Source organism: Drosophila subpulchrella, chromosome 3L, assembly GCF_014743375.2.
Source record: "Drosophila subpulchrella strain 33 F10 #4 breed RU33 chromosome 3L, RU_Dsub_v1.1 Primary Assembly, whole genome shotgun sequence".
Lineage (NCBI taxonomy): Eukaryota > Metazoa > Arthropoda > Insecta > Diptera > Drosophilidae > Drosophila > Drosophila subpulchrella.
This window is the reverse complement of record NC_050612.1, coordinates 13034035-13310500: the sequence shown is the minus strand read 5'-3', so window position 1 is coordinate 13310500 and position 276466 is coordinate 13034035. Positions and strand designations below refer to the sequence as shown.

Below are 276466 nucleotides of genomic sequence, written 5' to 3'. Positions count from 1 at the left end.
TTGACATCCAGGGAGTCCTCTTCCACCGAACGCTCACTGGGATCCGGGTAATGCACACTGAAGGCGTTCCGGATCATAATTTTCGAGGGATTCGTAATGTGTAGAATTTCGTTTGTGATCTTTAGGCGGCGAGCTTTTTTACCCAAGCCCTGGAATTTTGAACAGTTCTACAAAAGTTCTAGATGGTACATTATTTTCCTCACTTACCAGGCCCTCCTCATCGAACTTGACTATGAACTTGCGGCTGAAGCCCAAAAGGACACCACCGATGTCAGGCCTGTTACCATGACTGTTCCTCGTGGTCGGCGGCTCATCGCGTAGCAAACCAGTCACGTAAATAGCAGCCGATTTGCCATCATAGTGCATTACGTCCGTCTGCAGGGAGTGGTAGTCGTGGGTGACCTTTGGCAGTTGGAAAAGAATATCCAAGATCTCGTTAGTGCCGATGTAGACGCTATTGGAAGCCCTCGAGAAGTCCTTGTTGTAAAGATTTCGCCCGTGCTTGTTGTACTTTGCTGTTTTTGGAAGGGATTATTATAAGATATCCCCAAAATTATGAGCACTATATACCGATGCGTGGCAAGATCTGGCGAGTTTGGTGATTCTGAACAACGCCATAGTTGCAGGTTAAGGTGAAGATCGAGTTGTCAGAATAATACTTGGTAAGATCGCCACGAAGTTCATCGCTCTCAAACTCCCGCAAATAGTTTTTGATGAAGACCTGGCCAACCAACTCATAGGCGCCGATGTCGCAAAGGAAGTTCTTCTGCACCGATTGTCCAGGATTCGTCTGCAGGTCCACGCCATCCAGGGTGGTCAGCTGCGGAAACACCTGCCTAACCGCCCGAATGTACTCGCTGGGCAGACTGTAGTTGCGGCAAAGTGGATTCCCGTGAAGTACCAGAGATTTGAGAGGCAGGTTGCCAAGAAACCTGATCAATTCCAGTTCGTGCACCCAGTTGTGGCTCAGATCTACGGCACGCAGGGAGCCCATTTGCGTTAGAACACCCACTTTCTCCACGGACAGGATCTTATTGCGGCACAAGCGGATCTCCGAGCAGGTGGTCATGAATTGCCGCGATGCCACCGACAGTACGTGCGCCAAAATCTTCGACGAGCTAAGTGACACCACCACGTCCTGCAGGCTCTTGTTGCACTGGAACCGCTCCAGGTTGAGCAGCCGGTTCTGGGGCACATAACACAGCGAGACTGCCTTCTGTATGCACTTCTCCGGATCGACATGGTGCTGCTTGAACGTGCTCACGTTCATTCGCAGGTAGTAGCGAAAGATCCGCCCATCCGGCGGTATCGACATCTCCAGATTGCAACTGTTTACCAAGTGTTCAATCTGATCGAAGCAGTTGCGCACGAGGAAAACGTGGTCCGTGTTTATGTACTAGTTAGGATGAAATAGATTTGTTAGCCAGGAGCTGCTGGGGAAAAGGATTCGCACACCCACCTTGTAGTAGCAGGGATAAAACTCGCTCAGAGACGGATGCAGCATAATAAAGAAAAAGTCGAAGAGCGCCTCCTTGCTGAACTCCTGATTGGGATCGGGTATCTATTAAGGATGATCCATATGTGTGAGTTATCTTGATCGGTTATTATAGTCGTGGGATAGTAAAACCAAACATATGTGGGCATTTTTCGGCTTGACTTCCGCACCATTTGGCTGACATATTGCAGTCCCAGGGATTCCCCGGTCAACCCACCATAAAGGCATGCCAGTCCGGGCTGTTGGCAAACTCAGGCACTTTCCACTTGGTATTTGCATCGATCCGCGATCCATCGGACTCCAAATCGATCTCTCCATCCAGCGGCGAAAAGGACTTTTGCAGCATGTCAAAGGGCTTTCCATCCTGTGAAGAAGTTTTGTATCTATGGTGTGCAAACTTGAATGGAAATGTGTATAGTGCTTACCACCAGCGTGAAGTTATTCTTCAACGGCCTGATGCTAGCCGGAAAGTTCTCAGTCCTGGTAATGGGATTATGCTCCAGGAGCAGCTCTCTGGCCCGGAATTGTTCCAGGGCGCGACACAAACGATCGGCTGACTTGATCTGCAGACAGACTTTACAAGAGGCTTAGGAAACCAGCTGCTGACAACTCACCTTATTGCCCCTCAAGTCGAGCAGGGCGTAATCCACGTTGGCGAACAGGGTCAGGGGGCGCACATTCCGGATCTGGTTGTTGGCCAATATGAATCCGTTCACCCGGAAGCGTTCGGTGTCGTTGTTGTGTATCACCTGGCAGACGGTCATCAGGATGCATGGATTGCCCAGGCTGACCACGATGTTCCTAAACTCGGGATGGTCACCAAAGCTGCCCAAGTCCAGCAGTCCATCCACGCCGTCCCTTTGAATCAGACGCTTCATTAACTCAGTGACCACCCGAGCGATGAGGAACGTCGGCGATATCTGGTTCATCTTGTACTGGGCCACGCCCAGTTGGACACTGATGGGCAACGAGCCACCTGCTCCCAGGCTGATAGTGAGTCGCTGGTTGAAGAGATTGTCGATGGCCGCCTTGCAGTTCCTCGCCAGCAGGGTGTCCGCCTTGTTGCCGCGCTGAAAATTAGACAAGCTCCGGTTGAAACCCCGCGCAAGGGATAGGTTGTGAGGCGGTACCCACCTGATAGAATACCGGATAGAAGTCCGCACCATTTACCGCTTGGTACAGGGCATCCATGATAATCTGCTGCCGATTCGGCGAGTACTCCAATTTACCGCGATGGTGCAGGGTGATCTCGTTCCAATGGGAACCCGGAACCCGATCGCCGTAGCTGTCGCAGTTGCTGAAGATCGTCGTGTCCGGGTAGTCCAGCTGGATGGGCACCGTGCCATCGCCAAAGTCCAGCAGTCGCATCTGGGCTGGCATTGCTGGGGACTATTAGATCGCACGATTTCTCACTTGTATTTCAAATCTTTCGCCTGTCGAAGCACTCTGGGTGGCAGTGTTGGAAAATGGCGGTTTCAAAAGTTTAGTCCTAACCTAAATGTTAGTTTCGGCGAAGACCAAGTCTAAATACCCTTCCAGTTATAAAAGGAATTTGGAAAAACTATTGTATGACAGTGAAACCATAAAATATTTATATAAGATATACAGGGGGGTAGAATATATAATAGTAATGCACATAAGAATCTTTCGCCGAATAGGAGTTCTGCTTCTCTTACGATCCTGATCAGATTTGTAAGCCCTATTTGCAAAGTCGGTACTATAATTAATAAACAATCTGCAAGGGTATAAAAACTCTGTTTCAATTCCAAACAAAAATCCGAACCGTTCTCTGCAACAGTTGCCGAAAAACTGACGCCCTTCAGATACCATATAGAGTTCGAACCGAATTTTCTGCCTCCCTCGGCATTTTTTCCATTAAACAACTGAAACCCAACCCCGCCAAAACGACAATGACTCTTTAAACACAACAATTTTTAATTGTTTCTTTTGCTTAGTGGCTACAAGTCTTGAAAAAAGATATGATGTGAAATGATAGATGGAATTACTTCTTGGGCGTCTTCTTCTTGGCGCTGGTGTTGGTGTTGGCCTCCTTCTTTCCCTGGTAGAGACCAGTATAGTAGCCGGACATGTACCAGGCGGTGAGCATGGCCACAAAGTCCTGCTCGGCACCATCGCCTTGGCCAGCGATCATGGGCGGCACCGGAGGCATGGGCGGCATGACCAGCCTGCCGCCCGACTTGAGATTCTTGGAAGTGCCTGCAGCGGCAATGGATGACTTGTGACTTTTGAGCTGACCCGCAGGGCCAGGCGAGGACTCCTCCTTCTTGGCCTCGAGGAACTGCTCGCGCCTAACCCGCTTGCCCCAGGTGGGCAAGAGGTCCAGGAGCAGCACCTCCTGCTCGTTCTCGTAGCCCAGATAGCGGATGATGCAGGTGCCCTTCTCCTCGTTGATCGACACCACGGCGCCCTCGTAGTCCAGTCCATCCACGTAGGTGGCTCGGGCATAGTCGCCCACCTTAAACGACATCGGTTCCTCGCTGGGAGCCCCACCGGTGGCCGAATCCTCGGCAGCTTCCTCGTCGGCGGCTGCGTTCTCCTCCTCGCGCTTGTTGGTGGAATCGGCCAGTCGGCGGGCCAGAGCTTCGCGGGCCAGTCCCACGGACTGGTCGTACGTCTTTACCAGCAGGGAGTCATCCCACACGGCTGTGTTGGCCTCTTCGGACATCTTGGTTGGCTCTATCTATCAGGTCTCTCGTTCAAAAAGGAAGAAACAGGCTTCGGGTTTTCTTTGCGAGTTTTCAGAGTGCTGGTAAACGGTGAAAACGGCTACGCTGCACAGCACTGGCTAAAATGCAACTATCGCTTAGAGGTGGACAAATTATTATTTAAAAGAGCGCGAAATGTTAAAAATTCGCCTTGAATCCCTAATGAACATCATTAAAAAAGAAGACTTCGAGGCAGAATTATACTTTATACTATACTTATGTCCTTCAGGGAAACATGGAATACTTTCCTTCTAGCGTCGGAGGTGAAATAGCCACCAATCGAAAACTAAGAAAAACTTAAGAAGTACCATCTAAAAGTAAATGTATGATGTCTGGCATCAACGATCGCGTAATAGGGGTCAACTCCTATCAGATGTCTATCCGAGAATTTCGACAACCCAACCATCGAAATTGCGTTTAACTAAGAAAAAGAAAGCTCCAAGAACTTTTTTAATATTCATATTTTATGGCTTAAAAAACAATCTGAAATAAAATTATTACATCTTTACAATGGAAAAACTGGTGCCATATCCTGGTTTTGTTATACGCTGAGAACAAAGAACACAAATTTTGAAATTCCTAAATTTCAACGGAACGATAATATAATTTGTCATCGGTATCGAGCCCAGAACACGATAGTATTGAACAGCGTTCACATCTCTAATACAACATAAACAAACCAGACCCGATTTGAGAATAATTGTAACTTATTTCGGTGACCCGCTCGAACGGGAAGCCCAATAGATCTTTTACTTCTACCGACAGAAAGTAACTGAATATACAAGGAAATATAACAATTGTTGGGATCTGGCTGTCAATATTCTTCATACGAATGTAAGTTTAGGATAGTTAAGATCCAGGTATAAATTTGTTACTCCATTTCAGGGCTATGGGGTCTTCAGTGTGCCGCGTTTGCCTGGCAAATTGTGAGAATATGATCAATATTTTCGATGTGATTGAGGGAAATCCAATTTCGACTATGCTTTCTGAGTGTACCGGATTTAAAGTTGAGAAAGGTGACCGGTGTCCAGAAAACATTTGCACATCCTGCCTGCAGGATGTAAAAGTTGCGTTTAAGATGAAGAAAACATACGAAAGGAGTCGCCAGATCTACGGCCAGTTAAATAGGGATTCATTGGAGGGCGACATACTCGAGGAATCAAACACTAAAGAAGGAGGTCTTGAGTATGCTAGCCAAGTTAAAGAAGAAAGCGATGATCTGCTATGGAAGGAGGAATCACATAGCTACCTTTGCCAAGTGAAGAACGAACCAGTTGATGAAGACATGCTTGAGGAGGAGCACAGTCCTTTATCAGAGGGCAATATCAATCAGTCCGATAGCCAAGTGAAGGTCGAGGAATCAATATATGACGGATCCGATGAGGACCATGATTCTGTTGATCATGAAAGTAAGATATACAGTCCGAATAAATGCCCGCAGTGTCCAAAGACTTGTATATCAAAATCAGATCTTAAGCGACACTTGCGCAGCCACATAAGAGAACCATTTCGGTGCTCCGTTTGCTCAAAGATTTTTGCAAATAGAGCGAATCTTTTAAGGCATTTCGTTATCCACGCGGGAGAACGTCCTTTCGAGTGCTCCCGATGTCCAAAGACGTTCACCCAGGCCGCAAATCTTCAGATACACATGCGACTCCACACAGGAGAACGTCCTTTCCAGTGCTCCCATTGCTCTAAAACCTATACTTTAAATTCACATCTTCAGGTACACCTTAAAACCCACACGGACGGGCAGTTCCAGTGCTCTCAGTGCTCAGACACGTTTAATAATGGATCAGATCTTATGTTACACGAGCGACTGCACGCTAGAGACCAACCACTAAGTTGTACCCACTGCTCAAAGGCTTATATAAAGGAGTCGCATCTTCGGAAACACTTGCTAACCCACCCAGAAGAACAACATTATAAGTGTACCCACTGCTCAAAAACTTTCTCAGACGATTCCGTTTTTCAAAAACACTTACGAACCCACGAAGAGGGCAACATTGATCAGTGCGATAGCCAAATAAAGATGCAGACAACAAAAGATGATGGAACTGATGCCATTAATAAGGACCACGGTTCTCTTAATAATGAAATGAATCCTTACAGTCCGCATAAATGCACGCATTGTCCGAAGATTTGTATATCAAAATCAGATCTTAAGCGACACTTGCGAAGCCACAAAAGAGAACCGTTCCAGTGCTCCGTTTGCTCTAAGATTTTTGCGAATGGTGCTAATCTTTCAAGGCATTTCGTTATCCACACAGGAGAACGGCCTTTCAAGTGCTCCCGATGTCCAAAGGCGTTCACCCAGGCCGCAAATCTTCAGATACACATGCGACTACACACAGGAGAACGTCCTTTCCAGTGCTCCCTCTGCTCTAAGACCTATACTTTAAATTCCCATCTTCAGGTACACCTTAAAACCCACACGGAAGGGCAGCTCCAGTGTTCTCAGTGCTCAGAAGTGTTTGAAAATGGAACCGATCTTATGTTACACGAGCGACTGCACGCAAAAGACCAACCACTAAGTTGTACCCACTGCTCAAAGGCTTATATAAAGGAGTCACATCTTCGGAAACACCTGCTAACCCACTCAGAAGAACAAAATTATAAGTGCGCCCACTGCTCAAAAACTTTCTCAGACGACGCCATTTTTCAAAAACATTTACGAACCCACAAAGAAACTCGACCTTTCCAATGCTCCCTTTGCCCAAAGGCTTTTACAAGTGGTTCCAATCTTTCAAGGCATTTCGTTATCCACACAGGAGAACGGCCTTTCAAGTGCTCCCGATGTCCAAAGGCGTTTAGGCAAGGCGCATATCTTAGGATACACATGCGACTCCACACAGGAGAACGCCCATTCCAGTGCTCCCATTGCTCTAGGTGTTACACCACGAATTCGCATCTTCAAATACACCTGAAAAATCACAAAGAATAATAAATTCAAAGCTTCGAGAGGTGAAGCCTTTTTCCTTGCAAATGCACGTAGGTGCCAACACAGGATTTCTACGTAAGTATATTTATAGAGTACTTATCATTATATCTAACAGAGATTTCACGCCTGATTTGTTATTGCGCCCTAGGCGATAAATTACATTTAAAAAATATACTATTTTAAAAGACTTGAACAGTAATAATATGGAAAAACCAGATTGCTTCTTAACGTATTTAGTGTCTATCAATTTTTAAATTAATTGAATTAAATTTTTAATGATAAAATTCATAGTTTCGTTGAACTTTGTTTTCAGAAATCTCTTTAAGACATAAGAAAATTGCCAAATAACTGAAGGGCAGTAATTTTTGTCATCATATTTTGCAGGGAATTGCCTAAACCGCCAAGATTTGGAAACCTTTTTGGAACTCCCTGCGATAACAACAATCGATAGGTCCACGTAAACATCGAATGCACCACCTCCATGGCGACTCGACGGCCATTGTCATCTCTAAAAAAAAGCGAAAATCATCTTGCTTGCGGGATCTGCGAAAACCAATTTAGCTAAAAAACAAACGAACAATGGCCACCGTGGAAGCCCTCTACAAGGAACTGACCGCCGAGTGGGCGAAGCGGCCACCGAACACCGTTAAGTGCGGCCAGCTGCTGGATCAATTGAAAGTGGCCCTGGTGAAGATGGCCTTTCTGCCCACGGACGGAAACGACGCCCAGAGCTCCAAGAAGCAACTTATCCTGGCCAGAAGCGTGCTCGAGGTGGCCGTGGAGCACAGCGTGCTCAGCAAGGACCTGCTCGCCTTCGAGCGCTACATGGCGCAGCTGAAGTGCTACTACTACGACTATGCCAAGATCATTGGCGAATCGGAAAGCAAGTACAAGCTGCTTGGGCTCAATCTGCTGTACCTGCTGTCGGGCAATCGGGTCTCTGACTTTCACACGGAACTGGAGCTGCTCTCCGTGGATGTCATCCAGCACAACCAGTTCATCCGGCCGATCCTGGCACTCGAGCAGTACATCATGGAGGGCCGCTACAACAAGATATTCCAGGCCAAGTCGACGGTGCCCGCCGAGGTTTATAGCTACTTCATGGACCTGCTGGTGGAGACGGTGCGCGACGAGATCGGGGCCTGCATCGAGAAGTCCTATGACAAGATCTCCGCCAAGGATGCGGCCAAACGGCTCAACCTGCGCGTCCCCGACGAGATCAAGGCCTTTGGCGAGAAGCGCCAATGGAAGCTGGAGGCCAGCGGCGACTACAGCTTTACCGACCGCAGCGTCAAGCCCAAGGAGCTGCTGCCCTCCGAGGAACTGGCCGAGCAGGTGCTCAGCTACGCCCGCGACCTCGAGATGATAGTCTAAGTATAATATCGCCAGAGTAAGGTTAAGAAAACAGTTATAAAGCGTTGGATACCACAATTTTGTATGATACCACGTATCTAATTAAAAAATAAAGTAAAACTAGCTTCTCTGTAAATCGCAGTCCTTGAGTTTATTTGGTTAGTAGTTATATACATATATATATATATTATATTTCTTTGTTTTTAAGGAACAGTTGACAGAACTGTCCCCATATAACGATATTTTGAAAATTTCGTGACTCGATAGAAATCACTTTTAAACTCGGTGAGACCGTTTTCGACCCCACTTGAGTAGGGATTAGTGCAACCCCCTGCGACGGCCACACCAGCGCGAACGACTAAAATTTTCGCTCCGCGATTTTTTGTAAAATACATTGCTTAAAAAGCAAATAGAGGAAATTATAGCATAATCCACGCCATGGCCTGTAACGCTAGCAAGACGTCGCTTCTGCGCGCCATCGCCGTAAGTCTCGACTTAACCAACAAAAAGTTACGGCAGCGTATCTCGTAAACGGGGAGGCTCGTGTTACGTAAAACACCCAAAGTTGCCATCTAAACAAAGTGGAATATATCCAGAATTATGACAATCCCATCCCGTTCTCCTGCAGAAACGAGGCTACGCCACCTGCCCACGTCCCGTCGGTGACCTGTCCGCCGTGAACGTCAAGGTGCTGGAGAACAAACTGGTGGTAGCCACCGCCGATGCCACTCTTCCCGTTTCGCGTGTGTCCCTGGTGCTGGGGTGAGTCCGTCGACCACAAGATCAAGCAAAGAGGATCCTAATCCATTAATTGCAGAGCCGGATCCCGGAACGAGGCCTACGACACCCAGGGCGCCTCGCACCTGCTCCGTTTGGCCGGAGGTCTGAGTACCCAGAACTCCTCCGCCTTCGCCATCGCCCGCAACATTCAGCAGGTGGGCGGCACCTTGACCACATGGGGCGACCGCGAGGTCGTCGGCTACACGGTGACCACCACGGCCGACAACGCCGAGACTGGACTGCGCTACCTGCAGGACCTGCTGCAGCCGGCCTTCAAGCCCTGGGAGCTGGCCGACAACGCCAAGACGGTGGTTAACCAGCTGAACGCCGTCTCCACGGAGGTAAGACCACCCATAACATCTACTTAGGTAACTTAGTAACTCGAACATTAGTATGTATAAGATATAGCGAACTATCAAAACTAGCCATCATTGAACCATTTATTTTTCTTCGCAGCAACGTGCCATCGAGTTGGTGCACAAGGCCGCCTTCCGCAACGGCCTGGGCAACTCTATCTACTCTCCCCGCTTCCAGCTGGGCAAGCTGTCCACCGAGAGTCTGCTGCACTACGTGGCCCAGACCTTCGCCGCCGGCCGTGCCGCCGTCGTGGGCGTGGGCATCGACAATAACACTCTGGCAGGCTATGCCCAGACCCTGCAGTTCCCCAGCGGCGGCGGCAAGGCTGCCTCCGCCAACTGGTATGGTGGAGACGCCCGCAAGGACACTTCTGGCCACCGTGCCGTCGTCGCAGTGGCTGGACAGGGCGGCGCCGCTTCAAACCACAAGGAGGCGCTGGCTTTCGCCATCCTGGAGCAGGCTGTCGGCGCCAAGGCAGCCACCAAGCGCGGAACCTCGGCTGGACTTTTCGGCGAGGCCGTCAACTGCGCCGGCGGCTCGGGTGTCATCGTTAAGTCTGTAAACGCCAGCTACTCGGACGCCGGTCTTTTCGGTTTCGTTGTCTCCGCCGATTCCAAGGACATTGGCAAGACCGTGGAGTTCCTGGTGCGTGGGCTGAAGTCCGCTTCGGTGTCCGACAAGGATGTGGCCCGCGGCAAGGCTCTGCTGAAGGCGCGCATCATCTCGCGGTACTCGTCGGATGGTGGTTTGATCAAGGAGATCGGTCGCCAGGCGGCGCTCACCCGGAATGTGCTGGAGGCGGACGCCCTGCTCAGCGCCATCGATGGCATCTCGCAGTCGCAGGTCCAGGAGGCGGCCAAGAAGGTGGGCAGCTCCAAGCTGGCCGTCGGCGCCATCGGCCACCTGGCCGGCGTGCCCTACGCCTCCGATTTGGCTTAAGTAGATAAACACCTGTACATCTGTTAACCGTAATGTAACGACTAAATAAACCTATTGAAGGGAACGATCCGCGAACGTAGATACTTATAAATCCTATTTTAATTGGTGTATACATAAATAATCAAACTTTGGGTTAACGACAGATAGACATTCCACGCAGGTCATAATATAAAGCAATGACTTTTAACAAACTGGAATAGATGGTGGCCACTAGACGACGACCACGACGATAATGGCCACAAACAAGGCGATGATGACCAGCCAGTAGCCCCAGGTGCTGTCCCGCCGGTTGACCTGACCAATGCTCTGGGTCTCCCGCTGCACGCCCGTCTCCACGCGGTCCATGGCATTGGCCAGATTGTCCAGGATGTCTGCGAAGAAAGAGGAATGAGCAACGGCTGCGCAGCGATTAGGGCATACCCACTGTTCTGGTCCTCCACTTCGTTGCCCAGTTGGGTGGCCAGTTGACGCTGCCTGGACAATGTGGCTGAAAGAACCTCGAGGCCCTGGTTCTGCTGTTCCAGCATTTCGATCTTTCGCTGCTTCAGGGTCTCCACATCTAAGGTGGAACTACTTTGACCCGGGGAGAGAGCCTGATCCTGCCAAGCGGAGGTTGAGGCGGCGGCCAGGACATTGGAGCGGGTGCTGTTGGCGAATTTCTCGCGGATCTCGCGAAGCTGCGAGGTGAGTCGGTCCCAGTCGATACGCCTCTGCTGCAGTTCCTCCTCGGGGCTCGTCTCCCAGGTGATGGCGTTGTCCAGCACCACCTTCAGGTGCTTCATGTCCTTTTCCAGTTGCTCCAATCCGGACGTTATGTTGCCCGTGAGTTGGACGTACTGACTCGCCTTCGGATTGAGCTGCTGGCGCTGATTGAGGTACACGAGCAGCTGGTGGCGCAGTCGCTCGCAGCCCTCGTACTCGATGTCCCAGGAATCATGATCCACCAGCGCCATTGGTTCGGCTTAGCTGAGCTGTACTGTGCTGTGCTGTGAGTAATGTAATTATCAAAAAACAAAACTGCGCCTCAAGGAAGCCACACAACAACAACAAAAAACAGGGCGACAGCTGACTGCTGGCAATTCGAGAGAACGGTCATACCAATCGTAAAGAGCTTTGAATTTGTTTTTATTTTAAGCAACATAATACTAAAAAATTGCAATATGTTAACAAATAAACATAAATTCTAATTTTAAAAATATGTAAACAAAAATATTGTATTTTTTTTAAATTCAGTTTACTAAAAATGGTGTTTAAAATGTATTTTATATCAAATATAATACAAAAGATAATGGAAAATACCTTTTTTCATCTTTCCCAATTTGTTTACAAGAAAGGTGATTGTAATGCAAAAATTCTTTCACTAGTGATCATGTTATTCTGCTGAACACCCCCAATGTTCGGGTTTACAACTTAAAGTATTCAGTATTTAAACATAATTGGAATTCATTTCAAAAGTATAATCTGGTCACTTGGAAAATTGTCAATATTATGTAGTTCGATATTTCTTCCCAAATTATTCTCCAAAATTAAAATGTTTACAAAATTACTTCCCATTTTGTGTCTATATGGTGGCCGCAGAACTTACTCCATGTGCTGCAAAGTCTACTCTATCCCCATAAGTAATAAAACTTTCACTGGACCCTTGCTGAAGGCTCCAAACTATTGTTTACAGGGAAGAGGTTTTGGAACCCATATTGTTATTCGGCGTTCTAATGACCGATTCTTCATCGACATTGGGGATCAGCGGGCTGAGTTAGTGTACTCCATAAGCGATGGAGTAATGACCATTAAGAGCACCCAGGTTCCGAAGGAGTTGGGAGGACACGGCATCGGAAAGCTGTTGGCGAAGGCGGCACTGGACTTTGCATTGCTAAATGGGCAGTTCATTGTTATCAAGTGCAGATTTGTCCAGCACTATATTGACAAATATGAGCCACAATACGCGAAGTACATATTGAACTAAGAATAAACATATTTTGAATTTGTAAAAAGAAGCAAGGTAAAAAGAAATCAAATAAAAGGCCAACTTAGCCAAGGTGCTAAATAAATTATGCTTAAGCTGTGTGCCAAAATAGTCGTTACATGAGAATTTCACTGGGTTGCATTAGTAATGACGCATTCATAATAAGGAAATATTTATTTTGTAAATAATAGTAATAACAGTGAGCAGAAAGTCCGTAAAGGTTTATTTTTCCCCAAAGAGATTATACTAGGCAGAAGAATAATCATTTTTCTATTAGAAGATTTTTCGAATTAAACATTATCCTTAAATTATTTAAAAAATAATTGGAAATTACCCATTTCGAAAATTAAAAACTTGCCTATGATAATTTTGAAAATATACCAGCTATAAGTGTGACCAGCTCGTGCCTAGCAATGGACATTGCCAGACTGCGCCCATCTACGCACATACGATAGTTGCGACCGGCACAGGACCATCACACAATTCACCCACACACGCATGCCTTCCGATACGATAGCTGTGACTCGAAGACTGAAAAAAGTCACTGACACTTTCACGCCGGTAAAGTATTATTTCTGAGGGGACCGCATGTTGGATTCGACTTAGAAATTTAAAGAATTTGACACCTGGGCTTCATTAACACTGGGACCCGAACTATATAGTTGATACTACATTTGTATAAATGCACCGGCACCCCACCTATTTAAATTATATCGCGACTGCTCGTGACATCCCGCCAAAGCCGTGACTGGTCACTGTGAAATTATCGCGACAAGTAACAGGTACGCAACTATCGCCCATCCCTAACTCACACGTACACACAATTTAGTCGTGATTTCTATTTTATTTGTTTCAAATTACATCCGAAAAGGAAACAAATCGCGATTTAAAACCGCTGGCCACAATGCCGAGTGCCTGTTTAACCGTGCGCGAGCCTTCCCACTAATCGGAAGCGAGCGCGGCCGCCGTTTTCAACGTTCGGAAAATCCGCAGCGGGAGCAGCAGGGCAAGCCATCGGTCCTCCGCAAAATAGGGATATATATAGGATATAGTAACGTAGCACCGCACTAAATCGGGGGGCCAGCATGGAGCGGCGCGTGAAGCTGAAGACGATCAATCCGCACATCACGTGCAAGATCTGCGGGGGCTATTTCATCGATGCCACCACGGTGACGGAGTGTCTGCACACATGTGAGTTCTTTCGCCGTTCACGGAGCACCACCTGCCCAATAACGCAACTGTTCCCCCATCCCTGACCCCAACCGCCTCTTTCAGTCTGCAAGAGCTGCCTGGTGAAGCACCTGGAGGAGAAGAAGACCTGCCCCACCTGCGACAACATCATCCACCAGTCCCATCCCCTGCAATACATCAGCTTCGATCGCACCATGCAGGACATTGTGTACAAACTGGTGCCGAAGCTGCAAGAAGGTTGGTCCCGCCAAGCCAGCTGTATCCATTCCCCGCCTTTCTAATCCACCCACTTTGTACCCACTCCAGATGAATCGCGCCGGGAGCGGGACTTCTACAAGAGCAGGAACATGCCGTGCCCCAAGGACATCACGCAGAACCACGAGGACGACAACGAGAAGGTGATGGACGCCCACGCCGAGTCCGACTTCCATCGCCTGGACGAGCAGGTGAACGTGTGCCTGGAGTGCATTAGCAATAACTTCAAGAACCTGCAGAGGCGCTTCATCCGCTGCAGTTCGCAGGCGACGATAACGCACCTGAAAAAGCTGGTGGCCAAGAAGATCCTCAACGGCATTGAAAAGTATCGAGAGGTGGGCTATTATTATTACGATCAGGGCTGTTTCGGTTTTCAATTTGAAACCTCAAAAGAGTAATGTGAAAACCGGAACAGGTGTTTATAACATTCTACTGTATTATAACCACATACTCTGATGTTACAGATCGATATACTGTGCAACGAGGAGCTGCTCGGCAAGGATCACACGCTTAAGTTCGTCTACGTGACGCGCTGGCGCTTTCGGGATCCACCGCTTCGGCTGCAATTTCGTCCACGGGTCGAGCTCTAACCACTGTTTTAGTATAATGCCACAACAAATGATCTATTTTTATAATTTATTGACAAAGCGTATATATCGTAATTAGGAGAGAGTCGCTAGTGTTAGGACCCCCAAACCACATGTGTGTATGTGTAAATGTACATGTATAAAGTCGTAATTATATGGTTATCCCTCCTAGGATTAAGTAACTTCCACTTCCTAACTCGTGTGACCCTTTTGTTGCCGCCGTCTTCGCAGCATTTGCTCATGATTTAATCAACTTTCTCCGTTTGCAATATTTTATGTTCTCCTCCTTTAGTTTCAAATATATGTATTTATTATTTTAATGTACAAAACACACGAATGTAAATAAATTTGTAATTATGTCGAATGTTGTCTGTCTAATGTGGTGGTTGCCACGCGCTTCTGTAGCCAAATCGGGGCGCTCCCAGGAACGGTGGACGATGGCGGAATCTGTAGGTGGCAGGGGGAAAGGGTGGTGGACGCGACGGACGCTGGTATCCAAATCTTGGCGGTGGCCCCATGGCATATGTCCCATACATCCCCTGCAAAATGGGTTGGAAAACGTTACTAAGCTTCAGTTTCTTGACAATTTTCTAATATCTAACTAATTTTATTAATATATACTATTTTATAAAATTATTTGAAATTCAAAGAAATTTGATTACACTTTTACACCAAAAATCAAGTAGGGGTTATTTTTATGAAATCAAAGAATTATTAGTTCTAAGATTTTCCGAATTTTAAAGAAGTCATTTGAACTAATAGAGTGTTTTGTTAACAAATTATCATAAGATTCCTTAATTATTGTTTATCTTTGTTAGTCTAGGGTTGAAGGCTAACTAACTAACTAATCTATAGTGATCTACTAACGTAGAAATCCTGTGCTGGCACTTGCACATAGTAGTTGATGATCTTTGGCGGCGGATTGTACCGATGAGGACTCCTTGGTCGGTGCCTCCGTTCGCTGCTGCGACTCCGGCTGCGATTCCGACTCCGCGAGCGTTGGCGATGCCTTCTGTGCCTGCTCTCCCGGTCAGATGACTGGGATCTGGATCTGGATCTGGCTCTAGACCGCGGGCTGGATCGTCTGGTTGTTCGGGGCGATCTTTGACGCAGTCTTCTCACTCGGTCCTGTTCCCGCACATCGTCTGCAAAGTAGGGCACCTTGTGCTGCTCCCTTGGCCGCTCCTTGTCCCTTGCCCGGCCATTGGTTTCCCTCTCACGCCGGGAACGCGACCTGGAGCCGTGGGAATCTACGTGGAAGTGGAAGAAGATGTGTTAATCACTCCAGACGTAGTAAGTGGTGGGAATTTTTGGGTCCACATAATGCGCAGTTGAGTGTCCAGTGTTCCTAGCTTCCTTGTCTGCTCGTCCAGCGTTCAGTTTCATGCCATTCACAATTCACACAATTTGGCACTAGAAAAAAAACAACAAAAAGTTTGCACTTGATCAATTCTGATCCGATCGAATATGTGTATATATACCTCGGTGCACAGATCCACTGCTGTCGGCGTCCATTTTCATAGGAAAATTCAGGAAAATCTTGCACTTTGCATTCGTACATATATATAAATATATGTTCTTCTCTGCTTCTTCTTAGAGGTGGACCAAATTCGTTTAACCTAGCCGATAGACCGTGCTCTCGAATAATCGCTTATCAAATTGCTAAATATCGTCAGTTTATAATCGAAATCGAGAAATTATAACGGATTTTCGAACTAGTCGAAAGTGTAATTTAAATAAATAAATAATAAGTAATACAGTAAATTAAATAAATACATAAATACATTAATTTGTTAAAGTGACTTACCATTTATACCCTACTCGAGTTCCTCCTATTCCTCTCAAGCCTTCTCTAATAAAACATTTTCTAAAAAACGAAAATTATATCCACCTCTTATTGTCCGTTAATCGCTGAAGCAGCTGATCGGCAAACCGTATCCGATGGGAGAGGTCGTGCAAATTCAGTTTCTCCGAAAACATTTCAAAACGCAAAACTAAATACAATTTGAGCACTAGCATGAGGCATGTTTTCAGCGCCAAATTATTATTTCATTGCTATTAGCAAATTTGCTAATTGATTAATTAATCAATGATGAGATTTTTATTCATTAATTAGGGACAATTTTGGGCTAGCAGTGACGGCACGATAATTTTTACAAGTTAAGCTGTTTAAAAAACTCGGAACTATGGTCGCTGATATGGAAACCCCCTCTGTGACCAGTATAAGCTGCCGGTGCATTTGACAACCCTACAGATTACTCATCTCTATCACTTTCGATTAGTTATCGTTAACATAGTCGTTATTATTTAAAAAGTTTAAGTAACACAATTAAGTCTCTCAATTATTATTTGACCAATAAATGGTGCATTACTCATCATCAATCATCTATAAACAGTTTTATTTCATTAGTAAACAGCATAGAATTTCTTCAAACAATTTAAGTACAGGACAAACGATATTAGCAGGCACAATTAATATTTAAGACTTAAAGCTAAGTGGCACATTGATTCGCTCGCTTTCCATGGAGACCACGATTAGAGGCTCCTTTTCGAGCAGATCACGCCTGGGAGAACGCACTAGGCGCACATCGATCTCCGCCTGACCGCCATCGGGAGCCACATAGCACTCGCTGGGGCTGATCCGCACCAAATCCGGAACACTGCAGCTAACCTCGATGAGCTGCCTGGAACGAAAGCTGTTCGTCACAGACAGAGTGGCCAGCGAAGGGCCGCCGACTCCGAATTCCAGCGAAGGAGGCTGCACAGACCAATTCCGTTCGACGGGCATCAATGTGGTGGTGTCCGCCTCCAATAGCTCATCCACGGGCTCCAGTAAGTTGCTCTGGGTTGGTGTCGGCGAACTAGCCGCACATATCGTCCGGAATAACACGGTTTCTTCGGCGTCGGGAAGAAACATCAACGAGCTTTCCGAGGATTCATCGAAATCCCGATTGAGGGTGAGCGCAACATCGATGATCCGCACCACAGTGACCAGGTCCAGGATGAACTCGGGCGGCTCGTTGAGCAGCCCAATGTTCCGCACTGGCTGTTCTCCGGGAAACTCTCCCCAGATGCTGTCCAGCATTGGCGAGGTGAGCTTCTCTCGCTGTCTGCTGCTCATTCGCTGAACCAGGCTGCGCATCCTTTGTCTGTTGGGCTCGTCCCCGCAGAAGATCCGCATGTTGGCCAGCGTCAACACCTGGGCGGTCTTTTTCAGTATGTTCTTCAAGTCCTCGCGATTCGGCCGGAAGAGGATCTGAACGCTGCCCTCGCTATTCGGCGGCAAGATCATCCGGTTGGGGCGCACCTCGAAGGCCTCGCTCAGACGCAGTTTCATCAGCACGGTGGAGTCCACAGAGATGCCCACGAAAGCGGTCAGCGGGCCCTTGTTGTGGAACCTCAGACTCGCCGAAAGGGGACCGGAGGATAGCTCGCACACATCGCCGATTGTGAGGAAACTGGCGCCCACCGGTCCCTTCAGCAGACCCTGTATGGTGATAGACGCACTGCCGCCGTAACCGTACAATGGGATCTCCAGGCCCGGCTGGCTGCTGTTATGGGCTCCTGGCGGCGCATAGAAGGACAAGGCTCCGATGGCCGCGCCACAGACAGTGGGACAAAAGTTAATCACCACCGACCGGCATTCCATGGCCTGCAGTGTGATGGTGCTGCTGTCGGTGCCGACAAGTTGAAATCCGGGTCCTTGGATGCCCAGCCGGATGACGAGGCGCTTGTCCGCCGTGTTCTTCACCTGCATGGACTTGCGCACATCTGTTCGCAACTTTGTGCTGCCCCAGCAAAGGCTCGTGTGGGTCACCTTCAAGGGAAGCAGTTTCCCATCTCGGTGGCTAAACTCGCTGGAGTTGGAGCAGCGTGAAATGCTACGCGGTGCGGTGACAGAACTGGATCCCAGTCCTTGTCCACGTCTGCCGCTCGTTGTGAATCCGCTGGTGGAGCTCGCCTCGCTACCCGCGGGCGAGGAGTTGGCCTTGCGTGCTGCACCGCCACCACTCATGAGCTGCCGGCGCTCGGAGCTGGTGGTACTGTCAAGCAGCGGCGATGAGAGGCAGCTCCTCGGCGAGGATAAGGGCGATAGGTTCTTGGCCAGGCTTGGCGAAATGCCAAATTCACGTTCGGTTGAGGAGGCCACGGCAACATCGCATCCATCCAAGCGAGTGCTGCTCAATGAGGAGGGATTCCGCGGCATAAGGCCCACCGTGGAGATCGATACTCTCTTCTTGTTTACCGGCGTCTTGTCCTCATCCTCGTTTTCATCCTCGGTGCAGGTTAATGGACGTACGCCATCGCTACTTGCCGGACTGGCGGTTCTGGGGGAAATCTTAGTGCGTCTCACACGGCGGCTAGGCTCCTTCACCGGCGTCGAGGGCCACTCGTCGATGTCCGCCTCGGCTTCTGTTTCAACGGGGTCGGTGTCCGCACGGCTAATAGTGATTTGCGGCTGATCGGCCAACGGACTGAGCGGCTTGCGCGAAATGCTCTGCTGCAGGTGGCGAAAGTCCGAGGAGTTCAGCACAGAGTCTGTGAAGCTCATTGTGTCCGTGAGCTTGTTGGAGCCGCATAAGGTCCGCTCCGCTTGCGAATTACCGCTCTGGTTCTCCTTGTTCTCCTCATCTTCGTAGTCTTTACCGCGACCATGCTCCCACAGGTGGTTGACCACCTCTACTGTGGATGTATCCGAGTTCAGATCTATGTCCCTCAGCGCCTTGTCGATAGCCGATAGACTTAGGATCTCGGAGCTTGAGGGCGGCCGTTTGGGCTCTTGAGCCACCAGGCCATTGTTGGCCTTCAAAACCGTCTGAATACGATCCTGCTGCATCTTACGCATAAGGTTGCGTCCAAGGCTCGAGCCTGCAATGGCATCCGCCTTGGTGTATGTCTTGTTGTCCGGCTGCGGGGTCTTCTCGCCCACAGAGTCCAGCGTCTTGTTGGCTTCTGGCTCCAGCAGCGCTTGAGTGGGTCGCGTGCGATCCGGACTGCCGTCATTAACTATGTTCCAGATGTTCTCCGAGCGCGTCTGAAAGTAGTTGCCCAGCGAGAAGTCCGGATCTCCGGCCAAGACGGAACTGAAAGCATAAGATTACCTTTACATCCTATGGCAACTTTATGCTTTACTTACTTGGACACCGAGGTTTCTATTTCGGATGTAAGCGGCGGCGGTGCGGCAATCTTCTGCATTGCTTGGTTGCTCAAAGTGGCGGTGGGCATGGCAGTAAACTCCTGCGCCCACGAAATCTCGCCCATCACCAATTTGGACTGCATCAGCTCGGCGGGGGCGAAGCTCTCGTCCTGGCCATCCGCCGCTAGCGAGGCGGAGCCGAATGAGAATCCCCCGCCGCCATTGAGACTCAGGTCACTCATGTCCGCGGTTCGCGGCAAGCTGCGGGAGCAACTGAACGAGTCCGAGAGGCTGCTCGAGTTGGCCCGCGACAAATGGTAGCTGGCCTCCAGCTGGCTGGAATCCTGCAGCTTCTTCTCCAGCAGTCGGGCCTTCTCCACGAACGAGGACTTGAGGATTTCGGCCACGGAAAGGGATGGCTTATCTCGACGGCGCTGCTTCCCGGCCTGGCAGAGCGTGGATCTGCCTGTGATCTCGGCTGGCTCAAAGGAGATGTTTGTGCCCTTGGGGGCTGGCGTGGCCAGGACAAATGAGCTGCTGCTGTTCAGGTCGATGGTCTCATCTGTTACCAACTCCGAGATGTTTGTGGTGGAGCGCTTCTGGAGGGCCATGCTCTTCGCTTGGCTGGTGCGCGAGGGTCTTGGCTTCTCTAGGGTCTCCAGGGCGCGCAATCGCTCCTCCCGGAGTCGCTCGTGGACGCCGGAGGAGTCCCGGCCAAGGCCGCTCCTCCTGCCACCGCCGCTGCTCTTGCTGAAGCTGGACAAATCGCCAAAGACTGCAGGGACTCCAGATTACTTACAGTTCTCATCGGGTTTTCTGGCGTGCTCCGCCTGCTTACCTTTCAGATTGTCCATGTTCAGGATGCCCAGCGAGTTCTGGTCCATGTAGCTTCCATTTCCCGGGCTTCCGTTGCTCTTGTCCATTCCGCTTCGCCCTTAAACAGTTACTTTATGGCGAATCGAACCCGTAAACAAAAAAGGCGCGTCGTTTCGGTTCGAAAATGGACGTCGATAACGATAAGTCGAGGGCTGCAAACGAATCACAAGGTGGCTTTTGATAAACTGTCGCTTCCCAGTGTCAAATGTAAGATATGTTTTCTAAACTTTATTTCATTACACTTTTGTAGCCCAGCAGATCAACACGCGTAGTAAACCAAAAAATTCCTTTCTTTGAAATATAAAACAAAATTTATTGAAATAGTTAATAGACACAAAACGTGCAACGCCGAAACACATCCAACCCTGGTCGCATTTTCGCGAATTCTCCCCGGCTTCCCACTTCTCAATTCCGCTCGTGCTCTTTTCGGCGGCTGTGATTTATCCCGTAGTGCACTCGATTTTGGACAGGACACACATCCACAAACTCGCTGAAAAATGGAGGCAGCTATGCTGGAACTAATCAATGGACTCCTGGCCACGGACACGGAGCGAATTCGCCAGGTGAGCAGGGCGGGAAAAGGGGGGCGTTCGGCGGTTAAAAGGAGGTTATCCTGTCCGCCCTTCGTGACACCAATTTCGTGCTCCATGCATCCATCTTTCTTTTGATCCCCTTTCGCTCTTACCGCGTGGCTTGATCATCATTTTCGCCTGTCTACGTTTATACATATGCACATATGTAGATATATGTACCCGACTTTAATACAGTGGCTATTAGATCGGCATGGGCACATTCCTATGCGCGCCAATGTTCCTACGGCACAGTGGGCCGAATGCAGATATTACAAGGTTCATAGGGGAAAAAATAAAAAATAGAAAATTAATAATAACCAGCATTACCAGTCGAATTACTACATTTTTAAGTTAACATACTTTTTTATTTTAAATATTTAAAATTCTGTACAGGGAGGTACTTTCTTTTAGTTAGCCTCAATGGTTATCATTGAGTCTACCAAGTCCAAATTAAAATACAAATAAGAATTAACATTTTAGGATGAAGTTTACTTGCTAACTTTTGCCATATAACGTTTATATTTTTAAGCAAAACGAGTAGGAAACCTTTAATATAGTTTTTTTTTTTTTTCTAATTAAGCCGATTTGGTAAACGAGTGCAAAGTCTTCAATTTGGTAATTTGTCTCCTACTGCAAGAGTTCTTTTTTTTTTTGACAAAATTGCATTTGCCCACTGTAATTTGTACCCATATAAACGGTTTTTTTTTTCAGTTAAAAAATACCCCTTTTCCTGGAAATCATTTTAAGATATATGTACATGTTCATACTCAACTATTTCACTATAACAATATTATATAGCTTATAATTAATACATTCAAATAGAATGAACTGTATAAATATTAATTAACAAGGAAAATATATAGATAGATATCTTCAGGATATAAATTTTAGTGGACCACTGTCTTTTTGGCATTCAAAAGCACGCTGTCCACATGGACGCACACTTCCGCGCTTCCTAATTGGGAAATTATTTATGCTGAAGATATGTTGCCATACGGCCGTAGAAGTGACTAATGAAATGGCCTTCCTCCCCTTCTTTCAGTCGACCGACCAGTTGATGAAGGCCTACGAGAATCCCGATACTTTGTTGTGCCTCGCCCAGATCGTAACGTCGAACAATGAGACACAGGTGCGCCAGTTCGCCGCCGTGCTCCTCAGGAAGCGACTGAACAAGCTGCGCCACTGGCAGATGCTTTCCGCCGAGCATCAGGCAGCGTAAGTTCCATAGCCACCTTTTCAACAACTAATAAAGTAATATAAATATGTATGTTCTGCCCGCCCAGCATTAAATCGACCATGTTGCAAGTCCTGATCACGGAGAAGGAAAGAAGCGTTAAGAACGCGGTGGCCCAGCTGATTGGCGCCCTGGTACGCCACGAGGCGGAAAAGGGAGAGTCCTGGATGACGGAGCTGCTCAACTTTGTCTACGAACGCTGCAGCAGTTCCGATCCCAAGGAGAGCGAGCTGGGCGCCACCATCTTCTCCACACTCACGGACTCCGCCCCCGATCAGTTTGCGCTCCACATGGAGGCCATCTTCCAGCTGTTCGCCGGTGTTCTAGTAGCCGCCGAGGCATCCGGCGACCTGGCCACACCAACCGTGTACGAGATGCTGGTCGGCACATGCTACCTGCTGCCGTTCATCAGTGGTCACAGTGCTGCCGAGCAGACGGTCGTCAAGGCGATGCCGCTGATCCTCAAGGCCCTGCACGCCTTCGCCCAGAAGGGGGATGAACAAAAGTTCATGGGCGCCTTTGATATTGTGGACCACATGGCCGAGTATGTGCCCCATTTGCTAAACACTAATGTCAAGCCGCTGCTGGAGTTCAGTCTGGTAATAGCGGGCGACAAGCAGCTCGAGGATCCGATTCGCTGCCAGGTGATATCCTTCATTGCCGTCCTTGGCCGCATTAAGAAGAAGCCGATATTGAAGCAAAAACTGCTCGAGCCCATTCTATCCGTTTTGTTCGAAGTGATGTGCCAGCACGAATGCGAAGATGCAGGTTGTAACTACTCATCTACTATTCAGCACATTGGTTTGCTAATGGGATCCGTTTTCGATTTCAGACGAGGATTACTTTACCGAGGAGAGCGAGGGTAAACCAGCGTCCGCGGCTGTGCATGCCCTAGACCAGATGGCTCTTAACATGTCGCCGGAAAAGTTTATTCCGCCGATGCTGCAGCTGTTGGAGCCGGCGTTGCAGAACCCGGATCCTGCGTATCGTCGTTCCTCCTTTATGTGCATGGGCGTCATCGCCGAGGGTTGCTCCGAGGCCATTATCAATAAGTATCTGGAGGTCATGCTGAATATCATCAAAGCCGGAATTGCCGACTCCGTGTCGTTGGTGCGCGCCTCTGCTTTCTTCGCACTTGGTCAGTTTTCCGAGCATTTGCAGCCAGATATCTCGAAGTTCGCTCCACAGATTCTGCCCGTCCTCTTCGCCTATTTGAGCCAGCTGATATTGGAGCTCAAGGTATGTACTTTTTGCTGCTCCCGATCTGGCAAAATTGGAATATCTCTGTACTCTACATTCTCGTTTATTTGTTTGTTTGTGCTGCTTCTAAAGGCTGGCCAGAACAGCAACGGGAGCGATCGCGCTTTCGTCCCTGCCAAAGATTCTATAATGTACTTAGACAAGTTACAGTTCAAGCGCAAATCGGTTCTCACCAAGTATATGGTGCTTTTTCAATGTCTTACCTTAAACTTTGATATTTAAGTGCACTTCATCTACCTCTGTGCATAGATTTATTACAGTGAAAGCTCTCTTGGCTGGAAAATATCGTCGAATACGCTTTATACATCTTATTTTCCGCATATTTCTAACACAATTTACAAGATGAATATAAAGCTCACACATAAATTTGTATAATAGCCTTGAAACAAGTCCATTTTCATTTGAGCGGCACTTTGCACCAGAACACAACATGTTTTTTGCCAGGAACGCACTAAAGTCTTAACCTTACAGGTGGGTGAGCCGGATCGTAAGCACATGGATCGCATGTTCTATGCATTGACTACCTTCTGCGAGAATCTGGAAGATGAGCTTGTTCCCCATTTGCCCACACTGATGGACCGGTAAGGTTTGATTGGTAGGCAATGCTGCCCATTGAAATAATGGGTATTTCTCCTTCCTACCTTTGATTGCAGTCTGTTCAAGATTCTGGAACCCCAGCACCCTATAAGCGTACGTGAAAAGGCCCTGGAAGCTCTCGCGTCTGTGTCCGACGCAGCTAAGGCGCACATGATGCCGTATTTCCCCACCATCATGAGCATTCTGCAGCCCTTTCTGGTAAAGGATTGCCCCGAAGAAGGGAAAGGTCTGCGCATCGAAGCCATCGAAACACTTGCCGCTCTCAGTCGCAACGTGGGCAAGGATAACTTTATGCCGCTGGCCGACGACACAATGAACTTCTGCCTGTTGATGCTGGCCGATGGTCCCGACGATCCAGACGTCCGAAGGGTCATTTACCGCTTGATCGGTTCTCTGTCAACGGTGGTCAACGACAGCATGGCCACAGTGTTCCCCAAGATCATGGATCGTGTAATGGAGTCGGTGATCTCCACGGAGGATATGATGCCTTGTGTGTCGGACAAGGATGAAATGGATCCGGTCCTGGAGGCTGCCAATGTGGATATCGATTTGGAGAACACAGACGACGAGGATGACTCTGAGGACTTATTGGCCTACCAGACTGAGAATGACTATGTCGGCGAAAAGGAGGAGGCTATTTATGCACTCAAGGAATTTGCTGAAAACACGGGTTCCGCCTTCGTGCCCTATTTGCAGCCTGCTTTCGAGAACGTCTACACGGTGATTGATCATCCGCAGGAGGAAATCCGAAGGGCGTCCATCACTGCTATCTGCGGGTTCATGTTGGCTCTTGATAAGATGAGCGACGCTGACGGTCTAGCGCGCGCCAGCGGAATTGTCATTCCAAAACTTGCAAAATTATTGCGATCTGACGACGAAGTGGCGGTCGCAATTCACCTGATGGAACAGCTCTCCGATCTTATGAGGGAAGCCAAGCTGCCGGTCATAACCAAACAGGAACACGTCGATGATATCTGCGCCGCCATCAAGGACGTTTTTGCCAACAAACTGGCCTGCCAGTTTAACGAGCAGAGCGGCGGTGGAGATGAGGAGGATGCCGAGGACAGCGAGTTCGATGAGATGCTGATCGAGACTGCTTTCAATCTGGTGCCCACGCTTAAAAATAGCGTTGCCCCGGAGGCATTCTCGATGTTCTTCGGACGCATCTACCAATTCTTCGTTCAAAAGCTGGTAGGCTGATCTGTTGCGTTATATCCTGATCGTATTGTTACAAACCCTTAACTTTCTTGCAGGCCAAGGCCAAGAAGCAAGATATGCCCGAGCACCGGGCCTTCATCTATGGTGCTCTGGCCGACTGCTTCATCGCGCTGGGGGGATGCACGGCTATGTATTTCGACGCCCTGTGCCCGCTTTTTATCGCAGGGACCAAGGACTCGGATCCCAAAACGCGTCAGAACTGCTATTTTGGGCTGGGTGAAATGGTCTTCCATGCCGAGCAAAAATCATTCGAGTGAGTGCCCTCAAGTGGCGGGATTAACTGTTGCGAAAGTATATTACATTTATATGCAAATCTCCTTTCTATCCACAGATCATATCCGGCCATCTTGCAAGCCCTTTCCGAAGCAATCAGCAGGGAGTCCAATCCCCCTGCCTTGGACAATATCTGCGGAGCAGTGGCGCGCCTGATCTGCACCAACCATGAGGCGGTCCCGCTCGGCCAGGTGCTGCCCGTTTTCCTCAACCACTTGCCGTTGAAGGAGGACTTCGAGGAGAACGATATGGTTCAGAAAGCGTTCCGCGTGCTCTACATGAATGATTTACCCAGCATTGAGCCCCATGTCGAGCAAATGCTGATTATCACCATCGACTCGGTTTTCAAGAAACAGGTGGCCAGCGATGAGGCCACCGAAAGCGCGGTGACCTTCATCAAGGAGATTCGCACCCACTATCCGGACATTTTCAACAAAGTGGCAAACACGAATCCGGAGGTGTTCAACTATGTGCAAGCCCTGTAAGCACACACATCCTCACGCCAATACACCAATCAGCTCTCGCCACACGTCACACATCCGCACCCAATCTGGCTAATCCTCGTACTCCCTCCGCCCGCAGACAAATCTATTGGAATTGATGCAGGTGTCCCGAGAACAATGCGCTCTGGATAAGAATGGGTCCGAGAATATAAAAATTTTCAGTTGTACGTTAGTGTGCTTTTGCGGCGTTAAAACATTCAGGATAAGTGATCTTTAAATTTGCAAGCTGTAGTTTTTCTACCAGGCCGAAAAACCACGGCGACATGTTTTGTAATTTATAATATCTGCACCCAGTGACATATGAATAGTCTGAAATAAACGATACAATAAAGGATACATTTTGTTTAAATTTGAGGGGTTCATCTGTAGGATCTGGTACAATTAACAATTTTAAACTGTCCCTTTTAAAAATCAAGTCAGCATTTTAAATAAAAAAGGTACACTTTGTTTAAACTGTTTTATGTATGAAAGTTTCGATTGGAGCGAACTTTCTAAATTCAAGTGATCTAGAGTAAGGATTTAGTTTTTGTATGGCTAGTGCTGGACTCTACCAGTGCGCATTCCGCCGGATGACCACCTCCCGGACGATGTCCGCATGATTGGCGTGCAGCTTGAGATCCGAGTCGACGTCCGTCCAGCGCACATTGGTGGCATCGTCGCCTGCCATTAGCTCCAATTGACCCACTTTGCTCCCGTCCTCATCGTGGAAGTTGAGAGCCGTGGTCTCCATCCAAGCGTTGTCCGTGTTGCGGAAATCGTCCACATATCCTTGGTACACTTGGACGCCACCCTCTTGGAAGAACTGCTCGACCATGTTGGCCTTGTCCGTGAAGTTCAGCGCCTCCTCGGTGAACTCCCGCTTGAGGGTGACGCTGACATTCTCACCGGGATCGACCATGCCGCCGGGAATAGCCCATAGCTTGTTGTCAGACCGCTGGATGGCCACCATCTGTAGGATATTCCTGACGGGACAGATGAGAGGTTAAACTCAGTCTATAGAGGCGGTTGGGGCTCACTTACTTGCCGGTTGTTGGGTTGGCCACAATGGCTCCATGGTCGTTTCGCTTCCAGCGTGTGACTATGGGATCAGCGGCATGATTGGGACCCCATCTGCCCAGAGAACCACGTCCACTTAGTCCAGTGCGTCCGATCGGATTGAGCGGCAGTCCGTCCTCCAGCTTGTACGCGCCATGGAATGACTCGCGGTTGACCTGGCCATCCAACTGGTTCCACTGCGGCCGGAACGTATCGCTGGGCAGTGGAGGATCGGCCCACACCTGACCGCCAATGTGTGGCGAGGTGTACACCGGCGGGCAATAATCCGAATAAGGCTCTGACCAGAAGACCTGCTCATCGGGCACCGGGTACCGGAGGACGGAGCTGCGCGGGTACATGTTGTTGCGGCACATCAGGTGCCGGAAGATGCCCGGCCTCACCAGCGAGGACATCATCTGGGCGGAGATCAGGGTGTTTTCCAAAGTTAGTAGCAAACAAAGCAGCGGCAGCAACGAGAATTCGGAACTCGCCATTGGACTGAAACTTATCACAAACAGTCTTGTTTATGTACACCAGTGGCCACTTAAATAGCGCTGACAATAGTACCTTAAATATAAATACCTCTTAAAAATTTAATTATAGATTTCAATTTCTATGTTAATTTTTTAATGCAACCGTTGATACCGAACTATGAATTATACAATTTCATAACAGCCAATTCACGCTTTCGCTTTAAAATGTTTAACTACAATTTGATTAGGTACACCTGTTGTCCTAACTATAATAATTATTATAAAGATTTCCCCCAACAATATTGATTTGAAATTTAAACTAAGTAGGATTAAACATTTCTGGTGCTAGTAGTTTACCCCGTGCTGTAAGTTCCATACCATGTGAAGACGATTTTTGCCAGAGCCGCCTGGTCACACTGAGTGCCAAATTTAAAATGAAATCACAAAGATTCAGTTTATTACGATGTGTTATTTCGGGTAAATTACAAAAATTTGAAGCCAACTAACTTAGAATGTCTGGTTTCCATTGAATGCCCTGACCAAATGAGACGCCCACAACCTCGACATAGTCTAGTCCTGGCGCAGTGTCAGCTGTCGAACTTCGATGCCGTCCTTGGTGATGATGTTGATCAGCACAGAGTCACCGGTGTAAATGTCGCGCTCTGCGGCCGAAATGAAGGTGTCGGAGGCGACGCTCACGGCCCGCTCCTTGTCCAACTTGGGCACCTCACCGGCTTCCAAGTTCATGTTCTTGTGGCCGATCTGGTTGTCCAGCACCGGCTGCAGCAGGGTTCCGGCAGTGCCGCCGGCGCGGTATGTGGCCTTTTCACAGTGGCCGATGGGATCGTACGAGTAGACGACACCGTGCCCGTCGTTGTCGATCCCGGCCAGAATGTTGGACACGTAGTACGGGAAGAAGCGGCGATTGTACATGGCGATGGAGAGCATCTGGGCCACTGCCTCTGTGGTCATGGTACGCAGATGGGTGTGCTCGTAGCTCTGCATGCGAACCTTCATCGATCCGGTTAGCGACAGTGTGTCCGCCCAGCAGCCCGTGGAGCCCAGCACCGTCTGCGGCGAAAGCTTGAAGAGCTTGCTCTGAGTGCGAGAGTGGATGTTGTAGCCGCTGCTCAGACGGGTGTCCGCCGCAATCACTGCAAAGTCCTCTCCGGCGATGGCCACAATCGAGCTGCAAACAGGGAGCTTGGTTAGTTGGGAATCCAGCCAGACCGGGTCATCTTGGGGAAACGCTAACTCACCCGCCGTTGGACTCGTAGGGCGAGAAGTCCGCGTGCTTCATGCCGGGCACCTGGTAGTCCGGGAACTGCTCAAAGCCTAGTCTGCTCATGTTTGTGCTTAAATTTACCAATTAACTCGCCAGGTAAAAAAAACGAACGAAATGATTTGATGATTTGCAAGTTTCCAGCGGCTAGCAAAAAATCAGGAAATCAATGTGACCGTTGGTGGACAAGCATACTATCCGAGTTCTGTATGCCCGAAAGAGTTATCGATAGCTATCGGTATAGGTATTTTATACCAGCAGGAAGTATTTATTTAAATTTTGAATTTTTGAAATCTAATTCTACCTTATTTTAAAGAAACAAGTCTTGTGCCTTAAACAAATACTCCTAGACGACTTTAAGCAGTAATGGATAAAAAGTATATTTTATTGAACAGTTGGGTCATTTTCAACAATCTTTGGATAAAATTAGGGCAGATGGGTTGTTCTAAGCTATAGCGGCCAGGCCTTCGACGCGTTCTCTTTGCAATTGCCCCCGGTTCTTCTCGACCAAAGCCTTGACATCGTAAAACCATTTTCCTGTTATCGCCAAAAAGGAAACATCAATTAAAACTTAAAATTCTTTAAAATATCTCAAACATTTACCAATGCTGGTGTTCTGCAGGCAATCCTTGAACGTCTGACAGCCCTCCATGCTTGAAAGCACTCCGAAAACCGAGAGATCCGCCAGACTGGGCTGTTTGCCTCCCATGAATTTCGTATTCCGCTTTTTCAACTCGCCGGTCCACTGGTCTAGAGCGTCGTACATATGCGACCGGACGTCATCGGTAAGGGCATGGCGGCGTTTCAGCATCTTGGCAATAGCCCACATGGCCGTGGCACCGCAGTAGACCATCAGGTCGCGCTCCCACTTGGGGAAGTGAACGTCCCACTCGCCGGCTTGCGAGAACCACTCGAAAGTCTCCAGGGACTCGCCCATGGTCTGGTAGCAGTTCGGCGATATCAGGTGCACCAGGTGGCTGTCCGCCCAGGTTCTCCACTTGCGATCGGTCCTGCAAATGTGAGTTTGTAATCAAATGATCCATTGTCCCTAACGAACTTACTCTTCCGTTTCCTTGGACAGTCCCTTGGGCGTGTGTTCGCGGTACATAAGGAAGTATTTGTTTAATATGTCGTTCTTCTTTTTGCCATCGTCGTCGAAAAAGGAGGTGTGCGGATAGAACTGCGCCAATTCGCCAATGTCCGTGCGCTTGTCTTGCAGATAGGTGGCTATCAGGGACACAATGGCACTGGAGTCCACCATCTGGACGTATTTTCCGTCCTGTTGCCGGATGAGTACCATCGGCACCTTCTTCACCGACGACCAGCGGATGTCCTGCCGCAAAACGGCATCCACCTCGACCACCGAGTAGGAGATGCCCATGTAGTCGAGAAAGGCGCGCACCTTGCAGCAGAAGGGACATGTCTGGAACTGGAACAGCACAATGTCCAGGCCGGAGGTGTCCTTGGGGTTGACATAGCGCTTGGTTATCCGCACTCCCGCCGGGAATCCGTCCAGGCGATGCGGCTTCGTCTCCTCGTGCTCCTTGTGCGAACTGCCGTCCGTCCAGCGTTGGTACATCGTGTACACCGATCCGGTGGCCGCGCCCACTGTCGCCCCCAAAATGGCCAGCTTAAATGTTCCATTTGGTTTCTTCTTGGCACCGCCGTTTTCCACCGCCACTGCGAACTGGCGGCGAGCAAATGCAAAATCCGGATTACGGGTCAGCAGGCGTAGAGCTCCGCTCCCGCTTCCCGCCGGCGGAGGACGAACGCCGGCCAGGACGCTGGCAGTTGCCAGCCGGAAACATGACATAATTAATTCACACTTTTGTTTGACTAATACTAAATATTATGCAAAAATTAACGCGACTAGAATGGGTTAGGGATGGGAGACATTGGGGGTCAGGCCAGTCGATAGATTTCCAGAGATGGGGCCAGTCCGAATATATCACGGTGCTTTGGCGTTCAAAATTAAATGATTATTGAAGTGATGTAAGGGAAACCAGCTTTTGGAAACAAAATCAAGTCTAATTATTTAATTCTAAAATATTAAGATTTAAAATTACCAATTTTTGTCTATGTTATCGATAGTTGACACCAGGGCTGCACACAAGCTGTACCATCTCTACTCAATACCAAAAAAAAACAAAAAACAATAGCCCCCAGAACCTTTTGAAGTTGTTGTTTTCTTGTACCACTCCCCGCGACATTTGTTTATAAACAATACCGGACGAGGCATGTCAGCTTCCGCCGAGAGCCTGGCCGCCGCCGCATCGCTGGACAAATACGGCGACGAGGACCTCTTCAGTCTGCTAATCCGTTACGGACTCTATGTGGGAGCACTCTTCCAGTTCCTTTGCATCTCCGCCGCAGTGCTGATGGAGAATAACCCGGATAGTAGCAGTAATCCGGAGTCCGGAGAAGTGGCGGAGCGGGAGGGCGAACCGGTTAGGGCACGGCTGCACAAGATCCGGAAGCTGGAGAAGAAGAAACGTCGATAGATCTAGTCAACTTAAGCCATAGTCATAGTTAGCCTAAGCACACTCGAATGCATTTGTTAAGCGGAAAATAAAATATAAACTATAGAGAGTAGAGATATGTATAGTCTTTCAAAGTAGGTTTAAATGCAGAAATACCACCTTATTTGTCATAATATCATATTGCAAGATACATTTGTAACGTGATTTCAAACCTCTGCAGATTTCCGTGTGTGAATCATCTCCCCAGCCCTTGATCGACGTTTTTTTGGGTGAGGTTGCCGCCCTGGATTGATTTTTTTCACATGACTCAGGTGGAAAGCTCTTCGCCCCGCCCCCTAAGTAAACCCCTTTCACCATTAAAAAGCCACTTTCTAGTTTGGCTGTTATCTTTAATTTGGGAATAATATAAATTATAATAATCATATAGTTATTATGTTGCTTGCAATGTTGTTTTTTTTTTGTTTGTTTTACTTCCCTTTTAACTATGTACGTATGCATGTGTGTAGTGTGTGTGTGTGTGTTGAATGCTCTCTCTCTCTTTCTATATATATATATATATATATCGGTATATATATAATAGAGTCCATGCCAAAGGATGCACAGACAATTATCACTATGAATTATTATTATGCAGTATTTAGTTTTCGTTTTTTATGAATTTTGCGTGGAATTACATTTTTAAGTCAAAACTCATTGTGAATCTTCAGTTTTTTGTTTGGGGGGGGTGGGGGCGAAAAGGAGGCGTGGCAGGTCTTGGGGGTGAAGGGATATCTCGTTTCAAAAACGCTTAAATTTCAAATACAACAGCTAGTTAAATGGATATCGAAAGGGGGTCGAGGGTATAAGAGGAATAAGGCAGAGGATCGACGGATGGTAAAACCTATATAGTAAGATATTGGATTTCTAGGCCCAGAATGTCTAAATGTGGCTATGTTAAATTCGAAACTCTTTCGGTTCTTTTTTTCGGCTTTACGCTATTTACTCGTACGTTTTCTTGGTTTTCTAATTCGCTTTATCGTTATTTATCATTATCATCAGTGTTGTTGTTGTTGTCTAAATTATTGTTTAGTTACTCACAAGTGTAGAGTCATCATCGTCACAAAATATAGTATACATATATAATATATATTTGCTTTAACCCACACACAAAACATGTTCACATCCTGCTAACCCACCATCGCTCTCGCTCTCGCTGTTTCTGCTTCTGGTTCCGTATCGATCGCTTCTGGCTACGGTCCTTTTGCCCCCGGGACGCTGGATCTGGATCTGGATCTGGAGTTGGAGCTGAAGTTGGAGCCAAGGTCCAGGTCCAACTAAGCCTCGGGCAGCGGCTTCAGCTCCTTTATCTGCTTGATCAGATAGGCCTTCTCGTCGTTGAACTGCTCGTCCTCGGAGCGATCCGTGTGGAAGTTGGTCAGAAAGTCGACCAGCTTCGTCTGGTTGCGCAGCAGGATGTCCAGGATGGGCTTCGGCTTGTTGGGATTCGCCACGAACACCTTGAAGACGTGAAACGCCTCGAACTGTATGTTGCGCGACTTCTCCTTGAGCATGTTCATCATCAGCTTAAGGTTCTCCGGCTCGGAGATGTAGCGCGTCATCACGGTGAAGTTGTGCCGGTCCAGCAGCAGTTCACCCAGCAGCTTCAAGCTCTGGCGCCGCGTCACATAGTTTTCCGAGTTGAGCAGCCGCTGGTAGTGCTGCGAGAAGAACTTGTCGTAGTTGGCGTCCAGGAATTCGGCGCACAGCAGCTTGTGGCGCGTGAGCAGCTCCTTGAACGTTGAGAAGGCATCGCTGGCAATGTCGAAGGTGGACACCTCCACGTAGCGGAAGAACTTGAAGAACTCATCGGAGTGCAGCATTATCTTGGCCAGCGCCTCGTATCGGGCGCACTCCCTCAGCATTGTGCCGGAGTTCAGGGCGATCTCCGGATGCGCATCCTCGTAGCCGGCCATCAGGGTGAACAGGATCTCTGGCTTCGTGCAGATATACTCGACGGTGGGCGAACGTGTGCCGATTTGGCGGCGCAGCACATTGTTGAATATGAGCGCCACATGCTTCTTGCCCTCGAAGTCGATGCGGTGCAGGTTCTGGATGAGCAGCAGCAGCAGGTTGCTGTTGTACAGCTCCTGCGACAGCTGGGCCACCACATAGTCCGCCGGCGGCTCGGCGTCACTGCTCCCGTAGAGCATGTTCTTGATCGAGACCAGGTTCTTGCTGACGTCCTCCTGCGCCTTCTCCACCTTGCGGTCGCCCGCCTCCAGGGCGTTGATCGCCTCCTTCAGCGACTTGACCAGCTCCACTGGCGACTTCTGCGACTTCCCGAACAGTGGCATTCCGCTGGCTGCTACGCTGTCTTTTCACTCGAAATGGGCTTTGTTTCGGTTTGGGATTCGGTTTTGGATTTGGATTTGGATTTGGCTGTGGATTTGTGGATGTGGTTCGGCTGTCGTTGTGGTTGGCCTGTCGATGATGTCTCGTTTCTGGTGCCGTTTATCCGGCTGTTCGGGGCCCTTCGAGCACTGGCTTTGTGGTCGTTCTGAAAGTTGCCCAATTACCGACGGCGAAGACGCGGAAAACAATGCTTGGCAATATTATCACGGTGAAATATTCTATTATTATATATTATTTTTTTTCTCGTCTTCTTCTAGGGATGAACAATTTCGATTGGCCGTCGTTTCGATATGCCGACGTTTCGATAGGACTATCGCATCGCAACGCACGGCTGGCTGAAAGTGTTGTAAAGGACCAACAAACACTTTGCAGCACTGGGTCTTAGTAAGGACTCAAGCCATATTTTAAAATGTAACGAATTCAGCGTTGCCAGAAGCAAATTAGAAGGATCCGTGCTGGCCGAAAAAATGGTTTCTCATCTTTATGAAAGATGATGAGCATAGAAGAAAGGGAAAAGGAGAGTACGATCAGAGACGAGACAGGAGAAAGGTTGTTGGTACCCAGTCCAGACCAAAAAATACTATTCATCTTCAGGGTAGAGGAAGAATGAGGTTAGAAAGAGAGAGGTTGGTGCTACCAGATCGGAACAAATATAACTGAAATCCCTTTGTTCACGTAAAACTATAAAGAAAAATTTCTTGAAAGCAAGAAAGAAAGAACAAAATATACAATTTTTACGAATAGACGAAAAGCCGGCTTGATACCACATACAAAATACGATCTGGAATCATCAGTGTTATGTGTTGTACCTTTCAGCTTCGATCTCTATCACAGAATAAGATTGCATTCATATCAGCATACTTTTAGGGCAAGTGAGGGCGTTTTCTACTTTTTGCTTTGCTTTTATACATTTCATTTACATTGCACGTAAGTCCCCGAAAAGTGCATGTAAATTTTATACTGTTATACTTAACGTGTATAACAGTTGTACACCCAAAAAAAAATAATAAATAATAAAATAGAATTTTGAATTCTTTAAATATCGTTTTTATTTCTCATTGAAGTACTTTGTTTTTGATCCGTTTTCGTTTTAGATATTATTCTGCAGCGCATATCAGGCGCTTGGTGTATCATAGAAGTTACAGAAATATATTTGTGTATATATTGGGCAACGTTTCGCATTCGTCTTGCCAGCTGTGTTGGCCCATTTTTTTCGATCGGGGTCAAAGAAGAGGACTAGTGGGGTTAAGGAAAGGCAATGTATTGTATGCACATCAATATTTATAATTATATTTGTAGGTTTGACCGCCCTGCATATTTTTTTTTCGATTCGTTTATTTTGAAATAAATTTATTTGGTTTTTGTTTTTTTTTTTTCTTTATGTGATTTTTGTTTACGTATAAAAGTTGTTTAAAATCCTTGAAAATATCAGATAATAATTACAATTGGTTGTGTAATACGTCTTAAAAGCATTTCGATGCGCTTCGTACTCGAACATAGATTAAACATAAATCAATTTAGTCTTTGCCACTAAACATATCAATTTGAGTAGTAGTAGTTGTAGTTATCAGTTTATAATAATATCTTTGGGCTTTGCTACTGTGTATGCTATGGATACGCCGAGTACATATAGATCATGATCATAGACATATATGCTGCGGGCCTTAAACACACGATCGAAAAGAAGTCATGCCTACGCATTCCGAAGAAGTATCAAGTTCCGTTTTCGTTTTCTCAAAGGGGTGTTGTGGTCGGTAAATGTATAATATAATATCTTTATCTTTATCTGTTTATCTTGTAGAAGTATGTAAATGTATAGGTATAATAAAACATTTTACGACTAGTATATGTAAATATATGTATGTATATGTGTATATGCATTGCGTTTTCTTTGTAATTACTAAGTTTATTGAGATATTCTATGAATATATTTCCTTTCATTCTTAAGCCATGTCTTGTGTCTTTCTATGTATATAAAACAAACGAAGCGCGATTACGTTTGAGGGGGCGGTTGGAAAGGGGATGAGTGGGTGGGAGGAGGGGTTCCCTTACTTTACAATTAAAAACAAGGATCCTCCCGCGAGACCTTACCCAAATTTGCTTTGCAACTCATTGTTTACTGATTTCATGTTTGTTTTTCTTTTGTTTTTTTGTTTTGTTTTCTGGAAGCGTTCGTCGGGGCTCTGCACAGATCTGACTAGATATATATGGGTATATATAATAGAAGCTACTACTACACGCTACCAAGTACGATACATAGGTGTCCTCCTCCGATTTTAGTTGCTGCTGCTCCTGTTGCTACTGTAGTTGTCCTTCCTTCTTCGCTGGGCTTGAAGTTTCATTTCCTGCTTTCCTTTTTCTGTTCCCGTCTCGCTGCTTCCGCTGCCTCCGCTTCCATTTCCATTTGCATTTCCGGTTCCACGGGGGATGGTGTGGTTGGATGATTGGGTCTACAGACGGGGCCCCATCACTTGCGCTTGATGAAGTTGCCCTCGGCATCCAGCCAGATGCCCTGATGTTGGTCGGGCGCGTCCATCCCCCGTCTTATCATTTACCTGTTAAGCGCATTGGAGATCTGGCGCAGCGACTGACCCACCTCGGCCACCAGGCGTTCGTTGTCCTGGACGTTCTTGCTGCCGGCGGTGCGCAGGTGCCGCGACTGCGCCTCAACCCGGGTGACCAGCTCCCGGAACTGGAACTTGGAGTGCGGCGGCATCGCCCCGTTCTCCGCAAAGATCACGCACGAATTGTGCAGGATATTGAGCTTGTCGCTCAGCTGCAGCCACTGAGATCCAGCGATGGCATTCACCGGGTGCTTGAGCGAACCCTCTAGCAGTCCCACCAGCTCGAGAATGCTCTCTCGGGATATCTGGGTGGAGCTGGCGGATCCGGAACTGGCCGGCTCGGCTAGCTTGGCTATTGGCGTGGCGTAGATGGTCAGCTTGGTGGGCTTGTGCGGCACCGCTGGCTTTTGCTGGATCTGCGGCTTCTGCTCGTACAGCGACTGGGTCATGTCCGCCGCTACCTGGCCTCCCAGTCCCTCCGGTTGCGATTGCGATTGCTCCTCGTCATCTGTGAAGAGTTGCGTTGAATGAGAGGTTTTTATAGTGCTGCCGGCCTGCTGCCTGCTGGTGCAATCTCTACTAGAGGTGCTAGTGGATGTGGTGGAGGAGTTGGTTGTGGTGCAATTCGGGGGCGGTGGTGGTGGGGCTGCCGGTGGGGGCTTATTGCCCGGCTTGGCTGGCAGGGTGCTACCGGTAACGATGGTAGCTCCCGATTTCATCCCATACTTGGGGGACAGCTGGGCATTCGGTGCTCCGCTGCCATTCACCACCGCTGGCTGCTGCTGCAGAATTGAGCTACTGGCATAGTCCGGAGCCGGGGGCTGCTGCTCCCACAGTTTCTTTAAGCTATTAATACTACCTGTGCTCCGTCGCTTGCCGAGATCGCCCTCGCCCGCTGCTCCCGTTTCCGGCTCCACATTCGAATTCGTCACGTCGATTTTGATTTCAGTCTTTTGCATGGCCTGGGCGAATTTCCGGCTACTGTCGTCCTTCCGGTTCAAGGTGCCTGTTGTATTGCAGTTGGCATTGTTGGTTACGGGTATGGAGGATACTGGAACTGCTGCTGGAGCTGGCGGCTCCTTTTCCTTGTCCACCCGACGTAGATGGGCCTTGAAGTCAATGATGGTATTAGCTGGCTCCGCCTTGGCCATCGGCGGGCTCATCTTCTTGGGTTCGACTTTCTTAAGCTGAGCTTTAAATCCCGACCCGGAACCATTGCCGTTGGTCAGTTTCTGCTGCTGCTGCTGCTGTTGCGGTGGCGGCGGTTTGGGTAGGTTCATGCTCTCGGCCAGCTCGGTGACCAGCAAGGAGCCGGGATCCACGACTGCGATTCCCGATCCATTTGCCAGATGTGATGCTGGAGCACTCTCCTTGCCGGCCGCCTTTATTTCGGTGATCAGCTTCTCCTTGAGATCCTCGGGTGGACTGCCCAGCGAGCTGCAGGAGTCGGTGGAGGGCTCTCGCTTTCTCAGAGACACTCCAAATCTTGAGCTGGCCTCCTCGACACTGGGAGCAGTGTTGCTCACATCGTTGTGGCTGCTATCGTTGTTGTTCGTTCCATTTCCGTTGCTGATATTGCCATTGTTAGGCAGCTGGGCATGCAGATGCTGCTGGATGGCCTGCACAGCACTCTCCGGCGCCGGCGGAGGAGGTGGTGGTGCACCCTCGAATTCCTCGGGTGGCGGTGGCAAATCCAGCGGCGGCGGTGGAAACTCCAGATTGGCTAGAGCTGGCTGTACTCCGGCTGCCACTCCGGAACCACTTCGCTTGGGTGAACTACTGGATCCGCCGGCCCGGAAGGAGGAGAACGTCATCATGGTGCCCTCGGTGGTGGTGCGATGACGCTGCAGCTTATTTAAACTGGCAGCTGCATTGTTCTGCATGGTCACTCCACCTGAGGAGTTGCTCCGGATCATCTGCTGCGGCGGAATGGGACTGGCCTTCGGATTGATTCTGGCCGCCGGTGGCGTGGCATGTCCATTGGCTGGTGGCGGAGCAGGAGCAGGTGCCGGTGGAGCAGGAGCAGCCTCACCACTATCCTCCAGACTGTCCAGATAGGCACCAATCCTGGCCACCTTGGGCAGTGTTCCGTAGCGGTTCACCACCCGCTTGACATTCATCACCTCTAGTGCGCCGACGGTGATCGGATGGGCACCGGTCACCACACCATTGTTGCCATGATGCAGTTGATTTAGCGGCGGTGCTGGAGCCGGTGCCTGTGGATGCTGCTGGGAACGCTTGCTCTGCCGGGTCTCCAAGCCGCGGTTGCCCATCACGGGCGTCCCGGTTGGCCGCTTGAAGGAGCTGTGCTGCTGCGAGGAGCGTGGACCAATGCCTCCTCCTCCTCCTCCGCCGCCGCCGTGGAGAGACTGCTGCATCTTGTGGGTGGCAGGAGCGGGGATCAGTTGACTCAGACTCTGCTCCAGACTATCGCCCGTGGCATCTGTGTCCGGGTCGGCTGTCGGATCCGTTTCCGAGTCGTAGCGCTGCGTCAAGCTGTTGATGTCCCGGGTTAAACCTGCCAAGTTAGGGAGTTAAGAAAGAAGGGTTAATAAAATATATATGCAGTAATGGTTAATAGAATGCTTCGTGCCGGGTGCTGGATGCTGGGGTGAAATTAATGGTCAGTGATGGGGAGTCCCTTAGCAATTTGGAATTTAATTAAAATGGAACTCAATTCCTGCGTTTATAAACAGTTTGGATTAATATCTTGGTATGGTAAAATGCAAGCTTTTAATGGGTACATAACATAAGGAGGAATTCCCCATCACTGGTAGTTGGACATAGGTTAATCCTGACCAGAGTCTTGTGGTGTGTATGTGTGCGTTGATGTATGTCGAGCGGGTAAAACGAGAAACACCAAAATATTAGTTTAAAAAAGAAACATGAGATATGAATGACTGATAATGGGATATCCTTGAAAGGGTTTAAAAAATTAATTTTATTATTCAAATGTTTGTGAGCCATCCTATTTCAGGGTATTATAGATTTTACCTATTATAAATTGTAACAAGGTTAACAAAATCCGAAAGGGATTAAAAAATACATTAAAATAAAAATATGTAATAAAGAACAATAGATAAAAACATAATAAATCACTTTCAAGGACATAAAACAAATAAGTAAAATCAGATAAATTACGTTTTTAGAACTAATTAAACAACTTAATGTAAACAGGCACCAAAATAAATTAAAGTAACAACTAAAATAAAATAATACCAATGTATAATAGAAATTAAAGATGGTTAGACGAATTTCCTATGAAAATGTTAATGATAGGAGATCATACAGACATTAGGGAATCATCGACACAACATCAATTTTAAAACTAAATTTAGAAAATTACCAATTTGGAATCCAAATAAAAAAGGATTCCTCAATGAACAACCAATAAATACAGAAACTTAAGCCAAAACAAACGAGCCAATTATAATAATACAACATAAAAACCAAACACGAAACAAATAACACATTAAACCGAAAGAACGTAAATAGTTTTTGAATTGGAGCTTTTCGCTAAAGACTCCGTTGACGAAATACCTCGAAATAGGATGTCGTATAGAAAACTACTGCAGGAGGACGATTTCTTAATGGAATACTGTTGTTGTTTCTGTTGTTGATGTTGTTGTTGTTGTTGCTGTACTGGCAGTGGTACGGATTGTTGTTGTACGGACTGTTGTTGTTGTAGTTGTGTACGTATTTGGTGTGTGTGGTGGGTTGGAATTTGGGTCTTGAAATTTCTAGAGAGGGTCTGGCTGAAAAAGTTGGCAGTTTTCAATTTGTGTATACCATTCGTGCTGAGGTCGTCGATGAAATTGCATCGGGCGGCGGCAGGATCCTCCTCGCGATAAGTGGAGTCCCGACTGCTCGAGAGCAGGCTAAAAAAGAATAGTGAAAACAAATAGTTAGCCATTGTATAATTGGAGTATAGGATCTCTTGCATCGGAGAGAAAGAATAAATTCAAATTATCAAACTGAAGAACCAGATTTTATTACGTTAAGAAACTATCTGCTCTTTTATCTTCATCTGTTAAGACGAGATATACTAATCATAAGTAATTGATTATTAATGCCTTAACTTAAACGAAATTCATCTTGATTTAGTCTATGCTTCTTTAATTGCTTCTTTAATTCTTGTACAGCCTATTCCGATGGTTTAAGATTTCATAGTTCTACAGGAAATGCCTTCTACTTCAACTATTCCTTCAATAAGATCTACAGAAATCGCCTCACCTGGTTCGCTTCGGTGGTGCGGGCGCCTGCTTGCCCTGCTTGTTGGTGGTGCGACGCATCTGGACGTTGCCCTTGCCCTGGCTGGAGAAGGTGCTCAGCTTGGTGGAAGTGGAGCCGGTCTCTGCAGCGATATCACAATGGTTAGGCAAGAATCAACTCCGAAATGATGTTTAAACTCACCTGACATGGGCGTGCTAGCCTGCTGCTGGTGCGGATCGTTGTGGTGGGCGTTCGGCGTGAGGGACTGACCGCCGGGCAGACCCTTCTTCACCATCTGCGGTGTGAGGCTGAGCGAGGCGGTGGCCGAGGATGAGGAAGCGCAACCGCTGGCCGCCGTCGTGGTTGTGGCTCCTCCGCCGGTGGCCACGCCCGATGTGCTCGGTGCTGTGGAGCTGCTCGCGCTGGTGGCGTTGGCGTTCAGCTGCTTCTCGACCGCTTCGGTGATGGACGATTCCTGCGGAGGAGCGGAGAAGGAGAGATGGGCACCATGTGGCTCATTATTGCTATCACTACTTGCTGCACCCTCGATCTCGAGCGATCAGAGCACGTCGACGAGGTGGTGGCGGTGCCTGTGGCTATGACTATGACTACTCCTATTATTCCTATGGCTATTGCTATGGCTATGGACATGGCTGTGTATGCTGCCGCTGTTCTGCTGGAGCTCGTCGTCGTCGTCGCCGTCGTAGTCACTCGCCTCCTCGCCAGCATCGTCGTGATCTTCGTCATATTCATCGTCCCACACCTCGACGTCACCCACCTGAAACATGTGCTCCAGCGCATGGTGTATGCTCTTGAACGTGGGCCGGTCGGCGGCATCCCACTGCCAGCATTGGCGCATCAGGTCGTACACCTCCGGCGGACAGCCGGGGGGCCGCTCCATGCGATAGCCCTTCTCCAGCTTGTGGTACACGTCGGTCAGATCGATGCCCGGATACGGCGACATCCCGTACGTGGCGATCTCCCACAACAGTACCCCGAAGGCCCACACGTCCGACTTGGTGCTGAACTTATTGTACGCCAGTCCCTCCGGTGCGGTCCACTTGATCGGGAACTTGGCCCCGGCATGCGCCGTATACGTATCGTCTCGCATCAGACGCGCCAGCCCGAAGTCCGCCACCTTGACCAGCTTGTTGTCGCCCACCAGACAGTTGCGGGCGGCCAGATCGCGGTGAATGTAGTTGCGCGACTCCAAGTAGCTCATGCCCGATGCTATCTGCGTGGCCATGTAGAGCAGCGCCACGGCATCGAGCGTCTCGCGGCCGGCGGAGCGCAGGAAGTCCAGCAGATTGCCGTGCGACATGAACTCGGTGATGATATAGAATGGTGGTTCCCTGGTGCAAACACCTGAAAAGGTGAATTAAACGGATTAGTCTACTATTCAGCATTCATTTAACAGGGTTTATACAAGTAAGATTACCCACCTATGAGCTGCACCAGATTGGGGTGCTTCATTTCCTTCATAATGGCCGCCTCTTCGAGGAAGTCCTTCAGTGCCATAGTGTCCTCCTTGAGCGTTTTAACAGCCACCGTGTTACCATACCGCTTCCAAACGGCCTCGTACACCTCACCGTATTGCCCGCCCCCCAATTTGTGCTTCATCATGATGTCCGTCCGGCAGATCTCCCACTCATCCGGCTCGGGACTCAGCGGGAAGACGGTGGGCTTGTTCTGCTTGGGCGCCGGATACAAGAGCGGTGTGATTAGGCCGTGACCCTCGTGGGGCACGCTGTGATGATGCACCAGCTCGGCCAGAGTGTTGAACTTGGCCTCCTGGGTGACAAAGACCTTGCCATCGGGATCTTCTGAGATGCGGTAGTGATAGACGCGACCCTCGTAACTAAGTATCCGGTGAAGGCACAGAAATTAATAAGGAATACCAAGGGAGCCAACCCATACTACTCACCGAAGACTAATGCTCCGCTGACCCGGTGAGCTTTCGCTTTCACGGACCAGAAAGCTGCCGTTGATCCCCGAGCTCAGCAGATATTCGGCGGCATTGCGCGAGATGGGACCATGGTACCAGGAGTGCTTCTCCAGCGAATTGAGCGGAGTCACGTAGTTGGAGGGCACCCATCCCACGTTGCCGGAGTCCGAGTGTGCCTCGCACCACTCGCCCGACTTGTTGTAGCTCAGGATGCGAACCTGCTCGCCCTTCTTCAGACTCAATTGATTCTCGCCGCCGGCCTGGAAATCGTACAGAGCCACAAACAGCTGTGGATCATCCTCCTCGGGCCCGGGGGCCAATAGGTTCTCCTTGGAGGTCCAACGGTGGGCGGATTCAAACACCGATGTGGTTGAACTGTGACCACCGCCCATGGAGGAGCCCTGCAGTCCCAGTCCACCGGAATCCTGCTGATGCTGCTGCAGCTCCGCCGCATCTGCCAGAAGGGAGGCCGCCGTGCTGCCGGCCGGAATGTGAGGTAATGGACGCGACTGCAGCAGGGCTTCTGCAAGCAGAACATGAAGGATAAATGTATTAAGATCTAACTTTATTTTAAAAATTGTCCGGGTTAAAACATTATCTTTTACAGTTGATTTGGGATCAAAATAAGATATTTTCTTATAGGTTATCAGTTTATTACTTAGTTTCATCGTAAGCCGTTGACATTTTCACCATTCTACACAACATCATAACGTCAAATATACACTTACAAAGGAATTCCCTATGCAGTAGTGTATATATTTTATCTTTTAAGTCACATTTTAGGTGTATCATTTGATCATTAACAAACACCGAACTTAAATGCTTAATAAACTTTAATTATTCCTTTATAATTTGGTATCATAAAAAATCGCTAATTGTCGGCTATGAATCCTCCTTCCAAATCACTTTTTTCGGTGTAGCTAGAGAAGACAATGCAGGTAAACCCGTTTCTCTTCCGAGGAATGCGGGCAATTTGTGGAGCAAGTGCTGGCCAGCGGGTAAATCGGCCTGCAACTCACTGCTCCATTGAGGGAATGGAATAAATTATGCATTAAGCGGAATAAAATTACACAAATCGTTGTCTGCCAGCGGTGGACCAGGAATCCCTCAACGAGGCATTTTATTGTGGGAAGTTCTAACTGATTGTCAGTCGGTTTGGATTGTCCCCTCACCCCATTCTTTCTTTCCGCCTCCCACACTCTTTTTTATAACTAGGTATCCATAGCTCCCCGGTATCTTAAGCAGAATCTGTGGAATGCATTCCCGGAAATAGTTTTTAGATAGACTTTCAGGGCCCTTAAAAGAAAAACTTAGGAACTGACTTAGAAAAATCGTATATTAAATGTTGATCTTTAGTTTATTAAAAAACTTAAAATATCAAATCATGCCCTTTTAATACAACCAAGTATAAGGTATCTACAAGTCTGCACATTGGATGCACTTCCTTTTGCTTGCACAAAGTTGTTCTTAAGAATCTACAAGTCCACTTTGAGATGAAGTTTCGCTTGATAGATTGTGCAAACTTGTCAGATCTAAACCTGTCCGCGTCAAGCTTCTATAATAGGGTACTCTTTGAAATTAAACCAGACTTTCGCTTTAATATCTCATTGAAATAATTGTACAAATTTACATTTTTCCATTTTATTTCTGTTTGACCAAAGCAAACACTTCCGCTGCATAAATATTCTCCACTTTCATGGACACAATTGTGCATAAATTTGGGTGAAGTGGAAGTCATTCAGAAACCGGGAATCTTTGGTTTGCGGTCGGTGTGCTAAGCAGTCATAAACCGATCCAAATCATATTGTAACGCATTTGAGAAGGGTTCCCCAATGCACACTGTTAATTTATGCGCGCGAGACAGGAAATATTAATAGCGAATAATAGGTGTGGAGTGGGTTTTGGGGAATAAAAGGGAATATAGGGACAGATTAGAGCGGAAATGTACAGTTCTCCAGTGGTGGTCTGTCTGTCTGTTAGTCGAAATCCCCCCAGCCGATGAGAATATACACCCACTTTATATGCAATCTGGTACATCCAATTTTAGAGTGTTGATTTTGGAAGGGAGTGACTCACGTGGGGCTGGGTGTGAGGATCGAGTATACTTTGGCATTGACTCAGTTTTTTAAGGGGGAAGTCTAAAAGAAAGAACTCTAGCGATGCTGAGTCAGTTTTGTATGCTGCATAATGCTTAATTATCATAATTATCATTAAATTGCTGTAACAGAGACCTTATAACGAGCTAATCCTAATGATTTCAGGCGATTTCCCTTGTTCAATAACTAAACTCCTATTCTTCGTATTGCACAGATACATTAAAATTAATGACCACCCATTTAGATTTGAGAAACAATTATTTTTTCATTTATTTCAAAAAAAAAAACGTGTATTATATGATTCATCTAGTTCAGTTGAATAATATTTTATTAAAAATATTTACTTACGAATAGAAAAAGCTAACATTTTAGACCTTTTGTTATTGGGTGATACTTTCACAGCAGATATCTCTCATCACTGTTTTGAAACCCCAAAACAACGAAAATAGCCCAATCATCCCATGGAAACCGCTCTTTAATTATTAAGAATGACACTACTTATGTGGAGTTTTACTTCACTATTTTGTTTTGTTTATTGGATTGTAGATGTTTTGTGGTTGTTACCTAAGTTCATGTGATATTTGCCTGGATGGCCGCGAAAAGAGCTGTGCTTGGTACCTGCAGAAACGAAAGAAACAGAGAGATTTTGTGTGAGAGACAGTTTGTCAGTCGGCTTCAGAAATATCTATGGATAGGGCAGGCAGTTTTGTGATCTTATCATCTTATAACGATGGGCGGCAAATGCGATGAACTACAATGGAATGCCGATGTGGTTCCAAAACAAAGTCGTTACAAAACAAAATAATAAGGAAACTAAATTAAATACAATTATCTTAGTCATAACTCTAGGTAAGTAATATAAGGAGTACGAGTACAGCGATCTATATACAGTTAGCGGATGGATGACATCAAAAGCGGAGAGGCATTAGAGAATTAGAGGGTCTTGCAACCGCAGAAAGGCCAATTAGCGACCCGGCCAGAACAAGAAGAAGAGTAATAACAACAGCAGCCAGATGATGGCTTCAGTAAAGTGCTGTAATTTCTCAGCCGAGTGAAAAGTATCTCAGTATTTCTGGAAAACCCAACATGCGTACACTTTAAATAAAACTTTTAGATTTAAAATCTGTCAAAATGTATTTCTAATTTATATTACTTTACATAGTTTTATACCTCATAAATAATAGTTTTTGTAGCTATAGTCATACCCTTTCATCCATTATTTTCCAAGAAAATGTTATAAAACTCATTATAGCTTTAAGATTTTTTGAGTGTGACACGCCCCCTAGACATTTGACAAAAAAAAGGGGAGTGCGGAGGAAAGAACTGAGAAATATGTGCCCCATTCAAAGAGCTTAAGCTGCTGCTCAAGCGGAATGGGTCCAATGAACTTTAAAGTCACAAAAATTCTACACATGTCGGAGGAGAAAGAGGTGGGAATATGGATAAAGAAAGAGATGGCTATGTAGACATGTCTCAAGCCATGCACATCCGCCATCTAGCGACTGCTGCTTATGCAGGTTATTAGCGTGAATTTGGAGCATCTCGAGCTGAGGGCTGATTACGAGTGAAATGATGCGCGGTACCGCTTTCCCACCCACTCAAACCTCCCAGGCCGCCAAACCCACCCATTTTCCACCCGCAACTACCCACAGACTTAACGGTAAGTGTGTTGAGTAAGCACAGATTGAAATCAGCCGCATCAGCAGCTGAATTCCCCTCCAAAGACTATGTAACGATACAAAGAAGATACAGTGGTTCCTGGGAAACTATAACTTTTCTGTTTGGTTCTAAGCCATATAACGTCGAAGACTTTGTTTGTACAAACTCTGTTTTAAGTCCCATTAAACTTTCATGACTTCGATAGCTAAAGTATATCAATATTTAAAGAAGTTTTACAACAAAGAACAGACAATTTTCGTTGTCTTAAAGTTATTACTAAGTATTTTTAAAATGAATTACTTTTATGAAACTTTAAAATACTTTGTGATTTTTAATTATAAAATATCAACTTCTGTGAAAGATTCATGTTTATTTTTGGTATCTACTGTTGCAACAGAAAACTATAGATACAACTATATATAGCCTGAATCAAGTATTGAATAGCTTTTCATTACAGCCTTGGCTCTAACAGTCACTCATTGCGAATCGTCTCTCGAGATTTCTTGGGTATCCGTCCTTTGTTCGATGGTCTGTCCTTGTCCGGCGAGCATTAAACTTGATGGGTCTGCCATTTATTATCTGTAGATATAGTGCTTCTGTTCGGGTCTCGTCTCCATACAAATCGAGCTTCAATGTGTGATTTATTGCAATGCATTTTCAACTGCTCATTCATTATTTCATTCGCTCACTCTGTCAACCATTCACACATCCATTCATGTGGGCTTGATGTTTGTGGCACTCGCTTTTCTTTTTAGCTCATTGCATTTCAGCACGTTTTGCTTTGGTTCCATGTTGTTTTTATACTCTATTTTAGCTTTGTTTTTCCTACGTATTTTTGTGTTTTCAGCTCAAGGGCTTTTGGGTCTTAGCCTGGCAGGGATTTTCAGTTGGCCTCGGTCTCGTCTGCCCCTTTTATCACCCTTCTACTCTACTTGTCGGATTTCATTCACATTTTGCCTTTGGCCTCTTGGCCAGACATCCAGACGTTTGTATATATGTTTGTATATACTTGTAGTAACTACATATGTATATATATACACAGGGGGCAGGGGGCGTGGCCAGTCAACAGTAATAAACTTTTACGGTGCAAATTTAATTAGTCATTTCTCTGGCTTCCGTTGCAACGTCGAGAAATGGGGTAAAATAAAACGGGGGATATTCTCGGGGGGTTTGATTTCAACTTTTCCTGCCTTTCAATTTGATTAACTTAAAGGGCAAAAGTCAGCCTGAATATAACTTTAATATATTCGATGAAAAATATATATTATTAGCTGATATACAAGAAATATATCCAAATTTCTATACATATTTTCTTCTCTGCACACACACAAAGCAAGAATGCATTTTCTCAACTTTGTATGGCTTAATGATAACTTTTGAAGCGGAACTTTTGAACGGAACTTGAGATCATTAAGCTGGCAGACCCGATTAGAGCAGCAAATACGCCCCGAAGGGAAATAGAAACCGAAGCTAGTTAGGGAAACATAAAGAAATTAACCTACAAAGCCAAACTTTTCCCCGCCCAACTTTTCAAGAACAGCATATGGTTCTATAACTGGGAACTTGGGTTTTCCGTGTAATTCCCTCCATAATGACATGAGAAAAAAGCAACTGGTAACTGACAGGGCAAAAAAGAAACTTGTAGGAAATGCAGAAAAAATGTGAAAGAATTTAATTAGTTTTTTGTTTTTTTAAATTATTTTTTTTGCAGTTTGCACCCCTAGGGTTGAGATCAAGTTCCTTCCCTTGCAACCGAGTGCGAAAAAATGTTGTGCGAAAAACTACAGGCAGCGCAAAAGAGCTGGCAAAAGTGAAATAGAAGATGCGAGGACAAAAGGAAAGTTATGTAAAGGCAAAGGGCCAGAGGGTCCAAGGATCTAAGGGGTGTTCGAAGGGGTGCAGAGGTGGCCAGGACTTGGCCCTGCACTTGGCAGAGGGAATAAAGAAAAAATGTTAAATATGAAATCCACCCTTGGCTGACAAAGGCAACTCTCCGCGCACGAACCCCTCGACTTTCTCCCCTGGCCAACGGCGAATTTACCACTTTTCTAAGGATTCCGCACTCGAGGCTCACTAGCCAAGCTTATGCTGGGTTTGGGTATGGGTCCACAGGGAAAAGAACCAAAGTCGAGGGGTACATGCAACCTAATGTGACGTGTGACGCAGCAGTCCATCTCCCCTACACTTCAAAATAAAAAAATAATAAAGTCTTTCGCACTTAAAACTGCAAATAAAGTGCATACTTAAAAAATCGACAAGCAAGTGTTATATATTTTTCATTCCCAATTGATTACTTTCAGAGATTTTAAGAGGTACTTAAAACTGAGAATGCATACTACAAGTCTCTCATCATATAAAGTGCCAATTATTACTCTTAAACATCTTTTCTGCATCAAAATATTGAATTCAAAAGCCATACCTATTTGGAATTTATAATAAAATATAAATTCATTTTTCAGTGCGTTGATAATAATATATTTAAAATTTTACAAAGAGATCTAAATACGAAATGCCTAATTTTTCCAAGTGCATACCCTCAGGCCTGCATTTGCTTGATGAAAATCAAGTGAGTGCAATAAATACATATTAAAGCGAGACAGACGGAGCGAAAAAAGGTGGGACAAAAATCAATAATGAAAACCTTTTCCGCCGCAGCCGAGCGATGAGTGTCATCCATAAAATCGCATCACCGCCAGCAAATTAATTGAATGCCAGCATCCAGGCCACAAGAGGACCCAAAATGCTGGCCCGGGGGAAAGTGGTGGAGATAAAATGGATAAGGTGAAGGACAAACGCTGCGACAACCCACATGAATGGGTGGATCCTAGACTTCGGGAAACGACGCTTCAAATACCCTTCAAAAAATACGTTTGAGCTATGGAGATTTAGCATGGGAACTACTTTTAACTGCTGTTCTACGCTGTACGTGTGCCGGCAGAAACTGAGCAAAGATATTCCCTATGCCCGCCTTATAAGACGCTGCCCTGGTTCCTCAAAAAAAAAACATACCTTTACTTTTTCTGAAACCCAAAAAGAATAAACTTAAAATACCAACTTGTTGGCATAAATGGATGATCCACAAAAGTAATCAGAATATTTCCAGGGTATCCTTAGTGGGATTATGAAAAGGTAGCAAAAACTTTGTGGAGAAGGTCCTATCGATCCAGGTCCCCTTGAATGTGCATGGCTGCTGTCCTTGCCACAAAGTTTTACAAAGCTGCAACATTTTTGCTTTTGAATGGCTTTTTATTACGGACAGGGGAAAGTTTCTTTCAAAGTTATCTCAAACGGAATCTAGGCCCTTGATATCGGGCAACTTTATCAATTACAGTCTGCAAGGTTCACAGGAAATATTTAGCCATTCTGCCCGTGAATAGGTATCCATTATCACGTGACCAAGGGTCTGTCTGTGCCTCCATTGTCTAGTGTGAATGAAATTGACTTTTAATTGTCGATGATGACCAGAAAGCAAACAAAACAAGGCACAAAAACCATTGGCATGCACAATTTGTGTGGCTATGCAAATGACAAACAGAACGGGCCAAAAGAGTGGGGAAAAAGAAGCTTATGCGACGCGTTGGCCAAAGAGCCGGAATCCAATTGCGAGTGTCGAGTGAATGACTCACTCGGCATAGACAGTGGGTGCACAGTGGGGAAAACGAGTTATCTAGAAGGTGATTCTGATTATCATCAGGTAACCCACTCTGCTCAGATGTGTTTTGCATAATATGCTATTTAAAAAGTTTCCTAATAACTTAACAACTTCTTACTCAGGAGCCCCGTACAAACCACGCAGTGTGACCATGCGTATGTTGTAGTTTATATTAATGCGCAAGGTCACACTGCTCCATTTTTAAAATTGATCATTTAAGCAATAACGTTTTAAATAATGAAAATTGAAATAAAATATAAAATATATTTTTAATTGTATTAATTTCAAGGTTTTTTGGTTTGACCACCGTACATTTTTCTATGAACAAGACAATTCGAAATTCACACACGCTATTCATTCATGATTCTTTTATTTTGGATTTTGGTTTGGTTTTCCTGCCTTCGTGTTTGACCTGCCTTTTTCTGTGTCTGCCGGCGTTGTTCTGTTTTGTTTTGTTTATGTTTTATGGCTTATTGTTTATGGCCAAACGGGGAGAGCACAGGCATTTGTCATACTTTTTCCTAGATATTTGCGCTTATTCATTTGCATGTCAGTCGACAGGGAAACATTCTCAAACATTTTGCGTGGGCATCTATTTTTCAGATAATAAATTTGAGCAGGCGATAAAAAGCATTTGACCATAAAAATGTGTTCTTTCCACCAGCTCTAGATAAACAAATATGAAAAGCTCTCAGGGGGAGATAAAAGTCAGCGTAGAGGGTCAAAACAACAGATGGAAGAGGAAGTCTCAGAAACAATGATGGAATTTCTGTATTATTTTCACTACATTCAAGGCATGGAATAAGTTGACAGCCACAAAAAAGAAGCCTTAAGTGCGTGGGCGGAAAACTCACATTGTTTGGGAATTGTAAAAACATATTCATCTTAAAAATAAAGGCAGAAACCTTGGGAAACTCCGCGGAAATTCGAAAGCGTGCTTCAAATTAACCTCTGTCACTGACTTTTACGTAATTTCTCAATTGAAAGCTACCGAAAAAATACAGAAATAATAAAATGTAGAGATCAAAGTGCAACCTAAATGTTCGTACGTTTGCCCAAGCGTGTAATTATTGTGAGTGTGCCACCACTTACAGTAGTAAATATGTAGAAATATTTCATTTCCACCTACCCAATCAATGTAATCTCGGCACTCGGCAAACAAAATTTGATTATCTTTATGGCAGCTGGCCTAAAAGCTTTTTAATGTGCGCAATTTTCCTTGGATTTCTGTCGTCCCTTCTCTGGTTTCTCTAGTTTTTCCCCTTTTCATATCTATCATTGTCATTGTCGCAATTTACCATTATTTTACGTAACCCGCCGGTCACGTCTATCGCATATCCGTTCATTTGTCCGGTTAATTGTTGGATAATGACACCGAATTTCCTGCCGAAAAAAATGGTTAGAACTGGTTGGGTGCCAACTTTTTTTCGGGAATGGAAAAATACGATATATATAAAATTATAGAACTTTTGTATATTTTTTGATACCTGTAAGTAGAAACTTCTTTAAAGAAATGAGATTGCTCAAAGCTATAACTATTAAATAATCTTGATCATTATTAAAATATTCCCTTGAAAATTAGTTTCTATAATTGGAATTTAGAAATGGTTGGATCTATAATGGTTATACTTTTTATTTATAGAACTTATACATCTTTTTATACAGTTCAAGGAGTTACAAGGAGTTAAAAAGCCTTCACCAATACCTTTTATTTGTTTCTTCGCATACGTTCATGAATTATTTTTTGTTTTATTATTAAGGATATGTAACGTATTGTGTGCGAAAACGTAGCTGTCTTTTCATCCCCTTTTACTAAAGTTTACATAACCCCTAGAGTTACCTCATAGTAAATTAACAAACTTTTGTATATACAAATTACGCACTAAAAAAAACAGAAAAAACAACCGTCGATGTTTTCACTTTTCTCGTCTGTCTGCTATAATAATTGTAATTACCATTTTCACAGCAAATGATTTTCTATTTCAGGTGTCTGCTTTTCAACTATTTTTCGCTTTTATTCATGCATAGTTTTTCAGCTACTGATTTCGTTTTTCGGCCTTTAATTTAAGTCGAGCGTGGAGAAGTGGGAAATTTGTTGTAAAATCGTTGAAAATCTCTTACATTTTGTCTGGCTGCCATGGAAATGATTGATCGATTGAGTCAGCAATTAACAGAGTTGTTTTGTAAAATTGATTTGTTTATTTTTATTAGTGAATGAAAATGAAAATCGAAAAGCCAGTGGAAAGTGAAAGTTTAGCACTTGTGCTGATTTTTCCCCACCTGCTTTTAAGTCAAATACGAGGTGAACGAACTATTGATAAGGATTACACGAGTAATTAATGACTCGACACTTTCGAGTTAGTTTTTCCCACTTCCCAGCAAGTTGAGCATTTTAATTTCAATTTGGTTTTTCCCACAGCTAAATTTTCGCCCAGCAGATTGAAATCTTTTTCTATTTCTCTCCGTTCGCCACAGGACTGGGTTCTTCGAAAGAAAAAAGGTTCGTTGTTTATCGCGATTGTGAGAACAGAATGCGAAATCAACTAGGAAAAAGGTCGGAAAGTGCGGAAAATTGAAATGGCAGATACGGGGGAAAACTATTTAAAGCCCAGGTCGGGGAAGCAGAAGCATATCTCTATGATGAGTGCATAAAAGAACCATCTTGGTGATTCATTTACTTCATTTTTTTGCTCGCTTCCTTTTTTTTTTGCTGGATACTCGGTTTCTTGGAAGCAAGTGCAATTGCTATAAATGAAATGAAACGGACGACGACGAGCGACAGGCAGCCGCGGATGTGGATGTCGTTTAAATATTACCAGACGGCATAAAAATTGACAGACGTCGCCAGACAAAGGCCAAACAAACTTCTGAATGAACCATCCAAGCAGAGCGTGAAGAAATCCTGAAACGAAGGCATGAAACTGCAAATACCCTTGTTGTTTTGCTTTAAAAGGTTGGGGTGTGTTGCCTTACAACTGGTTTTGTTATATTAAAAACAATCTCTTCTTTCACATAAGAGAAAAAGAGTATTTGTATATATTAGTTAATTTATTTTCTTAAATATTCTTAAATATTTCTTTTATGAAGAATGCTTAACACTTACACAGAAAAAACCTTTGGGTTAAGTAATATTTAAATGGTCCAATCCATCGAAATTTCAATTTGGCCAAATAAATATTTACTCTCAGAACAACGAATTACACACAAGTTACTATTTTATGGTACTTTTACTATTAAATGGTAACCAAAGCCAAAAAAAACATCACTATTATGAATGTAACTATACTATTGGTATATTTTTTTCCCATTACTTTTTTGAGAGTAGAACCTAAAGAAATACTGAAATGTGTGAGCTGACATTTCTCTTCAGATACTTTTTATTTGTTTTTAAAGTAAGATGTCATATCGAAACTGCCAATTAGAAAACCCTATCATAAAAAGTATGAAAAGAAACGAAAGTGTGGAGCCACACACATGAAAAGAGCGGAAGTAACAGCCGAAAAAAGCCGGCAAGGCAATTAAATAAATTAAAATTCGCATTAATTATGAACAAAATTTAAAAATCGCTTTTGTGTAGTCTGAATTAACGGTTTAAATTTTTGGTTATCATCTGTTTTTAGGCATATTTTTTGGCAGTTTCATGTTTTTGGCCAACGGTTCACTGACCACCGCGAGAAAGAGATGGGTATTATAAGATTGAAAAGGATAGCAAGACCCCAAAGAAAGAGAGGGAGGCATTTCTTTGTTGGGCTCCCACCGGCAAACAAAAAATGGCAAACAGGTTTCACCTTCTTTCTCTTTCGCTTTGCACTTGCATTTGTCATGCTTTTCTTTTGCACACATTTATTTTCTCTTCACCATTTAAACGGTTGGCAATTTTCTTAATTTGTTTGGTGCAAAAAGAAAATAAATAAAATTTAAGCTGTCTTTTTTAATGGTTTTTTTTTTTGGAGAAAACTGATAAGCGGCCCAAAAGAATGGGTGAAATTGGAGGCTTTTAAATAGAGGCGAAATCACAATTAGGGAATATTAATGTCAAGTCGAGGAACAATTAAATGAAACCGAAATTGGAAATAATAATTAGTAATCTTATTAAAAATATATTTGGTAGCATATTTTGCTCAAATGTTCTTCATCCAAGAATGAAAATTTCGAATGAAATAGGATTATTTCAAGACCGAAATTACGGATTTGAGAACGAAAGATCTTGATCCAAGGACTAAAAATGAATCCATATAAAAAAGACACAAGATTGTTGTCAGAACACAAAATTCTTTATTTGAAGACGAATTTTACAATTTCAAGAACAATTGGGAACATTTTTAAGAACGTTCGTTCTCAAATTATTCGTTTTATATTTTTCTGGGAGTACCAACTTAAATTGTTTGCCTGAATTAATTTAGGTTTCAGATTCGCTTATTACAAACCCCAGTTTAAGATTTTGAATAAAAATAAGCAGCTTAAAGGTGAATTACACATCTCAATGCCTCTTCCTTCTCACTATTTGTGCGAATGTTTTGCACTTCATTCATTTCACACTTCATTTGTGCAACCTTTTCTTCCTCTTCTAGGGGATTATGCCCCACCTGAAACTGGCGAAAAAAATTCAATCAACCTGCCGCAGCTGGTGTCTTTGTTGCTGCATTTTACAGAGATTATTTTATGCTGCACCTCGCAATCTGGAGCTTGAACTAAAGGTGTCTATATGGGTGTATATAAAAAAAAGACTCTGTAAGTCGGAGATTTAAAGTTGTGAACGTGCCATGCTGGCCCCCTTTTGCCACCCACTTCCCCCTCCCCCATCCCATATGTATGTTCGTTCCGGCCCCCCGAAGACCCCATAAGATCACATAAACAGTTGCAATTGCGAACGTGATTGGAGCGAATGCAATTCAACCTGGAGATAGAGGTACAGGTACTGAGAACCAGAAGAGAGCAGCCGAATCGGAATCGGAATCCAATTTTTTATACTTCTCATGGCTCAATGATGGATTCAATTCCCGCAAAGACAAGAACCAGAAACAGGTTTCCAATCGCATTCTGCTCCACAGTGGAAACTCGGGAAATTAGAGCCTTTGGATACTGTTTGTTGTGGCCTATCTATCATTTTAAATATTTGCTTTTTGATATAGAATTTACAGTTTATTTAAGGTTTTCAAGAGCTCAGCACTCACAATTAAATAAAATTGGGATATGTAGACGTTAAATTATATTAATTTAATTGTATACTTTATATAAGAATGATAAAAAAAAAAATTATTTTTGGAGCCTCATTGAAAAGATTTGTTTTAGATGTTACTTGATTTTGTTTGATTATGACTTATAATAATTTGAGCACAAAGATACTAAATATATATTTTCAAAAACATTTGCCAATAATTTGCTTAAAAATAATTGATAATAATTTGTTTTATGGAATTAAGATAATCCTATGTATACCCAAACCAAGTCTCCTAAAAGATAACCCACCGTATTTGTTCAATGAGCCCGGAATTGTTTATGTTTGTGCCATGCACTGGGTGCAATAAACATAAATAATAATATAAAAAGAGAAAAGTTTTATTTGCTGATTTATTTGACCTTGTTGGCTTGTTTAACACAGAGACAGAGCGAGCGAGAGGGGAATACACTCAATTTAATAAACCATATATGAAAAAAGGGGGCAAAGTAAAGGGAATTAGTGTTTGCCTTTGGGGATTGCAAGTTGAGCGCAAACAAAAGTTTATAAATAAATATATCAAGTTGTACGTTCCCCCAAGCTGAATCAATAGAAAGAAAAGTCTTTTATGCAGTGTAGTGTCAATCAATCAATCAAGTGGCGTCAATACTTATGACCTCAAAGCTGTATAATGAATAGAGAATCGGGTTGAAAGAAACCTCTGTGGCTTCCAATTAGTTGCCGTTATACTTCGGGCATCCGTACTCCCCCTTTTAAAAATATATAGATAGATATTTTCTTCTACAAATTATGTTTGTTTTTCTCCAATTTCTTTCTTTTTCGTCGGCTAATTTATGCAAACAATTTTCAATGAGGCGAAGACCTCGGGGGAAAAAGACTCCAGAAATAAAATGCGGGACAGAGTTTCGGGGGCGGAAACTTCAAGGGGGCGTGGTCACGGAAACGGTCCGCTGGGATGGCAAAATTGGAAAAATAAAGACTTGGGGGAAATTACATAAAACCCAAGTTAAGCAATCAACAGAAAATCTAATGTCGCATGAATGAGGAAAATAGACTGTAAATTGATCGGGGAAATTATTTGAAATTATGGCGATGTCAGATTTATGATGATCTATGGCCATATAAACAGATCGTAAAGTCTCAACGAAACCCCTCGGAATGCTCGAGAGTTCCTAATGGATTAATTTCTTAGAGGAATTTAAATTTTGGAAGGAAAGGAATTCTATAAATTAAGCAAAGCTGGCTAAATATATAACTTTAGCGTTTTCCGAGCAGTGACAGCTGTTCGCCGAATGTCTATTCGGAATTGGAACAGCTGTTGTACTTACTCCGTTTTTTCCTACTAGATTGACACGCCCATTAAAGTGGGTGGGTGCGAAAGGGAGGAAAGAGGAAGGCAGAGGTCATATTTAGGAACTCGAAATGGTAGCGCCCTGGTCTAAAAATATATGTATAAAAAAACATCAAAGCACAGGGAAATGCAATCATCGAAACAACAAAAAGAACAAAAAGAGGCCGAAAATGAAGCACGAAAGGATTTACGAGCTGGATCGAAAACAGGAACAGCCACAAAAACTATATATATCTTGGCTGTGGAAATACCGCGACAGAAAGAGATGGCGCCCATGCAAAATAACCTCACGAAGAGTAGTGCACTTTGTAGCTGCCTCAGTGAAAGTCAGGGGCGCGGTCAAAGGTCAGACAACAGGGGTGTGATGGGATACATACACAAGGAGTATTCACTCAATCCAGTAAATAACTTGTTTATTTATGGCATCCACCAAAACATTAAATATCCCAGATTATAACACACAGTCAAGTATGCAAGTAAGCTAAGTAAAATACATTTTTAGATAAATACTTTCTGTTTAATTTTTTTCCATATTATGTTTTGAGGCTTCCAGTATGACGAACTTCTGAATCACATATAAAATATTATTTCATGTTTTGAAAGCATTTTTCAAAAATGTTATTCAACCCCCATCACATTATCGCATCTACGCCCCTTGATCAGTGACTCCTCCAACTTTCAATCTCTGTCAGCGGCAAAGGAAATTGTATAAAAACGACAATAACAACTGAAAGCATGGAAGATACACATTTCGTTTTGGGGCTAATAATAGAAGTGCAGCCGCGAAAGAGAAAAGACTTGTGGTACAAAGTGGTAATGGAGACAACGCCTCCGATTTGTGGAAACCCCTCCTCACTCGATCCCCGCGATTTCCCTTTTTTCTGAGTGCTTTATTATTATGACAATTATGTTTGAGCACATAAGATCATTGAAGAAATATTTATGCGACTTGTACATTATTATTCCGTGTTATTTTTTTTGGGTGCTGAGGACGTTTGTAAAGCCGTTGAGCAAACAACTTCCCCTCCTTGCGACCTCACCTGTTTGCCACCTGGCCCGCCCCCTTTTCTCGCCCCTTTTCCACCCATTAGCCTTGTGAAAAGTTCATTTGCCCCGTCTCATAATTTGCCGCTTGCATGTCAAGCAAACTGAGACCAAACACCACACTCGGATTTCCCTGCTGGTGCGAAAGAGACGGAGGAAAGTGAGCTACACTTAGAAAATATGATTATAAAGTTACATACAATGTATTCGATTTTTAATCCATCAAATTTTGAAATCCTACTTGAAAAGTGTCATACTTAAACGCCTTTCTAACTACTGATTATTTCTAGATCTGTTAAAAAATGTGATGGATGGTATAAACTGTTTAATAACCCTAAAGGTTTAAATGAAAACAACCCACTTAGTTACAAAAATAACACTTACTGACAGTTTTAAGCATATTTGTTAAGATATGCAACATTTAAATTTTCTGTAAGTGTGCTGATTTATATAAAGCTTAAAATAAATTGCTTTAAATAAATTCCACAATTTTTGATTATATGACAAAATGCCTGGCTTCAAAATACAGAAATACTAATGAATTTGTCAAGTAATTTTTATAAGTGCAGAGACAAACGCACTTCATGTACTCTTTCTCCTCGAAAAATGAAGGAGTTGGGGCTTCTCTCCCACTTGAGTCTATTTTCGAGACGTCAACTTGCGTGAGCTGTTTGCGGAGTGGTATTACGATGGTTCAGGGTCTCCAGCGGGACGGAGTTGTGGAGTGCAGTGTTGAATTTGCAACTGCAATTGGCAACTCCATTGAGGCATCTGCATATGCACCGGTTCTTTGCTATTTTCCCAGGGCGACACACAATCCAATCCCTTCGCCATTGCAACTGCCGCCCCAAAGTATCTAATTACATTGTATCGTGTAACAACCAACAACATGCTTATGAAATTGCAACAACTAGCACATACAACGCCTACGACTTTTGAACATTGCTACTACGTCGTAGTTATTGAAAGATGTGCCATGTATCACAAGGGAATGCATTTTCCTAGAAAATAATCTCAATTACTATAAAGAGTGAAAGAAATAATAATATATTGTACTAAAAATGCCATCATATCTTTAAAAGTTTCTTATTATTGTGAAAACCTTATCTAAAACTTTAGTTGGTAAGAAGTGCTAAGTATCATAAGCTATTCCCTTTGAATATTCCTTGATAGTAATCTCAGTTACTATAAAGAGTGAAAGAAATAATAATATATTGTACTAAAAATGTCATCATATCTTTAAAAGTTTCTTATTATTGTAAAAATCTTATCTAAAACTATAGTTGGTAAGAAGTGCTAAGTATCATAAGCTATTCCCTTTGAATATTCCTAGAAAATAATCTCAGTTACTATAAAGAGTGAAAGAAATAATAATATATTGAACTAAAATTGCCATATCTTTAAAAGTATCTTATTATTTTAAAAATCTTATCTATAACTATAGTTGGTAAGCTGTAATACAGTTTTTATTGGTTTTCTTTATAGACAACCTCCAGTTTTACTAACATATTTTCAAGGTTTCTATACCACTGTGCCTTATAACGTGTGTGGTTGTGTTTTAACTGTGATTGAGCTGGAGTTCCGTAGCGCGACTTTCCCCCAATTCCCCCGTAATTACCTCCTCGCAAAACCCAGATCCACCCGGACTGACAATTGCGGTGAGTTGGGCTTTCCGTTTCTGTTTTTGGGATTTGTGCTGGCTTGTAATCTGCAGACCCAGACACAGTTTTTACATTGTAATTTTGTAATTGCATTTCGCAGGCCAGACACACGAAAAAGGCAATTGCTGGCCCCCCATTTCGACCTTTCGGATGAGACACACTCTGATAGTTTGGCAAATAAATGTGCATTTTCATTGGCGAATTTCTGTGTGGGAATTTCGCTTGCACGAAACTAAAAAATGTCGTTTTTATTTTCTTATACGGCTCCATAGGTTTCTGATGACGGACGAGTACATATTACATGGAACGATGACTCAATAGTAGTGCCAATAAATATTTATATGGAAACCGGCTTATCAGCGGCTCGGCTCACAGATTGAGTGAACTTAAGTGCTTACAATAAGCGACTAATTACAATATATATAGCATTAATTGATTACAAATTGCTTGGTGAGACGGAAGGCTCTGGGAGAGCGAGATAAGAAATGGCTTCCAGTTGAGAGGCCAAGAAAAATGTGAAAAATCCATAGATTGTATTAAATCATCTGGGAAATGTGGCTCAGCTTGTGGTCCCAACGGAAAATCAATACTTTGGTCTCTGAGGAAGCCATTTGTGTGGGAGTTAGAATGTATCTCAAGCGAAGCAAATAGAAGGGTTTCATATAAGTGTTTCTTCAAACAAAGTGACAAGGGAATTAAAAATTAAATCAACTTTGACTGTGGCTTATAAGAAAACAAACTCTGGGAATTCTAAAAACAAGGAAAGTTGAAATAACTCATAACTCGAACTTAAAAAGCCTAATTCACTATAATATTTTCCTAATCAGTGTAAGTCGTTACTTGAATACTTTGTTTACACAAGACCGATAAGGTATTTTAATGGATTATAAAATGGAATGGAATAAATGGATTATAGCACTATGATGTTCTCATTCAATATATAAGAAATAAAAAGGGTCCTTGAAATGTTCACATAATTTCCCTTTTACGTAATCACAAAGTACTCGCACTGATAATTCTTAAACTATTAAAATCCTACAAATGTTTTTCCGGAACCCTTATGCCAAATCCCGAATACCACCCGATGGTGGGTCCTATTGTGGTAGGACATCGTCGACAGGAACATAAAAAAGCTATTAGAAACGGGAAATGTCCATAGCTAAGGGGAGTACAGAAAATGCGGAAACAGGGAGAAGGGGAAGGAAAACGTTGCAGTTTGCCAGGGCAAATTATGGGATGGTATTAGACAAGAAAATAAGGCAAATAAAAATGTGCGTGAGTGCGTGAAGTGTGAGGAAAATGCGGGGGAGGAAAGTGGAGGAAATGGCAATATGTCAGCGGGGGTGGGATAGCGGTGTTTTGGGTCGCAATTTCAACCACTGTGCGGGTGGCAGGGATAAGGGTGCAAGGATGAAGGATAAAGTACAACGGATGGAGGATAAAGGATGATGGAGAGCAACAAATAGGAATTGAAACCGCCCCAAATAGCACAAAAACAACATTGACGCGTGCTGCTCTCTCTCTTTTCTCCCTTTCTTTCCTTTTCTTTTCCTTCACTTCTCTTCTCTTCTCCCTCTTTCTCTCCAGTAAACAAAAGCAGCGGAAAGGCAAATACAAGTATGAAACTAGCCGGCAATAACAACAATAATTCCCAATATAATCGGAAGCAATGGGAAAAAGAAATTGGCTCAATTGGAAAGCAGCGTGAATAGAGGAAAATAGGGGATAATAAAGAAAGGGGGGTAAAGAGGAAGCCAAGAAGAGTGCACTTTATGAACAATAAAACCAACACTGTGCAGCATAAACTGTCAAATAAATCAAAATTTGCATGATATTTACAGTAGAGATTTTATGGAATGGCTATGGTTGTGCTTTAGTTATTATTCCGTTTGCACACTTATAAAATAAACCCTTTTTATTAAAAGGACTCATTTAATATAAAACTTTTTCTGAAGTTTGTCGTAATTCTATTTAAATTGTTTTAAAGTTTGTTAATATTGGTACACATATATTTTAATAATTTAATTTTAGTTTAATAGTCTTTCTTAAATGATTTCACAATACAACGAAATGAATTGATCGATACGACAACGAAAAACTGAAAACTTTTTCTATCCGATTTTCAATAGGACAAAAATCTTCTGTATGAATGTTAAGAAGTCACAATACCATGATAAAATTTACACCTGAGTGGGATGCTGCATGCACTTTTTTTTTAGGTAGTGAGTGGGTGAATGGGGTTGTGTGGCACAAAGTCTACACTTCCTCTGGCTGTTTTACGTACGTTGCACAATTTCTACACAGAAAAAATAAGTTTTTTATACCTGATTCAAAAATACAAGCCTTTTTAAATCAAACTATTTATTTTTTTTGTTTTGATTTTTCTTGATTGTGAAATATTTTTTGATAGGGCCTTTAGCTGCCCAGTACTTGTAACAAAACTAGGTATGTATTACATTATAAGCAGTTTTCATAAAAAATAAACATACAAAACTACCAATCATTTCTGCTGATTTGAATATAATACAAAAACCTTTCGGTTTGTTATTTTTCATTTAAGGAAATAATTTAATTTGTAGTGTTTTAGGAATGTTAATTTTAACGAGCGTGCACTAAAAGGTACATTTCTTAATTTGACTTAGAAAGGCTTTATGTAAATGCAATTCTTCAACAGAAATTTAGAAAAGATGCACTTTTTTCTGTGTTTTTAGCATGCATTCGTTGACCGTTTCCCAACACTTGAACACTTACCGTTGTGCTCGGTGAATATGTTGAGTCCCACGGTGGGATTGCACCGTGGATCCTTGTGGCCGCCACTGCGTTGGCTCAGTCCCGATCCGGAGCCCCCTCCGCCCCCGCCGGAGCCACCGCCGCCACTGACTACGCCGGAGGACGAGGACTTGATGCGGGAGCCGCGGAGCGTAGAGCCCCCGCCGAGGGGGGCACTGCTGACGCCACTGGAACTGGAGATGCAGTGGGGGGAGACCGAAGCCACTGGACTGCTGGAGAGACCGATGCAGCTGACGGGGGCCGCTGAGCCGCCCCCTCCCGAGTGGGCGCCCCTGTCCTTTCCCTGCTGAGCCCCCATTTGCCAGTGGGTGGTTGGGTGGTTTTTCGCTCTTGCGCAGCAACAACAACTTGTACACTTTTCTCTCTCCTCCCCTCTTCTCTTCTCTGCCCTTCTTCGGCTCCGCCTCCTTCGGCTTATTCGCTTACTACTACTATTTATTTATTTTTTCTTCAGCTTTTCTCTCTTGGCCTTTTGCTCAATTATTTGCCGTTTTGCCGTTTGCTTTGCTTTAATTTATTTCACACACACACACGCACACATTTTTCTTTCTCTTTCTGCGTTTTTGGAGTAGACAAAAAAGATTGGAGACACTCACGCACACACAGAAATACACACGCACGGAGAAAAGGAAGTTTGCGATTTATCTTATTTGTTGTTTATTTTACTGGCCGCTCAGGTGAATATGGCGAACGTGCAGCATGTTGGCAAACTTTTGTGTCGGCAAACCTTTTGTCGACGACTGGGTGGCCGAGGGGGAGTTTTGCAGGCACAGGGGGGGCACAAACACGCCCTGAAAATGCACTTTGTCTTCGCCTCCGCCACTGGCTCTTCCTCTCTCGCTCGCTCGCTGGCTAGCTCTCCTTCTACGGCTTGGGCGATCCGCAGGCGGATGCGTCTGACATTATTAATTAAGTCGGGTTTCGCGACGATTTAGCCGTGTCTGATCTGCAAGCGCTGCCATAGAGTGAGAAAGAAACTATGCTCGCTGGGGTTTTTCTATATCTGCATTATTTCTTCCGCGCACGGCTGGGGTTTGACCGTATTTTTAGCGTGACCGTTTCTAGTGTGGGCGCGCTGACGGTCGGTACGATAAAATACCAAATACCGATACCGATATATACCAAAATATAATTGGTATTTATTGCACTCGATTGTCAGCAATCGAACCTATTCGATTGTCGGCAAACGTAAGAGAGAAAACGTAAGGGCCTTGTCACTTAAAGAGGGAGATAGCAGCAACGTAAGTCCCAGTAAAATAGGGAGGAGACCAAATAATAAAAAAAGACAGCGAAGACATCTTCCTGACCTAGCGGAGACAACCTCCTGGTATATTATATTGGTATATACCAAACATTCATAAGCGGTCACTTTAAAATCTCAGGTGGGTGTCCTTGCTGATTGTCTTTGGGCCATCCTTAATTATTATTTAGCGCGGTAATTCAAGTCAAAAATTTAAACTCCGTTGGTTTTTTTAAAGATTTGCGTAACTAGTAAATTGAACTTCACTTAACCGCCACTACAATAGATATGATTCATATAAGAAACAAATACATGTATAGTCCCCTCTTCACACCCACCAATAAATACAACTTCATTTTTCCATCCTTTTCCGTTTGTTACGTTTTATTTATCCGTTGGTTTTTGTTTAGCATTCTCAATCTTTAGGTTTGTTTCCGCTTAGTTTTTATTTAGTATGTATACCCGACAAAAATTTCAAGTTTGTTCGTTACAATTTCTCTCTCCTGCTAGAGTTCAGTATCAATCTATATTGATATCGATCCTCCTCTCCATTCACACGATCCTCTTTCAGCTTCTGCCTCATTTTCATTTTCAGTTACAGTTTCCTCGTTTACACTAAATTAACTTTTCAAGTAGGACTTTTGCTTTTCATTTTCTTGGTTTTTGCTCTTCCACATTTTCTGTTCGCTTACAAATATAAATATAATTTAAATTTTTCTCTGGTTATTTTGTTTTTTTTTTTTTGTTTTGTGTTACGTTCAAGGACTTTCTGTATTTTTTCTAAGTTACCAAAAAGCAGCATAGAAAAACAAGGAATATTAAAATGCATTCAACACAGGCGAACTAAATAAATGCCTTCCCTAACAGAATCGAACCTTTTATATAGCAATATGACACTAACTTAAAACTCTGCCGACCGATTGGATTCGATTTTCCATGACAATGTAAGTCCAGTCGGCCTACAGAATTTTTCATCAATCGTCATAAGACTATTACAAATATTGTTAATTTAAACAGATTTCAAAACACTTTATTACTTTACAATAACAATTTGCGCTCTGGATCTTGGAACAATAGACTAACTTATAGTGTTTCGTTATTGGTTTTTGTTTTCACTTGTTTAATATTCTGTTAATATAGGTTTTATAAATATATATGCGTATAGACTTAGAAGTACAATGTTCTCAGACCCCAACTACATAAGTTTTTTGTTGGAAAACATTTTACCAGCAACTTAAATTGAATTCGAATCAAAAATACCCATTGTTCATGTATCGCTTACAGAGTGATATACAAATTATAGGCAGGAGTCTGAACTTTCTTGAGAATTTCAACTAAAATTGGGAGGCAACACAAAATCCCACCTGAGAAGGCAAATTATCGCTGACAACGCAAATATCGAAATGGAATCCGAGGACTGGTGGAAAACAAGCATTAATTTAGAGGCTGTCAATAATTCTGCAAATTATATAATCTATACATAAACGACTTTGGGCTAGACAACACACGTTTGAAACTGCAGCTGGGGAAATACACATGCTAAGATGTTTCAGGGTGACTATTAATTTAACTCATGCAAACGGCTAGTAAGCAGCTAAATTCCTTTCTTTTCACTAATACTTCCCTTTGGCTGGCTGGTTATGAACATTTCTAGAGGTTTAAATTCATGCCTGCACATAAAGTGCTGTATAAATTTTAAGCTTTACATGTACACCAGTTACATACAGTTTTCTGACTTTGGTTAGGATAGGTTCGAGGTTCGTCTGCTTCTTATATACATGCTCAGATATATAGTTCGTTGGCCTAACCACCCGGTACAACTTTTCGCTTACAAATTATACTCTTGTTTATCCGTGTGTCTGTATGCCACCCAGGTTTAAAATTAAAAAACAACTTGTACACCTCTACATAAATAAATGTCCTTAGCCGTAAACAGGGGGGGGGGGAGTGGTGGTAGTTGGGAGGGGAGTAGGTGTGCATGTGCCGAGCACCCTCCTTACTGCGCCTTGGCCTTGCGCAGATAGGCAGCCTGATCCTCGCCAGTGCCGATGAACTTGGAGCTCTCGCCGATCTGCTGGGGGCTGCTCGACTGCTTGACCGCATTCTGGGCTGCCAGGGAGGCGGCCATGCGCCGGCTCTTGTGGCCACCGGGCGCCAGGTACGCCTTGTAGAAGAATCGCGCGAACAGGACAAAGTAGCTGAAGTACATGGCGATCGACAGGTTGATGTTGCGCTGCGAGATGTGGCAGGACGAAGTGCCGTGCGTCTTCAGGAAGCCATTGGCCCACACGTTGATCGCACAGCCGATGATCATCTGTGTCAGCTGCAGCGACGTTATGATCATCGAGATGAACCTGGGCGGATTGAAGCGGGCCGCCTTCAGCGCATAGTAGCTGTACATCACTGAGTGCACGCAGTAGTTCATCACGATGAACCAGCGGGCCGAGCTGGTGTATTCCGTGTAGCTGAACCACGAGTAGATCAGCACGGTGATGTGGTGATACCTGTAGAGCAAACAGTTCAATTAGTATTCAATTTGCAGATAGAAATAACTTTTATTTGATAAAACCCTATTAGAACTAATAGTAATTAAGATTATCAGACTAAACAATGACCATTAAAAAGCTTCAGTATCTGTTGTTACGAGATATCAAATATATTTACCTTTAAAATATTAAATGGATTATTTTCTCAGAACACCCTAAGTCAGATATAATCTTTAACTTTAAAGAATTGTTATTTTTACATATGCTAACGTGCTTTTTCCTTAAAATTTCTTGAACTGCTAATTACGCTAATTTAAATACCTAACAAGTATCTCATATAATATATATCTCAAATATTTAGTGTATAAATAAATTTCCCACACGTCTCTAGACGAATATTTATACTATTATGTACATATATGAATTAAAATATTTCATAAATCTTATTAGGAGTGTTGGGGGTGGTCTCTATGGGAAAACCAATAGACCCAGTCCATTCTAAAGCTCACCAGTGCAGGAAGATGAGCGGCTGCTTGCGGAGCACGATGAATATCGTGTCGCCCAGCTCCGGCAGTTTGCTGAGCACGAAGAGCCAGGTCCAGAAGCCGCACACGCGATCTTGTTCGATGTAGCTGTGGGAGAAGGTTTGGAATATCGGTCAGTGATCGGTCATTTGCATACATGCGAATGTAGGAATCAAGTTCCCCAGCCTTATATCAAGGTCTCGCTGGCAGGCGATGAACTTGACTACACATATATATTGAAAGGCTGGAGCGGATCCCGATGAGGAGAGAACACAATACCAACCTGGGCACGCAGACGGAGTGGAAGAGTCCGTAGTGACGCAGCACGTGAATCAGCTCCGGCGCCGTTCGGGCAGCTCCCATGATGCTGAACATGGCCAGCAAGGTGTTCCATATGATCAGCGGGCCGCGCAGTTGAAATCTGCAATGAATAGTGAAAGGAAACTTTATCAGTACAGTGGAAAAGTACCAAGATTGGGAGATCGAAGTCGTGCCTCAAAGTTCCCACTTGTTTTTTTTTTCTGAGACATAACATGACTAGTAATTAACATTTTAAATAAGTATTGTAGTAAATCCATCTTAAAGTTCTACAAATCTCTTGGTAATTTTATACAATAGAATCAATTGTCAATGTTTTTTCCCCCCTGGTATAAGTAAATAATGGCTAATTAATATCGAATATCCCAGAACCTAATGCGATTTCTTCCCTAGTGCATAATCACTTACTTCCCAAGTGCAAATTCCAGTAGATTTTGCTAACCGACACTTGAAATTATTGATATTTACTCGAGGCCAATAGTAGAGAGATAGCAGTGGGGTAAAAAAAAAAACAGCAAAGATCAACTAACTCTAACTATATTCAATTTTCCAAGCCGTCCTAGACGAGCGTGACAGTCAAAGATCAAGTTTGTATTTGCTATACACACTTAAAATGTGCGAATTTTTGTGTAATTTAAGATGTCACCAGGGTCAGTCATATAAGAATGCGAAATTTTCGAGTAATTTTGTCGACAGATCCCTTCAATCTCCCAAAATGGGTAATCTTTGTTGTCAGGCCACTTTAAATAGCCATCTTTATTCGATAATTCGTCACGACATCACTTAGAAGATTACACTAGATTGGTTTGTCTCTAAGCAGAAACCAAATTGATAAGGCAAGATCAACGTAAAACGAGAATTCTCAGGTGATCTATTCAAGAAAAGAATCCAATATTTGTGAATAGACTCAGCGAAGACACGTGTATGGAAAACAACAAGTTCTTCTATACACAGAAACCCATTATTAAACACTCATTTGCTTTTGGCTCTCAACAAAGAAAAAGTTTCTACACAGAAATACTGGTTTAGCGCTAAAATGATTCAAAGCCCAGGCTTAATAAAGTTCTTTAAACGGAAATCAATTAAAATACTGAACTAATTTAAAGGTGTTTTTCAATTCTGGAACTTCTGAATCACAAACTATTTTTAATTGTACCACTCAACGAGTTGACTCAAATTGGGAATTGATTTGATTATGGGTTTCTTAATCTTAATTAGTAATAGCAAATAAAGTTTACGCAACCCATAGGCTGCAAATCAACCAGCCAACCTTATCGATGGCCCGTTTACCATCCTATATACTCCATGGCTGAAGTGAAACCTCTTCACGCGGCAATTAGTCATAAAAATCCACGCAGACAATGGAATCGAAAAATAAGTGATTTCTGTTATCAGAATGTGTTGTTATTTGGCCAACCGTTAAATTGATGACTTTAACCTTTAACCTGGCAGCAATCACAAAAGTTTACTTTGCAAATATTTCAACGGAAAGTATGAAAGTTCCGTGAGGCAAAGTTTGTATATAAGGAAGGTGTTTGTTTGGCCACATGTTAGAGCCTCAAATGCGTCAACGGGTTTATAAAAACACAATCGATAGTCAGTTATTCCCGGCAAACAAAGTCATAAAGATTGTATAGACTAGGGGACTTTTATCGAGGACAATCAGAATGCCCAATTGAAAACGTATTCGTGCCATCTACCCCCTAGCCCACTCGAAAATCCAGCAGAGATTTGCATAGACAAGTCCCCCTGTATTAGGCAATTAAGCTGCGTTTTGAGGAGCAGGAAAAACAGGGGGAGCGGCGACTACAGAGCGGAAATGTTCATCTAAGGAATTGAGTTCCACATGTGCTCTGGTTGGAAATCTTAAAGAATCACTTCTATTAATAACAATTAGGCGCACTGCGAGATGAACGCATAACAAAAATGTTTCTTTACAAGCTAAGCTTTAGAGACCCTTTAAAATTAAATAACTTGTGATGTAGCTATACCTGTTACTCGCGGAGTAAAAGGGTATACTAGGTTCGTCCAGAAGTATGTAACAGGTAGAAGAAAGCCTTTCCAACTCCATAATGTATATATATTTAATTTTTTTTATCAGTATCACTAGCCGAGTCGATCTACCCATGTCCGTCTGTCCGTATAATTCACGTTATGTGGCGTTTTAGTGAAAGCTCTCGAATGAACGATAGGTGGCGCTTTTGGTTAGCTGAGTAACGGGTATCTGATATTGAAGGACGCCGGCAATACAATTTTCCCTTGTTTTTACTTTAATTGTAATACTAAAAAAAAAAATTTCCATAAGATACATACTCCTACACAAATAAATTTGATGGTATTAAGTTTTAAAAATTTGTTAAGAATATAAATACTTTAAAAACCCTTTAAACCACCTGAGATATGCAGTGAAATTTCGCCAACAAAAGCTCTTTTCGCGTGCACAACTTTATCACCCGGCGGTGGTTCCTGTGATTCCCAACCGGTTCTGGCTGCGCGCGCATGTGCCTCAACTCGCCGACAGTCTGCAACTCGTGCCTCAAACTAATGAGTAAGGAAAACCAAACGGCCTTGCTAATCGCTTGGCAGGTTGGCTTCTAGGCAGGGGGACGACTTTCGTCCCTTGAAGCTCAAATTTTTGCAAGGGCACAGGTCGTCCCCTCCTCCTCCGGGTGGGTGGCGTCCGGCTGAGCGGACCGGCGCCTACTTTTGTGTCCGGCGAGCGAGGCTGGGTGCCATCCCTCGGCTGGGTGTTTGCGATCTGCCCGATAAATAATCCCATGCATTTTTAAAGGATTCCCTCCGATACCAGATACAAAGTTTCGTTTAAATAATAAATACTTTTTGGATTGGTAATGGGCTGCCTGATTGAAGTAATTTAAAAAGAATGAGGTATGATAAGAATGAAAAGTACTCCGATTTAAGCAAATATTTAAACACAAGTTTTAAAATGTTGGAAAAGAAAATGTTCGATTTTCAGGACACATTTTTATAAACAAGTACCTTTTTTGGATATGTTTGAAGTTAGCTTTTTGTATTCAATTCGTTTAAAGGGCTTATATATTAGGCTATACGGAAACTAGGTTTAAGTGGTATATTGCATGTATTTGTATATATTAATAAGCATATCAAGCCTACCTTGTGCCCACATGTTTAATTAATTTACTAAGCTCGCAGTTCCTAACCTCAGGTCAAACAAGTCATTTTAAATTTCAACGCGTACACACGAATTTAAACCTTAAACTGTTTAAAATTCTGAAATCGTTTGTAATTCTAAAGTGCTAACAAATCCAATTAGTATCTTTTAAGTAGTATGCGGCGTTTTTGTTTATTTTAAAGAAATGGGAAAAATGTAGGTAAACATTAAAGGTACTATATTCGTAATAAAATGTTACTTAAGAAAGTCAAAGGTCAAAAATAGATCATATCGGAACTGCATAACATTATTACCATATTCATGATGATGGCACATAACTTGCTAATGCTAGGGGAAGTTACTGAACTTTCTTTTGCTTTCCATTTGATGGCGAAAATTGCATAAGCAAAGAGAAACATATTGGCCGACCTGGAGAGCAAATCAAATATATAGAGAGAGTAAACCTGATTTTGCAAAATATGTAAACAAAAGACAGTGGAGAAAGAGAGAAAAAAAAAGTTGGGGGAAAAAAACCCAGAAATGTTGGTCAATTGATTATTGCACGCTTAGTTTTCGGGTTAAGCTCAGGTTGTTTAGGTTGATTTATGCAGACCCCCTCTATAAATCCACTATATATGCACACCACTTTTCCAAGCGGTGGCACACTTCCATAACTCTGTATGTCGACTCACATAAATATGTATAGAAATGCGGTATAATATTCGCAACATTGTCTCGAAACTGATGCGACAGTGTTTTGTTTTTTTTTTTGCGAACCTTTTTTTTTCGGCGCGTTGCAAAACTTTTTGCTTTCTGGGTTTATGTTGAGCCATAATTAAGGTTTCGCTTTATATTCATATTTAATTATTATTCATTATATTATGCCGTGGTTCACAGGCAAGCGAGATTGGATGTCACAGCATTGACCAAGTTATTTCCGAACGAACTCAAAGTGCAACGAAAAAAATATTGTGAAAGGTTGGAGCTATTTTTGCTGAAAGGGTAATTCGATTTCAGATAGCTTTACTATGGCTTTCCAAGGAAACGTGTTAAAAATAATATCAATCAACATTTTTATTGTGATTGGCTATTAAATATGAAAGCAATTAAAAATATTATTATTATTACCGGAAACCATGCATATAAAACTGCCCAAAAAATTAAATGATAAATCAATAACAGTATCCTGGCTTTTTGCTTTTATAATTATACCCGTTACTCGTAGAGTAAAAGGGTATACTAGATTCGTCGGAAAGTATGTAACAGGCAGAAGGAAGCGTTTCCGACCCCATAAAGTATATATATTCTTGATCAGGATCACTAGCCGAGTCGATCTAGCCATGTCCGTCTGTCCGTCTGTCCGTCTGTCCGTCTGTCCGTCTGTCCGTATGAACGCTGAGATCTTGGAAACTATAAGAGTTACAATACTGGGATTAGGCATGCAGATTCCTGAGATTCCTGCGCAGCGCAAGTTTGTTTCAAAAGAGTGCCACGCCCACTCTAACGCCCACAAACCGCCCAAAACTGTGGCTCCTACAGTTTTGATGCTAGAACAAAAATTTTAACTGAAATGTATTGTTCTCATCAATACCTACCGACTGACCTAAAAAAAGTTTGCCACGCCCACTTTAACGCCCACAAACCGCCCACAAACTTCAAAAAATCGTAAATATGAACGCGGATATCTCGGAAAATATCAAAGATAGAGAAACGAGATTTCAGATTTAGATTCCGTAGGCTTGAGCGCAGCGCAAGTTTATTACGCGAATATGCCACGCCCACTCCAACGCCCACAAACCGCCCAAGTCTGAGGCGCCCACAATTTTCATGGTAGATAAAAAATTTAAACTGAAATGTATTGGTCTCGTCAATACCTATCGATTGATTTAAAAAAAACTTTGCCACGCCCACTCTAACGCCCACAACGCTTAAATCTGTCTACCGCCGGTAGGTGGCGCATTTGCTGCTTGTATATCTCCATTTTCCTTTGGTCCCTTTAGCTGAGTAACGGGTATCTGATAGTCGAGGTACTCGACTATAGCGTTCTTCCTTGTTTTTATTTAGAAACTAACATTTAAATATATTTTTGGTCAATGTAACTGCATTTTTATAAAATCTATCTTTAACCATCTTTATAAACCCAATTAACCTTTTTATTCCCGTAACGTGTCTCGAATTGCTAATGAGGGGAATAATCCATATAAAGTAAGTCCAATGACCTGTTTCGTTTTTCAATTAAATTCCCTTAGCTCTCATCAAGAGTAAGACTTATGAGGATAAACACTTTATTAACGATTATCCGAGCTGGGTTCTGAAAGGCTATACTTAAAAAAACGTTTATAAACGATCTTTTACCCCTAAAAGTACTTTAGATGTATAGAGCCCCAATCTAATCGTCATAATTGTATATGACGAAAGTGAAACTTAATTGTTTGCTTTTTTTCTTTGCCAATGTCTGCTGATTCATGATCAGAAGTTTCGGGTAATAGGCAATGACACACCTGCTGCAGCAGGTGGGCGATAAGCTGTCAATACCCAGACTAAATTCAATCAACAGAAACCCAGTCAAAACAATTTTGGTGGCCGACAAAAACGAGTTATTTCCGAGGGGAGAGATCCACGCATGGAGTAAATAAAAATCGGGAAAAAGTGGCGTGATATTAAGCCAGCATCTTCAGAAGAAAGGGCCGAAAACGAGAGAGAGAGAGCTTTTTTTAAAGCTCAATGTTTGAGGTCTGAAAAATGGTATCGTATGTAGGAAGTATCATAACAGCTTCAAAAAGCCTATAAAGAAATGCGGGTTTAATGACACACTTTAACAAGATTTGCCTGCCAGCTCTACCCACTTTTAACCAACTGTTTGTGTTAACGGTTGTCGTTAATTTGATGTTAATATATGTATATACATATATGCAGTGGCGGATCCACGGGGGGGGAAATTAGGGAAATTTCCCCCCCCTTGGAACCACAGAACCTGAAAATTTTACTTGTTTGCTAGAAAAATATTCTCTGCAATAAAAAAATGAAAATACAACAGTTACCTAAAAATTGGGATGGATAATTTTTGTTTTATAATTTGTACTGTATTTCTCTCGCAATAATAAGTTTGAACCCCAAATCGAAGAATAAGTTCAATTTCCCCCCCCAAGAATCGTCTCTGGATCCGCCACTGATATATGCACACTCATAAGCCGACCAAAATTAAATTTAGTTTCACTTTCAGCAATGCCTTTTCTTGACTCACCATATTCGTGGTGTATTTTTTATTAAAGTTTTTTTCCCTATTGGTATTTGTAGTTTTTAACTAAATATACTGAATGGTATTAGTTAATTGTGGCTGTAATTGTAATTGCAGGTGCTCGTGGAGGGTGGCGATTTGAACTCAACACGGCTTGCCTGTCATTGCGGCAATTATTGGTTAATTCGCAAATTGTTATATAATTACCACGCTTGAATTGCAAAAATTTCCCCATAACACAAAAGTAAAACATTTTTCCGGCTTCTTTAGGACACTGTAAATGGAAGAGCTAGCGTGATAAAACCACATTAAAGGACTTTATTTCAAGCGAGGGTGGTGGAAAAAACGAATATGAAGTTAGGTTCTCTGTACTCTAACGTCCTCGTCACACTTATTTCCTGTTGTTGTGATAAGAAAAAAGAGGAATTTGAATAATCAACAGAATTGTATGACTCAATCTTTTAAAACTTAAAATGATTACAAGTATCGCTCATCGTGCTCCACTGTGGAAATATTCGTTTCTGATTTCTATTGTAAGCTCTGTAGCCCACACACTCAGCCCACCCCAGCTTATATCGCCCCCTTCTAAGCCCTCCTTTTATGGCCACAAAACGTTTGAGCGCGCAAAGTACAAAGATACACAGGTCAACAAGAGATATGTTCGCCGGTTGTAACAATTTATGATGATTGAAGTTCATACAAAATGTGAAAAAAATTATTATAATAGTGCTTATTTCCTAAATTCCTATTACGTAATTCAAAAGCCTGTTACTAACAATGTATTAGATTTTTTATTTAAGGAATTATTTTATTTTCTTAAATAAAAGTTATACATTTTTCTCGCTCTTAAATTTATACAAGCTTGTTAAGGATAATAAAAACAATGATATCCAAACAATAATAAACCAAGTGAACTTTCGTTTTACTATTGCCTTTATGAAAGTTGTAGTAAGTGGTCGTAAATGTCATTATAAGTGGAAGCAAGTGGTCTAGTGTAAGCACTGACCAATTGAAGTGGACCCATCGAACGAGTACATAAGTGAATGTCCTGCTGTCCTGTCCGCCAACTTCAGTTCAGCATTACTTTTCCCCCAAGACCCCCAAAATCGTGGACACACCCACTTCTTGCATGACACGCCATATGCCCCGTGGTGAACTTTGTCCGCTGGGTATGTTAAATAAAACGGGTACGACATGCAGTGTACCTATATACCTAATCAGTTTAATGACTTTAATGGCGGACTGTCCAAAACGAGTGAAAAAATGAAATTATATTCACAGCTAAGAGGTGGAGGAATGCAATTTGAAGTCCACTCTCTAAATTTATTTATGTATGTTCGCTGCACACCCAGGGACATTTGGTTAGGTCTATGAGCATTTCTCGCAATTATAATATAATTAGAAAACTAAAGTAAAAAGTTGTTGATTACTGCATGTGATATTTATACGCCATCTTTCATAACGAAATCCCAATATTGAAATATTTGATAAAAGGCCTTAGGCCTCATTAAATTTGCCTAACCTATCCCTTTACCCCTCCACCTTTTTAACCCTTAACTGCCTAAAAGCTGAACACATTCTAACTTCCAGCAAAATCAATTTCCCTCGTCGTTTCATTAAATTCACACCTTTCTGTGCCAAGTACGTTGGTTTGTTTAGCCGACTCTCCTCCATGTGGGCAAATATTGAAACGTCATTACAAAAAGAGCCGAGCAAAGTAAACGACAATAAATAATAAAAACTGACCGAGAGATCCCCAACGAATGTCCACCGGGGGAATTGCCAAGCAGCCCAGGGCCAAGCCCCTATATAACTCATCCGAAACCCATGGGCGTAGGCTGAAGTGTGGGCAGAAATTATGTAAGCAAATTTCAAGAGAATTATTTCAACAAACAAGTTCAATCTGAAAACCAAAATAACAAATTCACTTTTTCGTAAACCGGAATATTAAAATATTAAAAAATATATATTTGTAGTGGAAGAATTGACTTTATACTTTAAAATTTCCAGGAAAAAAGACATTTTTTATTTTCCCAGGGCAAACTAGTATACTGTAAACAATGAACTTTTCTGTTGAACCCTAAAACTTTCTACCAAACTTCACAGTAGCTTTAGTAGGGTTATAAACCAACCCCAAACAGGTGACAAAACGAAATTATGATCTTGCAAAAAAGGAAAACTAGAATAGGAGCCCATAGGTGGCATGTCACGAGCCCAACTTAATTTGGCCACAAAACCCGATGACGACAATTAGAACCTAAACAAAGAAAAAACGAAGCGAAACGTGACAATTGTCAGCACGAAAGACCAATTGAATCCATCACAGGTAAATCACGAGGAACATAGCGTTGACAGTTGGGAAAATATTCAAAATACCAGAAAACAGCGAATAAAGATCGTTGGGTATTGGAAAATAAACCTGAATAGTAGTGCATGTACAGGTGCAAATGCAGTTGTTTGTTTGGTAATTGAGATTGAAATGAGGATTCACCTCCAGCATTAGCGTTTGATTAGCTATAATTTTATATAATTACATGTGGAAGTCAACAGCTGTCTGGTGTAATAACGAAGACTGCTGCAGTCTTTCCGGAGAATAAACTAAAACCAAGTGCGATTGCGTAAATATAGAGGTTTCCAGGGATTGGTTTCGATAAATAGAAACTTTCGTACCAGCTGCGATGGGCGTGTGTGGACTTGTGGGTGTAATTAGCACCGCTCCACCCCGTACCGCCAGCTATTAATTTCTCAAGGTACCAAGGTCGCCAGTTTTCTGGGCACAACCATAATTACGCAGAATTTGCAAAACAACACATGTTTTCGAATGCGGGTACAGGTGGGGTTTTGCGGTCTAGAAGACTCGGTAGAAGACTCACCTCGGCCGATTTTGCATAAAGTGCTGACCACCGAATATTACAAGCATGTAGATGCCGCAGTAGTAGAACACCCATGTCCAGTTCTCCAGCATCCATTTGCGAGTGCGCTGGTGTATGAAGTCGTTCTCGAAATCGAAGATGTACGAGTAGTTGGGCGTAACGCTAATGTCCATGTTGATCATTTTGGTGGGTTTGATGTGTTGAGTTGGTGGCTATGTTACTTGATTTATGTGCAGCTGTGGGGTAAAAGGTATAGTTTAGTTAGTTTTTGTGTAGGTAGGAGGGTCTATTTGATGGGATTGAGTACTTTGAAAAAACATAATATGCTTTTTCATTCAGCTTTGTTAGTGGGAAACTGTTAGAACAAGCCTCTCTAGATTTATAATATATGTAATGTTTTAAAAATTGTATGGGTTTCCGTTGTAGTTTGAAGGGTGTGAATTCTTTGAGACATGCCTTGAGTCTAGGGTAATTTTTCGTGAATAACTTTATGTGAACTCTGATTTGTGATTTACTTTGCGTATTTAAAAATATACATCATACACTCAAAATGTGTTATTTCAGACCTGTTTCTGAACAATTTAACAAAAATATAGTTTGTTTATAAGAACTACAAGTTATCTATGAAAGAATGCTTTTTTGTGGGCTTACTATGACTTTACTGATTGCCGTATCTTATCTGTTCCCTAAGTAATGGGGATTTTACACGGCGATGTTTAAAGCTAAATGCAGTAAAAATTCCGCACCACTCCCCCTTTCACACACACACTGACACATTAAAGCGCGCGTTTTGTCGCATAAATTTCTCGGCGACCTTCCTTTCCCCTTCGTCCCAGCCCACTCCTTCTCTCTCTCTCTCCACCTTTTCATTGATTTTGCAAAACAACAAAAAACACCGATGGTCCATGGGGCCTGTCTCTCCTTCTCTCTCATGCCTCCCCCACAAACTCTGGCCCTCTCTTTCGCTCGCTCTCTATGGGATGTGCAACGCAACGCTTTCATGAATGGCTCCTCACGCTTTGTGGTCATCTATGTACATTCTTCCGCTTTTCACACTTTGCACACCTCGTGCCGAAGCCCAAATAGATACACAAACAACTGGATACACAGAAAATAAAACATCTCAGTATTGGCGATAAGTAAGTGTAGTTTATCATTTTGAATTCTGTTAAGTGTAATGAAGAAATTTTAACTGAAAATAAAGGCTTGGTGACTTGACTAACTATAACTTTGAAAATCGTCTGATATGTCTCGTTATCCCTACGATCGACATGTTTTCAAATTTTTTGAAACATAAAAGTAGCAGACCTAAAGAACTTTTTTCTCAGTGTAGTGGGCGCAAAGGGAGAGAGAGGGGGTGGCTGTAACGGTAAGTGTAATTGTGGTGGTTTATGGAGAGCGCCAGTCTGGCGCGCTCTCTCTCTCTCTCTCGTCTCTCCCTTTCCTTAAAAAAGTCTCGTGCGACCAAAATGAATTAGGAAGAAATGCAAAAGCAAACATGAAAATCAGCCAAAATACAATGGAGATGGGCGCTATTTGCCGGTGGGAGGGAAATTAGTTTGAATGCCTAATTGCATGCCAGACACGCGACTAATCACACACACACTTTTACGCACTCTCACTCACTCTCGCACACACAGGTGATTTCGTTTTTGTATAAGCTTCGCTTTGGTTTGGAAGCTTTTTTTTGTTGTTTCTTTCTTTTTGAGTAACATATCCGGTTTTTTGCGCGAGCGCTTTCAAAAATTTCTAGTGAAATTTTTTCGTGTCTCCATTCCTAGCGGTTTTTATGCTCCCCCAAACACATCTTGCCCTATCTCTTTTGCTCTCTGGCTGAAAAACACCCGATCTTTTTCGGCTTTTTCCTGAATCGATAAAGTTCTCGGTTAAATCAGCAAAAGTCTGGGAAATATGTTTTTGCCTCTCTGGCTCGCGCTCTCTCTCGCAGCATCGGTTGAAAAAATGGGGGGCGCAAAACAAGGAGGAAACAAACCACCACAAATCATCAACGAGTACACGCACTCACACAATATCACAGAAAACACGGTTACTATTTTCGAACGCTGATGGTGGGTGGCTATGAGGTAATTACTTTTGCTCGCCGCCTCTTATCGCAGTATCAATTGGCTGGATCGCACCACACACGGCTGTCACACACTTTTCCCCCAGCGACTCGGTTCAAAAATCTATCTCCAAATTCGCCGGCGCGAACTGAACGGTTTGCTGGCCGGTTAGTGTCTGTGTCTGTGTCTGGATGTTTTAATTTTTCGAAACCGAAACAGCAAGCAAAACGTAAGAAAACGTAAGTGTCGGCAAAACGTAAGGCAACGTAAGTGTCAGCGACTCGGTTCAAGTCAAAAATCTATCTCCAATTCGCCGGCGCGAGGCGAACTGAACGGTTTGCTGGCTGTTAGTGAATCGAATTTGCCGGCGCAACAGAGCTGGCGATACATCGATGTTAGCAATCGATGTTTTCAAAGCATCGGCAACATCGATATTTCCCATCTCTATTCCCGGATCTCGCTCACGCTCTCTCACGGCTGCGCTGCAGAAATCTTTTATCTCCCTTTCTTACTGACACTTAAGCTGTTGCTATCTCCCTTTTTTACTCTTGCGGCTGCTTACGTATGCTTACGTTCAAACACAAAAATACTGAAAAACGCGGCGCGCGCTTTTAAAAATGTTTCGTAAGCGCGGAAGAGAAACCATAACGTATTCGCAGGAAATGCAATTGTTTCCTCTTTCCAGCTGGATATTTTGTCGTTTTAGCAAGTCATGTTTTTGATTTAAAGCTTCATGGATGTTATTAATTTTTTATTGAACTGAGAAAATATTAACAAAAAACGTTGATGAGAAGAAATTAAGTCCACTGTCATAGACAAAATTTGACTAGGGTCTGGTTAAAAAACAACTAATATCGTCGTCAAAAATCATTACGTTTAAAATAAAAAATGTATTAAAAAATACAAGGAAGAACGCTATAGTCGAGTACCTCGACTATCAGATACCCGTTACTCAGCTTAAGGGACCAAAGGGAAATGGAGATATGCAAGCAGCAAAGCGAGATTTAAATACGCCACCTACCGGCGGTAGACAGATTTAAGCGTTCTGGGCGTTAGAGTGGGCGTGGCAAATTAGTTTTTGGATCAATCGATAGGTATTGACGAGATCAATACATTTCAGTTAAAATTTTTCATCTAGCATAATAATTGTGGGCGCCACAGGTTTGGGCGGTTTGTGGGCGGTATAGTGGGCGTGGCATATTCGCGTGACAAAATTGCGCTGCGTTCAAAGCTACGGAATCTAAATCTGAGATCCCGATTCTCTATCTTTGATAGTTTCCGAGATATCCACGTTCATACTTACGATTTTTTGAAGTTTGTGGGCGGTTTGTGGGCGTTAACGTGGGCGTGGCAAACTTTTTTTTGGATCAGTCGATAGGTATAGATAAGAACAACACATTTCAGTTAAAATTTTTATTCTAGCATCAAAACTGTAGGAGCCACAGTTTTGGGCGGTTTGTGGGCGTTAGAGTGGGCGTGGCACTCTACTGAAACAAACTTGCGCTGCGTAAGAAGCTCAGGAATCTGCACGCCAAATCTCAATAGCCTAGCTCTCATAGTTTCCGAGATCTCAGCGTTCATCCGGACGGACAGACAGACGGACAGACGGACATGGCTAGATCGACTCGGCTAGTGATCCTGATCAAGAATATATATACTTTATGGGGTCGGAAACGCTTCCTTTTGCCTGTTACATACTTTCCGACGAATCTAGTATACCCTTTTACTCTACGAGTAACGGGTATAATAAGAATCCTTTATAAAGATATCTCTATCCCATTTAAGTTAAACAATTGTGGGTTTTATGTTGACCGTCTAGCCCTAGCTTTAGATCGACCTTGTCTAACAAACTTACTTACACAGTTCTAAAAAGTTTTCAACATCAAAATAATAATTTTAAGCATTTCCTAACAGTGTAGGAAAAGAGCGGGATCGGATATCAAAACACTAAAAAATCTACTAGTATTAATTGGTGGATAACTTTGCTCAAAGTTTAGCGGTGGTTGAAACCTACATATATGTGACAAATTAAATTAAGCTGAATAACCTGTGTTAAATCCTTTAAAAGCCTTTTTCTAACGTTTTTCAATATTTGAATCCTTAAATTTATAAATACTAAACTTTTGTGTTCTCTTTGCCAATACTTTGACCAAAAATGTGCATTTCAAGTTATACAACAGTTTTTTGTTATCCCAAACTTACATTTTTCAACTTTCGTACTCCCTTTTAAGTATGCAACATGTTGTTATGCGAAATATTTGAAAGATTTCTGCCTTATTGCTTTGATCATTTTTTAAGTATAAATATAATCCGAATACCAATAAAAATTCTTAAGTTAGAGGGGGTGAGGTTTGGTTTTATTATAAATACTATATTCTTTTAGAGTTTACACAGTAGTGAAAAGAGTAGTGAGAGCATTCCTTGAGAGGCTTATTTTTCTGAATCCTTTCAATTAAACATATTAAAGCGTTATACCAGGCAAAGTATAACCTACAATGCCACTACGATCTAAGGTCCTACATGGCTACTTAAGTCATAGCCTACTACATCACAGTTGGTGGGGGCTGCGAGAAGACCCCCTTATTTTTATTGAGAAGCTCTTCGATCCGTTTCCGGATCAGAACTAGAAGAGACCCATGCCGGACACATTCTCCGAGAGGATCATCTTCTGGACGTCGCAGAAGACATCCCGGATGCAGCGCGTATCCGTGGCGACGGTGAAGTGGTAGTAGCACTCCCTTTCCGAGGTCCCCAAATCCACCTGGTTCCGCGAGTGGCGCTTGAACGGCTCCTGGGTGATGTCCACCAGCTTCTGCTTGATGAACATCTTCGTCCAGTCGCTCTCGTCAAAGCAATTGTCCTGCTGCGGCCTCTTGCAGAAGTCCTCGTACTCGGGAAAGTAGTCCACAATATGCTTGCCAGCCCGAATCTTCCGCTCCATGATGTCGTACTTGTTGAGGAACACGATCAATCCGGCGGAGGCAAGGAATCGATTCTGCCACACGGCCCTGAAGAGTTTCAAGGCCTCCTGCAGTCGATTCTGGGTGGGATCTTCACGCAAATTCTGGTCGAATTCGCTGCATGAGATCAGGAATAGTACCGCCTGAATCCCCTCGAACACTTGGATCCATTTATTCCGCTGATCCCTCTGGCCACCGACGTCATACATTCGGAACTCCTGTTCGCCGCCACCCATGCTCTTGGGTATGGGAACGCGAAAGGTGATTTGCGAGATGCCAGTGGTGATCTTCCGGCTGTGCAGAATGTCCTCGGTGCTGGGAATGTACTCAGCATCGCTGATCCGCGTAAAGTTGTCCAGGAAGCTAAAGAAAAAGAAGGTATAACTTTAGAAAAGGGTACTTTTTTAAGGATCTCTATATATATTTCGCAAGATCAAAATAAAATCAATTGTAACTTTAAATATTTAAATATATTTGAGTTGGTAATACTTACTATTTGGCACTATCCAACAGGGGGAATTCACTCGAGCGATCATAGCAGGCCCGAATGCCCACATCGTTCCACAAAGTAGTAACATGGTCACAGTACTCCTACAAATATAAAAAATAGACCAAAATTTAGTATTGTTTATTTTAATGTGATAAAAGATACATCAACATTTCACCGGAAGTTTGCAAAAGGCACTAAGATAGACAAATTCAAATAGCTAACTCAAAACTGTCTAGTTAACTTTATGATATAGGTCAAAACTGACAAGACTATGCCACATAAATGTCATAAACATTACGTATAAATATAGATCTCTTAAAAGGGAATAGTTCATTTCTTTATTTTTGGCTGATATTTATACGTCTTTCCCAAGAAAAGTAATAATTTTTGACGCAATCGGATCACGTATTCATCAGCTGTCATAAATTCGGGGGAAAGCATGGGAAATCTAAAATTCGGTATTCTTTTTGTTTATGCTTGGTATTACTCATATTACTTACTCGTAAAACATAAATAATGAATGACTGGCATCTAGATCTACGAAACGCCCCGCCTACTTGGAGACTTGAAACAACCTTGGTAATCTTATCATAGGCCATATAATGACCACTGGTTAGATGTAGATATACATATTTGGCAAAGATAGAGGAGCATGCGTGGCATGAATCATATTCAAAAGGCCGCTGCAGCTGCGGCAAACTTGAAAAAAAAAGAATGCAAAGGCTGGGCCAGGAAGTCCGATTTACAAAACACTTGTTTGGAAAGTTTTTAGACATTCCACGCCGCCTAATGGATGGGCTATCAATCAATTCGACGCCGCCTGATAAGAATATCGATCGAAAGCCGTTGGGGATTTGACGCAAGTCCAAGTCTCAGCGACTTCAAAGTCGTTTGCCTGGATTTTTTCGACAACGACCACGAGTGGCTATGTATTTTCAACTGCGACAACACGACAACAGAATTTGAAGTGCAGCGAGGGATAAGATACAGATACGGATACGTGACGGGACCGAAACTCACCTCATTCATATACTCGGGGGCCAGTCCGGGCAGGGAGAGGATATAGTCGGCCGATCGTTCGCTGGTACAGCTACCGAAATCGATCCCCAGCAGTTCCATCTGGTTTACAAGCTGCAGAATGGATTCGTGGATATTCTGGTATATCTCGGGGATCTTTTCGCGCCGCTCACTGTAAATTTAAGAAATAAAGACCTTGATTATACTACACCCAATTAGAAATGATAATAGAAAATAAACTATTTTAGCATACTAAAATCAAAATCAAACATGATTTAGATCAATATTTGTATTCTACAACAGTTTTATTTAATTTTTTTTTTCATTATCCATATCCAAATATTGAAAATTTTCTAAACATTTTGTTTATTCTTACTTAACTTTGTTTTTTTTAAATAATCAGTATTAAATCCTAATTAAAAGGAATGTTTTTAAAAAAGCATTGCGTTTTAGAAAACTATAATTCCCAAATGGTTTTATCAATGATTATTTTGAAGTTACTTAAATTAAAAGTGCTTTTATAAGAGCTTTATGTTTTAGAGAACTATAATTCCCAAGTGATTCAGGCAATGATTATTTAGAAACTTACTCGTCGGTAAACCCGTTGATGTGCAGTATACGCATCTGTTTGATGATGGTGGTTTTGCCGGATTCGGCTGTGCCCAGGAGCAGGATCTTGACGGTGGTGTCCCGAACGCCCTTGGACATGTCCTTGAGCATATGGTGATCATGAACCGCCTGAAGCTGATCCTCCTTTTGGCCCATTACCGCCGCTGGTTTCGCCGGTTGCTGGCGCAAACACCGCAAAAGTCTGCATTCGCAAAAAGAAGAGAAAGCAAATTTACTTAGATGGTTGTTTGCCGACTTCTAAGGAAAAACACACCGATCAAAGGTCTATATATAGCTAAAGTAAAATATTTACTTACACCCCAAAGACCGTCACCCACCAAGACCTGATGTATGTTTAATTAAAAGCACACAGAAGCCAGAGACGGAAGAAGATACGACAACGTGTACTTTTTCTACTACTACAGAAAGTACGCAATAGATAAAACCGCAATGGACCCGAAATGGGGTAAAAATCAGGGGGTTCCAGGGCGTTGGTGTCTGGTAAAAACCGAATCTGACGCATTCCCGGCGGCTTTTCAAACGCCGATTGCCAGTTACACGAAACAGTAGCACAAACTTTAATTAGGCTCCGACTTCAGTGAGTTCTGCAGTTATTTGGAAAATAGAATTGTCAAATAGGCCGAAGTATGCAAAAATGCATACTAGTTACAACTAAGCAAACTTATTTGCAATCTCATTCCAACGATGCGGGAATTTTGTACTTAAGTTTTATATCAAAGTGTAAATACTTAGAGTCATTACTGAGTCATTACGAAAGTTGCAAGACATAAAAATGCAATTATAGAACTGGTAAATGCCATTTTAAGGGTGGGAGTAAACTTGAGGATGTAGTATTTGAAGTACAGCTATGGCCTTGATATAATTGATTTTTAAAGACGAAGAAGTTGACTTCTAAGAGAAGTACCATACTTAAAATTAAAAGTGTTGGCCACTCAAGTCCTTCCTTAATGTTTCCAGGTCAAAAAAAAAATAATAACCAACTTAACCAGATTGTTGAATTAAGAGTTTCATAACAGATCACTTCAGACTCATACCAAATTTCTGAATCAAAATCAATTAAAGGCAATTAAAGTAGCTATCAATGGAGGTCCATTATTGTGTATTTGGTTTATTGGGACTTTGATTGGATCACGTTTAAGATATCGCCAGACATCACTCCGCATTCCAAACTCAAAACCTCAACAACACATTGTAAGGCAACCTGATTAGCCGACTAATTGCACTAATTGGAACCTTGGAAAAATTTTAGCAAGTTCACAAATAGACGTACTTTGCTCAAGCTGGAATTATATCTGCTTTATATAGCGCCATCGAGTCAGGTGAAAATCATTCACTTCGAGACATCGATTTGAGGGGGGAATCGGGAAATGGGGCTGGGCGCTTGCAATTTTATGGCCGGCAATTCTAATTGGGCGATTGCCAAAACTTACTCAAGACCATTGGCTGATTTTCGATTTTTAACCTTATCGACGGCGCCCGCCACTTCAGATACGAACCGCTCCTTATCGAGCCGAAAGCAATGAGCTCTCCTGATCCTTCATTTCCCATGCACACATATATGATGAAACCCTTCGCGGAACTCACGTTAATGATGTTTTCTTCTTCATAACCTAGCCACTAAGTTTACGATTAATTTATTAAAGTAAATCAAAAATATTTCCCACAACTTGGGTAGCTAATCGAATCAGGAACGAATTGGGAATTTTTTGTGAGTGTGGGCTATCTTTACGGTGCCGACTGTAATTTCTTACTTGATTTTAACAGGCCCTATAAATATGGTAAAAATATTTATGACAGCTTACAACAAAGGACTGAAACCATATGGGCATTGACCTCCCCCCTAACCGCGGATAGCAACAAGAAACTATAGCGCCTAACAAAGTTTCGATCGATTGGTAAAAACAAATAAACATTACTTGGCCTGACAGCTGCCAAATGGAACTTGTGGCTAATCTAAACAAATAACCATAAAATTGTATAATTTATTCACAGATAATATGTTGGTGACCAGGTAATTAACTTGGAAGCCCAAGATGAGTCAGTCAGGTGGGAGTTATGAGAATCGCAGAGAAGGGATTGCGTCAGCCTCCTGAGGTGAGACTAATGAGAAGCGCATAGAAGGGTGATTTCCGAAATATGTTTATCATAAGAGCCAATTGATCTTAATTTCCTTGTTGTTTTATGTTGAAATTTGTATACCTTTAGCAGCTGTCAAGTTCCAAAATAATTTTGAGATTATTTCTAATTTATATACCCTGAACCCGCCATGCAATAAAAATAATAACTGGAACTGTAGCATGAAAAGGTCAAACGTTCTGTGGTCTTCCCATAAAGTTAATTTGCATTATCTCCCCGACGTGCAGTCTGATTTGGGTTGCCCAAAAAAGTGTGATTAGCTTAGCCAAATATAGAAGGAAAAGTATTGGATATTCCGCAATGATATCATCCGCCCACTGATAGGAATAATATGAAAACCAGTACACCAAAAGTAACTTTCCTCATTGGTTAAGCTTATCATGCTGATTGAAGGTTCCCATTTTGTGGCTACAGAACTGTGATTTTGGGGCATTTCGGAATTAAATGGAAGTCTGGTCTGATAGGAGCTACATATATTGTTAATCATATATACCATAGACCCACTTTCTTAGAAGCTAGACACCCACCTTAATTTCATGGTTCTGAGTGTTGTATCAATTGTGCCCGATCGATTATGACTTTTTTGTGCTGTTGCTTTATTTTTCCACTTCTTTTTTTCACTGGTACACAATATGTTATTAAATACTTTGGATTCCACTGAGTTTCTGTTTTCTTAGGTCAGGAATGTGTTTATCGAGCACTTGAGTTCTTGTCACTGCTATAATAATATCCATTTGTCTGTATGACTCTTGCTGTTGCTTGTGATTTTCAGGGTTCCCTTTATGATTCGCTTAAGGCCGGAACACGTCTAACACCGTTTTATGATCACACAGCACTGAAAGTCACAGCGAACGGGGTGAATTCTTAAATATCAGTTCGTTTCCATTCAGTTTCGAGATAAGGTCCCCAAAGAGAGAGAGCGACAGTGGTGTTGAGTGGGTGGTTGGGTGTTTTTGGGGGCTATGGGGTGTTCGGGAGTCTCATAGCCGCGAATCGTTTGTTAATTGCTTGTACGGGTGTTCAAAGTAAGAATGTACAATATCAGTGATAAGATAGCAGACCGAGGGTAGCTCAACATATAGAACCACACAAGTCACCAAATCGATGGCTAAAGAGAATAATTCATAAAGAGAAATATGAATTTCGATTATCTCTTACATGCAGAAATTGCCAAATCATGGACATTTTCGAAAGAGGGACTGATTAGTTTGCTAGAACTTATTTATAATGGATTCGATGCACACAGAAAGAAAATCATATATGTGGAAATGGCATAATACATCTATAATATGGGTAGATAAGTACATATGGTGTTTTAAAACACATAAAAACAAATTGAACAATTAATATTTTGTATTAACTTAAAAATGTGCTTGAAAGGACAGGCTTTAATTGTTTTATTGATTTAAACTCTCTACCGAATTTAGTGGTATACAAATTTAAAATGTTATTCTATTACGTTTTGTTCGTAAATTATAAACATATTATCTAGAATTCTGTCAAGTTATCTTTGAGTAAAATTAAAGCATTCTTCAGAGTGCAATCATAATGGAACCCGAAGATTACCGTGCTTATAGAAAAGCTTTCCATCGACAACCTATATCCGGAATATTTTTACTCCAAGTTAAGCACTTGTGCTTAACCAATTACATTTTTGGAATGGAATTTTACCCCCTCTTCAGTGGAAACTAATATTATACTCGATTGCAGGCGAGGATTACTAGGGATGGCTTATTGTTTGCATACTGAAAGAACTGTTTTGCAACTATCTGCACTCCAAACAGGGCACTCGAAAGAACGTGTAATTAAAATACAGGGCCTCGGTAACAGAATAAAAAACAACCCGACTACTCTGAACAGAACTCAAACCTTATCGCGACTGGATGATAACTGGCAATCCCGTGAGGATTTGACCCACTGTCAAAGACCGTAAATTAAGGGCTTGCTAAAGATCAGGGCGCACACGGTTCAGGGAGGTTCACTGCGATCTGGGAACGTTGAACCCATTGGCCGATATGAATCTGATTTTGGATTCCTCTTGGGTGGTTTCCGAAGTTGCCGGGCGGCACTTCTATAACCCACTCCACTGCCAAGGTCGTCAACTGCTCGAGCCACCCACTTATCAGGACAGTCAATGTGATTCTACACTGATTTGCTCTCCTCCCTCCTTATGGACTTATTTTATATTTACAATTCGTCTGGCTGGGAGCTGGGAAAGAGTCACGCTTTGAGATAGAGACATTTGGGTATGGCCCTGCAATTAAGTCGAATTGTGCGAAAATTTTCCTACAAATTGAGAGCCATAAAAGCTATTTTATGGATCGGGCCCCCTCATTCGATATTACTTCTGGGTAAAGTGGGCATGACAAAAAAAGAAAATAAAGTCGGAAACTTTAACCCGTCGCCGTCATTTCGCCATAATTCGTTCAGTTTCAATTAGTTGGCACACGTGAAGGTTTGGTAATGAAATTTGCGGAATGGAATTTGAACTATTTTGTTTACCACATACGATATTGAAATTCAAGGAATTAACGCCAATCGTTCAATGCACATACAGACCCGAAAAACAAGTCGCCATTCATTTCCTAGTATCAGGCGCTATTTGAAATGGCCTCTCAAGATGTTGTGGATTTCCGTTTCTGTAGACAAGAATTCGAAATCAAACACCCAAACCGTATGACTGACTATACCGACTGAATGCCAAATAGTCCTCTCTTTAATACTCAAACGTGTTCGTTCTCATTATATAAATCTGATGGTGCTGGCGATCGTGATCGTAAATCTTGATCCGATTGGAACCCATTTTCGGAACGGTGGCGCTAATCATGTGGAACCTCTTTCTTTGCCAAAATAATCTCTGCGATAATACAGGAGCATGCTTGAGAACCCGATATTGGGTATAAATTAAATGGGAGCTAACGACCTAACTGTACTTTAAACTTCAATGGGAATGGTATACATAATTGCAGATTAACTTTCTTTTCAATAACATGTTATTCCCTTTTCTTTTAGATTTTTCAAGGATTTAATGGTATGTTCATCAGAATAATTTAAAGGGATCCTTAAATGCACCATACATATAAAATATTGCATCATATATTTCAAGATTTCTTAGTTATCCAACTAATTGTTATATTGAATTCTGTATGTTATTTTATCAGACCAAATACCACCGACTTGAAGAGCTTATGTGATCCTATCTGCAAACCGACAAGCCCCTGTCATCATGCAACCACGTAAGCGGTTAATTCCAGAGACCTTGCGTCTTCGACAAAACCCAAACGTGATCCCAGGGCAATCCATCAAAAGTGCGGTCCTGATATCACCGCTCGTATAGCTGATAGATGTAGCTATGTACATACTTACCTCCCAACTGGCTCTCCACTTCGGTGTTATTTGTCTAATTCGACAACAGAGAAGGCAGATAAACGCGAGGCGCTTAATTTTGCGATTGTTTTTGTTTTGGCTGCAATGTTGACAACCATTTGATTAAAGAACGATGGGGGTTTGGGGGTGGATATGGGAGGTTGTGGGAGTGGAGCACGTCTGTGGTTCATGGGTGGTGCGGATGATGTACGAGCAACAGGTTGAAGTTGAATGATAGCCATGCGATCAAAAGCTGGCGAAAACAAGTGAATCACGGGTATCTGTCTTTTTTCGGGGAGATATTAAACGGTGTTACGAATCAAGGTCTTTTGAAGATTAAATGTAAGTCCCCCGATCGAACAACCTTCAATTAACTCACTTCCTTTGCTAAAACGTAGAATATCAGTTCATAACTAAAGCTTTTAATGGGCGTCTGCAAAGAACTGCTAAGAACTATACTTAAAGTTTGTAATGGCCATAAATCTAACTAATATACCTTAAAGTGCCAATGCCCTTACATTGAGCTTGGCAGAAAACAAAGCTGTTAAAAATCGTTTTGGACTTCTTCTGAAAATAACACTTTTATGCACCCCTACTATAAAGATGTTGAGATTAGTTGGGCCTAATCGCTAAATAATTGGCAACGCCTAGTGAAGAGGCTTTAAGACCCTAGCATCAAGAACCACTCCCAATATACCCCCCAATTTTAGCTGCCACTTCAAGCCAATTGGCTAGACATTGTTTGGTCACGTGTTTACGACATACTTTTGCCCTGTATCTCGAATTAAATGGTTCGACTTACTTCATATGCATATGCCTGAATGTACTTATATCAAATAGTGACTTAGTTCCTGCATTATCTCATTGTAACACTGACCGATCAGCGTTGCATTACATGGGTCAGTTCTGGAATTATATAGCTGCATGTGAAAGTTATTCGACTAAGCAAATAAAAAATGGTGGAACTCAAGTTTATCAAGTACTTAGATAAGCGTATACCAGGCGATAGAACAATGCAGACAGCAACGAATTTTTAAATACTCTTAAAAACACTTAATTTGAATCCACTACATCTGGAAAGTTACTTTGGCTTTATGCAAATCCGGTTCATATTGATGACTGGTTTGTTTATTCCGGGGACTCCCCTTATATGAAAATCCGATTGCACTCCACGTACAAGTGATTTATAGTGGCTCAAGACCTTGGTAACTCAATCGCTAATCGGTGCTTAAAGCTACAATATGACACAGCGAGTTATTTGTTAGTTAACCAATAAAAACGTGCAGGGCTGTCCAGTTAAATGTATGTATTATAATATGCTTTACAACTAGGCGAAAACAGTTGGGGGTAAAAGAAGAATCGAATGTATTGCGACAACACGGTGCGGAAGTGGCTCCCTCTCTTCCGCCACTCCTTATCACATCACTTCAGAATGGACCATTTGAGCTGTTCACGCGCCGACTGCAGAACCTAAAAAAAGATAGCACACACGAATATAGATACAGATAGTCAGTAGATATTTCGATCAATTAGGTAATGAACCAAATCAAATGAGCGAAAAGTTCCAGAACTTTTTAAACATATTTATTTGATCAATCAGAGAGTACAATGAAAGGGGACAATTCGGGAAAAAGTAATCAAAACTAAGTGAAAGCGATATACACAAAGTAAAAGAACATGTTATACTATAAGTAGACCTTCTGAGTAACTACTATAGACTATATAATATATACTATAAGCACATAGAGTTCGTTTAGCTACTACAAATCAATTAATTTTAAATAATGATATGATAATTCGAATTTTAAGAATTCAATTTTAAAAATAAATAAATGTAAGTTAATTTAAAAACGTTCTTTGCAGTTATAAATTACATGAAATTCATAGATTTAAGGCTTATTTGATCATATTGCGGGTACAACTAAATGAGGAAATATCGGACTGGAGGTAATCAAAGTACGAAACAAAACAATACCAAATCAAAGTACGAACGCCTATTATTAGGTTATCAACAATAAGGAGAGCTACTAAGTAGGCTACCAAAAGAGACCATTTAGTGTGTTAGTTACCTGGGCAACGGTCTGTTCGGCAATGGGAATGTCATCGTTGCGCAGATCGACGCGTTTCACCACGGACGAGGGATCCGCATCCAGGATAATGCTGTTGAGATATTACGGATTAAATCAAATATAAATGGGTTGAAAGGAAATGAAGAGTGATGGGAGAAGTATCGATATTAAACTTATTCATTTATTACCAACTGACCTTGGTAATATGAAAAACACCTCCTTTTTTATATACTTTCAATATTACTTAAAGAACATAAAAAAGGCTTTTCTAAAGGAATGTAGCTTCTAGCTTCGGAGGTGGTAAAGCTAATGCAACAAACATTTCGTTTCATATTTAAGTAGATTTTTCTCCTTTAAATTTGTTGGCCTATGTTAAAAAAGGGATTTATCTGAGAAACATCGCTATTATGGATTTACTTAAAACTGGCTGAGAATGAATTAACTGTCTTAAAAGATGTTATACCTAAATATAGTATTGTTATTTAGGTATAACATCTAATATCGTATTGTTATTAAGGTATAACATCTTTTAAGATAAATAACAACATGATATTTAGGTTCTTTAGGATGTACCTATTGCAAAGGGATCTTAGTAGCTCCTAGTATTCTATCTGATACCTCCCATCACTTGCGATATATGGATATACCCACCCTCCGTCGCAGATCTCGTCGAAGGCCAGCATGATGATCTCCAGGTTCTCCAGCACCAGGCGCTTCTCCACATTCTTCTTGAGGATCAGGCTGATGGAGTCGTAGAGGCAGTTGAGCACGGAGAGCAGGATCAGCTCGTTCTCGTAGGCGTTGCCCATCACGTAGAAGAAGAGGTCCACGTTGCTCTTGTAGACGCAGGTGAGCCCGTCCAGCATGATGATCTCCGTGTTGGAGCGGTGCGTCTTGTTGAACAGATTCTTTTCGAAGGCCTTCTGCTCCTTCAACGTGGACAGTATGTTCTTGTCGTAGTACTTGGCCAGGATGCGGTTCCCGTCGTTGTCCATGATACACATGCCCTTGATGATGTCCTGCGGCACATCTTGGTTGTGAATTTAAGCCAGTAATTTGTGTATTTTGCAATTTACCATCATAAATCCGTCCATCTTTCCTTGTTTTCGTGTCTTACACGTCACTTTAGTAGGACCGCACCTTGACCGCTAAAAAATACCACAAAGTCAGTGCTGCCAGCTTTCAGCCCGAGAAAAAGAGCCAAGTCCAATAAGAAAAATAGCTAGATTATATATTACTTGATCTCGAAATAATTTTCAAATCAAAAACAAATTAACTTCACAGCTTATAAAATTAAAAAAAAAATTTAGTACTATCCGAAACTATTTCTATTTTAGTTAATTTAAAATGCGTTAAAAAATAATTGGTAATTTTGAATCTCTTTTTTCCATTTAAATAACCCTAATATTGAAGATAATAATATATAATATAATAAAAATTGTAATGATACACTGTAAAAGTTAACTAATAAATTAAAATTGTAGAAAAAAAATAGCTAGTAAATATCCAAATCGCTTGGGGACAAAAGGTTTAAGACTTCACTACAGATTTAGTCCATGGTACATAACTCTGCTATTAAGCGTTATAAATTTTAAATTTGAATTTTAAATAAGTCCTTTCTTCTTTTTTAGTTTTTTTGTGAATATTTTGTACTAAAACAGCGCAGCATGAATAAATACACATACATTTCATTTTAAAGACCCAACAACCTGCCTTTGCTTAGATTGTTTCAAAAAGAGGGAACAATTTCCAGAACATAGGATCTACTGTCGACAACCAAAATTGTGAATATTTCGTAACACCCACAGACACACGTACAAATTATTTGCGCTCAGCCAACGAAGTTGTTTTCGATTCGGTTGTGTATATATTTATGTGAACAATTAGAAGCCATTGCGAGATGGACACGCTGCCGGATGAGTATTTGGCCATTCCGGAGGACGAGCGACTGGGACTGACCAAGATCAATCGTTCCTCACGTCGCCGGCATGACCATGAAGCCATGGCCGCCGCCCATGTGGTGGTGGCCACCACGGCGGTAAAGTCAAAGCCACCAAAGCCGGAGGCCAAAAAGCTGCGCAGAAAGCTTAACGAATGCGAGCAGGAGAAACAATCCCTAGCCCAATCCATTCAGGAGAAGAATCAAGAGATTTTCGACTTGAAGAAATCCGTAGATTCGCTGAATGACGTACTCAACTCGGTGCCCATAGATGAACTGCGCTCCAACTCATCCATAGCCAGCACTAAGATTCTGGAGTTGAGTAAGAAGAACCGCCAGGTGCGCGCTGAATTGGAGCAGGCAAAGAATCGGCTGGCCAAAAAGGATGCCCACATCGAGAAATTGGAAAAGGATCTACGCGCCCACGAGGAGAAGAATCAACACAATCAGGAGGTGCTGAAGAAGGGATGCTCCGCCGAAGATCTCCAGGCCAAGATCAATAGTATGCAGCAGAAGCTGTTCGAAACCCGCAACAAGAACACCGAGTTGCAGACCCAACTGAAACTGGCCCAAAAATGCCTGCAGCACGAGATCGGCGAGAGCGTCAACATCAACATCCTGGCCAATAATCTCAATCAGGCCAATTGGCGTGGTCGTGCCCAGCAGATCATCACGCTCACCCAAAAGGTGCAGGAGCTCAAGGCACGGCTGGAGTCCTATGAGGACAGGGTTGCAGATCGCGCCGAATATGCCCCAGTTCCCTTGGGCTCCAATTTAGATTTGGTGAACGGAAGTTGCCGATCCCATCATGCCAGCTCGGAGAGATTGGGTGGAGGCGATGGTGGAGCCAGCTTTGATCGCTTCACTCCGGGCGTACGAAAGAGTGAGATTCTCCACCGAGCCAAGGTGGAATCTCTGGAAAAGGAGATCATCAGCCTGCAAGCCCAACTGGAGGAGCAGCGCGGCAAGACGCTCGCCTTGAAGGTGAGGAACAAGACCCTGAACGAGGACATGACCAAGTACAAGATGCGCTCCAACGAGCTGGAGGAGCAGACCGACTTCAATGGCGTCAATATCAATACCATGAACGACAAACTGAACCGCCAGCGGATTCAGTACGAGAGCCGTTTGGACGACATGCGCGGCGAACTCATCCGGGTTACAGAGGAGCGGGATCTCTCGAGGCGCCAAATGGAGGAGCTGAGTGGTATGCATCTGGAGCTGCAGTCGGTGGTCAAGCAGAAGGATGTGGCCATGGCCAGTCTGCAGGACATGATCAAGAAACTGCAGATGGACCTGCGCGCCCTCTCCGGAGGATTCCTCTTCTCCTGTCGCGAGTTTCGAAAGGTAAGGCTATACTAAAGGGTAATCCTATTAGAATACGAATTTATAGTTATAAGAATTATTATATATTTTTTAAAGTAGATAGCTTTAAGTGAGAAAGAAAGTTAACTATAGAAACCTTTATTTTATAACTTGACAAGTCAAACTACAATTCAACTATTGTAAAGAGTATTATAATTGAACTGTAATTATAATGATTTTGTATCTTATCTTATTAGATATTACACATAAGAAGCTTTTAAAATATTATACCTTATTATAGTGCTTTCTAAACAATTGTATTTATTCTTCTGAAGACTTTAAATCCAATCATATCTATTAAGAAAATATATTTTGCTTCACTAACAAATAGTACCTAAAATTATTATTATAAACACATTAGACTAACAATCCCTTGTTATTCTTCCAGGAAGAATTTGTGGGCATCCTGGATGCCCTCGAGGTGGAGAAGAACCAACTAATGCTGCTGACCAAAACCCTGGGAGAACGTCTGGAGGCGGAGCGAACCAAGAACGAGGCCGCCCATGAGCAGATGGGAAAGCTAAAGGCCCGCATCAGCCGTTTGGAGGTGAAGATTAGGGACCTGGAGAAGGAGCTCGATGTGCAGTCCGACAAGAAGAAGCGCACCCAGCGAATGGCCGACTATGCCAGTTCGCTGAGTCGTACTTCTCTTAACGGATCGATTGGTTCCTTCTGTTTCGAGAATCAGTCCCAGTTCCAGTCCACCACAACTCTGAACTCGGCAGGACAGCCTGAGCCCAGAATAGAGGATCTCAAGAATCAGTAAGTTTCTTAATGATATACCATACACGAAACTATACTATCCAAATTAATATTATATTGTATTGCAGGCTGGAGTTGGCTAAGGAAAAGATCACCATGCTGACAGAGAAGCTGGAATATATCACCGAGGAGAAGCACGCCGATGCCAAGTTCTTCGAGGAGACCATGAACAACTCCAAGACCATAATCCTGGACACCATAATTGGTGCCCGCGAAGGAGGCACTCTTGTCAGCAAAAGTACTGAGCCAACCTCCAGCGATATCACCATCCAGTAATTAGGATGGGAAAATATGTAAATTTGTATTTTGATTAATTTTTATGTTCTTTCCAATGCGAAAAACTCGACAAATGTTCAAGCCACTATTAGAAGCGTAACCATTATAAACTTTAATGGCATTACAAAGAATAGATCGCAAAAATTGAAAAAAAGAGGTTTTTTAATTTTCATAAATGTTTTATTTTATTTGTAACACGTTCACAAAACGAAGCCTTTGGCGCTGCTTCTATTTCAGGATAAGATTAGATTAATTTATGTATTTGTTAGGTGAATTTTTTCACTCGAAGCATTTCAAATTGCATTATGCCTATATAATTGTTATTAATTGCTGTTTATAGCTATGTATGTGTGTGAGTGTGGTGTAAGTTAAGTTAATAATACATTATATAGCTTGACTTGCCATAGAAAAACATTCCTCCAATCACATATTAAACTATTATTAGTTGCCATTTGTAAATTGTTTCGTTACTTGCGTTTGAAATTCGTTCTTCATTGCTTTCATATGTTATGAAGATGTATAAGTTACATTATTGGTATATTTTATTGATTCTGTAATGCATTACTGATAAGCCTAGTAAATTGGTTTTATCTAAAAAACACGTTTTAGCAAATTAAAGGCACTTTCAAGGATTTCTTTTGTGAAACGAAACAATATCGCCTTATTCTCTTCATCAATTTAACACTAGAAACAAACAATATAATTATTATTCTCTTAACAAAAAAATATATATATTAAAAACATTAATTTCCCCCAGAAACAAGAACAAGAACAATATCTCCTTTGCTCTCCTCTTTTACACTGATAAATTGACAAAATTGTAGGGATAAATAATCCGATTCAGATCGATCTGAATCTGGATAGGCTAATGCAAAACGCTTTCAGAAAGCCTAAGAAAACTTTGAGGGGGAAATTTTGGGTCCGCTATTGCCCCGTAAGTATTATTTTGAGAGTTTCTAATTAAATTAGAAAACGTTTGCCTTGGAGTCCGGCTATCCATAACTTGGTATGCTGAAGCATTTTAGCTAGAAGAGTTTTCTATAGATATTCGTATTTGTATATGATAGGCTGGCTACTGCGCACGATTAGCTGATTAACGTTTTTGTATATTCTTCAATAAATATCTGTATAAATTTTATTCGTTTAAGGGCTGTAGATAAATGCATACTTGGCTGGGTTAGCTTGGTCGATCAATTTCGTATTGGAATCGTGGCAGATATATGATACAACGTCATATATCGTCCGATTCATAGCTGAAACACATACGACTCTGTTCTGGATTTCTCGTAACTCTGCTGTGGCTTTGTTTATTTAGTAAGATGGATATCGGATTGTTGGTTCTTGGTTGGATTTAGGATTACTATTAATTTTAAAATTAATTTCCCTTTTTACATATAATCCGCTGCTTTGCTATATATAGTATTTATATATCTATGTATGTAGTGGATGTATATAAGTTAATGCACTAAAGATTTAAAGATTTTGGGGTGTTGTTTTTTGGGGTGAGTGACCCCCACATTATCGTCGTCGTCGTCGTCGCCGCCTGAATACGTGATTGAAATAGTAGTAAATGTCCTGCTCGGCCTGCTGCTGCGGCGTCTTCTTGGCCATCTCCTGCTGCTGCTGCTTGGGATCCACTTGCGGATGGTAGTTGCTGTAGTGGTTGTAGCCATGCATGTCGTACGGATTGTGGTGACCCGGATGCATGCCCGCCGGCGGAGGAACACCGACTCCCCCACCGCCTCCGCCATGAAGGCCGTGCCGGCCGTTCCTCATCATCAGATTCGCGTGCATGTTGCGATCCGCGATAAAGACATTCACAAAGAAGGCGAGCACGAGCAGGATGTAGAGCAGGCAGACGAGGATCACCACAAACTGCTGGCGACAGCAGCAGTAGTAGAACATTCCCTATTATATAACCGCCTGCTCCACATAGTTGGCGGGCAGCATGCCGGTCTTGCCGGTGCGCTCCACCCGCCCGGTCATCCAGCCGGAATCGATGGACTCCACCTCGAAGATGACGTCGCCCTCGCGGAAGCTGACCTCGTCGACGTCCTGCGCCTCGTAGTCGTAGATGGCCCGATAGACGCGCTGGAAAAGGATTTACGAATTGGGAATTATTAAGAGAAAGATTGCCTTTGGAGTAGCTTTACTCACCAGTGCAGTGCTTTGCCGCGACTGCTTCTCCTGCAGGGAGGAGTAGGAGGGCTGCTGGCGCATCTGCTGCTGCTGCGGCGGGTGTTCCTGCTGCTGCATCATCTGCACCTGTTGGTAGTACTGCTGGTGCTTCTGTTGCTGCTGGGCCTGCTCGGCGGCGCTCATCGAACCATAGATGCCATTGGCCGGATCGATATCAGAAACGGAACCAATCCGCTTGGGATACACACTGTTGCCTGTTTGGAGGGAATACAAATAGACGGATTAGTTTTGCATTGCCACACATGATTTCAAGCTCAGGACAAGGACAAGATGAGTGTGAAACATCGAGCTGAGCGCACTACATCGAACTACCAGCTAGCCTGGCCCCGCAAACTTACCACCTTGAATGCCCCGCGGCTCGGAGCTGTAGACCAAAGTGGTGCTGGACCTGCCCGCATTGGGCACCACCCTTGGCCCATCCGTCAGCGGATCGTAGTCCGCTATCTTCCCGATATTGCTGCCGCCGGCCACATGTTGCTGCTGCTGCTGTTGGTTTGGCACATGGCCATTGCTGGCGTGCTGCTTAACGTTTATTGAGTTCTCCGAAGGTGTGACAGCGGCATAATTGGGCGAGGCGTACAACTGCTGCAGGTGATTTGGTGCAACTCCTGGTCCGGCTGCTCCTGGTGCCACCTGTTGCTGCTGCTGCTGCTTGTTGTTGCCATCGTAGGCGACACTGGCCGCCGAGCGTCTCATTTGTGGCGGCAACATTTGGCTTTGGGAGCCATGTCCATTATTGTTGATGTTGCTGTGGTTGCTGTGCGAAATGCCGCCGTTGCTGGGATTGTTGTTCAGCAGGCTGTGATGCGATTGCTGTTGCTGCTGGTGCTGCTGTGGGGCAGCCACCAGTGTGGGGTTGCTGTTGTGCTGCTGATGTTGTTGCTGCTGCTGCTGCTGCGGCTGGTCGTACTGATCCACGGAATTGCCGCTGGGATGATGGGAATTCTGGAGTATGGCCGAACGCATCTCATTGTAGCTGTTGAGAGCCTGCTGTTGCGGATTCGCCGGATTCGATTGAGGTGGCGGCATCTGTTGCTGTTGCTGATGCTGCTGCTGCTGCTGGGATGTTGCTGTGGGATACAGATGTGAGGCTTGTTTAATGGCTTGCTGTTGCAGCAGCTGCTGCTGTTGCTGCTGGCGCAGTGCCTGCGGTTGCTGGTAGTGTGCATAGGGATCGTGCAGTTGCTGCTGTGCTCGCTGTTGCTGCTGCTGCTGCTGTTGTTGCTGGTGTTGCTGGTGTTGTTGGAGTTGTTGGTATGTGGGCGTTATGGCCGCTGTGTTGTATTGTTGATGTTGTATGGGTGGCGGTGGCAGGGTCTGTTGCTGCTGTTGCAGATAGTGTTGGTGTTGCTGCTGCTGTTGCAGTTGCTGCTGATGTTGCTGGTATTGCTGCTGCTGCTGTTGCAGCTGCTGCTGCTGCTGCTGATGTTGCTGGTGTAGTGTTGTCACTGCTGGCGGTATGGGTGAGGCTGTGGGTGCATATTGCGAGAATTGTTCAGCTGCCAATTGCTCAGAGAAGTATTCCGATTCATCTTTTTCGAGTTATTCGATTTTTTGGGTTTTTTTTTGTAGGTGACATTTGATTAGTTACAACATTGTCCACAATTGTTGTTTTTGTTGTTAGTGTGAATTTGTGTGTGGAGTGTGTTGTTCGTGTTGTTTGTTTCGTTAGGTTAACGGTAGTTCAGAAAGCACACAAATTATGTTGTTGATTTTATTGTTGCAGTTGTTGATGATGTGGGGGATATATGCCAACAAATGATAAACAAGGTCCGCAACAAAAAATAAAAGTAAAGAAAACAAACCATAAAAAAACGGCATTATAATCAATATTAATTACAATATGTGACAGATGTGACGGAGATGATGGAAATAGATACATTATAGATAAATAGTGTGCAGATATGCAAACACAGACATATGCATATTTACAAAGTGGAAGTACAGTGAAAGTAAAGTAAAAGGAATAAGCTACGATAGGCACTGTATCTAAAGTCATCTACAAGTTCTTAATAACTTTACTCAAAACTTTGCCATTTTGACTAAATTTATTTATTTTAAATTAATTAAATTCCTACTTAATTCAAAATCAATTAAGTAAACACTTTAAATGTCTGCTCTGTAAACATTCTTTTTAATTTTTTTTTAAACCATTTGAATGCATGCATGAATGAATGACGTCAATAGACTATTATGAACACATTAAGTCAATTGAAAATCGAATAAATTAATTCAAACAGTAAGCCCGGCCCACCACCAACTAACCATTATTAAACAAACGAGCGGTCACAAACAATAAAGCTTTGATACCAGTGAGTATGAGGAGGAAAGCATAGAGAGGTTGTAGTTATAGAGGGGGTCTCAGAGATGGAACTAGATAGAGATAGAGGTCGAATGCAATGCGGCTACTCACTGCTGCTGTCGGAAACCTCGGCGGATCCTCGCTGCTTCTCCATGGCCGCCTTCTTCTCCAGATCGCCGTGATATGCCACATTCGATATGTGCTTCGTGTTCTGTTTGATCCGCAGCGTTTCCGGGTCATCGGCCACCTGTCGGATTATATACCAATTAGTAAAGGCATAATTCAGATGGGGGAGTAGCTCCCCCAACGCACAGGAAGATAAACTTTACCAAAAACTTGTTGTCTATCAAATGCATTACCTTTTCAAAACTGAGCAGATAAATATTATCTCAACCTACATTTAGTCCAACAGGGGGACGAGAAAACCGTCCTTAACTTTTCTAAGAAAAATATTATCTTATAGAGTTTTTTAAACTATGTAAAAATTTGATGGACAAAAATGGCTTTAATATGTATGGATTAACTCCCATATAATACGATTATAAAATTGAGATTAAAATCCATTTTTAGTTTAACATGACGTCGAGAAATCGAACCAAACTTGAACAAAAAAGTTTATTTAAATACTTTTGCGAGATTTTTTCTAATTAGAATTTTTCCTTCCAATATAAAATGAACCCCAATCTATGGTAAATATCATATAAAACATCTACTGTTTTTAGAAAAAATCTCGGTTTTGATCTCATCAATATTATCGAATGATAGTAAGGTGGTCAAACTTTACTTCCTGTGCATCTTAACTCCCAACTCTTCCACTGACCTGTGTAAATTTGCCTTTGGCCTTCTCAAAGTCCGCGTGGTATTTAACGTTCGACTGGATTTTCGTATTCTCCGCTATGCGCTTCAGTTCGGGCGTATCGGCAATGGCCGTTGCCTTGGCCTTCGGTATGTGTCTGCAAAATGGGGGGAAAATGGAAAGACAAGGGGTTATAGATCAGATCAGCATAACTGGAGTTAGAGTTCGAGTTAGGGGAGTAACGCTAGTCGCAAACTGCAAATGCAGTTGCTCATTCTGTGGCATGCCACGGCAGATAAAGTTCATCATCATACTCAAACATGGCCGGTGGCAATCGGAGCTCTCGCTGAAAACACAAAATTCTCCACGCCAGCTGGCCATTGCAACTTGGGATTCACGGAAATTCCGCTCGAGTGGGTGGGGAATGAGTAGTGAGAGATGCTGATTCTGCTCCAGGCGATATATATACATACGTACATCCATCTCTGATTTCATGTTTTCGCCTCGTGTGAAAACCTCTGACCTCGCTGGGCTTTTATCAATTAAAACACAGCCCCAAAACAGCAGAAACTACGTGTATTTTTGTGGTTTGATTTGGCTTTTCTTCACTTACCCGCTGGCAAATAACGGCAATGCACTGCCAGAGATTTGTCTGTGGCTGAATGCAATTTATCAAAGGGGTCTTGGTAAAAAGTTTTTAATTTTTCGTTAGTTTTCGGAGCAACTTTAGGTTTGGCCAGAAACTACTAATCCCAAATATGGGAGATATGGGAGGAATTAAAACCAGAGACCACAAAAAGCCACTCTATTTAGTTCTAAACGTGTGAAGAAACTAAGCTAGAGCTTAACCACTGCTTTGGTATTTAAAAATTTAATTAAAATTGTTTTAATTAGTTTTAGTTAATGAACTTTTGGTTATACAAACTGAGGATGATCAATATTTAAATAAATTATTTTCAATGTTTGTGTTTAATTTCGGTTCCTATAAACATATAACCCAAATAAATTATTAAGACTGATTGGAAAATCACAGAATGAAATCAAAACACAATACCATCGGTATTTTTGTAGAGCTTTTTCGAACAATTTCCCCGATTCATCCCCACAGACTAATACATCAATTTAATTATTGGCAGCAGAGCAAGGAATAACATGGTGCATCTGTTATACAAAAGTAATCATAATGAACAGACACACACAGGCAGGTTCCATAAATTCCCAACTCTTTTTGTTTGCGGCCATGTGCAGGGCACTTTAACCCATCAGCGGGGCAAATCGATCGATCGATTGGACAACCCAACTGATAACCAAAGCCAGCCCGATGACTCGTGAGGTTGATAAACTCACGGCGGGTACGTACCGCTGCTTTCACCCTTTCGGCCATATTAGCCACCCATATGCCATATAATCATTTTGTAAACGCAATTGCATGCAAGTCTATTGGCTTTATTGAATATTTATGGGCTTTTTAGCGATGTTCTAATCGCCTACAGCTGGCGCCGACTTTCGAAAGGTGGTTAGGGGCAGGGTCTGGGGTTATACTGTTTTCACATCGTTCTCCCACTGCAAATAAGTTGCAATCACTGTGGAATGCCAACCAGCGACAAAACAATGCAAACTGTCACACACGCACAGAGGTGACCACCACCGAGATGGATGGTATGGCACGATTATATGGTATATGGTATATGCTATAATGGTATAATGGTATATATACTGGATAGTTGATAGTGGCACAAGGCCGTTTAATGACCAAAGCGTGTGAGCAGAAACAGACCCAGAATCATTCAGAGAGCACCGATGCATGTAGGTCTATTCCAAACGACAAGACTTTGTCTAGGCCGAATTTAAGGTGACGAATTCTATTTACTCTACTGTACTTTGTAATGGATCTTTCTAAAACTAGAAATTGCAATAACAATAGAAATGGAACTGATGGTTTAAAAGTGCAATGCCTATGGATGGATACAAAATGAATAGGAGATATATTTCAGTAAAGAGAAAATAAATCATCATAGGATCATAATCTTATCCATCTTACAACTATTTTATTTTTTACTAACTATATCAAAATGATTTAACAAAAATCATGTCCTACATATAAATGTAGAATACTTATATAACATATTTTGTTAAACAAATTATAGTTGGAAAATATATATCTTAAAGATATTACCTTTCCATAAACATTTAATCTTTCGGGTTCTACGAACACCTTCGATAAAGAATGGAACCCCACTTAAAAGAGTATACCCAGGAGCAACAATGACAACAACAAGGATAGGTATAATGTATTGTTGTTGCCGCTGTAAGCTCTGCTTTACTTTGCTTTATCGTTCAATATGCGATGCATGTGTGTGCCACAGATATGTAGAACCTAGAGGAGGGGGCAAACTAAGTACCAAGGGGCAAAATAAGTACAAAGCCCGAACCGCAGAAAGCATCGTCTGCATTGCCGTTGCGTTCGGTCGGTCAAATTGCTGTTGTAGCTGGCACACATTGCTGCTGTTGCTGTTGCTGTTGATGTTGCTGGTTGCTGGTTGCTACTGTTGCCGGTTGCTGGCTGCTAGTTGTTGGTTGCTGGTAATGATGACATAACAATGCTTAAGCGCCCGGAGGCGACATTGGCGAGCGGCCACCACCAGCGGATGTCTCAGCACGTTCCCAATAGATCAGCAGCAACAACACAACAGCAGCAGCAACAACAGCAGCAGCAGCGACAGCAGCAACAACAGCAACATGCACGTCAGCAACAGTAGCTGCCAAGCCAGCAGCAACAATGCATGTGTATGATGCAATTGTTGTTCCTTTTTTGTGCTTTCTTTTTTTATTATCAAAGAATTTTAATTTATTTGTAAACAATACACAGCAACAACACTAGCAACGGAAAGGCAGAGCAACCAACAACAGTTTTGTTGCCCATAAATTTCTCCACATTTTCTTCTACAGCTACTAAATAAAATAGTGCTGAAATATCCTTTAAAAAAAAGCGTATATTGGCTATGCAATTAAATATACATATTATAATATGGTTGTGTTTTATAATAAACTTTTGAATATCGTTTAATATTAAATATTCTTTAAGATAAATTAATATTTTTAGGTATTATTTCTTGAATATTCTTTTATTTTAAAGTAATTTTCCTTTTAAAAGGGTATTTACTAGTCAATCGAATAATATTCTTTTTCCACTGCCGCTAATGATTTCCCACACAAATTGCTTTTGATGGAAGGAAGGAGATCTGGATTCCTGGCCATCAAACTGGACTACATCGTGTGGTATAGTGGGCCTCCACATCATCCGATCCATGCACAATCCACCCAAAAACCAGCCCAGTACATAAACGAGAAAAACGGTTCGGACATTCATTGGATGTCAACATATTTCTCTGGTTTTCCACTCTTGTTTTTTTGTTTTTACTCCTATCTCTTTGTTTTTTAATTTTTTTTCCATTTGGAACAAGCGGTGACGACGATTGGTGTTGAGTTACCATGACAGTCTTTTGTTGTTCGACGGTTTTTGTTTTTGTTGTTGTTGTGCAATGGATCAATGTAAAGTTAAAAAAAAAAAAAAAAATAAGGGAGGGGCACCTACGACTTTATACTGGCTATGATGACTGATAAGATGGGATTGACACAAGACCAGGTTTATAATGGCGTTGTCAACTAAATATAGTTTTTGATTACTCATAGAATATTGTTGTCCTTCTTAAAGTTGTGTGATATAGTCTACTATCTCATTTCTAAAATGTTAAGGTCTATTCTTTTACAATAAAGGATTACATTATCAGTTTCTTTAGGCTATAAACAGGCAATGTTTTTATATATATTAGTTGTTAAAGTTGAAATTTTATTTGTCTTTTAAAATCTTTACTGACAACTGTCTTTTTTACCAATTAACTTGCAGAAACTCCAGAAATCTAATTTATTTTAAATCAGTATTAAATTAAAATGCCCAAAACATGTGAAAGAAAAGTTGTGACTAAAATTAGAAGCCTTTTCAATGTGTTATTAATTTTTAAGCTCACAGAAAAATCTGTGAAGCCAATGCTCTGAATGCTTTAAATCATTTTCTCATTATGAAATAATTTCCTTAATTCACTGGCTGAAATTGCATAACTGAAAGAGAAATCAGTTCACACATAATTTGCAAAAGCGTTAAAATTGAAATTAAATGCTTGTCCGACCAACACGATTATCCCCTCTCTCTCTTATGAATGCTATAAGCCCCCAAAGTTTTTGGCATTGGCCCATCAACGTCATCATCGGTATTCATAATCCGTTGCAGTCAATCAAAGTGAGCATAAAAGTTCGAAAATCCATTCACAACAGACAGCGAAAGGGAGGTGAGTGAGTCAGTCAGTGAGTGTGTAAAACCCCATCGCGTGTTTAAAGCTTTTAAAAATTCATATTCAAAAGACGGATAGGAAAGGTGCTCCCCCGGGTAATTGTTGACACCACTCCCAGCTCATTTCGGTAGCTAAACAAGCGACCCACAAAAATGTATTTGTATTTAGCATAAAATAGTGGAAAAATGAGACAATGCCCCATCTCTCAGTCGGTCGAGTCTGCTGACCCAACTATTTTTTGGGTAATTGAAAAGGTTTTTGCCGCTGTTGTCACTTTTGTTTTCTATTTTTGTGGGCGGCTTAAGTAATCAGACGAAGATATATGCACATTTATACAGATACCCCATATAAACCCCCAGTATTGTTCGGATATTTAAGCCGCGTTTCAAAACGAAAGTAAAAAAAAAAAGGGGGGGAATGTGATGCAAAATGAAATGAGAGAAGTCAAGAAGAAATGTGGCACAGAGGGCGGGGTTTTGGTTCCATGGTTCAGTGGGTTTTTATGTTAATAAATAAATGCCAATGATATATACAAATGTATCAGACTTCTGGTCGGCAGATGTTTCGCAAACCCCTTTTTACTTCTTTTTTTACACAACTAAGGGAAAACGAAATGAAATACTAAATAAATGCGAAAAAAAATAGTGCACACAAAAACGAGCAAGACATTGTAAACATCTCGTTTTCTAGTTCAATTCCAACTAAATGGGGCCTGGTAATGTAATGTATACAAAACTGTATGAATAGAAGTTCCCCCTCCACACATATGTGGATACATATATAATATGTATGTGAGTGCACTTTTGGCATATCCTGGCCCAAAGCCGGCTCCTTTTTCCTGTTCTGTCATGTCCTTCTGCTTTCGGCCTTAGGTAGACAACGGCCAGGAAGCTCTACTTCAAGATGCAATTAGGGCGAGGAGAAAGTTTCGCTTGTTGGGGAACGAAATTTATCCATAAGTTCCAAACTGTGCAAAGTCGAACTTATCCCTTTCTGAATAAGACAGGCCGACAAAAGGGGGAAGCATGAAATATTCCCTAAATCTAGTTTGATCTTAGAGTAGCATTGCCCTTTCTTTCCTACTTGTTGATCTGTTATTAGGATGTTTGCTTGTTTAATTTATATTCAAAGCCTATAATCTCTTTTTTTGAAAAAACTATTATTTTTATAAAGTTCTCAAACATCAAATCTCAACTACATCAAAGGCATTTGGAATTTTAAGAGCTGAATTCCCTTAAGTTAACATAAATATAATTTGCTAATATATTAGTGATAAATCCTTGATTATATATTAACGCCTCATATTATTCCAAGCCAGTCTAAACTGTATTATCCAAAACTAAATGCTACCCATCCATCTTCAAGTACTCCCCCCATTTTGAACATTTCCTTCCTTTTCAGACCATAACTTCCATGGCCCTCAAAATCCAATTAACAATCAGTTGTCTTCAGCACTTCAGCTTCATATGTGGCCCAACTTTAATTGCACGTTTCCCTCATTTATCCTGCGAATGAACTTCATAATTTATTGCAATCGTGTTATCCCCACTGGGCGACTGACCTCTCGGCCCAAGAAAGCGGCTCTATGAAAACTTTGTTTTTGACCCGTAACTGGATGGGAAACTATCTTTTGTCTGCAGACGGAACTGAACAGAAGGCCCCGAAGAATAGTCAGGAAGGCGAAACTTCTCAAGCAATTATAAAATGCAAACCAAAAAGTGGAAGTTGAAGTCGCCGCAGTTGTAAAATGTAAGAAAGCCAAAGTTTGGTTTCTTTTTGCACACCAAAATACCCTGTTCATTTTGAAATCGTGACAGTGATGATATTTTAATTTGAAAAGGGACTGTCTTTTGAGAATGATTTATATATATATTGAATATTTTGTATGATGATTATCTGTTTTTTAAAAGGATTCCATATTTTTATATAAGATTCAATAAATCTTTATAGATGATTCTGTTTTTGAAAAGTATTCGATAACTTATAACAAAATAGATTCCATCTAATTATTCGAAATTTTTAAGATGATTTTATATTTTTGAAAAAGATTCGATATTCGATATATATAATAGATATGATAGATGGAAATACTTTGAAGACTAATTGATTATCGATATTCGACATTAATCGATATCGTAAAAGATAAAAGATTCGATAAAATGAATCAATATTTTTAAGATGATTTTGTTCTTGAAAGAGATTCGAAATTTTCATTATAGATTTTATAGATTGATTCGATAGTTTGGGGATTGATTACTTTTAATTCTTTGATTGGTAGGCCATTCATTGATATCGGGATTGTTTTTAGAACATTAACGATCTCTATTAAAACATTTTAGATACCTATAATATTAAGATACTTTTAGCACATACAATGTGAGAAATAGGGAGTAAATAAATTGAATACGGATACCTATCTCAATCAGAATTGAATTCAATTCCAAGGAGAATTGCATATACCCCTTCAGCACGGCAAGTACCCCGGCATAAAAATCTAGTTCGAAGACGGGGAAAAAGAGGCTCCGGATTCCCGAACGTGGCGTCACGTAATCGGGGAGCAGCATTTGCCGGATAGGTGCAAATGGCTCGAGGAAATGCAGTGAAAGTGCCGGCAGCGGAAAACGGGGCGTAACCGCGCGCTACCACTTTGCTGGTTAGGCCACATTGCTGAATCCATTTTACAATTTATGCAGGCGATGACATCAGTGGAAATTCGCACAAAGCAAACGGGACATGTGATACGATACCATACCATACCATACCATAGCAAACCAGACAGCACAGTTTTCGCCTGGAAAATCGTGAGAGGGGGCACTGCGCAATGGAGCTAACGGACGCATAACTCAATCCGCATGGAATTTTTATTCCCGCAGCGGTGGCATCCACAATAAATCTGCATTAGAGCAGCAGTCGCAGGACAAAATGTACAAGTACTAGTAGTAGTAGTAGTAGAACCCAAAAATGGGGACGATCCGATCCCTCCCCCCGTTCACTGCGCCCCTGCCTTTTGGCTCAAGGCCAGCAAATGCAGCCACGCACTGCAGCAAACAAAAATTGGGCAAAGGAGCAGCGGAGTTAGTTTGGTGTTGGCCACAGTACAAAGCAAAACACTTGCTCTCTTGTCCGCTTACCCAGTCCAATGTGTGTGACATTGTCTACAACAATGAACATGACAGCAGAAAGCGGAGACAGGGGTGGCGTTTGGAGTTAGGCAGGGGAAAAGGGGGCTCTGGGTGCCCCCACGATAGGGGGAATGAAACTGAAAACGCCCCCATATGACACAGATTCTTTCCCATGCGATTCGCGAGTTAAACAGCTCAGCAGGAAACAGGAAAACCTCTGTGTGTGCGAAACAGTGGCCAAGTTGATCACCTGATTTCCCAAAAGGAAAACTAGTTCTCAACGTTCAGGATAGATGAGTTCCCAAAGCCTAAACTACAATAAAAGAACATATATTATAAAAAAAAAACTTCTTTAGATCAAGTTTTAGGGACTCATCTATCCTGAACTTTGAGAGCTAAAACTTGCTCTTAAAAAATGTTTTTTCTTAAATAATTGTTTTAAGTTTCGTTAAAATAATTTATAAATTATCTTAGTTGACTGAAGACGGCAAAAAGAGTTTACCCTTTAAAAAACGTCCTAACTATAAATAATAATTTTCTTAATATTAAAAATTATAACAGAATACGTTCCCAAAGACAAAAACTTTACCCCTGCCAATTTTACATTAAGTGGTGATACAATGCAAACCCACCTTTTTAAGGAGGTATTTCCAGTTTTCCCTTTCCTATAAAGGCTATCCAATTAATACATTACTGTTTTTAGTACGAATTGGAAAATTAACCGCAAAGTTTGTACATTGCAAAGGCATTTTTAAATAAACCTGTATACAATTTAAATATACCAACATGAAAATCTAGTTAAGCCGCTGGCAATCAATACAAATCTCATAAAATAAAGTCCCATCAGAAAAATACCACTGCTGTCACCGTTTTAAATATAAATCCCAGCTAAATACCATTCAAAATCAAAAGACTGACAAAAAATATGAAATTAAATTAAATAAAATTCAATCATAATTTCGCCCAAAGGCTAATCCAACTGCTGGAATGTGAAAAATTCCACTGCAGCCATTAAATCTAACCCCCATTAGGAGCAGCTGCTGTTATCAAACGAACAATTAACTAGTTCACCGGGTGAACTGGAGTGGGTAACACTGTGTGTCCCACGTCCCACTCCCAGTGCAACTGCATTTCCGCATTCTGCATCCATTCTGCACATTCCTTATCCCGCCCGGACTTTTCCCTAACCAGCTGCTGCACTTTTTGTTCACCCCCACATTGCCATTTTTCCAGTGAATTAAAGCGTTATCTTCGGTGAAGGGGGTACGTACTACACTACTTCCACTTCTGCTATCTCCCTGGAGCGATTAGATAAACGACGCTAATGAAGATTGCCAGGTGAGTGGGGCAAATCAAGGTTGACCATCCTCCATCGCATTCCGATTTCCAGAGTGGGTGCGACGATAAGCCTTAACGTGATTGCCCCCACAGTGTGCCACAACTTTGTTTGTAGGATCCCAAATGATAGGATAGTATGGGATGGTATGGTATGGTATGGGATGGTCTACGGCTAAGGGGGTGGTAAAAACTTGGTTAAACTTACGCCTCGCAGTAGGGCATTTTGTTATAGCCCTTGTAGGTTTTCATATTGAGCGTCATGCCGCATTCTGTGCATTTGAAACACGTTTTGTGCCATGTCTGAAACGAAAGAAAGAAGGGGGAAAAAACGTTGAATTACAAACGGTGGAATCAGAGAAATTGTCGAGAATGCAATATTATTATTGCTATTTGTTGTTTCTGGTGGTGGTGGTGCTGCTGCTGCTTTTGCTCTTTGTTGCTTGTTAGCCAAATTGGCGCAGTGCAACTGAAAACTCTGGGCCAAAACCAAGCCAAGCCAAGCATAAGAAGCGCTCTCAAAGGTTTTTCTTGCCGTTCCGTTAACTAGAAATTTATGCGTATATATTTTCTCCAAAAAATTAATTGGAAGACTAACGGAAAGCAGTGAGAAAGCACATATAACAAATTTTTATGAACCAAAAAGATGCAGCTAAAGAACTACTCGGTTTTAATCTAATGCAGAATTGGAACAGTTCATTATAGTATGTTCATTGAAATAGCAAAAAAAAAAAAAAAAAACGCTTTTAAAGTAAAAACCTTTTTGTATCGATTGCACTTATTTTTCTGCCATTTATTAGAAGATTTTAAAAGAATTTTAAACCCCTTTCTTGTGTTTTGGTACGGATCGAAATCTAATTTTAAAAATAAGATGCTGTTGATTTTTATTTCATACAGAGAGAAATATTCAAGTACATAGCTCTTGAGTTGAGAACATTCGTTCTTACTTTTTGGTAGCAATGTTCGTAATATAAGAACGAGAGAAAATGTTAAAGTCAAGTTAATCTAATAATTTATTTGTCGAGATATACTATGTAAGTACCGCCAATTCAACTTGATTCGAGCAAAATGAAAACATTTTCAACTTTAAAATGTCGTTCTATTTTCAAGAACAATTTCAATTCAGAATTTTGCCTGTTTATAGTTTATTTCTCTTACTTAAATGCAGCATCCAGGTAATTACAAAAAAAAATCCCCAATGTGTACAGATCATTTAAAATTAAACCTCCCTAGAGATACCTTAGTATACAAAACCCAAAAATAAACCTTAGTTTAAAAGTATTACTTAGAAAGAAAAGTATAGGAGAACCGCATTTTTAAATATCACCAAGAATTCCGCAGATAGTACATCTCTCTTCTCGAAGTTTCCGCGTATCACAAGGTCCAAACTTAACTCCGCGATGAAGGCGAAGAGTAAGTAGGTATCTTAGTTAGTACCGTTCAGTTAAGATAACTGGTTAGATAAGCTTGGCCAAGGCAGACAGATGAGAGCCAGACAAACAGACTTTGAAAATGTTGCGTGATTTGTGGTGACTTGGCATATGAAGTAGAGAAGAACTTGCATCTCACAGATACTCGGATACAAAACTTCACAACGACCAGAGAAAGAACTTGTGATGGAGAACTTGGTTTGATAGCTCGACTTCGACTCTGGGTGTCTGTAGTATTTTTCTTTTCTTTTCCTTTTTTTTTTTTTGTTGTTTGTGAGTTGTTTGCCTGCAACGCGTTATGCAAATTTTCCGAAAGAGGAAAAAATCTCAAAACCGCAATGGAGCCCCACAAACACATCCCCTTCCCAGCCCCCTCCTTTCACCTCGGCATCCTTGACGTGGAGGTCAACAAACGATTAACTTGTCTGCGGATTAGCAGTCGAAAGAGAGGGGCATACATTCGCCGAAAGAGACGCCAGATGGGAGTACAAAATATCTCCTAATTGGTTTTCAACGCTGTCTGCCACTGGAAGCTGGCAAAAACAAAACAAAAACCCGTTTAAACTACAATTAAAAGTGTAGAAACAAAAAAAAAACCACGATAGTTAATTGTTTGATGGACACAAACACAAAATAAAATGAAAAATATGTTAAATAAAAACGAAAGATGTAAGTTTACCACATTCCATGGCCCGAAGAGAAAAGCTGAAAGCGAAACAATCTTTGACCCCACTGAACTGAAACCGGAATAAATCATCGGATTTTTCTTTTGTGACCTGACTTCGGATCTGGGCTTAAGCAAATGACTTTCCAGCTCAGGGCGCATGCGTAAAAGGGGCAGAGTTTAAATATATGGCTAATTGAACTACCGTTGCATTCACTGAATAATGGCCTCAAGTTGAGACTTTCGAATTATGTAGACTATTTTGTGTTAGGTATCAAAATATGTCTCAAAACACATGGCGTCATTTATTGTTTAAACTTAAATGTAACATCCTCCATAACAACATCCATAAAACCATAAAAAACTCTTTCCTGTTTAACAGGAAACACTTTCGTTATACTACTAACTACTATACAATTTTATTATTGGTAAATGTTAAAGATAAGATAAGATTTTCGTATCGCTGGTGAATGAATGCCTCGATTTATTAAATTAAATTTATTAATAAATAAATCCGATAGGCAAACAAAATTAAATCCCTGTGCATTATTTGTAAACAAGTTTTATTAATAATCATATAAATTTAAACAAGCTTTCCCCTCAGCGACTTCGTACGTGTTTAATAAACTTTTTTAACAGTGGTCGGAAAGATTTTAACACTATATTCAAACATTTGAAAGGTTTTGAAATTACGAAAAAATCTAACATGAAAATGGGCCAAAATTTTGACCCTTGTTTAATTGATATATTTGAATTTAGGTGATTAGAGAATTCAAACATAAGCTCATTGAGGTATCACTATTTCAAATCGGAACAAAACTACTCAAGTTATGGAATCTAGAAGTTCAGTTTTGGGTTTCCATTCTGAAACCCATTGGTAATACTGAAAAAATGGAAAATGAAAATGCGTCAAAATTTAGACCCTCGCATAAAAGGTGTATTTAAATGTAATATTAGAAAATTCAAATACGAACTCATTGAGGTATCACACTTTTGAATCGTAATAAAACTACCCAAGTTATGGAATCTGAAAGTTCAGTTTTATGTTTCTATTCTGAAACCCATTGGTAATACTGAAAAAATCGAACATGAAAATGCGTCAAAATGCTAACCCTCGCATTATAGGTATATTTTAATGAAGATTATTAGAAATTACCATTCTGAAATATATTTGGATGTAGATTATTAGAGAATTAAAAAAAAACTAGAAATGGAGTTTTTTGTTTCCATTCTGAAAGTAGTAGGATTATTGTTTCCATGGTCTTTGAAGCTGCTTGACAGCATGAAAATCGCAATTTCAGTTTCACTTTCGCAACGAAAAGCTGTCAAGTCTCTTGGTTTCTTTATTTTTCGAGTTGTTGTAGGAGTGCCCATGTGAATCTGGATGTGCAATGCACACATATGTGGAAATATATTTAAATGCATGTGGTGAGGTAATCGTCTGGTGGTCAACTGGGTACGTCTCCCCCGTCAACTGCATTCAATTTCAATTTCAATTTTCTATGCCCGCCTTAACCCACTTTTTCACTTTTGCTCGCTCCTCGTCTTGATTTTCAATTTGCGGCTCAATTTTCAAAAGTTAAACGTTTCCTCTTGGGTTGCTTTGCATTGTTTTGGCTTTATTGCTGCTGGGTTGTTTTCTGTCAACCACGACGAGGTGTTAAATTTGCATTCGAATTTGCACGCTTTCAACGTTTTTCGACCCAAGTGGCGATAAAAACAATTGGCATGAGCCACGAAATGGTAGGAAAATCTCGTATTACCACCACGGCAAGCCAAAGCCAACGAATGACAAATGAGGGCAATGAGCAGCACCAACAACACAAACCGCAGAAACAGAAAAAAATTTGGTTAAAAAAAATCTATTTATAAATGTAACAGAGAAAAAACAAACCAGACTCGAAGTGTCAAAGTGATTTCTTTAAATTTGCATGAGGAACCGAAAGTGGAGCACTTGGAAATGGGAACAGATATGTTAAATTTGGGTGATATGTAAAAGGTTTCACTGATTTCGGCTGAAAAGAAAAGATTTCAGTCGTATGAAACTCGTCTTTTAATACCTCATTTTCTTTTTATTTTTTAATTCAACACCTTTTGTTATTGCCCAAATTTAAACGCCTTAAATCTTTTGTAAATGTCATTTGAAGTTGAGTCGGTAAAATCCTATTTCAATTTTTACATTGTCCACAAGGAGAATAATTTTCCAAGCGATTGTTCGTTTTCTTTAGCTAAGAGAAATCACTTCAACTTTAAATACCGAACTAGAAATCACACTTTAAAATGACAAAAGTATATTGAATTGTTATAATAAATAATATGCATTTTTATATTTATAGGAACTCAAAAATAGTAAACAACTTTAATTCTAAAGAGCAGTTAGAAAAATGTATTTATGTTTAATAATAGAAATAAAAGGTTTCATAAATTTTTAAGAGAAAACAAACTATAATGCTTGTTTAGAAACAAATTTCAACACTTCAAGTTTATCATTTCCTCGCTAAACCAGCTTTATCGCAAAGTTATGAGTTTCACACTTACGAGAGTATTTCAAAAGCGAATTGCCAAAAGTTTTGGGACAATAAACACTTCAAATGCCAAACGGCAAAAGGCAAACACTCTCCAGACATGAGAGCAAACTGAAATCCAGAATCGCATTGTTGTTCCTTGCCAGATTTTATTGTTGTTATTTTTTTTTTTTTTTTCTTTTCTGGGTTTTGGTTTTTGTTTGCCGGTCAGCAAAAACAGTTAAGGAATGAAATTCTATGGCTATTCAGCGGGAGATGCTTCTGGTCCATTGTCCGAGGGAAATGCCTCTCAGCTTTCTTCGAGCACAAATTAAAGTTCGACGAGATGCAGCGCTTAAAAAGCAGTAATTTATGCTAGTCTAGCCGGTACCGTTATGAACTATCAACGGAATGAAGTCGAAGAAGTGGATGCAGAAGTAGAACTCCCCCCGTCAACTTTACATAAGATATTAATCATGATTTGAAACCAACTCCACCGTCTCATTCGCTAACTCTGCGTAGCCATAACATCGCATATTCCCCACTCCAAAAGCAGTTTAATCAAAACAACGACCAGAGAAACCATCAAAGTGGAGGAAAAAACAGGCAATAGTCGCAGTAAAGACTGGGAAAAAACAGGGATCACAGTTGTCATTTATGATCTTAAATTTGCTAAACATTTCTTATAAATATAAACAACCTATTAGTTCAGTCCTTAGTGTATACTTATCAAAAAGTTGTTAAATAAACTCAATGTAACTTTTCTCTTCTCACCATTTTGTTCTTATATTGATACTAAATTGTGCCTACACGGTTTTTAAGAAAGAATGCTCTCAATTCAAGAACAATGTTCTTGGATAGTTTTCTCTGTGTACTAAAATAAACCCATAAGAGTTTATTAAAAATAAAAGTATATTACAATATAGCATCGTTTTAATAAATATTTGTTAATTATTTTAAATAATTACTTTGCATACTTTAAAAAGATAAACATTTTCGAAGTATACTCTAAACAACATCTTAGAAAAAGCTTGTTTTGAAAGAAAACCCAATTGTTTATGTGTGATTTTTCAAAAATTCCAAATTTAAACCGTTTGTTAGAAACCAAACATCATCTATAAATACCAATGGCTATTTCTGAACACTCTAAAACACTTTTAGTTTAGTATGTATAGACCACTGTGGCCAAAGTGGAAAGATGTGGAATGGAGTTGTCCCCACCAGAAGACAACACCATATCTGAACTCGGCAGAAACCCCTTTCCCATACCCTCCTCCTCCTCACTTAGCGCACTCGACATTGCTGGAGAATGAGTCATCCGCACTCGAAGAGCTCTCTTGCAGCATTAGGTTGCGAATCGCCCATGTTCTTGCCGGCAAAACAAAAAACCATCTCAACAAGAAAAAAAAGGGGGAAAAATAAAGAGGCATGCGAATAATAAAAAGCGAAACGAACGCAGTTGGTGACCCCGATCTCTGCCCTCCACTCCCGACAATAAATGAAATTAATAAACAAATAATTTGGTTATATCTCTGCTCTCAGATTGAGAGTCAGTGTACGTGCAAATATGTGGAAAAAACAATAACCATAAAATGCGATTCTAATCAATGGTTGCTGTTTTGGCAAAATTGAGTACACCTAAAAATAAAATTAAGATTGTTATGCGAAAATAATATAAAGTTGATCCACAGGAAATATTTAATAATATGTAGATAATAACACAATATATTTTTAAAAGTAATCTTAACTCGATGATATAATATTTCTGCCTTGTAACATCCCCACCTTTGCAAAACTTTTGCTCAAGTGTAGAGAAATATATTTCACCACACCGAAGGCAGTGACATGAAGGCCAAAAGAATGTTGAACGGAATGAGGTTGAGGCAAACATGATACACATGTTCTCATAATACCCCACATAAGATTTACTTTGGGAGCTTACCGATCTTATCTCACAACTTTCTCAACACATATGACTCAAGATCTATGGAATGTAATCGCGCAACTAAAAAAACTCTTCAAACTCGCCAAAACAATCTATAAGATTGCGCACCCAGGTATTAAGTTAAATTTAACCATATATGGTATGCTGCTATTTCAGTTCATTATTTCGAGACTTGGCGGTATACAATTTCGCTGGAAGATTACGTCATTTTATCCCCTTTTGATTGTGCAGATATAATAGCAGAAAAAACATGTAAGTATGCATATGACAGAGGCTGTGCAAAAGTGCACACATAGTAATTGCAAAATCTAACAACAAGTTCCAGTTTCTCTGCAACTCAAACACAAAGACAATCCAAGTCACACAAAACTGACTTCCAACTTTGTCTATCAAACTCAATTTATGACACCCCTCCCTCCGTCCCCTAAAAAAAACTTTTAATTAGCCATCAGCTGAAAACTCAAATAAAGAAAGGAAAACCCCTAACTCAATTGAATGAAATTGAAAGCGCGTTGAGGCAAATTGAAAACTTGTAGATTCCAATCAATGGGCATGGGAAGAGATCTGTTTGACCAGATACCATACCATAATACAAACGGTTTTTCCTGTTTTCCGCCCTTTTTCGGGCGTGTGAAAATGCTGAAGATGGAAAAACATGAAGTGGCAATTGCATAAGCAAACACACATTCAGCCCCGGGTAAATATTCAATTATAGCATGACCAAAATAAGGGGTTTAAACTGGTCACGTCAGCAACAACAATTAAAAACCATTTGCTGGCTTACTTAACGCTCATCAGCGATCAGTTGTTGTTGCAGTAGTTGTTGTCGATAATGACAATTATGTCATGTGTGGGCCGCCTTATAAGGAAAGTCAGACAAATACAACAATTGCCCCACAGACCAACAGACATGAAATTCAATCAGTTATTGTGGACTCTGATCGATGACTCACCAAAAACCAAACACCTCGTTTTTTTTTTTTTTTTTTTTTGCAATGATGACAATTCTTTATTTGCCATTTTTGGTTATTTTGATTTTAGGAGCAGAGTGCCTAAAGTACGTAGAGTTTAGTCTCAAAACACCTTGACCTTACGTCAGCACGCATTTTGCTTATAGACAACAATTGGCGTGCCGCAAACAGAGCGTGGAAAGGCGGCGTGTTAAATTGACCAAAAACTTGAACTCAAATGCGGGTTTTTTTGGGTTAAGGCGCAGCCACGGCTTGCCAAAAGAAAATGTAATAAAAACCCACTCAAGAATCCAAGACAGCAGACTTTTTTATTACCCTTCAATGGGGCTTAGATCTTAGCTTTAAGCCGTAAAAATTCCATTCACACCCTATAAAGTATAAAGTAAACTAGGTAACAGCTAAATTTAAAGTAAGCTAAGATACTTTCTTTCTAAAATTTAATGGTAATGTTTCCGACTTATCCTTGACTTTTTGGATACATATTTTATCTTACACATTCGCAATAAAGTAGTCAAGAACTTCTCACATTTTTCAGTCTAAAGGTTTTTAAAATTCAATTCCATTTGCTAATTGATAGAGTTATCAAATCTCAAGTGTAACGCGTTTTATCTTGATATTTTATCTTTATAGTCTAGCAACTTATTGAATTTCTACAATTAGGTCTAAACTGATTTGGTAATTTCAGATTGTACAAATTTGATCGATGTGTTTTCTCATCTATATTTAAGATTATAACAGAAAGGTTTCTTTCTAAAAAAAAAATTCTTTTTTATATAGAAACTGTTGCAGGAAATCCAAACGGAATGATATAATATCATCTTATAGCATCACAGATCCAATTATAATACCATCCGCCATCCAGGGTATCCACATATGAGAGGTGCTTTGGCACAATAGCCCAAGCTTTGGGAAGTGGGTGAAAAGAGAGGAAGCGGTTTAATTCTGCTTGGTCGCTTTCACTTCCGCCTCATCAGGCGGATTCCCTCTATATCTTTCTATATGTGTGATTCCGAACCGCCCCCGTCCACTTGCAGCAACTCAAACTTGCAACTCGGAACTCCAACTCTGGAGTAAAGTTCCTCCATCAGCGTCATCAGCAGAAGCTAAAGACACAGCAGCTGGCAACTGCAAGTGGGTTTTGATTTCACGTGGGGAGTGTATGTTTTTCTCTATTTTCCTAGAGCAGCCGAGGGGAAAACGTATGCTGTATGTGTGGGGGAAAAACTGCCGCCTAATGCTCCTCTTCTACGCAATCAAATGTGTGTTTGCTCTTCTCTATTTAAATTGGGCATTACCAACGCTCCGGTGATATATGTTTCCTCTTTTGTTTGCCTGACATCTGTGCAGGCGGTGGATCAGGGTCTTGAATATGCATCTACCGATTACCATATGCTCGGGTCACCCCATGGGAACTCACATCCTCATCCTCAATGTGTGAGCCAAATGATTATACCAATTAGAAAGTGATTTGTGAACAAAACTCTGTTGTAGATCACTTGTGACACTCCACACACAAAAGAGCCAAACTTGTTTATCAATTCAAGATATCATTTCGAAATGCCGCCACTTAAAAAGGAAAGAAGTTTCTTGTTAGCGGTCCTAAGGGATTTGGGGGAATGATCTATTAAGTTCCATTCTCAATCGAGTAGAAAAATGGGAAATTGTTTTGTAATAATAGAACTTTCGACTTGTATTGTATTTGTATTATATTCTATTTTGTTTGGAATACATCTTAAGACAATTTTATTTTTTGTATATTTTGTAAGTATTGTTAGAGACCGTACCCTAATTTACTATGAAACTGGGGTACATATTTTCAGTACTTTCAAAGTATTTTTATCTGTCAGAACTTTGGACAGTTTCAACCCACCTTTTCCCAGGTTTTTCACGCCATTTTCCGTGTTTTTACCCCACTCCCTTGGCCCTTCGCTTCAGTCAATTAGCAAAGTCAATAGGAAATGCCGCCTGTGGCTCTGCTCTCCGTTCAGTTCAGTTCATTTCAGTTTAGTTCAGTTTTGCTGACGTTTCAGCATTTTGCTTGTTTAATTTATAAACGTCAGAAACTTCACACACTCCCTCTACCCCCATTTTTCCCGGCAGTTAAGAGCTCTATTTGAATTTTCACTGGAAGCACAAAAGGCGATTCCCACACATTGCAAACCAAATGGCAAGTGCAGATTCAAATACAAATACGAGTGGCAGGGCTTATGTGATTAGCCAAAGTTTATATAATGGAAAAAACTGATATAATATCCAATCAGTTGACTTGGCTTACGAAGTAAGGATATATGATATATGCATCATGCTTAAAAGAAGTCATTTAATTATTAATTAAGAGGACTCTTTGCACACAAGACGAACGAACAAGCGAAACTTTTGGATGTGGGACACAAGTTCAGCGGCAGCAGAATGCGGTTTGGGGTTAAATGTGGGGCAGAGTTGAATAATAGAAAAGATTTCACTGCAACGGGCACAGAAAGCACCGAACGGCACATTAAAAGCGACATTAAACCATCAATAAAATGTGCTTTAATTAAAGAAATAATTACATCACTTACAGGTTAGGATGGTTTTTAAAATACAAGATATAAAATGATAAAACATTTATTTCTAGATTGTAAATTTTTTAAAAGTGCAAATAAAATGGTAAAACTGGATCAAAAATTACAAGATAATTACAGCACTTCCAAGTTATGATAGTATTTAAGATATAAAATAATAAAATTTTTATTTCTAGATTGAAATTTGTTCAAAAGGGCTAATAAAAATTGTGAAACTGGAGCAAAAAATGCAAGCTTTAGAAGGGATTTAAAGGGATTTTTTCTCTCAAGTACAAGGCAACTCAAAAATAGCGCAACAACCACTTGAACTTCCCCATCTCTGGCCTTCTCCCCTCTATAAATAATCCCCACCGCAGATGCAATAAAATCACCCAACTTAGAACACAACCCGCCTATTTACAGATCCCCCTCATTGAAAACTGGCATAAAGGGGGTATCAGATCAATTGGATGATGACGACGAAAGTCAAATGCAAATGCTTAAGGGAAAGAAATAATAAAATAAAAACAAGAGGGACCCCGAAGACGAGTTCAACTTGTTGTCTCCCCCTTCACAATTTACACGAGTCGTTGGCAGACCTCTCGAGTGATCTTTCCCCTGGGATCTCCGTTTCCCAGCACGGTCGAGTTAATAAAGATCAATTGAATTTAAACAAAGCAATTCTTTCGAGAAGGAGAACATATTCCCAAATTCCCCTCTTTCTTTTTATTTTCCCCTATGAGTTCAAGTCAAGTGAGTGCGTCTTGTTACAAGTGACAAAAGAGGGAAGTTCAATCCCCCCTCCTACAAAAGCAAATGCGCATTAAAATGAATATAATTTTTGGACAACAAAAGAGGGAGGGAAAACAATTAAAATGCACATCCAAAACAGGAAACCCAGAAGAAGCGAAATGAGCTGCAGAAGAATCAAAAGCTTGACCCAAAAAAACATGTTTAGACTCTCTTCAATCATCTTCTCCATTCTTCTTTTTCGGTCATTAGTCAAAATTTGAGCATCGAAATTAATTATACAATACGAGGCCCACAATGGGAAACGTTTAATTGGAGGGAAAGCCCTCGGAACGGAAAAAACAGAAATAATACAAGCCACAGCAGCAGCAGCAGAAGCTATTTAAAGTTTTCAAACAACTTCTACAACGACAACGACGACTTCCACTTTCCGAATTGGACAAAACTTTTTGTTACATTTACAATTTGGGACACAAAAGACGCCAAGTTGCTCGAAAAAAACTGCTGGCCAAACGAAATCTTGACTTTGAAGTTTGTAGGCATAGAAAATTCCATTTTTTGGCCGCAGTTTCTCAGTCTTTTTTTTTCGTCGTCTTTGATTTGCTTTCCATCTCGGCGAGGAAAAAAATTGGCAAGCGAACCTCTTGAAAGCGAAGTCTAATTAGGCGATGTCTCAATGAGTGGAAATGGGAGCAGAAACTTAAGATTCTCTTGGAGATTAAAGTGCAATGAAAGTGAGTGGTAAAAAAAAGGGGGGCTTTCGAGGGAAGAAAATTGCATAATCTTCGAGTAAAACAAAAGTTACGGCCACAATAGTTCTCAGGCAACAGGGAACTGGAAAAACGATAATTAAGGTGAAGAGTGAAGGTAAGAAATGAAAAATTAGCTCACTCCATTGAATTCATTGCCAATTTTCAAAGTTGGCTTCTTGTTCATATCTTATCTAATATGGTATATCGTAAAACAATCATAAAATTAAGCTTTTAAAAATCTATATAACGACTTGACTTACTTGTGAAGATAATTTAATTTAAAAAGGATTTAAATTGATATTTCTTGATATTATTGTATCTACAAGCAAATTTTATTATTAAAATAGTTCTTATATGAAATATTTTTTTAAAAAATACTACTATTTATATACATTGCATTTAAAATCCCTATTATATTTACTTAAATTATTCAAATTACCATACATATCTGTATCTGACTGATCGCCTAGAAAAGATACAAGACGGGAAACAAATTGCAATAAAGGGGCGATGTAAAGACAGTGACAAGTCGAAATATTGTCCCCCTCTATCGCTGCATCTTTCTTCCTCTTCGCCTGCTTGACCACTTTTATTTTCATGCCTCAATTGATGCACCCCACTCCAATTTTCCCCTTTCCCCAACACATTCCCTCTTTGAGCCAGTATTCTCCATCCACCGCGGAGTGAAAAATTGATTGTCATGCAAAAGTGAACTTTAGTTTCGAGTTTTGAGTGAAGTGAGCGAGGTGAAGAGGCCCAGTCAAGAGTGGAGAGAAAATGTATATAAATAAATACATAAAGCTATTGTCATTCTTCTTCAGGCCGTTCGTGGCTTCCGAAAGCGAAAAAGTCTTTGAGTGTGGCACAGGAAAAAATAATGCAGTAAATCCACCATTCATTCATCAATAAAAAGTTCAGCTATAATCTATTAAACTATACTTTCTATAAGTACATAAAAGACAGAGAAAAGTTCGCCTACTCTCTGGTTTTACTTTTGCCAACTAAAATTTCCTATCGAATCGAATTACCATTTCATTAAGAAATCGAATTTATATTCCCGACCATTTAAAATTAAAAAAAAATACTATTTTTAAATGTATGGCAACCCCTTTTTTAATACCAGACATCTATAGAGGGGTGGCAACCCTTGCTGTCAAAGTCAGCAATCGAATTTCTATTATAATATAATATAATAATAATAAAAACCTGTCAGCAATCGAATTTCTATTATAATATAATATAATAATAATAAAAACCTGTTTACAAAACCATGGCTGCAATAAAAATTAAAATTTTAAAAAATACTATTTTAAGATCTATGACAACCCCTTTTTTAATACCAGACATCTATAGAGGTGGCAACCCGTTCTGTCAAACTAAAGTCAGTAATCGAATTTCTATTATAACAGTGACTGTCGAATCGTGGAGACTCAAGCCAAAAAAAAAATGAAACCCCAGTTCACCCGAAAAGCCAAAGTAAGTGCGTCTCTTTTGTCGCCATCAGTAGATTTAGTAATCCCCGATTCATATCCCCCTGTAAGCCAGAGCCAACCACAACACCTACAGCAATAGAACCAAAGACGTCGACCAAACTGGCGAATCCGAAACCAAGATCCGCGACGGTGGTGGTGAAGCGCCGAGGTAATGGTGGTCCAACCGTTGGCCCCGGAGGAGGTAATTCCGGAGGAGGTAGTGCCACAGGAGGTAACCCAAGAGGCGGTCAGTCCAGGGGAAGTAATTCGGGAAGAGGTAATTCCGGAAAGGGTAATCCGGGAGGATGTAATTCGGGACGAGGTAATCCCGGTGGAAGTAATTCCGGAGGAGTCAATTCGGCAAGGGGTAATAATACTGGACGTAGAGGTGGCTCCTCTTCCTCTAACACGAACAGGGAGTCCTGCAATTTCGTTCCGGTTCGTCGTAAGCCCCTCGGCGATTATATGCCCCTTGAGGAACCGTCTTCCTCCAGTCGTCCAACTACATCCTCCTCCTCCTACTTACCCGACAATCCCTATCCCATGAGCTATGCCGCCGCCGTGGAATCGCATCCCGTTTCCAGGCTCAAGGTGAAGGTGGTACTATCTCCACGTGTCAAACGGGTCGGCAATCAGCCGGTGGTCAAGCGTCAGAGTCCCAAGAGCTCTCCCGTCACCAAGGTCAAAATGAATCCTCCGCCGATGTCGCCGCCATCGCCGCCATCGCCGCCGTCGCCGCCGCCGCAGTCCAAGCCACACAATGTCCAGGTGAATTCAAAGGAGAACACGGTGACTCCGGTCGATCCGCAGTCTCGGATTGTCGAGGAGAATCCTATCAAGCCGACCAACTCAACTCCATCAGTCAGCAGTTCAAAATCCAAGTCGAAGAAATCCAAGAAGGCCAAGAAGAAGAAACTGGCAGAGGCTGAATCTGAAGCGCTTCCCGTTCCAGAGAAGCCATCACCGAGTCTTCAGAGTTCCTCGCCCACGGGCTCCGAAGTCTTCGCCTACTTGGACCATCATCATGTGCGAATGCAACGCTTCCTGGCTCAGCAGACGGCTGGACAGGGACCATATCCCAACCGTGGCCACGTGAAGTCCAGCAAACACACCGTTCAACTGCCGACCCATCGATCCCTCTTCGATTTAGATGAGAGACTCTTCCAACGCGGTGATCTGGAGGCCGCCGCCCTTTTGGCCCAGAACAAGGTCATGCTGCAAAAGTGGCTGGAGCCCAGCATGTTGATCTCCTAGGCAGCCCGAGACTCAAGGACCTTACCCATGCAAATTTATCAGTTAGTTTTTGTGTTTGAAGTTGTCTTGTTGCATCAAAAATCTTTTCAAAATTTCAAGAAAAATCTCTCTTCGGCAGGCGAGCAAAGACAGCTCTTGAAACTGACAGCCCAGCGAGATTGGAATTACTTTTGGTTATACATATATTGGCAAATAAAGTTATTTAGTTCCAAAATTTAAAAAAATCATTGTTTTTGAAGTTTAGATTCAACAATGTCTTATTTGAAAATTGCAGAAGAGTTTCTATTATGGGATGAGAGTATAGAAACTTATTTCCCAATATCCTAATAAATAAAAATTTAATTCTCTAGAATTCCTATAATGTGATAAGAACATATAAATTAAATTCAGTATAAGAAATATCTACGTTTTAATAAAAATCTATCTATAATATATACATATTTCGAAATATAATTAAATTTTATATAGAAATTTAGAAATATATATAGAAATATTATTATTTTAGTATTAGATACTTTTAAAATTAAATTTTTATATAAATAACTCCCAACAGATCAATCAGTATTTTCTCTCAGCGCAACCCTTTCTCAATTTTCCTAATATTCCCTTCTACATCTCCCAGCATTTTGAAGTTTGTTGCTGTAGTCATTTGTCACTCGAAAAGGATGCAAAAATTAAAACATGGCCCAGTGAAAACTGATGGTCTATTGGGGCGGCAAAAAGGGGTGGGGGTCATCGGCGGGGTCAGGCAAGTGCAAATGTGTGCCATGACAGGAGCGGAGGTGCGCAGAGGTTAAAGGGGGGTCTCGTTAAGTGGCAAACGAAGTCAAACGGACGGCGACGCTTTTATTTTTGATGCTTCGCTGCCTCTTTGTGTGACTTGTGCTCTCCACTCTCCACTTCTCCACTCTCCAATCTCCACTCTCGACTTTCCTCTTTTTGGGCCCTCAATTCGTGCTCTGCGAAATTGGCCAGAAAAGGCTGGCCAAAAACTGGCACGTTCCTATAGCTGTAGATATAGCCATACCTAAAGCTATGGGGCTCTACACAGCTCTCTTTCTCGATCCCCCCCGACTTCCCATGACAACATGACAACAAAGAGGTCATTTACTTTCCTTGCGAGCATGAAATAATCGTTCGTCGTGGCTGTGACTCTGGAAAAAAGATGTAAAAAACATCGAAAACAGCTCGAAAAGTCAGGCCAAAGCCAAACAAAGCGCAAAGCAAAAAGTCAAACTCACATATTTCGTGCAAAATAAAGCGCAAATGCAACAATGACTACTATTGGTAAGGGTACGAGTTCGAATTACAAAGTAGAAAATACTCTGTAATTTCGATTTTTGTTATTATAAATATAAAAAAAATCACTTTTCGAATTTACAACTTGTATACCTTTGCTCCAAAAAACCTTTTTAAACTAAAAACAAAACCAAAACTTTTAAATTTATCTTTTCTTAGGTTAATCAGTAAAGTAAAGATAATATACATATGTACATTTATATTCAATTTTTTTTTAATTTTTAAATTTATCTTTTGTAACTATAAAACAAAACATAAAATATCTTTTTTAAATGGATCTATCCTTAGGTAAATCATAACTTTTCTTTTCTATATTTTATTATTAACAATTTTTTTTTATATTCATTTTTTTTATTTTCTATTTATGGAATAGAAAAAGTAAAATAAATTCTCGGCAATTCCCTAAATTCCAATATGCCCATTTCCTTAAATGCAATATAAGGCAGGAAAGAAAATATAAAGCTGAGAGATAAATGAAATTGGCAACAGAACAGACAGCCACAGAGGATATAGGCACGGGTACAGGCCCACTTTATAGTCCACCAGTCAAGTTGACTTCTCTTCTCCATTCCAAATCGTTTGGTTTTTAATTTTTTTGGTGCTATCAAAAATCGATTAACAAAGCGCCATCAGAGTTGCGCCGCAAAAAGCCGCAAAAAGCCGCAAAACTTTAACGGCACATTTAAAAAGGCATTTCTTTCAAACGAATTCGCGTGCCAATCTCTGTGTGTGTTTGTATCTATGAGGTACATACTTGTGGGGAAGAAAGAAATAAGAGATAATTGGTATAAAATACCCGTTTATTGCTGTCACGAGTATCGATTCCTACATCAGGATGTGTCACGTGCAGATAGCAGTCAAACCATATCCCCACTGCAGTCTCTATAATTCTAACGTCCTTTTAAATTGGGGTGATTCAGGAAAAATATGTAATATTTCCCCTTGGATGAAGTAATACTATTGTTCAATTCCCGTGGCATAAAAATTCACACACTCATGGCGTAAGCAAACTTGAGCGACGAAAAACAATAGTTTAAACTTGGCTTCTGATCTCATAGGCTTTTGTTAGTCAGGGTTTTTGTATTGCTATAAAATGCAAGTACAGTGAATATTCGAAAAAAATGTGTAAATTAGACACATATAAAATCAGATTACTAAATAGCTACATATTATAAACTTTATTAACATTTAATTTGCCTACTGATCTTTGCATTTTTAGTGTTAAAATTGTAGCTAAAAAATTCTACAAATTGTTTTTAATTTACATTGGAAATTCCATGATATTTAGATTATTATTACTATGTTTCCAGTTTTATAAAAAAAAATATCAACGATTTTATAGTCAAATGAAATCATTTTGAATACACAATTTCCAACAAAAAATCCCTCAATTAGTAAAGCGCTCACAGCCAGTAAAAACAAAAATATGATTGATCCCCTCTGCATAGCAATCATTTATTTTGTCAAGCCTCTGACCTCATATGGCGGTTCTATTGCTCAACGTTATGGACTGTTGTGAAATGCCTGCATTTAAATTATTTCGCAATCTCGCAGACACACCCCAGCAACAGAAACAGGAAACTACACAAGAAAACTAATGCAATTTAATGTAAAGGTAAACTTATACTCCTCAAACTTTAGGCCCCCTTTGCCACCGGTTTCATCAAATGCCATGTTTACAAATTTCAGCATTTCCATTAGGCGAAAAACACACGCAGACGCATATAAATGTTTTATAACCGACTTCAGTGCGTCTGCTAATGTCTTGGGACTTTAAAATAGTCTTCATTACTCCATTGTCTATAATTAGAAACTGCTGACTCGGGAAGTAGGAGAAGAAACTCTAGAAAGACGAGACTATAATTAGGATGTGGTTGCCGGCAAAGGGGGGGGTTTTCATAGGGCTGGAGGGGTCTTGAGATTGACACGTTTCAACGCTGATACTCGAGAAGCTGATTGCCAATCGGAATTTGTTGATGGATTCAATTCGATTCGAAAGGGGGGAAACCGAATCGATTCGTAATGTAAATGTTTGTCTCGAATGGTGCGTTATCAGCTTCCAAATTTCATCGGAACAGCAACACAGACCCCCAAAACGTAAACACAGATTGACAGCCAAGCCAAGGGCGAAAATAAAATGGAACTAAATAAGACTCGAGTCCCAGACTTAGAGACAAACATGAGTTCAATAAAAATAAACTGGAATTAAGCATAAACCAATAAGACACGGGCACGACATTATAAGAAACGAAAGCCCCACTTTGCGTGTACTTACAGCTGTGCCTTGCGAATTAGTTGGAAAACTTAACATTTACATATGAAATGTAAGCCCTATTATTTTCTTTTAATAGTCCTATTTCCCGTTTGAAATAAGTTTTGAGTATTAAAAACTGGTTTCATTTTACACCTCTTGAAGTCGGGGTAAATTTGAGATTTAGTTCTAACTGTGTATTTACAAAAACTTAAAAGATATCGACAATTTAAAATTAAAAACATAAAATTGTTTTTGATTTAGATGAATCTAAATAATAAATATTAATACTACATGATTATTAAGTAAGGAAAATCCAATGTAGGGTACTCATGCATTACAATTATTTTTTTCCTAGAAAAATTCCATTTGGTAAAGATCATTGATCGAATTAGTTGGAAAACTAAACATTTACATATGAAATGTAAGCCCTATGATCCTTTTTTAATAGTGCTATTTCACGTTTGATATCAGTTTTGGGTATTAAAAACTGGTTTAATTTTAAACCTCTTGAAGTCTAAGTAAATTTTTTTTTTGAATTTTCAAAAACTTAAAATTGCTTTTGAATTTGTCAACTCTTAAGAACAAATATTAATATCAAGATTTTGCCATTAAAATTAAATGATTATTAAGAAAGAAAGAACAAATTTTGGTTACTCATGCATTACTACTATTTTTTTCCTATTAACATTCCATTTGTGAAAGATCATTGTGTTTTCCCGAAGATAAGACTTAGTCGCTTAGTTTGAGTTATAGATAATTTCACTGGAAAATTTCTCAAAATTGTGAAATGTTGTATTTTGCCAGCTGCTAATTTCGCGAGAGCCACTGTATCAGATTTTAGGCTTGAGTGTGTGTGAGAACGCAGTAAAACAAACTGGTCTCAAGTCTCGAAAATATGCGCTCAAGGTCGGTCAACGGATTTGCTTTTGTTGCTTTTTCAAAAGACAACAACAAAAACAAAAAAAGACAACAAAAGCAGCTGCAACTTAAAAAAGCAGTGCGAAAAAGACACAAGATCGCAAAAACTGAAATGCAACAAGCGCCGCCGCGAGAAAGAGAGGGCGAGACATAATTAGAGAGGGAGCCCGAAAATTCTGCCAGCGGAAGCGGCGGCGGCAAACGTAAATTAAAAGCAATTGTAGAAATTTCCTGAGTTGGCGAAAAATATTTATGAACACAGTAATGTTTGTTGTTGTCGCCACCCGCACAATTACACTAAACAAAAATGTAAATAAATGATCATTAAACATTAAGATTGAGTCTACCTTAAAATGATCTTAAATTTTTTTTGTGGGAATTAAACGTTGCTATGAATTTTTTAACTTAAAAGATTAAAACATTCTGTCTAAACTCAAAGTACGTTAAATTGGAAACGGCTTGGACGAAGATCGAAAAACTTTTTTATCTATAAAAATCTTTTAAGTCATTTTTTAAATACTTTATATCCAGAAAACTTTTATGTAATCTAATACTAAAGGTAATACAAAGGTAAAAATTACCCTTTTAGATTCAGATTTTAGGTGAATTTACCCAAAAGAAATTTCTATCGCACCTACTGATCACTAAAATTAAAAGTAAAACCGGGAACCCGTCAAAATTGCATTATTATTGCGACTTTAAAAAATATTTCTCATTTCTTTCAAAGAAACTAAATGAGAATCAGACGATCTTTTGTTTTTCCCAGTGCAATAGTGCTATTACACCCACACACAGACACGCGCGAAGCTGCGCCGTTATTTTCCAGTAAATATTTGAATTCCGCGAAGCGAATGGAAAGGCAGCCAAACAACTTTTGCGGTTATTAAGCATAGGATAATAAACACAGAAGAAGCAGAGCAACGGAAAAAAGGCACGCATGATCAATGGTGGAGGGGGGGATTGAGGGAAGGGGGACTATGGTGGGAAATCAGGGAGAGGAAGCGGGAGAGCAGAACCCATGCCATGTGCCAGCTAGCCGTCTCGCTCTAGCGCCCGCAACAAGTGCACGCAACAGCGGCTTAAAAAGCCAAAAGGAGCCACCAAAAACTATATAGAATCTGGGAAACCGAATAGGATTTATAATATATTCTAAGCTTTACTCACTTTATCCAGACACTTGAGCTCCTCGATGGGATAGACCACCTTTTGGCAACGCGCACAGGTTTTATTCATCTTGCCGCTTTTCTCCTCCTTTGTTTTTTACTTCTTCGAGTACGAGCGTACGGTTGTGTGTATGTATAAGCAATTTTATTTACACACCAGGATATTGGATATTATTATTGTTAGCTCTGTAATTTTCCACTTTTTTGGGGCGACACTTTTCCGCACTCCACGAAAAAACACACTCGGCTCAGTTTTGCATTTTCTTCTGGTGAGATCTGCTGGCGATTTCAAGAACCTGATCGGATCGGAATAGGAACTATGGGAATGTATTTGTTTTGTGTGCAGGTATGAGCCGAGAATTTGTTTCACACTATTCACAAAAACATCTAATAACTGGTTTGCTTGGTTGTTGTCGCTAGCGTTATATAAATAACTGATCGATCGATCGTAACTCTTTTTCTTTCGTTTTGTTTAAGCCAATTTACACTTTTTCCCTGCTGTATTTTGTATTAATTTTCAGCTGTCGCGACTGCGCTGCAGGTAAGAAAAGCGACGCGCGCAGAGGAAAGAAGAGGAAGAGCGACTGCCGTGGGCGTTTGTCTCGATTTAATCCCGTTATTCTTGATAAGACCGCCCAGAAATCGTAATCTACCGTTTGTGTTTTACTTTTTAAGGTGAATTTGATTGAGGCGCGACTCGAACGAAAAACGCGATAAAGCAACTTCGTTCCGTTCGATTAGAAAATGTATCCGCAAATCGACGCAACAAATAGATGTGGAGATGTGAGATGGATCGCACCACACACGGCTGTCGCACACTTTTCGAATCAAGTCAAAAATCTATCTCGAATTCGCCTGCGCGAGGCGAACTGAACGGTTTGCTGGCGGTTAGTCAAATCTGGAAATCTGCTCTCGGAGCACAAAAAACGTAAGAAAACGTAAGTGTCGGCAAAACGTAAGGCAACGTACGTTAAAAATAAAAAAGGGAGACAGCCTCAGCGTAAGTGTCAGTGAAAAAGGGAGATGGAAGATGCGAACGTAAGTGTCAACAAAACGTAAGGCAACGTAATTGTCAATAAAAGGGAGATGGAAGATACCGCGCCGGACAAATCGAAAAATACCATTTATCCGTCAAAAATATACTAAAATATACGGCGCATCAATCGGTAACATCGATATTTGGCACGCCATGTCTTCCATCTCTAGCGGTGCTTACGTCGACCGCAGCCGACTGAGCGGAGTGACCATCGGTGGATAGCGAAATATTTCCGGATTTCTCTTTACTTCCCTTCTTGGCCGCATTGGCGCCACATTTTTTAGTTCGAAATATTAGGGTGGAACTTATTTTTAGCTGAATGGAGCCGCGGCGTAAGGTTGCACAGTAATTACTTAAATATTTGTAGATGGAAAAACATTCGTAGTCTTCAAAATGAATACATCTACAGTTTTGTAAAGAAAAATTCAAGTAAGTTTATATCACTTTTAAGTGTAAAAATTCTCTATTTATTTGTATAAAATGATATATTAATCATTTGTCTCATTATTAATATTAAAGATACGTTAATTCGTAAAAAATAGACAAACTTAACGGTTTTCCTGTCCGCCAACGCAATTACGAGCAAAAAGCTATCGTCTGCGATAGACCGATACACCGATTTCTCCGGACCGGCTGTCGCACAGGGTGCCCGCGGCCACTCACCCACCACCCCCGAATCCTTGGAGTTTTTACTATCGAATTTTCGGTGTGTGTCCATTTCCTGCAGCTCCCAGGACGTAGGATTAAAATCTAGCCAAAAACCCATGAAAATCAGTGCAAATCGATGGCCAAATACATGGAGAGCAGAGTGGAAAACGAAATCAATGTGTAAATAGCAGGCAACAGAGTCGAATCAGATTTTTTCGCTCTGCCAAAACCGCGAGTGTGTCACCCATTTCTTTGTGCTTCACTTTTTTTCTTCCTGCCAATCAGACAAAGAAAGTTATGAAAGTTGTGCAACTTTAATGGGTAAACCTTAAGCAACGAATAACGGTTAAGGGCAAATAGATAATTTACCGCTGCATAATGAGAGGCGTAGTAGTAGCTGCATCCCTTTCCCACCCCTTACAACGCCCTAAAGTAGGCAAAGTGGAAGTAAACACGCACACAAATGCCACCGTTGGAAAATCGATAATCCGTGACGTGTGTGAGTGAGACGAGTGCCGGTGTGTTCTATCGACCGACTGGCACAATAACAACAACAACAACAAGCTGGCTGGAAGGAGTGCGCAGGTGCGAGCGAGACAGCAGACGCGAACAGCAGGACAAGTGTAAACAAAGCACAAAAAGCTGTAAAAAGGAAAACAACGAAGCAAAGGATATATCAGAAATTATAAATAGCATTAACCCCCCTATAAAGCACAATCATTATTCGCAACATTATACGCGGCCAAAGGAATTACTACACGAATGCCAATCAGCTTTTTCTGAGCAAAATGCAGACGCTGCGCAAGAAAACGAGTCCTTGTAAATGTAAGTTTTCTTAAGATTATTATAATGATGGTCCATTAAGGGCAATGATCTAGTAGTGTTTATAATTTTAGGATGTGTTACATATTTTGTAAAACAAATCTACTCTTTTAATCTTGTGTTTTCTAATGTCTTCAAATATTAACCTAGCCTGTTTATAGTTATAACAGAAAGAAGAAAACAGAAACGTAATCATTTTAAATTTCGATTAACAAAAACCCAAAACCCATCGATCTTTCATTCCATCCCTAAGCCGTGTTATCGATAGGCGACTCGGACAGCATCTGTCAATCGAAATAGCAGCTGCTGCGCCGGCGTCGCAGTTGTCGGCAGGTGTTGTTGCAGTTTTCCCAAAAAAACAAAAATCAGAACAACAATGGCATGTCCGAGAGAGATCCCCATTTTCTGTACTTAGTTTTTCGCCATGAAAAGCACTAAATAATAGATTGAAATCTGTGTACACTCGCGAGTGCCCCGATGTGTGTGTGTTTTTTGTTTGTTATTTGATTTGATTGAACAAACTGCGACAGTCCAGTCAAAAGAGAGAGAGAGAGAGAGCGTGAAGAGAGCATCGTGTTCATGCTCATTCGTATTTATTCATTCCATGATCGCGGATCTCGCAAGAATTTAATTAAATCTATAGCGTCGCGAAAAATCGTTGTGGAAAAATCATTGTGTTTGTCTTTTGTCCTCCATTGTGTGCTCTTCTTCTCCTACCAAACCAACCCACCCACCCACCTCCAGCTCATCCCAATGGAAATGTCAACACAAATACACACGAAATAGAGGCCAGAGGAATGCGACAGTGATTTTGTTGACACTCCAGCGAGCAGAGTTCCAGAATTCCAGTCTTCCACACACTTCCCCGGCCAGCGGTTTCCCAATGAGCTGCAGCTGCTCCCACTGGTGAAACATGGTCAAATCCCTGGTGGCCAAGTTGTCCACAGCCTCCTCGAATCTCTCGTTGGCCAGCACTTTTGGCGGCGGCAGCGGCGCCGCAGAGGAAACGAATTACGCAAAACGTTAGCGAAAACAAACTAAGCAAATACACAAATCACAAACAAACACAGTGGTCCCTGCACAGAGAGAAACTCCGAAAACTAGTATCATAACTAAGACTTAAAAACCAGTAATTACAAGATCAAAGTGATTAATATTTTTTTATTTGTATCAGCAAGAAAATTTAACTTGGTGTTCCCTAAAAGAACAGCGTTCTAATCATTATGAAAGAGTTGACATCATTAAAATATTTAATCTGAAAGTTCTTCAATTTTAATAGTTTTCATATTGATAAGACGAAGCTATAAATATATAGATAGAAAGAATAGATTCTTCAATTACTATTTTACAATAACTATGACGGAATTTACATAATTAACATACTATAATACAATAATAGTTTTAAATAAAAATCGTATGGTTTTTATAAATCATTAAACAAGAATTGATGGGAACAAAGCCATTTTTTAAAATAAAATTTACCGTTTACAATCAAAATTTCTAACCATTATGATAAAGAATTTCAAGTATTCAAAAGAAAAGAAACATTTGATATGACGTAGTAATTAATATTTTGATAGTTCCCAGGGGATCAATAAAACTTAAGATTGTTCCCTAATGACGAAAGGAATGCATCCCATTCTTTTCTTTATACAACTATGCTAACTTTTTTAAAGAATGATTTAATTATTCACGAAACTTTAAAATTTTTTCTTAAAATATGCTTTGTGATTCAAAATTCTATACCTACAATATTGTGCAAAACACTTTCGTTTGCATGAGTGAAGCTTAACTTAAAATAAAAGTCTTTTTAAATGTTAGATGAAACGCTCAGCCAAGCACATAATTACTAATATGAGTTTGAAAAATTAGTCATTTTACATATCTGGTTTCGCTCCATTAAAACCACATTGGAGAATATTAAAAAAACAATTCAAAAATTTTGTATCTTTTTAATGTTTTGATACAAGATTCATTGATTAATTTCAATGATTCCAAATTTTAGTCTTATCTATCTTAAAAAGGTTTGCTCTTGATCGTAACAATAAAATATTTAGTTAAAGAAAGCAGTTTCTATGATTTTTAGTTTTATATAATTTACAAAAGTTTCACTGAAAAAACCCAAACCTTTTTAAAGGTGGGTTCTACTAGGTTAATGTAGCCACACCCCGAAATCCCAAGGCTTCCAAAACTGGCGAGTGACCACTGAATTGTGCATAACATTTTCGCCAAACAAAAATGAACCGAATACACACCCTAGCTAAAACAAAGACTTATTCTGGCATTCGATTTTCCACTGCTTTTTTTCAGATCGCAATGATCCGGGACGCTTTTTCGGCGATGGCGTTCAGTTCAAGGCAAAGCTCATCGGCATTCTGGAGGTGGGCGAGGCCCGTGGCGATCGGATGTGCCAGGAGGCGCTGCAGGATCTCAAGATGGCCATCCGGGCGGCTGGGGAGCACAAGCAGCGGATAACAATCCATGTGACCATCGACGGGCTGCGCCTGAGGGATGAGAAGACGGGCGACTCGCTGTACCATCATCCGGTGCACAAGATATCCTTCATTGCGCAGGATATGACGGACTCGAGGGCCTTTGGCTATATCTTCGGATCGCCGGACAGTGGCCATCGGTTCTTCGGCATCAAGACGGACAAGGCGGCCAGCCAGGTGGTGCTGGCCATGCGCGATCTCTTCCAGGTGGTCTTCGAGCTGAAGAAGAAGGAGATCGAGATGGCGCGCCAGCAGATCCAGGGCAAATCCCTGCACGACCACGCCAGCCAGCTGGCCTCCCTGTCGTCGCTGAAGTCCGCCGGTCTGGGCGGGATGGGTCTGGGTCATTCGGATTTGGCTAGCGGAGGCATCTCCTCCAGCCATGCCCTCACCCTGCTGGGCAGTAGTCTAGGCACCTCGAACGGAACGAGCAGGTTGGGTGTGAATCTAGACGTGGCCAAGGCATCGGGTTCGGCGGCCAAAGAGGTAAGTACTTGGTATTCGGTAATTGAATACCAGTGTTAATGAACCCCTTACTCTTACAGATCTCTCCCGAATCCGTGGCCGATCTGGTGGACCTTGAGCAGGAGCTTACCTCACTGCAGCGGGGAATCAGTCAGATGGAACGGATCACGCCCAATGAACCCACCACTATGACCTCCAGTGGTGGTGGCGGCAGTGGTGCTGCTGGCCATCCCTCTTTGGCCAAGTCCGCCAGCGAGGATGATCCATTCGGAGACTCGTTCATCTATGTGCCCTCCTACAGCATCCTGCCACCGCCACCAGATTCGGGACGCAACAGGCACAAACCGCTGCCCAACAAAAATGCCGAGACGGTGGCCAGTCTGGATGCCATGCTTTCGCCGCCTCCTGGTGCTAGTAGCTCGCAGTCTCCGGCAACAGCAGGATTTCAGGCTGCGGATAACGACGATGACAACTGGCTGCAGGAACTGGACCAACAGAACGATGTCTTCGATACTACCAAAGTGGTGGCCAGCAGTGGATTGGGTTCGGTTTTGGCAATGGCTCCGTTGGCCTCCAGCGAATCCACTGCCACGCCCACACAACAACTCACGGAAGTCGCTACAGGATCAGGACCACTGGCTGATTTGGATATTGGTTTGGGCTCGACATCTGGAAATGAGGATCTGGCCTCGGCCATCTTGTCTTTGGGTGAGTTGAAAAGAGTTTCGTTCCTCCGCCTTCTCCTCATCATTAAAGTTTTCACATCTTGTGTGGAATTCTGTCGCTTTGTCATCTCCATTAAAGCGATGAAAGAGCTGTCTGTGATCGTCTGGGGAGTGGTCAGTGGTCAGGGGAACGAGATGTGTCCGCGCGCCAAGGGAACAACAATTGGGAGAGTTCTTGGGTCAAATTAATTGAACTGAATGGAATCTTTTGGTTGTGAACTATTTGCAGATTCTTTTAAAAAGTATTATCCAATTTCTATTTATTATTATGCCATCAAAAGAACTTGTTTATTTGTTTTTAAGAATGTTTTAAACATTTTATTCATCAGTTCAATCAAATATGTCTATCTTACTTTTAAATCAGTGTTTTAAAAACCCTTTAGGGTTTCAATTTCCCAGACAGCTCTTTCTATTGCAGTTATTTTGGGTTTATTTCCTTATTTTTTACTTGTATATCGTGCCTTTGGTTTTTCTTAGTTTAGTGCTCTTCCTTTTTCGAATCCTTAACCCACTCACAACTTATTAACTACATTACCCTCTGAATAGGGATTTTCCTTTGTGGTTTTAATACCTTCGGAACAAACCGAAGATCTAAACATTCTAGTATTTCTTCTGAGCTCTTTGAGTTTTACTCTTGTTTTTGATTTTGTGCCAATTTGGAATTCGGTGCCTCCACTTGGAGCTGCACTCTTGCCCCGTTTTCTCTGTCGTTTTTCCTTATTCCTTCTGTTCCATTGTGCAGATGCGTTCACGGATCTGGATCCGCTGGGCACGGGACGCACCAGGCCGTATGTCGATAAGAAATACTTCTTCCAAGAGCTAAAAAATCCGCCGAAGAAGCTGCTCAAGGAGCTCAGCTCCGGCAGCCCGGCGGGTCTTGGCTTGGGTCTCTCCCTGGGCCAATCGGATGGCCTCTTTCCGGAGGAAAGCACCACCATCTCCACAACCACCACAGCTACTAACATCACCGCAGGTACTAACCAACCACAACCCGAAAACCATTTCCGCACAGAGAAAAAATTTCGGTTGCTTTCTTAATTTACCATTATTGGATTAATAGAAAATTTTTTTATACATATAATGAACATTATTTGGTTGATACTTAAATAGTTAGAAATGTATTAAATCTCTTAAAGTTGCTTTTACATCTCACTTTAAAAAAGGCATCAGTCAAAATGATTTTCATGAAGATTTTTTCTAAAAGCAAGAGAAATGTTTCAAATATTTATAATAAATGTAAGGGATGGTTAGTAAGTTTTATAGTTTTTTCACGCGATTTATCATAGTTTTCATAACATTTTCGTAACATTTCATCACCTACTTTTTGACATCAAAATTATGGCTTTAAATTATGAATACTTTAGAAAACGTTTATTATTTCAATTTTAACAAAAAAGAATGCCAAGTTGATTATATAATTTTCGTTGATATTTTTTCTCTGTGCACTTAGAAATCGCATTGAGTAAGCAGCTCTCTAAAGTTTGCACTTGCACCGCAGGAAATCCGCTCCAGAACTCGGCTAACACACTAACCACCACCACCGCTAGCACCGCCGCCAGTCTGGGCCAGCTACTGTCCACGGTTGCTCCCAGTCCAGATTCCCTGCCCGTTAACATACCCACATCCACATCCATTTCCCACTCGATCACCCCGAGCGCTGAGCTGAAACTGTTGCTTGGCCATGTCACTAATCCGCCTAATCCCACCGGCCACTATTATACCACAGAACCGCCCACGCTGTCCTCGCTGGAGGATCCCCATCCGCCGGCGGACCCTGTACTGCTGCCCAGGGATACGGATCCGTTCTCGCCCACGCGCAAAAAGAGCGATCCAGATCCGTTTCAAGAGGGCGATCTCTTTGCCAAATTGGATGCCTTCGAGTTCGAGGCTCCGCCGGCGGTTCCAGCTCCCTCGATCCCAAATTTGGTGGCGGAATCAAAAGCGAATGTATTCAATGGACCACTGCAGGTGCAATTGCCACCGGAGAAGGAATTGCAGCTTCAACAGCCTCCGAGTTCGGTAAGGAATCGTCCCACGGCCTCTGTTTCTGCGCTGCCAAGTGGCGGAGGAGCCCTGGATGTGATCTCCAGTATAAGCAACAAGAAGATGCCCCATCTCTTTGGCCAGGCCAGATCATTTGGCAAGTCAGGTTCGGATATTGGGTCTAGTGTCAATATGCGACGTTTGCAGGAGAGTGATTCGCTCAGTGAAACAGAGGCTGCACCCGAGCCACCGCCACGTCCAGATTCGACTCCATACTCGGAACCGCCGCCGCTGCCGCCCAAAAAGCAGTTCAGCGACCTGGTCATCCGACCGTCATCTACAAATCCCACTCCACCGCCAACAGCTGGAAGGTATGAGTACTTGAACAGTAGTGTAACGGCGAGGAGGACCATGTCATCTGTTGATGCACCACCCATTCCATTGCCATCGCGTCGCGTGGGTCGCTCTGATGGCTGTTTTCCGGGACCGGGAAGGCCAAGGAAACCAGGACACACCGAGGATGACTATCTGGCACCGCTGGGAGCTCCACCCCCACTGCTGCCGCCTCCCAGTCAGGGATCTTCGGCTCGGGCGAGACCACAACGGCAGGGTTCGCTGGGCAGACCACAGGATATCTACGAGAACAAGGCGGAGATTCTACAGGCCCAAGCTCAGGCGCAGGCTCAAGCCCAAGCGCAGGAAGTATCATCCACTACCCTGGCACCCGACATCACCCTAACCCAACTGTTGACCCTGGGCATGGATGACTTGGCTGTTAAACTAAACGTTCCGGCCAGCAAGCTGAGCACCATGACCCTAGTTCAGTTGACCTCCTATCTCTCCGAGTATTTGTCCAGCGAAAAGAGTCAAGTTCACAGTCAGGAGAGGAGACATTCTCCAGCCAATCCAGCTCCAGCCCCAGCATCCACGGCGGCCGTGTTTAAGGTGAACTTCGATCAGCAGACGTCCTTTGTGGCCAAGTTCGATGACACCTTCGGCGAGGATGAACTGGTGATGCCTTCGGGCTCCTTGGATTCCACCTTTGTGGCCAACTTTGCCAACTTCAATGAGGCTCCCACTCCGGTGCCCATATCAGCTGTGTCGCCAGTGGTTGCCACAGTGCCATCAGCGGATCGGTACGCCGTTTTTCGCGAGATCATCGATCAGGAGCTGCAGCAGCAACAGCAGGAAACGGATCTTATGGGCGACTTGACTCCTCCGCCAGTAGATGAGACGCTGGCCAAGGAAATCCCAGAGGGCTTGGAGCTGAACAATGCTGGTGCAGAGCTACCAATTGATGCCTTGGAGGTCAAGCCTGCGCCCAAGATCGACACTAAGATCACCGAGGTGGTGGCCCAGGCCAAGGATCGTTATGCAGCTCTAAGAGATATTATCCTGGTGGAGAATCTTTTCGATAAACCAGCGATTGCAACCGCAACGCAGCCGGAGAAGGAAAAGGATCTGTTGCAGGACTTTCCCGAGTTTAGCGATGAGTTTAACGAAGACCATGATCTCCGCCAGATAATGGATCATCAGGACGTGCCAACGCATTCCAGGGATCGCCATGGCTTGGTCGACAGCAGAGGCTTCCCAACCGAGCCTTCATCATCCGCTTTGACGGTGGGCGATGATGACGAGGATGAAGACGCCGATGCAGGTGGTGAGAGCAGTCTGGATAGCAATGAAAAGGATGCGGAACCAGTCAGCGGGCAGGATCAGTACGAAAAGCTCTCCACTTCTACACAGCAACTGGATGCCGCTGCTCCGGTTCTGGAGGATGTGCAGCAGCAATCTCTGCCACCCAAGCAGGATCAGAAATTCCTCTCCGTACTCACAGCACCCGGTGGAGGAACCAAAGATGACATCGAGATCGATGAGCTCATGCATAGGGCCATTTCGAATCTTTCCCTGGACTCAAGGGATCGAATTTCGCCGGTCACTTCTTCGGCAGCACCATCAAGAGGAGCTCCTGGCTTACATACGCCCTCGCAATTCAATGATGTCAGCACTTCGCCCATTCCACTCCAGAAACCAGTGATGGGCCCATCGCCAGTGCCCTCACAGCTGTCGGCTGTCTCCCAACTCATCGATACGGCAACCAAACAGATGATGGGTGACAAGGAGCGGGAGAAGCAATCCTGGGCCACGTTCGATTCTCCGAAGGCAAAGGGCAAGGCCAGGTTGACGCTTCCGCCACCGCCACCTCCTGCCTCCAACACTTCGCAGCCGGATACAGTGGAATCGCCTTGCAGTTCAGATCCCCGGGATGATGGATGGTCGAAGCAACAGCGTCGCTGGGCCAAGAAGGAACGCCAGCAGACATCCTCATCCTCCCGAGATCTGAGTCCCTGGGATGATGAGACACCAGAGTATCTGAAGCGTCGACAGTTGGCCGCCGCCCAAATGGCACATCCTCACCAGCCGCAAATGCCACCACAGCCACAGCATACAGATCGGCATGGCTACTATATGCGACACGCCAGGAGGATGAACTCTTGTGACGAGGACTACGAGTAAGAAAAGGAATAAGGATTAAGTTTTGGCATGTCATTCATGTATTTATTATTTTAGCTACGATGCGGAGTTCATGGCTCGCCGGGATCAGCAGCAGCAGCAACAGCAGCAGCGGAAGTTCAAACACGGTCTCTCCCGCAGTCGGGATAATTTCGATCTGGGTGAGCTCTATCTTAATTCGATTTCCCAACACTTCGCTTATGTTATACCATTCCTTTCGTATCCTTACAGAATCCCCAAGCTGGTACCATCATCCGGCGCATCACACCTGGTCGCCGCAGGAGATCGAACAGGCACGGGCCAGATCCTTTGAGCGTGCAGCCTACGAGCGATCCAGCTATGGGCCACCACCGCCCATCTACGACAAACGTGGCCAACTGAGGAATAAATATCGCGGCGATCACAGGGATAGGGATAGAGATCGCGAGAGGGAGTACCGAGACTACGCTCGTCCCAGCTACGATTTCGACTATGAGAATGTCTACGAGGAGCGTGGAGGACGTTCGCCAATGGCCTATAAGCCAGGAAGGGGTGGAGGTGATTATTTGTACGATAGAGAAAGGGACAGAGATCGGGAGCGTGAACGTAAATCCTTCGATCGTGAGAGTCTGGAATCTTACGAGAGTGCCACACGGCGTCGGCGCAGTTTCGGCAGCGGAAACGATGTCTATGGCAGCCTAGACAGTCGCGATGACTACCGTGGCGAAAGGGAGCGAGATCGTGAACGTGATCGCGAGCAGATGAAGACCCGTTCTCTAAGGAAGCCCACAACCACATCGGGAAAGCTGAGGATCAGTGGCGACATAGACTACGAGCAAGACTCGGAGCAGGACTTCCAGCAGCGATCGGGTGTGCGCAGTCTGCAGCGTCCCAGTCAACTAGGTGGTGATGTGGTGTTGCCGTCCAATGCGGTGGTGGGTCCACAGCGATTGCGTAAAAGCAGCGGCTCCAGTCCCTGGGATGGCGAGGGTATGTGCTTTGAATTTGCAAACCAAAATGTTACTTATAAATTATATATACATTGCAGAGCCCGCCTTGCCAGGCCAGAAATCTTGGAAGCGTCCAGCTAGTGCCGCTGAAACCGAAAGACGTCTGGCGGAGAGTCGAAGGGCGGCAGCCTTGGGTCAAACTCCCTCGGATGGCGAAAAAGAACGAAGGTCAGTAGGGTATTCTTCAAAATAAACAATACGTACATTAATAATCAAACCCCAACTCCTCCCGCAGATTCCGCAAGAAGACCCGCGCCCGCAGTGCCAAGGATTTAGCCACAGTGGGTGCTCCCAGCGCAGGCACATCCGCACCCTCCAGATCAGGCTATGGGCGTGGCATTCGGGACAATTACGACTACATGTGTCCTGGCCAGCGTAACGATGACGACGATGATGATGATGAGGACTATGTGGATGATGAACCGCCAACAGATGAGGATAAATTCGAGAGATTGAACCGGCGCCGCCATGAGATGCACCAGCGCATGTTGGAGTCCGAACGGCGGCAGATGGAGCGCCATCAGCCTCCATCGCTGGCGAAGCTTCCTGGCCAGAATCGCACCCGTGGCGTGGTGGTAAACAGTGATTATGGCTTCGTGGACAGCTATGAGCAGACTCCAACGCCCACGCCACGTTCGAATGCCAGCAGCACCGGACCCGGTGGCCTGATGATGAGTGGCGGTGAATCCTCCGCTGGCGTAACCAGTTCCAAGTTTAATTTCGACGATGGATTCGAGTCGGATTTCAATCAGAGCTCACCGCCGCCGGCGCCAGCAGGAACCGCGTCCAGTTGCAATTCTACGCCTGCGGGCCCAGTTTCCGCGAATGCCAACAACGGTGGATCGAAGAGCCTGTTCCGCTTCTCCAATGATTTCTCGGATCGCGAGAAACGGGAGCAGTTCGAGATGGACACACCACCGACCTCAACGCCACCAATTACCCAGAAACTGCGATTCGATGATAATGTTAAGGTCTCCCAGTTCGATGATGCTGCCTTTGAAGATGATTTCGCTAAGGCATCATTTGATTTCGAAAAGGAACAAGCGGGACCTGGACCGCAAGGAGCTGGAGGTTCGGGTGCTATGAGCAGGAAACAGAATATGCGAACCAGCAAGCTGCAGCAACGGCAAGAGCTAATCAAGAAATCCGAGTCGGTGAACATATTTGCCAAAAAGCAGGAGGACCCCTTTGAGGACGACGAGTTCTTCAAATCACCGGAACAGGAGCAGGCGACGGATCAGCACAACGACGATGCGGAGACCGGCAAGTTCCAGTGGAGCGAAGACGCGAACTTTGCCAAGTTCGATGAAAATATGTGATTTGACCAACTCTTTGCCAAGGCATCGGGGCAGCGACCGGAGCCGGATATCGACGGCCACAACTATGCGGAGATCGATGTGGTCAACGACACGGACTTCTCCTTCCTGACCAATCTCAACCATTACTACCAGCAGCAGCGACTGCAGAGCCTGCGACAGAGCTTGAACCGCCATGTGTACAGCAACCTGCCAGCAGTCCAGCAGCAGTCTCAGGAGCAGGTGAATCAACAGCCGATGACCAAATCCATCTCCACATCCACAAGTCCCTGGCATGCGCCGAAGGCCAAGGCCAAGCCACTGCAGCAGCTGCTGAGGAAGCCAAAGAAGTGGAAGCTCAAGCGCACCCTAGATGACTTTCTCAAGTGTCTGATCATTGCCTCCTCGGAGCATGTGTACGATTACGATGTGCTGTGGTAGGATCTGGAGGATTGGGAGAATGAGGAGCAGTCCAAGGGTCCGTCTGGATGAGAGAGAGGGAAAGGGAATCCATACGATATATAATTCGCCACATATATCTAGTCAACTCAATCGCCATTTAAACTTGCAATATCGTAACACTCCCTGGAGGACTTGTACTCCCAGCTCTGCCCAATCCAAAAGAGATCAGATCCTGTTTCCAAACCAGATTGTATATATAGATATATCCACAGGGAGATACCAACCAAGCCATAGAGAAAATATAAACGAGAACAAGCGTTTGTTAAAGCTACTCCTTCACACTCGACAGATAATGAAATACTCACTCCCCGAATCATCAATCGATCTGCAATCGATCAAACTAACGAAAGCAACTAATTAATTGCCTATGCTAGATGTCGTCTAACCCATATAACGATTTATCCAAAGTGCAACCATTGTGCTAGCATACAATACTACATATATATTCCTAGGATACGTTTATGTTTATGCCTACTACGAGCATCATTTTATGATTGATTACATAGTTAACTAACGACTAATTAGTTTAATTCCACGGCAATGTCGCATCAAAATGTTTTATAATTTAACTACTTATATACAAAAATATATATAAATATATATATTTATACGTAACTGAACGATCAACCGAAACTGAACGATCAAGTAACTCCCAAGCAGCTAAATAATAATATACGATAATTATACATACAAGCATATTCTTATATGTAATGCAATTATACGAGTACGATAGTTATTGTCAAGACGCTCTGTGTAGGAGATGTTTAAATTGGTTTTTGTCTCATCATTTTGTTCTATCAAATTAAACTGTGAGAAGCATAATGAGAAGGGTATTATTTATTGGGGGATGTGGATTTTTGGAAAGTTATGGTTTTTGTATGGGTATTTCAAATATCTAGTTTAAAAATAGAATTTCAAAACTATTGATTATTTGAATGTGAGTGAGGTACACATAACCATATCGGAACGTATGCAAATTTGTTGCTGCTGTGCCAAACCTGCCATTTAGGCCTCTTTTGGAGCCAAGTGCGTGACAATTTGGAGCGCCTATTAGGCAGGCCAGCTGAGCTCTTCTACTCCAAAAAACTATAAAACCAAAGAGTCAATCCAAGCCAATGCATATTCAGTTTTTGCCTCCGCATCAGCAGTAATCTCCCAGAAATGCAGCAAATGGTGAGCAAATATTTGGGGAACCTCAGTCAGGATTTATTACAATAATTTCTTACCCATTTCAGTTTGTTTTTATATCGCTGGCTTTGTTGGCCAGTGTGGCAGCCGGACCTGCAGTTAATCCCGCTTTGTTTCCGTCAGGATCACCTTTTGGTTTCTATCCAGGTTCTGCTGCTCCATTTGCCGCCGCCTATGCAGGTGCTCCTTTTGCTGGTGCACCTTGGGTTAGTCCCTTAGGTGCTCCTTTGGGTGCTTCTCCTCTGGCCATTTCCAGCAGCCAGCGCTTGGACTACTTCAATCAATTTAATGCCGCCTTTGCTCCGACTGCTCCTGGTCGCATCCTGGCTGCTAATCCATTCTCAGCGGCTGGCCCTCGTTTCATTCAACCAACTCGTTTTATTGCTGCTGGAGTGCCGGCACAATTTTTTGTTTAAAAATCACAAATCTTTACTTTTTTAAATGTTAAACTTATAAATAAATGTAAAAGTTGGTTGACCACAAAAACTGTCACGATGAACTTTTTCTTAACTGGCTGGGTGCCAAGTATAGTAACTATACATATATCTTCATAAAAAATTGGATCCTTGAAATTTTGAAAATTATACAATATTTTAAACATTTTTTATATTTATTAAATATATATCGATTATTTAATTTACCATGTAGTGTGTTTAAAATGATTATTTCATAAAAAGTTTTAAAACTGATATTAAGCACAATCATATCTATATTTATTACCATAACGTGCAATATTTTAACGTTAAAGTAAGTAATCTTATTTATACAAAAGTATTCGTTATAAAAGTTTTATATATTTTCATGGGAAAATACAAATAATTTCATTTGGTATTGATAAATTATCACAATAGATTAAAGGTACGCACACCTCTACATAATATCCTTTTTTTGATCAAACGATCACCAGACACCCTTGTAGCCATAACCATAGTTATATGTGGGATAGTAGTAGGGATAGGTGTACTGATAGGTGGAGGCATAGGGATAATTATAGGCGGGATACGAGGGATAGCCTCCGCTGTACTTTATATAGGTGTTCGGATAAGTGGCCACCGTGGTCTGGGGCACATAGACTCGATTCCAGTTCCGGGTGACAAACTGATGACTGGTGGCCACGGGAATCACACGGGCAGCCGGAATCGCTGCAGGATATGCCGGAATCACTCCAGTTGTGGCAGTTGCTAAGCTGGCTTGGGACAGTACCAGTCCCAGCAGCAAGTAGCCCAACATGGTGCCTAGAACCTGGAATATTATGTTTAGTTAAGTTATATTTTAGGTAATGTTTTCGTTAAGGATACTTACGATCTTCATGATGTGGCGGTATTGTTTGGGTTTACTACCTGGGCCTCTCGATCACTGGCCACTGTCCACTCGTAACTCATCGGAGTGTCTTTTATAGCAGACCCCAGATTGGATTTGACTTTCAAATGCAGTTACCCTTTTACGGATGACCAACCATTTTTGGGCCACCCACTCGTCCAAGGGCAGATTTGCATTCCCAAAGAAGAGAAGGTTTTTATTTTTATATATAAATATCTTTATAGGGATGACGCAAGCGGAATTTGCAACCAGACAAAGGCTTCAAGCCATTTAATTATGCTGCAATTCATTGATCGAACCCATTGATAAAAACAACTGGGTAAATAGAGATATTCCTGGTGAGATATTTCGGTTGGCTATATAAATAGATCAGAAGTTGAGAGACCACCAAGAAGTAAAGATGAAGCTACAGTTGGCACTGGTCTTATTTGGCATTACATTGGCCTTGGGCCAGATTATTCCCCGAGGCAGCTGGTGTCCTGTGCCAATCTCTCCGAGATTGCCAAGGCTCGTGGGAGCTGTTCGACTGATCATCATCCATCACACGGTCACAGCGTCCTGCTTCAATCCTCAGCAGTGCTTGTTGGCATTGAGGCAAATTCGAGCGGATCATCTGCGCAGGAAGTTCAGGGATATAGGCTATAACTTCCTGATCGGCGGCGATGGTCGGATCTACGAAGGCTTGGGTTTCGGCATCCGCGGCGAACATGCTCCCAACTATAATAGTCAGTCCATTGGCATTGCTTTCATTGGCAATTTCCAGAGTGAGTTATTAGTAGCTTGTTCGTAGAATGAATATAAATTAATGTTTTCCCTTTTCTAGGTGGACTACCTCCTCCCCAGATGCTGCAAGCTGCCCGTACCCTCATCCAAATTGGTGTCCAGCGCCGCCAGGTTCTGCCCAATTATACTCTTGTGGGACATTGTCAGACCAAAGCCACAGCTTGTCCGGGAAAACACCTCCTAGAAGAGCTCAAAAAGTGGCCGCGCTGGCAGCCAAAACCTTAGGTTTCCAAAGGAATACGAAAGATATTATAGAATATTATAAGAACATACAAAATTTTAAATGGTGAAAGGACCCTTAATTCTTTCCTTAAATATTCAAGTTTTCAATCTCGTATAGAAAAGTGGATATAAATAATATTAACCTAATATTTAGTAATTCTGTAAAAAAAATTTATTATAATAAAACTACGAATTCAAAAAACTTGAATGAACAATAATTTATCAGTGTATATATTGTTTTGGGGATTTCCCTTTTAACATTCCTCTAATTATTTATCTATGGCTTACAAATAATTAAAATATTTCTAAGTGGTAGATTTTTTATTAAGAACCTCACTTCATTTCAACCTTATATCAATGAAAATTACAACTGTTAATTAAATCACTAATAAATTGAAAATTATATTTCCAAACTAAGGTAGATTTAGATAATTTGAGTTCATTTTTTCTTTATATCCATAGGTACATTAAATAGCTGAGGTGACTAAAATTAATTTTAGAAAAAATTTAATTTAAAGACTATAAGTAATGGACTTAGTTTTGCCTCCAGTGGGGCCAGGTTTTGATCTCGTTGTAGAGTGCATCACCGGGGCAGGAGGTGGCCTTGGTCTGACGGTGGCCAAGCAGAGTGTAGTTCTCCTTGAGGTATCCACGCTGCTTGGCCAGCTCGATCAGATCCTTGGCGTTCTGGAGCATTTGGGCGGAGGGTGCATTGCTCTCGAAGTTGCCAATGAAGACGATGCCAATGCTCTTGCGGTTATAGTTCGGAGCATGTGATCCCTGGAGTCCAAAGCCACGACCCTCGTACACCTTTCCATCGCCGGCCACAATAAAGTTGTAGCCAATGTCGCTGAAACTCCTGCGACCCTTGTGATCCGACTGGATGTTCTTGATCATGCGCTTGCACTGCTCGGAAGTGGTGCATCCGTTGGGATTGTCGGAATGATGGATGATCACATAGTCCACGGCACCGGAAATCCTCGAAGGGGATCGAGCAGCCACTGCACCCCAACTGCTGCGGGGCTCAATCTGCAAGGCATCGGCGGAGAGAGCTGATCGGGAAAGATACTGTGATTAGCTAATCAGGTTTAGGAATGAGACAAGATTGATTGATTACCCAAAGAGAAGGGCGCCAGAGCAGCCACAAGCTTAATTGCCATTGATGTGTTCATCGTTTTGAGATTGGGGATTCTATAAAATTTTCTGGCTTACGGAGGCTGCTTAAATAGGAAATGAAGATTTCGAAGGGAATCGAAACGTTAGATACCCTTTAAAGGTTCAGAACGTTATGGGAAAACAGCGAAGAACAAAAATAACCCGTATACGTTTACCTAATTGCTTAAAAATTATTCAATCAGTTGTAAAACTATAAGATAAATATGTACTATAAAGATTAAATTTAATTTAGTATAGAGGTGGTATGCTAGAGGAAAAAAATATCAGAAAACTATTAGTTATTTTTAATAACGATATGTCAAACATATAAACTTTCTAAAGTAAACACTGTGACATACTCCTCAAAGTAATATAATACCTTTGTATAGGGTGAGTAAGCACCGATTGCGGTGAAGAACCTGCTGGGGAATCACTTGCGCCCCCAGAGATAAGAAACTGCTCCCGGAGACCCCGAACACACGCTCACGCTATACACAAAAACGTTGGTTTTGGTTACATTATTATATTTAAATAAACTAAATAAAACAACATATTCCAAATAGTTATACGAAACGTTAGTTCTCTATGTTCTTTCGTTTTTTGGCAATGAGTTGTTTCTTAGTTGCCTTGGGCTGAGGTTTTGTTTTGCGTTTTTTGGGTATCGTTTCGGTTTGTTTCTGTGAAAGCACCTCCGCTTGTTTTACACTCGCCTTGATCTGGAGCTTTTCCATTAACGTTAGTGGTCGATCGGTGACCAAATCCTCTTGTTTTTTATGCACCATGGCTTGGTTGGCCACGCGTTTCTTCAGCGCCGCCTTCTGACCCTTTTCCTTCTGCTGCCGATTACGCAAACTGTTCAGTGCATTTTTGTAATTAACCGCATGCTGGATCTCAATGTCCGGTGAAACGCTGATCTCTTCGCCCAATCCTTTGCCCACATCGCTCAGAAGTTTCTTGAATGCAACCTGTTCTTGTTCGGTGAGCAGGGTGACAGCGGTACCCTTCCTCCCAGCTCGAGCCGTTCGACCCACTCGATGGATGTGGGTCTTGATGTGGCGAGGCACCTCGTATGAGAGTACAACATCTATGTCCGCCACATCAATACCACGCGCCAAGGCATCTGAGCAGATTAGTCCATTTATTTTGCCAGCTGCGAAGTCCTTAAGGGCATGCTTTCGGGCGTGAGCCGAAAGGTTACCCGACAACTCGGCCACCTTTGTGGTGGTACGACCAAAAAGCGATGTCATCACGAAAGTCAGGCGACTGGCCTGGTCTGTGCTGTTGGTGAAGCAGAGGAACCGCTTCCACTGGTACTTCTCCACCAGAGCAAACAGGGTCAGCGGTTTCAGTCGCAGCTCCGTCACACAGAACTGTTCGGTTAACTCTGCCGGTGTTGTGTATTTGCCTACAAATTGTCCTTGATCTGGATTTGTTTCCGGATTGGTATCTTCACCATTTACATCCTTTATCACGGGCATGGTAAAGACGGTGGTGAACAGACGCGGCTGGAAGAGCCGTAGGTTCTGAAGTTTCTCCGGATCCTGGGACAGCGTGGCCGAGAATAGAAGCTTATGTGGCTGCTTGCCAAAACTGGACTGAAGTTCTGCATAGCATAGAGGTGCTTGAGTGCCGGCCAGCAACTGATCCGTGGTCTCTTTGACATGGCTGTCCAGGTGATAAAGCCAGTTCTGGAAAACGGCGTCCATTATCCTATCGGCCTCGTCAATGATCAGGAATTTGAGGTTCTTTAGGCAAAAGCCTTTGGTGGCATGTAGATGGTCCACCAAGCGACCTAAAATAAGAATAAATTTTTTATAAGAAAATTAAGGGCTTGGCTTTTGAACTCACCTGGAGTTGTGACCACAATGTCCACTTTGGAATAGTATTTTCCCTTGTACAGCTCCACCAGCTTCTCCTGCTCATCTTCCAATTTGTGTTGCTTTGACAGTAGGCAAACCTCCAGCTCCGTTTTGCTGCACAGCGCACTGATGACCCGGTAAACTTGTAGGGCCAACTCGGCCACGGGTAGAACAATCAAAGCTCGAACTTTGCACTCCACACGTTGCGATAAGAGCTGCACAATTGGTATGGCAAAGGCCAGGGTTTTTCCACTGCCCGTGGGAGCAGATACACAAATGTCACGGGGGCGAAAAGGGGCTGGCTTGGCATGTGCCTCCAGGATCCAGGGGATGACCTGCCGTTGGACAGGAAACAGTCGCTTGATCTTCATCTGCTTAAGAGCCAAGCAGGTGGTCTTTTCCAAGTAGTCCAGCTGATCAATGGCCTCTGAAGCGGGAATCTCCTCCTCGGGCTGAAGGATACCACCTTCGATGATCGTGGGATGAGCAAGCCAACTGGGCAGCTGCATCTCCACCTTTTTCTTCTTGGCCGCCGTACCATCGTCACCAAGAACTTGAAAGTCATTGGAGGGCACATCCAGTTCCTCAACTACCTCTTGGGGTTTTTCAAGTTCTTCCACGGGTTCCTCCTTGGTTTGGGTTTCTGCTTCCTCTGGAGCAGCATCTTCTTGGACGGGTGCTTCTATAACTTCACTTTCTTTGTGTTTCCTCTTGCGTTTCGCAGCCTTTTGGAGCAATTTCTGAAGGATTTCATCCTCGTTGTTGGTGGTATCTTCGGTTCCAGTTTTGGGCTTCTTTAAATCCTCTGTATATCTGGGGATGTAAATGTTATTTATCATTGTTGTTATTATATGCCACCTAACTTACCTGTTTACAGTGAATAATTCCATTACTAAGGCTGTTTTTATTCAATAAAACGAGAACAAATAAATGCACGTGTTGTCGAAAGATTGTTTACGTTTTTACAATCAGTGTGACCATTCAGCCATTTCGGGCTGTGCCCCAAAGGCAGGGTTGCCATATGTATTTCTGAAAAAGGCGCGTTAGATTTAAATAATAGGATTTATCTTAAATTACAATTTTAATTTTTTTTTATAAGACATTTTGATTATAGATACAGTTGATATTTTTATATAGCTATTTTTTAGGGTATGTGCCAAAAATGTTTGTAAATTACAAACTCATTGAGGTGAAAATACTTTTGATAATAAGAACATCTAAAAAAAGCGTAAAAAAACACTCGTACTTTAATTATTCAATAATATACATATAAATAAAAAATTTAATTATTATACAAATAAAATTCACTTTAAGCTGAAACAATAATTTGTACTGGAAATTATTTTTGTTGCCAGGGTATTTATAACTCCTCCCTTGTCTCTTCCTCCCCTCATATTAATTATTCCCAATTTTATATTCCAGTTTTTTTGAATAATTAACATTGTTCCCATAACCGCAAGCAGAATAATTGTCAACGGAAATGAAAACAATATTAGTTCATATTCCAGTTTGCAAGGGGTTTTGTAGTTTCCCTTAGATCGTTTTACGAAATGCGTTGATGCGTATGCAAAATGCTTCCATCCAGATGGGTTTCTTTGGGGATTTTTATGCCAGTCAGTGATTCATAATTGACCCAGAGATTGTCCCCACGTGAGCGGTAGATGCAAAAATATACGGCGAATAAAATAAATGATTATGGGCATACCCAAAACCGGTTAAAAGGTTTTTACATGCTCCACTAAAAACAGAATCTGCAAAATAATGAAATTTAGTCATCTGGATACATGCTAATAAAGTGAAATAATTGACGAACTTTTTGGAAATTCTTTAGTAATATCTAAACCACAAAAGGTTGACACTTTTTGTGACCAAATATTTCAGAGATTTGTATTGCCATTTCCGTTCGTAAAAGTGCATTTTTAAATAGCTCCATTAATCATACGACGGTCGTTTCAATTCGAATCAGTTCAGTGGCAGTTGAACACCTGTTACAGAGGGTGCCACACTCCCACATTGTGTGTCAGAACTTAAAAATAGTAGTAGTACTTGGCCCACTGCAGCCGGAGTTTGAACCCTCCCTGTAAAATTAATAAAGAATCTAAATAAATAAACAAATAATTTGGAATTGACTTTACAAACATTTATTACAATCTTGTTGATCAGTAGCCATTGAACTATCATGGAATAAAAAAAATCACGCCCTCGACACAAGTCGAACCATATAGTATTTAAAGTTATTAATTCACCCAGTGATTGTTATTCAAATATTCTTTTCTTTACCCAACTTTCGTTTAAAGCGCTCATAAATTTTAATCTTCTTCGAATTGGAAATATACTGTGGGATAATTAGCTGACGTTCTGCTTATATTGTTAACTTTTATAAATTATAATATTCTTCTTAATTGGGAAATATACATTCACTTGGAAAAATTGATTTATGCCTCAGACGTTTTGCTGAGAATGTTTACGATCGACATCTAAATTATAATTAATATTTTATGATTTAGACTTTTTCGACAACGTTTACAATAATAGTTATCATAAAAAGGTTTATATTATTGTGGTGTTCGCAAGACTTTTAAATATTCATGGGAAACTCGGAAAGACGATGAACTTAACATCAGAATCTTCTTGAGCTCCTTGATCGACTTTCAAAACTTTCAGGTTCTTCCAATTGGCACATGTGGCGGATTAAAATATCAAAACTGGATTTTAGGTTATGAAGCACGTTTGCGGATATGAAAGCTGTCCATATAATGGCTATTGTAAGGCAAAAGACTCATTGTTCGGTTCTTTTGGGCGAATCCAATGACAGAACGGGTTTTTTCAGATAAATTCGGTTCCGTTTTTAGTTTTGAACTCCCCTGACAAAGTTTGACTTTGTAGGCGCAAGTGACAATGAAACCCAGAATCGACCTTATCTCGATGTTCCATTAGCCTTTATCAGTTCGATCTAATTGAATTCTCCCACACCTTCTTTTACTCTCTCCCTAACGTAACTGTCTTCGCCTTATCATTCTTCCGGCAAAAATCGTGGTTGTTTTTACTTGCACTTGTTTAAACATTGTTTTCGTTCAGCAGTTACTATAAACTTAATTAAGAACTTTGGAGCTCGAAATAGGGGGAAAACTCGTCTTACTGCGAGATATTACGTAGGGTTTTTAGTACATTTTAAAATTGTTTGTTGCTTTATGCAATAAACGTGTAGATGCTCTGCGGTTTTTTCTAACATGTTTTTTGCAATATATTTTTTGTTAATAGAAAACTAATTATGTATGCATACGGTGGGATCAGTGAACTTTGAATACTAAATTATTCAATGATATCCAAAAAGATATGACTAATATGTGAAGTATTATTAAAACTATTTTTATCTAACTTGTAATTTGCGGTACAAAATGAGTCAATATTTAAGTCATCATTTGTCAAGCAAGTAATTGGAATATGTGTTCTTATGTGTTATAATGTTTGTCAATGATCAAAATACCATTTAAGAGCTAAATATTTAAATATATGACTTTATGATTTTTTCGAATCGCCTAACATATCATTTTTATTTAAAACTATTTTAGTAATTTTCTTCGAAAACTTAATGCGATAATCGTGGGTTTTATAAATACTTAAAAACGAAAAACTGAAATCGAGCCAATGGTAATAAAACCCATGACAATTCCATAATCGTGGCCTTTTTGGGATTTTCCAGCTCACTTGAAATATTTATTATCGTATACTTTATGTTATGTTGAATGTGCAAAATTAAAGAAGTTTTTCTATGATTCATGTGGTTTTTTGATTATTCTTATGTTTTGCCGGTTAAAAAATTGCAGAACATTTAATTTCCCCCACTTATGTGTTATAATGTTTATCAATGATCAAAATACCATTTAAGATCTAAATAACTTAAATTATAATTTCAATTTAAAACCTTTTCTAAGTAATTATCTTCGAATACTTAATGTGAAAATCGTGACTCTTATAAATACTTAAAAACGAAAACCTAAAATCGCGCCAATGGTAATAAAACCCATGACAATTCCATAATCGTGGCCGTTTTGGGATTTTACAGCTCACTTGAAATATTTATTATCGTATATTCTATGCTAAGTTGGCAGTTGATTGAGCAAAATTGAAATCGTTTTTCATTGATTATTATTATTTGGATTATTCTTATGTTTGCCGGTTAAAAAATTCCAGAACATTTTATTTCCCCCACCTGAACGTACGTAACCGGTAAAAGCAAAATCAGAAATCAGAAAATCAAACAAAACAAACCCGAGATAAAAACAAAAGAGATAATAATAACATCGACACCTGTCGGCGATCTCCGCTGGGAAGTGAGAAAGAGAGGGAGCGAGAACTCGTCTATGACTCGATACTCAGAGCCCGCCGATCGCCTTATAACGGTAGGACATAAAAGCGCCGGACTTCATTTACAAACGTTCCGCGGTCGACTTAACACGCTCGCGAATCGGTAACGCTGCTCAGTAAAAATCGCGAAAAGTTCAAAAATCGGCGAAAAAGTTTAAGGCAAAAGACTCGGGTTTACTGCTTAAAGTTTTCGTTTATCCTAAATTAGTTTCGCGTTTAAGGATATAAAATACCAAAAACAAAAAAACATGTTGAAATTTATACTGGCCGTATTATTTCTCGTTGTCTCGTAAGTGAAGAGCCGTTATAAAAAAACAAAACATCTCTAAAATCTCAAAATAAAATAAAAAATGTCCTGTACATTTTTATATTTTACTGGGGTTACATTTTAAAGCCCAATTAACATTTTGTTGCAATTTTTTACAAATAGATTGTTTTGATAAAAGTTTTAGTTCTGAATTAGTTAAACTTTTTAGTTAATTTTAAGTGAAGTGTCAAAATTATAATTTTCAATATAAAGATTAAAGGTTGGAAGTCCTATAATCAATGTTTTATTTTCTAACTTTAAATTTTACCATCTTTTTTTAAATAACAAATGACTGATAAAATTGTTAAGGGATATAACAAAAACTAATATTTATTTATACCTAACAAAATAAATAAATGGTTCAAGTAGCATTTAATTTTTAAACGAATTTTAACATGTAAAATTTTGTAATTATAATTTTTAAACTAGTATTTTTAGGCCACACTGTTTTAAAGCAGCTAAAATAGCACTCAGAAATTGCCAAAAAAAACTGTTCCAATTTGCCTTGGCATGCCTCAAGCTGCCAAACAAAGCGAATTTGGCTCAAAGAAAGCTACAATTGTGTGTTTAATCTGGACTGGCCTTGGCCAGCCAATAGGCAATTGATATAAATGACTGGCCAAGATCATAAAATAGTATATAATATTTAAAAGTAAATACAAATAGTCGTAACATTTGTCAATTTTGAATGTCACTTGATTAGCAGTGGATGGCAAAGAGGGGGGATTTTCGAAGAAGATTAAGCAACATTATTCGATTAACACATTACCATATCATTTCAGATGTCTGGGCAGTCCGGTGAGCCAAACGCGTCGATTCCCCAACGACTTTCTCTGGGGCGTCGGATCATCTTCATACCAAATCGAGGGGGGCTGGAACGCCGATGACAAGGGGGAATCGATCTGGGACTTTCTCACCCACACACATCCCGAGAAAATAGCCGATCAATCAAATGGTGATATATCGGCGGACAGCTATCATCAGGTAAGCGGAGAAAATCTACTCACGTCGCTATTGGTTAATCAATAATGGAAAATCGGTAATAGTAGTATTCAAAATAAGTCGTCGGCTCGTTTGGCATCGCAATTTGATTGGAAGTTATGCAAAGAGTTCAAGATCTCCAGTCGACTTGCTGAGGTAATCGACTGGAAAATATGTGAGCAGTTTGCAATTGATGCACTCTGATGGCTATTACTTACAGAGCTAATTACGTGATAATATCTATAGCTTTTGACGCTGATCAGAGGAGATGGATTTAAAAAGTGCTTTTAAGAGACAAAAGAAATCAAAAGTTAAGATCGAGTTCTGATAAAGGAGATGGATTTAAAGAAGTGGTCTGTGCTCTTAAGAGTCAAAAGAAATCAAAACTTAAGATCTAGTTCTAGTGCTTTTTTTAAAGAATTCAGTGATCTTCTTAAATTCTTTCAGTTTTAAAGAAATCTCCTTTTTAAGCCGGAACTCAAGGCATTTGGAATCAAGACACTTGGTTATTTTTTAATAACCGTTCATTATTTCTTAAGACAGGTTTATCTTTTACTCGCCCATTAAAAATTATAGAGGTTCTAAAACCAAGTCTTAGCCATTAAATTTAAAATACCCAATAGATCGAGTTCTGAAAGCTCTCTGGCTTCTGCAAAGCGCTTCTCAGAGATAACAAGATAATCTGCAGTTTTGCCCCCAATTAATTCGATGCCAAGATCATTGTCCAATTATGTTTTAATAACATGACTTCAAGCAATAACCATAATTCAAGTGACCATTTCAATAGGCCATAATATCATCCTCAAGTGTGGACATGCAATGCGATTCCCATTACGGGTCGTAAAGTGATTTGCATAGTTCTGACCACAAAACCATTAGCGAAGAGTCGCATAAATCATGAACAGCAGGCCTTTGGCATGGGGACACCTGTTTCGATTTCGGTTTGATTAACTACTACTCTGTACTGATAATCAACTTGTCTCCATCTGGGACTTTCAGCACTTTACATTTGCACCATTTGTCCGGTCAATTGATTAATGACGCTCGATCCGTGCTGAATTAATGATCTTCCAACAATAAACCAACTTAAAGGGCACTATAAGTAGGGCGTGACTTGCTCATAGACCTGAAACGGAACTGGAGTATATTAACTGAAAGACAGATGAAAATATGTTGACATATTCTAACAGATAAACTATCTGGTTAGACCTGATAAAAACCTTAAATAACCTGTATCAGTGCTATTTATTTATAATGCTTTTGTCCCATTTTTCCACGAGACAGATATGAATAAGACAGATATGAATAAGACAGATATGAATAAGACAGATATGAATAACTTATCTTTTCATATCAGTTTATAACTCGGCACACTTTTCATAATGATATAAGACTTTAGCATTGTAGTAAAAACTCAATTATGTATATGAATATAAAACTCATCTCAAAATTTTCAAAGTGCAAATGTATAAGAATTATAGATCATATAGATTTTAAGATCTGTTTATTGAATATGAAAAATCGTTCTTATTTCCTTTTTCCTACTATTAATTTTAAGAACAACCCTTGATTATTAGAACTTACGATAGCCTATGATTAGCATGTAATAAAAATCCCGACCTCCGTCCAAGATTCTCCGTAGTACCTATTCTATAAAGAATTCGCATTGAGAATATCAAATTGAAATACAAAGTTGCAATGATAAATCAGTGCCGCATGTCGACTGTGTTGGAGTGAACATTAATCGTGTCATAATTCGCCTGCTAATGCCAATCAATAAGCCAACCGATTTTCTTACGGGTGCCAACTGTTGCATTTGCGTCAGGTGTTGAACTTTTTTCCTTTTTTTTGTTTTAGTTTTTTATTTATTGCCAGCCTATCGGCTTGTTATTGTTGTCAGCGGCGGCAGGTGATTTAATAAATGGATTAAATAGAGTTGGACAGACAGCTAAAACGCCCCCCTTTCATATGCAATGCTCGCAGATCGCAATTCAAATGGTTGTTTTTCAATTCAAAGTCACATAATTAGCAGCCGTCTGAGCCAAATCCAAAGCCAAAGTCAGAGCTCCGGGCCAAGTTGTGACAATGACCATTGGGCGTGTCGCCAATGTCCGACCAACTGGTTTTCCATTCTCATTTTGGGTTTTTCGGATATTTGGCCTGACATTCTTGGCATCGTTTCAAAGAAAACCGAAACAGTTCGCCCAGCAAACACAAACAAGTCACAAATGCTGCAGTCTAGTTTTCCGACATTTAAAGTGTTCATTTGCAGGTTTAATTATTTGTCTGCATTTCAATTTAAAAGGCAATTGGACATTAATGTCATTGCTTTGATTTGTCTATATCAATTATCAAATTGGGTTTATGAGTTTCGATTGGGCTTAGTGTTCTTACAAGACTAGTTACTAGTCTTTAACTATTTTGACAGCTTGTCTTGTCATTAAATGGTTAAATGAATTGACACGCTTTACGATTTATGACAACAATTTATTAAATCAAATAATGAAGTCAGGGGAAATATTACATTAAATCCAGCTATGGGCGTCAAGATCAGACTAAGCTGTTTTTAATAAACATTAAGCTTAAAGGGGATTTTTTTTTACAACTGTAGATAGGCAGATAAAATGATAACTATGTTTATTATCGAAAAATACTCATTGAAAAAGGGGTCTATAAAATGAATCGAAATGTTTAAGGTTTATTGACTTTATTCTTAACATTTATAAAGACTATAAGCCTTTTAGGTTTTTAAAATATGTATACGAGTATAAAATAATAATAATAATACTAATTTTAAATTTTAAAATATTATAGATATTTATAATAATCCCCTTTCTTTTCAGTGGAAACGAGATGTTCAAATGGTAAAGGAGTTGCATGCAGGCACATATCGTTTTTCCCTGTCCTGGGCCCGAATAATGCCCGGTGGTTATATGAATCACGTCAGCACGGCGGGCATTAAGTACTACTCCAACCTGATCGACGAACTGCTCCGATACAATATTACCCCGATGGTAACGATCTATCACTGGGAACTGCCGCAAAAGATCCAAGAGATGGGCGGCTGGACGAATCCTGAGATAATACCGCTTTTCAAAGATTACGCTCGTCTGGTTCTGGAAATGTATGGCGATAGAGTGAAATTGTGGACCACAATCAACGAGCCATGGCATGTGTGCGAGCACGCCTATGGGGTAGACTATATGGCACCATCGTATAATAACCCAGGCATTCCCGCCTATCTATGTGGTCACAATTTGCTGAAGGCCCACGCTGAGGTGGTGCACATGTATCGGGAACTCTTCCAGTCGCGTCAAGGTGGTCGCATTGGCATTACCTTAGACACATCCTGGCCAGAGCCCAAGGACCCAAATTCTGCCGAGGATCGCGAAGCCTCCGAGCGAGCCATGCAGTTCTATGTGGGCTGGTTTGGCCATCCCATCTTCTCCAAGCACGGCAACTATCCCAAGGTGATGATCGAGCGGATTAGGAATCTTAGCAAGGAGCAGGGCTTTGGAGTACGATCCAGACTGCCTGAGTTCACCACGGAGGAGATCCATCGCATCCGAGGCACCTCGGATTTCTTCGGCATCAATTCGTACACCAGCAACCTGGTCATATCAAATGGACATAACAATACCGGCAAGTTCCCGATTCCCTCTTTCAACCATGATATGGGTGTTGTGGAGAGCCAGGAGGGCGTCGACTGGCCTGGTTCGGGATCCGTTTGGCTTAAGGTGAGTTGGGAAAGGTAAAGTGTATTCTAGGGACCTAACGATCTATTACAATTTTCAGTCCTAATATACGAACATTAATTTCTAGATTTATCAGTAAAAAATAGAGAAATTACTTAGGAAATATGATACTGAAAATCGAACAGTTCCAAAGGATTGAAAATCTTATAAAGCTTACAATACGACATTACTTTTCTTTAAAGAAATTTTTGATCACCCTTGTAAAATATAAGGTCTAGTGTTGAACGTTTAAGCTTAGTGTTTCATTTGGTTTTTCCTGTACTTAAAAAGTTCTATAGATTTGTTAGATCACAGAATAATTGTATTAGTAAGTCAGGAAAATGTTTATCTTTATATGTGGGTTCGAATGACTTGTGATAAAATTTGCTTGGGGTTCCAATATTTTTTTTTTATCGCTTTAAAAGGTCTTTAGTAGAGACTCTCTACGTTTTCTAGTTCCCTAGATACATCTCTTTAAATGCTTTTAAGATCCCAAAGTATTTGTATTAGGAAGTCAGGAAAATATTCCACCTTGTGCTGGCCACAATTTCACAAAAGAAGCATATTTGCTTCGTCTCCCCAACTTCAATTATCTTTCGCTTAGTCGGCTAAATTGATTGTGGTTCACCCTCTGGCGACGAGTGATGGCAAATCCCTCACGTCCAGGATGAGGTGGTGTAATTAACTCGGTGGAGTATCTGGGGTAACTTGAGGGTTGACTTATCCCCACTTACTGTTTGAATTATGGTTTGCCGAGTAAACTAGTTAGCCAGGAATCAAAAGAGGGTGACTTTCGCTCAGGTGGCGCGTACAGGTGAATGAACTCTATTAACTGGGGGTTGTACCCCGTTTCTCCTCTCTGTTCTTGCAGTCCTATCCCAAGGGAATGTACAATCTGTTGAAGTGGATACACAAGGAGTACAATGGACCCGAGATAATTGTCACGGAGAATGGCGTCAGTGATCGTGGTGGTCTGGAGGATTACGCTCGTGTGGATTACTATAACCAATATCTCTCGGCTGTGCTGGATGCCATTGAGGATGGTGTGAATGTCAGTGGTTATATCGCCTGGAGTCTGATGGACAGCTATGAGTGGAAGGCTGGCTTCACGGAGAAGTTTGGTCTCTATCACGTGGACTTCAACTCGCCGGAACGCACAAGAACTCCCAAGATTTCGGCGCGTGTCTTTGCCCAGATGTGTAAGACCAACACCATCGACTGGAGCTACAGACCCAAGCTCGATGAGGAGCAGCAACTGGTGGCCATGGCTCAGTTGCCGGCCGAGGATCGAGTGGCCAGAACTAGTGGTGCTAGTGGAGCCGTCAGTTGGAGTCTAACAGGTCTTCTTCTCCTGGCCCTGTTCAAATAAGCGATAAGACGAGAGGAAGAGCCTTGCCATACTCAACTTGTCGCATTGTCAAGTATTGATTGCTACTCGTAGCCATAAGTTTGTCTAACCATCATTGTAATATATTATTTAAATTTAATACATATTACATATGTACCTATAGATGTTGTAATTTGTAATTAGGTTTAAAGACTCGAAACTGAATAAAACCTTTTTGTGATATTAAAATCAAGTTTTTGGAGTGTATGGGGGAAAATCCCAATGTAATTTGATTATTAATTCGTATTTAAGTTCAGAAAACTTTTAAATGAATATGTAAATTCTAAACAATTTACTTAAATTTTTATTCAAGATCACATAATAAAAATCCCCTAATATCAATAAGTATGTTAAACGCGCTGAAACTTTTGCTTTTTTGAAAGACTTCTATATAACACACAATATGTTGTTTATTATAAATTATAATAATATTTTTTAACATTCAAAGGTAATCTGATAACCTCGTAAGCTAATAAGTAAAAAGAGGTCTCAAATTCTACTAAAAGCTATATAGATCTTTTGTACCAGTGCGTCAATGTTGATCTGGAAACCTTGAAAGATCTTCTGAATTCGGAATTCGAGAACTTCCATTCACTGCTTGGTTCATTCAGATGCTAATAGAGCTCTCTTAAAGGTTTCTCTGGTTCTCCATCTATGTAGTTCGATCCATAGTGACACTTACAAGTAGTAAATTCATTGAGCTGTCCTCCATCATTTCCGCAAGTAAATCAAATGGGTAACCAACAAAAGATCCAATGATCTGTGATCTTTTTGCGCCACAATGAGCCCCGATGTAGGGGTATTATATCATAGCGATGAGGTCGGCCAGGGGGCTAATTGTAGGGAAGTCTGTGTGTGCACATTGGTCCAGCATGAATCGGAATATTAAAATCCCTAAGCTAATGACTCTGATTAAATCACTCGCTTATGCATATGAAGGTATATTCTTTGCATGATCACAAACATCCGCCTGGCCTTAGTTCAGTTAAGATACTTTCAAAACGGAATCGAAAGCGATACGGGATCTTATGAACCCGGTACATAGATATATTTGCATGTTTGTTTCCCCCCCAGAACCAGTTACCTTTCATTTTGGGTAATGTTTTATTTTTTTCTACTTTTATTTACACTTATTTTTTATATATGCATTTAGCTGGATTTATTGTTTCAGTTTGCTCAAGTCACACGAAAACTGTTGAATAAATTAAGCAATTTTTGCTGTTTGTAGGAAACATTGAAATGCCAATGCCAGGAGGTGAAAGGTGGGGGCAGTGCTTCTGGAGGGAGGGGCTCGTCTAGAGTCTGGTCTCGACCCAACTGGCGTGCTCCCAGCTTCGATTTTGCACCTGTTTGAGTCACGAGCCGTCGCCGGGCATATTCATAATTCATCAGCCCAGCGTCTGGAGCTGCTGGCAACTGAAGATTACGTATAGAATAGCACTAAGGGTTCGTATCTAAAGGGTACACACTTATATACAAAATAATAGCCAAGGGGGGCTTAGAGAAGCTTTACAAATGAATTATTCATCGAGAACATTAATTTCATGTTCTAGACAAATTTAAGACATCAAACGGTATATTACACGTGTTCTTAAGTGGATAGTTAAAAATATAGAAGACAAATATAACAAGGAAGAACGCTATAGTCGAGTACCTCGACTATCAGATACCCGTTACTCAGCTAAATGGACCTAAGGGAAATGGAGACATGCAAGCAGCAAAGCGAGATTGAAATGCGCCACCTATCGGCGGTAGACAGATTTAATCGATATGGGCGTTGGAGTGGGCGTGGCAAATTTTTTTTTGGGTCAATCGATAGGTATTGACGAGACCAATACAGTTCAGTTCAAATTTTTTATCTAGCATGAAAATTGTGGGCGCCACAGGCTTGGGCGGTTTGTGGGCGTTAGAGTGGGCGTGGCATATCTGCGTTACAAACTTGCGCTGCGCACAAGGCTACGGATTCTAAATATGAGATCCCAGTTCTCTATCCTTGATAGTTTCCGAGATATCCACGTTCATATTTACGATTGTTTGAAGTTTGTGGGCGGTTTGTGGGCGTAAAAGTGGGCGTGGCAAACTTTTTTTTTATCAATCGATAGGTATTGATGAGAACAATACATTTCAGTTAAAATTTTTATTCTATCATCAAAACTGTATGAGCCACAGTTTTGGGCGGTTTGTGGGCGTTCGAGTGGGCGTGGCACTCTACTGAAACAAACTTGCGCTGCGTAAGAAGCTCAGAAATCTGCACGCCAAATCTCAATAGCCTAGCTCTCATAGTTTCCGAGATCTCAGCGTTCATCCGGACAGACAGACGGACAGACGGACAGACGGACAGACGGACAGACGGACAGACGGACAGACGGACAGACGGACATGGCTAGATCGACTCGGCTAGTGATCCTGATCAAGAATATATATACTTTATGGTGTCGGAAACGCTTCCTTCTGCCTGTTACATACTTTCCGACGAATCTAGTATACCCTTTTACTCTACGAGTAACGGGTATAATAAAGTTTATGTCATTATTTTTAGAAATCAATACTAAACTAGATAAGAATTATAGGTACTTATTAAATGTGTATCAATATATAAATACACAAAAAGTTTTAATTTATTTCGGATTTTTAAAATTGAAAAGCAATGTTAATATTATAAAACTGTAGCCGTGTAAAAACACGTGTTCTCATATGTATAGTATACAAATATAGTAGACAAATATAATATAGTTGATGTCATTATGTTTAAGAATCAATACAAAACTAGATTGGAATAATAGGGACTTATTTAATGTGGATCAATAGGTAAGTACACAAAAAGTTTTAATTTATTTCTGATTTTTAATATTAAAGAGTAATGTTATTATTATAAAACTCTAGCCGGAACAAAAATAATTTAACGAGTTTATTTTAGACCCCAAGCATAACGTCAAACATTCAATAGTTATTTTAAAAGCAATGTATGATTAATGAGACCTAATGGGCAGTCGAGACCAAGAGAATATCAATCACAAAACAAAAGATCCGTTTCAATTTTTGAGACACCCCTTTTCCCCTTTATAGACAGTCTCCATTAAACACCCCTCCGCCCAAAACCACAATAAAGCAATAAAGCCTAACATGTTGAACAAAGCAAGTGTAGCCAAAAAAACTCAGTAAAAACAACAAACAAACTAACATGCCAAACAAACTGAGTGGGGAAAAACATTCCGGAGTTGGATGTTCTCAACTGTTTTTCCACTTTTCTGTTGTGTTTTTTTTCACCGATGAAATTTTACAAGGCATTGCATCAGCCAAAGTTTAGTTGAGTTCAAGTAGTTACGTTGCACGAACTTCGCGAAATTGAAACATGTGATTTATGCACGTGGTTTTGTTCTCTTGGAAAGGTCAGAGCGTGAGTAATATGAATAAATCTGGATTTATTAAATACAGATCACGACCTTGACAAAGATTAATTGCAGATAAAATTTAATAATATAACACAGATATTACGCATTTCGGTAAGTGTACTCCACATTAGCTATAAACATATAATAATATAACACAGATATAACGCATTATTTTCGTTAAGTGTACATGTGGAAGACAGATAGTTACGTTTTTTTTTTAGGTGTATTTTGCATCTTTAAATAAATAATGCATATCGTATCGTATATCGTAGGCATAGACCGTATAACCGATTCATAAACGGTAAAGCGATTTATATGGTTCGTGTATTGGGTAAAAATCATTATATTTATAGCATACTTATGGACTGCTGGGTGCTACCTTCTGTTGGAACTCCAAAATTAATTAATAATAAATTAAATAATAAAGAAACTAATTAATATTAAATTAATTAACAATAAATTAATCAATAAATTTGTTATTTTAAACATTTGTAAAGATACCCCTAATTTATTAATAAAATTCACTGAAAAGTTTGTCCAACTTAAGGATTAAAAAGGTTGTGGTTAATATTATTTACTTATGGGCTGCTGGTTGCTACCTTGAGTTGGAACTCCAAAATTAATTAATAATAAATTAGTTAATAGTTTTATTTAATTAAAACGTTTGTATATATACCCCTTATTTATAAATTAAATTCCAACTTAAGGATTAAAAAAGTTGTGGTTAATTTTGTCTAGTCACGTTATTTTTCCTGAATGAAACGTGCTCAGAATGCGGTTCCATATGCGGTTAGAAAGGGGCTGCTCTCTTCCCTTATCAGCATGCTGGATTAACCCGCTGCGCCATTTATCAAACAATTCATAGAGCTCAATGCACTTATTGAAAATTAATACGGCCTAAGACCCACCATAGTGCAAAAATCAGCACACATGCTTTCCCCCGATCACCACCCTCTGGTTTTTGCCCTCACATTAATCCCGCGAACAAGGCATTTAAAAGGGAACACTGCAGCTAGACAAACATCTGTCCAGGATGTGCATGGTGGCCTGGCCAAAGGATTAAATAACAATAAGTGATAAACTAAATTACAAATCTTGGTTCGCTTCGAATTGGTTTAGGTTCATCAGCATCAATTCGAAGAGAATTTAATAGAGACAAATTATTTTCCAATAGCAACAAAGGGCAATCAAGTTAACAATGTGTACACAGATTTCTGCGGCTCCGTGATTAATTCGATTACAATTTTTACACCGAAGCAGAAATTTAATGGAGAATGCGGGTATCCGCACTAAACATGGTCCTAAAAAAATATATAAAGCTTATAAATATGTTGAAAACATTCTTCTCAAAAATAAAAATATGAAACTAATTTTTATATTACAAAAATATGTAGTTTTGTTTAAACATTCCACTAATATATGATTTTCTGAACTTGATTGACTCTATTTTACCCCCTATACATTTCGATGTAACACTGCCATTACAACTCAGCACCAATTGAGTTAACCCTTTGAAATCAATATTCAATTACATCGTTTACAAATATAAATTTTAATAAACTTCGGCACTGATTGAAACATTCTTTCGAAATATATAGCCCTCATAATTGGGCTGGTGTACTTTAGCCATTCCACCCAACTCATATAATGTCACTTCATAGTCCCCCTTCTCAAGAAGATTACGTTTGACGATAAAGTATCATTGAATCATTGAGTTTTGTGCTTTTTGGTATCGTTTAATGGCATAGAATAAAATTCCCCTCGTAGTTGGCGACGTTTAGTAATTCTCTGGACAACAAAAGAACGAGAATAGCACCCTCATACTATTATAGCGCAACTGTTCGGTATGGAAATGGTTTTTAGAGCCCCCCATTTGAGATATCAGAGTTCTTGGCATTTCAATTGGTTTTCCCATAAATCTTTTCCTGAACTTTGACTGAGGCATGGGAAAAATTGGACCTAACCGAAAACGATCCTTTGGGTATGAGTTTCAAAACCTAGTTCATTTAATTATGGGTGGAATGTTGGAAATAAATAAATGAAAAAAGGAAAGAAAGGTTTCTTCTCTCATCAGCTGTTTTCTAGACCCATAAATTACAGTCCAAAATCGTAAAGGAAAAAGGTGCGAAGTTTAAAAGGGAGGGTTCCTCATAGTACGTGCCAAGATCACAAGGCAGCTGATCCTTCCCTCTTTCTATAAATCAACGAAAACAATCTCTCTCCTCTTGTTTTTGAACCCAAGTTCATTGCACTTTAGTGTGCCTCGCTTTTGCTATAATGACAAACCAATTACCGGCTAAAAGGCCTGGTCTTGGACGTGGACTTGGGTTCCGACATGCACGTTTTTCAGAGGAGTCCAGGCGACGGTTTGATTGCGTAACAAATTGGACAAACGACGCATGTCACCCCTTTTTAGGATGGAAAACAGTTAGAGCCATGTTTGAGACAGTGACAAATGTTCGTATCCAAGTGATGAGGACATGCTTAGCCGTTCATGCGTTGGAAGATCGAAAATCCTTAAAGCAAAGGATGTAAAAAAGAATAATTAAACTAAGGTTATCGAAAAGAAATCAATGTTTTAAAATTTTCAAAGTATATTCTGCACCAAGATGTTTTATGGTGATTATAAATAACACGTAAAGGATTATGCAAAATTAATATGCATATACATTTAAAGTATTATAACCTTATAAGGATATCTAAAACATTTAACGAAACTTATGTTTTTAAAGATAAAGTTTCTATCCCAAGAGATTACTCTTATTTTAAAAAGTGAACCAATTTAAAGGGTAACAAAGACTGTATTCATAGTTTCTGTTTTCATTAAAGTATATAAAAACAAGTTAAAGATACATTTTGTATCACAACGATATTAGTTTTAAGTCATGAATACTTTTCCATCATAAAAGCAACGCATAAACTTTCTGGTTAGTCGAGTGCGCTACTGTACCCAGTTTGGTTTTCGAGACTCTCAGTTTTGGAATCCACCACCAAAATCAGTCACGAATCTGTGTGTGAGATGACAACCCTGTTGGAATCGAGGCGCCTGCGCAGCTGCCCGATCTAGGGAGCACCATAAATATACCTCTCCTTGAAAAACTCTCTTTCCAAATATGTCGCCGCTTTGTCTAAAATTTCACGCAAAAGATATTGCGTGTGCGTTGGCAACTGCTTATTGATCGATCGCCTTGATATCGAATTTTTATTGTTCTTTGTCATTGCAAATGCGCCACCATCAAATCACTAAAGGGATAAAAGAGGCGAAGGATGGGCCATTGTTCGAGGGTTTGGATTCCACGTCGGGGGTTGCTTCACTTTAGTTCGGTTCGAATGCAATTGCAGTTCTACAGTTACCAACTGGAGGGTTACTTTTTCCATGTCGTAACCACCCTTAGTTCTTTTAGCTAACGTCCCCGTCCGATTATCATCGCCTGGGAATACGCGCTCCTGGGAGTGGAACCGCTCTTAATTCGGGTTCGGGTTTCGCTTTTTTCGGGATTTCGGTATCGATGTTGGTCCGTGCTATTGCACATCTTCCCACCATTTGGCATCTCCCTTATTTGTATATTTTGATTCCAAACTAGGAATCAACTTCAATCATTCTGTGCATGTTTTTTCGCACTTAACTGTTATTGTAGCTTAGCTGCACTTTTGTTTTGACGATTTATTGGATTTGGGGAGTATTAAGAGTGAGAGTTATGGTGGTGAGTAGATCTGGAGTAGACTTATCTTTGAAATTCAATATTACATAGGCAAATAGATTCAACTATTGGCTATTGGAAACATACATATATTGATTAAAGTAGGCGGTGCTATTATTTCAATGTGGAGTATTTCACACCAAACTATTATAAAATATTTTAGGAAGGATGTCTAATAATAAGATAGTGATCTATAAAATATGAATGAAATAAATTCCACTTAAAAAGAGATTATCAAAGTATCTTTGAAGCTTTTTAAAAATTGGTAAAAATGTATAACGACTTATTTAAACAAATTATACAATCAGGGATCCTTGTAGAAAAAATCATTTTAATTTTATAAGGCTAATCAAATCATTTCAACATCAAGCAGTGTTTATTACTTGATGCTCAGGAAACAAGAAATTCTAATTAAATTACTTTAAGGCCCATAAAACCATTCCCAATCGATGTCATTAAGTTTTCCCTCCCCAATGAGAGCATGTTTTGTGATCATGTTAGCCCATTGGGATAAACGATCGCTCATTTGTAGCCACTGCAAATTCCACAGCTGGTTATCACCCACCGGCGATCTCACGCACCTTGACCACCACCGCTGGCCATGGTCCATGGATCTCGATACAGACGCTCTGGGCACGACCGACATGCAATGGTTAATTGTTTTCCCTGTGCTGTATTTATGAGCCCAGCTACCGCCCACTGGGACACTATCTTCGAATGGCTAACAGCCAGAGCTAGTGTTAATTTATGACGTACCTAAAAGTAGTATACACGTATACACAGTCCACACCTCATGGCATATATATCAGAATGATGTATCGTTAGAACCGGCCACATATCACACTTTGCAGCTGCCCAGGTTTCGAAAAAAACCAAGCCAAGCTTTGTTCGCAGCGCTGCTTACATAACACCGAGAGCCAAAGAGCCGGGGACTCGTAGAGCGGGTCTATTGTCGTCATTGTAGTCACATTATTAGATTCGCATCGCTGGCGGTATTAATTGTCCGCTGCCCAAGTCGGGCCCACTGCAGCCAACGGAATGGTTCATTGAGCAGGGCGACAGAATGCAACTACTAAGGCAGTAATGATCGTATGCCGTTGTCATTACAAGTTTCAGGAGCGGATTGCGAGTGGTTCCGAACTATACGCAGTATAATAGTACTTTATATATGACATTTTGAAAACAAAATGTTACATTTACAAATTTGCGTGGTTTTTACACTTTGTTAAAAGCAGTTCAAAATGTCTTTAACATTATATAGTATTGCCAACTATTGCATTGTTAATATGATTATCAAAAAGTGCTGTTATATTATTAAAATGGTTATATAAATTTCTTTAAAATCGTGTTTACTTTTTATGCTACCATGATAATGTGAAAAATATTCAATCAAACTCTAGATCAGTAAGTAATCGTGCATCTTTTAAAAATACAAGCTGTACCTGAACCTAAAAGTATGTTCTACAATACTAAAATGCATTTTTGATTCCATGAACTGGTTATTTTCAATCATAGCCAGTCCTACAAATCCCTCCCTGTCTCAAGTTTGTGTTACCTGGGCCTGACACTCAAATTTGGTCAGTTGACGTGGTTCTGGGTTAACGCTTTTCAGTTCTTGACAGAGTTTATTGCCGGAAATTCTAATTGCTGTTCATTTGAGGTAGATAGAAATTTCCCCACATCCAGTCAGCTCACCTAAAAAAGAGTATTTATTAGGTTTTATAAGTCATTTGGGGCAGGAACACTTAATACTGATGGTATGGTTTACCTGTACTTTAAGCCAATGCAATGCAATTGCAGTTGAGAGCGGGGATTTCTCTCTGGTGACTGGAAAGCGGTTGGGATGGCCAGGAAAAGGAGACAGGCGAACAAACAAACAAACATTCCAGCAAGGATCGACAACCTGCAGGGTGGCTGTGTGGTGGTTGGTATCGATTTTTAGTGGCAATTGCAGTTGCCACTGGCAATCGCCAGGTCCCCATGTCCATGCCCATGCCATTGGGGTAGTCTCAAGTTCGTCTGCCAATTATTTGCCGCTTATTAGGAGTACGGAGCAAGGACTTAGGGATGGAAGGGACTGCGGGGAGTACGCCACACGGACACATGGTCTTCGGGAACGGGCAGCACGTGACTTGTCCTTCCGTCGCAGCCTTGGCCATTGTTTGCATTTGCATTCGCCAGGAACGGGGTGGCATGTCTTTGACATGCAGCTGGAAACAGATCAGGTCAACATAATATATGGTTGAAAATTTCAAAGAATTAAATAAATATGTTGGTGCATATAAAATCCTCTTTTCACACTTTATTTAAAAACTAGATCCAAATTCTAAATATATTTTATTTTAAAAAAATCAATTCACAATATTTGCATTCTTAATCCGATAAAATATATTATGTTTTCTGAGTAAATGTAATTTAAAATGTAATAAATATGTTTTTTTATTTGAAAAAAATATTCTTATGGTCATCTCAAAGGTCCACACTTTGATAGAGCGATAATTAAGGGGATTCGCGCGCAGACCAAAACGGAAGAGCTAGAACAGCCAAATTTTTAATCAATATTTCATAGAGGCCCAAGGTGCCCACTAAAATTGGCTCCAAGCAGCACTAAAAATGATCAAGTTTCGATTCTATGATTCGACTCTATGATTCCATTCTATGATTTGACTCTTTGGTTCGATTCTATGATTCGAATCTATGATTCGACTCTATGATTCGATTCTATGATTTGATTATTGAATTTTCGATTCGATTCTACAGATCGATTAAATGATTCGATAAAAAATAAATTTTTTTTGGTTGATTTAAAAGTTTTGAATGCGTTTTGCAGCCAAATAAGTTGTTTTTTTTTATTAAATTTGTTCAAATTAATTTTTCCATATAACATTTCCTAATTTTTTTTAAATATGAAGTGGTTGATATTTATAAAATGTGTAAGACTACTTAACTGTTTTAAATATATCTGCAATTATGTTCTGTGATTTCATAAATAGTAAAATATGGTAGTGTAATTATTACATACATATGTTATAATAACTTAATGTGCTCTTATAGTAAAATAAAGTAATAATTATATCTAAAATATAATCCTACATAAAACTAGGAGTAAATTTCAAACAAGTACGTTTATGATTCACTCCTATTTCTTGGCCCTTTGCTGTTTGTAGACACAACTCAAGTGTCGCCTTAATGTTTGGCCATTTGCATGAAGTGGGCGGCGGGGGTGTGGGCAGGGGGAGTGGCACAAGGGGGTAGTTAGCCACCCCCAAGGGCAAATCACTGCTCACCAACCACCACCCACTGAGGAACGGGCGCTGACCAGCCGGATTGTTAAGCCCCTTGGTTTTTTATGCGCCCAGCGAAGGGCCACAGTAAACCGGTTCATAATCCTTTCAAACGTAAAACGCAAATCCAACTGCGGTCGTCAGCGAAATTTGCAAGCAAAAGGTGTACGAAAAATTGGGGTTGTCGGTCGCTCAAAAGCATTGCACATTCCCCCGATTAAATTTAAATTGCACGGTCCACAAAAATTACGCACCTACGAGGGGCTGCCAGTGAGCGGCTGTTTTTTTTTCACAATACTATAAAGATCCGAAAAACTTCACTCCTTTTCAATTCATACTCTTTAATTTGCGAATAAAACTATCCGTTCTTCACAAAATTGATCAACACTGAAACAACTTAACGAAGGTACACTATTGCCATCCCACTCTACCAAAGTGCACTGTTGGTGAGTCGGTTGCACGATACAAACTATGTTTTTAACAAGAAATCCATGAAATTGCGTCAATAGTTTAAAGCTGCCTTCTTGATTTATTTATTTTTACTATACGAACACTTTAATATTGTAACTAAACCGAGTAAAATACGGTTTTCTTTCACATGCTTCAAGCGATCAGAGCTACACTATTGCCATCCTGCTCTAGCTAAACGAAGAACTATCGATAAATTCTTCTCCTCCTTGTGTCCATATTCTTTATCATCAAGCGTCCATTTGATCAAGTGCGATTCAGCGAAATAAGCCAATTAATTAATCAATAGTAAATAAAAATTAACTACTCAAAGTGGCGATAAGCAAATTAACTTCCGTTTTTTAAAGTAAAGAAATTGGGCGTGTGCAAAGGAGAGGCGAAAGTGTAATCTATGTATGTACATATGAATGTACATTATGTTCACTTTTGAAAGGCGTCTGTTAATTACATATGTATGTACATACATATGCACATGTGCAGTAATTTCAAAAAACAAAACAAGTAGTTAAGTTATAAACAATTTTTCGATATTACGACATTAATCACATTTTATAACGCATTCAAAAATAAAAGTTAAAAAAGGAAACCGGATTAGTACAAGAAAATTGGAGGACGTAAAACCGACACCGAGGTACATATGTACATATGTACATACACACCTGATCATATTAATAGGTACACACATCAACTCTGTCTTAAAGCTAACAAAATATAGATTTATTCATTGTTTCAAACTTAGTATTTGTTCTCATTGGTTCTTTAACTATTTGTTTTTAATAAAATAAACTTAACTGTAACATAGGATAATAATATAACATAAAAGAGATCATTTTGTGTTTCAGATACGATTTCAGTGTGATCATAATAATAGGTACACTTCATGTGTTGGTAAGAAAAAAAATGTTAGTTTCCATTTTGTATTATTTTTTTACGTAAATTAGTATTTCCTTACTTAGTATTCAGTGTATCCATCTCTATTTTGGGCCTTTACTGCTATTCTTTTTGGCATACTTTTAATAAGAGCCTGGCAGGTCTCTACTGGTGTCTCATACCACAGATTTTGGACACCTTCCCATAATTTTTGTTTATTTGAAAATGAATGGTCTCATAATTTTGTTAAAAATGCATTAGAAAGAAAACCAAGACAGGAAACCCGTGGAAGGCCACTAAAAACAACAAAAACCCTTGACCACTACATAGTAACTTTGAGCAAAAAGGACCCATTTAAGTCATCGAAGGCTATTGCAGCCGAAATTGGGAATTCAGTTAGTGCTCCAACTATCCGAAGACGACTACAAGATGCCAACCTACCAGGAAGAATTGCCGAAAAAGTCCCACTTATGCGCAAAAAAAATATCACCATGAGGCAAACTTTTGCAAGGGACCACAAAGACCGGGTAGGATGCACCGGGGAGAAAAAATGGTGAAACATATTATGGAGCGATGAAACCAAGATTAATTTGTTTGAAAATGACTGTGAAAGGAAGTTTCGACGCTCTAACGGAAAGGAATTCCATCCACGGTTTACAAAAAAAAACAGTCAAACATGGAGGTGGCAATATAATGGTATGGGGTTGCTTCTCCTGGTACGGCGTAGGTCCAATTTATTAGACTACGAACAAAATGAATGCTGAAGAGTACAAATCCATATTGGAAACAGTTATGGTACCGTATGCTGAGGAAAATATGCCATTACGTTGGGTATTTCATCAAGATAATGATCCAAAACAGACATCAAGGCTGTTATCTAAATTTTTCGAGGACCAAAAAGTTGACGTTCTGAAGTGGCCAAGCCAATCCCCCGACCTTAACCCCATTGAAAACTTGTGGGGAGACTTAAAAAAAAAATTGGCAAAGCATTCATTTTCAAATAATCAAAAATTATGGGAAGGTGTCCAAAAACTGTGGTATGAGACACCAGTAGAGACCTGCCAGGCTCTTATTAAAAGTATGCCAAAAAGAATAGCAGTAAAGGCCCAAAATAGAGGTGGATACACTGGATACTAAGTAAGGAAATACTAATTTACCTAAAAAAAATAATACAAAATGGAAATTAAAATTTTTTTTCTTACCAACACATGAAGTGTACCTATTATTATGATCACACTGAAAACGTATCTGAAACACAAAATGATCTCTTTTATGTTATATTATAATCCTATGTTACAGTTAGGTTTATTTTATTAAAAACAAATAGTTTAAGAACCAATGAGAACAAATATTAAGTTTGAAACAATGAATAAATCTTTATTTTGTTAGCTTTAAGACAGAGTTGATGTGTGTACCTATTAATATGATCAGGTGTGTATGTATGTTAAGGTAAATATGTAAGCTTTTGTTTTTTATAAAACAATTCAATTACTTCCCGCCTCTGTGGCTTAAAACAGCCAATTCTACTTCATAAAAAAGAAATATTAAAATAACCAATTGAGCGGAGTTTTTTGCCGAGGGAGCAGTGGCGGAGAAGGGGGGAAAAAGCACCCCAAAGGGATTTCCTTTCTCTTATTTTCTTCACGCTTCTCTGGCCACGAAAAAAAGCGATTGCCGCCGACTGTCGACTGTCAGAAATCAATGCATTTATCCTCGTCGGCAACAAAAGCAAACAATTTGCGCTTTGTTATTGTTTCTCCCGTTGTTATTTGCTATTTGTTATTTCTTATTTGTTGTTTGCTACCGCCACTGCATCCGTCTCTTTCGCAGATCGGGTTAACATGTTGCTGTCTCTGTCTCAACTTTTGTTTACATCCAAAAACAGTTGGGATCATCAAATTAGATTCGTTTTGCTGATCAACCCAAATTGGGATAAAAACTGTTTCTAAAAAATATGTTTTTTTTTATTTTTAATAAAAAAGTAACTATAAATACATCTTTCTTTAATTTGGCTAAAGAATAAAGTTAACCCCAATATAATTTAAAACTTTTTTAAAGCTAACATATATGTTAAGTTCTTAAAAATGTGGTTTACCCACTTCATAATCCTAACTTATTAAAGATTTTCCAATTTGTTTAGTTCTTAAAAGTCTGGCTTACCCTTTTCATTGTTGTGCTAAAAAATGGGATTTATCACACAAAAGTTGGCAACATTTATCATAAATTTAATGTAAAATGATATAGTACTTTATAATCTAAAAATGTACAATTCTTTTCTACACTCACTATTATTTTCCCCCAATCTGTGTTTCCAATTTCGGGCGCCTGCAAGCTCCCACGGGGATGCAATGTCGATAGGTATAACAACAATGGCAATAAGAACAACGGTGCGAAACGAGGAAGTAATAAAAACAAAAGTAACCGACGTACCAGGGCGGTGAAAAATGTTTGGAAAAAGCAAATTTACAGCCTGACAACCTCTGCCGATGTCGGAGAACCCGCCCCCAAGGGACACGCCCAATGCCATTACCAAATGTTATTGCCCAGTAAATGGCAAACGATAATATTTCCGTTATTTGTCTGTTGCCTCGACAACCCTAGCAAATGCAGTTGCATGGCGCGGCAACCCTGTCGCAAGCACTTTAATTAAGTTACCTGGATTCGAGCGAAGAAAAGACATTCCAATTTCAATCCCATCAGCTCACCATCCCGCTAGGCTACAAATGAACTCTTCCGAGAATCAAATTTCATGCCCCCGGCCATAAAAGAAACACTGTTTGGTAACCGCTCGGGATATGGGGATTGGAGTTACCTTGGGGTGGGGTCGATGACGAGCGTAAAACACTCAGCCAACCAGAGACCTGAATATCCATTGTAGTAAGTGCAGTGATCACTGGCTTTAAGTATCCAGACATAAAACTAGAAACAGAAATTATATTTATACACAAAAGGTTTTGACGGTTTTGAGTTCCAGCAATAGGTGAAGGAGCTTATAGACCAAACTCAAGTTTGGAATATTGAAACAAACTAGATCACATGTAAAGTCCTATATCAGTATATTTTAAAAATGATACTGGTACCTATTTTATGGTATTTTATTTTTAGTATCAATGCTCAAGCTGTCCCAAAGACAGATTCTAAATTAAATATAGCAAACCAAATATATATATATTTTTTTTTATAATAACGTTGAATTAAATTAAATGTGATGATATAAGACTTGGAATTTGGGTTTTTTATCTATGGCAGGCTAAAAACCAAATTTAACTCCATCTTAACTAGAAAAGCTCTTATAAAACATAATTCCGAAAAAATTACTGCCTTTGAAACAACATTTCCAATTCTTAAAGAATTATAAAATAAGAAAGACTTTTGTTTTAAGAGCAATTACTGTACTACATTTCCCCTGTTATTTTTAGTTTCTTTTATATTTTTATAGTTTTCTATGTCGGTTGCCTCTGTTTTTTATGATGGCTCTACTGCTGACTGGGCTCTCTATCATTGCAATTCACTTGAGTTTGTTTTTCGTAGCCGGAGTTTGTCGACTTTCATTGCGGCAGAAACATCAGCAGATATGGCCTAAAGAACCACCACAGGCAGAACAATGATAATAATAAAAGCCGTACCTGGACTTCAACAAACGGATGCTCTCAAGCGGCGCAACTGTTGCACTATGCACACAAAAAAATCTTTAAAGTTTCAAATTAAATGATTAATGATTGCTGTTTACATAATCTTGACATTCTGATTTAAGGAAAATCCATTTCAATCAATCAATATACATAATTAATTAGATTCAGATCTATAGTGTAGGTTTGTTAAAGTTGATTGACCTGTGTTTAATGATAAAACCTTATGGATCCCATTTAAAGATTAGAATTTCTCTGGTTTTCTAGGTTATAATGTTAACATATATTATTAATTATTTTCTTAAGATCTGCTAATATTTTTCCACTGCATGTCCAGGTTGGGGGCCATTCCCTCGTCATCATAGATTGTGTTGCTGTTTCTGCTGTTTTTGCTTTTGTTCATCTTTCTATCTAGCGGCCTCGTATCTTTTTGTTATGGTCTTTCGAGTTAATTGTAAAAGCTGCACTCGCGCTCAGTTCGTTATTATGTTTGCTGGTAAATGGAAAAGTAGAATACGAGCTTAATGAAGTTTTATGCGTTTCTAATGCTCAGCCAATTTGTTTCGATCTTCATCCTCGGGCTTCGCCTTGGCTGCAATGATATTTCAATTGTGATAAAGATATTTGTTTTAGAGCTGGAATCGTTTGTAGAGGAAAATTAAAAAAAAGGCTGATTAAAGTGGGCAGATATAGAAGTTCTACAGTTGGTTTGTGTCTACAGGGGGTAGAATTTTAAAATTGATCAACTTTTATAATCGACATTTAAGAACTACAGGGTTTTCAAGCTTTATGTTTATAACCCCTGTATGAATTTGTAGCTTTTTATATTTTTATTTTCTTGGTTAACATATTCTTTTTTTAGTTATAAAATCATTAAACCAGCTAGTGCTAATCAAATGATGTCCCATTCAATTGGCCAGATGACGTCAAGTGCATGACACTCGATTCCCCCATCTTTCCCCTGTCAAATGCCATTTTGCATTTAAAACTATTTTTATACGTCTATGTTTACCAGGCTCGCTCGCGTGCTTTCCCCCCTTTTTTCGCGTGTCAGCGTTTGTCAACTCACTCTTCATCTTGGGGCGGCTTCTTTTTCCAGAAAAAAGAGACAGGTCTGTAACATAATTTTATTTAATTACTTTAAAGCAACAACAAAATGCGGCGACAACAAGAATTTTCTATGTGTCATAAGAAGGTATATACGGCTTTAGGAAAACGAATTTTAATGTACCCTTGCGAACCAAAAAATAGCTCTGTTTTATTTGTATCTTATATGGACTACTATTTTAAAGAGCAACTAAACTTTTAATTGAAATATTGGTAAAACTTAAAAGTGATATAATTCCTTTTAGCTCTTAGGCTATCTTTCGGAGTGTTGAATATTATATTAATAACAGAAGTCTGTTAAAAATGTAGTACCCCAAGCAAGGGAATTTTAAAGGGACGAAGTGCTAGGGGGCATAGGAAGTGGGGTCATTGGAGTAGTAGTTTGTGAAATAGGGGGAATGGAAATGGAAATGGGCATGGTGTACAACTCGTTTTTCGCTGGCCACAATTTTTTCAACATTATAATTTCGCTTTGAATTACACACATTGCACAAACAGAACAACAGCAACCACTGCGAGTACTGGCCAAGTTCATTGACTCGGCCAACAAGAACTACAACAATAGCACATAATGATTGCAACAAGTTTGCATAAAGCTAGCGATGATTATTTTAGCACTTATTAAATTTTAGCACAGCTCGGCCAACACAAGTGGCAACGACAACAACAACAACTACTGGCTTTCAGAACCCATAACAACACCATAATTATGATCCCCATAATCATGATCATCTCGATCTGGCGATCGAACGGCAGCTGCATTTCGCGTCTGCTTAACTTCTGATTTTCCAGCCACATGCAACTTGGGGCTCGGGGCTCCTCGATCAACTCAATTGCTGCCGCTCACTTGCTCCAGAGATCCCCGCCAGCTGCCAGAGATGAGCTAGGTATTGGAATGGTTACATGGATAACTTCATCCTAGGAATGGTATAAGAACTTGTTGGGTATAAAACAGGGACTTTAGATTTCATTTCTATTATTTTAGTGTGACCATCTCAAATATAAACTAAGAGAAGAACGTTTTGGGTATAAAACAGGGATTTTAAACCTCATTTATCTTTTTTAGTGTGACCATCTCAAATATAAACTTCGAAATATTTTAAATGGTTTCCAACAATAGTGACCTATCCTACATATCCTTTGTAGTTCCTATGCTATGTAAAAACTATATACATATATTTTTTTTTGTCGTATGTTATACAACTTTTTTTAATTTAAAAAAATATTTTTTTTGGTTGTGTAAAAAGTGACTCCGATTGATCATCTCTGACTAGCTGGATATGCAAAAGTCAGCAGCCGTCTCGTCTCGTTTCTGCGGCTGTCCATCCGTGTGTCCACGGTCTGTTCGCTGTCCAAATGTCCGGACAATGCCCGCCAGCTATTTTACACGCCATTGACTTACAAGTGGGAGAAGCTGGTCAGGAGCAATGGTGCCCCAATGGAGATGCTACCAAATGTTAGCCAGCATGTGATGATGATGCCCCCAGGGCAGCGGCTGCTTCTGCCGCAGTTGCATCTGCTGGATGCGATTGGATGTTTGTAGTTCCTCGATGATCTGCCCAGCTCCCCCGCACTGCACAATCGATCGATTCTTAGTTGGATTTCGCAGTCGGTTTCGATGGTTTGCTGGAGCGTATTTCTGCCTCTCACTATCCATCGATTGTGGGATTAAGACAGTTCCTGTTCCAATTGCTGGTGTTCCACCTCCTTTGCTACGAACGATCCCTCCCATTTCCAATCTCCCAGTGGCGGTACATCTGAAAACACACACGGAAAATAAATGCTATGCTATGAATCTATCTATCTAATAGATCGTATTTAAAAAGGATAAAGGTTTAACTACTTATGACTTAAAAATTATATGAATTAAACAAATTTGAAAACTAAAAATAACTTCTTTTAAAAATGTTTTTTTTTAATTATTTAAAATGTTTCACTCTTCTGAATGTTTTGAAAAAATTTTAAACTTTTAAAAAATTATTTTCCTTTTTAATGTAAGCGCTTGCTTTAAATTCCTATATAAAGTCATAATGAAACTATTTTTAAATGTATGGATATATTTTGTATAAATCTGAACTTAAAAAGTTTAAGAACCTTGTTACGGTTAATATTAATAATTATATTAAAATACATTTCGAGGTGAATTTCAATCAAAATAATTATTTTTATAGAGATCTTAAATTTTATGGAAACTATTAGAATACATATTGCATTTTCAATGTAAAAAGCCCTTGAAAAATATTTCCCATTTAAATTTAAGACAAATTGAGTTGGGCTAAAAGTTACAGGTGTTCTTAGAAATATTTTTTTCAAGTGCATGCCATCACATCCCGTGTGTTGTCCTATTGTGGCTCGTTTCCTGCTTTCCACAGTGCTTTGTGCTGCTATTCTCCTGCTATTCTGTAGTCTGATTTTGCCCCAGCGTTTGTGTCTGGCCCCGTTTCCTTTCACAGGGAACTGGCTGCGTTGCGTTGGCAACATCATCATTACCTGGCCGCAAAAACTCAACAAAAAAATACAACAAAAATGCGAGCAGCAAGACCAACAAAACTGAACCATTTTTCAGCTTTTCCGTTGAGTTCATTCAACTGGGCGCCGCCTGCTGAGATTTCTTCTGCTTTTATCCCGCCAACCTCCTTGGTCGGCAAACTTTTGTGTTGACAACTACAGCTACAAAAAAAAAAAGAAGAAAACCTAGGAAAAAGAAACCAAGTTAGGGCCACCACCCCACCACCAGAAACCACCGCTCTCCAGTTGATGGATGCAACTGTTGCAACTGTTTTGCTGGATAATCCTCCATTAAAAGAAGCAAAAAAAAAAACGAAGTTGGAGTGATGGAAGAAAGTATAGCGACTAAGAAGGTATCCTTTACATTATTACATTCTCTTTTTCATCATATTATAGTAGTTCAAATAGTTAGAGATACAGAAATCTAATACTTGACTGAACTTAACTTTATTTTAAAAGTCCTGGCAACCAAAACTTTAATTATTACTAGTATTTCAATTTATGAGATGTTCTTAACCAGCAGACAGTATTGTCTCTATATTACCAGTTAGTTATTCAAAAATCAAGCAGGTGTCATGAGGTCTCAAGACCTCAAAGAGGAAGATTAACTTTGGTTTGGTGTTTAATAGGAGATCCGTTTCTTGTTTTGTTAAAAGTTTTATATCATACCATACATACATACATACCAAAAATTGTTTCAATTTATATTTCTATTCCTATAAAATAATAGATTTTTATAATGATGGTTCAGGTTGTAAGATTCGATTTTTCAATGATTTTTTGTTAACCTGAGGTTACAATTTAATGCGACAATTATTGTTTAATAGTTTTCGTTGGTCTGGCCTGTTGATCCTTAAAGGTTTATGAGTTGGGGAATTAATTATTTTTCCTTGTTACAAACGCCCTCAGATATAAAGAAGACCCCCGTTGTCCCGACGAGCAGAGGGAATGGGTAAAATATATGTTGCCTGGTGGCTTTTGCCTGGGGTGAAAATCGTGAGTGGCGGAGGAGCTTTCGAAAATGTGCCACGTTGCACTTGTTACTTGCACCGCGATCCCTCTTTGCTTCTTTTGCGAGTCGTGTTTACCGTTTTCAGCCTCCTGCCCTCTTCAAGATAATTTTTCCTTCTCTGAAAACTGTGAAAACTCAGGAAAGAGGAGGATGAAGTTGAAGCTGGAGCAGCTGCACCACCGCCATCATCATCTTCTACTTGTTGGTGCTTATGGTTTATGTAGGAAACGTGCTGAGTGCCGGCGTGGAAATCTTTGAAAATTGCTCATTGTTCTCTGTGGAAAATGCAATTTAATTGCATTCTGTGCGGGAGCCAGAGGATCCAAATCGTACGTGGTATAAATATTATCAGCACCTTCCTGCGCCGCAGTCAATCAATTAGGTCTAGATCGCGCTGGATCTGTTGTAATTGAAATGCCAGATGGAGGAATTCTGAGACGAGCGACCAGACTAATGACCATGGCCATGACCGGAGGAGTATCCAGTTCTGGGATCCAGGGAATCGAAATCGAATGCCTTTCAGAAGGGGTTTCCCCGCCGCGAATTGTGATATACTCCACGTTGCTGCTTCTGTGCAGGCATCTCAAATGTTCGAGTCTCAACAGAACAGCAATAATTCCCAAGTACTTATGAAGCTAAAAACTGCTGGTCATTGACCTGATAATTAAATGGTTACTTTATAAGAACAAATGGGTTCCAAAAAATTATAATTATATGAGGTGATATTTGTTTAACTTAATATAAATACATTTTAAGATGTTTCTCCAATTACTAAAAATACTTTGGAATATCATTAGAAATTCATTGGCAATGTTTTCCCATAATTGGTATTCCAGACAAGTTCCTTTGCCAAGTTCATTAATTTCAATTTGAATACTTTTCGGGCTAAAATCGATTTTCGTTGGGGATTGTCACTTTAGAACTTCCGATTCCCATCTAATCCAAATACTTCCCCCAGGGCTTTATAAATCATTTGTCATTGTGGGTATTTTCGCCAGACTGAAATTACTTATGTATGTTTTTTCCCCCCATAGATACAATGGCGAAACTGCGACTATTATTCAAACTCTGCATGAACCAACCATTAAAACCAAAAGTGTAAACCAACAAGTTGAAACAACGGGAGGAAGATAGAGAAAAATTGCGAGCGCAATAAATTTATTTACAATTCACGCACGACAACACCACGATCCCAACTTCTATACACCCTAGGTTCTTAGCAATTTGCATATTCATGGAACTTGATACACCCCTGAGCAGAAAATTTGAATTCAAATTCAAATTTGAATTTTTATTTCATTTCTCTCCTCTGCCAGAGGAAGAGCACGTGCTGTGCTGGCTTGTAATGACGTCATTAAGTGCTTTTCAGCTACCAAACTGTTGCCAAAGTCTATCCTCACCCACTTTCTTAAGCCATTCCCATTCACACAAAGAACAATTTTCAAGGCTAATCCCAGAATTTACTTCTTAGAAAACAAAATACGAGATTTTTATGTTTAGGATCTGGTAATGTTGTATAGTAAAAATAAATAATGAGTAATATAATTCGCTCTTGCTATCCGAATACGTACTTTCTTATTAGGATTTAGAAGGCGATAAGATACCTACTTCTAAAAATATTAATTTTTCTGACCTTTAAAATAATATACCAATTTGTTATACATAATTGTAAATGGGAAATGTTCCATTACTAATTTTTGGATCGTATAAGAACCCTGTGTAAAACCAAAATCGTTGTATTTCCGGAAAAAATCTCGAGGTCAGAACATTATGGCCAACTTTGGACTCTTTGTAAACTTTATTGGTAAGTTTTAGGCCATGAAACCGAAACTGAATAATTAAATATAATATAATATAATAAATATATAATAATATTGTTTAGCCATCGCAATGCTAGCACTGGCGATCGCGCCTCCTGATGATGGTTGTCCAGGTGGTTGCAGTACCTGGACAAAACTTGGCAAATAAATACATATACATATGCGTTAAGTTTATTGGTTGAAATGTTTAAGCTTATTTTACAATAAACTGAAGAACTTTTGTATGGTATTAGAAAAGTACCAAAACCGTTTTTATAATTTTGAATAGGGTTCTTAATGAAATAAAAACAGTTTTTATAAATAGATGTTGAATGATTATAATAAATTATAAATATATTACGACTATTTTTTTCTGTGCACCAATTCTCTTTCGCCACGGTACCGATCATTAATTTGAACGATGCGATCTTTGACATTTTTATACATTGCTAACCATTTTCCTAAAGCAATTTTTTCTAATGGAAAACTTTTTGTTCTTACTCTGATCGGATTTCTGTGGTGGAAGTGAAAGAGGCGAAGTTATTGGCCAGGCCAATAGATGCAAAGATTAGTAGAGAAAAATTGTTAATGGTTATTTTTGAGGTAAAATAAATTTGTTCCACAGAAAGAGAAGGAGAGATAGATGGTAGAGGACTTGGAAGAAGATCAGGAAAAGTCGTGAAAATCGTTTGCGGGATAATTGCCGATCGGTTGGCAGAAGGAGGAGCACCAAAAAATAAAAAAAACAGCGAGGGAGGTGGAGAAGGCGGAAGAGTCTGAAATTACTTGACCCACAATCTGAACTTTGCAAGATTCAAACCGAATCTAGGCTAAATGCTTGGCAGGGGAATTGACTTCTCTCTTTCAGCGATCTTTCAGATTGGTTACCCTATTATAGAGGACCATAATTTAAGCTACATTGCAGGAGAAAACAAGACTTTTTTTATTGGATTTTCAGAGGTTCAAGGTGTATACAATTTTTTTACAATATTACCTTGTGTATTTACATGGAAATTTATAGATTAGTATAAAGGTGTCTTTGAAAATAATATTTTAGGGATCTTATAAATTAAGAAATTTTTTATAATGGCTAAGAAACCGGGAAGAAAGTTTAATAAGTTCATTCACATCTTTTGGTTTCAGTTTACTTTTGAAATACAAGTACAAACATTTTATACAACAAAGTTGTACATTTTTTATTTGAAATCGGGTCAAAATGCTGGAGAAAATGACGTAATTGCTGGCCAGAAGAAAGGGTTTTACAGCTTTAGCTGGTGGTGGAGGTTTTACGGGTGCTAATAATGACGTTGAGAGGTTCTCGAGTGGAAAGAGATTGAAATGCTTTTCGAGCATTACCAGCATTCATTTCGAAATTTGTCATAATTGGCCATTTTATTGCCCCGCTTCTCGCGAGGCAAACTCTTCATTCTCCTTTTGTTTTTTTGTGGAGTGGAGCATTAAGTGTCATTTCATTTCTTTTTTTTTATTCCCAGATTTCTGTGGGATCTTTCTCTGGAGCCCCTCGGTTCGTTTTGATTTCCCCCCACAGTTTCTGTTTTTGGTTTTGATTTCCTTTCATCCTCACGCTCGGTTCTGCGGTGTCCCATTTTCTGTTTTCATTACAATTCCATCGAATTCTCCATGGAATTTCAAAGGAGCCTGATTTCAAAAAAAAAAACATTTTTTGTGGATGTTTTATTTTAGTCAGCATGAAATCTGCCTTCTGGTTTGTTTGTTTTATGTTTTGGCATTGACTTTAGATCGAAACTGTAATCTGGCATGGAATTTAAATGGATTTTAATACTACGTAATTTTGAAAGAAGCTTATATGGCATATAGAAACTTGATCCAGATCAGGGCCAGCAAGGTTTATTTTCTTTGGTCTGAAAATTTAATGAATCCACGTCAGTGAAACTTTTCTAATGCCATAAAGTCATATTATATATATTATGTGTCATATATCTTAGCACCCTTTAACCTTTAATTGTTTACTTTAATTTCTCGCATATATTTTGTACAGTTTAAGAAATCAATTACTAAATGTGAAGTTTCAATTTGCCGTGCATAATTGTTAACGAGAAATGTTCCGGCACTAATTTTGTTGATCTATAAAGCCCTTGTTTCAGTTGATAAGCTTTTATTGATTAAGAAAATCTAGACGTATTATGGCCAACTTTTCGTCATTTGTCACTTTTGTTGGTAAGTTTTTGGTTATTAAACTAGAACTGAATATTAATAAAAAAAACCTTTTATAGCAATTGCATTGCTAGCAATGGCGATGCCGCAAGCTCCAGGTAAAAATTGTCCAGGAGGATGCAAGGGCTGGAAACTAGCTTAATAAAAGTTCACCGAACTATGAAAACTCTTGCTAATAAAAAACAGAACTAAAGTTCAATTGTTAAAAAAAATGTTTTCTTGTGGGAATCGTTTTTGTTTTGATTTTAAAACTATACTTTATGATTATACAAATAATAAAAAAAAGTTGTAATTCTTAACCTTTTAATTGTGCAGTTTAATTTCTAAATGAATTATTTAATGTGAAGTTTCAATTTGCCGTGCATAATCGTATATGAGATATGTTCCAGCACTAATTTGATTGATCTATAAAACTCTTGTTTCAATTGAAAGGCGTTTAATACATTAGAAACTCTAGAGAACTTGATATTATGGGCTACTTTTTTTCTTTTGTGACCTTTATTGGTAAGATTTCCTTTTTTAAACAAAAACTGAATAACAATAAAAACCCTTTTATAGGAATTGCATTGCTAGCACTTGCGTTGCCGCGCCTTCCGGCTAAAGATTGTCCAGGACGATGTAGGGGCTGGAGGCCAAGTAAATAAAAGATATTACCTAGAGAATCTAAATATATATGTTTAAAGATCATTGGTGAACATATTAAGATTCAATGTACTAGGTATACACTTACCAAAAAAGGACAGAACTGTGCCTAATGTGTTTAATAAAATGTTTACTTGTGGGAAGCGTTTATGTTTTGATATTAAATTTATACTAAGTTGATAATTATTTAATGTGAAGTTTACATTTGCCGTGCATAATCATAAATGAGAAATGTTCCAGCACTAATTTGTTTGATCTATAAAACCCTTGCTTCAATTGAAAGGCGTTTAAAGAATTAGAAACTGTAGAGGACGTGATATTATGGGCAACCTTTTTTCATTTGTGACCTTTATTGGTAAGTTTCCCGTTTTTAAACAAAAACTGACTAACAATAAAAAATGTTTTACAGGAATTGCAATGCTATCACTTGCGATGCCGCAACCTCCAGGTGGTCAATGTCCAGGAGATTGCAAGGGCTGGAAACCAAGTTAATAAAAGCTATTACCTGGAGAATCTACATATGTATGTTTAAAGGTCATTGGTGAACATATTAAGATTCAATGTACTAGGTAAACTCTTACCAATAAAGGTTAGAAATGTGCCTAATGTATTTAATACAATTTTATATTTGTGGGAAGCCTTTTTTGTTTTGATTTCAAATTTATATCAATTTGATAGAGGCATAAAAATTCCTTTATAATGAATATGATAATAGAACTGATAAAAATTTACAATTACAAATTACAAAATTGTAACTATCAATTTACGTTAGATGAAAACGGAATTTGCATGGTTGTTAAATCTGCAAAATTCAATTACAGATGGTAAAAAACCCATATTAAATGTATTTGCCGGTTGAATATTCAGATTAGTAGCCGGTTTGCTTTTTACGCATTACTTTTGTTGTATAGTTTATATTATTACTTACATTTTAAGGTGAAATTTGAATTTGATAAATTGCTTTAAAAATATATACTTGTTAAAAAATACTAATGAACAACTCTTTAGTTTCAATAGTTTTTAAAGCCAATGATAAAGGGAACTTCTTTTAAGACTAAAAAGTTACACTTTAATAAAAAAATGTATTTGTTTACTGATGTCTTTTCAAAAATTCAAATCCACTTCGGTGCTCCTTGATTTTTCCATTTTCCCTGCTCCTGTAAAACACTTTGGGTTGAATCTCTGTTGGGCTCCTTCGTGACTGGTAGTGTCAGACCCTGTCATAAATATCCCAATAGCCCATCTGACGTGGCCCTATGAAGTCTTTCGCTTGACTTTCCCAACAAAAATACAAAAAATACTGGGAAGAGAGAGGGAGGTGGAGGCATGCGACTCCTGGCGATATCTTGGTTATTTCTCTGATTGATTGATTGCCGGCCAAGTCTGGCATCGGATCTGACCCTGAATCCCGACTCCCTGCGATGCCAATAAAACGAACCAGAAGCAAAACAGGCCGATTGCAACTGCAGCTCAGTCAGAGATCAATCGCAAAAACTGCGCAATTTCAATAATTCACAAAAGGAGACGTCCAAAAAGGGGGGTTTGGGAGGGAGATACAATGGCCCCTTTCAAGAATTATGGGTCTGTCAATGTCGAAAGAGGGGCGACCCCAAAAGAGCTACCAAAAAAGGCAACGCCAATTTCAGTTTGGCAACGAAATGGGAATGGAGGATGAAGGGAATCCCATTCCTATATGCCATAGAGCACCCCCGACTTTAATAAACGCATCGCTGCACAGACAAATGCCAATAAGCACAATGAGAAATGTCTAAAAATTGCCAGCCCACTCCGTGCGATCAAAATCCCCTCTTTGTTTTCCCCTTTCTTTGCCGTCTTGGTACCTCAACTACTCCTCCCTTTAAATTTTCTGTGCCTACACAGAGATAAAATAGTGTAATTTCTTTAAATCATATATTATCTTATATTTTTTATATTTAAACTCAAAATTCGGACTATTTTGGAAACCATAATACGATCCTTCTTATAAAGTCTATGGGTACACGAACTATATGTGATATATGATGATATGATGATATAAATGATATGACAGACCGTGACCCGAGCTTTTCGGATTCGTAAATCTTTTATCTTATTCCAAACCAAATATATAACTAAAACAAAATGAAACGCAAAAGAATGAAGCCATCTTTAACAAACAGATAATATAAATATAATAATATTATTTAATTTATATTTAATTGAATATTATGAAAAATAGGAACACCATAACCTGGAGGACTATAAAAGAGATCGTACAACGTATCGTATCGTATAAGATTTTGAAAAAAACTTTAAAATTGAACATTTTCTATTGATCTTCCATTTTTTTCTGTGTGCTGCAGTGCATCATTGTGAGCCGTGTTGCAAGCTTCAAGTTGTGCTGCTCCCATTTAAGGCGCAATGACGCTTCGCTCATGCGCATCACGCACACGACAAGCGTCCCTCCCCTTTCCCATCCCCATCCCGCCCACCTCCTACTCGCACCTCCACGGCAGATCCTCCCCCTCCTCCCCTGCGGATTGCAGCCCCTCCACTCCAATTGTCACCCGGCATTGCAGGCATCGGCACATGAAGTCTGGAGTGAATCCATTGCCCCAAAACGTTCGGTGGGCGCGCTTTATCAAAGCGAATCGGAATCCGCGGAGGAGCTGCGGAAAATTCACGACCTGGAAACTCAAAACGACTCCAGCTGAATCAGCAATGTATCGGGAGTATATTAATATATTATGGGGCTTGTAATAAAAACAATACCCAATATTTTATGATGTTATCTCTTATTATATGAGATTTAATGTCATTACGTTATACTAAGTATAAATACTACATGTACTATAAAACCATGTAGGAGTTGTATACAATGTAAACAAGTGGAAACCCAAGACCTATACCTATAAATTTCCTAACTTAAGTAAATGGATCCCGATTGTGGAGAAGGATACCTCCATTTGTGGTTAAATTGTCTAATAATCTATATTATAATTTTTCTTTTAATCAATGTCAACATTTTAACCCATTTTTATGAACGATTTTTCTGTATTTCCAAAGGCTTTCAATACTGGAACCCATAATTGAATTTCAAAATTTTATAACTTGAGTTATAAGATCTCGTCTTAGACGTGGGCCTCTATGAGTTTGTGGTGGAACTCTCTAATAATCTACAATCAATTTTTTCATTTTAACGAAGGTCAAAATTTAAACCCATTTTCATGTTCGCTTTTTCGTAATTCTAATGGCTTTCAATACTGGAACCCAAAACTGCGCTTCAAAATTTCATAACTTGTGTTAAAGTATCCCGATTTATACTTCGGATACCTCTATGAGTTTGTGGAGGAATTCTCTAATATCCGACATAAAAATTTTACTTTTAAAAGAGGGTCACATTTTTAACTCGTTTTTATGTTCGATTTTTCCGTATATCCAATGACTTTCAGTATTGAAACACAAAACTGCACTTCTAAGTTTCATAACTTGGGTAATTGGATCCCGATTTAAGTGAGGGATACCTCTTTGAATTTTTGGAGGAGTTCTCTAATATTCGATATCAATATTTTACTTTTAAATGAGGGTCACATTTTAAGCCCGTTTTCATCTTAGATTTTTCCGTATTTCCAATGTTGTTCAGAATGGGAACCCAAATCTGCACTTCTAGATTGCATAACTTGGGTAATTGGATCCCGATTTTGAAGAGTGATACTTCTATAAATTTTGGGGTTGAATTCTCTATTATTCTACATTGCAATAATTCTTTTAAGCGAAGTTCAAAATGTTACCCCCATTTTCATTATAGATTTTTCCTTAATTCTAATAGCTTTCAGAATGGTAACCCAAACTTGATTATTGGATCCCGAACTATCTTAATTTCTGCATTCAAATTTTTGTTAAAAAAAGATTCTTAAACGTGGACAAAGTCGCGAAGGTGCAATCTATTAAAATAAAAAAATTTTAAAATATGTTAGGGTATTCATACACTCTATCATTTTCATTTTTACTCCCCCAATCAGCTGTTATTTTTTCCGCCCTGTCAGTTTGCTTTTGGATCTGCTTCATTGCCGCATTGATGCAGTTGCACTCAGTTAGTCTGTCCCTTTTTACTGGGCTCGTTGCTTGGCTGGTGACATGTTGGCTATTTTTAAACGCCGCATCTGCAGTGATTTGCAATGAAACTAAAAGAAATCTGTGCATGCTGCTGGCCCATTTGCAAAAATGCCCTGTTTACACAGCAAACAAAAAGGCTCATAGCTTAAATCGACCAAAAAAAGAGCATTCTGATGAGAAGTTTTAGAAATACATAGTATATAAAATTCTTTGACCATGATTTATTTGTTAAGTTTTTCAATAATATTTTGGCAATGGTACGTAACTCTTTTGGAATTTATAATTTATTTTACCTGCTATGTTAAATTTGTAACTTATCTTTGTTATTGCACTATAATTTAAAGTTGAGCTTAGGTTAAACGAGTTTTAATATATATTTTACTAACCTTAAACATATTTGTAGCAGTTCAGTGAAACCATCTCAAATCAGTGGGACCTCTACCATCTTTTCCTTTCACAGTTGACAGCTTTGCGCTTGAATTGCCAATTTTTTGCCCTGAACTTGAGAGCTGAGAGCTGGATTCAAAAAGCTGCAGCTGTGCCCAGCTGTGTCATTCGTGCCGCATTGTGTGGGTGGACAATCAATTCCGCCAAGAGCCAGAAAAGGTACCATTTTCCCACTTTTCCACCTTCGTTCTTCGTTAACTCCGGCCGAGCCTCAGGTGTTTCTTCATATATGTGTAACTGTTGCCGTTTCCGGTCATCAACTTGGCCACTTACGGATGTGTAAGGCCCCGCCCGCTCTTCTCCTATCTACTTTTCCCCCCTGACTACTTTTTATTCGGTTTTATTTCTCGACTTAACTGGATTTCACTCCCCCAACTCTGTTCGACACTCGGAACTGAGAACCCATGGGCGACAGAGCGCTAATGACATTCAACACTATCTTTCTTTGAGCTTTGTCGGCCTGTTTTTATATTTTGTTTTTATACCTAAGAGTTTTTAAGGGTATTATAGAGTATGTTACTGGGAAAAAATATCATTAGGTGCTCATATCCCAAAGTTCATATCTTTAGTTGCTATTATTTTTGAGATCGAAGTACGAATGACATGAATTTTGGGATATGGATTTATTTGATAGCAAAGTCCCTGAAAATTTACAATTTTGAATGATATGTATGGTTATGGATTAACCTAGAAAAACAGGGTATCTCCTCATCGACTAACTTGTTTGAAGCGTTTCAAGTATTCTTTCGGTTTACTTACATTTTTGTGCACGTGTTTTCAAACAAAATTAACATTAAAATGCGCTCACAACAGTCGCTTTCCCTCGAATTCGGTGAACATCCGCCGAAAGATTTTTAATAAAAAATTCAAATGGAAGCTGATTCCCAAAATACAGAAAGGAAATAATCTGCAGCAAAATAAGTATCAGAATATAAATAAAAATCACAAAAGAAACTGCAGCCACCCACGCAGCGAGGAGAACTTTAATTAAACACTCGCGGGGACCACCAACCAAGATAAATGATAAAAAAAAAAGGAGCTGGGCTTATCCCTTTTTTTTATACCCCAGCCTTGGAAATATGAGTTGGCAATCGAATGAATGACTTGGCATGGGTTCATTTCCCTCTAATCAAAGTGCGATGAAGAAATGTGCATCCAAGAGATACTTTTGCAGCTTTTCGCTGCGGCAGCAGATCAATTTCCAGCGACAGCTGTCGAATTAAAAATTGATTTTCTCTCGAGACACAAGGAATAATCAAAAGTATCTGCAGGAGGCAAAAAGCATCTGTCAAAATAGAAATTGCATTTTCTCTGTGATTTCCGAGAGGCACTTATTGGAAATCAAAGAGGTATCACATGGTATCTTTTGGTTATATAAGTTTATTTGGATATCTGTCCACTTCTTGGCTATAAAAAGTATCTGATTTGGTTTATCTTTTTCCCCACAAAGTTCAATGCCACGCGCTGTAATTGTTTCTCCTTTCAACTCATGGCAGCTGTCATATACTTATTTCATCCTCTGGTCATTTGTCCATCTGGCTCGACTTTTGTCTTAATTTCAACTCGTGCAGCCAACAAAATGCGCTGCATCATCTTCATTAGATCCCCACAGCATCTTCGTATCTGTGAGATAAACCAATTGTATGTGGCCATAGCTGTCGGATCGTTGATGTGCGTTTAATTGAAAATTTATTTTCCATGGCCCAGCGACAGGGCTCAATTATGTCGAACCGGCATCAAGTTTCCCCAACTGAATTGCATCTTAAAGATACTTTGCCCATTGCTGCTTTGGCCCGCTTTGGCATTTTAAGCGGATAATTGTGTTGGAAAAATAAGGCAAAAAGAACTTTGAAGGGCTTCCTTGAAAACGATGGCAAAGTCAAACGCCCACACACGTAGCCCGCAAAGATACACATTTACAGGCTGCAGATACCCACTGCAGATGCCATGAAAATCAATAATTTGGCAGTAAGTCAAAGTTTCAATTGCAGTGGGTGTGAAGGCTCTTACAAATACATTTCAAGCTATGAGTATACATATATCTGTGAGCTACATTCTGCGTTAATCAAATCAAGCTATCGCTTTTCCCCTCTGCATTGTGCATCAATTATGACGCATTAAAGTCAACTTTCCTTTCACATATAATTTACGCATTCACCAAATTGTAGGAAGTCGGATATTAATAGAGCTTGGCCAGGGCCCCAACAAAGGTCTACGTCTCCATCTCCATCCCATCCCATCTCGGTCTCAGTTCCAATCCAATCTCGCACACACATCGCCCACACGGGGCATGAGTTGAGCCCTGCTCTTTGGTCTTTATGAGGGGCAGATGCTTCTGCTTCTCCGGCTGGAGCTTCTGTCTTCAGTCCTTCTGCTGCTGCTTGCATGTCAATGTCAGACTCTGCGTATTTCTTAGACTGCAGCACAGTGGCTATGATATGGTTTTATATGTGGTAATACTCAGAATAAAATTACATAGTACTTAATATCCTAGTCACACTAGTATTAAACAATTGTTTTTGGTATGCAATCTTTGCTGAAATAGTGTGTACTTATTGTAAAAATGTTACTTGTTGTGCCAAGATTGTATAACTACAAGTTTGGAACTAATTAGTTCAGTCCTAAGAACATTTTATAGTCATGTACCAAAAATCGTTATAAAATATAGAACGTTCTAAAATACATAGGCTTAAATGTATAGTTTTCAGGCGATCCTAAATTTTAGAAACTTGTTTTCCAACGGGTTTTTGCCGATAAGTACGATGAATTAATAAAAATAAATTCGAATTCTACTCAGTTAAAGAGTTATAAGTAGAAGCTGGAGAACAATAAATTAAAAAAAATAAATTCGGATTCTCCTAAGCAAAGACTTATAACATAAACCTTCTCCTGTATTTAAAAAATATACTTGAAGAAGATCTAATATATTTTTATGTTATTATCAATTCCCCTTAGCCTTATGTACATAATGATATATTTTTCTAAATCCCTTACAATTTTTTATTCTGTGCTATCTTACTTTGAGTATAGAAACAACTCAGCACAGAGTTAGTGAATTAGATTTCTTACAAAAACTAATTTTTTTAGTTTATATCTCTTCAAGGCATCCACTGTGACACCGACAGTTTTAAGTGTTAATCCGGCTCTGCCGTCCAAGTGAAGACGAAAGTCTCAGTCTGGGTCCACTTCTTATTGGGTGTTTTTTCTGAGGAGAGTGCGACACTTTAAAAAGTGCAACGACTCTGCACCGCTGACTTTATGCACTCTGCATCTCTGAAGCTGCCTGGGATTGACAATCTGACTTTGCACTTCGGATGCCAGTAGAAGTATCTGAGAAGTAGCTGTGCAGCCTGGGCTGCAGATTCAGATGCAGCACAAGAGGAGTTCCCCTGTTTATTCTATTGTCTGCGATTATTTCCACTTACTTGACTCACGCACACAGGCTGTATCTCCCTATGGTACTTTTCCCTTTTGAAAACTGCTGCCTCTTCACTGTTTTTTTTTTTTTTTTTGTATTTTATTGTGTCACTGAAGATTACTAAAGACTCCGTTTTCATTTTCAATGCCCATTTGTGCATTTCGGTTTTCATCTTTTGTGTGCACATCTTTCATCTGCCTCTTGTGGCTGTAAGGTTGATATTGTTACAGCAGCTCAAAAGTATCAATGGTCTGTTTTGATTGCCCGGTGAATGGGACACATTGACCCTTGGAGAGTTTAGTCATCTTAAGGCGAATTGGTTCCTTAATTGATTGTTCAGAGGGGAAAATACTAGCTGAGAATGGAGAAATCTAGTTCTGAGGGAGTTTGAAATGTTCAAGAGTGCGTTCCTAGATCAAAGAAAACTTAGGGTTTATAAGTACTAAGGGAAATACACTTTTTAATTTATTGAAACTGGTCCTTTTAAATTTATTATAAAGTTTAGTATAGCGAGATAACTTTAATTATTTTTCAGAAATGTCTAGCTGCATCTACACCTTGAGTCCCTACGTTTCTCAAGTTTAATCATAACTTGGTCTTGATCTGCACCTTCAACTTAATTTGATCAGCCCACATCCCAAGTTCTGCATAGATAGTTTGCCCGAGGGGGTTTCCCTGCACCACCGAAACGCCCCCACCCACTCTCGGAACTTTTCCAGACGTAGTGAGCCGCCTTTGAGGTGTTTAACCTCAGCTGCGAGGAACACTTAAAAGCGTTTCATGTTTTATCTGGGCAGGCAAGTCGAGTCTGGGGGACTGATTCCATTAAGGGGCGCCACAACACCACCTTAACACTTGCTGCGCCTGTTGTTCGCCACATGTCCCGCATCCCAAAGTCCAATCCCCATCCTGAAGCACCGGCCTCGCCCTTTGCCGGGTTGTTTGGGTAAATAAAACAGTAACTTTTGTGGTTGCCCTCAGACCAAGTGGGTGGTTAAAAGTGGTTGTCGGGTGTAGTAAGGGGCACTACCCACAAAAGTTGCGTTTTTTTATGTCCGAACATAATTTTCAACGGGGCTAAAACAAGACGAATTTTATGTGCAACTTCCTTGTTCACTATTTGTAGTCGACTTTGAGGCGTTTATGGGATGGCAAGTGGGTGGAGGATTAGATACTGCACCCCCCACACACAAAAAGCCATATAATTGAGCCCAAACATTAAGAGGCTTTTTCGGGGTTTAACTAAGCACATTGAAACCGAATCATTGGTTGATTGAATTACATATCGTTGGGTTACTTCGAGAACTCCCCCAGAATTTCTTAAGGTCTTCGTTTTCGGTTTCAACCGTTTCCGGTTCAAATTTAAATTAAACTTGTTAATTATTCCATCCGAGCAACCCACACAGAAAGAAACAAGACAGGAACATGTGTTCACTCCTCCACTTCCTTTTTTTTTAAGTCCCACATTTTGCGGGTTTCCTCGTTACCATTTGCAATCATGATAACGATCCGATGCGATCATTTTTTGATCCTTCCCTTTCCTACGTGACAGGCATGCGTCAAACTCTAAGGTAACCCGAGCCTACCTTCACATTTTATAGTTTCCTACGCCATTTGCTCGGCTTTTCGGTAGCAGATGTCGCCTAACATCATGTCTAATGAAATGCTTCAGTAGCTCCACAATTAAATAGGGAACCCTCATAGTTCGGGGCGTGAAAGTTGTTGACATGTGGGCAGGGATACGGGGGTCTGACTATCGGGAAGGGGGATAAGGTGGATAGAAACGTTGATTAATCCATTCCTAGCACGTGTCTTAATGGCTACTGCTCCAATCATTCAACTGTATGCAGTGCAATATTTTTATATCGAAACTTAACAACTGAAATATTTATCTTACAATATCTAACGGAAATATTTTTTTATGATTATCTAAGAAAAATAAAAAATATAATAGTTATCCGTGAAGACAGTTTTGAATATAAATGTTTTATAAAACCGGAAACATACATATCATACTGTTATTGCGCAAAAGGTGACGTGAAAAATCATCATATTTTGTTTACCTCTAGATATTCTCAGGGGTAGGGATATGAAATCCTATGCCAAAAAAGGGGTGTTGGGATAGGGGTGGCAAGGGTTAGTGCTGTAATGACGCATCAGGACTTGGAATTTCCCTACATACGCCAGATGTCTCATCGGTATAAACTGCGCTTCAGCACTTGCCAATTGGTGCGCATTCGAAAACGAGTTCCAAAACCGAAATCATAACCTTAACCCAAACCGAAATTCCCTATCAAGAAACTTCGTCCAGCCGGTTTCCTTTTGTTACCTTTCATCCTTAAAGGAAGGACAACAAAACAAAAACTATATTTGAAGGAAGAATCCCAAAATACTCTTTCAAAGGATTATTAAATAATACTACGCTGCATTATGTTGCTCCGCTTTTATTAGCTGACCCTAAAGTTGTTATAGAAGGAGTCCTATCGTATTTTTTTAAAAAACTATATATATATGTAAGTGTTTAGATATTACACTAAAAAAAATCTTTACTTAAACCAAAGCTAGGAATATTTTACTCAATTTATATTTAAACCAGCTTTTTCCAAAACCAACTCTTTATAAGATCGTATGTACCTCTCTTTTAACCATAATCAAATATCTTACCTTAATTACAATACCCTGTTCAAAAAACACTATTGAACATTTTGCATTTACTGTACAGGAAAACAAAGCAATGCATGGAGAGAGTGAGAGAGAGTGCAGGAGAGAGTCCCCTGCTTCTGCTTTCCAGCCACCCCTATGCGGGCGCACCCCCCTCTCCCCTTTCCCAAACGCTCGTCCCAAGCCGGCTGTTCTGAGAGAGAGAAAATGAGAGCGGGCGCTCAATCAGAATACCGCTTCCAGTGCACACTGGGCCATTTTGATGGTAAATGCGAGTGCATTTTTTCAGAGGATGTATTAAGTTTCTAGTGGATTTAAGCATTACATCTTTCGGGTGAATAGAATCCATTTTTTTTTTTTTAAAGATGAAATCAATAGTTAATCTAGCCTAATATTCTTTAAGTTTTGTTATTTCAACACTTAAATCTTAAAACGGAGTACCCCATGCTTATACAATAACTAACCTACGAATGTACAAAGACTAAATGAAATATAATTTTATGTTGTATGTATATCTTTTGTTAATAGAGTCTTAAGCTGAGGTTACAAAGAACTTTTGCAAGTATGCTTTTTGCACGAAAAACATAACCATTGGATAAAAAGCACAGCCCTGACAATTCCTATATTAATTCTTAACACTAAGGATTATTTGCCAAGAACTCATTTAAAAATTTAAAAAAAAAAACAATTTATAATTACAAAAAAATAGTAACATTACAAAATATAATTATTCGGTTTTTTTGTATTTTTTAATCAAAATACGATTGATTGGGAATATGTTTTTGTTTATAGCTCGTTAAGTCTCCCACTCTCCTCTTTCCACTCGAGAGCGCGTGAGTGACAATAAGAGAGTCGTCTCCATTTCCAGTGGTTGGTCTGGCTCTTGCTCTTCCACTGCCGCCTGTGGAAGCCGAATCGGCGTCAGTTAGAGCCACGCTCTTTTGGACTCCGCACGCTTTTTCCTCTGCTCCGGTTCTCCGAATTTCCTCGTTTTCCCATCGCACACCATCCTGCAACAGCAACACACACTCTCGCCAAATAGACGCGACCAAAAAGAAAACAAAATCAAAAAAGGAATAACTTTTGTATTCCTATTGTGAATGCTTCATATATATAGTGCAAATAAAATATTAACATAAATCAAAACAACAAAAAAACAAACACCGCAACTATTTTTGTGCATTTGTTTTGCTCTGTGCAGAAAGAGTGGAAGAAAGAAAACCGCAATAAATCACAAAAATCTCTACGTTTGTTATACACACCTAAGTGTCCTGCAGGAAGGACATCGCGTTTCGCTCACTTATGCCACCCGCTGTTTCCACGGATTGAAGGATTATTCCCAATTGCCACATTTCAGCAACATCACATCGTGTTTGAGTGGCTTAAACATCAGGTATGAATCAAAATTCGTGTTAGAGGACCCCAGGGAATTGTAAAAAAAATAGAATGGTTTACAAAAAATGTACCAACGTGAATGAGATCCCTTTTTCCATATGACAACGAAAACTTACAATTTCTTTGAAAAAAATTGTAAATTCGTTTTGAAATTTTATATTTGTTGTTCAAGAACCTTAAAAAAATGTAGCCTGCTGTAGGCTGTTAAAAATTTTAACTAAAATTGGTGTATAGATTTTTAAATGGAAAACCTAGTCTATAGGATAAAATGTACAAGTTTCTCAAACAAAAAAATATTCTTTAATATTTTTAAAAAGTGAGGTCTAAAAGATAGCTCTAGACTAATAATACCACCTCACTAAAGTTAAATCTACAAATTAATTTTTCTATGAATTTTTTTAAATTTAGTGGTTTGTTGCCTGGTTTTTAGTAAGCATAGGTACTTTAAAAATCAAAAATATTTTCTTTCCCAAATGAACATAAATTTATTTCTACATTTTGAAATCGCTTACGATTATTTTTGTTCCAATCCTTGATAGTGCATAAATTAAATTTTGGGTAATTTCAACACAGCATAACATCAGATTTGCGAAAAAGGTTACAACTTAAAAGTTATTCTGGTAGCTTTATAACTTTAGAAATCTAAAAGCCCTACTACTTTTATTTTTTTTCCGAATGAACTTTTTAATTTTAAGTCTATAAGGATTAGCTCGGCACTAATCCTTAGAAATCATAAAATTAATTTCTAATCCTCCATAAGCCATAATTACCGAGAAAACATCTTACCAAAACAATTTAAAAGGCGTCTGCACAAGAATTTTATTTCAAGCTCCAAATAAGATTAATGGCACTTCACGATTCATTGATATAATCCCTCCGTAGCGTCGCACACCCATCATCATCATCATATGCGTCTTGGGGTCTAATGGCTCGTGTCAGTGATCCGACAGCTCTTTCCCCCTTTATTTCTAATTTTCCATCCTTTCTAATGGCATGTGTCATTTCTCCGTACGAAAAACATAACCATTTGATATAAATCACAGCCCTGACAAATCCTTTTGAACATTTCATAAACATAATGTGTGCTAATCCTCAGATATTTCAATCCATCAACATTCACAGAGTTGTGGATGGAGTTGGCTCCAAAAATAGGACGACCCTTTTTGATCATTTGTATGCATAGGCAGACGCCGGGCTCGAATAAATCCCCAAAAAGTGATTCAGTAAACAAATGGAAAGGAAATCGTTGAAGGGATACCGGGAAAAGAGCAATAATTCAATGATGAATTAATAGGCGCTGGGAAAAGATCACGAATTCCCGGGATCTCCAGAGAAAGTTCGAGTTGGCAGCTGCTACATTTCGATTCGCTCTAGAAAAAGACTTCCGGGGAATCGGGTAACTAAAAAGCAGGGAAAACATCAACAACATACAGAGGCACAACAAAAAAAAAATAGGGTAGGAAGAAGTGAAGATGCCAAGCTGACGCAACATTTGCATTCGGAAAGAGATTTATTGAGGCAACTCCCCCTTGACTTTTCACTCCAACTTCCCTCATTGTTTTGCCAAGTTTTCAAAAGACAAAGCCGACAGCCCTGATGATCATCATCATGATGTTGATGAGTGTTCCATAGTATCTCATTTTCTCACTTTAGTCCCCCCCCCCAAATGTGTGTGTAATCAAAAGTTTTCTTCTTCTTTACAATTCAATTTGAAATTGTTTGTTTCTTATGTAAGTTGGCCGCTTTCACTTGAAAAGTAAACAACAATTAGGAAAAAACACAACAAGGAAAATGCAAGAAGAATACCAAACACATTTTTGAACAATTTCTCGCTCTCAAAGATAAACAATCCATCGTTTTACATGTGGAGTTCATGGTCAAACAGTTTAAAGGCAAATGGGGTTTTCATTTAGGAAATTGTAAATCCATCAGCACCGAGAACTTGAGAGTCAAGTGCTGGCATAAGATACCAAAACTCGGATCTTCTCGAGTGCTGCTGACAATTGACTAATGAGGGTTACAAGGAACCCCAGCGCAAATCATAAATATTTTTTGTTGACAATTTCAATTGCCCTGCGAGGAGTTTGAGTTTGTCTTCAAGGAATTCTCAGAGTTATTATCTTGGAGGAAATCTTTGCTTATCTGACTGAAAAAGGAACGTCGCGCTAGGAGAAAATGTGCAATAAAATGGAATGATATAATGAGAAAGACAGAAATACGTTGGGAAGAACCCCGTACTGCAATATACAGACTTTAAGATGCTCAGTACTTGGGTTTTTCTAAAAATAACACTTGGTCTAAATAATAATAGTAAGAATTTCATTCTAATTCTAATCATTTGTAATTCGAAAAAGACTATAATCCTAAAATATCAGAAAGCATATTAAAGTGTTCATGTATTTAAAAACTTAAAGATTTTTTAATAAATTGCATTTAAGAAAGTGTTATTTTACCAAAACTCCAAAAAAAAGGAAAAGGAAAAAGGATCCTTAAAACTCAAGAAAACACTGTATAATAAGCAAACATAAAAAACCAACGCAACTCAAGGTTATCCCATCCTTATCTTCAAGAGTTGTTTGTCCCTCGAGTGTAATTACAAATTCATAAAAATTCCTTGTTTGAAGTGGAAATCTCATTCCAACTTTGTTTGCTGTTCCCATTCCCAACTCCATTTTTTTTTGTACCAATCCCCTCGTCCCAGAACTAGGCGCCTTCCGTAGATCCTTTGAGGTTTGTGAAACTCTTTGCTCTCTACCTGCCCCAGGAGATTATTATCCATATAAATAAAAAGAGGGGAGACGAATGAGAATTCACATCGCACGTGCATAAACCTTAAGGTTTTGCGGTTTCTGGTTTCTCCACCTCTAATGTACTGAAAAAAATTATTTCTGGTTGAAAATTTAACCCATTAGAACTAGTCAAACTATACTAAGTAAATAGTTTTTACTAAACTAAAATTAATAATGGACTTTGTAATACAATTTTTTTTCACAAGTAGTAAACATCATCATCATTTGACTTACAAAAAAGTTTTTTTTAAAGATTGCTGCTTTTTAAATTGCTTTCTTTTTTACATTTTTCTATGTGCACCTTATGCTCGACTGAACTTAATCCCCTTCATTTTTCTGACCCCTTCCGCATTGTTTTTCGAACACGTGTCAGATCTGTTCATTAATCACCCTTCTTTTGATTGCCCGGCGAATATGTGGCTCATCATTTTCCATTCTCCCACTTGGCCAACTTCAATAAATTGCCATGAAATTAAGTAACTTGAACCAAAATCCACAACACGGCATGATAAATCGTTAGATCAGAATATTAAAAGTTAATTTTAAAATGACCCGAGGGGCTTTTGTAACCGGGAGGAGGCCGCTGTGGAGGCTCAATCCCGTCCAGAAGTCTATTAGCATGGCGTCCGGATGACAAATTGAGTTCGTTAGAAGTTTTGCGATTTCCCTCGGTGTCTGCCTCTTTTCCGTCGTGGAAATTGGAGGCGCAAATTGAAAAATTATTTGGCCTGAGGTTATTGAATCTAAAGCGCTGATTGCAGGTGCTTTGAGTAGGGAAAAGTAGTACACTGAAAGATATAAAAAAACGTTAAGTGTAATAAAAAATTGAAGCTCTACTTTTATATGCGTAGAGCTTGAAAAATTCTGTGTGTCTATTTCTGTTCTATTATTGGAAAAACTAAGATAAGTGCTGTTTCTATCAAAAATATTTTTTAAATGTATCAGGACCAAGTCCATCATATTCTCTAATATGCTATTAGTTTTCTGGCTGTGCATAATCTCAAAATTGCATAGCAATTATACCTATTAGTTATGTTCACTGTCTAGACAAATTTCCTCGTACGTATAATTATAAAACAGGAGTTGCAGGACTTAAGCGCTTTTTTATCAGCAGATCTTAATGTTCGGGTTGCGAAGTGTCCTGAAATTGTTCAAATATCCTGTTTAATTGAGCATAAACAGCGCCCACACACAAAAACGCTCTGAAAAGTGCATGTCAAAATAGTGTGTCCTTTTTCTATTTTTTATTACCCACCTCGCTCACACATTTTACTGCCCGTTCGCACGCACGCATCGAATGGCCAAGACGCCATCTGGCGGCGGGCGGCAGCAATTTTCACTGGCCACAAGAGATAGGCAGCCAACAGGAAACGTAATAAATAATAATAACAGGACGTAGATCGGTTAACCCTCCCACACTCCTCCCCCAACTACTGTTTTCCCCCACTCATTCGTTTTCCCCTTTTCCTTTCCCCCACTCCTTTTGTCATTTCCTTCGCACTGTTTTCGTTTCATGCTTCGTTGCCGTTAGTTAGGCAAAAAAAAAAAACAAAGCTTAAATAATATTAATGGGTATTGCGACTATATGGTATCCACTAAACTACTTCTAAACTCTGGAGCAACATATATTAAAAGCAAATACCAAATATGTATTTACTATTCCTCTGATAATAAGAAGATATTTAATATTGTTTATTAAAAACATTAATTTTTTTAAAAAGGCTTTGTGTGGTTTCCTTGAATATGATATGTGGTGATCTCATCTTGTCTTGAAATGAATAGTTATATTGTATGGGATACGATTTCAAAGTCACTTCTTATTCTACGTAAAATTTTGAAAATAACATTAAAAAATAGTAACATAAAAATATTATATTATATATATAAATATTATATTATATATAAATATATTATTATTATATATAAATATTATATTATTTAAATATTATAAATATGAAATATAATAATATCAACCTCATATTATTATATTTTAAGACCTTTAAGTATCTAAAGTAAAACAATATACCTTTGTACTCTTAAAGTACCGTGTATAAAGAATAAAGAAATGAGTACTAGAACCAGAGGCACAGGTTGCGTCTTTGGCGGCAGTTTGTGCCCAAAACTTTTGTACCAGTTGTCGCTTTCCCACTCATGACGGGAGGTTATCTCCCCCAAACATACCGCCCAATTCAAAATGGCTCTGTTCACTCCCTCGAGTGGAATAAATGGCCTAAAGCAATTGCATTTTTATGCATTTCAAAGTGTTTCTTGACATGTTTCGAGATACGAGATATTTCACCAGAATTTATTTGTTGCGCTTATGTTGGGATCTACGAGGGTTTTCGGTGGTTGATTGGGGTAACATTTTGGTTGCTCATGTTACAGGATAATCTAGTATGATTTTTGGAACAGTGGTGGTGAAATATTCCAAAACGAAAAAGGGAAATTTGTAGTTATAACAAAAAATTTGAGGCTCACATTGATGTGATTATTTTAGTAAGTCCTATAAAACTATTCTACTTAAAAAAACATTACTTCTGGCTTTAGTGAAAAGGGTTGAGATTATTTTAAGTTCTTTGTGATGTGGTTTTATTCCTAAACCTTTCACCACAGTATCCCCCAACATGTTGAGGTCAATTTTTATGTTTTAACGGCAATTTCCATGTGTAGCACTAAAAAAATATTCAGGGATAATAAAAAAGGGAGCTTGGTTGGGGGTTTTCGACTGTGAGAAGGAAGTCGAATTGCATGTCAAACGCAAGTTTCGAATTTGATTTAATTTACGAGCCAAGACCAATTACAGGCCGGTCACATATGCCGCAAAGAATCCAGAAAAAGGAGGACGGGGCGTAAAAGTGCTGGACTGCGTGACTTGACGACATGGAACGATTTTCCCTTTTAGCGCTTTTCATTGCGATTTGGGTGCGTCAACTTTGTTTGCTTGACCCCCCATTGAAACAGACACTTCCTCAGACATTTCTCAGCTAATTAACAATGATCGCTATGAGGAATAGTCTGCGTATGGCCCTATAAATAGTCGAGTTTTTGCTATTTTTTAACTTGTCTTTAATTAATAATTGCGTGGACAGTGGGTTACAAAAAAATAAATATATTTTGGGAAATATTTTATAAAAATAAGTTTTAGTTTAATATTATAGCTTTAAAAGTCGAGAACTATTTCTTGGAAATACTATTTTTATAGACCTGTCCATATAGAATTCTCAATTGAAAGTAAGACAATAAAGATTTAATTATTTCTTGTCAGAATCATTTCAAAACAGTCTTACTTTTTATAGATGTGTCAAGATTTTTAGTGTGCCAACTATCAGAACGCACTATAAAGATCCACATTCGAGATAGTGCCCGAAGATACTCCACTTCCAGTGAACTGTAATTACTTTGACCTGCTTCTGTTTAGAGAAGGGAATGCCATATAGTACGACTACTATATAGACAGCGGCAAGAACAACAAGGAGGCTTATATGCCTCTGGCCCCATGACTTTTCCACACTTCTGCCAGACAACTTATCTCCGCCCTTTCCCGCCAGTCGTCGTGGTAATACTCTGAAATCCGATTCAATTGGATTGCAATGCGTCGCCTTGTTTCAACCCAACTCTTTCCCCACTTTTTTATTTTTGTTCTAGAACCATGTGTGTGACACTCTTTTTTCACTTTCGATACGCAACATTGTCGAGTTGCTTTCGATTTTTCTTCATTTCCATTTTGTGATTTTCCTAGTCACTCGGGGTGTCACCCTTCCAGTTGACCAAATCGAGAAAAACCAGAGAGTGAACTGATAATGATGGGGAGATTATGGCACGCAACGCAATTTGAACTTAAAGTTCACATTTTAATGGAATTTCGGTTGATTTACATGACAGAGGTCGGGACTTGGCATCGTTTTTCCTTGGCCATATCTTCCATGTCGTCTCTTTTGGCTTTGGATTGTATTTCATGCGTGCGAGTAATGGACTTGTAATACCCTCAATGGGGAAGTAATGGGGTAGCCGTTTACTGGACTGGAGTAATGAGCATTGGCTTGGACATAAATTTAATGGGTCAAATAAACAAAACATAAGTTTAATATTGGAACAATTTTCTAAAAAAAATGGCTGAATGTGATGATAGGTGTGATTGATAAGCAACACGACTCTTAGGATTAATGAATAGAGTCCGTAGATCAATAGATTCTGATTGAAAGCTTGGGTTCAAATGTAAATGTAATCTTTCCAAAACAGAGTATTTAGACCTATTTTCTAAAATATTTCTGAATGTGATCAAGGTTTGATTGATAAGCAATGCAAGTCTAAGAATTAATGTATAGAGTCGTATGATCTATTGATGAGATCATACAAAGTTGTCAGATTGATAACTTGGGTGCAAATGTACATAAATGTAATCTCTCCAAAATATAATATTTTCGAAACGCAAATCTTTTTTAAATTATCACGTTTTTTAATTGCGACTGGACTAATGTCGTTCTAATGTCCAGCTCATTAAAAAAGTCAGGTAAAGTCAAGACAGGACTTAAAAAGAAAGAATATTCTCATGACTTCTAGCAGTTTCTGGTGCGGTCAATTAGTCTGGACGTGATTTGCTACTGCAATCCCGCTGCGAGCGGCGTTTCAGGAATAAAACGGAGAATGTCCTTGGATGATTTCCACGTTTATTTTATAGTTTTTCGCTAATTAAGAACGTTTTTCGAAGAACCTGGGACGTGTGAAAAGCGACAAGACGCACGTACCAAAGTGGGAAACTAGAAAAAACTTAAGAAGGAAGGGATTGGGTTCGGGGCTTGTATCACAAAATGATTGAAATGAAGCTGGCTCTGCTCGCTTAATAAATTTGCGGTCTTCCCGCCCCGAAAAGAACGCCATGCTGCCGGGATATGTTGAGGGAAATACTAGCAAATTTTCCTCGGCCTACCTGGGACCACATTTTCCAGGTAGGATAGTCCTTCAGGTAGAGAAAGAGAGAGGGCGAGGAAAACCCTCGAGCAATTGTGCAAGGACAAAGGTGAGCGAGGCAGCCGGCATTAACATTTGCCAGGATCAGCAGCTGATCATTACTTCAAGAATTTCTACCAGGACGGTATAAAAATCCCGTGCAGCCGGGAGCGGCAGCTAGAAGCATTTCAGTCAGCGATCGTGATAGATCCTAGATCGTAGATCCCTAAAAAAAAATCGTTACTAAAAACCAGAACCAAAGTGTAACCTAGTTATTTCTGCAACTAAGTCAAGGTTTGTCCTGAAAAGGACCTGAAATCCAGAACATCAACTAAGAAAATATATTTTTTTATATATTCCAGAATTCCCGAAGAGTTCTCTAAACGATCTTGAAGCATCTACAATATGGGCGAACTTGAAGAGAAGGAAACCCCGCCCACTGAGACGACAGCCGCCCAGCAGGAGGCTCTCGAGGAGCCCAAGGAAACGGACAAAATGTTGGACAAAAAAGAGGATTGCAAGGAGAAGACACCCAGTCCACAGACCTCCAAACCAGCATCTCCTAGTGCCGACAAGAAATCCTCACCAGTGGCCGAGAAGAAAATCGCAGATGCCGAACCAGAGAAATCCAAACCAGGAAATGGAGAGGAGATCATAGATATTCCCGCCGAAAATGGCACAAAGCCCGACGGTGCTGATGAAAAGAAGATCAGCAAGGAGGAGCGCGAGGTCAAGCCCAAGAAGATACCCATTGGAGGTCTCAAGCTGCCCGGTTTCTTCATGAAGAACAAGCCCAAGGCGGAGGGCGATGGTGCCGAGGGCGAGTTGCTGGAGAAGGAGGAAGATAAGGATAAGGAGGACAATGGAGATGCCGCTGCCGTGTCTGGCAAAGATGATCAGAAATCTCGTCCAGGTCTGGGAGAACGCTTGCGCAACTTTTTCACCCGCAAACCATCCGCCGAGAAGGAAAAGAAGCAGCTGGTGAATGGAGATGCCGATGCCAAGTCAGGTTAGTAAATTTTTTATTTAAGAAAGGTGGATACTAAATCAAAGAATTGAATATTCCATAGATCTGATAGATAATCTGCTTTAATATGGGATTGGATATCAGTTATTCGGAATATCCTATCCTTTGTACTTATATCTCCAACCGTTTCAGATAATATCATACAGAACGAACTATAACTAATTCAATTCTCCATTTGCAGAAGCCACAGCTGAAGCTACGCCTGGTGACGACGCCTCCGATGCACCACAAAAGCGTGGCCTTTTGAACGCCATCAAGCTGCCCATTGCCAACATGATACCGAAAAAGAAGAGCAACGATGATGTTGAGCTGGGTTTGGGCAAAGCCGGTCTGGCCTCAATGGAGACCCTTGACGATTCTCTCAAGGATCAGGACACGGTCGATCGGGCACCCGTCAAGACCAACGGCACCGAGGACATAAAGGACGAGCTTAAGAATGAGAAACTGGCTGCAGAGGAGAAACTGGCCGCTGAGGAGGAGGAGCAGAACCGACCTGTCTCCTTGCTAACTCGCCTACGTGCCTACAGATGCAGTGTGGACGATGCCCTGATTGTTTTCGGTATCCTGCTGTTCGTGCTCCTGCTGGCCGTCATTGGTTATGTGCTGACCCACGAGACTTTGACCACGCCGCCGCTGCGCGAAGGACGCTACATCATGGCAGTGACGGGCTGCGGACCCGTGGAGGGTGTTAAAGAGGATGGAGCCTTCGCCTTCCGTGGAATTCCATACGCGAAGCCGCCTGTGGACAAGCTGAGATGGAAACCAGCCGAACTGGTCGATGACATCAATATGTGCTGGAATGATACACTGCCAACGCACAACAGCAGTGTGGTGTGCACGCAGAGACTGGGCAATGGAACCACCGTGGGCGATGAAGACTGCCTCTATCTGGATGTGGTCACTCCTCATGTGCGATACAACAATCCCCTGCCAGTCGTGGTCCTGATTGGTGCCGAATCTTTGGCTGGTCCTTCTCCCGGAATACTCCGTCCATCGGCTCGCTATTCTCGATCGCACGATGTGATCTTTGTACGTCCCAATTTCCGTTTGGGTGTCTTCGGCTTCCTCGCTCTGGATGCCTTGACCAAGGAGGCACATCCGCCCACATCTGGCAACTATGCGCTCACCGATATCATTGCCGTGCTTAAGTGGATCAAGTTGAACATTGCCAACTTCGGTGGTGATCCGAAATCCGTCACTTTGTTGGGTCATCGTGCGGGAGCCACTCTGGTAACTCTTTTGGTCAACTCTCAGAAGGTCAAGGATCTGTACACCAGGGCGTGGGCCTCGTCTGGATCGGCCATTCTGCCTGGAAAACCCCTCAGCGAATCTGGCAAACTCAACGAGCAGTTGATGGCCACCCTCGAGTGCACGGATGTGCAGTGCCTACGCGAAGCGTCCAGCGAGCGTCTTTGGGCCGCCACCCCCGACACCTGGCTGCACTTCCCCGTGGATCTACCCCAGCCCCAGGAGGCGAATGCCAGCGGCAGCCGACATGAGTGGTTGGTGCTCGATGGCGATGTGGTCTATGAACATCCTTCGGATACCTGGAAGCGGGAACAGGCCAACGAAAAGAATCCGATCCTGGTAATGGGCGCCACTGCTCATGAGGCGCACACCGAGAAACTCCGCGAATTGCATACGAACTGGACGCGTGAGGAGGTGCGTGCCTATCTGGAGAACTCGCAGATTGGAGCTTTGGGCCTCACCGACGAGGTTATTGAGAAGTACAATGCCAGCAGCTATGCGTCGCTGGTCTCAATCATCTCGGACATACGCAGCGTTTGCCCGCTGCTGACGAATGCGAGACAGCAGCCGAGTGTGCCGTTCTATGTCGTCACCCAAGGCGAGGGAGCGGATCAGCTGGCCACCGTGGATGCCGATGTCCAGGCCATTCTGGGTCGCTATGAGCCGCACACCGTGGAGCAGCGTCGCTTCGTGTCGGCCATGCAGCAGCTCTTCTATTACTATGTGTCCCACGGCACGGTGCAGTCGTTCGTTCAGAACCGCAGGGTCATCAATGTTGGCCAGGATGCGCTGCCGCAGGAGGACTACTTGCCCTGCAACTACTGGATCAGCAAGGATATAGTGCCGCGATACGCGCGCGTCGATTAAACGAACCAAAATCCCAAAAGTTAGCCCTGCGGAGCTAATCTTTCTCACCTGTCTTTATCCGCCTGGGGATCGATTATCTCATTCAGCTTTGTTACGGCTTCCATTTCTACTAAATTTAAAGACATCTTTACTCATAATACCAAGTTAAGCTTTTAACTGTTTGACTTCAATTCAATAGCATACGATTCCTTTAAATTTAGTAGGAACCCGAATCAAAGCTTCATTTTTCCCGACTTCGTTTCGAGTTTAGTTTAGCCTAAGTTAATCTAGTGTTTATATATATATAAATATAGAGATATGTGTAACGGATATTTAGTTATCGTACAGTTTAAGTTGAAAGTCCTAAGTTATGCTGACTCCATACGTTTCTTCACACGAATACGTATTTTCTAATCTTAACATTAACGATCACAAAAACACACAGACACAAAACAGCAAAAACACAAATAAAACATCACAAAATATACAAAATTATACTTGAAAAGTATAGATCTGCGTCTTTCAACTATCCAACACACTAATCTATATGCTAAACTATAAACCGTATACAACTATATAGGAGTAAATGCCACAGAGGTTTTTGATTTACCAAACCCGCAAACGACCAACGACGAAACGAAACTTTTTTGATACAATTTTACAAAACTCAAGACTCAAGAGTAGCAAACCGAATTCATTAAGATTTAGTTGGGTTTGCCAACGCTGGCCAGGATTGTTCACAATCTCAGCTGTGGCGTATGCCGCTCAAAACTCATTGCAATTTTTAGATCGAGAGACTTTTCCAAGAGAAGAAAATGTTGCAAACATTTCGAGACTGTCAGGAATGAATTTAGACATCTATTCAATCATTTCGTTCATTTCCACCATTCACTTAGGAGTATCTATAATTACACATATATATAAATCGGATATTGTATGGATAACACATTTTTGTATAGCTTTATATGTATATTATTAATCGAACCAACATTTTCTATTGTTTTATACAAAACTTATCCACAACAGTTTACGAGCATTCAAAAAATGAAATCAAGAATCAAAAACAGAACATGGAGTACACAATATAGATTTATGTTCAGAGTAATCTTGTACGCGAACCGTAAGGTTGACAAATGTTTAATAAACGGAAATAATGAGAAAATTAAACTAAGTTCTATGCTTATATGTTCGTCCAGCAGTCTCTTGTTTAATAGAAATCAACTACAGCTAAAGACATCTTTGGGTATTTTCATGGAAAATGAATGCACATGCAGGCATATCTTATCGCTTGGAACTGTTAACTTTGTAGACACGACATTTATTGTCGGTGAGGGCGGCCAAATAGGATCCGGCCTGAGTGGCCACCGGGCAGATGTCGTAGATCACCTCGTTGACGGGCATCGTTTGCACCCGCTCCTCCCGCCGTACATCGTGCATCATCAGCTGCTTGCTGTCCTGCAGATAGCCCACAACCAGGGTATTATCCTCGACGCCCAGTTGGGTCGGTCGCGTCATAATCGGCGTGGCCTTCGAGCCGTAGATGGTGGCCTTCACCTTAAGCACCGGCGTACCGTCTATCTTGTCCAGGCGGCACAGTATAAAGCGCGACTGGGGTGAAGTGGAATTGGAGCGGGCCGATATGAGCACCGTGTCCTGCACGACATCGTACTGCATTGACAGAAAAGGTCCCTCCACATTGAGCCGAGTGGGCACAGCCGTATCATTGGCCGAGGCGTACTCGTAGAAAGTGAGGGCCGTCAGCTGGCAGACCAGGAAGCCGCCACTGGTAAAAGTCTTGTTTGGTGGCACTGGAACTATGTGTATCACAGGACTAAAGTTCTCTGGAAGGGATTAAAAAGATGCATTAAAAGATAACTTCATGCTTACAGTATCCAGAGCTCACCTTCGGCTTGGAACTCGCAGAGTATGTTCTCGGGAAACCGCAAGTCATAGATGTATACCCCTCCTCGCAGGTCGCCGCCGTATAGGAAGTGCTCACGCTCGTTGCGATCCAGGGCGCAGGACCAGAGCATCCTGTCATGAGCGGTGAACATGGACGAGCATAGCCGCGTCCTTGTGTCAAAGATCTTGATCTTCGGCTCGCGACTGGCCACCGTTAGCAAGTGCTGGGACTCGCTAAATGCAATGTCCCTGACCAAAAGCGCCGAGGTGTGCAGGAAGTGCAGTGGCTTAAAGCTGGGCGGATCGATGAAGCGCACTCCATAGCCGGGAAATAGGTTCTGCGCGCTCTTCTGGGAGGCCACCAGCATGGAGTGCTTGGCGGAATAGAGTAGAACTCGACAGCCGGGCTCTCGGGTGATCTCAAAGTTCTTCTCCATGTACAAACGATGTGTGGCCAGCTGGTGAATGCCCTTCTGACCACCACTGCCATCTGCATCGCCTCCAAAGGCTCCACGACCACCGCCCGCCCTCACAAGCTCCTTCAGCCGCTCGTAATCCTTCTGCAGGAGCATTAGCTTTTCGGCGGTTAGAGTTTGAGCCAGCTTGGCGGTGGCCAGCTCTGTGGTCAAGGTCTGGGTACGTCGGCGCTCCGCTTCCAATTGCTCCCTAATTTCCGTATCCAGCATCTGGATTCGCTTGGCATACAGGTGACGAATGTCCCTGAATGTGGCCTTAGTTTTGCACTGCGGACACACTTTTACGGATGATTGGCGTTGGCTCTCATTTAGCCATCTTCGTATGCAGGATTCGCCGAAGAGGTGACCACAGCGCAGGGAGACCAGTCGATGCTCGCCACTCATCTCCCAGGAATCTAGACAAATGGGGCAGGTAAGGCCATCGTCTTCGTCCTCCACAATGGTGGGTTTGCCCTCGGGCGATTTTTTGAGGCTTTTATTGGCGGCGCCAGAGAGACGTTTCCGTTTCTTCGGCGGTGACGGTGTATCCAGTGAGATCACACCTGGTTCTTCGCCTTGGTTTCGACGGGAAGTACTGGGCATAGACGGAGGATCTACCAGGACTACGGCAGGAACTCTGGGCTGTGGTTGGTCTGCCAGTTGCGCCTGGGCTTCTACAGCAAGATCTGGTTCCTGGTTCTCATTGAGCTGATCTGGTTGCTGCTGAGCTTCTATCTGATTCTCAGGCGGCAGCTGCAAAGCTTCCAAAGGCCCTGGATCACCCCCAATAGGCTGCTGATCTCCAACTGGCTCAGGAGATTCCCCAGGCTCCGCCAGTTCACCCTCAAGCAACAAGAGCTCTTGGCGAATCTGTGCGACTAGCCCATGAGCCCCTGCTTCCTCCTCCTCAGGATCTATGTATGGCACCTCTATATCTGCATCCCCACCGGCATCATCTGAATTGTATGCATCCTCCATTTCTTGCAGCACATAATCCGGATCAAAGTCGGGATTCTGGGTCATAATCCGCTGCCAGTTTTGCCTGCGCACGACGGGCTGATCGGATTCCCTGCTGTCCGATGAGAAGATATCCGGATCCAGGACGCCCTCGACTTCTGCGTCTCCGTCGCTCTCCGTTTCGCTCATGTAAAATGGATAGTACTGGCAAATATTATAAAAATATCATAATAATGGTGAAAAACATAGCGGTTCACTGGGTTGTTTGTTATTTTTTGAAGAATTTCGAGGAGAAACAAGACGCTAATCAATCTAGAGGTGGGGCAAAGCAAAGTGCGGCGTGAGCGTCACTAGTGATGGCCAAAGAGAAACTATCGAAAATGTGTTTAAAATTGAAACTTTAAATAAAAAAAATCAATTTATTTATAACTATTTTGGAATATTATTTTAATAAAATTGGTTATATTATTTTGTAATTTAAACAAATTTGACCTTTATTAATTATTGCTTTCAGTCTCTACACAACGGTCGCTTTGTTTAAATTTTTAATGATAAATTTAAAACATTACAATTATTTTAATTTAGTTTTTAATATTTATTTAATATAAAATATTTCAGTTAATTTTATTAATTACATATATTAAGTTGCTATAAATATCGATATAAGTATCGATACACAGCTAAGCAATAACTTTTTAGGATTTCCTATCAAAGCTCGAAACGGTCAATCTAAATCAGACTTTGACGCCTCAGCCGCCATTCGTTGAAAAAGTGGGATCCTCAGAAAGCGCGCTTTAAACGAAGATAAAACTCGACCAAAAAGCTGAATAAAATCGAGATTACATAGTGAACAAAAGATATACCCCACAAGGCTTAATCAGAGGGTTAAAAAACCAAGAAACACCGGCATTTCTCATAGCGGCAAGCAATTGCATCAGTGTGTGCGGTTGTCCCAAAAAAAGGAAGCTTAAATTTCTGGTTGTTAATTTGCGAAAGGTGCTAAAAACCAGGGCGTGAAGTTGACGGTAAGCTAGAGGGAAGAGGTGAAATAAGTGCAACGCAATTTGCTGGCTGACTAACCCCCCCGTGGCCTTGAACTCGACAGACTTGGCTGCCGTCCACTCACCCACACACATACCCCAGCATATATATATACACACGCAAGCCGCTTCTACTAACTGAAGAGAAAGGAGAGGAGGAGAGGAGAAAGGGGAAGAACAGAGAGCGAAGAAAGTAAACAAGAAGAAGAAAGCCATGGCCGAGCCAAGGACGCCCGAGAAGCTGCTGACCGCCAAGCCGCCGGTGTTCCACCACAACAGCCACAGTCCCAATGCCTCACTGCAGCTGCCCAGTCCCATCATCACGAGGCGCACTCGCACGGCCTCGACGTAAGTCCCCCTGCCTCCTGTCCAGCCAACCACCCAACCACCCCCTTGGCACCCACCCAATGGCCACCCCCTTGACCCCTAAAACAACTTTGGTCAAGGGTCTCTATTCAGGGGGTTTCAGGGACCAAATGAGCTTCCTTATTTGCCCTTTTCAATCATTTTTGATGTGTTCAATGTTTATCCAATGAATAATTACAATGACTCTCGATCCTTATCTAAAATTCATTTTTGGTAGCTGCAATACAACAGTCTATGCTTAAATCTTATATCTTTCAATATTTAATATCCGAATAAATTGTTAAGATAAATTAAAAATGTTTACTTATATGTTCTTTTTAAACTAAGCGTTAACTTATATCTGAAAACAATTTGCATTATAAATTGTATAGAGGATTTAAAATGTATATTTAAAACATTTCTTTAAAGCTTCAATTGATTAAATAGTTGTTTTAGTTTCCTTATTATATAAAAATCATATTACATGAATACTTAAAGATACGATGCTAGCAAAAAAATAAGCTCTTAGACACCCTTCTGTATATAAGACCCCTACTTAATTTCTGCCCTCGCCCCTGGCCTTTCATCATCCATTGATTTAATTGTGTCTTCCTGCTTTTCCTTTCCCTTTTATCAAACGCTGCCAAAATCCAAACACGCGCAAACTCAAAATATACAAAAAAAAAAATGCTATAAAAACAGCTCCGCTCGGGCCTTGGAAAATCCGGTTGTGACCGGCGTTGTGAAATCCTTCAGCCGCACCAAAGGACACGGCTTCATTACACCCCATGCCGGCGGAGAGGACGTTTTCTGCCATGTTTCCGAGTAAGTGGATGAATAATGCATGCGCGACCTTTGAGCTGGCTCTTTAAAACCCACAAAAATGTAATCTCTCCCACAGCATCGAGGGTGAATATGTGCCCATGCCCGGGGACGAGGTCAAATACCGTCTGTGCGCCATTCCGCCCAAGTACGAGAAACACCAAGCGGTGCACGTGCAGATTAGCAACCTGACGCCCGAGGTGCACCACAAGTGGGAGGAGCCCTTCTTTGGCGGCTCCTCGCCCGCCAAGTAAGGCTGGGAGGCCCAGGATGCGGAGTGCGGATTGCGGGAGCGGAAAAGTGAGCAGTTAAAAGCTGAACGGCCTTCCAAGAAATTTAATTGAGCTAGAGCACGCCACCCGAGATGAGCGAAATGGAAAACCCGAACAGAACAATAACCATGAATGTAAATGAAACCGAAGCAGCCAGGAAAACAGCCCAATCCCGACCAGAACGAACGTAATAGAAATGAGCAACATGCCTGCCTGCCATCCAGCCAGCCAGCGAGCAGCATCACCAGAGTTTCAATTGAACACTTAATTAGAATTTAAGCTAAGCTATGAAAGTCAAAACACAGTCACAAACATTGCCTTTTCCTCTGGAAGAGGGGAGGGCAAACGAAACCAGTTTCGAGTATATTATTGAGAACCTATGTATTTGGAAATTGAAATCGTTGTTCGAGAAGCCACTCGCACAGCGCCCGATGCTGTGGAGCCTGTATCAGTAATTAATTTTAATTATATCGAAACATCTGAATGTGTTCGCCAAGCAAACAAGCAAAATGCTCTCAGTAATTCACTTTATTATTAAAACAAAAGCTGCAAAACAATTGCGTTGGTGATTTTTATGGAGTGGTGTGGGAGTTGAGTGTTATCTACAGATGTGCGTATTTTTATATACACAGTTGCGGTCAGCATAATAAATATTAGTCCGTTGGGAGTAGATAATGTAATATTTTATGATATACAAAAATTCCAGATGCTTAAATATATCGGAAAGTTTTTACATTTTACATGCAACTGAAGTATTGTGCCAATTTCGAAATGAATCTTATGTGAACTACAAATTAAAGAAATAATATAATTATCATTCCACAAGAGTGCTAATTGCAAATACATATACTTTTTTTTCTTCACTTGAAAATCAAATCAGTCCACATTTTTAATTGATTCCTTTTTCATTTCGTAATATTACATTTAACTTACAAGCAAAACAAATGTATATACATATTTCTGCACGGCCTGACTTATCAAAGCAGAGTTATAAATAGTCAACCCAACCTCATACTCCCAATAAGGATTTCAATTTCTTAAGCCTCCCGCCACCAAGTTTAAATTTCAAGTGATTAGTGTGACCATAGCCATGGTTTATAGCACCTACCTGCGTAGTGGGACCTCAAGTTGCTATAAAAGTATATTGGAACGTCAACAAACATATGCCACGAAAGAAAATATTCCGATTTGACGGTAATATGATTTAGTTAAAAGACCATTGGCACAGAATATTAAACCCATTCATCCAGACATCAAACCTAACTAGAGGCAGTACAGGGATATTATCGCGAAATTGGGAATAAAGCTCTGCACTTGAGTGACGTGGACCTGGGACATTTGTTGTTATTTGTTGGTGATTAGGAAAAACAGGTGAGCCGGTGGCCTCCAAAGTGGCATGTGCATATAATACATATTTCCCAATGCCCCTTCAGCATGTCTGCCATACGGAGGAAGCCAACGGGCAGCCATGCCGACCAGGATTTGCTCATCGAGGAGCACCCAAAGCCGGAGAAGGAGATGGAGCACCAAAAACCTGACATTCGCGGGGATCGGAGGAATATAGCCATCCTGTTGTTCCTGTATGTGCTGCAGGGAATACCCATTGGCCTGATAGCAGCCATTCCCATGCTGCTCCAGAACAGAGGAGCCAGCTACAAGCAGCAGGCGGAGTTCTCCTTCGCCTACTGGCCCTTCAGCCTGAAGCTGCTGTGGGCTCCCATTGTGGATTCCCTGTACATCCGGCGATTTGGCCGACGGAAATCCTGGCTAGTCCCGGTGCAATACCTCCTGGGCGCCTTCATGCTGCTCCTTTCCCTCCACGTAGATCGCTGGCTGGGCGGAAATGGTGTGGATCCAAATGTCCCGCTACTGACGCTGCTCTTCTTCCTGCTCAACTTCCTGGCCGCCACCCAAGACATCGCAGTGGATGGCTGGGCCCTGACCATGCTGAAACGATGCAATGTTGGCTATGCCTCCACATGCAATAGTGTGGGCCAAACCGCTGGATACTTCCTGGGCTATGTGGTGTTCATCGCCCTGGAGTCCAAGGATTTCTGCAACACCTATCTGCGGGATGTGCCACTGGATGACGGCATGATCACGCTGCCTCGCTTCCTTTGGTTCTGGGGCATCACGTTTGTGGTAGCCACTACTTTGGTGGCCATTTTCAAGAAGGAGAACGACATTGAGGATGCCCACATGGACGCACGCTACACGGAAGAGCATGAGCTTAACATTCACGAGAGCTACAAGATCCTGTGGGACATGGTGCGCATGCGTCCTGTCCAGATTCTGGCTGTAATCCTGCTCACCGTAAAGGTCACGTTTGCCGCCTCGGATGCAGTGACCAGCCTGAAGTTAATTGATGCCGGGGTGCCCAAGGATAAGCTGGCATTGCTGGCCATTCCACTCATTCCGCTGCAACTCATACTGCCGCTGGCGGTGGGTCGCTATACGAACGGACCACGTCCCATGGACATCTATCTGAAGGCCATTCCCTACCGCATCATCATGGCCACGGTGGCCACTGGGCTAGCCTACATCACACCCTACATCATCCGGGGAGGAACAGTGCCCGTTTATTATTACGTCTTGCTGATCACTAGCTATGCCATCTACCAAGTATTCCTCTACTCCATGTTCGTGGCCGCCATGGCGTTCTTTGCCAAGATCTCCGATCCCGCCGTGGGTGGCACCTACATGACATTCCTCAACACGCTGTGCAATCTGGGCGGCAATTGGCCCAACACCGTGGTGCTATGGCTGGTGGATGTGCTCACCTGGAAACAGTGCTCTAATAATGCGGAAAACACCTGCCTGGACAAGGAGGAGCAACAGGTGAGTGCTTTGGGAGGATTCATCTTCAGATAAAAGTTTTAAATAAGTCAAATGATAGTTTAAACGATGTTAAAGATACTTAAGCTTATACTCCTAGAAGATAAGAAAAATAACTTCTATTCATTTCTTCCACAGAGTTGTGAAGCGTCTGCTGGCAAGTGCGAGATTGCCTTCGATGGCTACTACTTGGAGTCGGGAATTTGTGTCGTCTACGGCATCGTTTGGTTGCTGCTGGTGCGCAAATGGATAGTCTATCTGCAGGACCTGCCCGTGCGATCTTGGCTTGTGGTCAAGCAGAAGGCGCGGTAGCAATCAATAGTGTGATCCGGGGCTAGATCCCCAAAGGGATCCAGCACCGACCCGTAGGTACAAACAACTAATTCTAGGATTAGCAGACGTTTGCAATCTGTAGGCTAGTAAAATTTATAAATTCCCGCCTTCGTATTGTTTTTGTATAACTAAAATTGATTCCAATGGAAATAAAATTAAATGTTGAATTGAGCGAATGGGTATGATGCTGGTTTATTCGCTTAAAAATTCACTTTAATTGTGGATAAAGTAAGATGTTTAATAGTACTTCCATGAGTCGACTGATTCCTGGTTCTGCTTCTGCTTGCTCTTGCGCTCAATCAAACCGGCCAGATGCTCCGATCGCATGGACAGCGAGTCGATCTTCTCCACCAGCTGCTGGTAGGGACTCAGCGGCTGGGTGCCCATCACCACATGGCCAAGTTTCGAATCGATCTTGGCATTCAGCCGGGCATTGCGGATAAGATTGACGATCCAGCACTCCGCCTCGTTGGGCTTCATGTTCAACTTATCGGCCAGCATGCTAATGGTGATGCACTGGTGGATGCGGCAGAATGTCTCGAAGATCATCAGACGGGCGTCCTCCACGAACTCGTTGAGGCAGGCCACGATGAAGAAGTCATTCAGGATCACTGTCTGGCACTCGTGCAGCTTCAGACGCGCTCCCTCGAAGTCAAAGTTCACATACAGGCACTCCAGGAACTCGGTGATGGGATCGCGATAAGTGTACGATTCCTGTTGGATCACCTTGATCAGGTCCTTCAGAGCGTTGCGGCGGGTGCGGTTGATCACTACGGCGGTGGCCAGATAACGCATGATGTGCGGGCACATTGTCTGGATGGCGTTCAAGTACAGTGGCTTGTACAGGAACATCTCAATGATGAGATCGCGTCCCTTGGGATGGTTGAAGAAGACCAGGACCGACCAGTGGATCAGCCAGGTGCGCTGCTGCAGGGCTTGGATGGTGCTGAAATTGGCGCTGTCGATGTAGTCGCGCAGACGCGTCAGATCCTCCAGGGCGGTGTTCCAGTTGAGGGTAAGGATCTCGGCTGCTAGCTTGCCCCACAGCACATTCAGGTAGTTCTGTAATGTTTGGAAGGCCAGGAATGGGTTAATAAAGCAATTTTCTCTCTTTTAAGGAATGCGGGATTACAGAAGGGACTTTCGGAGGGAACACACCTTGTCGTTGGGCGACATGACGATGAGGCAGAAGTACAGGTAGGAGGTGGACTCTTGGTAGTTGCCGCACTCGTACAGGTACTTGGCCAGCTTGTAGGCGCTCTCCAGGTGCTCCACCTTGAAGTTGTAGTCCTTCTGCAGGGCGCTGACGAAGGTCTTCGAGTCCTTCATGCTCTCGCCGTTCTTGAGGATGTCGGTGGCCTTCATGATGGGCGCCACCTCGTTCTGGAGCTGCTTGAGGGTGGACAGCACCTCCGCCTTGCGCTGCACCAGCGCCTCGGGCATCTCCTGGCTGAGATGCAGACGCTTGCGGGTGTCCATCGTGTAATCGATCATGTTCGTCTTGTTCACCGTCTCCAGGATGTACTCCAGCAGCTCCTGCTGGTCGTAGATCTGAAACGGAACTCACATATATCTAGATTGCCCATAATTATGTACTGGTGACACGGCAAACCGCTGGCGGAGCACCGCCTGGTCGCGTTTCTAACCTCCTTGCCGCACAAGAACTCCATCAGCGGGAAGGTCAAATGCCTGTCCAGATATTGACAGTTGATGCGTGTTAGGTCGAAACTGGCCATGATTGCTGCTGTTTTACTGTGTTTTCACAACGAAATTTACACGCAAAATCCGCAAAAAATACGCGTGCGATAGGCAAACAGTGTGCCCAGGGATGAAAAGAATGACGCCCCTTTAGTGTTACCAAGGGGCGGAAATGCGCGCACCTCAAAAATACCGTGCTCCCATAAACGGTATTTTTAATTGAGCTTACATAATGGCGCGTTTATTTGAAATACATTTAAGAATTAAACAAATATTAAATATATAAATTTTGCCAGTTTTTATAATTTGTATGAGTATTAAAATAATTGATTAAGTATTGTTACACATTTGGTTCACTCCATTGGATTTTAAGATGTGTACTTTGTGTATTTTTGTATTGTTAACTATAACAAAAGGGGAAAATTTAATATTTAAAATAGTGAAAAATGTATAATAAATTGTTTGGTTTCAAAATTTAAAAGATTCCGTTAAAAATTATAATCCTTACAAAGCAATGAACCTTTTTACAAAAGACATCCAGAGATTCGCTGAGGTTATAGTGGTATAGTATAGAGGTAATAGTGAAAAACATCCAGCGACTGCTTGTAATAGTTTGAATATTTATTTCATCAAATGCTTGCACATAAATATATTCATATAGAGATGTATGTATAAGGGTATACAGTTGGGTTAAATATTTTTTGTATAAATAGTGTATTTTTCTTGTATTCATACATATAACTGCCAAAGAGCACAGTTGCTTTAACAATAGCCACTTAGGTACTTCTGCGGTTAACGGTCGAATGCAGTTCAAAACACACAAACAACATCTAAAAAAATGCGTTTCGATATTGGCCGAGTTTAATACATTTTGTCTGTCTGTATATACGATTTATGGGTAGATTGTATATAGGAGGGTGGAGATCAGCATATCAATTTTCACTTTTATATTTTGTTGATTTTTTTTGCAAAGAACAGGCAACACAAGTTGAACAACATTGAAAAAAATGCATTTTCTAAATATTTTTTTGTTTTTAACGATAACGGTAAGTTTCTAGTTATTGTCCTTAGATCTTTTTTGTCGGATATTCGATTTCCTTTAAGATATATAAGTATTCGATTGGCTTCAATCAGCATTGTATCATTTTGCACTCTTAATTGACTCCTGCCGCAGCATTATCATCACCTATGGAGGGCATCTCGACGAACCACAAACATTTCCCAGCCAGCTTGCGATGAAAATAAAACTAAATGAAACGTGTTTCGTTTTGGTTTTGGTTTGGTGTGTAAAAAACTCAAGTCTTTTTTTTTAGTGTAAACTAAACTAAAATCGCGAAAATAAAAATCACAAATCGGTAAAGAATTTCGCTCTAGGCTAAGGACGATGCACGCACACAAAACTTGATATTAGCTGCGCTGGCTGCCGCTGCAGATCCTGCTTAGGATGTCCCGATGACGCCGCCAGGTCCTGGCAGCCCACTAGGACGGCCGGTCAGATAGGAATCCACTTGCCGGGCAGCCTGACGACCCTCGGTAATGGCCCAGACGACCAGCGACTGGCCACGCCGACAATCTGTAGTAAAATAAATAGAAGTTAGTTAAATAGTTTGTAAAAAATTAAAAAAACACAGTTCAAGTTTAATAGTAGTTAACAGGGTTTAAATTACAATTAAAAATTTGCGATGGTCTTGGGGTTCTTCAAAATTTCAAGATACAAATTAGATACTCATGAAACTTAAGAATTCTCGTTTTTTAGGAGTTTTATAAAGATGCAAATATTATAATTTCTAAGCTTTAACTCGATAAACGAAGTGGATTTAAAAGGTTTACGTATTTTATGTTACAAGGATTAATATAACATTTAAATAAATTTAAATATAATTAAGTTCTTCAAAATTTCAAGATGCAAACTAAATACTCATGAAACTTAAGAATTCGCGTTTTTTAGGAGCTTCATAAAGAACAACTATTGTAATTTTTATGAACTCAAGATTAATGCTTATCCTTGATAAATGAAGTGGTTTTAAAAAGTCTACATATTTTAAGTTGGAAGGATTAATATTAAATATAAATTAAAACTCATAAAACTTACCGCCCGCTGCAAAGACCTTGGAGTTGGAGGTACCATACTGTCCGTTGGAGGCCTTGATGTTACCACGCGGGTCTAGCTCCAGCCCCAGTTCGCCGGGCACCGTCTTCTCCGGCCCCAGGAAGCCCATGGCCAGAAGGATAAGGTCGGCCGGGAAGTACTTCTCCGAACCGGCCACCTCCTGCATGCGCCACTGGCCCGTCTCTGTCTTGGTCCACTCAACCTCGACGGTGTTCACGCCCTTGATGGCGCCATTCTCGCCCACGAACTCCTTGGTGGTGGTGCAGTACTGGCGCGGATCCTTGCCCCACTTGAGTTTGACCTCCTCGTGTCCGTAGTCGACGCGGAAGACCTTCGGCCACTGCGGCCAGGGGTTGTCCTCCGCACGCTTCTGCGGCGGCTCCGGAAGAATCTCAAAGGTGGTGATGCTCTTGGCACCCTGACGCAGCGAGGTGGCAATACAATCGCATCCGGTGTCTCCACCGCCGATGATGATCACATCCTTGCCGGCGGCGGAGATTATTTCATTCTTGTTGCCCAGCTGCTTCTTCTGCTGCGCCTCCAGGAACTCCATGGCGAAGTGGATGCCCTTCAGGTCACGGTTGGCCAACGGTAAGTCACGGGGCCAAGTGGATCCTGTTGTCAGGAGAACGGCATCGTACCTGGAAATTTAATAGATTTAGATTTCCACTTAAAAACTTCCATAAACCTTTTAAATGTTGAGTAAAGATTATAAACAAATGGTTCCTTAAGAAACTTCAAAGACTAAAATCTTGGGAACTCATTAACTTTGAAAGATGAGTAAATATTTAAAGACAATTTTTCTCTAGAGTAATTAAACTCGGAAATTCTGAAAACGAACATTCGAAATTTATAATTTTGAAAACCATAATAATGGAAACTAAGATCTTGGAGTCTCACACCCCTTTTAAAGCTTAAGAAAACATTAAGCACTAATTGTTCCTTAAGAAATTTTTGAAAATCATTTTGAATCATCACAGATTTCAGAGACCTACAGTTAATATTGGATTCCCAAGTTGGAAATGGTATATTAAAAGATTTTAAAGTGAACCTCATTGCAAAAATATTTTTTTCGATAACCTTAAAGGACATCTGGATCACCCTTGATCCCATTAAAATACTCACTCTTGTAGCAGCTGCTCGGCCTTGAGGTCCTTGCCCACATGGACATTGGTGCGGAACTCGATGCCCTCGTCGGCCATCAGGTCCACCCGACGCTTGACCACCTCCTTGGACAGCTTCATCGTGGGAATGCCGTACTGCAGCAGTCCACCAACGCGATCGTTGCGCTCGAAGACGGTGACAAAGTGACCGGCGCGGTTTAGCTGCTGAGAGGCGGCCAAACCGGAAGGTCCTGATCCCACAATAGCCACACGTTTGCCAGTGCGCACCTCTGGGATCTCTGGCTTTATCCAGCCCTGCTCGAAAGCATGATCGATGATGGCGCACTCGATGTTCTTGATCGTGACCGCCGGCTCCGAGATGCCCAAGACGCAGGATCCCTCGCAGGGTGCGGGACACACGCGACCAGTGAACTCAGGGAAGTTGTTGGTCTGCAGCAGCTGACGCAGTGCCTCCTGCCACTCGCCGTGGAAAACGAGGTCGTTCCACTTAGGAATGATGTTGCCCAGCGGGCAGCCGGTGGAGTTGGACTGACAGAAGGGCACACCGCACTCCATGCAGCGGGCAGCTTGGACCTTGAGGTTCTTGCGCACATGCGGGAAGTTGTACACCTCGTCCCAATCCTTCTGTCGCTCGCCAGCATCTCGGTACGGAGCTGCCTCCCTCTTGTACTTCACAAAACCGCGGGTCTTGTCCAGCACGCGATCGGCACGCTTCTGCTCGAGCGCCACATCCTGGATGGCCTCCTCGATGTCCTTAATGTGCGGCTCATGCTTTCCATTGCCATTCTCGATGGCGGATTTCAGAGGCTGCTCCACCGCCTCCTGTTCGGCCATGTCTTTGAGAGCCTTCTGGTATTCGTACGGGAAGACCTTGACGAACTTGCCTTGGGCCTCGGCCCAATTATCCAGCAACTCCTTGGCCACCTTGGAGCCCGTCTTCTCGATGAAATCGGCCAAGAGCTCCTTGACCAGCAGCACATCCTTTTCGATCTCCAGCGGCAGGAGCTCCACACTCTCCGGATTTACCTTGGGCTTGAAGGAACCATCCAGATCGTACACATAGGCAATGCCACCGGACATGCCAGCGGCAAAGTTGCGTCCCGTAAGACCGAGGATCACAACCAGGCCACCCGTCATGTACTCGCATCCGTGATCGCCCACACCCTCCACCACAGCGGTTACTCCGGAATTGCGCACGCAGAAGCGCTCGGAGGCAATACCCCGGAAGTAGGCGGTTCCCTCGGTGGCTCCGTACAGACAGACATTGCCCACAATCACATTGAGATGGGATTCGAAGGGAGCCGTATCCTGTGGGGTGATGACCACATTGCCACCGCAGAGACCCTTGCCCACATAATCGTTGGCATCGCCCTTCAGGGTCACATTAACACCTCGCGCCAGGAAGGCGCAGAAGCTCTGGCCAGCTGATCCCTCCAAGAAGATGTCGATGCTCTTGCCAGCGGGCAAGCCAGCCTCTCCATATTTGCTGTAAGGAAAATTTACAATACTATATAAAATATTTTCTTATAAAAGAGTGTCTCAAATTCTTACCAAGCAATATGGTAACTTAGAGTGGAACCAAAGGCACGCTCCTCATTGTGGATGCGCATCTTGACGGTCACATTATCATCGGCTCCGCTGAAGATTTGCTGAGCCTTGGCAATCAGCTGGTTGTCGGAACGTTTCTCCAGCTGGAAGTCCTGTTTGATGGATCCACCCACGATATTGGTGCCAGGACGAAGTTCCAAAGCTGGCTGAAGGAGCAGTTTGAGGTCCAGGTTACTGGCCTTAGAATCGCGTTGACTGGCTACACGGAGAAGATCGGTGCGACCGATCAGGTCCTGGAACTTTCGAATACCCAAACCAGCCATGATTTTACGAATCTGGACAAGAGGTTGAGAATGAGTATATTTTGGGTAAATATAATAAATTCTAGTCTTACATCCTCGGCCAGCATGAAGAAGAAGTTAATAACGTGCTCTGGTTTTCCAGTGAACTTCTTGCGCAGCTCAGGATCCTGGGTGGCAATGCCCACGGGACAGGTGTTCAAGTGACACTTGCGCATCATGGTGCAGCCTTTACTCAGGGATTATTAAGAAGTTAAGTTAAATATTAAAAAATAATTCTATCCCCACTTACCCATGACAATCAAAGGAGCCGTACTGAATCCAAACTCATCGGCACCCAGCAGAGCAGCCACCACAACATCGAATCCTGTGCGTAGCTGTCCATCGGCTTGGACAATCACACTGGGAGGAGGAGCATCATCCAATCATCATCCAGATCCAGACCGTTTAGAGTGGGAAGACACGACATAGAAAGGAAGGCAACGTTAGCTAACTCAACCCCAGGTTAGGATCAATGTAATGAGAAGAAATTACGAATGGAGCACAGCGCGACGATCGTGATCGAGTGAGCGATTGAGTGGAGTGGAGTAGAGCGAGTGGACTGGAGTTTGGATTTATTTTTTTTCAGCTGGCTGGAAGCGGGATCTGAATATCAAGGGATTCTCTATCCATCATGTCAATTCATCCATTTCCTTTCAACAGGATCAGTTCCATGGGTTCGTTCATTATAAACATACAAGATACATTCTCAAAGTAAACACATATTTTCTTTGTATCTCTTTCGCTGGACAAGATTCGCCCTCGCCATTCGCCGTGTCATCGTCCTCCTGCCCACCGCCCACTGGCCACATGTACGAGGAGTTTCAATGGGGTTGTGTAGGGGGATCAGCCCAACTTTCCGATGATCAATGGATCTCTGCTTTTTGGGAATACATGTTCTGAACAGGTTTTCCAACGCTGTCATCTGGATAACCAGGCACTTTCAGTAATGTATCGGTTCATGATTAGTAACAACAAGAGGAGAGAGCGGGATTGGCTCTGGGCCGGCTTTCTCCTGGTCGGAAACTTACCGTGATCGCAGATTGTTCAGCACCAGCACCTGATGCGTTTCGGCCACGCCCAGCTCCCAGGGTAATCCGGCATTCTTGATGCCTGTCCAAGAACTGGCACCGGTACCGCCATCGTGTCCGGAGATTACAATATGCTCCGCTTTGCCCTAGATATAACAGTTATTATAACCATCCCTTAGTAACATATGCAATCCAAACCCACCTTGGCAACTCCGGAGGCCACTACACCAACGCCCACTTCGGACACCAGCTTCACACTGATGCGTGCATTAGGATTGGAGCACTTAAGATCATAGATCAACTCGGCCAGATCTTCAATGGAGTAGATATCGTGATGTGGAGGAGGCGAGATTAGGCCCACTCCGGGCACCGACTTTCGGGTCTTGGCAATCTCCTTGGTCACCTTATAGCCCGGCAGCTCACCACCCTCACCGGGCTTGGCTCCCTGGGCCATCTTGATCTGCAGATCATCGGCATTGGCCAAATAGGAAGCGGTCACGCCAAAACGACCCGAAGCCACCTGCTTGATGGCCGATCGACGGCTGTGATTGGGATCCTGATCTGTAGGGGGGAACATTCCAGATAAAATAGGTTATTTCAAATGGATTCTAAGTAGGACTCACTCAAATAACGATCCGAATCCTCGCCACCTTCACCGGTGTTGCTCTTGCCGCCAATGCGATTCATGGTAATCGAAAGGGTCTGATGGGCCTCCAAGGAGATGCTGCCAAAGCTCATGGCGCCAGTGGCAAAACTATAGGAATATCATATCTAATATAGTAGTTACTAGATAATAAGTTAAGCTATCCCTTACCGCTTGACAATCTCGCTGGCTGGTTCGACCTCGGAGATATCAATACTTTGCCGATCTGTGACAAACTCCAACTGCCCACGAAGAGCACACTTCTTCACACTATCCAGAGTGGTCTTCTTGAAGGCTTCGAATGCATCCAGATTCTTGTTAACCGCCGCCTCCTGCAGGCTGCCAATGGAGGATGGCTCATTGATGTGGGCCTCTCCACCATGACGCCAGTGGTACTGGCCAGGATTGCGAAGGATGCGAGTGTCTGGTGTGGCCTTGCCGTAGGTGAGTTGATAGCGCTGCAAGCCCTCCTTGGCCAGAATCTCCAGGGTCACCCCGCCGATGCGACTGTGGGTGCCGCGGAAGCACTTGGCCACCAGATCGGTGCCCAAGCCCACAGCCTCGAAGATCTGGGCGCTCTTGTAGGATTGCAGAGTGCTGATGCCCATTTTGGCCATTACCTTGGCAATGCCCGTATCAATAGCCTGGGCATAGGCGGCATAGATCTGCTTGTCGTTGACCTCCGGACCAATTACTCCATCATCTCTCAGAGCTTGGGCCAATTCAAAGGCCAGATATGGGCAGATGGCATCTGCACCATAGCCGAGGAGCACACAAATATGATGGACTTCCCGGGCCTCGGCCGTCTCCACCACAATGCCCACCTTCATGCGCTGCAGCGTCTCGATGAGGTGATGATGCAGGGCTCCCAGAGCCAAAAGAGCGGACACCGCCACCTTGCCTCCAATTCCTGCTCCACGGTCGGAGATCACCAAGAGCTGGTAACCCGCTTGGGCTGCCGCATATCCCTCGCGGCACACACGATCGATGGCGTCGAGGTAACCCTGAACGCCCTCGTCATACTGGAATGTGATGTCCAGGACCTTGGTCCGCCAGCCGCGGTGCGTGTTCCGCTTGAGCAGCTGGGTATCTGGAATGCTCAGTATGGGATTGGTGAGCCAAATGCGATGCACCTGCTGAGCCGACGGCTGCAGCAGATTCGCCTCCGGTCCGAGGGGGCACTGCATCGACATGACCACCTTCTCGCGGAATGGATCGATGGGTGGATTGGTCACCTGGGCGAAGAGCTGTTTGAAGTACTCATAGGGTATGGGCTGGAAGTTGGACAGGCATGCCAGAGGGGCATCATTGCCCATGGAGCCCAGGGCTTCCTTCCTGTAAAAGCATAGATTGGTTATATATATTAAATGGAACTAGTTTTAGCCACTTACTTGTTCTTGAACATGGGAATGAGCAGCATGTTGACCGTCTCCGTGCTGTAACCAAATAGAGAGAGTCTGGGATCAAAGATTCCCCTCTGGGAGGCGGGCAGCTTGGCCAGTTCGTCCACGGGCGGAGTATTCAATACATTAGCATTGCGAACCTCATCCAGGGTAATCTATTCGTGTATGAAATAATATAAATTAGTTTTTTCCTAAACAACAAGAGTTAAAAACAATCAAAGAGCATGCAAAATGAAACGCAACGGGGAGGCAAAAAACGAGTTCAACACTACTTTTTGGGGGGCCAAAGGACAAAAGGCTAGGACCTAGGGCAACCTGGGTTTTATAACTCACCATCTGCATCAGTTCCACAACAAAATAAACACACATTTTGAGATTAGGGGATAGCGTGAGAGAGAATGGACAAATTTAGACCAGATATAGATTATTAGATCATTAGTTTTCCAAAATTTTGTGTCTGGAGATGAGTTTGTGTCTAGAGATGATTAGTGGGAATCGAGCCTGTGAGCCTGATATGTGTAAATAATGATGGCTGAACTTGTTGCACAAAAATAGTGGGAGATCTTAAAAATCTTAGAAATATTCATAGTAATACCATTTAAGGTATTATAACTAAAAACTGATTAAGGACTATCTCTCCCAATATTTCTGAATACAACTCATTCCATAAACCACAACTCACCTTCTGCTGCAGCCATTCCGAGTGGGGCCTCGACTTGGCGATCTTGGCCTTCAGCTCGATGTCCTGGATGAGCTTCTTCTCCTTGGTGTCCACCAGCAACATCCTGCCCGGCTTCAAGCGGCTCTTGAGGGTCACCTGCGATGGGTCCACATCGTAGACACCCACCTCGGAGGCCATGACCAGCACGTTCTCCTTGGTCACATAGAAACGCGATGGACGCAATCCATTACGATCTAGCACAGCGCCAATGTAGCGACCATCGGTGAAGCTGATGAGAGCCGGACCATCCCAGGGTTCCATAACACAGGCGGCCCACTGGTAGAAGTCGCGCTTCTCCTGCGGCATCGTCTTGTCATTCTGCCACGCCTCCGGCACCATGGTCATCACCGATTCCGGCAGCGATCTATCGCTGGCCATGGTCAGGAACTCCAGCACGCAATCGAAACTGCCGGAATCCGAGAGATTCGGCTCAACCACGGGATACAGTTTCTTTAGCTGATCCCCAAACAGATCCGACTGCATGACACCCTCGCGGGCCTTCATCAGGTTTACATTTCCCCGCAGCGTGTTGATCTCACCATTGTGGGCCAGGACTCTCAAAGGATGGGCCCTCTCCCAGCTGGGGAAGGTGTTGGTGGAGAAACGAGTGTGGACCAAAGCCAAGTAGGTCTCGAACTCCGGATCCTTGAGGTCCGTGTAGTAGTCCCACAACTGGTCGGAAGTGAAGAGACCCTTGTAGACAACCGTGCGGTCGGACAGGGAGCAGATGTAGAACCGCCGCCCTGGTTTGATCAACTCATGGCTGGCCCTCTTCCTTAGGACGAAGACCTGCCGTTCGAAGGCCTTCTCATCGCTGCCTTCAGGACGACGGACGAACACCTGGCGGGACAGGGGCTCAGACTTGCGGGCCACTCCGCCAATAGCCGACTGCTTGGCCGGCACAGTGCGCCAGGCAATCACCTCCAGGCCGAGGCTCTTGGCCAGCTCGTCGAACTCCTTCTCGGCGGCGGCGTGCTGGGCCTCATCCAGGTAGAAAATGCCCGTGGCATAATCACCCAACTCCGGCAAGGTTACACCCTGCTTGGCACTGCAAATGGATATTGGGAAAAAAAGATATTAAATTAAAAACAATTCGAAAGCTTTTTTAAATTTTCTAAATAAAATGTATTTGTATTATAATCATATTTTAATTATTTCATAAAAGGTAAAAATATTAGAGATTTGGATGTTCTGTACTTTTTATCAAAGATTAATAGCTTTATCTTGCATTTTTATGGTATAGTACATTGTATTTTGAATTCTAAATATTAAATATATGTTGTTTTATAAATATTAAATATTTTCACATGTTTTTATATTTAAAGAATTAAAACAGCTCTTGAAAAACTTTATGAAAATCATCAACATTCTTAACTATTTTTATACGAGTTGTAAATAATTTATAGTTTTCTGGTCAGATTCTGTGTCGCATCGCACTACTTGGATAAATTCGCTGGTCTAATAGTAATGCGCCATTAAATCGCACATAGTCAGGTTTCTACTTGGTTAGTTGTTCAGTCGTTCATTCATCGCGCCATTCCAAATCAACGGAATCCATTGAGCGCTTGTGACGAAATGAGTACGCCGCAAGTCGCACCTTATCAACATCCCTCTATGGAGAAGCTGTCAGCGGTCCAGGCGTCACAACCCATAGCAGTCCCACATTCCTCCCAGCCCGCCCACCGGACCGCTTAAATCGTCTGACATGCATTCTAGCACTGAGAAAAAAGCATGTGTATTTTATACAAACAAAATAAATAAATCAAATCCACTTATTTAATCTTTAAAATTGATAAACAATTCAATTAAGGAACAAAGGATAGGAATAAGGAAATTATAAATAATTTTAGTTAAGGAATTCAAACTTTACTATTGAAATATAGTAATTAAAAAAAAAAGTGTAAGTATAATACTATATATATTTATATAGTATGTACAGAGAAATTTAACCAAAACTGTCAAGTTTTTCTCCAAGTGCATTTCAGATTGAGCTGAGCTTATACTGCAACCCAAGCTTGTTCTTATTACGCCTCAGAATTCCGCCCGATCCGATGGACGACGTACTGGCTAAGTGTTTTGCCATATTTTTCGCAATTAGTCCAAGACTTGAAGCGGTCCTTGAACTTGGCATTCGCCGACTTGTTGCTCTCAGATCGCAATCTAAAATGCTCTCCATCAGTTGGCACGTGCGTGTCTAGAGCGAATTTCATCCTCACTGATTGGCATGCAAAGTATTTCACAATTTCTTTCCTCAAGCGGAACCCCAAGACCTCCAGAACCCCCCGAAAAGTGTTCGGACATTACTATTAAGCTCCCGGCCAGACAATAATTAAACTAGATTTATGGGACTGTCGTGCGACATTACGCGTTTTAATGACCCAACCAGTTGTGACCATCCATCTATCACCTAACAGATTGTGTATATTATATGTTCTGACATCTGGTCTACTAATTACTTAGCAAATAGTTGCAAATTCGCGCCATTGATTAGCGCATATTGAGTTGTAAATCGATGGGACAGTGCCGTTTTTATTAGCTGGGGTTCGGGAGATACGCTTTCCATGGGCTGTAATGGAGTAAAAGGCGGGCAAATTCAGAAGCTGTTCAGCCCAAAATGATTTTATTATTTTTTGAGGACTCTACAATAAGCACATGGCAACCAAAATAGTATTAAAACTTGAATGAAATATTAATTAAAGGTCAATGTAATTGAGCTTTGATTTAAATGCTTAAAATCATTGCGATCTTTTCAACATTTGACTTTGATTTAACCGATCAAAATCAGTTAACCTTAATAAACTTGGACAACACTCTATAAAAATTTCAATTTAATATTGTCCTTAACAGATTTTTATATAATATTTTAAATTTTAATAGAGTAAAATAACTGAAGCCGATCTAATATCAACTGTTAAAATTCCCAAATCGGTCTTAATTTGCATCGCCTGATTCTAACCAGACCAAGGCTCATTACTATGCACATCTGGTACACTGGATAAAGTGGTGAACCCGTGAAAGCTACGAGTGGGGGACATTGCCGTGTTTTTCCATTTCGCGTAGTTGAGCTAAATAATATAATATAATTTTGTGCGATGGAATAATTTGCACCAAGTAATTGCCTGCAAATGGCCTTAATTCTGTTACCCACTTAGGCTAGTCACTAAAAAAAGGTTTTATGCCATATATAGCCCATTAAAAATATATACTACGGGTATGTATGTTTGAGGTTCTGAGCAAAGCGTGACGAAAACAAGAACCGTGCCAAAATGCTGACAAAATAAATAGAAAACAAAAAACATCGGACGGGAGCAGAGAGCAGATGTTGAATTGTTGGATCTCTATAGGTAGGCAAATACTCTCCGACATATGTACATACTATATGTACATGACCGTGGCTGGGTCTGGGTCTCCTCATCTCAGTGGGGATATATATCTGCCGATCTGTGGATGTGCCTCATTTCAGCAAACTATTTTTGACGTGCTCGATTGCTTTCTATACGGTACTGGTACTTTGAGATTCAGCCAATAAAGGGAAGTCATTGCTAAAAGCCAAGTGCTAAATTGTAATGCCCTCACCGAGATCTGTGGAAACTAGATCATAAATTATTCAAGTGCACAACTTGATTTAACTCATTCATACATTGTTGCATTCAGTAGCTAAGCTTAGCCAATAAATCTCACTTAAATCTCAATTGTTATGTGATTTTTTGAGCTTTCTACTTATGAGCCTTTCATAAAATGGAATTGGTAATTCGAGGAAGAAAAGATTTCAAAAGACCTTATTCTTAATTTTTGATCATATTTAAATATACATAGTTCTAAATATTATACTTGAAATCGTGAAAGTAAAATTTTTGAGTCTCAGATCCTTAGAGATATCTCAGTTCGACAAATCCAACCCAAAATAAATGATACTTTTTTACAGAGTAGATCTTCACTGATAGACAGCGACAAATGACACGACAGCTTTGAGTTATTTTTGTATTTCGCGCACGAGATCCCCTATATCTTTTCGCTATGCCCCGCTACCCTATCGACAGGTCCCGTGTAAGCGGTTCGCTCATCAATGGCGACGGCGCCAGAAGGAACCGGCATAAATAAACATATATTTAATGTTAAGAGATATATACTTACAGAGCCTTGAAATAGAGTCCGTGAGGAATGGAAGCCAAGACGCCAGCGCCATCGCCAGTGTCATTGTCGCAGGCGCAGGCGCCACGGTGATTCATCCGTTCTGACAAGGTCTGGGCATCACGTAGAATCTATAGGTACGAAAGAAAGGTAGAAAAATATATAGTTATTATATAATAATAAAGTAGTCCTTCATACCGTTTTTATAAATAAAAATTTCTTAGATAAGAAAAATGCAGTTAATGGATGTTAAATTCAACAGACAAATCCACGTTGTTATGAATAAAACATTATAGAACAAACGAAAGGAAGGAAACACCATATTAAAATAAAAGAAAGAGGTTTTGGATTTATCGTGTTTGCAAAACTGAAATATTTTTGAAAACTATGATTTTTACAAAGCTAATTTCTCAAAAAGTTTTAAATAAAACACATTCAAAACATTGTGGCGTATTTTTTTTAAATTTATAATGTTTCACGATGTTTTTTCGAAATCATTTTATATCTCCTTGATCCTTACCTTGTGAGAGCGCTTGCCATCGATGGCCACGATGAAACCGACTCCACAGGCCTCGTGCTCGTTCTGGGGATCGTAGAGTCCCTGTTTACCAGGTGCCTCCCATGGCATCTGCTGCTGCTGCTGCTCCTCCTCCTGAACATCCTGATCCTGCTGCCCGCTCAAATGCAATTCATTCGATTGTTCGATATTATCGCTGCTGCCGCCGATGGCCGAATTATCGAAATGATCGAAATCACCGATGGTGGTCGTTGATGTTGTTGTTGCTTCAACAGTTGCACATTCAAATTCGCAATTGTCAGTGATTGTTGGTGCCATTATACGTTGTTACCGTTGCACTTGCTGAAAGTCTCTCGGGATCTAATTTGATTTCCACTCGGTTTATTTTTCAAATTGGTTCTATGTTCAATTCGCGTGTTCACACCGTTTAAAGTTAACAGTTATTTCTGGTTTTGATTAGCACTGTTTGTTCAGTTTATTGTAGCCTGCAAAAAAATAACAAAAATACTCGTTTTAATTTGTATTTATTTGATGTTTTAGTGCTATTGCACTTGAAAAACGATTTTTGCACGTTATTTAGCTATTTTATTCCGCTTGCGTTTTGCACTTATTTGCACACACATACATCTATGCACTGCTAGATAATTTTAGTGTTATTTTCTCTATTTATCCCGCTGCTGACACACGCGACACTGACGGCTGCTCACAGGCGAATGAGCGCCGATGGAGCAACCCAGCGGCGTCGAACCCCCAAGAAAGATCGGACTCTCTCCTCGAAAAGGTGGCACACTCTCATGCTCACTTGCCTATATGCTATATGGCTCCTATATCTCTCTCTTTGCCCACGCAATCAGGCGCCTGATTCAATTCCGAATCTATATCATGCAATGCAATCCTGCTTATCAGGAAAATGTTTACAGGCCTACTTCAGTAGCTCGAACCTCTTTGATTTTAACTTTTAGTAAAAAATCTAGTTTATTACAGTTCAAATATACAGTACTAGATATATTTTTACTAAAAACTTAAATGATATTAGAAAAATTTCGTATTTTCTGAATACTAGTAATAGAACACAATTTTTTTTAAATCGAATATAATGAACATTATATATTTCCCTGCTTCGATATTTTTTAAAAATAGTATTGGCCGTTTGGCATACTTTTTTGGAAAACATTTTTTTTCACATCGAACTTACAAAGGTTTTTACTTGCGTAATGTCGGATTGCGTTAAAAACCGAGGAACTGTCATTTTCCACACCCCTCCCTCTGAGCACCACTTCAGCTGAATGAGCTCTCTAAATTGCTCCCTAAATAGACAGTTCGACGATCGATAGATCGTTCAATTGATTGACAGTGTGGTTGATTGTTCAACTGCATCCAGAAGTGGAACCTTGAATAATGCGAGGTCACGTAATGCAACCGAATCGCCCCATATTTACATTGTTTTATCGAACTAGGAACGGCAGTGGTTTAGAATCGTTCAAATAGAATCGTTATCAACTGCAAAACACATACATAAAGACCTATCAAACACCGTCACAATTGGCATGCATAATAGAAACAAATGCTTTAAAATGCGATTTACAATTAATTCATTTGAGCAATAACAATTGGAAATATGTGAAATAAACAACTAGAAGAATTCTGTTTTTCAAACGAAGCAAAATCAAAATGACATAAAATGACTCAAAGTCAGTTGTTGTTTTGGTTATAATTTTAGACACATTTTTTTTTAATTTTGCTGGTGCTCCATCTCAAGATCTTTGACAGATCAGCTCAGCCATAACTGTCACACGCGGACTAATAATTTCATTTACATATCTCTCTATGGGGTCTTTCAACTTTTGACCAGAGAAATGCATTTGAAAATATGTATTTTTCAGATACATTTCTTGCTCCATATGAGCACCGATATAAATAGATTCTCCATTAGAAGATCATGTTTGTCTAGAATTCTGTCTCAAAATTTTCCGTAGCGTTACGCGCTTGATTAAATTTTTCCCAAATACCTATTCCCAGAATAGCCAATAATTTAGTGGCGTTCGATTAATTGGGCCACATAAATTAATCAATCAAAAATTTGAGTGAAGTATTAGATAAGTTCCAAGTTCATGGGTGCTATTGCCCCATAGGAAACCATTTCACATCTTATCAAAGACTTTCTATTGTGCTCTTAAAGGCGACTGAATCGTACGAATTATAGACATAGGCTGGTTCAAAGTCCCAGAGAGCGATCGGAATTATCTGGTCGGGGCTACAACGTCACATCGCAATCTTCGGTGAACCATTCGGGTGACACATTCTCGCCGTCTCGCCACTTGGGGGGATTTCGGGTGATCAGAGACTATGGGGGGAACCGGTTCCCGGCTGCACCTCGCAGATAAGTGCCGAAAATTTGTCAAGCGATAACATTCTCTATGGCGAAGAATCTACCAGGTAGAGCTGGGTGTTAGGGGGTCATATATTTTAACAAACAACTTATATTTAGCGGGTTTTTTATCTGGACCTTGAAATGTGATAACTATCTGATGAAAATAGTTTTATTAGCTATGTTAATCTTAAAATATTCTGTAAAAAACAAATATACTCTATTCCTAACAGGTATCCTATAGTTCGATCATCATCACCACCCTCGAATTTCTTGTGTTTGTTAGATGTTTTTTTCTTTTGGCGGTTTGGTATCAGGCTTTTAACATGTGCCAGCCGAGTGTCTGCCGCCGAGGTAGGGAAAAGAGGAAGACATTCTCTTTCATTATGTTTTATTTCCTTTTTTTATAAGTTAATAAACTTTGGTAGACCCCACGCCCGCGCCCCCCATGAGATTCCACACCCCAGATAAGACTCATTCACGGCACTAGCACGAAGAACCTAATGGCACAGTGAACTTAACTTGGGGGTTTGCTTTGGGAAGGTTTTTTCCTTTCGGATTTCACGGTAACGGAGCGCAGAGATTACGGCGTTCCATTGGGGAGCAATGCTACAAGGCGCTATTCACGATTTGCATGCGTGATTGAGAGGGATGGGCTATAAATATACACATGTTCGATTTCTGGCTGCATGCGTAATACAACAATACAACCCAGGACCGATAAGGCTCGTGGAACGTAAAAATGTGACGTATGTCCGTGGGACAATAGCCCACCTCGGGACTGGAATTCTATGATCTGATCTGGGTACAGTGGAAAAGTTTCTACCTATGTAGGAGAAGAATAGACCAGCACAAAAAAGGAGTATATAGAAATAATTCGGTAGCTTTTTATGACTTAAAGTGCCGTAATATAACTTGGTAATCATGACTTGAATAAATGCATATCTCGGTTTACTTATGCAGAAGCAAAGGTTAAAATAAATTCGAATGTTCCTTTCATAGAACAGATAAAAGATTGCAAAATATTTTTGGTTATGTCATCAAAGATATAATGGTACTTAATGTCTTTATTATGGCGAAATAAGATATCGCGATATTTTGAAGTTCCATAAAACCTATCCTCATCCCTACCTGTCTCTCTGATTGACAATTTATCATTTCCTTTCTTTAATTCATCACATTTCCGCCGTTCTCCTTGCATAACTCTTAAAATGCGTCACATCAAAAAGTCCAATAGATGGCTATTTTCAGAGTACAGAATAATGCTAGCAAAACAGATATATGTATATACTATAGCTAGATAAACCGTTGACGTTCAGAACAAAAATTCCTCAGGAATTATTGATCACGTGCTTAGAAATTGTTATGACATTTCATTAAGTTAAGTGCACTTAATTCGGATAATTACTTTTACTAATGGGTGGAGACACCCTGTTCCTAACTCTGCTTAAAAGTCAACGTAAATATTTGGATAAAAAGAAATGGAGGGAAAAACAAAAGTAAAGAAATCCAATATAGCAAACAAGTCTGCAGACTACCAGATGAGAATAGATCGCAGAATGGAGAGGCGACCGGATGATACGATGAGATATATGTACATAGATATAGCCAGAACATCCATTGCGTTCGCTCAAAGTCTGAAACGCGCCAGCCGCGTGTGGCCCACATATACATATCCCCCGAAATCTGTGTAGTACGATATATAGATACCCCCTGTGATATATATGTATTTATAATGTAAACAAGCGCCGGCAACAAGTTTCAATAACCCCAAATGCCGAAATAAATAAATAAATTGTGCGTCGACAGCATTGCGTGTGGTTAGTACGGTAAGCGATGGGGCATGTCACGAGGCCATTATTGGGGTATAATTACAATCGGTGGTCCTAATGGGTGTCAGGATCCCACAATGAAAATGCCATTAGCCGCAAAAGACTTTCTTCCGTTCCACAATCTGAAATCGGTTGAGAACTGAACTCCGGTAGCCGCCGTCGCTATAAACTTTGTTTTCCAACGATTTACGATATGATATAGCCAGAATTTGGGAGGGGATCCATAGGGGGGTTCTATTGCCGTTATAAATGCGCATTATCTGACCCGGCTGGGCGCTTATCAGGTAGTCGGGACCTACTTTATTGGTACCCCCGTTGTTTTATGGCCTCCAACCTGTGCACTTGAGTCAGATGTGCAAAGTTTCCGCCCCGGACTCGAGGGGGGATTCCGAAAGGGATCACCTAAATTGGTTTAAAAATAGTTACAATTGGTTTTCATTATCGCCCGGTCGACTGTTTAATTAGAGATTCCACTGGGCATCTTGCGGTTTGGTTTTTATTGCGCCTCGGAATTACGTATAAGTAATTACAATTATGAGAACTTTTTTATCTACACCTACAGTGGGCGCCACGACTGTAAGAGCTGATAATTAACCTTGTTCAATAACCCTTTTAATAACAAAATCAGACAAATTGCTGATAACTTACTCGAGCTTTGATTGGATGATAAAGATCAATAGGTGTTATTAAAGTGTTGAAACGCGCTGTACTTATTGGGAGGCTCTTAGGTAAAATATTTTAGTTACTAATTAAACTTGAAATGTTGAAGGTCCAAAGTTAAATTTGTATTTGGGAAGTGCTAATAATTCGTCAATTATCATGAAGTTATTAAGTTCTTCAACTTTGCGTATATTGATTAAACATATTAAGCAATACTGTTAAACATCAAAGTTATTCTTGGCATCCAGAGTTATTGTAAATTGACGGTTCAGATAAACAATTTCTTTCCAGGATTTTGAATTATACCATTAAAGGCGTAAACACTTTCAAGAAATACAATCTGTCATATAAAGGGAAATACAACATGCGGTTTACTCGAAATTCCACAAGTATGAATGTTTATTTGTTATGAGTTTCATATTTAAAAACGATTTAAAAACGTCAAACAGTATGATTGAAAGCGAATTATCTTGCTTTCTAAAGATTTCTTCTCAGGGTATTATACTGAAAAGATATTGGTTTTCAAATAAATATTTAGACCATTTTCAATACTCATAACATAGACGTATGATTTAGCATTGAACAAGTTTCCAGTTTCTAAGTTTATTTTCTCCATAAATTCCTGTCTGTCCCGAGAAATTTATCGCAGCTGGCTGCTATTTATGGCATAGGTGCGGAAAGTACCCCGCCACCCCAATACCTTTTTCCTGTTCCCTCCCGCCGCTAATTAAGAGGAGACTACAGTTTGCAGTCAATAAACAAGCAACGTCGCAATTTGCATTAGTTTACAATGACCGTATGCGGTTGGGATGGGTTGCACCTTTGGGGTAGGTTGCCCTGCCCTTTCAGAGCCCCATTATCCATCGTGTTTTCATAACTAGAATTAAGAAAATCGAAACCAAGTAAATTGCCGCGGGGAGCTGACTCAGATAAAGGGTTACCAGGTTTTCTGGGTGCTTCTGTTAGCTTCTTCCAATAATAGACCTCGGGACCTGGCTTATCAGCGTCCCACCCAACTATAAGTAATCCTGGCGATGGAAAATCAAACAAAGTCTAAGGTATTTAATTATTTAAAAGTTAAGGGTACGTCAGCTATGGCAATTCAAAAGAAATTAATCAGTCTAGCAATCGTATTCAATTTGTATATACCCTTATAAAAGGCACTTACTTTTAAAGATATCTTACAGCTTTATAATCTATGAAAAACAAATGTATTATTCTTATCATTTTTTGGCCATTGTGTTCCTATGTGTTGTATATCTCTCTCATCTACTGAATAAATTCGGTATTGAAAACTAACCGAAGTCATGTCTTTTAACCTCAAGACTTTATTTTTTTGGGAATCCAAGAGGGTACTGATTGTCATGTTATCGTAATTGGTGTGGGCACTTGCTTTATATATCCCCCACAATTTAGAGGCTGCGACGCAATTGAAAAGTTTTCCGTTTGGAAATTCACTGAACCATTAAACCAAACTTGCGGCGCCACCTTAGTTCAAGCGAGACCGCAAAGTATATCCCATTTCAGGGGGCTAAAGAATTTGATTTGAAGGCATGTCCGTTAATATGACTACGCTTCTGTCTATCCATTCAGAACTAGAATGTTTAGCTTGGCACATTATCTTCACAAATCCGTTATAAGCCCCAAAAGAGCTCTAAACGCACTTGGCCGCAGGAGGAGGCTTGGTTCGCACTTCCGGGGAATCTTTCACAATCTTTTCTTAAGTCCTTTGTCTACGGTCTTTTATTTGCTCACTCAGTTTCACACAATCCTTTTTAAGTGCTGGCACACAAACCCATAAATGGGTAAAAAACAAAGGCAAGAACGCTATCCTTTAAATTCAAGTGCAATCCAATTGAGAAAGCCTTTCTCTCTGCGGCAAATTACAAAATGCCGTGCTGATTACATAACTGTTATGTCAGGAGAGAAAACCGGGTGGGCGATTGTGGCTCAGAGAGCAAACTTGGAAGCTGCCGCCCACGCAGAGAGAAAGTGTGAATGTCAAAGGGCAATGACGTAGTAAGGAAAACTTTGCCATCTAAGTTTATAAATTCATGAAAGTAAATCAAAAAATATTATCTATTTTAAGATTAATTCGATTAAATCTATTAAGGTGAAACGAACAATTTATAATTTCAAAGAACATAGCCTGTTATATAGAAAATACTTTGGAACCAATAAATAGGTAAAAAGCAGAATTAATGCATTTTTGATATTTTAAATATTTCAATCTATGGTACTTAATTTTTTTATACTTAAAATCACTTCGCAAGTTCAAAACAACTTTTTAATTTACTCTTAAGGTTTTCAGTTCTATTAAAATGTTTATTTTTTTTAAAGATTGAGTCAAAGTATATTTCCTAACTTTTTTCTGTGTATGAAAGGACATTCAAGCACACATACAGACACACAGTGGCTGTCATTAATTTTGATGTGGCAATTAGGCAAAACAATTTGTGGCATTCGGTGGCCGTAGCCTTTCAGCCGCCACTGTTATTTGCGAGATGGAGATGTGATATGATGATGAGGGGGAAGCAGTGGAGCGGTGAAGAAGAAATCACTGCCATGGCCCATCGGTGCAGAGCGGAGCGGAGCTAACCTTACTCTGACCTTGAAGCGGAGCGAGCGGGAGAGAGGAGCAGCTGTCTGCATCGCACATGTTTGCAGTGGAGTGAAAGGGGGTGGGGCAGGGGCAGGGGCTCGGGCAGAGGGGGTTAAATAGCGAAACAAGCAAGAAGCACAGCCCATAAAATAGTCAACGAGCAGGAAGAGGCGGCCAAAGGGGTGGGGGCACAATCGAGAAGAGAACTTCGCAGCGTCAAAAACAAGAACAAGAACGGGAAGCTTGCGGCAGGGCGGCAAATTACAGTCAAGGACATTTAAATACGTCATTAATTTAAAATAGACTTTACCATTATTTCAATTTTGCTCCTTATTTAATGATGAACATATACTAGGGACAATTCACAAACAAAAATAAAAAAATTGTATTTTATTTATTTTCGTATACAGTTTTCTTATTTTTTGTTGGATGAGAACAAACAAAAACAAGATGCATACCGTTTACAAGTTTTAAACAGTATAGGTCATGCCTAAAATTCCTTTATTAAATAAAATAAAACACACATTAATTCAAACAGAATCTTAGTTAAAGCGTTTTAAACTTCACACATTTAAAACAGTTAACTATTTTTTAACCGAAATCACTTTAAAAAAGTAATAAAGTAACAAGTAGCAAATAAAAAAACACTTCCTTGTCTTGGATCATAGCTTTTAAGTGTCCATAAATCAAGAGCTCAAACTGCAGCTAATTTCTTACCCCCCACTGTAAGTTATGGTGTGGGAGCTTCTGCTCTCCTGGCTATGCTTCTTCTTTCCCCACTCTCCTCCCGTTTATTTGTGTGCGTGTTTCTGTGCGCCATGTAAAAATTTATTGATTTTCCAGAGGAACTCCTACGGGAATTTCGAATGGAAAGAGTGGGAAATAGGGGAGTCGGAACCCTAATCTCTTTTCCCTACATATTTCCTCCTATTTCTTTAACCTTTTGTAAATATCAAGCTCGCTAGGTTCGTATCGTATGTGTGTGTTAAGTAATTTGCATATCAAATTTTTCTAAGCCACACAAAAAGGAATTCCACACATTTTAGGTACTTCATTTACTTTTAACTTTGCTGATAAACTGATTTATTTTGCACTTTCCACAAAACCAAGAACTTTGGAGTTTTTCACTTTTCCACTGGCTTTAAACACTTCCACTTCGATTTGGCTTTAAAATATTTTCTAATTTTTCCGCGATTTCAGAATACGTCCGCTTTTTTCAAAAGACCGAGAGAGAGTGAAATTCTCAAGAGAATAGGACGAAAATCGCATTCGCATTGAGTAGTATAAGAGTAGTAGAAGAAGTAGTAGGGACAAATATGGCCACCGAGGGGGTTTTCTACTTTTTGCTGTTTAGAAAACTTGATGTTACGTTTTGTTTACGTTGTTAGTAAAGACAAGAACCTTACCTTTTTTTTCCTCGCTTTCTGAAATAACGGCTAATTTTGATAATATCAATAATCTATTGATCTCGTTTGAAGCTCATCCTGGATAGAATTAAAAGTTTTGTGAATTAAAAAAATATAAATTATTTTCTTGTTCACAAAGTTCGAATTCCCGCCCTTGTGAGATTCCTTAATATTACCATAGGCACATCAATTTCTCGACGCGATTCTCCATAGGAAATTCCGAGAGAATATGTAAGAAGAAAGGATGGGGATATTATATGGGGGCTTATTGAGGTAACAATTTGCTTACAATAATAAGTATGCTTTGTTAAAATTAATAACATTGTTTACCTGGTATTTTTAAATAATAAATATGTTTTGATGAGATATTTATGATCAGGACAAGATAAGATGGAAATTAATAAGAACTTTAATAATATTTGTTAGCTTAATAGTTTCCAATATATGATCATTACAACTTATTTTGTACTATTTACTAAGCTCAGTGAGCATTGCTTACTGTCATAAGCTGAAATCAATTGTTTGGTATATTTTCTCCAGTAAGTTGGTATTTTTAGGCAACAAGGTAATACTGTTTGGTACATGTGCCGGGTCGTCAGCAAAACTTCAGATAAAAAAATCCAATCGAAGCGTCCAGAAAACAAACGAATTTCATTTGCCATCAGTACAAATACTCTCTAAAATGTCTGCCGAGGAAGGACAGTTCGACAATATCCTGCTGGCCGTGGCCGAAAAGCACCGTGGCGGCGTGCCCGAGGTAAAACAATAACAAAGAGCGCCTCATCTTTGTTTCGGTTTTGTTTAATCATCGTTTATTGTGTATTATTCATATAGTTTTTGGGCACCTTGGCCAGTTTTCTGCGCCGCAAGACTGACTTCTTCACCGGGGCCAAGCAGGCCGAGTGGGAGAAACTCCTGCTTGATGTCTTCACCAAGGAGTCCGAGTTGGCGATCAGTGCCCACAACGAGAAGCTCAAGGCCCGCGAGGCCTCCCAGCGGCTGAAGGACGAAAAGGAGCGGGCCGAAAGGGAGGCCCGCAAAAAGGAGATCGACGACAACAAAATATGTGATATCACCGATGAGGAGGCCGCGGCCATTATCAAGGAGGAGGAAGTCAAGTATGTGGGATGGTGAAGGGAGTATTTACTAAAACATCGGCGTGACTAACTACAACTGTCAAAAATAGTGATATAACCCATAATAATCCAGATAGCCTATCCGACCTTTCTTTTTTCACTTTGCATACGATTTAAGTTCAGTATTGTATCATATAACTATACTATAGGTCTTTTACGAAGTTTGAAACACGTAGTTTTAGTAAATAAGTTACATTTTACCTTTCACACACCTATTGATACCCCTTAATCCCTTCCAGAAAACGCCAGCAGCTGCTGGATGGCTCTGGCGGAGAGCCGGCTGTTTCGAGTCCCGATGACATCTCCAAGCCCATCGAGAAAGTGGACGATGATTCCGAAAAGGCTGAGCTGGGCAAGCTGATGCCGAATTTAGGCAATGGTTGCACCTTGGACAAGTACACCTGGACACAAACACTGCAGGAGGTGGAGGTAAGTCCGGCCAGGGGTGGCCCTTATCCCCTTTTTCTCCCATGCTGACCCAGTGAGGTGTTGTCATGGTTATAGAGTAGATGGTAGACTTCGAATCTCAACTAATTCATATCTTAATTCTTTCATCAGTCAATTCAATCAATTTTCATTAACAAAATTCGCCCCAATGAGAAAATCTTGATTGCCTTTCCTCCTTCCTCACCAAATCACTTGGTTTTCCATGCTTTAGTACAATAATTTCTGGTTGCTAGGCTGCGGTCATAGCTAAAAAACCCCCGAAACCCAGGTCATTAACCTTCCGTCAGGTGTGACTCACCAACACTTCGTGTACAATTACAAAATTCACTTTATTAAACATATCACAGGGATAAATAACTTAATTGCTAACCAGAAAGTACAGCATTATCCGATACCAGGCGGCGACTATCCGATCCGCTCCAGATCTAGTTCCTTGTATGTTTCTCTGTCTCCATAGCATAGCGCGCTTAATACTAATTAAATTTCCCAGCTTCGACTGACTCGACTCTCCATCCAAACAATCGTTAAATAAATAGCTTACACAACTAGCGCCAAGACGACACGATAACAATATTAATAATAATAATAATAATAATGATGGGGACAAAGACAATACAATAAATAATAAACTAATTGGCTAGGCAGAGAAATCGAGTCCTAGCTCTTGGGCATGTCGCGGGCGCGCACTGTAAGGGAAAGAAAACGATTATTAAAACCCAGTTGGATGAGCTGGCTATTTCGAAGAACTTACTCTCCAGCGCATAGACCATTCCCATAATGAGCAGCATAAAGATGGTGCTCATGCTCACTATCAACACGGTGACCTGGCGTCCCCGATCGCAGAGACCTCGCTTCGGCTTCTTGGGCGGACCACCCTCGCCGTTGACCATCGTGAAGTGCATGGAGCTGGCGATGGACACGGTGTCCAGGTCTTTGGTTTTCACATACTGCAAATTGGGATCCACCTCGTCCGGCTGCTGACCCTCGATGGCGATCACCGCATCCTTGCCGCTGGCCAGCGTCAGGTTGGCATTGTAGTTGGACGACGAGGGATTGCTGGGCATCAGCATCTTGTTGTGGCGCTCCTGCTTCTTGTGGATCTCGGCGAAGCGTTCCAGATTCGCTGCCGTCAGCAGCAGTGAGCCGGAAGCAGCGCTCTATATGAATTCGAATGGAAAGAGGAGAATGTTTGTTGAGTCACTCTGCTCGAGGTGGTTGCGGCTCTCCAGAACCGGAGCCTGCGTGGGCTCGGCTTACTCACCCGTGTGCTGTTGTTACTGTCGCTGGAGCCCTGCGAACTCCTCGATCCCCGCTTGGCGGCCGCCAGTACCGCCGCCGCTGCCGCCGCCGTAACAGCAGCACTTGTATTGTTATTATTATTATTGTTAATATTGCTACTGTTGCTGGGCGAACTGCGCTGGTTGAGGGTGGGCGGATTCGAGTGCGATTTGTTCGAGGACTTCGAGGAGCTGGCCGAACTGATGGCCGAGCTCGAGGATGAGGCCAGCGAGGCGCGTGGAATGTGCCAATAGTCCTGCATCTGTAAGGGGTGGAAATAGTGTTGGTTAGACTTTATTTTTACCAGTTGTCATAGAATATTAAAAATATGTGCATATATCGGAATAATAGAAGTTCCCAATTTTATAAGCTACTTTTAGGGTAAGATTTATAAAACAAGATAAGGTCGTTGGAGTTTAAAACCAAGATTACTTGAAACCTTATACATTCCATCTGAATCTATAGCTTTATAAATATTAGATTCGAAAAATGTACATATAGATGCCATAGTCGTATCAATAGAAGTTTGGGTAAGAATGCAGAACCTATGAGAACAGACTGGCATTATTTCAGTACATCCTGCCCATTTCAAACTTTTAAAAGCCTTTTTATGTTTCTTTTATGACCAGCAGATCTACCCCATAGGAAAAACAGTTTATTTTTGCTCCTAAGCCTGTGATCGTGTCACGATCTGAAACATCCGCTCTGCTCTACAATATCTACACATTTATGTCTTCCCTGGCCCCCGATCTGTGTTCCCCTTTTTCCTGTCACTCGATGGTGCTAGCGTCAGAAGAAATCCAAATCCGAAACCAATATACAAAACCTGAACTTTCGAGTTGTGTTTCGGCTTGTCTTTGTTTTGCATTGGTTGGCAACTTGTTTGATATTTATGGTCTCTGGTCTTGGTTGGCTAAAAGCCTGATTTGTATTTAATATTAATTCGGCTAGTCGACAGTTTTTTTTTTTTGTATCTGTGGGCAAGCTTTTATATCTCGGGCCTTTCTCTTTAAATGGCTTCGCCGTTTGTGTGCCTTTGACGTAATTGTGGCACTCAATTGTCCTCCCAATAAATATAAGAATACTATTAAATGTGGCTATAGCACAAAAGTTGCAATTCAAGTTCCTGCCTTCAGTCTTTTGTTTGCCTGTCTTGTCCGATGACTTTTTTATGTGTGTTTTGTGCGTTTGTTTTACACAGCACAGAAGTTAATAAATTTGTTCGTGCCGCTTCTTGCGTTTTATTTATTGTAAATATTATTTAGGCATGCGGAAGTCTTATCACTCTTTATTAATTCAACTTGATTGGCCAGTTTTCGATTCGTTTTTTCTTCACACAGCGTTATTTTTGGTTTACTTAATGTGTCGTCTGGCGTTGTTACTTTACTTACATTTGTTAATTTGCAATTTTCTGTTTGTTTTGTTCTCAGGATTTGTTTGTAATTACCACAGTAATTTATCACACACACAATTTAAGGTAATTAGTATCACAATCTGGGGTATTTTTAAGCAGAGTCTCGCTCCGGTTGTCAGTCTCTTTAATTAGGGTTTCTTTTTACGATGGGTATATGGTATATAATTTATTTGAATGCGGCTCGCGAAACACTCAGCTGATCAGGCTGCTGTTTGGGGAAACCGAAACGATTCTTTTCGCAATTCTCCTCGTATCTCAGTGACGGTATTCGGAATTCTCCTTCAACTCCGTCTTCTCACGTCTTCTTCTCGTAGCGAAGAATTCTTCAGTGCGCGTATCGCCAAACAGAACCGATCTAAACGGCCTCAAGAATCGAACTGAAGCGAGCTTAGTGGCTAATGCGGGCTCACAGGTAAGATCTCTGCTCACCTGGGCTCTGCCCACCTGGGCAGAGGCGCGACGTCGCTGCCGCTGGCTCTGTCGACGTCAACGGGGCGATGCGCAAACCTTTTCGAGTGTAAGTGTTTGTTGTTGCTGGCTTTCTTGCCGGATTTTGCATGTCATAACATTTCGACGGTTCTCGTTTGTTGCCACTGCAACAGTAGTCTCTCGCTAATTAGGGAAAGCTTTTACATTTTTAACATGGGATTAAAAAAAAGCGAAATAACATATTCTGATTGATATAGCTATCACTTTTCTTGAAGATTATTTAATGGTTAATTCTTAAAATGTATTTAAATGTAAATAAATTTAATTACATTTTTTGATTTGGGAATCTTGAAACAATTTTAATTTTCGTAATTATATGAAATCATTTATTTGATATAATAAAATTATATATATTGTTTTAAGTAATTACTTATGATTGCAAAAAAACAGTTTTTAATAATATTTAAGTAATTTAACTAAAAATACGTTGAAATACGAATATGATCGTATGAAACGTATATTTAAAGATTCAATTTGTAGGATGACTGGTCTTTTAAAAGGTCGATTATGTTCATAATTTCACATTAATTGGCTTTCGTAATAGAGAGTGTAAAACATTGCAATAAATAGACGTGAGTTCTTTCTTTTTGGTGGTTAAAATTATTTTTACACAGCACCCACTGTGGGAATATTTATACAGCTTTTAACAATCGGCAACTTTTTGCCTCCATTCTTCAGTTTCGATGATGTTTGATAGGTTTTTTGCCGGCTTTGATGTTTGGACTGCTCGTCTTGACTTGATCAGCCCATCGACTGATTTACCTACTTTCTTTTACCCATTCTTTTTTTGTAGCTTCCCGACCTTTTGCTCATTAAGCTGCAATTCGGTTTTTCTGTGCTGGGTATTTCTAATTCTCCCAATCTTCAGTGAAGGGCCCTTGATCGTTTTTGGCGTGTGGGCGTTTTCTAGATCCGTTTCAGCGGCCCAGAAATTGAAGTTTGATTGGTGGGAAAACCTAATTCTTATATAATGTTAACTTAATTAAGGGCAAACCTTGGCCACCCTACAGTTAGGCCACGCCCCTTTGCTGTATCATCGTTTTAAGAGCCCATTAATGTTTGATTAATACGTGTTTCGTTATTAAATCAACGGTTTATGGTCTTATAAATAATATGGCCATTATTTAAATGTCCCAAAGTCTATATTTGGAAAATTTGGAATTCTAAGAAAGCATTTAACGTCAATGATCCAAACAAAAGCTTTATATCAACAACATCGAATATTGAAAAAAAAAGTTAAAAATGATCTTAGGGTTGGATGTACAATCTTTCAGCTAATGCCTAATCAAGTTTTCCTTTACAGTGATTTTAAAATCACATTATGCTAAACATGTTTAGTGTCTCTGAATATTAAGAACATTCGGAAAGTCTTTTCAGCCTATTGACTCATTAAAAAACCATGAGTCATTAGAAAACAAATTACTTTGAATTTCCATTAATAAATTATAGTTTTGAATAACCCAAAAAATGTTTGCGTTTCTCTTGGCGGAATTAGTTAAACAAATTGCCAAAAATCCCCAACGATTGTTATTGGTTTCGGCTAGTTGTCTTTCTGTCTAATCCAGCACTGATCTCATATTATTATGCCATTAGACATATAACGCCCTGTGGGAATTGGTTGAGCACACAATAAATTGCCAAAGAAACCCAACATTTCTATTACAAATTTGTTTACTTTGGGTTAATACGCAGAGTTCCATCTATCATTCTCGGTAGCAAAAGGCAACAAATGTTTCTAATGTTTTTTTTTCGGCCATCAGTTTTGTTGCTTCGTTTGCTGTCGAGCATCTTGTTATCACCTTTTAAGTGAGACAAGTGAGTGGCCTGCCGCCAGTTCCAACAGTTTTTTATGGGATATTCTTGATGGTATGGGTGAAGTGCTGGCCGACTCTGGTCGATTTAATCAGCGGAGAGTTGACAAAGATTACCTGACACGGCCAGTTACCAGAGCAGTGGCAATGGACTCAGCCGAACGCGAATCGCATTAGCAACCAAAAAAAAAAAGAATTGTATATATAAATCGAAAGAGAATCAGGCGGTGTTTTGAGATCACTTGAAAAGGCGAAGATTGAGGGACGTCGCCACTTAAAGAGATGGGTTGACGGCAAATGGGAGCCAAACACTTGCTATAGATCTCGGGCCGAACCATTCCGAGACATTCCCCCAATAGAATCAACAACATTCACCTCACCTCATCGCCAATATCACCATATATAACCGAAGACAAACAAACGACGATCTTCTCGATTTTATGCATACAATTAAGAATGCAAAATAGTTTCCAGTGACGCCGATCCCCAATGACAAACGGACGGATCTTACGTTGCCCAGCGATTTCTGTTCCATTTTGGGTGACAACAATTGGGGATTAGCAAAGAAAGAAACAAAAATATCTGTGAGAAATGATAGCTTTTTCGTGGTAAACGGGGAAATCCCTTAGAGCTATAGATGGATAGATCCGTTGACGTTTGCCACGCTTATTTGTGTGGTGCCTGCGGCCAGTATTTCTCTGATTGTCGCTATTAAAGCTTAATTTTCGTATAGAAAACGTTTTGAGTATTTTGCCCTCGGGTGATATATGTATTCAATAAACACAATCTTAACTTAACGCCGAATTCCTTGCAAAAATCTTAAAAACTTGACTCATTTGCCAGGCAAGCGGAAATACTAAATAAATGTCTTACTAACATCTCATCACATAAGAGTATAGGTTCTATATACAATTGAATTTATATTGCCGATTTCGCCAACATCTAATTGCGGGTTATATAAACGAAACTGATATTTTATTTGTCCGTTTCACACCTGTTTAGCTTATAAAACTTCTTAATGGGTTTCCCCTATAAATCAAGCTAAAGTCCATATTGTTGTGGCTCAAAATTTGTGGAATGGAAGCCCAAACATAGTGTGAACAATGAATACAACCTGGCAAAGCCTTTGAGTAAATTAACCGCTTTTAAGGTCCGTTTTTGGGTTCCTGGTGGGGAATTAATTTTTGAGATCATGTCAAATATGTAGTATTAGAAATAACTTTTCTCTTAATTTATTCCAGATTTTAAATAATCATTTATCCTAGATCTTCCATTGACTGGTTTTCCTAGAAGTTTTACTAATTAAAATTCGATTTTGGTAATTTATTGGCATGGTGACCAAATAAATTATGTTATCTTATGTATGAAATATGCAAATATTTTACAAAGCAATTTATAAGCAAAAAGCTTTTACAGTTTCTCAAACCATTAATCATTAAAGGAACTACTTAAAACATAGTTCATAAACATCCCCAATTAGCGAGACTTTAAAAACATTCTTACGTTTCCAAAGATATCGAATGTCTTCTATAAGACTGATTTCCATTATACTACTGTTCTCGAAGCTTCTCTACTTTTTTGTGATTTTAATTTATGGGAAAACCACTTAAGACGACAGTTTCAGTTCTAATATGATATCAAAAAGATCTTTCTCACCAGAATTAAGTTCGTATAGAGTTCATTATATGGGATATACCCCGAAATTTATTAGGTTAACCGGATAGAGTTTTCAGTATCATTTGATTTGTAATCCGCTTATGGCGCAAACAAATGGCTACCAGATCGATCTCTCAAATCTCATTTACCATGCAAATGTCAATACGGATTCTATTGTACCCACTTGAGAGCTCATTGTACGCCGGGTTTTTTTTTCGGGGGGAAGGCATTGGATCGGAGTAGAGTGGAGTGGAGCGCCGTTCCCAATAGGAACTAGTTTCAGATTTAAACGCAAAACAATTCTAAAGGGAAAGGAATAAAAGAATAAGAATTTGCCACGCTCGATTTCGATTCCATCTACCTCTGTCTTGAGATGTTTAGGGGTCCACTCCACTTCTGGCCACAAATAAGTCAAGTTTAAGCCGCTTTTAATGAGCTGGCAGTGGGCACTCGTAAAGATAAACACTTGGATAAAGGTTCATTTAGAAATTGTTAATTGAAAATTTGTATTACAGTTTATTTAGGATAGGTAATTGGTACTTTTCGAATGCAAAAAAGATTTTGGAACTTATTTTCTTTATTTTAATTTGAAGGAAGTTTTAATGTTTTAGTCTAATCACTGTACCCCCATTTAAGTTTCCTAGGAGGACTCAGCTGTTTTGTGTGATAACATTATCGAATACAAAACACTCGGCAGATACACACTTCTAAACCTCTCGACTCTATCAACAAAAGCTAGATTTTTTTTGTTCGGTTTTTATTTTGTTTAAATGGATGGTTTGGTTTGTTGTTTCTACGCCACATTTGTTGTTGCGACCGTTCTTTTTTTCCTATTCAATTTTTTTGGTGGTGCCTGGCACCGAATCGCATCTTTTAGCATAAATTATTCGCGGCTAGATATTTAAAGAAAATGAAATGCTGTTCAAGTTTGATAGAATTAATCAGAGGCGGCTGCAGATGAAATAGCAACAAATAACTGCTTAAAACGGCAGCAGACAAAGATGTCTTTCACTTTGCAGAGAGAGAAGCGGGGCGAATTGGTTCAAAACTCTGTGGATTTGAATGATCGATTAACTGGTTGGCGATTTAACGTGCAGCCAGGCCGGGAATTAACATTAACATTAGGATTGGCCAGATCGATTTGCATAAAATCGCCCACTGTCAGACGATTCGTCTGCGATTCCGCTCTCACTCGGATAAGTGTGCCAAGTCTCGTGATTTTTTCCTATTTTTATTTTTTCCTTTTTTATTTCTGCCGTCGTCGCAGTCATCAATATTTGTTATTATTCATTAATTCATTCACGAACGACACCTTTTATGCTTTTCTGAACTCGCAAGCGAACTCTGACTTTGACTGTCGGTGACTCTTGAGCTTTGTGTTTACTTTTTTTTTGGTGGCACATCTCGACTTCATTTTCATACCTCATATTTTGCCCAGAGTCTATTGTTTTTCCTCAAACCTCAGCATTTGCATGGGTATCAATCCCACATGCTCAGGTGAGTCTGCGACTCTGCTGACTTGTGATTTGTGTAAATTTCCTAGTTTTCGAGCATAGTGTTCTTTGACTTGCTATTTGCATAACCTTCAGCAATGCAGAATGGGTTTTGTTTTCAATTCTTCGGGTCCCTTGAGAAAGCTTATGTTTACTTAATTAATTTAAAGCCAATTCTAGGTTCCAAAACAAAGTCTTACATTTACATTTGGGCATTTATTAGATTGTGAGTCTCTTAATAAATTCGCCTTCCATTTTTAGGTTGAATAAGTTTATATTTATTATTTTTGCCCTTAAGCCTTTTTATTAATTCCAAACTATTCTGTAAAACTGTGCCTTTTTTAGTCTCCTACATCGTTTTATGTTTCTAAGTGAAAGGAAAACAAATTAGATGGTCATACTCCAACAAAAAGCATTGTATTTGATTAGTTTTTCTGCAGAATAATTGGCTCTGTGCAAGAATTCTTTTCTTATTTCTTGAGATAAATTACTGCAAGCCTTTAAAGTGAATATTTTCTGTTGCCAAGCGTTTATTTTCTCGCATTGCCCACGTTCCCCAGATATTTTTTCTTATTCCGACTCTTTGAGGCTATTTTTGTTTCAGCCTTACATCCGCGTAGAATTCAATGTTTCCAATTGACATCCGCTTCAGTTTCAGCTTTTGACACATTTTTTTTCACCACCGATCGTTGCTGATGAAGATGCCACCCACATGAGCTGCGATCTGTGAGCTTCTGTTGACACGGGCCGCGTGCTCCGGGCAGAAGAACTCCAAGTGTTACTACCTTGGCTGACTACCCACACGAACACTGTGGATACATACTATACCACTAGATAGTCTATAAACTATCGTGAGCCGAACGAAAGCGTCCTTGGTTCAGTTGGATGCGGTGTCGTGAGATTTAAATTAAAGGCTTACCACCTTACCCCTCATTGTTTCTGCCACATGCGATTCGCTAATTGATTGCACAGCCAGTTGTCTAATAACTCTGGGCCTTAATTATGCTGCGAGCTAATGGGAAAGGTGTTAATGTATGCATGTATCCGTGCGATTTATAATTAATGGCCAGCCGTGGCACATAATTCTAGACGCCAGTGTAATTGCTGTGAACTTGGCCAAGCAGCCACATAAATCCATGCGCAGGTTGCTTCACTTCTTTGCACAGAAAGAAATTGGGTACTATTTTGGAATCAGTATTTAATAAATCTATAATTTTTAATAAAGCCTAAATTTCTCTGTACCTCAGTAATCTTGTTTCGATTGTATTAAATTTTTACAACCCAAATTCGAAATCAATCTCTTAAATATATCAGTACATTTTTGCGTGTAGCTGCTGCTGCAACCTGTTGAGCGACATTCTTTAGAGCTCATCGCTGCGAGGCTGAAGAATCGAAGCTAACTCCCTTAACCGGACCTGAAGAACCGCTGTACGTCCCTGAACTGGCAGCTGAACTAAATTCCCGTTCTACATTGGGTCCTTGAACAAAGGAAGACTCGATCCGTTGATCTGGTGAAGGGCAGAGATCTGGCAGCTGTGATATGATAGTTGGATTGTTGGATTGTTCGATGCAGAGACGTGCCCCTGCAGTTGGTTATTTATAGAGATCGTTATTAGCCCGCCAAGGTTGTGCAATGACCAAAGCAAAGTCTGGCTAAAGAATCTCCGTAGATCTACACACACATCCGATCATTAATCACAAGACCTGCCACTCCAAGCTTGATTACATGAAGAACCCCTGAATAATCCAATCCACTCTACTCTAGTTTGATTGTCATTAACAGAATGGCTTTTGCATTACACTGGGGGAAATCGAGAGATACATATATGGTTTTCAAACCATATTCTTTGTATACCACGGTTCTTAAATATTATTTTTTGAATTATCAAGAACTTCAATTAGCAAAATCAATCTAATATATCAAAAATTTTTATCTCTGCAGCTCAAGATTCCCTTCAACGTGTCATTCGCTCTGCGCGCCCGTGATCTGGTGGTCAGCATTGGAAAGAAGACCCTGAAGGTGGGCATCAAAGGTCAAGAGCCCATCATCGATGGCGAGCTGTGCGCCGAGGTGAAGCAGGAGGAGTCCGTGTGGGTCTTGCAAGACAGCAAAACCGTGATGATCACCCTGGATAAGATCAACAAGATGAACTGGTGGAGCCGCCTGGTCACAACCGATCCGGAGATATCTACGCGCAAGATCAATCCAGAGTCGTCGAAGCTATCTGATCTGGACGGGGAGACGCGCAGCATGGTGGAGAAGATGATGTACGACCAGCGGCAGAAGGAGATGGGTCTGCCCACCAGTGAGGATCGCAAAAAGCAGGACATTCTCGAGAAGTACGTGTTAGAATATTAGGAATAGATTATCCAATATACAACTTATTAATGTTATATTTCTTCCTTTACAGATTCAAGCAGCAGCATCCTGAGATGGACTTCTCCAAGTGCAAATTCAATTAGTCCAACATTCTCAGCCCTATCTGTATAACTTTCGCTTTCGCACTTCTTCTCACTCTTTCGCATTTGAAATGTGAATTCTTCTTCATCTTTCCAATCACACAATAAACTAGTGCAAGCAAATTACAAATAATTTGTATAACGTACATCTTAAACGAAAAACCACGCATTTTAAAATGTTTCAATATGCAAATACCAATTAGTTAAGTGAAAGCCAAACAGCAAAACCAAACAAAAAATCGATCATTCGAGTAGGAGGCTGGACAAAAACCAGCTTGATCTTCTGCAAATGATGGCGGTAATTTCGCCCGTTTTATAGCTACCTCTTAAAATGAATTTAAATTGAATTTATTTATTGGATCTGAAGGAATTTCTTTACTTATCTTTAACGGTTCTGGGCTCTGGGCACACGTCCACACCCAAATTCAGATGAGAACTTCTCAGTAGTTCTCTGGGTCAATGATCTGATAAATCTCGAAGTCGTTTCCCTAAGCCGATCATAAATTTAGTGTGTCTGTCTTAATAAATAGTTTAGATGTCGATATGTTAAGATATAGCCTTTGTATAATTTGTAAAGTGCTAAGCAATTTTTTAATGGCTACGACTAATTTGGCAACTAATTGGTTGTTTTGCCTTTTAAGCTTTTGTTTTGCGTATTTCATTAGCCACGCGCCGTGATTTTTATGTTCGAGATGAAAGCGTGACACGCAGGATGATAATAAAATCGAAATAGATTATTTTAAATCAGTGAAATTAGATACATTTTGTTTGCCAAGTTTGATTCAGTACTATATAAACAGTGGAGTGAGTTAGCTACTGTATATTCCATACCATCTCTAGCTTTTGAAAACCTAGGGGGAAGTAGAGACATTTGATACGCCCCGCTTAGTTGTTAATTCTCGTAGGTCATTAATTAGATAATACGTTTCTCGAGCCGTGTTCAACAAGCCGTAGAAAAAGAAGCAGTCGAACAATGCCAGCGGAGCCCAATTAATGAATGGTGCCCCATCGCAATGGGGTGGAGGCCAAAGGAGATGGCTTTGGGATAGTTGTGCGCGTAATCCCCACTAATCATCGTCCGTGTGGGTGGCACTGTGTCATGCGATCATATGCCTCACTTAATTAATTACCAATTAAACTCATAAATTACTGTCAGTGGGAACAGTTTGCCAAAATTCGCATTGTGGGGGTCGAGTGTCCGCTAATGGCCAAAAATAAATTGTAACAAATTGTTTGGCAAGAACCAAACATCAAAAGCAGAACCGGATTTTTGGTTTGAACTTAAAATGTGGAATTTTGTTTGTTATAAATTGGAAAGTACAAAATGCTTTCAGTTCATATATCCGCTTCGATTTCTGCCTGCCAATTAGAAGGCAAACCAACCGGTTGAAAAAAAAACGTACAAGGGGAAAGAGAAAGCCCCCAAAAGCCAAATGTGGTTAGATAATTCGCCAACATTTTCTGCATCCAGAATGTGAGTCACCCACTACTCACTAATCAAGCGATCAAAGGGGAAATTTAGTTTGGACATGCCCTAGGCGACCCATTATTATAATATTCCAGGCCGCAGTCAGGCTCTATAAATAGCAACTTTTATTCAAATCAATTGAACTGTTAAATGACGCACGTGACGAATGCGTCTTGGCTGGCCAAGCGCTGTCCAGCAGAGAAATCAATAAATATTAAATGTATGAAAAAAGCAAATCAACAACAATGGGGAGCCATAAATAATGAATCCGGGTGCCTGCCGCCAGAGTTCTACTGTTCTGTTCGGTTCTGTTGGGATTTTTTATTATTATTTGTTTCGACAGCCGCAAATTTTTGGTAATTTCGAGTGTTTCCCACATCTGAACTAATACATATATGTGTTTGTACATTTACTTATGGCACCAAATTATTCCTTTGGGGCGTTCTCAAACGCTTGACGGTCGCGTGGGCCAGTCTATTTTTTGTTCCCAAACTTATTTTTTATGCTGGTAATTGCGGCACATTTGTTATTTTTAGCCTTTAGCCGTTGGTGGAGTCTGGTTTTCGCCCATTAACTATAGCATCTGGAGTTGCTGGGGAGAAAGGGTGTGGGATCAGGGCTGATGGGTCTATTGTAAAGGCAGCGTCATGCCGGTCACGCCTCATGAATTCGTCTAGACTCTGGCTCAGACAAAAGACTTAGGCAACGAACTCGCTTTGAAATGTTGACCCCCTGGAAAGTTTTTCGTTGCTAGGCAAAAAAAAATACAAAAGACTAAGCTGTAGCCCTTTGAAGGTCAAGCATGAAGTGCAGTCGCAGTGGCCATCACTGCTCGAAGCTTAAAAATCTACCAATTTATTAACCCTTCAACCTTCAGACAGCTTCAATGGCTAATTACCAAAAAGCCAAATGACAATTTGTAACAAGGCTTTTAAAGTAATTTTAAATATTTCATTGAGAAAGTTTTAGTTTCTTTATAGATCAATTATTACAGGCACTCATAACTCTATTTAAATGTCCCAGGAAGCGTAAAATGCACTAAAGAATGCGGTTCATTAAAGCAAATCAACGGAAATTGTGCGTTTAATTAAGACCCCTTTGTTTAGTAAAAACCAGCAAGCATAAATTAGTAATCAATGAGCGGATTTCCCTAACTGAGTCATCCATCAATAGCTCAAGTTTTATGCTTTATAGGTAGTAATATATGTATTTTGCATGCATTTTTGCGAGAGGGTTCAAGTTTTTCACATGGGAGCAGGGAATTCCCCGCTGTTTCTGTGCTGGAGGCCCGAACCAGACTGCAGATCTACATAACCCGAGACGCTGGTGGGCTTGTCACCCGACGCCAATGAACCATGGAGTGTTCGAGTGCTGAAACCACCGCTTGGCAGTGGGCCTGGCAATGTCTTGGCCGACCATTGAGATGTGCAGACAGTCGCGTTGGCGGCCGGAGATTAATGTCTCTGGCTTATGGCCATTACGTCGGCCATTTCGTCAGCCGATCGTTCAAGGGTTCTAAGCTTTGCATGTCAATATATAAATAAATATATATCCGGCTGGGTTCCCGGACCTCACTCATGCTGCAGTTGTACTTTACCTACATATTTATTTTTATTTTTGCCTTCACTTTTTGGCCCGCCATTGCCTGCAGGAATTTCCAATTAGCTTTGGTTATCGCACAATTTGTTTGCCTGGCTGCTGCATTTGCATATCGGGGTGCTGAGCGATTTATCGATGCTATTAGCTTGGTTTTTTGGTGGATGCTAATTTACGATTTTACTATATATATGTACATATAACAGCTTGTACCTTGTTAATGTAACTGCTGTACGTGTTGGAGAAATAATCCTGGTTCAAACCAACGGGATACCAAATAGTTCTTAAAAATATATATTTTACTCAGTTTTTACATTAATTTTCGCTTTATTAATTCCATATCCGCGTATTTTCCCAGCTTTATACCCCACATTTTCTTAACTGATTCAGTATTTCTTGTTGCCAACCAACTGCTTGAGTCTTGGCCCAAATCATTTTGTCAGCCAGCGGTATACAGCAGCTGTTTCACCGTTCACCGCTTTGATAGCGATCTATTAATTGGCCATTTTTGGCGAATTATTTTTCGTATTTCTTTCATGATCTTAACGCTTTGTTTTCGGCTTTATCTTTTGTCTGAATTATGACTAATTTTAAGGTATTTAGAGTGCGGGCGACGACAAATTTATTGTCGATTCTGTCTGTGGGTATTAAGTGGGAAAATTTGTTTTCGTAAGCTTAGGGATTAAGCTACTCATATGTGAAAATGTTCTATGGCCATTAGCTGACCAAAATAGATATAATTAATTTTTTGCATCCTCTTTTGGATTAATGACACACTCAACTCCCTAAAAATTATTTTAGAATATTTTCATGACTAAGTTTAACTCCGACCTCTTACTTGTTTGTTTTGTATTTATACATTAACTGATAAACAAACAGAAAAACAATGTTTATCCAGTGGACATCGTGGGTGGTCGACAATCAGTCATTTAAAAAAGGCTGAGGAAGGGGGTGTAATGATGGTATATACCCATAGAATCGAAGTTATTAATAACACAACAATGCTTTTAAATAAAATGGAATGATTTCATTCAATTGAAGTGATTTGGAACAAAATAAAATGATTTGATTTTACATTTAATATAAAATTTATTAGGAATGACCTCGACCTCTCACTTGTTTACTTTGTATCTATACATCAGTTGATAAACAAGACGAAAACCAATGTTTATCCAGTGGACATCGTGGGTGGTCGACAATCATTCACTTTGAAAAGATTAAGAAAGGGGGACTATAGCCATATAACCAGAGTTATTAATAACACAACAATATCATTTGTTAGACATTTTATGGATTGCTGTTCTTTATGCTGTGTTCATCACCCGAGAATGTTGTGTGAAAGGCAGAAGAGCAATCAGAGTGATGATGATGCATCTGAGTGAGGGGATTATAATCGTGAATGGGTTTAATGCTTATTTATGCAACAAACGGACAATTAGGGAATGATTTCACTCGATTAAACTTTGAATAGAGGAAGTTCTTGTCCAGCATACTCGGGCTGACAGATTGCATAAGTCATTTCTGAGCAGCTAGCGTCTTAATTGCATAATTTCTTGTGAAAAGACCTCTCTTGTTATTTGCCAGCTCATTTAAAAATAATTAAAAGATTGTTAATCTGAATTCTTTTATGCCTTGCCTATTTTTTTATTTGAGAGGCACTTCAAGATTTACCAAAAGTACTTTTATAAGCATAAAGTCGAATTTAAGTTTTTGTTTATCATTACTTTAACCAACACTAATTACTTAATGGCTTGCGTTTGTAAATTGTTTCTTTTTAAAATGTTGTGGATTGCTTTAACACATTTTAATTTAAATCTTACATCAAATCGTTGGCTTTTTATGATCATTTAAGTTTCATTAATGAACAAGCTTTTCTGTCCCCATCAATTAACATAATATCGAAAAGGGCGAAAAGGCGGCTGTGTGCACTTGCATAATTATTCACACATCTGGCAAGTTAAATATAAAACAAAAGTTAAATAAAGGCTGAGAAAAAAAGGCAAACAAAAAACTGCCATTAAAGTTGACATGGGAAATGCCCCGCGAGGCGGTGGACCAGAGTCCAAACTCAAGGGGGTGTAAACATGGGGAATACTTAACCCCAGACATCCTCTTTGTTTAGATTCCAGGGCGTTGTAAATATTTATTTTGTTTTCACCGTAAATTTCTATTTACTTTAACAACTTTGAAACAGATTGGTTATAGAGATGGGAGTGGTAGCTGCTAAAAAATATAACTAGATATATAGATATTATAGAAAAAACACAGTCCTGTTAGAGTTGAGAAAGCATTAAATTATTACAAAAAATGTTCGGTTTGATAGGAAAATAAATCAGTATGTATATTTAAGTTTTAGCTTATTATTTGTATTTCATTTTCATGTAAAAAGCACTTGAAATACTTTCCATCACTGCTTTTCCATCATTTGGAACCCACAAATGTAAAGCCAAATATCTACTATTTGCGAAGCTCTCTCGCAGAACAGCTGATCGGGGCGGCCCCTCCCCCTAACACCCACCGCCCCCTGCGAGCGCCCATCGCAGCCGCTTAGCGTGTTCATGCAAATTCGACCTTGACACAATTTCGTTTCATAACAGAAAAGCAAACAAATGAGCGAGGGAGGCAGGTAGCCACACACACATGTGGTGTGTAGTTGTGCTTGCGAGTGTGAGTGTGACGACGGCGACACACATAAAGAGACAACAGCAAAAGCAACAACAACTGGGGTGCGAAGGGTGGGGGGTGGCAGGGTAGCGGCGGGAGGAAGCTGGTGAGATGGAGACACAAACCCGTGTAATAACTCAACCTCAAGTGCGGGCCAACTAAAACAAAAAAACGTGTAATCTCCGCTTTTTTGCGGCTTATGCACTGAGAGAAATGCAAGTTTATTACAAATTCTTTCTTAAAAGTTTTTAAAAACATTCTTCTGTATTATATAAACTGAAAAACTCAAAAGATTTAATGCAATACGGTTTTAACATATCACATTTTATCTTCATCAATATTGATTAATAATTAAAAAGATTTATCACATTTTATCTTCATCAATATTGATTAATAATTAAAAAGATTTTTAAATGTTTATATATATATATATATATATTAGATTTATGGTAAATTGTTGTATTCTGTTGCAACAAGTTTTGAAAAGTATTTAAGACTAAACTTTTTTTTTAATACTTTAGTGAATATTGATTAATAATTAAAACGATTTTTAAGTTTTTGTCTATTATATTTTAAAAACCATTATTTTAGATTTATGGTAAATTGTTGTATTTTGTTGCAACAAATTTTTAAAGGTTTTTAAGGCTAAACTTTTTTTTTATAAATAATTCTTTAAGTGCATGATTTTATGGGTGATACATTTTTTGTTAAAAAGGCATAAAACTTCAAAACCCTAAAAAGCTAGCTATTAAAAGATGACTTCAACTTTATCCTTGTATCTTTTCTAACTCTGCTTATTATTAAAAATAATTACAAATCTTATTTTTGTTAATAAACAATTATTAAAAGGCAAAACTATTATGAACTTCATTGGTAAAGAGACATAACAATATAACTATCCTTATAAATAACTATCTTTAAATGTTAGGCAAAATTAAGAGGAGATAAAAAATAAATTGTACATGATTTTGCTAACCTCAATTTAAGGCTCTTAAATCTGTCATTAAATCCTGAAACAGTGTTTCTCACGCTTCAAATACAAAGCATTTTGTATATCCAATTTTATGAAAATGAGTGCCTAACTCTTTTTTCCGCAGTGTAGCCACCGTCGTTACACCTCGCCAAATTGCCTGTTGTTCGCCGGCGGCATTCACATGGCCAAAACGTCTTACGAAAACTGTTTCTATTTTAGTGGCAAGAAGTCAAGTCTGAGAATTGCATGCTCTGAACTTTGCCGGATTTCTTGGGGTTGGGGGAGGAGTTCGAGGAGTGGGTGTGGGTGTGGGGTGGTTGCACAAGCCGACGAGGTGCGATGAGCATGCGATGCGGAGCACTCATTGGAAATTCTAATGTTAATAAATCGGGCCCGTTTCGATCCCAGGCCTGGGTCAGGTCAAATCATCTCACGATCTCGGGTGTTTGAGGCGCAAACCTTTTTGCTGATCCCCAAGATCGCTGGAATCTGATCAAAGGGGAACTCACCGACTAATTTTGAGTCATGTTTGGGTGCCAAATTGGCTGGCCTGGTCTGCCTTTAAAAATTATAAATAAGAAAAGTGGGAAAAAAAACAGAAACAGAAATCGATATCTCCTCTGAACACAATAAACTTCTAATTAATTTTAATTTTGTCGGCTTCGTCTTAGCCTTTCCTTGAAAGCAAAAATCTTAATTTCTATTATTAATTGGTTAACACATTTCGCGCATTAATTAAGGAGCTCTGAAAGCCACTCATCGATGGCACGTGGAGGCATTTTTAATCGAACCCCCATAAATATGCACATATCTATGGCCATTTCCCCCGCCAACCCATCATTCAACCGCCCCATTGGGAATACATTCTTGGCCGGATTTCATTCTTTAAGCGGACACCTTGCGCCAGAGATTTGCATGGGATAATGAAGGTGGGCAATTAACGGATTTCGCGTGTGGCAGTTGACACTGGAGGCCTTGTGTTCGAGAACTGAATAGATAGATTGATGGGAATTTGAATTTGAAAAGTATTTAAGCATCTTAGACATACCACACATTCGCCTTAAATACATTCTTATTGGTAGCTTAAAACGTGTTAAACCATCTAAAAAAATATTTAAACAGCTTATCATAAAAATAAAGACCTTGAATATATTTAATACGTTACTATAAAAGACAAAACTGATTTATGTCATCAATTGAATTATAATTATAGGCGCCTAAAATATATAAAAATTTATGGTTTATTCATGGTTAATTATTGTTTTAGATGCGCCTATTTTGTGGCTCACAAATAAATTTATAGACATTAAAATAATAAATATTTTAACAAGCGTAACATAATATAGAATAGTTAGTTTTAATAATACCAAAAAATTCCTTGAAGTTCCTGTTAATAATGTTTAATGTCATTATCAAATCGTTTTTTTAAACCTTTATATTTGTTTAACATTGACTTTACTTATATGAAATTTAGATAAGATCAATTGGCATTACCTGAACTACTTCCCAAGCTCAAGATCATTTCTCATGTTCTAAGATCTGATATAATTCCAACATTTTCAACCACTTCCTTCCTTTGTGATCTATGTTTGTTTTTAAGATGCCCCTAAAATTAAATAATCTCCAGCTGCCAGCTGCTTAATTCATTTTTTCGAAAGTGAAAATGCCAGAAGAGAATCGGATTTGGATGGCAAATTCCAAATCCGCTTTGGTTTCAGTCATTATCCGATTTAAAGATCAGCCCCACACACAAAAAAGGAGACTCTCCAAAATGTTTATTTGTGTATCTCTTACACAATAATAAATTATAAAGACTTTTTGTTGTGCTTCATGTGCTACCAAATTGGATGCTTCGGTTGCTTCCCCATTCTTTTGGCTGGATTTTAACGTGGGTGCTGCTCTTTTTTTTTGTCGTGTATATAGTATATGATATTGTCAAATCTGAAGTGGCAAATTCGACAAAGTGAAGGGAGAACTGTCTGGGAATGCGATCGACTTGATTGAGTCGAGTATTTCGCTCTACTCTGGTGACACGTGTCCCCTGAAGTTTGGACGTAAATTTTATATAGCTTCCGTCGTGGTAAAAAAACAACCTCCGCATTGGCTTTTAATAGAATTTGTTATTAACTCGGAAATTAAACAAAATTGCATGGCTGAGCAAAAATTGGCCAACTTTTAACATTTACTTTGGCTTTTCTTGTGCGTTTTTTTCTTGTTCGAGAATTCTGCACAAGGTTATCAAACACAAACACCAGCGAAGCAAAATTGAATGCAATTAAAGTTTGCATTGAAAGCCGCCGAAAAATTGCTTCTCCTTAACAATTTTAATAACCGAATGCAATTTGCAGTTTCTTGTGCACCCGTATGGGTTTGTATCTGTGTTTTAATTCTTAGGCACGTTTTTCGGCTGAACAAAGTGCAATAAAATTTAGCAGGGCCCAGTTTTAAATTGCCAACTCAGAAGTAATTGGAAAAACCGATATACAAAGAACAGAATCTAGGGGCTTAGTTTAAGGTTGGTTTCTGATTTAATTATATGGGGTGTTAAGTAGATACAACTTTATAAGGACTTATGTTTGCTTAAGAATACAGAAAAATCAATTGAAAGACCTGTAAAAAAAGGTTTTTTGCTCCTTTTATAGTTCCTAATAAGATTTCTTCTTTCTAATAATTATTAATAAGTATTAATAAAGAAGTTTTTTTTTAGGAAAATGTACAATTTTATAAAATTCAGTATTTAAAAGTATAATATTTTTTTTATTTAAGTAAATGTTAGTTTTAGAAAGAGCTTACATTACAATTTAAATATAAGTCTGTAAAAAGGAATTAGTTTATATGGCTAAAATAAATAAACCTCATGTAATATTAACTATATTTCATTTCAAATTTTTTGTAATTCTCAACATTAAATATTTTTTTAAATCCACTTTTATGTTTTAGTGTACTTATAACCTGATTTCAAAATTAGTCTAATAATTAAATTGCTAATAAATTAAGAACAAGCGAAAAAAATACCATCATAATCTGACATTTTTTTCGAATCAATCCCTCAATTTGGCCATAATTATTAATCCCACCAAAAATGTTAAGCTGAACTTTAGCGATTTGGCAATACTGCACTTACAGATCAATATTTTCTTAAGCCATTTCAAAAAAATCCGCGACAAATAAGCCACAAAAAATATGCAATTTGCTTATTGATCAATGCACTACTTAAAGAAAATAAAATATATGGTGTGTCGCGAATTATGATGAATGATGCGGTTGGGAAAAATTTGCAATTGCCAAAGTTGGACAAGGGGGAAAAAACAAAAACTGAAATAAAAAAAGGAGACAAATACAGAGAAAAACAAATTGTAAACACGTTTTCGTATTTTCAAGCCATTGCCGTAGTGTGCCGCCTTGCATTAATGGGCCAAGGGGCGTGGCACTTTTTGGCGGTACAAAAGACGGGCCGCCAACTTGTCACGCACATTTTGTTGTTGTTTTTCTGCTGCTGCCTTCTCTTAGCCTAGTTAACTTGTTAAAGTTGCAACAACAAATGAAAATAACAACAAGCGCAGAAACATTTTTTTGGTGGGATAAATTTGTCATTTACCTGCTTGGGCGCATCCATTTTTGACCAGGCTAACGAAAGTGTGAGTGGGAGAGATGATCTTATCGAAATTCAATTGGTTTTATTTTTGGGTTTTTTGTGTCGTTTTCGGTTGTCTTCACTTGGGCTACGTTGGGTTTATATTTAGTTTGAAGGTTATCAGTGTCACTTTGGGTTTTTTCGATTATATCGATTTCAGTTTATTGGTTTTCTGGATTATTTCGATACTAATGTGTAGTTTATTTCGATGATCTCAAAAGTTTAATTTCCGCTTAACAGGATTTTTGTATTATATCGATTTTCGTTATCGTTATCGATCACTTTCAACAATTTTGAACTGACAATTTTCAACTTGTTTTTTTGTGAGAGTCGCTTTTTCCGTTCGCCGCCACAACTTTTGTATCGAATTTGGAAAAGATTAATTTTTGCATTCACTGCAAACTAGTTGGGATTTGGATTCGAAGCTTTTGGCGGTTGTTGGTTGGCAAATGTGGCTCAGTTTTCCTTAACGTGGACGTTAACTTTAATTTTAACTCTAGCTCTGAAGGCGCGTGCACACTCCGTTGCGGCTGTGCTGAGACTAACTGCGACGTCGACCGCCCGACGCTTCAAGTATTAAGAAAAAAACTACATTAAACATTGTTTGCTTTGGGGGCCTGCACACACACACACACCCATTAAAATGTGTGTGTGTGAAAAGCATAGCGACACAAAGACACTCGCAAACTGGGGGCTACAATTTGTTCGCTGCTCGGCCGATCTGAACTTTTGTGGTTAATGCCAAAAGTTGGCTTCGAGAGCCCGAAGATGCCCAAGAAGCTGCCCGGAAAGTGGGCGTGGAAGTGGGGTCAGAAGTGGTCCAAAGCAGGCTTAGGAACTACCAGTACACTGTCAAAAAATTAACTATTTTTATAAAAAGGTACTCTTGATCCTTTGAAATTATAATAAAAGTATCGATGTTCAATCTATGTATTTCATGTTACCAATTATTAAACATTAATTATCAAAAATGGTCTGAAACTGTCTTTAGAGCTTCCTGCACTCTTCCAAAAACAGATAATCTATAAGTTGTTGTTCAAAAAGATATACCTCTTGGGTTCTAATAAATGTATAGATATTTATGATAAAATCCACAAATTCTTAACTATTTTATCTATTTCATAATTACAGCACTCTGCCAAAAAGAATATTTTATAAGTTGTTGTTCAAAAATATATACCTCTGAGGTTCTAATAAGTCTATCGATTTTCATGATAAAATCCACAAGTTCTGAACTGTTTTATCTATTTCATAATTTCACCAAATATAAAAAATAAATATTTTACTAGATTTAAAAATGGAACCACATATGATCTTAAGCTTACAGCTTATGAATGCTTTCTAGGCTTAATTAAAGTATTATATTGTCTGCAGAACCTCTTTTAATATTTAAATATTATTTTGCTATATTATATACATCAGCATTAAAGAGCAATTATAACACCATTAAAGCAGACCTAACTACACATACTTTTCTTCAAGTGCACCTGCATTTGAGCTTTGCTCTATCGAAGAACGAGATACAAAATCAAGGTCACACAAGCTTCCGTTTCTTTCAATGCGGTTTATTCGCTTTTTATATCCCTGATATCTTTTCTTTTTTATTCGAATCACTCGACTCACTTTATGTAATGCAATTTTAATTGATCATCCTCCAAGCGGAGGGAGATTCCCCCGGCTTTATTGTTATTTGCGGCAAATTGTGAAATTGTGTAAACTTTTTTTGGAGCCTCACCATTCAGCACGTACACAAGAGATAGACGAAAAACCGAGGGAGATGGAGAGAGCCGGCCCGCCAAACGACCTTGACACATATTCGCCGCCGAAGTCAACGACCAACGAAGTTGGTTAGGAAAACTCGTTACTGTTGTTGTCGTCGCTGGGCTTTTGGCCAGGTGAATCACGTGGAAAGAGCGTGGAGAAATGTTGATGGATGTGATGGATGGAGGGGAAAAATCAGAGGGCAGAGTGGGGGGATTACAGGTGATTTTTGGGGCCATGAACTTGAATTCGATGGGCTCTTTTGGGGCAACGAATTCGAAAACAAACATAATAATGAAGGTCGCGTCTGTTAAACTAACACAAATATGTAATGCACAAATATTTTTCTATTAAATAAATGTTATTGTATAATTTTAAAAGTCAGTTTTTAATAGCATTACACACAACAAATTGTTTAGTTAAAATTTACAAGTATAATAGTTAAATTAACCCAACCCATTTTGTCATTTTGAAATAGCTACTCTCCCAACAACAAAATACACAGAACGTATTATTATATGGTTTTACTATTAAATAGTAGCACGTCACTATTTTTAATAGTTGATAACTATTCGTTTTGGTTAATTTTACCTATAGCACTTTTTTAACAACCTTTATGTAATGGCAATCCTTGCAAAATCGTGTTAAATGGTTAGATAAAGATTTAAATAAGACACTAATCCCGTATAAAATTAATAGCAAGCACATTCAAAAATCAATAAAGATCTATCTAAAACAATATTTATTTCGATAGAATTTGAAATAAAGTAAGCGGAACGTGTTAAATAAACGTGACAGATAAGGAGGCTACCTAAAGCCCGTAAAACCGATTTATGATTGGTCATAAGGTGATTAACGATTGTAAATATAATTGCAGAGAAGTAGTAATATTTAGATATAGCCATTGCTTTTAAGAGCCTTGTTAAACTGACGGCATCTTAGGTGGGCGGGGTAAGTTCAATTTTATTTGAAAACAATGGTTATTTAAACAACTTCGCCATTTATAAGATATATAATTTTAACAGTGTTAAGACAAACAAATAAAACTGTCATTTCATCAGAGTCAGAGAGCCTAAAATCATATTTCATCAGCTTGGTAATAAACTGTCACATTTACGCTTAAGATCTGATAAATTTTGGGAACTCAGCCATGAATCGCATTATAACTTGCATATTTTATTTAACTGATCTTTATTTCGTGCTCCGGTGGGGATGGTCAGTTTTATTTTGTTTGCCAATGACGGGGCAAATTTTCCAGGCCAGCAACTTGAAACCCCAACTCAAAATAAAAAAAAGAAACCCCTGCATATCCAAATACCTGTGGTTTACCTCTGAGCCAACTCTCTTCAAGCGGCTTAAACGGTTCGGTTAACATTCAGTTGCAAATTGCTGTTAATTTCCAGCAAAAATATTTGAACAATGGCGGCGAAATAAGAGAAATAAGTGGATCAAAGCTGGCCAAGAACCTTGGTAATGCGAAACGCCTGAAATGCAAATTAAACAAAATATTTTCCCTGCCTCCCGGAGAGGTCCGATGCCAGGAGGGGGTCTAGAGTCTAGAGTTTAGAGTCTAGAGTCTAGGGTATGGACTGCAGAGTCTAGAGACTCGGAGATCGCTTGACAAATGCCAAAAGAGCCTTGGCAGCGACTTACCAGCTAAACAGCTCTTGGCCAGTTAAGCCGGCGATGACTTTAATTACAGTTATTCGCGCCAACGGTGTCTGGCTTGACATTTGCATGGATGGCTTGGATTTATCCAGCCAACCAGCCATCAAACCAACCCATAACCAACCATCTAACCAACCATCCAACCAACCCAAGTGCAAAAGTCAAGATTTCCCGGGTGGGAGTTTAAAATTAATCCCAGGTGTGGGCACAGCTTAAGACTCATTAGTATATATATATATGTTATATTTGCATCTGGCTTATGGAAAACTAATCAAACCTCTTATAACCCATTAATAATCTTGTATATTTGCCTGTGAAATTACTGCCATAAATCAGGTTTTTATGTTAAATGTTATAATAAATTGTTAAGCCATGCATTTTAACATTTATATTGAGCAGAAAATATTCTATAATTTCAGTGTTAGCAAAATCTACTTAGAAAAAAAGTAATAAATTATTAACGAGCTATTATTCATAGCATATAACGCATACGCTATGTTGACTTGGGCTTTTATGGCACATCACTTATACGCAGAGTTGTCCGTTTTATATGCACTATTTATAAGCTTCATTTGGCTGATTAATGCCTACTATTATTAAGTTAATTCCAAAGATTCATAGCCAATTAAGACTTAAGAAGGCAATATATCACAATATATATTATAAATATTTCGCTGAATTTTTATGACAACTCTAATTTATAATAGGTGCTAAGTGAGTTTGCCAAAAGGCAATGAAGGTACATCAATGTCGCATTGCTTATCGGTCGTTGAACTTAGCTGGTATTAGCATTTTTTGTTGGCAAAACCACAATTTTTGGCAAATCAATTGGCCACGCTCAACATGAGTAACTTAATAAGTAAGATATTAATAAATATAAACTGTCAGGCTGGCCAGAAACTCAGCGACGTGCAGCTGTCAAAATTTTTAGACTCGGTGAAGTGGGGGACTAACTCGTGCCTCGTTCAATTTTTCGGTAGCTCAATCAAATTATACGAAAATAAAAATATAAAACTGACGGACAGCAGCAACAGCAACAAAGGCATAACAAGCTTGCAAATTATTTACAATTTATATGCAAACAATCTACAAGCTGGAAACTACGAAATGTTTCTGCTCAGCTCGAGCCAAGAAACCTTCAACTGCGGTTTAGCATTAGTGCTGATTTTGGTCAGATTTCACCGTACTGCCCTTGCCACTGTTTGCTAAACGTTCTCTGAGGTTGCTGGGAAAGTTTTTGGAACGCCTATCGCAGGTCGGGGACCCGAGTCAAGGGCACTTCGTCTTATATATCTCTCAAGGGCTTAGAAAATGCAAGCGAAAGTGAACCAATCAGTTTTACAATCGTGACAGTTCGATTTTTTTTTGCAAGCTTACCTTTTAATCGCACCTTTTAATTTACACAGGCATATATTAAATAATAGTCACAGCTGTTGAGCAAAAATGAATATAATTATTTTATCAACAGAAATTTAATTAAAATACCTTGTATAATAAAACCATAAGTCTTGTAGGAACTGGAACGAACAGCTTACCAATAAGTCGTATTCCAATTAGTTGAAAAATTACTACATTCGTCGGCTTAGTAACAAGTTAGAATGCATGTTAGTGACAAAGTCTAAATAGGAATTAGCATGTTAAATATAATGACAGAAGGGCTATAAGAAAACGTTCTAATAGTTAAATGTGCTTAGCAACTAAGTTAGCTATTCAAACTTGATTTTTAACAATGATTTTAACAACACGCCTTTCAAATTTCCACTTCACCTCAAAAAATATATAAGAAACACATATAAAATTAAGGATATCAGAGATAGGTCAGCCAAATTTGTATCCAAAATTCCATGGGCCTGGGTAAGGACTAAAATCACTAAAATAAAATTATAGATTCCATAACATAAGGTATCGGAACCTTATTTAGAAGTAAAATACCTATAAGAGTTTGTGGTTGAGTTCTCTACTATTCTACATTTACATTTTTCTTTTAGGCGATGGTAAAAGTTGTAATATATTTTCGTTTTCAATTTTTACGAATTTCCAATGGCGTTCAAAAGGGGAACTCAAAAGTGCACTTCTAGATTCCATAACTTGGGTAATTGGATTCCGAATTTGACGTGGGATACCTCTATAAATTTGTGTTTCAATTCTCTATTATTCTACATCAAAATCATTCTTTTTAGCGAGGGTCAAAATCTTAACTCATTTTCATATTCGATTTTTACCGCATTCCCAATGGAGATCAAAGTTGGAAAACACTGCACTTCTAGATTTTATAACTTGGGCAATTGGATTCCGATTTAGACGTGGGATACCTCTATGAATTCTTAGTGGAATTCTCTTATATTCTACCTTAAAAATATTCTTTTAAGCCATGGTCAAAATTTCAACCCAATTCCAATGGCTTTCTAAATGGGATCCCAAAACTGTATTTCTAGGTTCTATAGCTTAAGTTGTCTATAAGTATATGGTAGAAATATCTTATATTCAACCTGAAAATTGTGTATTAAACAATGTTCAAATTTCAAGGGGAAATCTAGTAAATATATGAGATTATATAAAAGCTTTCTAATCGAGCAACATTCAAGAATTAGTTTTCTATTAGTCTCTATAATAACTTTAACCTTCAGAGCTTCAGTTATTAATAACAATTATTAATTTTCATCAAAGAAGGCACAGTACAAGAGTAACAAACATTTGAAGTGCCCAAGTTCAACCAGTTTCTTTTATTAGGATAACCTCCCTTTAAATGAATTATTTTTGGACAGACAACTGCATAACACTCATTACCAATAATGGTTAATTAAATGAAAAATTTGTTTTCATTATTTTGAGACTTGTTACATTTTAAAGCGTTAAATGGGGAACATATATTTTGGGCACTTATTTGGCTGTTTTATTTTGCTGTTATTAATTTTGCATTTGCCGCCTGGCTTCCTGCTCTTTGTTCGGGGTTACGTCCGTTCGGCTAATGGTCAATTTCAGTTCTTTATAGACCATTAGGAGAGCACCCAGGCCCAGGTAACAAGTATAACAACTCATTTAATGGGCATTACTCATCTGCGTATACTTGATGTGGCCACGCTTCGCGACCTTGGCAAGTGGAGGCGGTGGCTAAAAAAAGAGCAACCATAACCAAAACCATATATATTATAAATACCATATAAACCAGATCCGGAGGGCTGGACACGCATCGCGGAACTAAAGTCGGAAATCAGCCTTTGTCTTTGATTTATTACGAAATCTTCGCGCTAATTGCCCTCGAAATGTAATCCACTTCCCATTTCTGGACTTCCTAGTTTCAATTAGACTTCAATTGTGCAGCCAAGCGACCGATTTCAATCCATTAGTTGGTCACAGGGTCAGCGATTCTATTCCCACGCCAACACCATTCGATTTTTACCTACTATTTTGCATTCATTAATGGGACAATCTCCGGTTAGTTATCTAATGAATGCGATACCCCCTCGGATCATTTGGCTTATATAAATAAACATTAGAGGCAAGTTCAAGATGATAATTGTCTAAAATAAAATAAAAAAATTCAAATAAAGATACAAATGAAAACAAAAAAGGCGCGAGCCAGTTCGTGAGCACCTCTGGATTGGGCTTCCATCGGGCGGGTTCTTAATTCTCGACCTGTCAGCCCGATCTAGTCGATCAATTGGCTTAGAAAACGTTCCTATACGATACCCCATTTGGCTGACGGTGATTTAGCTGACTTGGCCAAAAGGGTTAAGTGCGATGGCAAAATGGCAAATCATGGTAATTATGAACGGGCCATGGCAGTTGCGAAATTAGTCGACTTGGCAAATGCTACGTGCATTAATTGTGCGCTGCGGTCACATAAAACGGGCCAAGGGGGCGGGGATCGAGGGGGCGTTCGGCAGGTGGTAGTGTAACTGCAGCTGCTGCCAGATGAGATCAAAGCTACACTGGTCTACAAGGAAGAGTTCAGAGAAAGCAGGTCTCCAAAAAGTGCAGGGGTGATAAAATGATATGATGATAAGATACAAAACGTCACCTTATATGTGAAATGCATTTTTAATAACCGATTTCCGTTAACATTTTGATTATCAATTTTTTTTATACAATTACAATTAATTTTAACCTCAAGAAAAGTAAAAAAAAGCCATCTAGTCTAAACTAGACTTTAAATAATATAGCAAAATGTAATCTTAATATCCTAATCTCTAACCAACTTTGTCCAGATAAAATCATATTTCAAAACATCTTAACTTGTTTCAGATAAATTCTAGTTAGGAATTTAGAACAACTTATTTCCTTCCTCTTTGAAAAGTATAATAAAGGTATATTCAATTTTTTTTAATTTAAAATGTAATATAGTAAAGAGATTCTATAAATATTATATGTGTATACTCATTTAAAAATCCCTTATAAAAATATGTTATATTTATTAAAATTGTCTCACATTTAATTCTGGAGGTTGTTCAAGGAAATTTAAAAATGTAAGTTTAACCTACTATTACACTAAAAGAATACAATTTATTTCCCGTCCAGTGTCTAATGCCTCAATTGCAAATTCGAATTTCAAATATGTGTCATTTACGGGCGCAACAATTTTTCTACATCTCCATACAAATGTACAAAACTTTTTTGCCGGATTTCTACATCTGCTGCTGAGTTATGAATGCAAATGCTAATGCAACGGCTGGCCATAAATCCCCCGGCATCCATATATCTATATATATCCATCTGACTATCGATGTAGTGCATCGGCAACAGATGTGAAGTAGAAAAAAAAAGTCACAAGAGAATCTACAAATTAGACACGATTCTTTTCAGCTGGCGAACACGATCCGAGAATCATATGCAAGGCAAACGGAATGACAACTTTTAGATAGAATATAGAATATATATATATATAACCATCTGAATGCATATCGGCAGCATTTAGTTAAGCTGCAGCCGTAGGTGATAATCAGCAGTTTGCCCCCACTGCTAATTGGGCTTAAATTGCAGCCCACAAAGGCAATACCCGATCTTTGGTGGCCTTGTCTAGGGCCCACAGCTGTGCACACATGCTGCTCGAGATTTATGGCCATAGACTATGTACTATAGACTATAGACTGTAGTCACCGCCGATCTGTCTCTGGCTTTCGAGCGGAACAGCTGGCAGCGTTTATCGCCAGTCAGAACTGTGTGTTTGACACGCCCCCCTTGTCACCGCCCCCCAATTCCCACCCAACCACCCCCCACCAAATTGCATATCAATCATTCGGCAATTGACCCTGGCCGTCGATCAATTGGCAATTTTCCCACTCGGAATGCATTTCGATTTCCATCTGCTCGTTTGTTTTTCGGCCAATGATTCAGCACATCTGGCGCCATCGCAAAATTTATGCAAAACATATACGCATTAAATATTTCAACTATGTTGACTGCCTTTGATTTCTTTATGGAATTCTCAGCAAATTCTTTGGAAACTGCGAAATGCGCAAACCGCAAATAAAATTAGCAAAATACAGTAATAAATTTAGTAAGAAAACGCAACTGGCGCCTGTTGATTGTTCACAAATTAATACACTGCTAATTCGAGGGGTTAAGTAGGTTTATAATATTGGTAAAAAAGAAAATATGTTTATAATTTTAATCCTAGCTAGTAACTTATAATTTATGTTGAAACATAATGGTAACCATAAGGAGAGTTGTATTAAATTCTCTGTACTTTTTTCCATTTTTTCAGAACGTGATAATAAATCTACTAAGATAGTAACTATTATTCGTACATTTTTATTAACCAAAATAAAATAGATAGGGTTTTTATTACTGATCAAAATAGTGTTTATATAGGTTTTTTTGTTCCCATATTAATACGCTGCAAATTCAATGGGCTTAAAAGATATAAAAGGAATTAATAGAATTGGTAAAAAATTAATTACGTTCTTAATATTCTTTTTATTAGATGATATTATTTTTTAAAAATCTATTAATATAATATAAATATTTTAAGGATCCATAATTTTGTTATTTATATTTTTGTATTAATCAAAATAAAATACAATACTGTTCAGAACCTTTTTGTATCTTAAACTTCATTTCAAAGTGTATTATCCAATTTACCTTTAGTTGAATATATATTTTCTTCCTTGTCTTGATTTATTTAAATTTTCTTGTTATAGCTGCGGTTGACTTTTGAGCCAAGCGTGACGCATTTGATTGCTGACTCTGCCGACTTTGTTGACTGCTTGTACAAAATTGGTCAATGAACGCGTTTGTTTATGAAAATGATTTCGAGTTGGGTTTTTAACGCCACTATTTGTTAGTCCAACACAAGCTACTAAAATAAGTATTTTGAATTACGCACTTTTGAGTGACTTCCTATATTCGTTTGCCTCCTTTGTTTGAGGGACTTGAAGAACAATTGTTAAGAACACACACGAGTGAAATTACTTTTTAAAGTTAGGATACTTTTGTTTTCGATATCACGGAGACAAAAAGTTGAGGGACTCCCGATGCCGGACAACGCCAACTGACAACTGTCAACCCAAAACAAACATTTAACGCTCGACAGCCGAGCAGACGGCACATCAATTTTTCATTTAATTTAAATTTAAATTTGTTTGTTGTATTATTTTTCACTTGCCGGGACAGGCGCAACGAATGCTCTTTGCCTTGCATTCCATTGGCGGTGACGTGTCTTCGGTCTTTTGGGGCCGCTCATTAACTCTGGGGCAGCTGCCAGGTCACGTAAAACACGAAAATATGTTCTGCTCGGGACTAAAATCAATTTTACGTGCCAAAACTCATCGATTCCCGGGCACTCGGCGGGGGCGAAGGGGCGTGGCCCTGGGCGACAAGACAATTAAAGTTCACTTAGGCGGCGCTTTGCATTTTTAGTGCCGCCAAGAGTTGGGTTTTTGTAAATATTTTATGGGCTGGGGGCATGAGAGAGGTCGAAAAGTTCGTTGCCTAAGTCTTTTGATTTTCGTCAGGTGCTTTTCACATTACCGGAAGCACTCGTCGAGTGATGAGTAACTGCGGCAGTCGGATGTACCAGTAAAGTGCTACTGTGGATCGTGACCGAGGGGGGTATTATCATGCATGATTGAATGGTGAATTATTTAAGGTACATTTCAGAAAATTAATTAAGGTCTGTTCGAGTCACAAAATATTCGCTGTGACTGAAATATGAATGACTGACAAATGCGATTTTATGTTTTAAAACAGCTTATACTTAATTAAATGTAGTGAGGTAGGTTCATATTTATAATGCATTTTGAGAATAATTAAATAAATCTTTGCCAATTTGGACTTTTACCATATTTAGGCAATATTAGCAAACTTCTGTAGAGTCATGATTTTTTCCACAGAATTCCCCTAAAGTTCTGTTGCCAATAAAATAGGTTTGCACAACCCACTTAGAGTGTGACTAATTTTCGTCTGCTGACTCACAGACCGCATTCAAATCCGAAACTTATTCAATCAGCATCAATCAACTTCTGTTCTAATTTGCCACTTGAAAGGAGCTGAGCTGAGATTATTGATAATTTGCCACTCGATTAATTACCAGAAAAATTGAAAAAAAAATCCATTTATTTAACTGCAAAGATTACGATGCAAAATAAACACAGAATTATATAAACCAATTCGAGTGCGAGTGCTTTGGCCTAGGTGGTTATGTGCCCAGCATTTGAAATGAAATCAAAAACTGGAAACCCCAAGTCAGCCAATGATCATTCATAAATTTCGTTTTAGCGATAGCGGAGCAAAAAACAAAAGGAAATCATAGAATAATTAATTGAACTTTTATGCGAAATCTACAGTAAACAGTAGCTATAAACATAGACAGATGGTAGTTAATTTTACGTCCAGCGTCATATTTTTGGGACGTGATAAGACAGTCAGGGCTGAAAATCGAGCTCTCTAGACCAAGCGCAATAAAACAAAATGCTTCCTGTAATGCTGACATTGAAGCCACCATTCAAAATCTGGGTAATTGTGTCTGGTGTCGTTGTCATTATGCTCGAAAATTATTGTTTACTTGAAATGGGGCTTTTGAGTTCTAGAAAACGAATATGAAAAATAAAACTGAAGGTTTTTTTCAACTCATTTCACATTCTAAACTGTCAGCGCCCCGTCTTTGCTTTAATTTAGTGCTCTTCTAGAAGTCAGCCAATGCGATCGGGAAAAACGAATAGCCATCTGGGAAGCGTTTTCTGAAAATGAACACATTGATTGATAATATTTTTTTCCGACAGCAATGCGGAACCGGAGCTAAGGGAGCTCATCCATGGAGCTTTTTTCGCCTGGAGCAGGAACACGTCGCCCAAATTGCAGTCCCTGTTCAATTCATCGTTTGCTGACAGGCCAACAAATGATGGCTAATTCAGAGTTCGCACAAATCAAACATCCATCAATCATCCGAGCACACGAACAAATTCGGGTATTTTGTCACAAAAACAAAGCAATTCACTAATTAATGGTCTCCGGCGTCGAGTGGCAGAGTTCACGAATGTAAAACGAGGAGGAGCCGCAGGTGAATACGGGGCTTGACCCGGAAGTGACCCCCAGATACGCCCAAAAACGTGGGGCCTATGTCATTTATTTCTGTTTCGGGCTCTTGTGGAGAATGCTTGGAAATGGAAGCTCAAAAGAAAATTCAAAGTTGTAATTAAGCTATTCATCATACCCTGAGGATAACATTAAAGCCCTTTTAACTGCTACCTGAGCAGCTAATTTTTGAAAGTTTCATTTATTCATGGCTAAAAATACTATTAGTTCCATTTTATAACATAACTTTGTATTGTTCCAAGTTGTTTAAACTTTAAAGTCATAATGTTGTATCTTTTTGTTAGCTCTCCTAAAGTTCATTTGAATTATAATTTTCAGAAAGTCTGTTCAATACCTTAATAAAGAACACATAGACGTATATTACTCATTTTTAAAAAAGTAGTATGATTTATAAGTAAGAAGAAACATAATAAAAACCCAAACAAAATATTAAAAAAGTGATTTCTAATGGCTATTAATTCGTAAACCTCTTAGCCGCAGTTAAACAACTTTTAACAGATCTAGCCACAAATCTTCTCATGCTCAAAGCTCAAACATCTTATTGAATATTATTTCATGCTTTGTGTATTTCTACGTATCTATTTGTTCTTGGATTGGTTTTGTTCTGTTTTCCCCAATGTTTTGTGTATTGTTCATTAATCGCTGCAAAGTGATGCTGGCAGAAATTTGTTCTTTGTTGTTAATGATACAGTCGGTGGGGGCTGGTACCAAAAACATATATGGCTATATCTGTATACTTATAGCATGTCATGGCAGCATCAGGTGTATTATTGATTCTTGCGCTTGGCTTTTGTTCAGATGGTTTATTGTTTTTATGGCATAATAAATAATATTAAATAGCATTACTGTGGAGTTTCAATTGGCACCTCGGTTTTCCGCCTTTTCGAAGAGGTCACTGGGGCGGATGAAAAGACCACATGAGTGTTATATAATAGTGGTTCAATGAGTTAAATGGGTGCTCTTCCTGGGAATTCTTCGGGGAATTTTTCCTTTTCTCCATGGAATCTTTTTAGCGGTCGCTTGGAACTCATTGACAGATTAATTTCATTAGCTTTTTTCCATTGGCATTTATTTTTAGTCTATCATTGCTTGCGCAGCTGTGCTCATGAGTCTTTATTTTTAGAACTCCGAGCAATAAGTACTCCGAAAATAAGTCTCGAATCAGAGTGAAGATTTGCCATTTATAAAATGTAAAGACATAATGGCAGCCAATTAACCGGGCTTTGCCTGCCCACTTCCGCTTCTGGCCAAGTCCATTATGCCGAAACGGATTCATCAGGCTAGAACTTCGGGCCGGCTTGTCTGTGTTTGGGTCAAGTACTCGGCCTCAAAGTGCTGAAATTGTTTTAATTAAATTTATTGCTCACAAGGCGGCTGGTGGCTCATTAAAAGTCATTGGCAGGCGTGAAGTGATTAATCGAGCTGTGAGATTCGGTTGACAAAATTGATGACTTCTGAACGAGATCCAATCGTTCGATTCCGAGTTCGTGGGTGGTCCAATCCCGACCCGTCGCATATATCATTCTACTTTCGATTCTCAGCCTGAGTTAAGCTGAGATTCGAGACCTGGGACCTCCCAGGCAAATCGAATAACATTTGGCCACGGTAATATAACAAAAAAAAACATCTTACAACAGTTAGTTGGTCAATGGGTTATTATGATAATGAACTCAATTGCCGCTGCCCCAGAGCTTTGTTGTAA

The 276466-nt window shown here is 40.6% G+C and overlaps 40 protein-coding genes, 2 long non-coding RNA genes and 1 other non-coding gene across 70 annotated transcripts in view; 21 read left to right on the top strand and 22 right to left on the bottom strand.

The window, feature by feature from the left end:
* Positions 1 to 3076, bottom strand: part of LOC119553836 (nuclear RNA export factor 2) — a 4095-nt gene extending 1019 nt beyond the window's left edge. The window contains exons 1-8 of the mRNA XM_037864470.1: positions 2630 to 3076; positions 2110 to 2565; positions 1921 to 2058; positions 1713 to 1859; positions 1460 to 1561; positions 571 to 1396; positions 208 to 515; positions 1 to 149 (exon numbers count right to left, since the gene is read on the bottom strand). The exon at positions 1 to 149 is cut by the window's left edge and continues 1019 nt beyond it. Coding sequence (XP_037720398.1) covers positions 1 to 149; positions 208 to 515; positions 571 to 1396; positions 1460 to 1561; positions 1713 to 1859; positions 1921 to 2058; positions 2110 to 2565; positions 2630 to 2875 — 2372 coding nt within the window. The 5' untranslated portion in view covers positions 2876 to 3076. The remainder of the gene's footprint in view (positions 150 to 207; positions 516 to 570; positions 1397 to 1459; positions 1562 to 1712; positions 1860 to 1920; positions 2059 to 2109; positions 2566 to 2629) is intronic.
* A 334-nt stretch (positions 3077 to 3410) lies between these two features.
* On the bottom strand, positions 3411 to 4274 carry LOC119553377 (survival motor neuron protein). Its single transcript, XM_037863729.1, has one exon. The coding sequence runs from the start codon at positions 4179 to 4181 to the stop codon at positions 3498 to 3500; it is 684 nt and encodes a 227-aa protein (XP_037719657.1). The 5' UTR covers positions 4182 to 4274; the 3' UTR covers positions 3411 to 3497.
* A 622-nt stretch (positions 4275 to 4896) lies between these two features.
* On the top strand, positions 4897 to 7685 carry LOC119554642 (zinc finger protein 260-like). Of its 2 annotated transcripts, XM_037865641.1 has the most exons (3): positions 4897 to 5055; positions 5107 to 7237; positions 7547 to 7685. In XM_037865641.1, coding segments are annotated over exons 1-2 (2061 nt in total). In that variant the 5' UTR covers positions 4897 to 5053; the 3' UTR covers positions 7166 to 7237; positions 7547 to 7685. The 2 variants fall into 2 exon arrangements, with proteins under 2 accessions (XP_037721569.1, XP_037721570.1); XM_037865642.1 differs by having other exon boundaries at positions 4897 to 7237.
* Positions 7649 to 8656, top strand: LOC119554643 (26S proteasome non-ATPase regulatory subunit 8). The gene has a single exon (XM_037865643.1). It carries the CDS (start codon positions 7742 to 7744, stop codon positions 8534 to 8536), a length of 795 nt encoding a protein of 264 aa, XP_037721571.1. The 5' UTR covers positions 7649 to 7741; the 3' UTR covers positions 8537 to 8656.
* A 174-nt stretch (positions 8657 to 8830) lies between these two features.
* LOC119554227 (cytochrome b-c1 complex subunit 2, mitochondrial) lies at positions 8831 to 10674 on the top strand. The gene is made up of 4 exons (XM_037865056.1): positions 8831 to 8998; positions 9144 to 9277; positions 9333 to 9636; positions 9752 to 10674. The coding sequence occupies exons 1-4, from the start codon at positions 8954 to 8956 to the stop codon at positions 10589 to 10591; spliced, it is 1323 nt and encodes a 440-aa protein (XP_037720984.1). The 5' UTR covers positions 8831 to 8953; the 3' UTR covers positions 10592 to 10674.
* On the bottom strand, positions 10669 to 11645 carry LOC119554228 (syntaxin-8). The gene is made up of 2 exons (XM_037865058.1): positions 11016 to 11645; positions 10669 to 10962 (listed from the first exon to the last, which is right to left on the bottom strand). Exons 1-2 carry the CDS (start codon positions 11542 to 11544, stop codon positions 10802 to 10804), a joined length of 690 nt encoding a protein of 229 aa, XP_037720986.1. The 5' UTR covers positions 11545 to 11645; the 3' UTR covers positions 10669 to 10801.
* Positions 11646 to 12040: 395 nt separating this feature from the next.
* Positions 12041 to 12655, top strand: LOC119553646. The gene has a single exon (XM_037864129.1). It carries the CDS (start codon positions 12123 to 12125, stop codon positions 12552 to 12554), a length of 432 nt encoding a protein of 143 aa, XP_037720057.1. The 5' UTR covers positions 12041 to 12122; the 3' UTR covers positions 12555 to 12655.
* Positions 12656 to 13347: 692 nt separating this feature from the next.
* On the top strand, positions 13348 to 14951 carry LOC119554881 (polycomb group RING finger protein 3). Its single transcript, XM_037865969.1, has 4 exons — positions 13348 to 13745; positions 13830 to 13982; positions 14052 to 14335; positions 14465 to 14951. The coding sequence occupies exons 1-4, from the start codon at positions 13640 to 13642 to the stop codon at positions 14588 to 14590; spliced, it is 669 nt and encodes a 222-aa protein (XP_037721897.1). The 5' UTR covers positions 13348 to 13639; the 3' UTR covers positions 14591 to 14951.
* On the bottom strand, positions 14924 to 16202 carry LOC119554882 (female-specific protein transformer). 2 transcript variants are annotated; one of them, XM_037865970.1, is made up of 3 exons: positions 16069 to 16200; positions 15455 to 15837; positions 14924 to 15126 (listed from the first exon to the last, which is right to left on the bottom strand). In XM_037865970.1, exons 1-3 carry the CDS (start codon positions 16106 to 16108, stop codon positions 14962 to 14964), a joined length of 588 nt encoding a protein of 195 aa, XP_037721898.1. In that variant the 5' UTR covers positions 16109 to 16200; the 3' UTR covers positions 14924 to 14961. The 2 variants fall into 2 exon arrangements, 1 of the variants encoding a protein (XP_037721898.1); XR_005219844.1 differs by lacking the exon at positions 14924 to 15126 and having other exon boundaries at positions 15710 to 16000; positions 16069 to 16202.
* A 767-nt stretch (positions 16203 to 16969) lies between these two features.
* LOC119555680 (serine-rich adhesin for platelets) lies at positions 16970 to 20727 on the bottom strand. The gene is made up of 3 exons (XM_037867303.1): positions 20563 to 20727; positions 19725 to 20499; positions 16970 to 19671 (listed from the first exon to the last, which is right to left on the bottom strand). Exons 1-3 carry the CDS (start codon positions 20645 to 20647, stop codon positions 17067 to 17069), a joined length of 3465 nt encoding a protein of 1154 aa, XP_037723231.1. The 5' UTR covers positions 20648 to 20727; the 3' UTR covers positions 16970 to 17066.
* A 105-nt stretch (positions 20728 to 20832) lies between these two features.
* Positions 20833 to 26591, top strand: LOC119555681 (importin-4-like). Of its 2 annotated transcripts, XM_037867304.1 has the most exons (9): positions 20833 to 21163; positions 22215 to 22387; positions 22456 to 23174; positions 23239 to 23645; positions 24138 to 24247; positions 24320 to 25454; positions 25517 to 25734; positions 25813 to 26235; positions 26337 to 26591. In XM_037867304.1, exons 1-9 carry the CDS (start codon positions 21098 to 21100, stop codon positions 26353 to 26355), a joined length of 3270 nt encoding a protein of 1089 aa, XP_037723232.1. In that variant the 5' UTR covers positions 20833 to 21097; the 3' UTR covers positions 26356 to 26591. The 2 variants fall into 2 exon arrangements, with proteins under 2 accessions (XP_037723232.1, XP_037723233.1); XM_037867305.1 differs by having other exon boundaries at positions 25813 to 26591.
* Positions 26592 to 26700: 109 nt separating this feature from the next.
* Positions 26701 to 27821, bottom strand: LOC119555683 (ADP-ribose pyrophosphatase, mitochondrial). The gene is made up of 2 exons (XM_037867306.1): positions 27278 to 27821; positions 26701 to 27219 (listed from the first exon to the last, which is right to left on the bottom strand). Exons 1-2 carry the CDS (start codon positions 27784 to 27786, stop codon positions 26805 to 26807), a joined length of 924 nt encoding a protein of 307 aa, XP_037723234.1. The 5' UTR covers positions 27787 to 27821; the 3' UTR covers positions 26701 to 26804.
* Positions 27822 to 28208: 387 nt separating this feature from the next.
* Positions 28209 to 29231, bottom strand: LOC119552932 (proteasome subunit beta type-1). The gene is made up of 2 exons (XM_037862876.1): positions 29025 to 29231; positions 28209 to 28954 (listed from the first exon to the last, which is right to left on the bottom strand). Exons 1-2 carry the CDS (start codon positions 29111 to 29113, stop codon positions 28336 to 28338), a joined length of 708 nt encoding a protein of 235 aa, XP_037718804.1. The 5' UTR covers positions 29114 to 29231; the 3' UTR covers positions 28209 to 28335.
* Positions 29232 to 29402: 171 nt separating this feature from the next.
* Positions 29403 to 30950, bottom strand: LOC119552930 (prostaglandin E synthase 2). The gene is made up of 3 exons (XM_037862873.1): positions 30109 to 30950; positions 29651 to 30057; positions 29403 to 29584 (listed from the first exon to the last, which is right to left on the bottom strand). Exons 1-3 carry the CDS (start codon positions 30858 to 30860, stop codon positions 29493 to 29495), a joined length of 1251 nt encoding a protein of 416 aa, XP_037718801.1. The 5' UTR covers positions 30861 to 30950; the 3' UTR covers positions 29403 to 29492.
* A 229-nt stretch (positions 30951 to 31179) lies between these two features.
* On the top strand, positions 31180 to 31639 carry LOC119552933 (protein anon-73B1). The gene has a single exon (XM_037862877.1). It carries the CDS (start codon positions 31285 to 31287, stop codon positions 31546 to 31548), a length of 264 nt encoding a protein of 87 aa, XP_037718805.1. The 5' UTR covers positions 31180 to 31284; the 3' UTR covers positions 31549 to 31639.
* Positions 31640 to 31899: 260 nt separating this feature from the next.
* LOC119552931 (protein Mo25) lies at positions 31900 to 34208 on the bottom strand. Its single transcript, XM_037862874.1, has one exon. It carries the CDS (start codon positions 33858 to 33860, stop codon positions 32841 to 32843), a length of 1020 nt encoding a protein of 339 aa, XP_037718802.1. The 5' UTR covers positions 33861 to 34208; the 3' UTR covers positions 31900 to 32840.
* A 734-nt stretch (positions 34209 to 34942) lies between these two features.
* Positions 34943 to 63122, bottom strand: LOC119552628 (tyrosine-protein kinase Abl). 8 transcript variants are annotated; one of them, XM_037862304.1, is made up of 10 exons: positions 62033 to 63122; positions 45300 to 45353; positions 42619 to 43162; positions 42137 to 42552; positions 41473 to 42059; positions 40896 to 41169; positions 40716 to 40836; positions 40023 to 40360; positions 37342 to 39000; positions 34943 to 36990 (listed from the first exon to the last, which is right to left on the bottom strand). In XM_037862304.1, exons 1-10 carry the CDS (start codon positions 62367 to 62369, stop codon positions 36470 to 36472), a joined length of 4851 nt encoding a protein of 1616 aa, XP_037718232.1. In that variant the 5' UTR covers positions 62370 to 63122; the 3' UTR covers positions 34943 to 36469. The 8 variants fall into 8 exon arrangements, with proteins under 8 accessions (XP_037718232.1, XP_037718234.1, XP_037718228.1 ...); XM_037862306.1 differs by having other exon boundaries at positions 40272 to 40360; XM_037862300.1 differs by having other exon boundaries at positions 34943 to 39000.
* A 544-nt stretch (positions 63123 to 63666) lies between these two features.
* Positions 63667 to 78282, bottom strand: LOC119553740 (elongation of very long chain fatty acids protein 6). Of its 2 annotated transcripts, none has more exons than XM_037864337.1 (5): positions 77910 to 78282; positions 75884 to 76119; positions 66605 to 66742; positions 66307 to 66429; positions 63667 to 65815 (listed from the first exon to the last, which is right to left on the bottom strand). In XM_037864337.1, the coding sequence occupies exons 2-5, from the start codon at positions 76063 to 76065 to the stop codon at positions 65308 to 65310; spliced, it is 951 nt and encodes a 316-aa protein (XP_037720265.1). In that variant the 5' UTR covers positions 76066 to 76119; positions 77910 to 78282; the 3' UTR covers positions 63667 to 65307. The 2 variants fall into 2 exon arrangements, with proteins under 2 accessions (XP_037720265.1, XP_037720264.1); XM_037864336.1 differs by having other exon boundaries at positions 77976 to 78281.
* On the top strand, positions 69171 to 69377 carry LOC119555724. The gene has a single exon (XR_005219916.1). It is a non-coding gene; the product is annotated as a U12 minor spliceosomal RNA (small nuclear RNA).
* Positions 78283 to 80281: 1999 nt separating the features above from the next.
* On the bottom strand, positions 80282 to 85998 carry LOC119555157 (guanine nucleotide-binding protein G(f) subunit alpha). The gene is made up of 5 exons (XM_037866385.1): positions 85707 to 85998; positions 83003 to 83224; positions 82417 to 82585; positions 81400 to 81497; positions 80282 to 81269 (listed from the first exon to the last, which is right to left on the bottom strand). The coding sequence occupies exons 1-5, from the start codon at positions 85715 to 85717 to the stop codon at positions 80570 to 80572; spliced, it is 1200 nt and encodes a 399-aa protein (XP_037722313.1). The 5' UTR covers positions 85718 to 85998; the 3' UTR covers positions 80282 to 80569.
* Positions 85999 to 89836: 3838 nt separating this feature from the next.
* Positions 89837 to 91784, bottom strand: LOC119553350 (coatomer subunit zeta-1). Its single transcript, XM_037863688.1, has 4 exons — positions 91691 to 91784; positions 91266 to 91633; positions 90615 to 90705; positions 89837 to 90015 (listed from the first exon to the last, which is right to left on the bottom strand). The coding sequence occupies exons 1-4, from the start codon at positions 91706 to 91708 to the stop codon at positions 89968 to 89970; spliced, it is 525 nt and encodes a 174-aa protein (XP_037719616.1). The 5' UTR covers positions 91709 to 91784; the 3' UTR covers positions 89837 to 89967.
* A 561-nt stretch (positions 91785 to 92345) lies between these two features.
* LOC119552767 (coiled-coil domain-containing protein 13) lies at positions 92346 to 95110 on the top strand. The gene is made up of 3 exons (XM_037862575.1): positions 92346 to 93900; positions 94307 to 94680; positions 94749 to 95110. Exons 1-3 carry the CDS (start codon positions 92515 to 92517, stop codon positions 94954 to 94956), a joined length of 1968 nt encoding a protein of 655 aa, XP_037718503.1. The 5' UTR covers positions 92346 to 92514; the 3' UTR covers positions 94957 to 95110.
* Positions 95111 to 95114: 4 nt separating this feature from the next.
* LOC119552770 (pre-mRNA-splicing regulator female-lethal(2)D) lies at positions 95115 to 96890 on the bottom strand. The gene has a single exon (XM_037862577.1). It carries the CDS (start codon positions 96859 to 96861, stop codon positions 96475 to 96477), a length of 387 nt encoding a protein of 128 aa, XP_037718505.1. The 5' UTR covers positions 96862 to 96890; the 3' UTR covers positions 95115 to 96474.
* LOC119552766 (LIM and SH3 domain protein Lasp) lies at positions 96830 to 129867 on the bottom strand. Of its 4 annotated transcripts, none has more exons than XM_037862571.1 (7): positions 128977 to 129867; positions 109268 to 109362; positions 100278 to 100410; positions 99569 to 99704; positions 97494 to 98687; positions 97114 to 97349; positions 96830 to 97047 (listed from the first exon to the last, which is right to left on the bottom strand). In XM_037862571.1, the coding sequence occupies exons 1-7, from the start codon at positions 129043 to 129045 to the stop codon at positions 96868 to 96870; spliced, it is 2043 nt and encodes a 680-aa protein (XP_037718499.1). In that variant the 5' UTR covers positions 129046 to 129867; the 3' UTR covers positions 96830 to 96867. The 4 variants fall into 4 exon arrangements, with proteins under 4 accessions (XP_037718499.1, XP_037718500.1, XP_037718501.1 ...); XM_037862572.1 differs by having other exon boundaries at positions 97494 to 98624; positions 128977 to 129866; XM_037862573.1 differs by having other exon boundaries at positions 97494 to 98225; positions 128977 to 129864.
* LOC119552768 (caskin-1) lies at positions 122005 to 123555 on the top strand. 2 transcript variants are annotated; one of them, XR_005219732.1, is made up of 2 exons: positions 122005 to 122091; positions 122161 to 122291. XR_005219732.1 is itself a non-coding variant. In XM_037862576.1 (2 exons), exons 1-2 carry the CDS (start codon positions 122062 to 122064, stop codon positions 123339 to 123341), a joined length of 1215 nt encoding a protein of 404 aa, XP_037718504.1. In that variant the 5' UTR covers positions 122011 to 122061; the 3' UTR covers positions 123342 to 123555. The 2 variants fall into 2 exon arrangements, 1 of the variants encoding a protein (XP_037718504.1); XM_037862576.1 differs by having other exon boundaries at positions 122011 to 122091; positions 122157 to 123555.
* Positions 129868 to 130686: 819 nt separating the features above from the next.
* On the top strand, positions 130687 to 143218 carry LOC119555670 (protein disabled). Of its 7 annotated transcripts, none has more exons than XM_037867279.1 (9): positions 130687 to 131484; positions 133792 to 134459; positions 134519 to 135146; positions 135906 to 136136; positions 136662 to 139659; positions 139718 to 139821; positions 139892 to 140629; positions 140688 to 140817; positions 140885 to 143218. In XM_037867279.1, exons 1-9 carry the CDS (start codon positions 131448 to 131450, stop codon positions 141966 to 141968), a joined length of 6618 nt encoding a protein of 2205 aa, XP_037723207.1. In that variant the 5' UTR covers positions 130687 to 131447; the 3' UTR covers positions 141969 to 143218. The 7 variants fall into 7 exon arrangements, with proteins under 7 accessions (XP_037723207.1, XP_037723211.1, XP_037723206.1 ...); XM_037867278.1 differs by lacking the exon at positions 130687 to 131484 and adding an exon at positions 131836 to 132503; XM_037867277.1 differs by lacking the exon at positions 130687 to 131484 and adding an exon at positions 131836 to 132503 and having other exon boundaries at positions 136614 to 139659.
* A 349-nt stretch (positions 143219 to 143567) lies between these two features.
* LOC119555311 lies at positions 143568 to 144010 on the top strand. Its single transcript, XM_037866633.1, has 2 exons — positions 143568 to 143579; positions 143642 to 144010. The coding sequence occupies exons 1-2, from the start codon at positions 143568 to 143570 to the stop codon at positions 144008 to 144010; spliced, it is 381 nt and encodes a 126-aa protein (XP_037722561.1).
* Positions 144011 to 144285: 275 nt separating this feature from the next.
* LOC119552589 lies at positions 144286 to 145033 on the bottom strand. Its single transcript, XM_037862223.1, has 2 exons — positions 144897 to 145033; positions 144286 to 144836 (listed from the first exon to the last, which is right to left on the bottom strand). The coding sequence occupies exons 1-2, from the start codon at positions 144903 to 144905 to the stop codon at positions 144495 to 144497; spliced, it is 351 nt and encodes a 116-aa protein (XP_037718151.1). The 5' UTR covers positions 144906 to 145033; the 3' UTR covers positions 144286 to 144494.
* A 275-nt stretch (positions 145034 to 145308) lies between these two features.
* LOC119552588 (peptidoglycan-recognition protein SB2) lies at positions 145309 to 146055 on the top strand. The gene is made up of 2 exons (XM_037862222.1): positions 145309 to 145678; positions 145738 to 146055. The coding sequence occupies exons 1-2, from the start codon at positions 145315 to 145317 to the stop codon at positions 145920 to 145922; spliced, it is 549 nt and encodes a 182-aa protein (XP_037718150.1). The 5' UTR covers positions 145309 to 145314; the 3' UTR covers positions 145923 to 146055.
* Positions 146056 to 146296: 241 nt separating this feature from the next.
* On the bottom strand, positions 146297 to 147115 carry LOC119552587 (peptidoglycan-recognition protein SB1). Its single transcript, XM_037862221.1, has 2 exons — positions 147037 to 147115; positions 146297 to 146971 (listed from the first exon to the last, which is right to left on the bottom strand). Exons 1-2 carry the CDS (start codon positions 147089 to 147091, stop codon positions 146454 to 146456), a joined length of 573 nt encoding a protein of 190 aa, XP_037718149.1. The 5' UTR covers positions 147092 to 147115; the 3' UTR covers positions 146297 to 146453.
* A 485-nt stretch (positions 147116 to 147600) lies between these two features.
* LOC119552585 (probable ATP-dependent RNA helicase Dbp73D) lies at positions 147601 to 149924 on the bottom strand. The gene is made up of 3 exons (XM_037862219.1): positions 149801 to 149924; positions 148923 to 149746; positions 147601 to 148866 (listed from the first exon to the last, which is right to left on the bottom strand). Exons 1-3 carry the CDS (start codon positions 149821 to 149823, stop codon positions 147650 to 147652), a joined length of 2064 nt encoding a protein of 687 aa, XP_037718147.1. The 5' UTR covers positions 149824 to 149924; the 3' UTR covers positions 147601 to 147649.
* Positions 149925 to 153378: 3454 nt separating this feature from the next.
* On the top strand, positions 153379 to 159899 carry LOC119552586 (myrosinase 1). Its single transcript, XM_037862220.1, has 4 exons — positions 153379 to 153590; positions 154391 to 154592; positions 157433 to 158326; positions 159195 to 159899. The coding sequence occupies exons 1-4, from the start codon at positions 153550 to 153552 to the stop codon at positions 159690 to 159692; spliced, it is 1635 nt and encodes a 544-aa protein (XP_037718148.1). The 5' UTR covers positions 153379 to 153549; the 3' UTR covers positions 159693 to 159899.
* Positions 159900 to 181413: 21514 nt separating this feature from the next.
* Positions 181414 to 181741, top strand: LOC119554716. Its single transcript, XM_037865729.1, has 2 exons — positions 181414 to 181485; positions 181564 to 181741. The coding sequence occupies exons 1-2, from the start codon at positions 181452 to 181454 to the stop codon at positions 181647 to 181649; spliced, it is 120 nt and encodes a 39-aa protein (XP_037721657.1). The 5' UTR covers positions 181414 to 181451; the 3' UTR covers positions 181650 to 181741.
* A 1874-nt stretch (positions 181742 to 183615) lies between these two features.
* LOC119554712 lies at positions 183616 to 183888 on the top strand. The gene is made up of 2 exons (XR_005219833.1): positions 183616 to 183679; positions 183736 to 183888. It is a non-coding gene; the product is annotated as an uncharacterized LOC119554712 (long non-coding RNA).
* A 224-nt stretch (positions 183889 to 184112) lies between these two features.
* On the top strand, positions 184113 to 184928 carry LOC119554195. The gene is made up of 3 exons (XR_005219802.1): positions 184113 to 184180; positions 184235 to 184673; positions 184728 to 184928. It is a non-coding gene; the product is annotated as an uncharacterized LOC119554195 (long non-coding RNA).
* Positions 184929 to 195879: 10951 nt separating this feature from the next.
* On the top strand, positions 195880 to 208358 carry LOC119552840 (neurotactin). The gene is made up of 3 exons (XM_037862702.1): positions 195880 to 196332; positions 204433 to 205079; positions 205279 to 208358. The coding sequence occupies exons 2-3, from the start codon at positions 204476 to 204478 to the stop codon at positions 207210 to 207212; spliced, it is 2538 nt and encodes an 845-aa protein (XP_037718630.1). The 5' UTR covers positions 195880 to 196332; positions 204433 to 204475; the 3' UTR covers positions 207213 to 208358.
* An 8-nt stretch (positions 208359 to 208366) lies between these two features.
* LOC119552841 (E3 ubiquitin-protein ligase RFWD3) lies at positions 208367 to 210822 on the bottom strand. Its single transcript, XM_037862703.1, has 2 exons — positions 209095 to 210822; positions 208367 to 209032 (listed from the first exon to the last, which is right to left on the bottom strand). The coding sequence occupies exons 1-2, from the start codon at positions 210692 to 210694 to the stop codon at positions 208473 to 208475; spliced, it is 2160 nt and encodes a 719-aa protein (XP_037718631.1). The 5' UTR covers positions 210695 to 210822; the 3' UTR covers positions 208367 to 208472.
* A 414-nt stretch (positions 210823 to 211236) lies between these two features.
* On the top strand, positions 211237 to 213542 carry LOC119554944 (cold shock domain-containing protein CG9705). 2 transcript variants are annotated; one of them, XM_037866053.1, is made up of 4 exons: positions 211237 to 211530; positions 211611 to 211893; positions 212593 to 212715; positions 212792 to 213542. In XM_037866053.1, exons 2-4 carry the CDS (start codon positions 211760 to 211762, stop codon positions 212964 to 212966), a joined length of 432 nt encoding a protein of 143 aa, XP_037721981.1. In that variant the 5' UTR covers positions 211237 to 211530; positions 211611 to 211759; the 3' UTR covers positions 212967 to 213542. The 2 variants fall into 2 exon arrangements, with proteins under 2 accessions (XP_037721981.1, XP_037721982.1); XM_037866054.1 differs by having other exon boundaries at positions 211237 to 211893.
* A 535-nt stretch (positions 213543 to 214077) lies between these two features.
* LOC119553807 (acetyl-coenzyme A transporter 1) lies at positions 214078 to 216323 on the top strand. Of its 2 annotated transcripts, XM_037864428.1 has the most exons (4): positions 214078 to 214178; positions 214235 to 214355; positions 214418 to 215822; positions 215958 to 216323. In XM_037864428.1, exons 3-4 carry the CDS (start codon positions 214419 to 214421, stop codon positions 216129 to 216131), a joined length of 1578 nt encoding a protein of 525 aa, XP_037720356.1. In that variant the 5' UTR covers positions 214078 to 214178; positions 214235 to 214355; position 214418; the 3' UTR covers positions 216132 to 216323. The 2 variants fall into 2 exon arrangements, with proteins under 2 accessions (XP_037720356.1, XP_037720355.1); XM_037864427.1 differs by having other exon boundaries at positions 214123 to 214355.
* On the bottom strand, positions 216315 to 217985 carry LOC119553808 (eukaryotic translation initiation factor 3 subunit E). Its single transcript, XM_037864429.1, has 3 exons — positions 217799 to 217985; positions 217311 to 217703; positions 216315 to 217214 (listed from the first exon to the last, which is right to left on the bottom strand). Exons 1-3 carry the CDS (start codon positions 217886 to 217888, stop codon positions 216390 to 216392), a joined length of 1308 nt encoding a protein of 435 aa, XP_037720357.1. The 5' UTR covers positions 217889 to 217985; the 3' UTR covers positions 216315 to 216389.
* Positions 217986 to 218924: 939 nt separating this feature from the next.
* On the bottom strand, positions 218925 to 240093 carry LOC119554531 (glutamate synthase [NADH], amyloplastic). Of its 4 annotated transcripts, none has more exons than XM_037865481.1 (16): positions 239938 to 240092; positions 231420 to 231901; positions 230903 to 231030; positions 226730 to 227816; positions 226381 to 226383; positions 226036 to 226202; positions 224816 to 225979; positions 224625 to 224755; positions 224204 to 224562; positions 224002 to 224147; positions 223224 to 223333; positions 223027 to 223160; positions 222636 to 222967; positions 221086 to 222570; positions 219943 to 220601; positions 218925 to 219423 (listed from the first exon to the last, which is right to left on the bottom strand). In XM_037865481.1, the coding sequence occupies exons 2-16, from the start codon at positions 231732 to 231734 to the stop codon at positions 219290 to 219292; spliced, it is 6354 nt and encodes a 2117-aa protein (XP_037721409.1). In that variant the 5' UTR covers positions 231735 to 231901; positions 239938 to 240092; the 3' UTR covers positions 218925 to 219289. The 4 variants fall into 4 exon arrangements, 3 of the variants coding, with proteins under 3 accessions (XP_037721409.1, XP_037721410.1, XP_037721411.1); XM_037865482.1 differs by lacking the exon at positions 239938 to 240092 and adding an exon at positions 232042 to 232168; XM_037865483.1 differs by lacking the exon at positions 226381 to 226383.
* A 754-nt stretch (positions 240094 to 240847) lies between these two features.
* LOC119554533 (nuclear migration protein nudC) lies at positions 240848 to 252598 on the top strand. The gene is made up of 5 exons (XM_037865484.1): positions 240848 to 241041; positions 241119 to 241402; positions 241660 to 241849; positions 251951 to 252348; positions 252420 to 252598. The coding sequence occupies exons 1-5, from the start codon at positions 240967 to 240969 to the stop codon at positions 252469 to 252471; spliced, it is 999 nt and encodes a 332-aa protein (XP_037721412.1). The 5' UTR covers positions 240848 to 240966; the 3' UTR covers positions 252472 to 252598.
* Positions 242441 to 263351, bottom strand: LOC119554534 (dual specificity protein kinase splA). 2 transcript variants are annotated; one of them, XM_037865486.1, is made up of 4 exons: positions 262768 to 263351; positions 243129 to 243407; positions 242619 to 243024; positions 242441 to 242553 (listed from the first exon to the last, which is right to left on the bottom strand). In XM_037865486.1, the coding sequence occupies exons 1-4, from the start codon at positions 262783 to 262785 to the stop codon at positions 242525 to 242527; spliced, it is 732 nt and encodes a 243-aa protein (XP_037721414.1). In that variant the 5' UTR covers positions 262786 to 263351; the 3' UTR covers positions 242441 to 242524. The 2 variants fall into 2 exon arrangements, with proteins under 2 accessions (XP_037721414.1, XP_037721415.1); XM_037865487.1 differs by lacking the exon at positions 262768 to 263351 and adding an exon at positions 244537 to 244930.
* Between the last annotated feature and the right edge of the window lie 13115 nt (positions 263352 to 276466).

Bases quoted from the DNA above. Each gene is read 5' to 3' on its own strand.
- LOC119554643 (XM_037865643.1), top strand. From the start codon at position 7,742: ATGGCCACCGTGGAAGCCCTCTACAAGGAACTGACCGCCGAGTGGGCG.
- LOC119555681 (XM_037867304.1), top strand. From the start codon at position 21,098: ATGGAGGCAGCTATGCTGGAACTAATCAATGGACTCCTGGCCACGGAC. The intron at 21,164-22,214 runs GTGAGCAGGGCG...CCCTTCTTTCAG, and splicing joins ACACGGAGCGAATTCGCCAG to TCGACCGACCAGTTGATGAA. The intron at 23,175-23,238 runs GTTGTAACTACT...TTTCGATTTCAG, and splicing joins GCACGAATGCGAAGATGCAG to ACGAGGATTACTTTACCGAG.
- LOC119553646 (XM_037864129.1), top strand. From the start codon at position 12,123: ATGTTTACAAAATTACTTCCCATTTTGTGTCTATATGGTGGCCGCAGA.
- LOC119552841 (XM_037862703.1), bottom strand. From the start codon at position 210,694: ATGAGCGAAACGGAGAGCGACGGAGACGCAGAAGTCGAGGGCGTCCTG. The intron at 209,033-209,094 runs GTGAGCTCTGGA...AATCCCTTCCAG, and splicing joins CTGCGAGTTCCAAGCCGAAG to AGAACTTTAGTCCTGTGATA.
- LOC119554534 (XM_037865486.1), bottom strand. The intron at 243,025-243,128 runs GTGAGTAAGCCG...GAATTCATATAG, and splicing joins ACAGTAACAACAGCACACGG to AGCGCTGCTTCCGGCTCACT. The intron at 242,554-242,618 runs GTAAGTTCTTCG...TTTCCCTTACAG, and splicing joins AATGGTCTATGCGCTGGAGA to TGCGCGCCCGCGACATGCCC.
- LOC119552933 (XM_037862877.1), top strand. From the start codon at position 31,285: ATGTCAGCTTCCGCCGAGAGCCTGGCCGCCGCCGCATCGCTGGACAAA.
- LOC119553350 (XM_037863688.1), bottom strand. The intron at 90,706-91,265 runs GTGGGTATATCC...ATATCTCAACAG, and splicing joins GACGAGATCTGCGACGGAGG to CATTATCCTGGATGCGGATC. The intron at 90,016-90,614 runs GTAACTAACACA...ATCTTTTTTTAG, and splicing joins CCGAACAGACCGTTGCCCAG to GTTCTGCAGTCGGCGCGTGA.
- LOC119552767 (XM_037862575.1), top strand. From the start codon at position 92,515: ATGGACACGCTGCCGGATGAGTATTTGGCCATTCCGGAGGACGAGCGA. The intron at 93,901-94,306 runs GTAAGGCTATAC...TTATTCTTCCAG, and splicing joins CCTGTCGCGAGTTTCGAAAG to GAAGAATTTGTGGGCATCCT. The intron at 94,681-94,748 runs GTAAGTTTCTTA...ATTGTATTGCAG, and splicing joins ATAGAGGATCTCAAGAATCA to GCTGGAGTTGGCTAAGGAAA.
- LOC119555683 (XM_037867306.1), bottom strand. From the start codon at position 27,786: ATGGCGAGTTCCGAATTCTCGTTGCTGCCGCTGCTTTGTTTGCTACTA. The intron at 27,220-27,277 runs GTAAGTGAGCCC...CTGTCCCGTCAG, and splicing joins GCCAACCCAACAACCGGCAA to GAATATCCTACAGATGGTGG.
- LOC119554944 (XM_037866053.1), top strand. From the start codon at position 211,760: ATGGCCGAGCCAAGGACGCCCGAGAAGCTGCTGACCGCCAAGCCGCCG. The intron at 211,894-212,592 runs GTAAGTCCCCCT...CTATAAAAACAG, and splicing joins CGCACTCGCACGGCCTCGAC to CTCCGCTCGGGCCTTGGAAA. The intron at 212,716-212,791 runs GTAAGTGGATGA...TCTCTCCCACAG, and splicing joins GTTTTCTGCCATGTTTCCGA to CATCGAGGGTGAATATGTGC.
- LOC119555157 (XM_037866385.1), bottom strand. The intron at 82,586-83,002 runs GTAAGTTTCTAA...TTAAATTTACAG, and splicing joins ATCAACGGGTTTACCGACGA to TGAGCGGCGCGAAAAGATCC. The intron at 81,498-82,416 runs GTGAGTTTCGGT...TTATATTTGTAG, and splicing joins CCCCCGAGTATATGAATGAG to GAGTACTGTGACCATGTTAC.
- LOC119552768 (XM_037862576.1), top strand. From the start codon at position 122,062: ATGAAACCCCAGTTCACCCGAAAAGCCAAA. The intron at 122,092-122,156 runs GTAAGTGCGTCT...TCCCCCTGTAAG, and splicing joins AGTTCACCCGAAAAGCCAAA to CCAGAGCCAACCACAACACC.
- LOC119553808 (XM_037864429.1), bottom strand. From the start codon at position 217,888: ATGGCCAGTTTCGACCTAACACGCATCAACTGTCAATATCTGGACAGG. The intron at 217,704-217,798 runs GTTAGAAACGCG...GTTCCGTTTCAG, and splicing joins AGTTCTTGTGCGGCAAGGAG to ATCTACGACCAGCAGGAGCT. The intron at 217,215-217,310 runs GTGTGTTCCCTC...CAAACATTACAG, and splicing joins TCATGTCGCCCAACGACAAG to AACTACCTGAATGTGCTGTG.
- LOC119552770 (XM_037862577.1), bottom strand. From the start codon at position 96,861: ATGTTCTACTACTGCTGCTGTCGCCAGCAGTTTGTGGTGATCCTCGTC.
- LOC119554531 (XM_037865481.1), bottom strand. From the start codon at position 231,734: ATGGCACCAACAATCACTGACAATTGCGAATTTGAATGTGCAACTGTT. The intron at 227,817-230,902 runs GTAAGTATATAT...ATCCATTTGCAG, and splicing joins GGACTCTATTTCAAGGCTCT to TGCCAAGCAGGGTGTAACCT. The intron at 222,968-223,026 runs GTAAGACTAGAA...CCTCTTGTCCAG, and splicing joins TCTTCATGCTGGCCGAGGAT to ATTCGTAAAATCATGGCTGG.
- LOC119553807 (XM_037864428.1), top strand. From the start codon at position 214,419: ATGTCTGCCATACGGAGGAAGCCAACGGGCAGCCATGCCGACCAGGAT. The intron at 215,823-215,957 runs GTGAGTGCTTTG...TTTCTTCCACAG, and splicing joins TGGACAAGGAGGAGCAACAG to AGTTGTGAAGCGTCTGCTGG.
- LOC119552628 (XM_037862300.1), bottom strand. From the start codon at position 62,369: ATGGGGGCTCAGCAGGGAAAGGACAGGGGCGCCCACTCGGGAGGGGGC. The intron at 42,553-42,618 runs GTGAGTAGTATG...CCGGATACTTAG, and splicing joins CAGCGGAGCATTAGTCTTCG to TTACGAGGGTCGCGTCTATC. The intron at 39,001-40,022 runs GTATTTCGTCAA...CTAACTTGGCAG, and splicing joins ATACGACATCCTATTTCGAG to GTTTAACCCGGGACATCAAC.
- LOC119552931 (XM_037862874.1), bottom strand. From the start codon at position 33,860: ATGCCACTGTTCGGGAAGTCGCAGAAGTCGCCAGTGGAGCTGGTCAAG.
- LOC119552840 (XM_037862702.1), top strand. From the start codon at position 204,476: ATGGGCGAACTTGAAGAGAAGGAAACCCCGCCCACTGAGACGACAGCC. The intron at 205,080-205,278 runs GTTAGTAAATTT...CTCCATTTGCAG, and splicing joins AGATGCCGATGCCAAGTCAG to AAGCCACAGCTGAAGCTACG.
- LOC119554881 (XM_037865969.1), top strand. From the start codon at position 13,640: ATGGAGCGGCGCGTGAAGCTGAAGACGATCAATCCGCACATCACGTGC. The intron at 13,746-13,829 runs GTGAGTTCTTTC...CGCCTCTTTCAG, and splicing joins GACGGAGTGTCTGCACACAT to TCTGCAAGAGCTGCCTGGTG. The intron at 13,983-14,051 runs GTTGGTCCCGCC...TACCCACTCCAG, and splicing joins GGTGCCGAAGCTGCAAGAAG to ATGAATCGCGCCGGGAGCGG.
- LOC119552766 (XM_037862571.1), bottom strand. From the start codon at position 129,045: ATGAATAAAACCTGTGCGCGTTGCCAAAAGGTGGTCTATCCCATCGAG. The intron at 109,363-128,976 runs GTGAGTAAAGCT...CTTTCGTTTCAG, and splicing joins AGCTCAAGTGTCTGGATAAA to ACATGGCACAAAACGTGTTT. The intron at 98,688-99,568 runs GTGAGTAGCCGC...AACTCGAAAAAG, and splicing joins CGAGGTTTCCGACAGCAGCA to ATGAATCGGAATACTTCTCT.
- LOC119552930 (XM_037862873.1), bottom strand. From the start codon at position 30,860: ATGTCATGTTTCCGGCTGGCAACTGCCAGCGTCCTGGCCGGCGTTCGT. The intron at 30,058-30,108 runs GTAAGTTCGTTA...TCACATTTGCAG, and splicing joins CTGTCCAAGGAAACGGAAGA to GACCGATCGCAAGTGGAGAA. The intron at 29,585-29,650 runs GTAAATGTTTGA...TGGCGATAACAG, and splicing joins CCTGCAGAACACCAGCATTG to GAAAATGGTTTTACGATGTC.
- LOC119553740 (XM_037864337.1), bottom strand. From the start codon at position 76,065: ATGATCAACATGGACATTAGCGTTACGCCCAACTACTCGTACATCTTC. The intron at 66,743-75,883 runs GTGAGTCTTCTA...TATTCATTGCAG, and splicing joins TTTATGCAAAATCGGCCGAG to ATTTCAACTGCGCGGCCCGC. The intron at 65,816-66,306 runs GTGAGCTTTAGA...TTTGCTCTACAG, and splicing joins CCGCTCATCTTCCTGCACTG to GTATCACCACATCACCGTGC.
- LOC119555680 (XM_037867303.1), bottom strand. From the start codon at position 20,647: ATGGACAAGAGCAACGGAAGCCCGGGAAATGGAAGCTACATGGACCAG. The intron at 20,500-20,562 runs GTAAGCAGGCGG...GAGTCCCTGCAG, and splicing joins GAACATGGACAATCTGAAAG to TCTTTGGCGATTTGTCCAGC. The intron at 19,672-19,724 runs GTAAGTAAAGCA...TTATGCTTTCAG, and splicing joins ATAGAAACCTCGGTGTCCAA to TTCCGTCTTGGCCGGAGATC.
- LOC119555670 (XM_037867277.1), top strand. From the start codon at position 132,395: ATGGTCAAATCCCTGGTGGCCAAGTTGTCCACAGCCTCCTCGAATCTC. The intron at 135,147-135,905 runs GTGAGTTGAAAA...TCCATTGTGCAG, and splicing joins CTCGGCCATCTTGTCTTTGG to ATGCGTTCACGGATCTGGAT. The intron at 139,822-139,891 runs GTGAGCTCTATC...GTATCCTTACAG, and splicing joins TCGGGATAATTTCGATCTGG to AATCCCCAAGCTGGTACCAT.
- LOC119554227 (XM_037865056.1), top strand. From the start codon at position 8,954: ATGGCCTGTAACGCTAGCAAGACGTCGCTTCTGCGCGCCATCGCC. The intron at 9,278-9,332 runs GTGAGTCCGTCG...CATTAATTGCAG, and splicing joins CGTGTGTCCCTGGTGCTGGG to AGCCGGATCCCGGAACGAGG. The intron at 9,637-9,751 runs GTAAGACCACCC...TTTTCTTCGCAG, and splicing joins TGAACGCCGTCTCCACGGAG to CAACGTGCCATCGAGTTGGT.
- LOC119552585 (XM_037862219.1), bottom strand. From the start codon at position 149,823: ATGGAATTATTCACTGTAAACAG. The intron at 149,747-149,800 runs GTAAGTTAGGTG...TTACATCCCCAG, and splicing joins GAATTATTCACTGTAAACAG to ATATACAGAGGATTTAAAGA. The intron at 148,867-148,922 runs GTGAGTTCAAAA...TTCTTATTTTAG, and splicing joins CATTGTGGTCACAACTCCAG to GTCGCTTGGTGGACCATCTA.
- LOC119554533 (XM_037865484.1), top strand. From the start codon at position 240,967: ATGTCTGCCGAGGAAGGACAGTTCGACAATATCCTGCTGGCCGTGGCC. The intron at 241,042-241,118 runs GTAAAACAATAA...TTATTCATATAG, and splicing joins ACCGTGGCGGCGTGCCCGAG to TTTTTGGGCACCTTGGCCAG. The intron at 252,349-252,419 runs GTACGTGTTAGA...CTTCCTTTACAG, and splicing joins AAGCAGGACATTCTCGAGAA to ATTCAAGCAGCAGCATCCTG.
- LOC119552587 (XM_037862221.1), bottom strand. From the start codon at position 147,091: ATGAACACATCAATGGCAATTAAGCTTGTGGCTGCTCTGGCGCCCTTC. The intron at 146,972-147,036 runs GTAATCAATCAA...TTTCCCGATCAG, and splicing joins TCTGGCGCCCTTCTCTTTGG to CTCTCTCCGCCGATGCCTTG.
- LOC119552588 (XM_037862222.1), top strand. From the start codon at position 145,315: ATGAAGCTACAGTTGGCACTGGTCTTATTTGGCATTACATTGGCCTTG. The intron at 145,679-145,737 runs GTGAGTTATTAG...TCCCTTTTCTAG, and splicing joins TTTCATTGGCAATTTCCAGA to GTGGACTACCTCCTCCCCAG.
- LOC119552932 (XM_037862876.1), bottom strand. From the start codon at position 29,113: ATGAGCAGACTAGGCTTTGAGCAGTTCCCGGACTACCAGGTGCCCGGC. The intron at 28,955-29,024 runs GTGAGTTAGCGT...CCCTGTTTGCAG, and splicing joins CCCTACGAGTCCAACGGCGG to CTCGATTGTGGCCATCGCCG.
- LOC119552586 (XM_037862220.1), top strand. From the start codon at position 153,550: ATGTTGAAATTTATACTGGCCGTATTATTTCTCGTTGTCTC. The intron at 153,591-154,390 runs GTAAGTGAAGAG...ATATCATTTCAG, and splicing joins GTATTATTTCTCGTTGTCTC to ATGTCTGGGCAGTCCGGTGA. The intron at 154,593-157,432 runs GTAAGCGGAGAA...CTTTCTTTTCAG, and splicing joins CGGCGGACAGCTATCATCAG to TGGAAACGAGATGTTCAAAT.
- LOC119553377 (XM_037863729.1), bottom strand. From the start codon at position 4,181: ATGTCCGAAGAGGCCAACACAGCCGTGTGGGATGACTCCCTGCTGGTA.
- LOC119554228 (XM_037865058.1), bottom strand. From the start codon at position 11,544: ATGGCGCTGGTGGATCATGATTCCTGGGACATCGAGTACGAGGGCTGC. The intron at 10,963-11,015 runs GTGGGTATGCCC...CTTTCTTCGCAG, and splicing joins CGAAGTGGAGGACCAGAACA to ACATCCTGGACAATCTGGCC.
- LOC119554882 (XM_037865970.1), bottom strand. From the start codon at position 16,108: ATGAAAATGGACGCCGACAGCAGTGGATCTGTGCACCGAG. The intron at 15,838-16,068 runs GTATATATACAC...ACTTCCACGTAG, and splicing joins CAGTGGATCTGTGCACCGAG to ATTCCCACGGCTCCAGGTCG. The intron at 15,127-15,454 runs GTTAGTAGATCA...CCCATTTTGCAG, and splicing joins TGCCAGCACAGGATTTCTAC to GGGATGTATGGGACATATGC.
- LOC119554716 (XM_037865729.1), top strand. From the start codon at position 181,452: ATGGCCAACTTTGGACTCTTTGTAAACTTTATTG. The intron at 181,486-181,563 runs GTAAGTTTTAGG...AATATTGTTTAG, and splicing joins ACTCTTTGTAAACTTTATTG to CCATCGCAATGCTAGCACTG.